Source organism: Xenopus tropicalis, chromosome 7 (assembly GCF_000004195.4).
Source record: "Xenopus tropicalis strain Nigerian chromosome 7, UCB_Xtro_10.0, whole genome shotgun sequence".
In the NCBI taxonomy this organism is placed as follows: Eukaryota; Metazoa; Chordata; class Amphibia; order Anura; family Pipidae; genus Xenopus; species Xenopus tropicalis.
Window position 1 is genome coordinate 95792462 of NC_030683.2, and position 287165 is coordinate 96079626.

The window sequence follows — 287165 nt, forward strand, 5'->3', positions numbered from 1 at the left end:
ATAATAACTGTTATGATGGCATAACGTAATTTCCGCAATCAGCAGCTCCCGCCCGCCGTGCCTTGCATTATCCCTTGAAAGCCAATTTTTTGTGAAATCCCTTATGCGGCCCAGCCTCATCCTGACTTTGCCTCCTGCGGCCCCCAGGTAAATTGAGTTTGAGCCCCCTGCTGTACACCATAGGGGTGGGAGTCTGAGTGGAAAGTGGGAGTCTCTGCCAGAGACAAGAGAGATCGCTCTGCCCTTAAAGGAATGTGTGTAGCTGGAGTTGTTCTTGAGAACTGAGAAGATTGTGACTTGACTAGATGACTAGACAATCTGTTTAACTGGATTCCTTGGTAGTAGATTTGCCAGTTGTTTGCTAAAGATCTAGAAAAGTGAACCAGTTCCTTTAACCAATACAGTAATGGTGTAGAGACTGTTAGCAATCAAACCCATATATATTTAGTATAGAGCTAGTATTTAAATAGAGACATCGAATACCCCATATTGCAGGTAGAGTTTGTACTGTTTGATCAAAAAGTAATTTATCACTGTGTAAACCACGGTGTAAAAGTGTAAATAGGTCAAAATTATATCTACCTGTAGCTTATAAGTCTCAAGTTGGACAACCTTAGAGGAGAAGTGACCCATTATATTAATCCATGTTTTGTAATTTAGATTAGAGGAACGGAGCTTCCATTTGAAGCAGCGTAGGTGGGTTTTCACGGTGAGGGCAGTGAGGTTATGGAATGCCCTTCCTAGTGATGTGGTAATGGCAGATTCTGTTAATGCCTATAAGAGGGGCCTGGATGATTTCTTGAACAAGCAGAATATCCAAGGCTATTGTGATACTAATATCTACGGTTTGTATTGATGTTGGTATATATGGTTTATGTATACATTTACATAGCATACCTTGCTATTTTTCGCTGCATTATGAAGTCCAGGGGGCTGATTCATAAAAGTGCGAGTTTGAATCCAGAAATGGTTAAAATTTGTATTAGATACAATCATTTCTGATGATCGCAAATATCGCAAAAATGCTTACGAAAAAATCATATCAGTCACGATAATATCGTATTGGCGATCTGAAAGTCAAACGGCGGGAAAACCTTTCTGACTTCAGTGCATGATTTTGGAAGCCTCCCATAGGGCTTAATGGCACTCTGCAGCTCCAACCTGGCCCACGGAAAGTCTCCCATAGGGCTCAATGGCACTCTGCAGCTCCAACCCGGCCCAAGGAAAGTCTCCCATAGGGCTCAATGGCACTCTGCAGCTCCAACCTGGCCCAAGGAAAGTCTCCCATAGGGCTCAATGGAACTCTGCAGCTCCAACCTGGCCCAAGGAAAGTCTCCCATAGGGCTCAATGGCACTCTGCAGCTCCAACCTGGCCCAAGGAAAGTCTCCCATAGGGCTCAATGGTACTCTGCCGCTCCAGCCTGGCCCAAGGAAAGTCTCCCATAGGGCTCAATGGCACTCTGCAGCTCCAACCTGACCCAAGGAAAGTCTCCCATAGGGCTCAATGGCACTCTGCAGCTCCAACCTGGTCCAAGGAAAGTCTCCCATAGGGCTCAATGGCACTCTGCAGCTCCAACCTGGCCCAAGGAAAGTCTCCCATAGGGCTCAATGGCACTCTGCAGCTCCAACCCGGCCCAAGGAAAGTCTCCCATAGGGCTCAATGGCACTCTGCAGCTCCAACCTGGCCCAAGGAAAGTCTCCCATAGGGCTCAATGGCACTCTGCAGCTCCAACCTGGCCCAAGGAAAGTCTCCCATAGGGCTCAATGGCACTCTGCAGCTCCAACCTGGCCCAAGGAAAGTCTCCCATAGGGCTCAATGGCACTCTGCAGCTCCAACCCGGCCCAAGGAAAGTCTCCCATAGGGCTCAATGGCACTCTGCAGCTCCAACCTGGCCCAAGGAAAGTCTCCCATAGGGCTCAATGGCACTCTGCAGCTCCAACCTGGCCCAAGGAAAGTCTCCCATAGGGCTCAATGGCACTCTGCAGCTCCAACCTGGCCCAAGGAAAGTCTCCCATAGGGCTCAATGGCACTCTGCAGCTCCAACCTGGCCCAAGGAAAGTCTCCCATAGGGCTCAATGGCACTCTGCAGCTCCAACCTGGCCCAAGGAAAGTCTCCCATAGGGCTCAATGGCACTCTGCAGCTCCAACCTGGCCCAAGGAAAGTCTCCCATAGGGCTCAATGGCACTCTGCAGCTCCAACCTGGCCCAAGGAAAGTCTCCCATAGGGCTCAATGGCACTCTGCAGCTCCAACCCGGCCCAAGGAAAGTCACGATACCGAAGCTTGAATGAATCCGAAACATTTGCACTCATTGGGACAAATACATTTTTGTTGCACTAACTGTCGAAAAAGATTTGCAAATTAACAAAAAAGTCACAAAAAATAAGCAAAGTACGAAAACTTTGATAAATGAGCCCTACAGGTATGTGTTTATTATCTACTGTATTATTTTATGTTTTCTAAGACAGCGCCGGGGCATGTGCTAATTATTTCCTTGAGGCACACGAGACTGTCTCCATATATAAATATAAATTAGTCATGCACCGAATCCAGGATTCTGTTCGGGACTTGGGACCAAAATTTGACCTATTTCAGCAGGATTCAGCCAAATACATGTGCCTGGCTGAACCGAATCTGAATCCTTAAAATCACATGACTTTTTGTTACATAAACACGGAGGTTGAACATTTTTCATTCTATTGTTCTCATTAACCCTTCTGTGGCTTTATTTGGTTTGGTATTTGGCCAAATCTTTTGCCCAAAATAGTGGATTTGGTGCATCCCTAATATATATATATATATTTCTTTATTAACAGGATTAAAATACCATGTGCATGTTGTTTATTTGCTTCCTTATATGCAGCCAGAACACATACATGTACCTGGGGATAGACATGACCCTGGCACAAGAAGCGTGAGTCTGAGCTGCCCATGTAAGGATAAGGCATATTCTACATACAGATCAATAAGATTTTGGCTGCTATTTAATGGTACAGGTATAGGACCCGTTATCCAGAATGCTCAGGACCAAGGGTATTCCGGATAAGGGGTCTTTCCGTAATTTGGATCTTCATACCTTAAGTCTACTAAAAAATCAATAAAACATTAATTAAATCCAATAGGATTGTTTTGCATCCAATAAGGATTAATTATATCTTAGTTGGGATCAAATACAAGGTACAGTTTTATTATTACAGAGAAAAAGGAAATCAATTTTAAAAATCCTAATTATTTGATTATAATGGAGTCTGTGGGAGACAGGCTTTCCGTAATTCGGAGCTTTCTGGATAATGGGTTTCCGGATAAGGGGTCCGATACCTGTACTAGCCGCATATGTTTACTCCTTAGTTTCCCAAGGCTTTATACTACTATATGGGCAACACTAAGGGAGGACTAAACACAAACAGCTTGTCTTGACATATATCAGCAAAGGTAATACAGTTAGCTGGGCAGTCTAGACAAGCCTTGTAAATTCCAAGTGTAAAACATTTTAATGCTAAATAAAAGTTATAACATGTCTGACAAGCCCCATTGTTAAATTATACCAAAAACACATTGTATCAATTTACCTGGAAGGCATTACCTTTCCTTAGATCCCCAATTACTCATACCAGAACACTCTCTTTCTATCACATGCCTGAGACACGCTGGGTCAGGAGAGAAATATTCACGCGCACTGTACGAACGCCATGTAAGCAGTTTGTAGGAATCTAATTAAAGGGACGTTACGGCCTTGTGGTGGGCATAAGTATATGAAGCAAGTTTGATCGGAATGTTATTATAAAGTAGCACTGAAACCGCACAATAAAAAGTTTAATTGTTTGGCTCCAGTAACTGAGCTGCAAAAGAACCTCCAAAGTGAAACCATACCGAGCAATTAAGAGTGGCTTATTCCTTATGGCTTATCCCTCTGGAAATCTGACCGTGCAGGTTCTGAGCAAAAACACAAACTGCATTCTATCCGTGTGTAGTCTGGATAGACACATGAACACAAATATTATTCCTTCTTTGTTGCGCAGGACGCACTTGCACACGTTCCCACTTACACTATTGAATCAAAGGGGCGGCAGGCGATCATTCTGCTGATGTGGTGCGATGGGAAACCAATACATTCCTCATCTCATAACCCACATCTGTCGGAAAGCAGGGAGATGCAGTTCCTTGGTGCCCATGTGAGCGGTTTTTATGCATCCGCCCCAGGCCTAATAAAACCAAATAGACATCTGCACAAGGCCTAAATAGTATTATAATAATAATCTCAGGGAAAAAAAATGTTTAATTTTTAAGGTCAGAAGGTATCCAAACAGAACATGGCCGATTAACCCAGAAGTCAACTGTACAGCTGTTATAGCTAAAAAGGCTGGGAGAGACGGGACATCAGCCAACACAAAGAACTTGTACAGAACCACAGAGCACGATGTATATACAGTATAAATATACAGTATATATATATACACAGGGGCGCTGCTGTCATGAGGAGAGTTTCTCCGGTGGCAGTGCCCAGTAATTTACCAGGGGCGGCAATATTTAAATCGGAATTTCGGCTCTTCTAGTGCAGAGCATTATTGCACTCTCTGCACTAGCGATATACATATATATATATATTTCTTACTTAGTACTTATGGTAAAAGTATGGGATCTGTTATCCAGAAAGCCCAAAATAAATGTGGCCATAAATGGGAATGCTGACATTATCACCTTTTGCAAGTCATTTTCCTCAGGGTCTTAATAATTAATTCCCATGTCCAAGGCAGATTAACGTGGACAAACATGACACAGAAATAACCAATTGGTTTGGAGAGAAGCTCTGAAATTATGCTCCTACCCTGTTATTCACATGGCTCAGTTACTACTGGCCCTTGGGATCCCTTATTTCCCTGTACTTATAACAACAGAGAGTTGGTACTATGGGTAATTTACTAATCCAGACAATTTCCTCTATAGAGATGTAGTTCATGGTTACTGTTTTTATTGCAGACATTATATAGTGCCAGTGTAAAGCATGTAGATATACTATTCCAGTGGTTCCTAACTAATCGTTCCCCAGCTTTTAGTCCCCATTTTTGCAATCCTTTCTATGGTTAAATCATTCTGTCCAGAACTAGGACAAAGGTTGGGCATGACGGAGTGTTTGGCACTCTGATATAATCATGTATTCCCACTGAATGAGATCATGGACAAGAAACCCAATTCCAATGGCCATATTTATAGAATACTGTATGCCTATAGCCGTCACTCTACGTACAGAGCTCCGATTCAGTGTTCCAGATCTACCTAACTACTCATTACTTTCTTCTCCAGGTTAATGTGTTTTCGCCCAATAGGGATACTGTCTTTGCCATAACACCCTTGTTATGACAGATTTGGGGCAATCATAAGTTCTTTAAGTCACTGTTGCCCTTTCAGCTTTGGCCTGAGATATTATTCTAGCCTCACTTTTTTGGTTCTAGCATTGCTATCAGTGCAAACAATTCTGCTAGAAATATCCTAGTTCTGACACTAGACTTATTTTACACAGTGCCCCCAGCCACAAAAGGACAATGGTCCTTGTAATGTTGTTCCATTTATCCCTGCATGAATGTTAACTGTTCCTTTTAATATGCATTAGCAGCTTAGCACTGATGGAGTAATGAGAAAGGCAGTAATACAGGAAGGGGAAGTGGAGGGGAGGGACACACTGTGTAGAGAGAGCAGCCATGAATAAAGCTGAGTTCTACCCTGCTATCTAAGATCTCTATGTGGGTTTTTCTATTTCTGCTACACCCGTGTACCCTGTCATCACAGTCCTCCCTGTACCAGCCATGGATAGCACCTAGACCGGTATCCCACTACCAACACCAATGAAAAGAATAATCTTTTGGCCAGTTAACTGCAAAGCACTGGAACTGGGTAACAGGTCCATGACCCGGAATGAATTCACTACTGCAATGTTATTTTGCTTTCAGCCTATAACCCCCACTCTACACAGTGCAAGAGAATCCATTTTTAAGGATTATACAATGGCTGCCTTTGCTACTGACCTTCATAAGTGCAAACAGATCAAGAAATGCCATTCTATCTTAAAATCCTTTGCCAAAACCATCTGGAGGAATTCAACAATTTAACTACATTCTGTGCACACTTTGTTTTCAGACTGTGGAATATATTAGATTACATCTTTTAATCTTACTGTTGTCCTCTCACTGACCCATGCGTATTCTAAGGAAAAAAACATGCCTGCGCTCTGTTTACTTCTTTCTCTATGAGCTACGTATTATTCTTTCAAAGGGAAAAAGCAATAGTATGAGCACTGCGGAGCAGAACTGCACAAGCATGGTAACAATTACATCTGTCAAGAAGCCGAATCCTATGGAACTGCCTGCAAGTCTTCCTGAACAATGTAATCTTCTTACTCATCCATGTTTGTATAAAGAGTTCTTCTGATGAATTGCAAACAACTGAACTGTGATGGTATAGAGCAAAGCGGCATGACTGATTAACCAAATAGATGGTTTTGCCAAATACAGTGGTGTGAAAAACTATTTGCCCCCTTCCTGATTTCTTATTCTTTTGCATGTTTGTCACACAAAATGTTTCTGCTCATCAAAAACCGTTAACTATTAGTCAAAGATAACATAATTGAACACAAAATGCAGTTTTTAAATGAAGGTTTACGTTATTAAGGGAGAAAAAAAACTCCAAATCTACATGGCCCTGTGTGAAAAAGTGATTGCCCCCCTTGTTAAAAAATAACTTAACTGTGGTTTATCAATTTCAATTTTCAATTTCAATATCAATTTCTGTAGTCACCCCCAGGCCTGATTACTGCCACACCTGTTTCAATCAAGAAATCACTTAAATAGGACCTACCTGACACAGAGAAGTAGACCAAAATCACCTGCAGCAGGACAATGACCCAAAACAAACCAGCAAATCCACCTCTGAATGGCTGAAGAAAAACAAAATGAAGACTTTGGAGTGGCCTAGTCAAAGTCCTGACCTGAATCCTATTGAGATGTTGTGGCATGACCTTAAAAAGGCTGTTCATGCTAGAAAACCCTCAAATAAAGCTGAATTACAACAATTCTGCAAAGATGAGTGGGCCAAAATTCCTCCAGAGCGCTGTAAAAGACTTGTTGCAAGTTATCGCAAACGCTTGATTGCAGTTATTGCTGCTAAGGGTGGCCCAACCAGTTATTAGGTTCAGGGGGCAATTACTTTTTCACACAGGGCCATGTAGGTTTGGATTTTTTTTCTCCCTAAATAATAAAAACCCTCATTTAAAAACTGCATTTTTTGTTTACTTGTGTTATCTTTGACTAATAGTTAAATGTGTTTGATGATCAGAAACATTTTGTGTGACAAACATGCAAAAGAATAAGAAATCAGGAAGGGGGCAAATAGTTTTTCACACCACTGTACTTCACAAAAGATTTGGTGCTACATCCTGACTTGCGTTAGAGCCTGACATGGGCAAAGTGCACAAGAAGGTGAAAGCAGGCCGAGGTGGCTGGAAACATGGAAAGATTCTTACAAAATAAACACCAACTGACCCATCTGTAGGGAGAAAGGGACCTGAAACACACAAGCTTAACAAGTTTGAGCAATTACCTACATGGAGCGCCATTCATGAATACCGAGCTTTATACAGATCTTCCTGAAGGCACAATAGTGGCCGCTGAGAAGAGGAAGCAGAAGGCTACAAATAAATATGTTTGGAGAGAGCTTATACATGGTTTGCAACCATAGCTATCCACCCCTATCTCCCCCATACAATACTGGGACCCTGGTGGGCTCAATATAGAGGGTATAAGGTATATGGAAGCATATACAATTACAAAGACCAGCTTTATGATAAGAGTAAATGATCATTTCAGCTTTTAGCTGCCCTTTAACACAATGGAAGTGTCCAATATACACACATAGCTGTTGTTACTGTGAGTGTGACTAAAGGCAATGACACACGGGGAGATTTGTCATCTGCGGTAAAAATGTGCTACCGCATGTGATAAATCGCCTTAATAATGCCATTCCTTTCTGTAACATTTGAAGTGTAATGTCATTTACTCATGGCAATTTGGTATAATTGTGGGGAAATACCTTCTTTCGCATTTTCCCACGATTGAACCAAATCACACAAGTAATGGAATTTATTTGAGGCGATTAATATGTAAGCAAATGGGATGAGATTTACTGGCTGTGGTAGCGCATTTTTACAGCAGGCATCAAATCTCCCTGTATGCCATTGCCCTAATATCGATTGTAACTGGGGGTGTGACTAACAGCAGATGTAACTGGGGGTGTGACTAACAGCAGATGTAACTGGGGGTGTGGCTAACAGCAGATGTAACTGTGGGTGTGGCTAACAGCAGATGTAACTGGGGGTGACTAACAGCAGATGTAACTGGGGGTGTGGCTAACAGCAGATGTAACTGTGGGTGTGACTAACAGCAGATGTAACTGGGGGTGTGGCTAACAGCAGATGTAACTGGGGGTGTGGCTAACAGCAGATGTAACTGGGGGTGTGACTAACAGCTGATGTAACTGGGGGTGTGACTAACAGCTGATGTAACTGGGGGTGTGACTAACAGCTAATGTAACTGGGGGTGTGACTAACAACTAATGTAACTGGGGGTGTGACTAACAGCTGATGCAACTGGGGGTGTGGCTAACAGATAATCTAACTGGGGGTGTGAATAACAGCTAATGCAACTGGGGGTGTGACTAACAGCTGATGTAACTGGGGGTGTAATTAACAGCTGATGTAACTGGGGGTGTAATTAACAGCTGATGTAACTGGGGGTGACTAACAGCTGATGCAACTGGGGGTGTGGCTAACAGCTGATGCAACTGGGGGTGTGACTAACAGCTGATGTAACTGGGGGTGTGGCTAACAACTAATGTAACTGGGGGTGTGACTAACAACTAATGTAACTGGGGGTGTGACTAACAGCTGATGTAACTGGGGGTGTGGCTAACAGCAGATATAACTGGGGGTGTGACTAACAGCTAATGTAACTGGGAGTGTGACTAACAGCTGATGTAACTGGGGTGTGGCTAACAGCTAATGTAACTGGGGGTGTGGCTAACAGCTAATGCAACTGGGGGTGTGACTAACAGCTGATGTAACTGGGGGTGTGGCTAACAGCTGATGTAACTGGAGGTGTGACTAACAACTAATGTAACTGGGGGTGTGACTAACAGCTGATGTAACTGGGGGTGTGACTATCAACTGATGTAACTGGGGGTGTGACTAACAGCTGATGTAACTGGGGGTGTGGCTAACAACTAATGTAACTGGGGGTGTGACTAACAACTAATGTAACTGGGGGTGTGACTAACAGCTGATGTAACTGGGGGTGTGGCTAACAGCAGATATAACTGGGGGTGTGACTAACAGCTGATGTAACTGGGGGTGTGACTAACAGCTAATGTAACTGGGAGTGTGACTAACAGCTGATGTAACTGGGGGTGTGGCTAACAGCTAATGTAACTGGGGGTGTGGCTAACAGCTAATGTAACTGGGGGTGTGGCTAACAGCTAATGTAACTGGGGGTGTGGCTAACAGCTAATGCAACTGGGGGTGTGACTAACAGCTGATGCAACTGGGGGTGTGACTAACAGCTGATGTAACTGGGGGTGTGACTAACAGCTAATGTAACTAGGGGTGTGACTAATGGGGGTGTGACTATCAGCTAATGTAACTAGGGGTGTGACTAATGGGGGTGTGACTAACAGCTGTTGTAACTAGGGGTGTGGATAATGCTCATTTGAACCTTGTAAGCGCTATATAAAAAATAAATAAGACACCAGCAGGCTAGGGTTAAACAAAACTTTTATTTATGAATATCTGACAGTTTATGGAGTCAGTAGATCCTTTCAGAGTACAGGAAACCAACATTTTATTATTACCATGTGATCAAAGAAAGCCCTCAATTTATTTGCAGTATTAGGGCTAGGGAAATTTAAGAAAAGCTGAATTCGCTGGACACCTGGAGCTGTGGAGACGCATAGATTCAGTGCAACGCAATCTAATCATTCAGTTCATGTAACTTCTACACTGTAAACAAATGTGACGCTACTCAAACCGGAAGTTCATTATCTCTGTATTTACATGAGCTCGCCGATTGTACATATTTACACATTAGCAAAATAAAGGTATTTCTTTAAAATGAGTACATATTTAAATGCATATAATTATATACATATACATCTTATATATTAGTAACCCATCATATAAATTATCCCCGTATTTTAAATATACTTAAAAGGCAGTAGTACGCTTTGCTTTGCAGTGGTGTGCCCCTGAATTCCGTTCCAGTGCGACGCACAAACATGACTTTTCTCTATGATGATAGACGTGCGCAGGCCCAATGTTGGCAGAACTGTATCAGTTGTAAGGAACGAGCCGATGCCCTCTGATAGTCTGTTGCCTTAGGAATCCAAGTCCAAATGTTCTTGATCTTCCGCAAGCCTCAGCATCAGTTGCTGCTCATAATAAAGACTTTTAGCGTAATTGATTTCTTGAGATATTTTCACGGCGAGTGCTTCAGAGGTGACATGGACCTTTAATGATAAGAAAGTATTTTGAGTTAGTGAGTAAATGGAACTATATTATACTCTATAGTACGGAAATATGCATTGCTATGACTTTACCCCCGTTGTGTTTACAGTATAGGACACAAAATCCTGCATAAGAACAAAAGCTCCTTCAAAGGTACATTCTCAACACAAAGCACTGGAACTCAGAGGTTATACGGAAATTGGTTTATTTAGCCCTAAACTACTGACCCAAAAAGAGGCAGGCTTATAATAATATGGGTGTGATTTGGGCAGGCAAGGCTACAAAGGCCTGGGCATCTGAAGCTCGCTTACGTGGGGACTGGGCACAGGGGAGATTTTGACAGTTTGAACCTTTCACAAACCCTGGTTCCTAAACTCCAGGTGTAGGTAGGAAAGACGTGCATGTGAGGGACCCTGTGGGAGGAGAGGAGGGCGGAGGAGCCTGACGGCCTTTAGGCACCAATAGAAATCCGACCCTGGATATGGGACTGATGGTGTATGGCCCAATTTTAAAATTGGGAGGTACAGTTTGTGTGTAAAGCCTAAAAAAGGAATTAAGCAACACACAACACTGAATATTCTTATACAGTGGTGTGAAAAACTATTTGCCCCCTTCCTGATTTCTTATTCTTTTGCATGTTTGTCACACAAAATGTTTCTGATCATCAAACACATTTAACTATTAGTCAAAGATAACACAAGTAAACACAAAATGCAGTTTTTAAATGAGGGTTTTTATTATTTAGGGAGAAAAAAAATCCAAACCTACATGGCCCTGTGTGAAAAAGTAATTGCCCCCTGAACCTAATAACTGGTTGGGCCACCCTTAGCAGCAATAACTGCAATCAAGCGTTTGCGATAACTTGCAACGAGTCTTTTACAGCGCTCTGGAGGAATTTTGGCCCACTCATCTTTGCAGAATTGTTGTAATTCAGCTTTATTTGAGGGATTTCTAGCATGAACAGCCTTTTTAAGGTCATGCCACAACATCTCAATAGGATTCAGGTCAGGACTTTGACTAGGCCACTCCAAAGTCTTCATTTTGTTTTTCTTCAGCCATTCAGAGGTGGATTTGCTGGTGTGTTTTGGGTCATTGTTCTGCTGCAGCACCCAAGATCGCTTCAGCTTGAGTTGACGAACAGATGGCCGGACATTCTCCTTCAGGATTTTTTGGTAGACAGTAGAATTCATGGATCCATCTATCACAGCAAGCCTTCCAGGTCCTGAAGCAGCAAAACAACCCCAGACCATCACACTACCACCACCATATTTTACTGTTGGTATGATGTTCTTTTTCTGAAATGCTGTGTTACTTTTACGCCAGATGTAACGGGACATGCACCTTCCAAAAAGTTCAACTTTTGTCTCGTCGGTCCACAAGGTATTTTCCCAAAAGTCTTGGCAATCATTGAGATGTTTTTTAGCAAAATTGAGACGAGCCATAATGTTCTTTTTGCTTAAAAGTGGTTTGCGCCTTGGAACACTGAACTTAATTGAGGCAAGTGAGGCCTGCAGTTCTTTAGATGTTGTCCTGGGGTCTTTTGTGGCCTCTCGGATGAGTTGTCTCTGCGCTCTTGGGGTAATTTTGGTCGGCCGGCCACTCCTGGGAAGGTTCACCACTGTTCCATGTTTTTGCCATTTGTGGATAATGGCTCTCACTGTGGTTCGCTGGAGTCCCAAAGCTTTAGAAATGGCTTTATAACCTTTACCAGACTGATAGATCTCAATTACTTTTGTTCTCATTTGTTCCTGAATTTCTTTGGATCTTGGCATGATGTCTAGCTTTTGAGGTGCTTTTGGTCTACTTCTCTGTGTCAGGTAGCTCCTATTTAAGTGATTTCTTGATTGAAACAGGTGTGGCAGTAATCAGGCCTGGGGGTGACTACAGAAATTGAACTCAGGTGTGATAAACCACAGTTAAGTTATTTTTTAACAAGGGGGGCAATCACTTTTTCACACAGGGCCATGTAGATTTGGAGTTTTTTTTCTCCCTTAATAACGTAAACCTTCATTTAAAAACTGCATTTTGTGTTCAATTATGTTATCTTTGACTAATAGTTAACGGTTTTTGATGAGCAGAAACATTTAAGTGTGACAAACATGCAAAAGAATAAGAAATCAGGAAGGGGGCAAATAGTTTTTCACACCACTGTATATTTTTACTGCATTTCTACCTTTACCACATTCTTTGCCTCAACAGGCCCCTTGTACATTTACATACTGTATGGGATGTTTATAAACCTGCTTGTTGATCCCTTTCATGGTCTAAATCAGAATATCTTGATTCTCCTTACAAGCACTGGACAACACATATATATTATATAATATATCATAAACTCATAGGCATGGCTGCACACAAGAAAGAATATTCACAGACAAAACAAGTTGCAACAATACCAGGATCCATTTGTTGTATAAAGGAGCAGGAACAATGCAATGTCTGTTACTTATTTCACAATTTCTACGTTACATTTTGTTCAGCCAGTGGCAGGTTCATTAAAGTAAGAATCTCAAGCTCTGAGACCAATAACTGCAGTATTTGCCTGGTAACCAGGTAAGAGTGGCCGTGCACAGGGTCTCCCCAAGATTTGGTTTGCGGGGGGGGGCACCAATGAAAGCCTTATTGATTGCACCTGCTCATTACTGACTGCTATAAGGGAAACCATCCTGTCAAAAGTCAGGTCATTATAAACTTTCTGCTGATTTTGGAGTTTTGCCATACAAAATCAAAGTGTTTTGCCTGTTTAAAGACCTTGGACTCCATATCGTTATCAATACGTCACTAGTTTGTCTGTCCCACTTTGGTGCAGCCTTTCTACATGAAGCTGCCAGTATTAGATTATCTGATCCTTGAAACAGTGTTATATGGAGCTACAGTCCCATGCATAACAACATCCAATAGATTTCAAGTTTAGGTTTATGGCATTTTGCAACATACATGTTTCATGATAATTGTAGTATTAATTCCACATATACACAACAAAACAAGGGCAAATGCCTTACCATTGGCTTTTGATGAGAAGGACCTGGCATAGCAATGCCACTGCTGGTAACCTCTGCTTTCTTGGTCAACTGCACATAGATTTTCCCATGATCCTTTGAAACGAGGCAGTGATACAGATCGTCATACTTTATTTCCAGAAAGATGGCATCCCGGTCCACATAATCTCCCCATTTGAGAAAATAGACAGCTTTGGATGAGATCAGAACACAGTAGCTGTCTATGTGCTCCACTGCAATAAAGCTGGAGAAATATAAATCATTAGCTACGTGTATATTTACCAAAATGCAGGGGAAAAAAACAGCTCTTGTGAGCCTTTGATTTTACTCTACCCAGAACACGTACTGTACCAATAATATTATAACCCAAGGTTTGCATTTCCCATGAAGGGAAATAATGAATGAAACCTAGATATACTGATACTTTGCCAGTGCTTTGCTATGTATTTTATATACTTGCATAGGCAAAGGTATAACTGAATCAGGTGGTAGGTGTTTTTTATTCTCCTTTATTAATATAGCGCTGACATGTTCTGCAGTGCCTAACAGGGATTATACATCATTCTCATCAGTCCCATGGTGAATGTGCACCATGTAGTGCCATATTCATAACCAATTAAACCCCCAGTTGAGCTGCATGCAGGATTTTGTACATTTTTTCAGCTTAACAATGTGACAGAAGAACGCTGCCCCATATATATCTGAGTGAATGAACAGAAGCCAACACTTCATATGGAAGAAACAAACAAATATTTTTTTTGTAGGTATTTCCTTTAGAACAGAGGTATGTACCCATGCGACTGTAACTAAAATAAATAGCCATTTTAATTTGCAGTACTTACAACTCATCCTGGATGTTGTCTGTCAGCCTAAAGAGCTGTTCTTGACCCTCAGCTTGAATTTCAGAGTATCTTGGTAAAAGTCCCTGAGGACTAGTGCAGCAGCGGGGTTTCCTGATTCTCTGAACCTGCATCCTAGGGGGGAAAAAGTACAAAAACAAGGCAGAATGTTACATACACAGCTAACAGGATCTGCATTCACTTAGAGAATTTGAATTGTCAGAATCCTTAACATTTTATAATGAATTCTGGGACGTAAATGCTAAGTAAGCAATCTAAGTCCCCTATCATATGTTGTCAACTTCATACGAAGCCAAGTGACCTGCTTATATGTTTCAGGAGTGTAGGAGAGAACTGGCCTGTAGGAGAGCAAGTTCCACACTGGGAGAACACAAACCCCTTGCAGGCAGTGCCCAGCTGCCAATCAAACTTAGAACCCCAGTCTTGTAAGTTGAAAGTACTACCAGCTGAGCCCATGTGCCATTCTTGTATTTATATACTGTATTTCTAAAATGTTTTCTAATGGCTTCAATAGGCAATCACATGGCTGAATATCTACAAGTGAAAAAAATATATAAAACATTCTCAAACACCCAATAAAATGTTACAACACATGGAATACAGTTTAGTGACCTTCAAACCTTCTAACATAAACCTAAGGAAAGTGCAAGTGGGAAAAAAACCCCTAGCACTGAACAAAGATTCCTCTGTACCCAGGCTTTCTGGGCAACATAACATTCAACTTGCTAATAGAATTTGTCATTAAGTGTTCTCAGGAGTAATCAGGCTTTCCCCCCTTATGTTATTCCTTTTAAGTGTTAGAATGAACAGCGCCGATTGTCACAGTCCATCACCGCTTGCCAAACTGGTCTGTTTGGTCTGGAAGACAAACAGCATTCCACACGACGTGATGTTAAAATACAAAATAAAATAAAGTAAGAGAGAGAGAAATAAAAAACCCTTACAGTCTGCTCCACTAAAGTTCCATTCTGCAAATAATAAGGAACACGGGTGAATCTCTAAAAGCTGAAAATGTGAAAAGCAGAGCAAAGCGTAGTGTGGCCCACATCTGTGTTACATTAAATGTACACTCAATAGATTTTCTGATCCTTTTTTAATGAGCACACAAAGGCAATACAAGACAGAACTGGCCTTGTGTCTGCCGGTCACAGCAGGGGAGAGGAGCGCTCAATGAGGATACAAAGGAGACCATGAATGGTGTCATAAAGTTCAAGCACGAGCACCGAGCCTCACTGCGAAGAGAACATTTGGTGGCTTTACTCGGAGTCTGTCTACTGAATGTGCTCATACACAAACTGTATTATTTCCTATTTACCATCAAAGCAGAGAATGGAGGAAATATTCATCCTTTACTTTCAGTGTTTAAATAATTACAAGAAAAAGCTAACGATTGTTTAATGTACAGTAGTGCCCATTTCTTTTGTCTAACATGGAGGAAAAAGCATTATGGTGAATTTGTCTTAAAAAATGTACTTGCAATGTTTGTATCTTTTGAGAGTTCTGGAATAATCAGTTGGGTCTGGAGACTACGGAGAGGTTCCATGGGCACAGAAATTGCTAAACTGTGATCAGTGGGGTCGGAGACACTAGAATGTAGACCTTTCAATCTGTAACCTCTCTAATGGAGATTATATGCAGGAATTTCACTAGAGGTTGTTTGCTAGTTTGCCCCCAAACAGACATGTACTGCAGCTTGCTTCTTACTGAAAAGATTTACCCATGCTAGGATCACAAGTTTCATCTCTATCCCTGGACTTAAAGACTTTAAGCAGAGTATAATGACTGGGCCTTTGTCTTTTAGAGAGAGTGAGGTGAAAAACAAATAGTGGCCCAAATATTTCTCATGTAAAACGATGGGGGGTGGGGGCACTGATAATGTCATACATTGAGGTCTGTAGAACATTTGATAAAAATCCTTTGGAGGGCCACATCCGGCCCCTGGGCCTTCAGTTAGACAGCTCTGCAATAGAGAATGTGTTTTTGAGGATGTTTACGTTTGCCTAAAAGTGAAAATGAAGAGGTGGCATGTTTCGATTCTGGAACATAAGGGTACCGCCAACAAGAGTTACAGAACTCTTAGTTACCTTGCTATTGCTAGAGAGCAATGTACAAACTGTTTTGAACACCAACTGCACTTTGGTTTAGGGAGTTATTTCCTTATTCCCTTTCTATTGTTTGATAGGATCCCAAATCTACTGGAGGCGTAAATTGAGACTTTTTGTAAATAATATTTAAGGAAATAATAATCTAGGTACTGTGTGTCGGGGATCAAGTGTCTGATAAAAATGAAACCAAATAAGTTGGGCTTGGCACATCTCTAAATCTTTTGTGGATGAATGAATATACTTCCCACATAGGAATCAGCCCTTCAGAGGTTTCACTTTTTACCGTTTCTCAGTCCTTAGCAGTAAACTCACTTGCCAGTAGAATATCTTTAAGATTTGGAGACCCTCCTAGCTGCCAGTCTAGGAATAGGAGGAATCCATTTCCCATGGGGTGTATCGTGTCCTAGTGTAGGCATCAGGTATCCACCTTTTTAGGTAACCCACTAGCATGTGTTTCAAAATCCTTGTGTTGTGAATATTGACACTTCACCCACAGAAATTGTCCTGTAGGTATGTCCTGTAGGTATGTTGCCTATCTGGCATTTTCTGCCCACAGCAACACAGTGCTTGTGGGTTTCCTATATGTTTCTGAAAAGGTTCCATCTGCTATTTTGATTAACTAGTTTTATCACTGCTACAGGCGACCCTTCATGTAAAATCATTACAATTCAATGTATTAGCCAACTCTTCAATTGGCCGTGTCCATTTAGGAAATATCAATATATCTTGCGTTCCAAAGACCACATTCATTTCCCATCTCCCTAAATGATAAAGGCACAGGACACCCCCCCCATGCTGGTTCCATATCTTTCCAAAATGCATAGCCCTTTATATTCAGGTATCGTTTACATGCCACAAGCCTGCATACATTTGGGATTGATGATTTAAGTGCTTTTTACATCCATTGACACCAAACAAACATCCCCCTCCAGAGTTATACCGACCAGTTCCCTAAAGACATCAGTGCTATCTCTTATATAAATGATAATGATTCCATATAGGGGGACGCAGAATATATTATTTACATGCTTATTTGACCATGGGTAATTTTAAAGGGTTTATCAACCTTAAAGGAAAATGATAGGGATAATCGCGGGAGGTACCAATTTGTTCGGCACCCCTCAGCCCCTGCCCCAGTGGGACTTACATTATTTCCAAATTACATACAAATATGCAATCACTGTGAAGACAGCCAATTGTGGCTACCATTGCACAGTTCAAAGAAAAAGAGGTAAGATAATATATCATATAAAGTAAAACAAAAACGAAAAACAAAAGTAAATTTCTCTGCATATGATAATAAATGCTCCAATTCACAAAATACAATCCGTACCAATCTAAGCAGTAAGGTCCGGGTGTAAAAACCCTGGACGTATCGCAAATGCTGTTCAAGGAACACAATGATCAAGCATAGTCAGTACAAGTCAAAATAGCTCACCGGTATCCCTGGCTGGTCCGGGTGCTCAGGGCCCCGAACCCGTAGCTGAAGGGGAAAAAAAGCCGGTTTCAAACGTAGTGGACACCAAGCGCTCCGGACTCCGGGGTCTCTCATAAAATCAAATCTTTATTGTTGCATTAAAAGAAGGAACGCCTTTTAATGCAACAATAAAGATTTGATTTTATGAGAGACCCCGGAGTCCGGAGCGCTTGGTGTCCACTACGTTTGAAATTACCATTGCACAGTAAAGTAATTTAGTGAACTGCTGTGGCATTAGGATGAAATATAGCTTTGCTAAATTACTCTGCTGCTCTGGGCTTAACATGGAACAACATATCGAGATAAAGCTTAGGACACTGGCTTGTGTTCTGTTACAATTTATCTATTCAAAATGAAAAGTGGAATCACTGTGTATTTCTTTTAAGGATAAAGTATGTGTCTGTTTGAGATCTTTGACAAATTAATGGATGCTTATCTATAGACTTAATTTTCACAGGTCCTTAATTGTAAGCTGCCCTCAAAGACAGACTGCAATAATCTATCTATGGGTGAATGTCCCGACGGCACACAGATACAATGTTCAGTCTCAGAAAGAAACCAAACTGCTAGGGATTTTACAGGACCTCATTTATCTTTTTGTCCATGAAAGTTCAGGCCAAAAATGTTTGTATTTACTAACAGAGTTTCACAATTAAGGATTGTTATAGTCTTTCTAGGGATGTTACTCTGAGTTCATTCGTGCCTTTGCTTCTCTTTTGTTTGGTGTAAATACAATGGAATGACCTCATCTAGAGATTGTGTATTGTCCCCAAATAGTGAATGATCTTGAACACTCACGTTATGTAGTAGTGGCACCCCATGTAACATTGTGAGGGTGATGGCACAGGTGGAGTTTAGTCGGCCACAATAAATATCGTAAATAGCCAGTGGGAAAACATACGTGCCAGCTTTGCAAAGTAGCCTGGAGTTGCCTCTTGAGGAAACTTGGTGCTACTATATAAAGTACCTGTGCAGTGTACGTTTCCCCACCAGTGATTTGCATTTTAGCCAGTGGGAAGGAAACAAGGGATGTTTTGTCACTTGCAGTAGCCAGGATTTATTGCAGGCAACCAAACATCCAGTGTGTCATTGCCCTTACAGGACCTTCCAGGTATCCACATTGTGTCTCCATTTATACCACTTCTCTTCTATTACCTCTGAACATCATTTCCACATCTCTTTACCAATTATTTGGTTATGCTTTATGTTTGGTTATGCTTCCCGAAACAGAAATTATTCTACAATCAAAAGAGGAAAGTAAATAATTAAAAAAAAAAGATTAAAAAAAATGACAAATGAAGAGCAATTGAAAATTTGCTAATAACTAGCCAGCAGGTCTGGATTCAAAACAGGCCCCAGCATTTCAAGTATACAGAGGTCCAAAGAGCCCCCCCACAGGCTGAATAAATAGTGACTGTTTATGGCATCTTACAGCACCCACAGATTGGCAGCCCGGGTCTGCTGGCCGTGAACCGCCACTTTAACAGAAATAATGTTGAAACAAGAAGCACTGGGTGCACAATTGTTGGTGTGCCCAGGGATGTGGCCAAGCTACACCTCTGTGACAGTAATGTATAAAAACATTTCTCTAACTTGCAGTTGAATGTCCCAAGCACAAGTTTATGAGCATTCATACAGCAATATAATGACAATAAGCCCAGCGTACAACATCAGGCAGGATCAAACTGTCTCTGTGCCCTTTTTTGGTTCCAGATCTTAGTCACGCTGCTCAATTAATTTGCATTGAAAGAATGCATACTTCTCTCTGTTTCGCACAGCTTGTTCTGCCTTTCACAAAAGAATCAGAACGATTATTGTTAGCTTGCGGTTAAAGAGGAAATAGTCCCAGAACTGAGTGTTTCAAGCCTGGAATGAAAAGCTGAAGGAAAAAAAAAAAAGCAGCGATACATATATGGCTTGGAAAGGAAATATTTTAGGATTCAGAACTATAAAGGAACACTGTGTAAGTATGTGAAACCTATAGGAGCACCAATCATGCCCATCATTGTACCGATTCCCTTTCTGAGCGGCTCCAGTGTACATTACATTCAGCGTGAGAGGGTTAAACAGGACAGTCTCAGTTCGGAATAAACTTTTGCCCTCTGGATGTGTACTCATTGGCTGCAGTACAAGATTTGAGCTGTATTACACGCCTTAACGATATGGTTCAACTGCCGGTCAGGCTCAGGGTCTGGCAGTCGGCCAGACCGCAATCAGTGTGACACACAACTCCCCCCTTCTCAGATCATCAAGAAGCTTCATATCTCCTTATTCCATCCTTTTTATGCCCTTCTATTGGCTGCATTTAGAGGCCACAGCCATAAAACTGCAATTCATAGACTGAGACGGCCCACGCGGGCCTCTGTTGCTTTGGGACAGTAGGTGACTTTGCTACAACCGCAGCTCAATGTCACATTGCCTAACCCAGCTTCATATGTTTATTTATACAAAAGAGAAGAGAAGAGTTCAGTAGAAGGGCGAAAGGACAGCACAAGTGCAAAAATGTAATCCATGAGGCACTGCTGGGGCACAAAAATGCAGTTTGTAGTCTAGCCACAAGCATAAAGCCTTTCCATTCTTACTCAGAAACACATTAGAGAGCAGATAGCAGTCACTGGTTATGTTTAGCCAAATGCCATGGCCCTCTAGCAGCAGTTAATGCAAAATGGAGGTAATCAGTGGGCATAAATGGTCAGTACAAATCTGGTGACTACAGTCCTTCTAGGTACTCTGGCTAAAAAAGGTTGGACTTTAATGTGTGGCTGCATAAAGTATACATATATTTTTCACATAACACTTCTCTAAGGCTAATGGCCCACTGGAATATTAGTCACCTGCAGTTAATCTCAGCTACTGCAGGCGACTAATCTCCCTGAAATGCCTTTACAATGGCAATAAAGTGAATCGCCGGTGGAAAGGCATTTACATAGCTTCTTCTTCAGAAATCATGCAAAGCAGTCTGCAGAGGAAAACTCTGCTCAGCTTTGGAAAAACAAACCGGCACATATTTGTTTCCACCGGAGATTCACTTTAATGCTGGTGCAAAGGCATTTCAGGGAGATTAGTTGCCCTTGGTAGCAGAGATTTAACCTATTGCCATTAGTTTCAGTGAGAGCAATGACACATGGATTAACGTGTAGCCAGTCCCTTGTTGCGGCTACAAAATAGACAGCCTTAATATTATTTAGGCTGCTCTACCTCGGTTTGCCACTTTTGCTACGTAAACAAGTAATTGCACCAAATTTGTCTGGGACAATACACCAGGGGTAAATAAATGCTACCGTGGATCCTGCAAGTTCTTGGCTTGTGTTTGATTACTTCATTTTATGAGAGTTGCCACCACTCCAATCTCCATTCATTAGGAACAACTATATACACCATATATGCCCTTTTGCTTTAAAGCACCAGTAGTGAAATATGAAATGGTTTTGTAAGTGAACTGGTACAGGTAATAATTAATGTTTGCTTGCAAATCCCTACTATACTGCTGCTGAATAGCTATGAGGGCAGCCATTTACTGTACTATTTACAGTTTTACTGTACTCCCATAATGTGGAGATGGTACAGGGTTTGGGATATTCAGCCTATACAATGGGTTTCCAGCACACTTGTGAGAAGTCAGAGGGGTGCACGCAGCATCATATGTTCACCTCCTTCAGACTTCAATGTATTGGAATTGCAGCACTCCCATTTCATTTTTCATAAAACCGCCTTTATTTTACATATGGCACAGACACAGCAACATTTCGGACCTCCTGGTCCTTTCTTTGTTAGCTTGAGAAAGAACCGGGAGGTCCGAAACGTTGCTGTGTCTGTGCCATATGTACAATAAAGGCGGTTTTATGAAAATGAAATGGGAGTGCTGCAATTCCGATACATATTCAGGCAATAGTCAAGCTATACTGCCTAAATTACTGGCTAAAAGTTAATCACATCACTGAGGAAGGATTTCCAGAAAGTTTTCAACACATCATTGTTTGAATCTGACAAGTGTAAAGATATCCTGTTTACAATACTACCATGCAAACAGAAATACATAATCTGTGATTAAAGGATGAATGTGATTTTTACTAAAATGCATCCTGAACAGAAAAACTCTAATAATATATTGACTATGGACACTTTCCAGTTGAACTGTAAGCCAAGTTATAGCTATTAAGGTCTCGGGTTTCAGCGAGGGCACCATGTGGGACCGCATTTAATCTATTGTTTGAAAAATCATATTTCTGCTTTACATATCACTCTTATGGTAGCCAAGAGAAAGCAGCTTAAAATATACAAGTTGTCACCTTACAACATATATGTCAAACACAAAGCCCGGGGGCCAAATCCGTCCAACCTGGCTATTTTATGTGGCCCTTGGTGAGTGTGTCTGACCATCCAGCCTGATCAATTTCCATTTTCCTCACATAGTAACTAAGACTAAGGGGTATATTTATCATGCTGTGTAAAAAGTGGAGTGAAGCATTACCAGTAATGTTGCCCAAGGCATCCAATCAGTAATCAGATTTCAACAGTAGCAAAGCATCTATTGGCTGCTATGAGCAACATCACCGGTAATGTCTTACTCCACTTTTTACACATTGTGATAAATATACCCCTTAGTATCTTACTAAGTATATTAATAAAAAATTTGGCCCGCGACTTAGCCTGTGTTTTAGATTTCGGCCCTCTTATGTGATTGAGTTTGACACCCCTGCCTTACAACAAATGGTTAAGAGGTTTTACTCCATGGGCTCCAATATAAAAATAAGAGGAGGGAGTAAAATAGTTATAGTGAAATTCAGCTTTGTATTTTTTCAGCCCAGTGTAACCCACACTAATCCTTAAACAAACGGCAAAGATACCTGAACAAAGTAAGATGGAAAAAAAGATATTTATAAATAGAAAATGTATATAGACTGTGTGTATGTTACACACACACACACACATACAACACCGGTTTGGCCACCAACATGGTAAGCCAAATCAGGGTAGCTCGATCCTGATCATTATGTGGACCTACGGAGACCCACTGGGAGAGGAAGACATCAATGTGGTGATAGAGTCCTCGCCAGACTGGATTTTAAATCTGCCCAACTGATATCTGTTCAATTTTCAGCCAGATATTGATCCAGGGAGACCTTCAGAAGGCCCCATACATGGGTTGAAGCTGTAGCCTTTTTGCATATTGCAAGCTTTAAACAAAGTCTGCAGAGAAACGATGGCAAACTCTTCAGGATGCTTGGGACAAGCTACTACACAAATACCTCCACAAACTGCATGCAAGTGTAACAAAGACAACTGTTGTTGTGTTGAAGGAAAAAGGTGGCCACACCACATATAGCAAATACTGTCAGATAATTGCTCTTACAAAAACTATAGGTAGTTTTAACAGCCCACAGGAGTGCATCTGGTCTATCCACTCTAACCAGTGTCACTCTTTGGCACATGTTGGATAAAAAAAAAAATCACAAAACCTGGAAGTGACGTGGATTGATTAAACCACTTGCTTACCAGTGGGGGTGTGGCTAGGAATATCTGGATTGTCACATTAGAAATGCTGGGAGCTATGCCATAAAGAATATCTGTTCTACTTTACCATAGCCTGCAGTTTAAAGCTGGCCATACACGTGGCGATCTGACGATGTTTCGTGCGACCATCGGTCGCACGAAACATCGTCAGATCCACCACACACCATTCAGGGCTGAATCGGCAGGTAAGGAGGTAGAAACAATAGGATTTCTACCTCCTTCTGCCGATTCAGCGCTGAAGGGAGATTTTGGTCAGGCGCCTTCTATGGCACCCGATCAAAATTTTCCAACTGGTCCGATCGGCGAGTCGCCCGATATCAGCAGCTTCCTGCGATATCGGTCGACTCGCCGACATACCATACACGCACCGAATATCATACGAAACGAGGTTTTGTACAATATTATCGGTGCGTGTATGGCCACCTTAATGAACCTTCATGGAGAAATCTGTTGTGTTTTGAATACTCATGGCTGTCAGACAAAAAAATTGCAAACAAAGACATTACATTTTGGAATAATTTTGTAAAGTGCACATTGTAATGAATGAATATGTTGCGACTTGATGCTTGCCGACTGCGCCTGCTGTGTTAGTGGACCCACCTACGTTTAATGGGGGAGGGGGGGCAGAACACCTCGTGTTACTTCACGTCCTTCAAATACGTCTATAAAACAAACTTGCTGAGAAAGTATCACTACTTTATCATCATTCTGGACCGAATCCATGTTATCTTTATAAAAACAAATACAACTCCCAGAGTTAATAATGGGTAAAACAATTCCCCAATCCACGCCGGCATGAGACAGTAGGGTCTGATTACATGACACCGCGCTCACCAGGCACAGCTATTTCTGGCTCACAAAGCATTCAGTAAATGCAGATGTCTTGCAGGTATTTTGGCAAATACACAGTGCCCTGATATGTGCTTCCAGGGAAGGCTTGAGCGGCATGTGGGGTTATTGGCTGAACTCTGGCTGAACCTGAGGAGCGGATCATTTACAGTACACACAAACAATTGTGCTATGATCACCTGCTTCAGACTGACGGTTCAAATTAAGTTCGTGTCCCTGCACACCTTTTATTTCCCCCCACCACAGTGCCTCAGAGTAGCGCCACTCATCTGCGCTCAGTCACGGCGGGGTGGCACTGAAGTCCATTCACTTGCAGACATGTACCTACAGGATATTTATATAGCAAGGCAAATATACACTGCTGTACATTCCCTGCAATATACAATTATATACAGTATGTACTTAATAAGTTATTAGGTCATATTCTAATATATTAAAAAAGGTACAGATATTCACAATTTCTTTCTTAAAAATGACTACTATGCATGGTTATACGCAACAAACAAAGAGACACCATCTCTTTCAGTTTTTCATTGATTCTTCAGCTTTATTTGCATAAAAAGACAAAAGCAGCTTAAACAATGAATTGTTGCAATAAAGTACAATAATGTGTCCATTGTTTATAAATAACAAACATGTCTTTACAGACATCAAGAGAAAAAGAGAAACTGAAAACTAAAGGAAAAATAAAGATAAGGAAATAAGCAGTAGCAGCTAAATTGTAGTAGGGCTGCCATCTTTCTTTGGCCTTAAAGGAACAGTAACACCAAATATAATGTGCTGCTGCCCTGCACTGGTAAAAGTTGTGTGTTTACTTCAGAAAGTCTACTATAATTTATATAAATAAGCTGCTATGTAGCCATGGAAGCAGCCATTCAAAGGAGAAAAGGCACAGGCACATAGCAGATAACAGATAAAAAAACTATTGTACTCTACAGAGCTTATCTGTTATCTGCTATGTAACCTGTGCCTTTTCTCCTTTTTTCCAGCTTGAATGGCTGCCCCCATGGCTACACAGCAGCTTATTATATAAATTATAGTAGTGTTACTGTAGCAAACACACCAGTTTTACCAGTGCAGGGCAACAGTGCATTATAGTTTTATTACTTTAAAGCTCTTTCAAATTAATACCATGTGTCCCAAACTTAATGATAGTAGACAAGGTTATTATCCATTCCCGCTGCTGATTGTTCCATGACTTTATATTCTTTTATTGTAGATTATTGTTTTTCCAGTTTTTGGCAGAGTGTAGTGGCTGCATTGAATAAACGGAATAATAGTTACCTTAAACGTTTGGATATTTGACTGAGTATATTTGTTAAAGTATATTTGTAAAAGGGCTATTTTCAATTTCAATACAACAGAAGTTTTGGTGCAATAGTTGTGAAATCACTTGTTAGTTCTTGCCAAAAGGGTTAAACTGTGGCAATGCCGTCATGTATGTAAAAAAAAGAGCTTTGATAGCCATGCCATGCCAACAAGCTTCTGAGTAATTTTGGTAAAAGATTCTTAATGTGGATTTCAATATGATTGGTGCATTAGGTGGATCCTCGTGATGCCATGGGAGCACTTTGCCATTGTTCAATAGTAAATACATTGTATAACTCTTGTTCCCATTGCTCCATGTTGGAGAGTTTAACATTGGTATAGTGAGCTTGTGTGCTATTTAGAGATACTTTTAACCCTTTCACTGCCAGCCATTTTGGACAAAACGGAACTTCTACTGCCAGACAGTTTTTGAACATTTTGCACTGTTTCACTTTAGGGGCCTTTCCTCGGGGGGACTTTTAGTTTACCCAGGAAAACAATATATTGTTTTTTTCAGGACAACCTAAGCTTTTAAAATATGGTAGAATTTTTGTGTAATTCCAATTTTGTAACAAGATATAAGCTTCTAAATGTCTAAAAAATGAAAAAAAAAATAATATTTTCCATAATATAAACACATATACCAGAAACAAAAAATATTTTATGCATGAAAATACACCTGATTTGGAAAGTCCCATGTCTCCTGAACGTGCCAATACCAAATATATATAGTTTTATGGAGATTTCTCACTTGTATAGGTCAAAACCCTCCAGCAGGACACTACCAAATTTCCAAAGCACTGCTCGAGAAAGCTGCATACTTTGATTTGAAGGCCAAAAATTCCGCTAACAGAAAGTTTATCCCAGAAAATTTTACATTTTTAGAAAGAACAGATTCTGGGGAATCCAGAATAGGTAGAACTGTCTGTCTGCTCCAAACTACCAAGTCGCAATGCTTTCCTAAAGTTATTGGTTTTTATCAAAATTTGTAAAAATTTTTAAAAATCGCTTCAAAGCTTCCAGTCTATAGTATCTTAACTCCTAAAGGTCATAAAGTAACCAAATAAAACACCCTAAATATGAACGCCAGGGGTCCACTGAACAGTTTGATGCCCAATATGTATAGGTTTAGCTAAGTATGTGGCATGTAGGGGCCCCAATGTGAACATAAACCCATATGCACTGTCATTTCTGTCATTTCAGCTTCTGCAAAATCAACATTTACATCATTATATGTGGGATAACGCTAGTAAAAAGTTAATTCACCCCAGAAAGCCATATATTTTTGGAAAGTACACATTGCCCTGAATCTAAAATGGGTACCCATGTCTTTCTACTCCAAAGTACCAAGCCGCAAAGCTTTCCTAAAGTTGGCAATTTTGATAACATTTCCAAAAATCCACTCAAAGCTTCCAGTTTCCAGCATCTTATCTCCCACATAGCATTAGGTACCAAGATAAAACACCCTAAATATGAAAGCCAGGGGCCCACTGAACAGTTTGATGCCCAATATGTATAAGTTTACCTAAGAATGTGGCATGTAGGGGCCCCAATGTGAACATACCCCCATATGATCTATCATTTCTGTCATTTCAGCTTCTGCAAAATCAACACATTTACATCATTATATGTGGGATAATGCTAGTAAAAAGTACATTCACCCGAGAAAGTCATATATTTTTGGAAAGTACACATTCCCCCAAATCTAAAATGGGTACCCATGTCTTTCTACTCCACAGTACCAAGCCATAAACCTTTCATAAGTTTGACGATTTTTATGGCATTTCCAAAAATCACCTCAAAACTTCCACTATGCAGCATTTTATTTTCTACAGGTCATTAGGTACCAAGATAAACCTCCCTAAATATGAACCCCAGAGGTCTACTGAACAGTTTGATGCCCACTGTACATAGGTTTATCAAAGCACATGGCACTTAGAGACCCCCAAATATACCTTGTGCACACTAATTTCATGGCTTATCTTTACCTAATTCATAAACACACTGCAGTTTTATGAGGGGTGGAAGCTGCAGAAATGTAGGGTGACCCCTAAAAACCATATATTTTTGGAAAGTACACATTCTGACAAATCCAACAAGGGTAAAGAGTCCTTTCTACACCAAAGTACCAATCTGCAAATCTTTCCTAAAGTTATTGTTTTTTATGACTTTTCAGAAAATCGCATAAAAATGTTGGCCTACTGAACAGTTTGATGCCCAATATGCATAGATATACCAAAGTCTGTGGTGTGTACTGAACCCAAAATGAAAATAGCGCATATGGATTTCTCGTCTGCCAACTCAGCTTTTGCACACAGAGCCCCCTGACAGCGTATTATGTGCAGTAAGACCCCCTAACTATACAGAGACCCCCAGAAAAACATATATTTTTGGAAAGTACACATTCTGACAAATCCAACAAGGGTAAAGAGTCTTTTCTACACCAAAGTACCAAGCCGCAAAGCTTTCCTAAAGTTAGTGGTTTTTATAGGATTTTTATATTTTTGGAAAGTACACATTCTGATGAATTCAAAATAGGCAAAGTTTTTTTTGTACACCAAAGTTACACATGGCAAAGCTACGCTAAAAACAGATCAGGAATACTAATATATGGATAAAAATTTAATAAAACCACAAAAATTGTGCAGTTTTTGGGGGAAATAAAATTTAAAAGAAAAGAAGTAAACTGAAAAAAAAAAAATTTTAAAAAGTTTTTGTGAGTTTGTGTATACATGTGCACATGTAAAAGTTGTGTGACAGTGTGTATATGAGTGTATATGAGTGTATATAAGTGTATATGAGTGTATATAAGTGTGCAAAGTGGAAAAAAAATAAAAAAACCTGTGCTAAATTGTGTTGTATGTGTGTATAAATGTATATAAATGTGTGTAAGTGTGTGTAAAAGTGTGTATGACTAAAAATAAAGTCACACTTACTTGTCTGAAGGTCAGATCGGTTCCCTGCTCTCCTTCCTGCAGTCGCCGAGGAAGTAGGTGGGAGGCGGCTCTGGGGGGGGAAGCAGGAAGCAGTACAAGCAGCAGATGCGATGTGATCACATCTGCTGCTTGTAGGATGGTCCTGCGACAATCGCATCGCAGGACCATCCCCCCCAACCCCCTCGACTCGTTGCCGAAGGGGTTGGGGGCACATCTGTCTCTCTGCACCGGCGGCTTTTGCCGCTGATGCAGAGAGAAGCGATCAGGCAGAAAGAACGTAGGTACTACGTCGTTGGCAGGAAACTGCTTTTTTTAAAACGACGTAGTACCTACGGTCTTGGCAGGGAAAGGGTTAAAGGATATATTTTTATTCTTTTCCTTTTGATGCACATCATTTTAACTGAGGGACAAAATGTGTGATATGAATCATGCGCTATTTCCCTAAAGCCCCTGCCACAAGGGGTGAATTCTTGGCTTGTGCTTGACCATACTCTTCAAAAATCTTATTGTTGTGCCTATCAACCCAAGTTGTGTATGCCGTTAAGGGCCAAAATTCCCATTGTGTGCCTGCACCAGGGCTAATTGTGGATTATTGGGACAGAGAACATGGAGTGGGGCAGATCTGGGGTGAAACAAAAAAGTATCACAAATTTACCAGCAAGTACATTGTTGGTAAATTTGTAATACCAGCCTAGCCACTAGCCGATATTTGACTGGCTAGGCTTGTGAAATACCACCAACTAGGAACACTACTTAACAGCACTTAAATAAAAAAAAACAGATGTGCTGAATATATAATTCTTGATTGGAGTGTTGGATCCTAGGTTAAAGATCAGTGTGAGCATAGAGATTCAGTTTGGCGGAACACTAAGGATATGGCTGATTCCAAATCTTGCAAAAAAAATGCTGGAATTTGGCCACATCCCATACTGCTAGATTCAGTGCATTCCTAAAGACAAATAGAAAATTCCTTTCCAGTACAGCCACACAAAAACATCTCTGGAAAATACTGCCCAATTTAAAGGGAATATGTCATGATTTTTATTTATAAATTACACTGTTTACATAGCAAATAATTTACTCTACCATTTAAAATGTTATTCTTGAACCAACAAATGTATTTTTTTTTTTTAGTTATAATATTGGCGTGCAGGCATTGTGCCTCAGTCTGAACTTTCAGAAGGAGCCAGCGCTACACATTAGAACTGCTTTCAGGTAACCTATTGTTTCTCTTACTCTCATGTAACTGGAGGAGTCCCAAGCCGGACTTGGATTTCTTACTATTGAGTGATATTCGGATATCTGCTATCTTGCTGCCTTCCCACTGTTCTGCTGCTGGGAGGGGGTGAAATCACTTCAACTTGCAGCTCAGCACTAGTGTGACTGAAGTTTATCACAGCACAAGTCACATGGCTGTGACACCCTGGGAAATGAAGACTATGGCTAGCCCCATGTGAAATTTCAAAATGTAATATAAAAAAAAAAAAATCTGTTTTTTAAAAATTACATTTTTATTGGCAGCACAGTTGGCAACATTTGAAGATAACTTCTAGGCCATGCTGAAAAACTAGGAATCATGGTTCCCATCATGGTTCCCATCATGGTGAAAATGGTAATTTAGGCTTGTTTTCACATAATTTAGCAAAGTAGTATACCATATAATTATTTTTTACCATATGAGAAGTGATTCGTCCTGTTTTTTTAGCAAACATAATAACTCCAATATGCCACATTCACACCAATTTACAAGCTATTTTGTTACCTGATTGGAATTTATTAGCAGCGGTCAAATCAAGCAAGGAAGCCATGGCATGAACAGTATAGGAGCTCCCCATATGGACATACATATTACAGGCAGCTCATATTAACTTCTGTAGGGCTATACATAAAGCTGATAGTTCACACATATTCCTGGGATGTGCATACTACTTGCTGTAGGGCAGGGGTCCCCAACCTTTCTTACTCGTGAGCCACAGTCAAATGTAAAAAGACTAAGATTGGCTATTAGGCAGCCTCTATGGACACTATCAGCTTACAGGGAGCTTTATTGGTAGTAAATCTTGTTTTTATCCAACCAAAACTTGCCACCAAGTCAGGAATTTAAAAATAATTACCTGGTTTGGGACACTGAGAGCAACAGGTTGGTTGGGGAGCAACATGTTGCTAATGAGCCACTGGTTGGGGATCACTGCTGTAGGGCTATACATACCAGGAAAAGTCATAGGTATAATGGAAAGCCAAGCACATTGCAGGGTGGATAAAAATACTGTTGACAAAGACATTAGTTCACCACTTTGGTACACCTAGGTTATGATGTATTTGAAAACTGTACTATAAACTGCAGTTAAACTAGTACACAATTTCCTGTGTTTCCAGATAGCAATTCAACAAAGTTTCATCACTGCTCTGCCTGCCAAAAATTATCCATAACTTCTCTGCGCCTTCGTAAGACTAGAAATACTTTGGTCGTCTCCTTCTTGATTATTATATTACATGGCGAGCACAGCGAGGTCAAGCTACAAAGTAGTAATTGGCTCAAAGAGAACAAGTGGCACCTTAGGTAGATGCAAAATGAGGTTTATTTTGGTGCCAAAATATGCAATCTTTTTAAGTCAAGGTTAATACGGATTTTTTGTTAAATGGTACAATCCCTGCAGTGTTTGTTTAGCTATAGCTCGCAAAGCGCAAGCTGACACTGGGGATTGTTTTCTGCTCATGAAACTTTGAGATATTTCTGTAGCTTTGGCCAATTTCAAAAACCTGGGACAGTTCCAGGGACAAACATTTCCTGGGATCGTATCAAAAATAGTGTCTGTGCATGGAAACTTGGGACATTTGGAAGTTATAAAAAAAATGCCTTCTGAGCCTCACATGCAGTAAAATTCTTTAATCACTAACATGTTTTTGGGGAATTTATTTACCATGTTCAATGGATTCCAAATGTTCAAGTACATGATAATACTTGCATGTTAATATCATGCATAGATTAACACTCTATATTAGATGACAGCATTTTCCAGCATTTTCCAGCATTTTTCACTATAACATGTGAAAACCATTCTGAAATGTTGGCGGAATCAAGTGTACAATTAGTTAAAGCTATAAAAATGTAAAATGGCTACAATCAAATTAACTGGAAAAAACATTTTTGTGCAATAACTTCAGGCATTGGTTGGTTGAAAGAAGAATTTTAAAGGGAAATTATCATTGCAAAATGTTTCAGTTTCTTGGACAACCTTCTCTTGCACTTTCACTTTTATTTCTTAATTTTCTGTTGTATATGAGATGTTGCTTTCACCAAATAGCAGCTAAGAACATTTTTTTTAATTACTAAATGATCCCTTTTTACGAGCAGACTAATACTTACTGTGAAAAAGAAAGAGTCTGATGACATTGAGACAATGAAACAAATCTATGTACTTTAATATATGTGTTAATTAGTTACAACTTCCCTGACTAATTCATTTTCCTGACAGTCTGGAAAGTGTTGGTAAATAATTTAAACTGCTAGGAATCCTTCTGGAGTCCCCAGTTTGATTCTCAGAAAGAGTACAAAACACTAGAAACTGTGGCTTCTTGCTTACAATTACCGACTAGAACAATACAGGTCAAATCTATGACTTCTAATTGATTTCTCTTTCATCAGTTTAGAAGAAAGGGAGGAAACATGTTAAAGGATTGAGACATCTAGGCATGGATTGTATAATGTGTTTTTTTCTTTTAAAAAATAAGAAAAAATTTTTTATTGCCTTTAAAGGAAATATGATGTGTAGGATCAATGCACACTAGTGTGGTTGAGTCAAGTACTACTATGCTCTGGTTGGCTGGAAAATGTCCATTCTGCCAATGGAAATCAGTCAAAATCTCATTAGTCAATTTGGTGAAAGAAGGCTGCCAACTGTTACAGTCAAATGTAAAAAGACTTGGAGTGCAACACAAGCATCATAAAAGTTCATGGAGGTGCCAAATAAGGGCTAAGATTGGCTATTAGGGAGCCTCTATGCACCCTATCAGCTTACAGGAGGCTTTATTTGGTAGTAAATCTTGTTTTTATTGAACCAAAACTTGCCCCCAAGTCAGGAATTCAAAACATACATAGAGGACCTCATACATAGACCAATGAGCTTTCATCTAAACGACTAAATCGGCACCTTTTATCAGTCTCTGTAATGCCACCTTAAGATTCACCAGTTCACAGTCAAAATTAATATTTGTGGTGTGGATGTAACAAGCTATATGGAGATTCACCACTAGCTCAAAGCAAATGTTAGAAAGCTCCAGAGATAGCATAGGCTTGTATCCTGGGGATTGTTCAGTACCATGCAATTTCCATGTCCTGATGAGCTGGGTCTCTTTTAGGTACAATGGTGGGTTCCATACAATATTAGGAACACAACTAATGCTTTTACAGTTGGTGGAAAGACCATGAAGAAACCCCATTTTAAAAAACATTCCTATTGCTTATGTTGTGTATATTGGTTAATTAGCACAACACAACCAAATCTTCTAATGTCAGGCGCATGTCCAGACTGGGACTGTATTAGGTATGCACAAAGGGCAAAGTTAAAGAAGAACTGTCATCTCTTTCTGACTATCCAATATAAGTATGTCTTTTTGATATCTGTACAGTTTACATATATGCTGTCTACCTTGCATTTCTTTTGTATGACGTACTGTAAAATCTACACCCGCGTGTGTAAATCTACACCACTGTGTGTGTGTGTGTTTTGCGGGGTGGGTTGCAGAATGGAATTTCTCAGTGTGGAGTCAACAACAATTGTTAGACAGGGGTTTAGAGGCCATACACTAAGCACTATCAAAACAACTTTATTTATTGTTCTTCTCAAGACTTAGAGAACTTTTTAAAGTATTATGGGTTTTTCCTACTGCCCTTTATATTTTTTCTGCTCTTCTATACTATTTATATGGTTTAAGGACTATTTAAACAATAAAAAATCCTGTTTTTTTTCCAGAGAGGAATACAAATCTTGCCATCGCTATCGTGACTCACATACTATAGAGCAGTCAAGCAGAAATGTTTGGTCAAGTCGATGTGGTCTTGAACAAAGTTTACAAACACTTTGTATGTTTGGGTCCCCATAATAACAAATGTATAGTTCATGGTTCAATCTATCAACAAGGTGCATTTCAGACTTCTAGACCACGTCTAACTGGCTTTTACGGCTCTGAATTTATAGGTGTTCCGTTTTAAGTAAACCAGTAGTTCCTGGTCCATTATTAGCAAAACAAATATACTTATAATGCCAAGGGAATGGAAGGGGACTTTCTGTTTCAAGATGGATTTGTCTGTGCATATATGGAATCTATTACAAAGAATGCTCGGGAGCTGTGACAGAATTGTTTTACCACCAATGTGGGCATATGCTACCCTTAGTTAGTATCAAGTATAATTTATTATTACAGAAAAAAGTCTAAGGGCTCTGGCACACGGGGAGTTTAGTCGACCGCGACAAATCTCCCAGTTCGCGGGCGACTAATCTTCCCGAAATGCTATCCCACCGGCAAAAATGTAAATCGCCGGTGGGATGGCATACGCGGCGGCGTGATTTCCCTGAAATCGTGGAAGTTGCCTTGAGAGGAAACTTCAGCGATTTAAGGGAAATCACGCCGCCGCGTATGCCATCCCACCGTCAGGATGGCATTTCGGGGAAATTAGTCACCCGTGAACAGGGAGATTTGTCGCGGGCGACTAATCTCCCCGTGTGCCAGAGCCCTAAAGAGTATAAAAACCTGTAATATATCAGATAAGGCAGATTATGTCCACCGCATGGATGGCTCAAAGAACCCTCCAGACAAAGCTTTAATGGTACTACAGGTCTATGGGATCTATTATCCAGAAACCATTTATTCAGAAGGCTCCAAATTACAGGACGTCCATCTCTTAGAAACACCCTTTTAAGCAAATAATTCTAATTTTTAAAAATGAGCCTTTTTTCCCTTTCCTCTCTTTAGAAATAAAAAAGTACCTTACACTTGCTAGTAACTAAGCTCCACGAATCAATATATATATTGGTGGCAAAACAATCCTATTGTGTTTATTTGATATTAAATTATGATTTTTTTTTAGCAGACTTCAAGGTATGAATCCAAAACCCCAGGCCCCAAGTATGTAAGTAACTCTACAAGCTTTCTAAAGTATTGAAATGCTTTTTGCTTAAAGTGATACTGACACTAAAAAACTTTTCAAAATATTAATGTACCTTAAAAGTTACCTGTAGGTCATGTTGTTACTTAAAGTTCCTAAACCTGACTGTTTTGCCAACCTGTCCTTTCTCAGCCTGTCAGTTATAGCTTCTAATGCTGATGGCCTACTAATATGGCAGCCTCCTCATAGAGGGGGATCAAATAGGTAATGTAAAGCACTGGGCAAATACGTTCATGGCAAGATTATAAAATCGCATCCAAAAACAATGTTATGATAGATGTTACAAAAGGATTAATTTCTGGTGTCTGTATCCCTTTAAGAAGCAAAACAAAACGCAAACAAATAGGTTCACAGGTCTCCATGAAATTATGAATAAGCTCACATTAATGAAAGGATCAATGCAATGGGAAACAAACAACCACTGTGCTTGAAATAACTCCTAACTGCTCCTCTAAATATAGTTCCACAAACATTATTAGTCAGACTGAGAAGTATAAAGAGCTTTACTCAAAACAAATGAGAGACAGGAAATGAGGACTTAGAATATCTTAGAAATTATGAAGTAACAATAACAACTAGAAAGGGAAGTTTGAGAACAAACTTCATGTTGGTTTGAAAAATGTGAAGTCACTGGATGAAATCTCATTGGCTGTTGTTGGCTCCACCCAGATTTTTAACCTTGGAACACAGTTATATAGTAAAAACTGTGCAAAGTTTAGGGACCCTGGTTTTAATAGTGTCTGAAATGCAATTTAAATTTCCCCACTGAAAGTCAATGAGTAACATCTGACTGGCGGTTGGGACTCCACCCACTTTTTCTAACCTGGAACTGCAGTTACCCAGTGACTAGACCAGGGGTAGGGAACCTATGGCTCGGGAGCCAGATGTGGCTCTTTTGATGGCTGCATCTGGCTCACTGGCAAAACTTTAATAAAAAAAATAACAAGGGGAAGTGGCCTGCACTCGGCGGGTAGAAGACGTGTTCTAAGCCTTAGAACACGTCTTCTATCTGCTGAGCACAAACCACGCCCTCCTCTGCATCGCATCCGCCATCCTTGGCACCCACCCTACCTTGCCCCTGCGCTCTGTGGATAGAAGACGTGTTCTAAGCCTTAGAACATGTCTTCTATCCGCCGAGTGCAGGCACCTCCTCCGCATCGCATCCAGCATCCTTGGGACCCACCCTACTTTGCCCCACAGTATCCGCGGCCAAACATATTGTATGGCTCTCACGGAATTACATTTTACAATATGTGGTGTTTATGGCTCTCTCAGCCAAATAGGTTCCCGACCCCTGGACTAGACTAACTGCAAAGTTTAGGGACCCTAGGATTATGCGCATTCAGGGGAGGACATTGGGGGCAGGGGAGGACATTGGGGTGCGCAGCGGGAGCCCCTACAGGGGACGTGTTCCTTGGGGGTGCGGGATCGACCCTGGTGTCTACCATCATGAATACAACGCTGCACTGCATTCATGAGTGGTGGGCTGGGGTAAGAAACACAGGCAACCCTCTCTTTCCGCTCCCTAACTTGCACAATATTCCGATGCACAAATTGTGGCAGAGGCTGCAACCGGTTTGACCTGCTCCCTCTGATACTGCTTACCTTTAAATAAATATATACATTTAAACACACACAAACAAAATATATAAAAAGAACAGTTTAACTTACTGAATTGTCCCTTTCATATCTGAGCTACAGGCAGGTTCACATATACACAGTATTAAAGTCATCATATGACGAAACTAGCCTTTTAATTGATCCTACTGTGTCATGTGAGACTACAGATCTGAGTGTGTATAGTGTATATCTAGAATCACTGCAGTACAACTAGCAAATTGCTCTTTGTTTTGCCAGCAATGTGGATTCATGCAGTTTAGTTACCATCATGTACAGGGTACAATTTAATTATTACAGAGAAAAAAACAAATAAATTAAAAAATTAGAATTATTTTCTTAATATGGGAGACACCCGTTCTGTAATTCAGAGCTTTCTGAATTATGTGTTTCTGGATAAGGAATCCCATACGTAATTTCCCCAAACAAAGTTGCCTATATATATGAGAGCTTTCTATAAATGTTTTTTGCTATAACAAATCAAAACATTTTGAACCCGTGGGTCAGCACACAAAATTGCTTCTACAAAAAGGCCGCCACTGAGGCTAGAACTATGCTAGCTCTTACTCATAGGTCACAAGAAGCTATGTGGTGATACAGTAATGTCTATTAAAGGAAAATTAACTAGGATCAATTCATAATATTTATATTGTCACACAGCAGGGACCAACTTATCATTTGCATAGTACGTCATCTGCATGATGATTGTGACCTACTGGAATAGTATAAAGCAAATGTTTAGGACAGAACTTTTCTTTCCTTTGCTTTTTTCCTTTCCACATTTTTACTTCTGTGTTTTTAAAAAGTTGCCCTTTCTGACAATCTTCCCACTGAATCGTCAGTAATATAAACCATCCCTATACAGGATTTCTTGGCTAAACTTTTCCTGCACTGCAGTGCGGTTTTGACTGCTGACAAAATAACAATGATAATTTAAAAAACATTCTATCTGAAGACAATTTTCCTCTGTAAATGTTTCTACTTGACTGCTAAAGTATTACAAATGTTTCTATTTCTATATAGTTTTGCAAATGACAAAGAAATAATTTATATTTTTCAGAAAATTGTATGACATTTTGTAGGCCCTTTGGGCACCTTATAAATCAAACTGTTTAAAAAAAAAGTCTGGTAACTGGTTCCTTTTCACAGTAAAAAAAAAAAATAAAAAAAAATGACCATGGCGTAAGAAACAGCAACCAGAGCCAGCATAAAGTCTTTTGGAACGGCATTAGCATTAGACTCCAAACCACACATAGCTGAAGAATGAACAAATACCCAAGAGGATTAGTATACATCATTGCCAAAATTAGTTGAAATACTTTGTTGTCCTCTACGTCCCACCTCTCTAAAGTCCACTCCAATCATTTATGTAGTTTTTCTTTCTTTAAAGTAAAATATATATTTATATGTATGTGTGGCAGATATGTATGGTTTTAATAAACATATTTGAATTGGTCCTTTCTCTATACTTGACTCTTCTCTATCAAAGACCTTATTGCTTAAACTATCAATTACTGTTCAAAAGGCATTTGCTAGGGCTGACATAGTAATTAACAAAATCACACTTCTATTTGTATTTAATATAATCTAAGTTAGAAAACTTATGTATATTAATTTTGTTAAAGGAACAGAGAACTTATATATTATTTGTATCAAAGTACAATTGTGCCCACTGTAACCAGACTACCTGTTGCTCATTATTGTGAGGCAAAAGACAGAGATCATTAATTCTTTACCTATGTGTCAGGACCCATAATTAGGCCCTAAGATATATAGAGTGGGCAGGCCAGGACTACATTTCAAGATAGGCCATGGCATTTCAAGATCACAAACAGCCCCCACCAGCCCAATAAATAATGGCGTCTTACAGTAGCCCTCTGGCATTTGTGAGAATACAGAAACTGCCAAGTCTGGGCTCAAGAGTGGGTCACCATGATACTGGACAATACAGTTCAAATTCATCCTTCAATAAAAAAACAGTACTACTAAAACTAATGCATGACTGTTTCTGCACTAATTTCTGGGTTACAAAGACAATTTCCAGAATTAGGTAAGGCTCCCTAAGGAAAGTGTTAAAGGAGACTGCTGTAGGCCAACTAATGAGGGTAAAAGCAAATATTAAGTAGTATATAACATGTGGCTTCAGATTTTCAGATTAGACCCAAGGTGAATGGCTCTGTGATAAACACTGAGATTTCTACTCCTATAGGACTAAAGTTTGGAAATCCCTGGCCACCACATGCAAGAAAATGAGCATATCAGTGAGATGTATGACATTATAAGAAAACCTCTGCACAAACCTGTGTCCACTCAGAGTTGCAGTGTCTCTGACTGCTTGAGCTGTTTCTGAGGCAAAATCCAAAGCTCCAGCAACAGGCTTGGTTACTGTTCCAACCAAACCTTTTCCAAATCCAGAAATAAAGCCACTGACTCCTCCTTCAGTTTTGACTCCTTCAACAGTTGAGGTAATTACACTTGTAAGACCACCAATGATTCCTGAAAAATACCAGTTTTATACAGAATTAGTGCTGCTAGGCAAACAGAAAGAGCCTTCTTTCATGTGAGAATAAACTGCTCTTGATAAATGTGTCTTTTAAAGGAAAAAGTTGAGTTGTTACTGGGGTCTCAGCTAACAAGGTCTCTGAAGGTCCCCGTCTCTAGGATTGCGGGTAACTAAAATGTTATATGTTACAATGTTACAATTACTTGGTTATTTCTGTCACAAATGTAGCATCGCAGTTCTTCACACACACACACAAATAAATAAAAATAAGGTATATATATTTTGATTCTTTCTTTTCTTTTGGAACTAGCATCATACCATGGGCAAGTCCATGAATTCCAGCTACAAGATGCTCTCCACTGGTTGCTGCATGATATCGAATATATTCTCGTTCAGTTTGGTGTCTGTTGTCCATTGTCTTTCCTAATCCATCAGAAAGGGTTCCGGCAAACTGAAATATAAATACAAATATCTAAAAAATATATACACCCTGTATTTGGATACTATGAACCCTTTTTTCTATAATGTAATAAATATGAATTCTATCTGTAAATAGTGTAGTAAGGTTAAACTGGACTCAAAGACCCACGCGCTTAATACAAACTAGGAGTGCTAAGGGGTTTTAGCTTTGCCATCAAGCTGGTCAATTTTAGCTGTAGTTTTCCTTTAATGAAAAGTATTAACTTAGGGCAGTAACAACAAAAATCATCAGCTTCTTGAAATCTTCACATAAGCCAATTAATTATGTATCCCACTAATCCTGTGATACTATGCTTCCAACTCAGATTTCCTGCCCTTGACAACCTCCTTTCCAAATAAAATCAGTTGTGCTTCTGGACTCTTAATCCAAAATCCTCTTTACACTTCCCTGGTGAATACATTCTATGGTTGGAAAATGCTTCAACAAACAAGTGTGGCCCCTTGAGGGGTCATGTTCCCACAATGCATGTGGTTGCTAATAAGTATATTTTCCATTATTACTGCAGTTAATGTAGGACTTCTGTGCACATATATGTTAACTTTGGAGCTGTGGCTATAAATTACTCTGCCTACACCCTGTATCTGTGGTGTTTGCCAATGCAATACACATACTGCTCACTACATTTATTGTGTTTAATAAAATTGAATTGTTAAAAAAGTATATTTTCCATTCAAAAACATGCAGGAAGCCATAAAGAAAGCTAAATTTCTTGTTTACCACTGCTGTGGTTCTTTGTGCTTATGTTTCCTTGATTTTTTTTTTTCACTTTATCAAACAACAGACCTCTCTCTCTCTTTTCCCACTTGCCTCCAAAACTGCTTGAAAGACGTGTTCATTTCAGAATATCTCACACTACATAAACAGCATTCACTCCAATGTGGTTTGTCTCTGCACCGCCTTACCTGGCTTCAAACTCTTCCTTAAATCCAGATATACAGAAGTCTTTTCTGATGCTTCCTAACATTCTGTGCCTACCACAGCCCTTGACTTTGTGCAACAAAACCATATATCATGTATTATTTGTTCCTCAACCCGACATTGTAAGCAGTTGACTTGAGGTCCCTCCCTCTACCTTGATGTCTTTATGTCTGAACTCATCATATATGTGCTTTATAAATAAACCATAATAATTGGCATTACAGAAAAGTCTGATACCAAAGGTCATTTGAGGTAAAGAGTAAGATTTTTTAGATACGCATGTGAGTTCTGAGCAAAAGATAATCAGAACAACCGAACAAAGACAGCACTGGGTTTTTATAACCTTTGTGACATGGTAGCATACAACATAATTACGTATGAGTATGGGTGTTACCAGTTCGAACAAAGAACTGTTCTTATACCACAATAGGTGGCACAGCCCTCAAGGCCGAACAAAGGCTGGCTTGAGAACAGCACCCATCCAAGTCAGGGGAGTGGTGCCTGCAGCTGGGCTCTAAACAATAACACAGTACATAGGTGATAAGACCAGCTTTGACTCCATTGGTACCAGAATGAAGGATAACATGAATTGCTTCAGGACATCCTTTATGGACCACTGGGCAGCACAGGAAATCTGCCTACAAATAATTTATTCTTTATCAATAGTATATCTCTGTGGAAGCTATAAGCAAACCTACAAAGTTAGTCCTGTTTAATGTATGGCTGCATTTTAGCATTATGGGTTGTTTTTGAGTGCCCACAGTGCAAAACATCAGACTAGAGCCCCTTGGCTGCAAGGCCAATTCCACTGCTGCATTTTGCATGGGCATATAAAAAAGCAAGCTGTGTGTAGTCAGTCAGACAATGGCAACCAAGGCTTCCTGTATACCTCAAGATCCACTTGTTTTGGAGAGGCTGCCATATAAGCGGCTAATTACACAATTGTTAGGCCCTCGGGCCAATGACTGGATCATAATGAGGGCCAATGCAGGCTATCGGGAGAGGACTGCATGAATGTGCCGTTGCAGTCCATGCCCTGATGAGTTTTTAAAGCATGCTCGATAGACATTTGCTAAATTCTCAGCCAGATATCTTTTGCAGAGGCAAGATAAGCTGCCAAATCAGTATGAAAGGTCCAAATCAGCAGCTTCTGCCTGTGTATGGCCATTTATAGGTATGATTAAAACCCTCGGGAAACAAAATATCAGAAAACAAATTATATATTAATTCCTTATACTTCCATGTAAATCTAAACAACCCAAAGCTGCTTAGCAAAAAATACACTACAGAATAACCAAAGTCTAAACTCTCCCAACACTTACAGGAATATCATTAAGTAACAAGGTTATAATATTTAGTATACATTTGTTAGATTAAAGAAATTAATATTTTACAAAAATGTTTTTATGTTTTTAAAATAGAAACAGTAAAACAATACTATATATTACAAATAGTATTACTATATGTAAGAAACTGGTTATGATTATATTTCCTATCATGCGAGTAGAGTAATACTCTACAGCTGATTGCAGCTTGAACAATGTTCCATATATATTATATATTATATTATATATACATATATATATATTATATACATACACACTGTATATATAAATCAGTAAGCTTAAATCATTGTAGCATGCAAAGCTTAATTATAGACAAATTAATTACAAGCTATGAGTATTGGACTTTACAGCAAAGCAACTTTTTTGTTCAACCCTCCCCCCTTGAGGTACAACATTTGGTCAGGGCCCCCCTTAGCTCATATCAAGGTTGCAAACATATAGAACACTACTGTCATTCAACCCTAGTTACAAGCATATCTACTGCAGTAAATAGGCATTCTACAGCACTCCCTCTGACTGACCTTCAAGCCTGGGATTCCATTACTATCTCAAAGAGCAAATAAGCATTCATCCAAAATCTTACCCTAATCTTCGGTATGGGCCACACAGTTACTGCTCTTTGCACCTCTAGGGGGACTGGCCACATAGTTTTGGAATAACTGATCTAAAGTGTATGTTTATATGTATTATAATCATTTAGTGGAAGTTTGCGTGCATTCCACACATCCCATACATGTCACATGAAATTATATCTGATGTGAGAGTTAGGCTTTTTTATTGTTATCCTTTATTTATTCTTGCAAGGCCTTAGTTATTTCCAACACATTAACCCAATATGACTAAATGATCAAAACTGGTATACTAAATTACAATAAGCCACTACTCTGCATGAACTGTGACAGTCTGCTGTAATATGATTTTTGGCTTTTCTGTGGTTTCTTTCACATCTCCTTCTTGTTCCTGAGAGTTCAGAGATTACCAATCCTAGGCAGCCTATGTGAGGTTTTCCATAGAAAGTATTTACCTGTAAGTGAAACCACTTGTACACAGAATATACCCATTTTTTTAATTTATGCATTTCTGTTACTTTGTCTTTGGAAATCTATTTAGTCTGCATTGCCATAGTTGTCCACCATATTAACAGCCTGAGCAATGATTCTGTGCCTTGGCTGGGCCGGTGTAGTTTTCCCCTAACAGGAGCACCGGCCAGGTTTATCACATAAGCGATTACAATCACTGGGGGGTGCCTAACATTTGGCACCCCCCCAGTGATTTATCCTTTTCTTCTTTAAAGGTCAAGGAAACAAAAATTCCCTGTGGGAATCTGTTAGGCACCCCCAGTGGATTTAATTGCTTACCCTGGACTCCTGCCTTGGAGTGTCTTGTCAGCATCTTCTGGTTTCTCCCAGAAGTACATTGTGGCTGTATGGGCAGTAAACATGCACAGTGTCCAGGACACAGAGCTGTTATAACTAAAAAATATTTTCATTTAAATAAGACACATAGGAAAACGGCATTGCCGTTTTTAAATGGCAAAAAGGTCAAGCCTTCAGTATTTTACAGCTACTTCAAGTGTCATTCAGTGTGATAAAAGTACAAACAGAGCTACAAACTCTGTGTGACCTCTGTCATTAGCCTACAATATGATCTTTTTATAATCAGTAATTAGCTATAAAAGGATTAGGAAGTGGGTACTGAGGCAAAATGTGTACACAGGTGTGATAAGTAAGGTTGGTGCAGGCAGGCACCCTGTGGGCGATTGCAGGATCCTTTCCAGAATCTTTCACCACTTTACCTCCCTCTTGTATTTGAGGAAAAGTGGAACATCTGCTAGTTAAGAGCAAATCCCATTTAATGGCTAGATAAGGATTGCGTTTTCTTTGTAAACTCAGGTTTGAAAAATTCATATTGCCTGGGTGAAAAGTTCACCTTCCCATCCAAAGAAAATCAAGTACTGACTTAATGGTAAGAAAATGATTGCTCAAACAAGAGCTCTCTCATAAGCAACTCAAAGCAAAGCATTACGCACATGAAATAATAGATGGAGTAATGCAGAAAATTAAATAATGCTCTCTCCATTCCTTTTCCCAATATATTTGGCTGGAAATTAAACACACAATAAATTGTGCATAACCAAGATCAACTTTGCATTTTTAAAAAAGAGGAAGCCGAAAAAGAGTATATTCCCCATTTCAATAATGTTCCATTTAAAATTAGAAGGTGGAGGTGCATAACTTGCCCTTACTCATGCTCACACTCAGATAGGGGATTATAGAAGAATAATTAGAGATGTTAAATTGGGGGGCAAAAATTCTTACTTGAAAAAAGTCCAAAAGTTATAGTTTCACACCTGCCTTAATGTAATGGAAATATGGTATTTCCAAATGATGACTAATGCAGATACAACTGCTATAGTCAACCATTTAAACTAACACTGGTGTAAAAATAAGCATCATAACAATTCCTTTTTAATGGCACATGGCTGGCACGGAAATGGATCTTTCTTGATCTGTCCAATTACTTTTTGGGGTTCCTGGGCACAGCTTTTTACCCAAGTCAAGGACTAAGCACACCTCTGGGACTAGGGAAATGTATTATTATGTGCAAAGACACATTTACGCAGTGCTTTACAAAGAGTATATATCATTCATTCAGTACCTGGAGCTTACAATCTAAGGTCCCTATTTCATTCACACACAGTAGAGTTGGTTTCATCACAAGCCAATTAACCCATCTGTATATTTTTGGTGTATGAGAAAACCTACATGTACACGGAGAGAACATACAAACTCCTGGCAAGTAGTGCCCAAGCTAATGTCCACGTGTACAGGGATCCTGTATTCTGGCAGTAAACCCACAAATCTTCACACAAATATTGGGCCAGGGACATGTGTAAAGGTAGCCATACATAGGCAGATTTAAGCTGGTGATTTGGGTCCTTTAGACTGATTCCACAGCTTATCTTCCACATGTCGGCAGGCCACTCAGGCCGACATGTGGGCAAAAATCTGCCAGATGTTGATCGGGCAGGCTTGATTTTTCCGTTTTATCTGCTCGTTGATGTCCTTGCTCCGGCTTTTCATATCCCCTAGGGCCAAACGATCTCATTAGCATAGTATCACCAATTCAATTTACTGGGGTAAGATTTGGTGACCTCACTCACATGGCTAAGTATGGGCTTTTACATTCACACCCCTCAACTATGCATGATTTTTGGATACTAAGAGATAGTGAAGTATATGCACAATGGTCTAATGGAGGCATGCATTTAACACCTGGTTAATGGCAGATGTTAAGTATTAGGTTGGCTACTATCTCTGTGCCCAACTCATATTAATAGAAACACGAGGAGCCCAGATATAATTAAAGAAAGCATCTCTCCCCAAACTTTGATTGGCAGAAAAGAAAAGTCTATCAACTTTACCCCTTGGCGTACATATTACTGTTTAGCTTTAATATGCATCCTGTTTCTGGATACTGTCTGGATACTGTTGGCCATATAGTATATCTAAAAAGTGCAAACATATTCAGCAGTGCGGTGTTCTAGGGATAAAAACTTCTTGTATCAAAATAGTGTTGTATTTGGCTGCTCATGCTGGAACAAGCAATGCTCTGAGTTCAAGGTGTGGTCTAATCAGTTTTTTCTACATAGGCAATATTATATGCTTCCCTTGCATCTCCTCCCAATTTCATGCATGCTCAGAGAGAATTAAGCCTGAGAGCAGCTGTCTGGCACAGAGTACTCTTACCGAGCTTACTGGCTACTGTTATCCCTAGTTATTTTCAATCGCTGATTTGCCTTAATGTATTATGTTTCACTAAGAAATGCTCCGTCTATGACAGAAAAAGTTGGTATCTACTGTTATTCCTAAGAAAAAAGTGTAGTGAATTGCAACAGTTTTACCTTTTTAGTAAGTATAAAAGTCCATGTTTATAGCACAGTACCCTGATGCATACTCGGTCTGTGAAGCATTCACTACATTTCTGATCCTTAAAGGGTGGGTGCAGCAATAGGTTAGTTCAGTTTCAATTCAGTCATCAAAATAAGCAATGTTTTTGCTTAAGGTGATACTACTGTGAATGGTGCTATGTTATAGTTTAGGTTTAGGTTGAAAAATGACACACTTCCATCAAGTTCAACTTTGCTTCATTGCTGGGCTTATAGCACTTCAAAAAACACTTCCACATAGTGAATGTCAATGATTTTGGTAAGAAATACAATTCAAATGGTATTCTGTGGCTGTGTTCTACAAAAATGACATACATTGCATTGCTCTTACAGTGCAGACGTATCCATAAGCAAAGTCAAAATTATTTGTACATCTGGAGAGAGATAATTCGTTTTAAAACCATACTGAAGTGATAGATGTTGACTATAGAAAGGATTTGGTGATAACCATTCCTTTGCAAGTAAACACTGCATTATAAAAGTGCCTTACATGCCTAATATGTCACCTGGCATACCCTTTACCCTTTTTGAAGTAAACTCCATTATTATCACTGCTTTAGCAAAAATATTAAGGCTTTTAACACATGGAACATGTAAAGTTTTGACCTCCTTGAGAACAGTGGAAGTGCAAAGACTATAAGACATCAAGTTGCCCTCCTGATACAGCTAGTTCTGGCACATAGTTGGCCAATCAAAAGCACAGATCTGGTAGGTGAGCCTTTAGGTTCACAGCTGACAACTTTGCTAAAAAAAAGCGATAGTCTGAATTAAATCATGATGTAGTCTGGCCAACCTCCAGGGAGATTAGCAGCTCAGCATTCTCCCAGTCACAAGTGTCAGTCACTAGGGGAATGATGCCTGCTGCATTTCTGAATGGGGGATTTAAACACCACACAATAACAAAATCTCCCTTCTGCTGAAGAGAAAGAAAGCTTTGGTTTCAGTTAACTCATAAACTCCATGTTAGCGTTAGAGCACAATGGGTGTTTTCATTGGTGCTACCGAGTAGTAATCTCCATAAATCATTTCTCACTGATCGCAATGGAAAGATCCACAATTTAATAGAGCTCACTAATCATTTTCTGTTGATAGTTGTGGTCCACTGGCAACTAACAAAACTTTTCAGTATTTTGCTTCTAAAGGTTAGCATATCATGTACTGATTTAAGTGCCGATTTTGTCCCTTTAGGGTAAGAACCCATGGATTGGTTCAGTTGCCCGCAAAAGATCTCTGCTATCGCGGGCGACTAACCGCTCTGCGTCACTTCGGTATTCTGAAGTTGTGCAAAGTTTCCTCCTGCAGGAAAACAAGGTGACGCGAAGGGCTTTCAACCAGCAACTTCTGTTGTTGCCAGTGGAAAGCCATTTTGGAGCGCTTAGTTGCCAGTTATAGCAGAGATCTATTGCAGGTGAACCGCTCCGTGGGTTCTTACCCTTAGACAGAGTTGTCAATTTATCTGTAAATGTGTGAGCAGGTTTAAAAATCATGACACCTATTATAATCCAATCATTTGTCCCTTGGTCAAACACAGGCCTGGACTGGCATTTAAAATATGGCATTTCAAGTTCACAGAGGCCCAAACAGCCCCCACCAGTCCACTAAAGAGTGGCTGTCTATGGCATCTTACAGCAGCCCCTCTGGCATTTGCCAGAATCCACCGTTTGCCAGTCCGGGCAGGGTCAAACGTAAGATGTAGCACAAGGTAAACATATTGGGCTATGATCAGTTCATTTGGCCACCTAAAATGGCCATACACAGGCAGATTTAAGCTGCCAATTCAAGCTTATCTGCCCACGTATGGGACTCCCTTTAACATGTATGGCCACCTTTAATTAGTAGTGCTCAATATTCCCTGTGTGTCATAGCCTTCAGCTTTATCTCAAACTATAGATAACAGGTTTTGCTACTGGGACAATTTATTCTTATTTATATGCCACCACAATTGCATACACTGTCCCTGCAGTGCGCTGGTGGCCTCGGTACTGAACACACGCACATTTATAAAATGCACATATTTAACATTTTCTGCATTTTATATATGTATTTCTGAAATGCCATTGATTCCTCTCTGTGCCAGTGTTTGCTAAGTTGCTAATGCAGTTTGGCACTCATACACTGGCTATCTCTAAAGCAAACTGATAGGAAGTCTATCCCAAGGGACACCCCTGCTGTTTAATCTCAGCCCATGCCTGATGAGTTTAGTAGCTCCCCCAGCCCCCATGGACCTCCTGTGAAGCTGCCCCAGCAGGTGCCTGCTGGTAATAGTTTTGTGTTACAGGTCTGAATATGTGATCCCTGCAGGGGCGGCCGACTGTTTTCACATACACAGAAGGCAGTCAAAAGTCCAAAGGCTGAACTTGGAATGACCCCAAGTGTAGAGTCACGGCGGGTTCACTGGAAGGGCAACTGTGCTTTATTAAACACAACTAATACTCTTAGCAGATAACTTTCAGTGGGCGGAAAAGATATTAACGCTCATGTCTCCCGCTCAGGTTTTCACCTGCACACAATGTTCTCTCATAATCTGTGAGCTTGCTGCTATTTCAAATATGCCTCTATCTCCAGTCAAACTATTTCAAAATATAAACAGTTTCTCATTAACATCGGAGAAATGGCATAAAGGAACATCAAAACCGACCCCATGTCAGAGCTTGAAATATCCACTGAGTATTTGGATTTGCATTTACAAATGGTAATTAAGTCATTCATTGTGCATACTTTAAGAATGCCATATTAAGGAGGCTGACGAGCCAGCAGCTTATTAACCCCTGTATGGGGGCCCTCCGACAGGCCTACCTTACTGATATCTGGGTGAAAATGAACCAGATGGGCCAGGTTTGATTTTTCTGTTGCTTAGGGCTCTGGCACACGGCAAAATTAGTCGTCCGCGACAAACCTCCCTTGTCACGGGCGACTAATCTCCCTGAACTACCATCCCACCAGCAAAAATGTAAGTCGCCGGTGGGATGGCAAATCGCTGAAGTTGCCTCGCGGGCGACTAATCTCCCCGCGTGCCAGAGCCCTTAAAGGACTGGATATGCACATTAAACACAAACAATTTGATCAACCTGAAATTGCCCACCTTTTAGTGTACGGCCACCTTAAGAATTTCAGTATTGCTTAAGAGTCATCCCTAAGGAAAACCACAATTATGATCTGCATTATTAACCAGGGCCACAGGAAGTGACTACTTTATGTGCATGGATACATTCTGTGCGTGGTCTGCCCTTCAATTCTGTGGATTTAGCCACAACTGTAGTCCTAGGCATGGGCCCTTATGAGCCTATTTACTGGTATTTATATAGCAATGACACTTTTTAAAAGTGCTCTACAGAGATTATACATCATTCATATCAGTCCCTGCCCCAGTGCAGTTTACTATCTAAGGTCCCTCTCACATTCACATACAGTAGGGCCAATTTTCTCAGGAGATAATTAACCTGCCTGTCTGTTTTTGTAGTATGAGAGGACAGTGGAGAACCCAAAGGAAAATCACAAAGACACAGGGAAACCATACAAACTTCTTGCATATAGCGCCATGGATGGAATCAAGGCAGCAGTGCTAGCCAACGAACCACCTTAGCTCGCAGTCCCAGATTCACTTTCACCTTCATTATCAAAGCTGTAATAGCACATAAAACAAGACATAACCTGCCAAATTTTGTAAAATGGGAGTGGTATTTAGGGAGTGTGGTTGCAAAAATAGGCGTGGTCATAAATATTTGCTGTGCTACGCATACATTTTTTTTGTCCCTCTTTTCATTTTTCAAATGTTGGGAGGTATGCCATACATCTAGATACAGCTCAATAGGACAAAAAAAAGGCCCAATTTTCAAGCATATATTGTGTACTAGTCTTAAATTAATTCTCATCTGTTTTCTTATTTAATGAGAGGTCAAGAAGAAGTATTAGTTACAAAAATTACCATTTTTGCTGAAATTCAATTGTAAATAAAGATTTAAATCAGGCTTATGTCACACTTGGATTTATGTCACACTTGGCCTATGATTAAGTGCACTAATGCACGAAACGCGTCAGGCACCTGTTTGTTTTTAATGTGAAGAAATAAAGACCATGTTTCAGCAGACCCTGGCAGTCCGGAGTGCTTCATGCCCTACTTCGTTTTTTGATGATATTTGCCCTTCAGCTATGGGTTCGAGGCCTTGAGCACCCGGACCACTACTGGATACCGGTGAACACACTCTTTTCCCTGCTGTCATGAAAACTGAATGAGAAATAGGAACCTTCTGATTTTGAGCGTCAGGCTCGGGGTCTTGACACCCGAGCCTCTACTATATACTGGGTATTTATCCTGCTTACTTATTACTTATTTAGCCGGGAGGAGATAAGTGGTTTTGTCCTTTGGGCACTCTCTTTTTTTTTCTTTGATTATGGGCCAGAGAGGCTTATATCATACTAAACAGCTGAATGCAAAGGTCAAGACAACCATTGCCAAAATACATATTTAGTTATGTATAGGTAGTTTTGGGTATGTGATTAGTTATGTAATTTTGTAAGTGAAAAGTAGCGCACACTGCCGCAGGAATCGGTGAATCAAATGCAATCATGCACAATTATATTTTACAAACTTGAAAACATAGGAACAAGAAAAGTAATTGTGGCAAATGCAACAGTTTTGACACCCTTCCATTTTTCCAGTGATAAGCATTGTTTGAGCAAAGTCCCTGACCCTAATTGCTTAATTAGGCCTTAATAGCCTTTAAGAATTGTCACTTGCTGACAACTAAAGATCTTAAAAGAGAACTAATGTTAAAATCACTGGGGGGTGCCAAAATGTTAGGCACCCCCTGGTGATTATAATCGCTTAACTCACACCCCCCCCAGGGTGGTGCTCCTGTTTGCCATAAACTGCACCAGCCTGGTGTATTGCAGTAGAAGAGACTTGGCTTCTTCCATCCTCTTTTTATTCCAGTCTGGGTAGAACCATGGGCAGTAGAGCAAAGGCCGAACTTAAACATGAAAAGCAGTTTTTCCAAACTATGCACGTGCCTTATTGTGCTTGGAGAAAAGAAGACAGAAAAGGAAGGAAGGTCACACCATCAAGCTTCTACAGAAATGCCCCAGGCCAGTGCAGTTTTCTCTTAACAAAAACACTGGTCCCAGGGTATCAGGTGAGTGATTATAATCACTGGGGGGTTTCTAAGATTTAGCACCCCCAGTGATTTTAACTTTACATCTTCTTTATTTATATCTCTGACACCTTTGGGCTGTCACTAACAATGTGCTCTCTTGGCAACTGAGTGAAAAGCTCATTGACGCCTACAAAGCAGGGAAAGAATATAAAAAGATTGCAAAATGTTTTCAGCTCACAATTTCCATACAACAAGAATACAAGAATAGAAAGATATTTAGAGGGATACAAAATGTGTTTACAAGATATGATCTGTGCTGAATAGGTAATACCAGCACCGGATTTAAATATGTTGCACCCCTAGGCCACTAGCCCCTCCGCCCCCCCGCCCCGCCAGCACCTCATCCACTCCTGATCACACACCTGCTCCTTCTCCCACACTCCCACAACCTTTACTTTCCCCTGCAGTTCCTCCTATCGCCCAGTCCCCAGTTTATATGTGGCCAGTGGGCAGCATGCTGCCCCCAGATCTTTGCTGCCCTAGGCCTGGGCCTTTGTGATCTGCCATTAAATCTAGGCCTGAGTAATACTAAATCCTGATTTACTAGTCTGACTTTTGCACATGCCACAGAATTAATTATATATTAGATTTATTAAAATTTGATTAAAATGAAGTCTAAGAGTTAATTAGGGAATTACCTGTAATTCAGAGCTTTCTGCATAAAGGGTTCCAGGATCACCCATACCTGTACTGTATGGCCTATTTCAGCAATACGTATCCTACTGATAACAAAGTGGATAGATATTGGATTTTTTTCTAATTTTTTTTAGCAACATTATCACACTATGTGACCACCCTGAAACTTTTATTAACTGCACCTGGGGAATGTGGGGGCAATTCATTCTGTATTTTTCAATATTGTGAGATTTGGGCAGGTCATTTTTGGGAAAACTTAAAATATTTGAAAAATGACAAAAGTACTGTCTGACATTTTTTTCTGCGACATAAAATACGATCAGAGGCATTTTGTAATATCACAATTCAGCGAAATAGCTAACCTCAGATTTTTTATAGGAAACATAAGAAGTACCCATAAAAATGTACAATGAACCATGAAGTACAGGATTAGACCATAATTAGCCTCGATCACAAATGTAGAATTGTTGCTTCAACATACACCTTCTGCTGTGCACAAAAAGACATATTATCCATCACTTTGAACTGATGCAAGTGATACACTGCTGCAACTGGTCTAATCCAAACTATATCAGAACAGATGCTGATTTGCTCTGCATGAAACAGATGAAAGATCTGTTATCTTCTAATCGTCTTAGTCACACTTAACAGTCTCTAACTTTTCTATGAAAAAAAATATTTTTTTCTCCCACAAGTGATCTTTGATACAGGGAAATTCACAAACTATGTCCTAATGAGATTATCTAGTGTATAAAGTGAAGGTTACAACAACTTGGAGCCATGTTTCAATAAAGCCATTCAAGTGAAAGAAGATTAGGAAACACCTTTTCTAGGGTGAACTCAAGTTGCACTTAAAGCGGAACTAAAACCCCATACATATTTTGGGTATGTTACCACCTGCTTGTGGTTATGCATAGGGCTTCAATACAATTTCCCAGGTACAGCAACGTAATGAAATTGGCGACAGAAATTCAAGACAGGAATGGTGAGTTACTAGAAAAGAGCATCTTACAAAGAAGTGATACCAGTGAAGTATTCCCGCCTGGATGATATCTGCAAGAAGTCTTTAGGTTCTTTCCATGTATGTTTAAGCCCCCCCCTCCCACACCATAAAAATATACAGGCAGGTTAATTGGCTCCTGATAAAATGGACAGTATGAGTGAATGTGATAGGGACCTTAGATATAAAGCTCCGCTGGGAATGTGACTGATGTATAACCTCTGTAAGAGCTGCAGAATATATTGGCATTATATAAATACCAGGTAATAAATAAATCTCTCAACAGTACAAAGCTAACGTCATATGCAAATCCAGCATACTGAAGGAATTTGGTGTGTTGTCCTGAACCTCTTCGGAATGCATAGTCAACTCCCCCATTTTTTTTGGGAGTTACCCAATTTAGATGCTTTTGCCCAGCCTCCTGTCACTAAAAGGTTATGGGCATCTCCAATGAATGGTTAATGTGCAACAATCATTCAGTTCTGTGAAAAGGCCTTTGCACACATGCAGTGAATGTTTAGTGACATCGCCACGGACCCGCCTAAGTCACGCACCATACATTTTCAGTGCAGCGTTTCACTAACTGGAAATTCCCCCAAAAGCTGCCATTCAGGGGTGACATCTCTGTGAACGCAAAGATTACCCATTCTAATAAATGTACTCACAGTATAACTTTGTGAGCACAATACTTCACTCCTTATATAAAATATGAGAAATGCTTTGGCAAAGTACATTCATACATTAGAAGGAACACGAAAACCCAAAAATAAAACAAAAGCCCAATTCTGCTGAAGGGTTAACCACACAGAATGAAGACCCTACAAAGTGACCTGCAAAAGTGATTTTATGTGGGAAATTGCTTTAAATAATTCATATTTATTCCAAATACTATTACAATCTATATGATAAGATAGATTAATAAATAGCAATATCTTTATTCTTAACTTAAAAGGACTTTTTTTAAACCATTCAACGGCTGGAAGTTTTCAGTTGGCTATGTGCCAAATATGTCACCATTTGACCCCTTCATAAGAAGATCATGACCCCAGCCGACTTAATGACTATTACCAAATAATATATAGTCAACTCTTTATTGTCCATCAGATAAATAAAAAATAAAATAAGTTTCATTTGCCCTAAAGAAGGCAGCCTTTTTTCTGTTTTTAGCTGCTACCTAAAAAGGTATTACTAGTTTCTCATTTAGAAAACAAAAAAAAAAAAAGAAAGAAAAACACGTCAGGGTCAGTCTGCGGTTGAATTTATGCAAAGAGTAATTATTTAAATGTTTTCCTATCCAAAAGCAAGGAATGGTTTTATAATTTAGGACGATAAAGCACTAAGGGAAACATAAAGTGTGTGCGGCTTTACTGCCAGAAACGTGAGTCATTGCTATGCATATCACAATTTCGGTATTGATTAGAATCCAAGTACAAAAAAGAATTAATAAAAGGAAACTTCCAGTCTCAGAGACAGCACAGCTAAATCTGAGTGGAGTGAACTTTAGTTAACCTAACATTTTGTGCCAATTTAAATATGTTGAACTTCTTCACTTGAAAGGAGGCATTTACCCACGGCGTGTTCTAACATACATGGAAAAGCCATTATAGGCATAAACAACAGCACTATAAAACAGAAAGTCATAAAAATGGCCAAACCAGATACAACTCATAAATAGCATACACTTCTAACTTGTGTAGTCTTTTTAAGAGACTAAGGGTTTTAAAGAATAAAGCAAGAATAAGTGCAAACAGGGCAACATAACAAAAGTCTGCTTTTAATGTTAAAACTCTCTATTAACAGAACATATAGTAAACTTCTGCTTCTCTGAGAACTGAGGGACATGCTACAGGAAAACAGGAAATATCATAACCTGGGCTAACCATGCAATTTAGAATCACTTGACAATCCATTGCTAAATGCTTGGTTTAGCACTCATAACTCATTAACTTATAGTTACATAGTTACATAGGTTCCATCAAGTTCAACCCTTCCAAGTAAACCCAGCACACACAAATCTATACTGACCTATCTATACACTCACATACATAAACTCATACTGATCTATACACTCACATACAGACCCATACTGATCTATCTATCCACTCACATACAGACCCATACTGACCTATCTATCCACTCACATACAGACCCATACTGATCTATCTATACACTCACATACAGACCCATACTGACCTATCTATCCACTCACATACAGACCCATACTGACCTATCTATCCACTCACATACAGACCCATACTGACCTATCTATCCACTCACATACTGACCTATCTATCCACTCACATACAGACCCATACTGACCTATCTATCCACTCACATACAGACCCATACTGACCTATCTATACACTCACATACAGACCCATACTGACCTATCTATACACTCACATACAGACCCATACTGACCTATCTATCCACTCACATACTGACCTATCTATCCACTCACATACAGACCCATACTGACCTATCTATCCACTCACATACAGACCCATACTGACCTATCTATACACTTACATACAGACCCATACTGACCTATCTATCCACTCACATACAGACCCATACTGATCTATCTATACACTCACATACAGACCCATACTGATCTATCTATACACTCACATACTGACCTATCTATACACTCACATACAGACCCATACTGACCTATCTATACACTTACATACAGACCCATACTTACCTATCTATACACTCACATACAGACCCATACTGACCTATCTATACACTGACATACAGACCCACACTGACCAATCTATACACTCACATACAGACCCACACTGACCTATCTATACAATCACATACAGACCCATACTGACCTATCTATACACTCACATACAGACCCATACTGACCTATCTATACACTGACATACAGACCCATACTGACCTATCTATACACTGACATACAGACCCACACTGACCAATCTATACACTCACATACAGACCCATACTGACCTATCTATACACTCACATGCATAAAGCATATACAGTATACCAACATCAATACTAACTGTAGATTTTAGTATCACAAAAGCCTTAACAGCATTTGCCATCACAACATCACTAGGAAGGGCATTCCCCAAACTCAATGACCTCATCATGACAAACCACCTATGCTGCATCAAATGGAAGCTCTGTTCCTCTAATCTAAAGGGGAGGCCCTTGGTGCGCTGGTCATTTTTATGGGAATAAAGCACAACCCCATCTGTCTATAATCCTATGTACTTGTACAGAGTAATCATGTCCCCTCGCAAGCACCTTTTTTCCATAGAAAACAACCCCAACCTTGATAGTCTAACCTCATAGATTAAATCTTCCATCCCCTTTACCAGTTGAGTCGCACATCTCTGCACTCTCTCCAGCTCATTAATATCCTATATATCCTATTAATATAGTCAATGTATAACTGATTTCGCTGAGCCATAACAATGATTGACATAGGATGATACATACAAAAGGAATGGGATCTGCTAACTGGAATGCTTGGGACCTGGGGTCTTCCCGATAAGGGGTCTTCTGTAATTTTGATAATTGTACCTCATGTCTACTAAAAAAACATGCGAACATTAAATAAACCCAGTAGGATGGTTTGCCACCATTTTGGATTTATGCAGCTTAGTTACCATAAAGTACAAAATATTACCACCACGCACAATATTTTTGCTTTTATTCATCAAACCAGACAGTGAACCAAATCAGACTGATGCAACTGTTAGCCTCCAGGACAGCTATCAGACCACATCAGCCAGAAGAAGACAACTGCATTCATGGGCCAATTCAGCCCTTGCCCCTCACAATTTTCTGACCTGTCTTATTAGTATCATATTGAGCCCAAATAAAAAGATGGCAAGAGATGGAAATCAGTATTACAGTAAACTTGTATAAGCACATTAATTGATCAATAATGAATGCCTTTCCGCTATGATATTAGCAAACTTGCCCACAGACAGTCAGTAGATCAAGCAGTCCTTTGAACATTCTGTTTAAATACAAATACTCCACCATTTGTATGTTACCCCATACAAGCGTAGAGAAAGTTTACTGCCCCAAATGCAGGGAACATTAAAGGGGACCTGTCACTCACACATAAAAAGCTGTATAATAAAAGTTCTTTAAAAATTAAACCCAAACTCTTTTTTTAAATAAATCATCCATACCTGTTATAAATGTATTTAAAAATCTGAGCTGTCAATCATATATTGCCTGCCCCGCCTCTATGCCCATGGCATAGACTGACAGCTCAGATTTTTAATTACAATTACTTTAACTTTCCATTCAGCACTTCCTTGATATTACCCAGATGGCAAATGCATGAGATTTTGGGGGGATACAAAGCTTCCCTTAATAACAGTGTACCCAAAATGGCTCCGGCTTACTGACTGTGACTATAAACTCCAAGACTGAAGGGGAAAAAAAGGAATCATTTATATAGTGTAAGTAAAGTTTATTTTGCTCAACTAACATGATAGAAAGGGATAGAAATTAGGTTTTGGAAGGGTTAAATGATAAATTTAAAGCGTTAGATTAAAAAATAATTTCAACTTCCGTGTTTACGTGACAAAAAGTCACGTGATTTTTAGGATTCGGTTCAGTCAGTAGTGTGGATTTGACCGAATCCGAATCCTGCCAAAAAAAAAGGCTAACCCCTGCTGAAAAAGGCAGAATCTTGGCTGAATCCTGAACCAAATCCTGGATTCGGTGCATCCCTACTCATCATTATTGCAAAATTTGCCAATGACCATACTATCAAATTTAAATGCTGTTAAATTATCTAACAAGTGGTCAGTTCAACTTAGGTGGTATCTTATTTTCCAAAGTTTATTGAATAGAACAAAACACATTTCAAAATGTATAAAGTTATGAAAAGGATACAGGCACCTTTAAAGGTGTGTGGTATGGCAGCTGTACCTCATCAGATGCGAAGGCACTCCATATTTTTGGGGCTGACATGTCCTTTAATCTGATAGTTGCGCTCATCAGTTTTACATTGCTACCAATGTAAATGATAATAAACCAGTACATTACCTTAGCAGCTGAGTTGGATACTCCATGAGTGACATTTCTTATTAAACCACCAACATTTCCATATTTAATGAGCCCAGTTACTCCTTCAGACACATCATTCAACAAGCCCATTGGATTGCCAAGGAAGTCTACAGAGCCTAAAATCTTAGCTGCTTGACTGAGTAATTCCTGCAAAATAAAATAGGTTAATAAGTTATGCAATCTTCTTTGAAAGCAATGCCATTATGTGCTTATATTTATAATACTGTATTACAAGGTAAAAGAGCTTTTCCTGATCATGTTAAATGAACAGTACTGGTAGTATAAACATTGTGACTTCCACAGAACAGATAATCAAAAGTTTCTTCACAGAAGCCCTGCTAATCCCCCTAGTGCCCACAAACCATATCACACAGAGCCACTGCCTGACCTCTTAGTGTAACTTGAGAGCAGCAAATAACCTCTTTGAATGCGTTATGTGAAGCATATATCTATGTAAGAACCCCACAGTAAACACCACAAAGCCTACTGCCCTACTGAACGCTCCTGCAAAGTATCCACAATTCTCAGTGTATTCTGCAGAAAATCTCATAGCCCCAGTTTATGACAAATTAATTCTGTCAAACACAACCATGGCACCACTCTAACAAACTAAATGCATGTGCCTACTACTTAATTCTAAATCATGTGGCAGAAACAAAGACATCCTGATTGATAGTGTGAATAAATATTAAAATATATAATATAATAATGGCGACCCAAAAGGACAGCCCCCCAGACACAACCCATAAAGTAGATATAAGTAGAACAAGTAAATAAGCAAGCATTTTGCCCCCATGAAATCAGCTTTTCTTGCCTGTACAAGCAAGAAGCCATTATTACTAAAAATGTTTTTCTGATTTTTTAGTGGATACAGATATGTTAATAAGTAATAGGGGTATGGAAAAAATTAAAGCAGGATAAATGGAGCCAAAATTGGATTTAGGCATTGAATAAAGAATTTATACATTACAGGAAAACAAATAAGGGCAAACGGCACTACAGATTATTACAACATTATTACAGACCTCTTGAAAATGTTTAATAATATCATTAATAATGAATTCCTGTGTCTCGTACGGATGAACCTTTGCAAATGGATCAAGGTCAATCACAGCATCTTCAAACTTGATAAGTGGAAATCCCAGAGTACTTTTCAAAGCCTAAAGAAAAATATGCAAGAACTGTAAGTTTCTTATAGTCTTTCTCATAGCATTGTATTAATGGAATTTATTAGAATTTATTTAAAGCCTATGGTACAAAGAGAGGGGCATATTCTTTGCTAGCAGAGAAGCGATGATTCATGTCTATTTAGTTTGTCATTTTGTCAGTAGAATCTGTCTGTTACCATCTGTGAAAGAGTGTTTTTTTGCCACAGTAAGTGCTGCTAACAGTGACACTGAAATAAACAACAGGTTGTAACGGCAACAATAATAGAGCATATCTCCACTGGCTGAAAATGCGCCCTCTTGTGGCATAGGCACATTTTGTCATGGATGAATCACCTATTGCTGTCAATCATTCTAAACCTCTATCTGTATGTTTTAAATAGAAAATGCTAAACACTTTTATAAAATTCTGGTATTTGACCACATTATTTGGTAAAACAAAATCATCACTGATAAAAATAAAACTAGTAGATAATGTGACCGGATCATGTGAATGATGGGGAACTCTACAAGACAATTCGGCAAGAAGTGAGTAATCATTTTCTCTGTCCAACCCTGCAGAACACCGGCCAGCCAGTTTGGAAAGCAGACTCCATAAATGATCCAGCTGCTGCTTAGCAGAAAATTAAGTAAAGATATATCATTGAGTTGGAAAAAACACCAAAGAAGACATTTTATTACATAATATTACTTTATAAAGAATAAACCATAGCTTTTGGCATTGGGTAAAAGTGAGAGGTACCAGATATAAAGATGAAAAGGACGTGGTCTTGAACAGTCCCATAATCCAAAAATTGTATAATGGTTTATTTATCCAACAATTCAGTATAATGGTTGGAGGGAATATGTTGTGATAACTAAACCTAATCATGTTCAAAGTCTCCTACCCCATTTGTCTGGCATGTGCAGTAACAAAAGAACCACACATTAAAATCAGATTTGCACTCAACGGGAATCGGAAGAAGGACCCTGTTTCTGAGTGCTGAGCATATGGGGTAAAATAAACATGAATAAGAAGTGAAAAGATTGCAAAACATGCTGGCAAGCGAGTGGAATCTACAATTTAAAACTGATGTTAGGTTAGATTTGACCAGCATTACAAGCTGAAGGTGATCATACACTAGCCAATAATAGCTTTCAATTTGGTCCTTCCGAGTTGGTAGTCTATTGGCCTCTGTATGGGGGTCCTATGATTGGGCATCGCATAGACCTGCATTTACTGCTGTTTTGATCCCATGGTTTGGCCCAGTGTCATCCACATCAAGGTGTATATATCAGGGGAAAGAACCACTTTTTCAGCGACCCTGCAGAAAAAGCAACAGTCCATGTGGCCTAAAAGTAATAACAACATACCTTGAGATCTGGAGGGAGTTTATTTGAAGTAAACACGCTCAGCTTAATTTGTGGTATAGATATTTTCAGGTTCTCAAAGTAATATCTCTGCTGTGATTTATTTTCCTCCGATGGCTTGTCATGGATATTTTCATCCCATTTTTCAACACCTAGTATAAATGTGAACAATGCTTACATTTTGTTTATAATCACTGATCATTTTCAATGATGAAAAAAAGAAATTAATAAAAATTAGCAGAACTAGAAAACAGAAATGCTTTGTAAAACAATGCAAACAGAAAGCAAACAGTTTTTTTGTGCCAAAGTTCTTACAGTTATTACACAATGTAAGACAACATAAAGGTATATTACCACCGACATCAGGTTTATGTAGGACGACAGAATTTGACAAATTTTCCCTCAATTTGAGAATAAATAAACAGTTACCCCAAATTTAAGCCTAATTGGCCTTTAGGGTGCACCCTATTAGGAGGTGAGGAGACCAACAGTTTGAGAACACCTACTTTTGAACCTAAGATTAATTCTAATTTACAGTCACAATCAATTGATCCTTTATATTTAAACTTTTTTTTTAAAAGGTAATTTTCAGTATAAAATGAGCAAAATAAGACTTTGCATTTTCTAGACAGTATATTCATAATAGCTGTTTTTTAAATCGCTTGTTGTGTCTCAAACTTTTACTTCGGGCTTAGACGGGAACTGCCCTCTCTTTAGAACCAAAACCCAAAAATGCATGATTTATGGACAAAGCTGGCATACATTTCAGAGAATACAAGACACTGTGATCAGGGGAACAGTCTGTCCATCACAAGAATAAGTAGCCTGGGAACCAAACAGACCCATTCTTAGAAACTCTGCAGGGGATTTCCATGCTGACAGACAGCTAGTTCTTTTCTGTGCATCAATGATTTAAACAGACAGTCCACAGCATATGTAAACTGCATCTAAAATTCTATTTAGGTTTTAAGTGGGGTAAAAAAATTAGAGTACATCACAGCAGATCTCAACTTTACCAAAAATCAGGCAAGGTGCAAAGGACTCTGTGAACCAGGGCAAGGTGCATGCTGCAGAGACAGTTTGTGCACTGTGCCCTAAAACTCAACTTGCTACTGGAATGCCCTTCACTCATTATGTAACGCTGCTTGAATTCAGCAGTGTTTAATTTAGAAAGATGGGTTGAGATAAGTGGAAGTTGGGGGGAACTTAGTCACCCCCCCTGGAACTCTCCTAGCTTGCATTTCAACTAGAATGTGAGTGCAGAGCACCATAACTATGGAGCCCCCACACCCATCAACTGCTAACAGGCTCTGGAGTTAAGAAATTAGCCCTTTATGAGTTTCCGGCAACATAAAATGCAAAAACTCACATATGCATAGGGGCATGGCGTATCTTTTTGATTTCCAAATTATTTCCCATTTGTCTTGTGGCTTCTTCTTTTACATTGTAAGCTCTATTGAGAAAGGCCCTCTTCAGCCATATGTATTGATCAGTTTTTGTATGTTTCCTGAATATGCCCTTCTATTGTACAGCACTATGTAATGTTGCCTGTTTATAAATGCGTTTATAAGCTTATATGTAATATATAATAAATAAGCTTCAAGACACATATAATAATTTCTAGATATAAAGTGCTAAGCACTGTAGTTACATACAATCTGGACACACAATGCAGAGAAGCACTATTGGCAGTATTCTCAAGGGCTTTTCACTCTATGGCTAATTAAGAAGCTAAGCTGTTTTCTCTTCACTTGAACAGCTTCTCTCCCAACATGCCCTGAGCATGCAATAGCATTATTATGCAATCCGTTCTGCACTCTTTCTATTCAAGTTCTGCCAGGACCTCAGTTTAACAGAATGGCTGAACTAAATAACGGCCTGTAAGAGCCTTAGTAATGCATAAATCTCATGATCTCCATTCCCTTCTGAATTAGGATGCACTTTTAACCTTTTCCCATCTATAATTTGGAAAGAATTTCAGACATAAGCATGAAAAGGGATGAACTGTTGAAGAAGCTCCTATCAGTTAAACATTTTAATAAGACAAATCCCAGTAGTAAACTTATTATTATTTACACAGAGAACTGAAACAGAAACTGCCAGATAAAAAAAAGCACTAAATGGAAAAATGGTAGAAGATTTTACCAGAATCATTCATTTCTTTAAAGGCAACTAAAACCATTTAAAAGATTTGAACAAAATGCTGCACATTCTTAGCTACTTCATGACATACAGAAAACCAACACTTTTCACTATTCATTTTCATGGTAACTCCATTGGCTACAGCTCACCCACTGGGTTTAAAAGCACAGTCAGGGCAGTTGCTGATCAGATCCCAACTACAGATGGTTTCACATTGGAGTGTGCTGAATTCTGTTCAGCTATATACAACTAGGAAAGGGGACCAATAAAAAAGTATTTTAAGTAAAGAGACAATTTTGTATGCAAAACAGAAACAATCCTGAAATAGAAACACAGATTTGCTCTTAAAAGTTTCATTTTCATGCTATGTTCGAATAAATACTGTTATTGCATCAAATAAGGAATATTACATTACATTAACATTTATTTATAAAGCGCCAACATATTCCGCAGAGCTGTACAATAAGTGGGTTACATACATTGGACATAGAGAGTAACTTATAAAGCAATCAATAACCGATACAAGAGGTGATGAGGGCCCTGCCCAAAAGAGCTTATGTTTCGGAAAAATAAGCGCATTAATACGGCATGGCTTATGGGAGAAGGCCAGACAGTGCCCTTACAGCAGATGGAATATACTTACATTTAGAAAAGATGTTTGATGTAGTACTGCATTATCAATTATTGTATGAACTGTCGGCCTTAACAATTATATATCTACATCAAGAAAGATTTAAACTATGTAGAGAGCATAAATCATTTATATTCATCTATAGTGAGTCATTTGTAGTTGGGACCATTTATTAATAATATTCCTTAGAAAGCAACTGGCCAATTAATATTTCAATTTAATTTTGCAATAACTATAGTTTATACAACAGTGGGTGCATATGACACTATTGTTAACTAATAAAGGTACAGTAATTATCATTAATATTCAAAAAGATGTTATAGAAACCAAAAGACTGCACAGGCACACCTGGTTGTTATATATTTTAGAATTAACTTATGAAGTGACATGCAGAAGCAAAATCAATTTTTTTTTACAGGCTTGTTTTCTGAATGGTTTATACAGATTTCTAAATGCTTTTTTATACATTGCAATTACCCTTAAAATGTGTATACCAAAGGTATAGTCATATAATTAAGGGGGCAAAGCATTTCTGGGCATTGTTAAACCCAGTCCGGTGAAAAAAAGTACATAGTGGTACACTACCATTTTACCTTACCTTTTTTGCAGGCATCCTTTGGCAGACTTCTCTCTCTTAATAAAATGGCAGCAACTCTCAGAGTTGAGAGGAGGAAGTTGTGTTCTAGCTATTACATGAGGTGTCTGTTCACTCCAGCCTCTACAGTTTACATTTTTGGCTAACTACCTATATTGGAAACATTTTTCATATTGCACAGCCTGTCCTTTTACCTAGTTTTATTTTTTACATTGAACTGTTCCTTTAAAGGTATCTAAATAAAGTGATTAAGAGCATGCCACTTTTAAAACAGATAACATGATATAGCTACTGATAAAATAAACCACTCTACTTTAAGTATCTATAATATTTTTAAAAATCTGCAAATAAGTAAATATATTAAACCTTATATAATGTCAATACTGTAGAACTGTCTCTTAAACCAGAATATTTTACCTTCAGAATCTTATGTACATCTCTAGGGGGGGGGAGAGAGTTCTTAGCTTTCTTGAGGAAGGGGGGAGCAGGAGAGAGCAGAAAGCTGTGTGTCCAGGGTTGGACTGGGCCACTGGCCCTGGCGGCCCAGACCCGACCGTTGCCAGCGCTTCCCTCCCGAACGCTCCTCCCCTGACGCGTCAAATTTATGCGATCGGGGGAGGACGTCGGGTGGGGGCCCTGCTAGGGGGGTTAGGGGGGCCCCTACGGGGGGGGGGTGGTTAGAGGACGCGCCCGGCTGAGTGCACCTGCAGTGCCCCTGGGACGGGAGCCCTGGTGGGCCCTTCACACCCCAGTCCGACCCTGTGTGTGACTCTGGCACAGGAATTACAGACACAACAAATCTTTTTTCAGAGAATTCAGTGCAGCATTTATGTGAGTGCTTATGGCTGTATTTACATAGACCTTTCTGATAAAGCTTACTTAGTTTTTACCTTTCTTTCTCCTTTAAATATGAATTTTATGAATTACTGGTGCTCGGCTTCCATTTGTAAGATTAATGTTTTGGGTATCATGCTCTTTTACTTCTCTATCCGGCAGCTACTGTCTCACCTAAATTCCTTTAGTCGTTTCTTATATGCAAATCAAATAAAAGACAGCACACTTTCAGGACTAAACGATAGTTAAGAGCAACTGACTGGGTGAAAATTAAAATTCCAAAATATTAGAAAAAAGTCAGTGGATGAAGAAGAAGAACCTCAACACAGTCCAAACACCACCAATATACTTAATGACTTACTTTAACAATAGTTCAGTGTGTTCTTCAGAGCACTTTTGCAATTTACATAAATATATATATATATATATATACTTTTATTTATATACTTTTCATTGCATTATTTTAGTTTTTACACCATCTTGGATGTTATGTGAAATAAGTAGAAACACCAAAACACCAGAGGTTCATGAAAGAAAAGCATGAATTTTTCTTTTTTTCTTTACACATGTAATGAACCCTTAGTAACTGTACATACATATTCTGTAAGGAAAATACAAAGGTTCCATTGTATAAACTGCATTAAGCACATTTTGGGAGGGGTAGATCCTGGTACCCAGCACCCTGTCCTGCTTTCTAGATTTAATTACAAATAAAGAGATAAGACCCAAAGCAGTTATCTCAGAGTGTATTTGGTGTTTTACAGCACTGTTGTCCCTTTTTTGCCACCATGTATTTATGGCATTAACCAAATATCTTACAAACAAATCTATAGTCTGGGTGCGATGGATATGTATGCCCCAAGCACCACCAGATGGACAGCCTTACTTTATATGAATGGTTTGGGAAATTCTTGTTAGCATTTACAGCATTAATTTAAAGGACAAGGAAAGCCAAATCTATTAAGCACACTATTAAATAGTACTACTATTGCTGAGTAAAAACGCTATGGGGTTTCATTGTCTAATGAAAGATTTACAGAGATACACACACTAGAACCTACATACTTGTTTAAGTGAACGGCGCCGCCATCTTGTCCAGCATGTCACAGAGTGTCCCCCCCCCACCCCACAGCATGTCACAGAGTGTCCTCCGCCACCCCCCCCGTTCACCTGCCACAACCCGCCCCCCCTCCCACAGCATGTCACAGATCATCTGGCAGCACCCCCCCCCCCCCCGGTCGCCACTCGCTGGCTATTTGTATCTGCCATACTACTGCCATATCTGCCGGCTACTCGTATCTGTCACTCAAGCACCCACCTTCCCCGCTGCTCCCGCTCCTGACGTGATGCTCCCCGCTCCTGTCATGCTGACACAAACCCCCCCCGCTCCTGCCATGCTGCCACAAACCCCCCCGCTCCTGCTACAAACCCTCCGCCCCGCACCTGAATATCACAGAGTACTCGTCGCTGCGCCGCCATGGCAACCAGATGCTCCTGCTGTGTGCGCATGTGCCGCCTACAGTAACAAGTCGCCAAGAAGGAGCAATGCATTATGGGAATCTTCTCTACACTGCTCAGCTTTTTTTTTTCCTGTTTGGCTTCTGATCTTCTGAACAGGTGAAATATGGGGAGACTTAAGGGCACTATTGAGAGAACTGAAGGTATGCCTGCAGCTTGAGATTAACTCTTTATTAGCCTTTCCTTCTCCTTTAAGGACTACTACACAGCATGATCTGACTGCCATAAACCAATCAAATATGTTACATTATACGTCATTTACATCCCACAGTCACTTGTGAGTAAAGGTACTTGTCTCAAAATGCACTCGTCGCACTTCCGTATAGTTGTGCTTGGCACCACTCCCTTTCTCCTGCCACCCTTCAGTTGTATGTAAAACCTCATTCATTAAAGGTACTTCTGTCAAAATGCACTCCTTGTACTTCCATATAGATGCCCTTGGCACCGCTGCCTTCCTCCTACCTCCTGTTCAGAACTGCTGCCTATTGACACAGGGAAACCCTGGAGCTACTGTCTGGGCCTGCCTCCAGCTCCAGGGTTTCCCCTGCATCAATAGGCGCAAAGCACTTGCACTTAAAGAATTGGGTGTACATATCACTCCCATGCCAAACACTTGAAATGATTTAGAAATGACTTAGAATTGCATTAATACCGATTCTTCGGCTGCAACTACAGATTCCCCGGGTGAGAGCAACAATGCTAGAATTTTGAGAAAAGAATGCTGCATTGTGAGGAAAAATAGGCCAAATGTGCATAAGCTACATTAGGAATATTGGTTGCTCTGGTGTAAAAGGAAATCTAAGCTAAGCTACCATAAAAAAAAAATTGCAAATTGTGTTGCTCGGCTAGAAATCCCATTTCTAATTCCAAATTCTAAATAATTATATATATATTATCAAAACTCAAAAATAAAGCTGAACTAAATTTATATAAAAATAGTTTTAAGCACAAAAAATGCTGTTTCTCTGTTACCTTATATATGCACCAGCTTGTGCCCTCTAGTGGCTCTAAAAGTGAACATGATTAGTCAGCTTTATGTATGTATGTATATTTTTATTTACATAATCCTACACAGCGCTGTACAGAAAAACAATCAATAGATAAACAAGTGGGGGACCATTACAATAACAGATAAAAAATACAAAGAACAACAATGAATGCAAATAAATAAAAAGTACAGTTGCATTAAAGATTCCACAGAGCTAAGTGACAAGAGACATTAAGATGGAAGTCTCTGCCTTTTAAAGCTTGCAATCTAAATGGGAGGGTAACCTACAGACATAAATAGTAGGGTATTAAGTGCTGCAGGTTACAGTGGGAGACACTGCAATATAAAAGTCAGTTCCCAGTTCAGGTGTTATGTGAGTGCAAGTGCTTTATTATCATCATCTATTGAATGTATGTCCCTGCCCCTAAAACGTATTAGTTGCCAGTTAAACTGCCTGTATTGTTTTGGTTTTTGGACTGTGGTAAAAAAACAAATTGCATATGGAAGCAAATGGGATAGTAAGGGAGCCACCGTACCTTACCGCAATAAGGATATGTAGAACACACCAACAAAATCCTTTGAGTCCTGTTTCCAAACAAATATTTCTGGCAAATACAACCATTATACAAATATTATTGGCACCCTTGGTACTGAATTTCAGCATATTAAAATATGCAGAGAATATTGTGATGTTTAAACATCATCTAATTAAAAAGAAAAATATATAAAGTTTATTCCAACAAGTAATGACACAGTTGTGGAGAAACCTGTTGGCATCCTTTATCTGGTAGTTACTGCACATGTACTTACATGGCCTCTGTGTGCACAATGACAACATGCCACACACATACCAGTTGCTGCTATTGGAAAGCTACAGAATGCTGCTCAACCAGTGTTTATAAATAGGAATCCAAGAAAGTTACCATACCTGTTTCTGACTGGTCAAATCCAAAATAACTCAGCAATTTTAGAAGCAGCTTCTCCTCAATTTGCACTGTGAATTTTTGAGCCTTTATCAGTAGGTGCTACAATAAAACAGAATTTATTTTGCTGTAAGGAATTGTGCTGATTTAATTCTTAGCTTCTCATAATGAAAATAGGTTTAACAAACAGGGTTTATCCATAAACTAGATATGTTATCATGTCATAAGACAGATATATGTTGGCTGTTGGATATTTATTGAAACCTCTATGTAGAATGCAACTATACTGCCCTTAGGTCAAAGTACTTGATCACAAAATGTCTTCACTACACTCAAGTCAGTTTTAAATCTCAGACCCCCCCCCCCCCCCAATATACAGATGGAAGCAATTGCACCTTGCCATACCATTCACTAGCCACAAAGGCATAAGTACATTAAAAAATAATTATGCTATATACAGGACTTTATTTTTTCCTTACAGTATTTTCCAGGATATTTACCTGGCATTATTCATTTAATGTTAACTTAACCAAGCTGAACTAAGAAAAGGTAAGACTTATTTATTGTCATAAACTGGGCTCCCATCAAGGGGTAGTGGAGGAGATGCACTGAGGGCCCTGTGGAATAGGGGGCCCCAAGAGACATAAAAGTGGTAATTGCATGAAGGGGGAGGGGACATGCAGGGGGAGTTAGAGGGATTTGTGTGTATTATGGGCGGGGCTTCGCCATAATGAGGTGTGATTGGGGTGGATTGAGGGGTCTGGTCATGTGTGTGCAGGGCCCGTTAACTTAGTAGTATGGGGCCCCGTGATTCCTGACTGCAATATTACTTCCCACATCTCACAGATTGTAAAGAAATTATGGCAGGGCCCATTTATTTTACTGTGTAAATGTGTGGAACTATGTAAATGAGACAATCAGAATCACTTATGTATCACTTATGTATGGGCGTTATTCTCTCCCAAATCACAAACAGATATCTACAGCTATAACAGTTTTACTATGATTTACCTTGAATAAAGTGGAGAGCTTGTTCTTACTAGGGACCATCATTGCACTGACTTGTATAGCAGGGCCAATTTCCTCTTCACTTTCGATACTACTTGGGGTTACAAATAGCATGGTAGGCTGGGTGGTGCCAATAAGCTGGTTATCAACCTGCAAAAAAATAATAACAGTTAGATTGATGAGTAGATGATGTACTATACTGCGCAATATGGATTTGAAGTCTGAAGGGATTGATTGAACGGTTGTTATGAGTAATCCATTTATAGCCCATAGCATGGATATCAAATTGAAAGCTCTCCAGCTGTTAAAACTATAGTTCTCAGCACCAACATGCAGCCACCAGAGGGCTGGGAATTTTCTGAACTAGTCTAGAGAGGTTTATGGAGATAACACATAAACAAACTAAACATAAGAAACAGAACTGGCTACATATGTTCCCATTTGGAAAATTTAAGAAAAAAAAGATTAAAGTATATAATAGGAAAAATATGTACCTGAACATTTTGTACGCTGAGCTCAAGCACCTGGTTTACTGTTAAGTGAGTATAATGAATGTTAATGCCCGAGAGGCTTACAAACACTAGTTCTTCTGGTACTTTATTTACAAGTGAAATTCCAATTCCATCTTGCAACTTTACAAGTACCTGAAAAAAAGGGAATCCAAGTTATGGCACTTAGACACATCTAAACCGCCACGGACAAAGCACCAAAATGAAATTAAATGCACAAACCTCAATTTCTTGTTTGACTTCTGGGTTTTTATATTTTCTTAATTCTAATTCTGCAAGCTCCTCAATTTCATTTGAAAATCGATTGCTTCTCCGTTGGCTGAGATCAGTGATCTGAGGAATAAGAAGACGAAGAACATCCAAATCACAATGTAGTATTTGATCTTGCTGTGCCCAGCCCTGCTTCAGTAAATTAAAGTAAAATCATAAACAACAATAAAAAACAACTATACTTTCTCTCAATCAAAACAAGTTTAAAATGCCACATGTGCTACTGCTCATATATGCAGCCCTACTTCCTGCTTTCAGGACTCTGATTCAAAAATTTACAGTAGTCTATACAGATTGGATAATATACTCATATAGGCTATAAAGCAATGCAAATGAGGCATGTAAGCTTCCAAGACACAATGTGCCTATACTGTACAAGTATTAAATATACTGTACAAGCTTCTGAAATTCCCTATTTTTTAATTTGACCATTAACCATTAGAAGTTTTAGTGGGTATGCAGCTTGATACTATAGTTCAGGGAAGACATTAGAGGGTTACAAGTATTACAGCTGCAGGGGTCTCAGACATCACTTGGGACCCTGGAGTATGATATTTTATATAATTAAGTAAAATTGACTTGAATTTGTACAGGGCCCAGATGGAAATATGGGGTTTATGATAGGGCCTGGTCTGCAACACTATGGGGCATATTTATTATGTTTAAGCCAACATGTTTATTGCAGAATCTATTATAAAGCAGAGCTGTGATTTTCCATCAGTCTGCACTATGAGAACAGGAAGTTACCTGTAAAACCCTTGTGGGTCCATCTGGGATGACTCTGACACTAAGAACCCCAGATCCAGGTCTCATCTTCTGGTTAATGAATTGCTGTTCTTTAGGTACTGATCCCAGAAGGTCTAGAGAGGCATCCGGGCCCAGGACTACTTCAGCGCCATCATATAACCCTGAAGTTCCATTTCTTGCCTAAAATTAATTGTTTGAGAAAAAAAGTGAAAATCATGTCTAAGATTTAATAAACATAGATATTGCATAATTTTAGCAAGTGAATGTGGTACTAATGTGGCTAAAGAGAATTTAGCTATGAAATTTAGACTCTTAACAAAACCATACACTATAGCTCATGGTACGCATGGTGAATTCTCTGTTGGCATTTCTGAGATAGTCAAGAAGTGCCCAGACACAACCGTGCAGCCTTTCAACTGTTTTAATGGAAAACATCTGTCACCAATGGTGACAAGCAGACTTTGGTCCAAACGCATGTTTACTGGCCAAAATCTGTTAAAGCAAACGACAAGTTGGAAACTTTGAAATCTGTGCATGGGAATAAAATCAAGTTTTATAAGGCTCAAGGCATGTGTATGCTGACTTTTCTCAGGCAACAAAGACTATGATAAATATGCCACAGGCCTTTCTGTACAGGGTTTTAGTCTTGTGTTAAAATTTGAAATTTGCTTTAGCCCAGACAAGCAGTACATACAATTATGCAGACAAGCAATATTTTGATAACATGATAATTTGTAATATTTATAAACAAATACATAAATGTCTATGTAAGGGAAAATTTACTGGTTACACAACCTCAACATTAAATATACATTAAATACATAAATACATATTTAGTTTTCAGTCATCCTACAATAGTTCTGTACAACTGACCTGGACCACTAAGCCATGCAAGCTGCATGTTAACTTTCCATCCCGAAAACACCACGTTTGTGTTGTACTGCGCCGGTGATCTGGTTTTCTCAGCATTAGAGGTTCATATCTAATAATTAAAAAAAAAAACTTTTTTTAGTTTCAAATGATGTGCCCTTTATCAGCAATTCTTCCCTTTTTCACTCACAGAGCTGTGTCACTTTCCTGCATGCTGGTAGAGATTGCGGGGCTGCATATATATATATGGGCAGTAGGTAGATGGGATGTAGATTTCACCTGTCATGCATTATAGCTTGTGTGTCATTAAGTCAAGCAAGTTTAGAAGCACAGTTTAAGGCAGGGCATGGCTTAAGTAAAGGCTGCTATTCTACCTAACTTAAAATCCCTGTTTTTTGTAAATACATGCACTTGCATAGATACTAAATTAGTAGTGAGACAATGATCAGTCCCCTCTTTTGTATGTTTGTAGATAACTTTCACTTCCATTGTACTTATAAATTTTTACTTAGCCTTGGAGTGCTCACATAACCCCCGGTTTTTTGTTTATTATTATACTTCAGGTAAAATTGCCAACCTTCTATGTGGTTGTATGCCACATATATAGGGAAGGATTAAGCCCTTTAAGACCAATGCCTTGGTCAAGAAACACTTATCCCAAAAAATACTACCATGCAGGGAGGTGCCAGTCTACAAAAAATGACTGGCGGTAACTAGTTAGGACCACCATACAGGGCTTACCTTTACATGGTATGGTGGCTTGTCAATGTTATGATCATAACTAACTAAAAACCCCTGTTTTTGTAAATACATGCAATGCACTTATACAGATACTAAATTATTAGTGAAATGGAGGACCTGGGAATGTGCATTGATAAACCGCTCTGTCTATTTATGTATATATAAATGCAGGAAAAGGTGATGTACCATGCTAGCTAGTGAAAATGTTTACAGGGTAACCCTTTTGAAATAAAAAACAACAAAAGTGGTATAAAGGTGATACCTTTATTGGCTAATCAAGATAATCATAGCAAGCTTTCAGAACATTTTAGTTCCTTTTTTTCATCAGCTTGAAAAAGGAACTAAAATGTTCTGAAAGCTTGCTATGATTATCTTGATTAGCCAATAAAGGTATCACCTTTATAGCACTTTTGTCATTTTTTATTTCAAAAGAGTTACCCTGTATATATATAAACAAAGCACCGTCATATTCTGCAGCCCTTAATAATTAATAACTGTAAACATGGAACATACAGATTTACATACAAAGACAACCAACAACTGATACAAGAAGTAAAGAAGGTTCTGGCCAAAGGAGCTTTCCTTGCTTTCCTTGCATTTCCAAATGTTTGTTCCAACAAAATTACTTAAAACAAAATAATTTGTCATGATTATGTACAGTACACTGTCTTTTAAATGCAATGAAATTAAGAAAGTCGATAAAGGTGTTTGAAAAATAAACAGTAGCATTAGAGTTAAATCATATATTTTATCGTTCAAAATTAATCTATATAAAAAAAAAAAAATACTTGTTGTCTGTCACAGCAGCAAGACCAGCAATATCGAGCACCAAAGAAGAGTCAAGGGATCGTGTGCTTTGAGGCTTATTAGGGTTATGTGGAGCAGAAGACCCTTCATGGCACAGCATTCCAGTACCAGTCATTCTCCAAAGCTGCGAGCGCTTGCCTGGCTCCTAAAATAACACAGATAACACTCAATAAGAATATTAAGCACTTGACAAACTATTTATTGTATGGTCTGCTTGGTCTTAAGGACACATTTTGATAACACATATTAACTAACTGAGAAGAAGCTAAAATATATTGTAATGAACTGTACCTTTTTCTTTAGAACAACTCTGAGAGTTTTGGGATGAACATCCAAAACCAGCTCTGCATTTGTTATGCTAGGGTTTTGGCCCCCAAGCCGAACATTTCCTTCAGAAGATCTGCAATAAAAGTGACTTTTTAAGAAAACATGTTTTTCAACCCGATGAAAACACAGTGTAGTGAACCTTTCTATTCATAACACCTAAGTGTTGTACTGTATGCTGCACACACAGATGCTGAAACTTTTCTGCAGTGTATATATTACACTAATAGTGTAGGCTATGCATACTTAGAAACTGATTTTGGAGACATATTTCAGCTTCTGTGTAGACAATGCCTGACAGACTCAGGGGCATTAAACATGAAGAGTGTTTGCTGTAGTTATTTATCTAACCACAAAATGTTTCTCAATGCCATGAAAATAACTCATCAACTGGTAAAGAATATACTTTGCTAGAGTCTTTGCCACAGTCAAGACCTGAACTTGAAAGTATATCTAGAGACCCATATGAAACCTTTTTATTTAAAATAAACAGCAATAATTAATTACCAACTGACATCTGTGTTTTGAAGTGTAAGTACTTGTATTTATTTACCATATAAATACACATACCCAGAAAAAGTGTAAGATGCAGCAATATAGATAAAATTTTCATAGTAAAGTTGTTTGCTGTCTTGGAAGTCATTCATGTTGCAAGTAATCTCTGAAGAGCCAGCTCCTTTTACAGTCACTGCAATATAGGACGGCAGAGTAGGTTCATCCAATGCATAATCCATGGATGTAGCTGACTTTACCTCAGTACGCAATCGGGGATCTGCTACTCCATGTTGAACAAACACTACAGGTACCTTATAGAAAAAATAAAAATACATTTTAGAACACTGTGATAGATAAGTAAAAAAATGGATACTTTAACCATGTAATAACCTAGATTTAGTTGTTGAACTAATTTAGTATTTGCTGAACCAAATTCAGCAGTTGAACTGATGTCAATAAGAGCAAATTAGAAAACTTCAATCTACTGACTACTGAATTTGAAAACTGGCTTATAAGATCACACACAATGTGAATTTGGCCTGGCAGTGTGAGCTGAATTATATACTCTAAATTTTCATCAAAGTTTAACGGAATAGTTATAAGTTTTACAAACCTGATCCACACAGTTGGATCCAGATAGGAGGCCTTTTTGGCTTTTTCCTTAAATGTATTTTTCTTTACAAAGTCCACTGTTGCACATATTTTTTTCATTTTTGTTTTTACAAAACAGCAGAATTCTGCATAGCAATCCATTTTTTAAAAGAGCAAACAGATTTTCTTTTTATATTTATAACTTGTTTTTATAACTGTGAAAATTGATGTGGGTCTAAACATATTCCTAGTTTCCCAGGTTCCCTCAGCCATGTGACTCAATCTGATAAACTTCAGTCACACTTTACTGCTGAGCTGCAAGTGGAGTGATATTAACCCCCCCCCTTTTCCTTTTAGCAGCCGATAAACAGTACAATGGGAAGGGAGCAAGATAGCAGCTCCATTGACACCTGCATTCCTAAAAAAGCTCCCATGCCCCACCTAGTGGTTTATATGAGGATAGCATTCAATACCCCCAAATCTGGGCATGACACTTCTACTACACTGAGTAGGAGAAACAATAGCTTATCTGAAAGCAGTTGCATTGTAAAGTGCGGACTCTTTTTTAAAGCTCAGAATCAGACACAATCACAATCCTATCATGTGGGGTACATTGATATAACCCAAAGATTCAATTAGTATAGTGGCAATGCTGGTAACAGAACCCATTACCTTTGAGAAGTTATCTATACGAAAAGGAGGTGGCAACTGATCTGTGTTAGTAAAAGAAATACGATAAGTGGCACTTTGCAGTGTGATTTCTACCCGAAGAAAGAAGCACTTTCCAAGAGTATCCCTGAAAGATAAATATTAGTATTAGCAGAGAAATATAAACCATTCTTTATTAAAGTTGTTATGTTACACATACAATACGGCATAAGGTCAAGTTTCTAAGGTCTGTCTTGAATGAAAAATCTGGACAGAGAGCATTCAGGGCTGGATGTGGTGACCAGAAGTACAGTTTAAGTAATGGAACCTTGAAATACCATTTAAATGTATAAATAAACAAAACCTTAATTTTACTTACCTCATGTTGATATGAAAGGAATTGTTTTTATTGACTTCAAAGCCACCAGACCAAACACAGTTGGGCAAATCCATTAATCTCACACAAAGCAACTGGTCATAATCATTTCTTGGCCAATGAAATACTACACTGGAGCCTGGAAGAGTCGAAATATAACCAACAGGATTGTTGGTGCCCTGCAAGAAGAAAAGTGTAGAATAAACTGGCATATGGATTATATCACTTAGACAATTATATCACTGCATTATTACAGGCACAAACCTGTCCTCTTGCAAACTCTCTCTGAGCAAATGCCAACTTGTAAGTTGATTTGTTTATTAGCAAGTAACGAGGTGCAAATGTGACCATGCAGGTGTCTCTATATTTTCCTCTGCCTTTCTTAACATCGATACCTCAAAGAGAGAAAAAAGAGCAAGAATTAAGTCTTTAAAGTGATTCCTAATACTCCTTTCTTCCCAAATCCGGCCTTGACACTATGGGTCAGTAAGATCCTGTAATGCCAGACCCAGTTCAGATTTGCAAAACACAGAATAATTACTACACAGATGGATCCACCAGTGCTTATCTGAGGGTATTATTCACAATAGGGTTCAGATGGATAATGTGTGGAAGTCACCTAAAAATTAACTAATCAAGAAAAAGACTTTCGTTAGACCAGGCCAATAAGTGTGTCTTCATTAAGGAGGTGGAAGAAAAAACACCTTAACACCACAAGGCAAAACAAAAAAAAATATACCTTTATAATTTTGTATTCTGACAAAGAGAATACATTATATTTAAATGCAATCTTTTAAACAAATAGGTGTGTTCAATTGTTCACCTGATTTTAATTGAAATAATACATACATAATATACACACTATGGCAAACGTGGCAGTAATAGGCATAGCAGTGCTCAGAATCAGTGGAATATAAAATCCAGTCTTTCTCAGATTTGCCTTTTAATCTAAAAGATGATGATTAAAGAAATGACAAAATGAGAACCCCAATAACCAAGACACAGAAGCTTGTCTTTGAAATCTGTGCCAGAAAATGTAATCTGGGCTGCTGTAGATGCCTAATGCAAATAATTTATTCTACCATTTAAAATATTATTTTTGACCCAATAAATGTATTTTTGTAAGTTGTAATATTGGTGTGTAGGCAGCCATCTTAGGTCATTGTGCCCGATCCTGTGCTTTCAGAAAGAGTCAGCACTTCACAATGGAACTGCTTTCAGAAAAGCTATTATTTCTCCTATTCAATGTAACTGGAGGAGTCACGACCAGACTTGGGTGTTTTACTATTGAGTGCAATTCTCATATTAGCCACTGGGGGAAAAAAAGGATGGGGGGTGATATCATTCCAGCTTCAAGCACAAGTCACATGGCTGAGAGCACCTAGGAACCTAGGGTTATGTCTAGCTCAATGTAAAAAGTCTCAAAACTAAATATAAAAAAAGCTGTTTACTTTTTTGAAAAATGGATTTCAGTGCAGGATTCAGTTTCTGTTATGTAACATAAGACTGGAGAAAAAATAAAATGAATGAACATATTAAGTTTGGGGAAATGATAGAGGTATGTCAAATCAAGCCAAATCTGATTTGGGTCTTTAGTATTCCTTTAATATCCAACGCCTGTTAAGCCACACAAATACAAGAATTCTATCAGGTTTTCCTTTAACTTTTTGCTTACTACCAGACCAACTGGGATCTACTATATTTCAGTAAATTTAAATAACACTAAATTTTATGGATGGCAGGATATTGTCTTTGCATGCAAAATATACTATACCTATGTTGTAAATCAGCCCAGGGCGATTTCCTTGTTGTATTACTTTCAAGGCTCGAACTCCACTGCCTCCATCTAGGGAAAATCCCTGACACCATCCTGGAATACCCTCTGGATGAATTCCTCTTCCAATTCGCATTGTACATCTACAATGTAAGAAAAAAAAACCTCACAAACAGGTAGACAAGCAGTGGAAAACGGTTAGCTGTCATTTAACAAAATGCAGCTGACATCACAAGCTCAGACTGCTCCATATAGCATGGGTTTTGCTATTTGCTATAGCTGAATATACAGTAATGAACAGCTAAGAAAGAATGCAGTGAATGCTGCACAATGACCCAATTTAAGAATACCAACCAATGAAGCCACAAGATGATGAGTCAGATAAAAAGTAATTTTGGATATACAGGGAGATGGGCAAATAACAGTGATCTGATTGCACTGCATCAGGCCACTGGATACATTTCTACATGGAAGTGAAGGTCCCTATAGCTCTGGTTTAGACAATGACCCCCTAGTCTGTTGTAAGTCGCCGGCGGGATGGCAGACGCGGCGGGGCGATTTGCGCGAAATCGCGCCGCCGCGACTGCCACCCCGCCGGCGAACATGTTCGCCGGTGGGATGGCAGAGGTAGGCAACTCGGGGAGATTAGTCGCCCGCGAACAGGGAGTTAATCGCGGGCGACTAATCTCCCCCGTGTGCCAGAGCCCTTAAAAGTGTTGTTTACCTTTGAGTTAACTTTTAGTAAGATATGAAACATTCTGAAACAATCTGCAATTGATCTTTTATTTAATTATTTGTGGCTTTTTATATTATTTGACTTTTTGTTTAATGACCAGAGAGACACACACATATATATATAAATAAATAAATATATATATACATATAAGATATATTTATAGCAGAGGACCTAAATAGAAAGAAAAGTAATAAAAAGGAACAATAATAATAAAATTGTAGCCTCACAGGGCAATAGTTGTTCGGCTGCTGGGGTTAGTGACCCCCATTTGAAAGTTGGAATGACATACTAAAAGTTAACTGAAAAATGAGCCACCCATTTAATGTATACATTAAAGGAAAAGTAACACTAAAACTTTTTAAGTGAAAAAGCTATTCTACCCTGCACCAATAACTGCCCTATCCTGCAAACCCCTTAGTATTTTGAATGCTTTAAAAGAAAATACCTGTTAAAACTTGGCTTCCTTTCAATTGAACTACGGAGATATCGCGAAGGAAGGAGCAGGCATCAACTATGCGACGATCGATTAATCGAGTCTAGCCTAACTCCTTCCTATACAGAAGGAAGGCTAGACTCGTTCAATCGATCGTCGCATAGTGATTGCTGCTCTTTCCTTCGCCGTACCGCCTTAGTTCAATTAACAGGAAGCCAAGTTTTAACAGGTATTTTCTTTTAAAGCATTCAAAATACTAAGGGGTTTGCAGGATAGGACAGTTATTGGTGAAGGGTAGAATAGCTTTTTCACTTAAAAAATTTTAGTGTTACTTTTCCTTTAAAATCAGCACAGAAATCCAAATAGCATCCCCGCAGTTTCTAAATTGCATAGTTTGTTAAACTCCTTACAGGTTTGGAAGCTCTTTATCAGCATAACAAAACAAAAGTGGACTCAGGCTCCTTGCAAGCTCATGTTCTTCAAACTGCCCAGCAGCATCTGTTTTTGAGTTGTCCTGTCTGAATATCAGTGGCAAGCCTATACAGAAATAGGAAGAAATTAGAAATTCTTAACTTATGTAGTGCTTACTAAATAAAGTGAGCAATGGTTACACTGCCAATTAGCACCTTTTCCCCCTGTAGTTTCTGAAAAGTCAACATTTTTAGATTTCTGCTATAAGCAGATAACCAGTCAAATGTAAATACATGAGTCTCAATGCAGATACACCCAGCTTTGAGCTTATTGGACAGCATTTGTGATATGAACAAACCTCAGTGCTCACATACCTCGGTCCTATGAAGTATGGCGCATCTTATGCAATGGGAGTGAAGCACAAAATGAAGGTGACCCTCTCACTTTGCAATCTTTAAATTATGCTTGTATTTTAAACACCTTTTTATATATTTCTATATATTAAGTGTAGGAATTCACAGTCACTAGTCTAAGCTGAATTACTGATTGACTTGCGATAAGCAACAGTCCAAGAGGCCAAAGACAGATGGGATTGTTTTTGCAACCTCTTCAAGCAAGTAATATAGAAGCTCACAATAACTTTCATCCAAATAATTAAAACAAATAAGGAGGAAAAGGACCCACAATGAGCTACATTCATTTATCCTCTACTGGAGGGAAACATAGGTACACCGATCCCTAGATTACTGTACTTATTATGTTTGTATTGTGAGCACGTATACATGCTGTTCTGTTATTATTTTTGTACCAAGCTAGTGTCATATTTCCCCAGATCGCACAATGTATTATAAACATAAGCCTCAGACACTTGTTTCTAACCTGTTTTATTAATGAGCCAATATGGAGCAGAAACAAATATCTTTAGGGAACCTTCTGCACGGCACGCAATGCGTATTGTTAGGTTAAGCAGTCTCTTGTGCCCGTCGTACAGTCGCATTCTCACCATGTAGTTCTGGGTTCCTGGTGGGATTAGCAGCTCTTTGCAATGCTGAAAGTTTTCCAGACAAACTCCTGTTAATCGGAATAGGGAGAGACACGTTGGAATCTTGTCAATAAAGTAACAGTAATAATTAAACAATAGCCCTTTTTCATTACAAAATTATAAGAAGTTAAAAGAAATGCACTAAACATTTTAAATAATTTTTTTTTTGCAGTAATAAAATTATGTTAACTGCAAAAATGTATGTAAAACTACAGTTAGCACAATGGCATATAAAAGGATTCCAGGCATTTTGGTGCCCGAGTGTCTAGTTGCTCCTCGGGTGACAAAACTGCTCTCTATTGATTTCAACAGCAATTGTTTGGATCTATGGGTGCACTTGCAGGTCAGGTGACTGATGCTCAAAAGTGCAGGGATCAGCATTTCAGAATGACAAGGTCAAATTTTCCTAATGCCACACATGATCACAGAAAATGTTCACAGAATTAAAGAAACTCACCAAATAATATAAAACTCACCAAGTTCAAAGTTTTGAGATGTATCCGCTGTGTGCAAAGCCATCTCTCTGCCTGGCTTTAAGGTACCTTTTATAGGTAATCCTTTGACATAGAAGTTCAGCTCACAAGGCAGTAGGTTACAGATCACTACAGTTGGCAGAAGAAAAATAGTATGCCCTGGCTGCCTATATATTTGCTTTGCGCTGTCTGAAAAAATGTTTGATGGTACGTAATCTGGATAATTGTCTTTCTTTATTGCCACACAAAACCTAAAAGAAACCAAATATACATTAAGTATTATACATATATACATATATAAATATGCCAGTTTTAATGGGAATCTCTAATAGTAGCCAGTCATTTACAGATTATTATTAAGATATGTGTGCTACTAGACTAAATTGTGCTCCTTTCTATATGTAATATAAAGAAAATATTCCCCTGTCCTTTGAACAAGGTACTGTAAGGTTGAGAAGAATACAAGAGAAGTTTAGTTAGGATACCTAAACACCACTGCCCAAGGGATACCGATGTACGCAGGGCTAACCTTAAATACAAAAGCTAACAAATAATGTATCTGGTTTCCCATATTTATTAAAATTAAATGGGTGGTTCTCCTTTAATTTTACTTATATACTTAGCAATTCTAAACAACTTTTCAAATGTTCTTCATATGTATTTCTTATAGTTTTTGAATGATTTGCCTTCTTTGTCAAACTCTTTGTAGCTTTCAAATGGGGGTCACTGACCCCGGCAGCCAAAAACTATTGCTCTGTGAGGCTACAGTTTTATTGTTACTTTTTATAACTTTTTTTTTCCCTATTCAGTCCCTCTCCTATTCATATTCATCAGTCTCTCATTCAAGCCACTCCCTGGTTCCTAAGGTAATTTGGACACTAACAACCAGATAGCTGGAGAGTTGCTGAACAATTATTGAAATAATTAAAAAAACTGAAAATAATAAAAAAAATTAAGACCAATTGCAAATTGGGAATAGTGAGAATAGTGGGAAAAATGGGAATAGTACTCGCTACATTATACTAAAAGTTAACTCAAAGGTGAACAACGCCTTTAACCACACAGACAATAGGGTTTGCATAACACTGTAAAAATTAACAATATGTCCTGCTTTAAAGTTGAGATTCTATTTACTTTATTTCCATTTCAATGTCCATGAAACAATTTTATTTGGAAATACAAGGTAGCTTTGCAATGAGTATAACCATGTCACTGAAAGCAGTTACCTGAAATATCTGCTGATTTCTGCATCCATGGAATGGCACTCCCGTTTACTACTGGAAACCTCTCCTGCCTTGTTAACATTAGTCCAATGAATTGGTGCTTTACAAAAAAACACCCCCATTCCTCTTGGTCGAGCTTGTAATCTCCAAGATGTAAGGTGTAAAGGAATAGCAAAGGACTCTCCAGGCATTACTGCAGGGAGTATCACAGGTTCTGCAACCAATAAAAGCATGTTATGATTTGGTAATGGGTTCTGTTTCACAATACACAGGATCAAATTATGACATATGACTCAACAAAGGGCAAAGCAAGCTTAAATGGCTTTTTGGAAACAGAATGACTACATAATTGTTATCATTAGAGATATAGTTTCTTTAGTAAAACTAGGTAAAATCAGATTTATTTAATACGACTTTACAGACAAGACTGCTACAATACAAAATTGACAGCAGGTAGGACAGATAGATGAGAAAACATACTGTCTGGTGCTGAGGGACTGTCAAGCCTGAGTTCCATTGGGATTTCCAATTTATTTTTTACCATCAGTGATGAGCGAATAGTTACAACTTTTCTAGCACTGCCTTCCATGGTGACGGCAAACACCACTCGCACTGGTGGCAAAGCTGAAAACTAAAAACATGCATTTGGTGTTAAATTTCAAGTTATACTCAAAAGACTGAAGTAGGTTTTAGCATTGTACATATATTTATGAATAAAATAAATACCTAATTCACATAAATATTGTAGCTGAACAGACATTTATCAAATTGCATCTGACTAGATATGAATTTACTTCAATTGCTCCCTTCACAGCCAGATCCCAAGATATCCATTATTGCACAAACAGCTATATATTTACTTAATTTTACAGGTATAGATGATATCTATTATCCAGAAAGCCACTATTCAAATATTTCCAAATGATGGCATATCCATTTCCCATACAGTCCTACCAATATATATATATATATATATATATATATATATAAATACTTTATATTTGTGTTTTCTTCATAATAATTAGAAAGTTCCTTATATTTCATGATAACAAAGCTAGCATACATCCAAACCGAAGGAAAACATTAAGGGGCACATTAATCAAAGCATGCAGACCACGATTGCAAAAAAAATCTCATTTTTTCTTAATTTTCGAACATTTCATACTGTTAACGATAATATCGTTAAAAAAGTACGACTTTTTTGTGATACGTTCGTTATTCCATGAAAGAGTCGTACTTTTTGTACTTTGCGCAACGGCAATGAAAATTTCGGAATTCATTCAAGCTATGGTATTGTGACTATCTTTTGGCAAGGTTGGTGCTGCAGAGTGCCATTGAGTCCTATAAGAGGAAAGGTTTTTGCGGCATTTACGGTCGTTCGGATATGAAAATTTATCCACAATATTTTCGTACAACCACATAACTAATTTTCACGCAATTTACGCACATCAGAAATTATCATGGTTTGTACACTTTTTTTCAATCGTACTTGAAACAATCCGAAATTCGTACTTTAATGAATGGGCCCTTTAGTATTTGGAAAACCCCAGGTAAAATACAGGTATCGGACCCCTTATCCGGAAACCCGTTATCCAGAAAGCTCCGAATTACGGAAAGCCTGTCTCCCATAGACTCCATTTTATTCACATAATTCAGAATTTTAAAACTAATTTCCTTTTTCTCTGTAGTAATAAAACAGTACCTTGTAATTGATCCCAACTAATATATAAATAATCCTTATTGGATGCAAAACAATCCTATTGGGGTTAATTAATGTTTTATTGATTTTTTTAGCAGACTTAAGGTATGGAGATCCAAATTACGGAAAGACCCCTTATCCGGAATACCCTTGGTCCCGAGCATTCTGGATAATGGGTCCTATACCTGTACCTGTATCAAATGAGAAAACTACCTTACTACTTGCCTGTTGGATGATGAACAATTTAATCTTAATACTTAAGTAGACTTTGATAAAACAATAATCTTTAGTGGATATAAGGTTGTGTCAAAAAATATTTAACTTACAGGAATACTACTATTGGAAAACATGTTTTTTTTTCAAAACAAATCAGTTAATAGAGCTTCTCCAGCAGAATCCTGCATTGAAATTGGTTTTCAAAAACACAAACACATTTGTTAGAATTAATTTAAAAAATTTCACATGGGGCTAGACATATTCTTTATTTCCCAGGGTGCCACAGCCATGTGACCTGTGCTCTGATAAACTTTAGTCATACTTTACTGCTGAGCTGCAAGTTGGAGTGATATCACCCGCTCCCAATAGTAAGAAATCCAAGTCTGGCTTGTGAGACTTTGGATTTTCAATTTGTTGGGTTTTGCTTTATTATTAGGATTTTAGTAAGGTGGTGTTCTTTTTGTTAAAAGAATATGATGGCTGGACAAGCAACCCTGTACTTAAAGGAACAGTAACACCAAAAAATGAAAGAGCTTTAAAGTAATAAAAATAAAATGCACTGTTGCCCTGCACTGGTAAAACTGGTGTGTTTGCTACAGTAACACTACTATAATTCATATAATAAGCTGCTGTGTAGCCACGGGGGCAGCCATTCAAGCTGGAAAAAAGGAGAAAAGGCACAGGTTACATAGCAGATAACAGATAAATTCTGTAGAATACAATGGTGTTTTATCTGTTATCTGCTATGTGCCTGTGCCTTTTCTCCTTTGAACGGCTGCCTCCATGGCTACACAGCAGCTTATTTATATAAATTATAGTAGTCTTTCTGAAGTAAACACACAACTTTTATCAGTGCAGGGAAGCAGCACATTATATTTTAGTTACTTTTATACACTTTCATTTTTTGGTGTTACTGTTCCTTTAATAGTTTTTTGTCTTTCCTTTGAGATCAATTGATAAGGATCCCCCTATGATGTTTCCAACCAAACCTAATGCAGTTTACAGTCACTGCAAGGATCAGAAAACCAGAAGTACCTCAAATAACTGTTTAAGGGCTCTGGTACACGGGGAGATTAGTCGCCCGCGGCAAAACTCCCTGCTTGCGGGCGACTAATCTCCCCGAGTTGCCTTCCCCCTGCCATCCCACCGGCGAACATGTAAGTCGCCGGCGGGATGGCAGACGCGGCGGGGCGATTTCGGGAAATCGCAGAAAAAGCCTCGCGAGTCTTTTTCGGCGATTTGCGCGAAATCGCGCCGCCGCGTCTGCCATCCCGCCGGCGACTTACATGTTCGCCGGTGGGATGGCAGGGGGAAGGCAACTCGGGGAGATTAGTCGCCCGCGAGCAGGGAGTTTTGCCGCGGGCGACTAATCTCCCCGTGTAAAAGAGCCCTAATAGAAAACTAGTAAGTAGGAAAGTAGGAAACTGCCACTGTGTAGACACAAACCTGTGTTTTATTATCAACAGCTTTACAAAAAAAAACCAACAACATTCTTTTAAACCTTTTAAAGTTAAATAAAAGAATTTGGCATATGATCAAGGAAAATGCATAATTACCTAACACAATATTAGACTAAATCAAATAAAAATCTGAAACAGAACAGACAGGTTACAGGAAAACAGAATAAAACTTACATAGACCTGTGGATGTATGATGTTGGTTTTACTGATTGGACTCCCAACCTATTAAAAAAATAAGAGAAAAAAATAATTCAAAAAGGATAATGCAAAAAATAAGCCAGTAGCTATAAGCTTAAAAATTAGAATAAAATGGTTTTTGTAACTGGAGATCAAGAGAGGTCAAATGTTATTCATGGTACATAATTTTCATATAAAAAATATTTTTAATTTCTGGATGTACTGACCCCTGAATACAAGCTCTAGGAATATAGGATTCCAAAGTGCTGAGGTCTAGTACAATACTAAGTCTTTATACATATTTTTCTAATCAGCCAAACACATGCAAGTATAACCTTGACCATAAAGAAATACAGGAACTTACAGATGATGAAGAGGTGTTCTTATCTGGAGCGGCATAGCGAAAAAATATTCCAACTTTGTCTACAGAGACAGGGCTAATTGGTTCCCAGCCACTAACTCTAACCTGTAACTGGTGTATCCTTAAATCATGAGTATGCCTAAAAATTAAAGAATAAAAATACACATTCACACTTTAATATAAAAGTAAAATAAATTAATAGAAAACCCACATTTATATGATTATTTCTATTCATATATAAAATGTATCTGTAGCACAGATACATGCCAGATAGGTTTGTTAGATTACTTACCTTTTTCTATTGTGCTCTCCTCTCTAATAGATTCCCTATAATGTTTTACTGTAAATGTTCAATCTATTGATCTACTTCCTTGCATTTTCTTTCAGCTTCTCAGAAATCTCTAGTCAATTCGTACAGTACATTCTGATACCTGTCACTCCTGTAGACCAAGCTCTCCTCCTAATAACATGCCTTTAATTAAACATCTCTAAACAGAGCCACCATTATTTCCCACTTCAGCTGATTTTAAATTCTGCAGACATAATTTTCTGTCTCTCCACTCAAGTCTTTGAGTGGAGACAGAGAGAGACTACTATCTTCAACAAATCTCAAATTCTAGCTATGAAAGGACAATGACAGCACAATGATACACAATTGTTAAGTACTAACTGGGCTATGTGCCTAGTATCATAAGTGGCTGGCCTTCTTACTCCCCTTCTGATGATTACACCTGGCCTGGTACCAAGGCCTGTTACTTTGACGTATCTTATTTACTTTACTATCAGCACCTACCATCTTTAGAAGAACTAAAGTTTAAAGTTTAGGCTAAAGTTTAGGCTAGAAATGTTGTTCATTATATTTTTGGCTTCCATACCAGTCCAAAGCAACCTAGGCCCTTTAGACGTACAGATTTGTGCCTCCGAAGATGCTCCCAGAAACTCCCCATCTTCTTTTCTGCTGTCAGTTACCTGAGATTAGGGACTAACTCAAAATACTCAGCATATATAATATAACTGTCACAATATAAAGCTGATTAGTAATGTATTCACATTCTCATTACATGGCAGCTCTGAAACCATTGCAATTTGCATCAAAAGGGGAGCTACTGAGACTGTAAACTGTAAAAACCTCGATGATTTCCACTACTGAGATGCTAAAACTTTCGGCTGGGGCATTACATTTAGTATATCAAATATGGCATTTCTAGTCATATTCATTAGTTCTCCTTTAAATCTACTGCATTCATTCATCTTTAAATCTACTGCATACTCACTGAAAGGATATTCAATGCTAAACAGTATGTTAGTACCACTGAATAAAAACAATAGAAATTCAGTAATGTTTATTATGCAAGCCATAGCCATTAAAATACAACCATTTCTATAAAAACAAATCTGCCAAACGTAAATCTTTTCCCTTTGATAAAATGATTTGCAATTACCTGTGCCTTAGTTTTTCTCTGGTTTCAAATTCAAAAGGTATCTCTTGTCCAGGAAGGACTTCTCTCCATTGGCTCACATTGTGTGTATCATCAATCAAATTTTTGTCTCCATCTGGAACTACTTCAGGACTTCCACTATGAGATAATGCCGCACTGGAAAAATATCAAGATATGAAAACCATGCTAAAACCTTAAGTTCACATAGAAGTGTTTTAGGAAAAAAAGATGCAGAGGAAAGTGGGGGGGGGGGGAGCAAAAAGCCCACAAATGCACCTAACAATGCTTGAAAAATAGCAACTCCCTTCTAGATAGATAAAGAAGAATCTTTTTACAGCATGTTTAAGCACGATCTAATATCCATGTTTTCCTTAACTCACATGAGATGTATTAACAGAAATATGTCAGCATTGTATTCTTACCGGGTAGGAGTTGTAGTTAAAGTAGCAAACCAGAGGGTGCAGCCTGTGTGATTCCGAAGTGCAAATGGTACAAAGGGTTGCCTGCGTTTTGGAGTCTTTACCTCTGCTGCAATGAAAATAGAAAACTATATTATAATATATACTACTGAGAATATAATTAATGATTGCTCTGATGTTAGAATTAAGTTTATAAAAACACTGCATGCTTTATAGTTTGAAAGGAAAGCATCAAAGAGAAAACTGAATTGTAGTTACAGATATACGTTTCAAATGCCAGCTTTGTGGGACAAGTACACCCCAAAGGAGACAGGGAAGGTAAAGTGACATTTAACTTAATGAAAGGACTTCAGATTCAACAGGGTACAAATAGATAACACGTTTAGAGAACTAGGAAGATATTAAGAGAAAATATCTAGAACTTTCATTCTTTTCCAACGCAAGACTTGGGGTTTGTTGGTGGATATCAGCTGAGTGTGCCTGCACAAGATTTGCAGGCTGACAATCCACTTTGTGAGGCCTTAACCTAAAGCCACACGGAGCAGATTCTTAGCCTGAAGATAAGCACAGGCTGAGAATCACCAATTCTTTAAAATGCTGAAAGTTGCACCCAGAAGTATTGCTTCGGCCTGCAGGCAGACACAGCAATTTTCACCCGGAAAGTGCTCTGTAGTATTCAGTTTTAGGCTGAAATATGCTGTGTGTGCCTGCACCCAGCTGAAGCAATGCCTTCCGATTCAGGGACAACTTTCAGTTTTTTTAAGTGTAGGGGCAGATAGCCACAGGCCAAGACTGCGCCCCTATGTGTGCAATCTTCTTAGCCTATCTAAGGGGATTTTAGTGTGGCATTAACCTTAACCTCAATATATAAACATATAAGTATGTTTATCCTTATTCTTCCTTAATAGAGCTACTCTCTATAATGAAAGAACAGACCTCTACAAGTATGTACACATTACCCACATGGGCATATTGGGGTGTTACTGAATCTCTCCTATATTTTTCACACTACTCCACAGGTTTAAGGAAAAAAAAAACCCTAAATTTCTCACTGATACTTTCCTTTCACATTTATTTGTTTAGCTGCATATAAAAACCAAACTGTACCTCTAGCATAGACCTGATGTTCTAGGTTAGTCAGACTGGCTGTGCTCCTAGTTCTAAGGTAGGCTAAAGGGCGGCCTGGCAGACAGGAAAGACGATGTTAACAAGTGAGAAACAGGAAGCTAAGAAGCAGAAACAGAAACATGCAAATGTGAAAAAACTCACCCATTCCATACAATGGCAAGTTTTGACAGAAAAAAAATAAAGAAAATTCCCAGTTCAATGAATCGGTGTATTTTCTGAAGATATTGTTGATGCAAATGTCTCGCCCACTAATTTTCCCATTTCTGACATATAGCTTTACAGAACCTAAGAATAACCATTATACTCAGCCAAAAAAAAACAGTTGACTAAGGATAATGGAACATGTTGACCATTCCAACTGGTTTCTGTGAAAGGAAACTAGTCAACCAATCACTATGGGGCACATTCATCAATGTATGATAGAGTCCGAATACTAAAAATTCTTATTTTTTCTAAGTTTTAGAACTGTGCGTATTTTCTGCAATTTTTTCGTTAATTTGCACAACTTTTTCGTACTTTGCGACAATTTGTGCGACAAAATCGTATTTGCCGCAACAAGTACGAAAGTTTCAGAATTCATTCAAGCTTCGGTATTGTGAGTTTCCTTGGGCCAGGTTGGAGCTACAGAGTGCCATTGAGTCCTATGGGAGGCTTCCAAGAACATGCACAGAAGGTTCAAAGTCAGAAAGTTTTTTGCGCCTTTTACGATTGTTCGGATACGAAAACTTTGTAACTTCCAGATTGTACCACGATATTTTTGCACGAACCAAGATACCAAATTTTCGTACTTTAAGCGCACATCAGACATATATTGGATTTAATACAAATTTTTTGTGTCAGGCTTTTTAATGTCCGAAATTCTTCCTTTGATAAATGTGCCCCTATGTGTGTCATTGTTCTTAGTATTACTGCTGCACAGCATAGTTTGAAACCCAGCAAGTTTCCTCTTAAGTCTCATAATACATCCTATTTATTTAGCAAAACTAACATTTGGTTAACTTTCAATTTACATTTGTGTGGTTGAAAGTATTATGCTGTCCCATTATGTCAACTGTAAGAAAGGTAATCACATTGTCTGTCAGTATGACTTCATGATCTTTTGAGAATTTTGTTGCAGAACATTGTGTAGATGTAGAATTTCCTCTCAAGGCAACTTTGAGAAATCGTAGCCACATTTACATTCTAGCTGATGGGATGGCATTGCAGGTAGATTAATCGCCCACGGCAACGGTCACTGCCCTAAAGGTTATTCTTTATCAAAATAATATTACTGTACTTACTTGGTCCAAGGCAAGGAGGATCGACAGAAGAGCCCATCCACTCCTCAGAAGTGTCAATTTCACATTCCTTTTCTTGCTTACAGTAATCAGCCAACCAAGCCTCTTTTGTACTTATATACTGATCTACAAGAAAAACAAATAAGGAACTTTACATAATATAAAATACAATGATTAACGCATCTGGCTCTAGCACAGCCGCCTCATATAACATTTAAAATGTAATATCTAAAGAGTTTTCCACTCTCATATTTTACACAGCTAACACACTATAAAGGCTTTCTCTTACCTATTAAAACAGAGGTTATATTAATGTCCAGAAGTTGTTTGGCTTTCATTTCCAGTTTCAGACGAGAGGGGTGAAGGCGACTTGCTTCCTGCTGTTGCCAGGATAATGAGCATGGCCATGGCTCAATAAAAGGCTCCCAACCTAGGTATAAAGTCAACAGCCTTATCATGAAAAATGGTAACAAAAATAATGAAATCTAATAACCTGGGTCTGGCAGAAAATCTGGCAAAAGCAGATATCAATAAATGAGTTTTCCATCATTCTGAGGTTACTTAATAATAAGGAAGGCCTGGGCACAAGAATAAAAAAAATGTGGAATTTTGTGATTTTGGATGGGAGAAAAAATAGAATGGAGTTTCAGCCATTTGGAGGTTAGAGAATAACAAGGAAAGCCAAAAAAAACTAAGATTAATATGTGGGTTTTCACGAGACAGGAAATGTTTAGGAAGACCTGGAAAATCAAAGATTTTAAATTGTGTTTTCATTTGGTAAAAAGAAAATATATAGGGTTTCTGTAATTCTGAAGATAATGAGTAGGGCAACATGGAAACGTTGGGATAACAGGGACTAACAGTCGACTTTAATTGGTTTAAAAACAATAATTAGAATATCCGGGTAAAACCAAGAACAAAAACTGGGTTTTTAGTGATATGGGCTGGATAAGCTTTGGAAGGCCTGAGCATGGATTGCAAAAAAAGGCTTACTGTAAATTTGATAAATCACTTACCTGACAGTTCTCGATTGTAATAATCTCCAGATAGTATAAATTCAGCAAAACCCTTGGGATTAGATACCAAATGCTGAAAATAGCTCAGACCTTAAAGAAGAATATAACAGAACAGAAATATGTTTGCAATTGCATGTTTATAATTACATTGTGTTTTAACCAATTTTAGGCCAAACATGTAAAATATTAATATATTAACATATAAAATATTAATCTCATGTATAATCCTCTTGTGGTGGAAACTGGTAGTCTGAGCAATTTATATTAATGTAACAATTAAGTGATGGTCATGGCTGATGGGGATAAAAATTAAATAAAACACACATGAAACTTTTAGATTCAATAATATTGAAAAATATTTATAAACATTATTTTAAATCTGTTTTAAGGAACACAAAAAGTGCTACCAAAATACCAAAATACATTATTACTAAAGTTTTTTTGGGTTGGTGCATCAAGTGTAGAATCCAACAATATTCAACAGAACGGCAGAGCTCCCTCCCCATAGTGCTAACAGCATATTCCACATTATGGAATTAACATTATTCTTACATATAAAAATAGTTTTTTATTGGCTATAAATAATTCACTAATCATTTGTAACCAAGTCAACATTAGTTTCAAACCATACTGCATTTACTGGCCATGCTGTTGTACTGTGATTAAGGTATAATCCATTTTCTTTTAGATATTCTGTTCATTATTATATTTAGAATGTCTCATTCTGTTATTTACTGCTTATAAACCTATTACATTTTATAATGACCAACATAAAGCATCTAACCACAAAATACTGTACATTAAAGCACCTACTTATAGCATGTATCACCCAGGCTTTTTGACCTTGCCAACAAGAAAATGGATTGCATTCTGCAACATCCCAGACCCAAAATGTCAGCATAGAGGCTGAGGTATATTACAATATAAAAAAAGTAAAAAAAATAAAGTTCATTATTTCAAGACCCGATTTACAATGTACCCCTACTAAGCCAGCACCAACAAAGGATCCATATAATTAAAGTAAATATAAAGTAAATGTAGGTTGATTCAGAGTGGACCTCTAGGTACATTTGCAATGTATATGAATTTTATATTTTTTGTGGTTTCTGCGGTGTTAGACTGTTAATACAATGTCATAGGTGTGTTTTCAAACAACCATTAAATGCTACCTGCTTTTAACTACTCGGCAGCATATATACTTTGAGTATATATTGATGGTAAAAGTCTCTTACATATTTATACACTTGGTTTGGCCACACCCTATGTCAAATAAGTAAATTAACTTGAAATGATCTTTAGAAGACAGAAATTGTATTCTAGAAGACACTTCTCATTTGGAAATTCTCATAGTTCAGGTGTCCATGTCACAGCTTATTCACTGATAAGTAACAATAAACTTGTGAATAACATTTAATTCAGCAGGATTATAAAATGTAGTAACTGGTTGTGCAGATCTATAACCATAGCAAGATGTACCAGCAGCCAAGGCAATAACAACTTGATTACAAATATGTTTTTTATCAAGGTGCTGTTAATGGATCATATGTAGGTGGTGCAGTACTTGTTCTCTTGTTTCTACTTTTTTCTAAGGTCAACAGTAATCAAAAGACCAGTATACCCACGTGAAAAAGTCAGCTCTGCTAATGGGACATCGCAGTCCATGCAGTCATCAATAAAGCATACACAAACACTTTCTGCCTTGAGTTCTACTCCAGAGATCCACTGAAGTGATGCAGCTCCATTATTTCTGTTACTAACAGAAGGCTTCAAGGGCTCAGCGTTCTTAAACAACCAAGTTGCAGCTTTGTTAAGCTGACCTACACAAAAAATCAAACTTTACATTTAGGGTCAGGCCATTACTAGGAACAGGAGCAGTAGCAGATTGTGTTTTGTTTATTATTGAATGCAAGAGTTAACCTATTTGATCAATTACTGTTAAGTGACTTCTATAGCATTCTTTTAACTGCCTAAATCTGAGTAATTACAATTTTTGATACGTGTTGATCCCAAATGATATCCATGGACTGTGGATGTTGGTTGCTTTGTTGACTGGACATGTAAAAATCTTATCTGTGAATGGTCTATATCTGCCAATGTATGACGCAGTGGCACAAAAGCCACAGCTCCTCTTTTTCTTACAGCTGTTCTGACCATTCATGCTGTTGGAAAGAAAGAGTGTGAATAATGTTTGGTTATATACTGTGCTATGTTGGTCCATGTATGGCCCTCTAAAGCACAAGACCGCTGTAGCTATGGAAGCCACTCAATGCAAATAGTTGCCATGTGTATTAAACATTTCTGCTGTTTTTTTTTCCATTTTGTATTTCAGATATGGATTAATGTTGGTAAAAATATTATCTGGTAGTAACTTTTTTTAAGGTCTCTGAATTACCTTGAGAAGCCAAGAGAGCTTTCCGACAGTCATCCAAAGAAAATCCTAGTTCTTGTAGCTTCTCTAGATGAATTTCTGAAAAAAAAAAAAAAATACTGTTTATACAAAAATTATTTTTGAAACTAATATAAACAAAAATATCCAAGAGCAGATAGACAAATAGAGATGTAACGGTTAAATAACCTTATTTCTGGGCACAAAGGTACACTGCCACCGATGGAGGCAAATTAAACTAAAGGTTTCCTGGGGTTCTCTATTTTACACAGCAAAGGGGGACAGTAGCATTATTACTGTACATGATAGCTATGGATTATTAACCTACTACAGGTATAGGACCCGTTATCCAGAATGCTTGGGACCAAGAGTATTCCGGATAAGGGGTCTTTCCGTATTTTGGATCTCCATACCTTATGTCCACTAAAAAATCAGTAAAACATTAATAATCCCAATAGGATTGTTTTGCATCCAATAAGGATTAATTATATATTAGTTGGGATCAAATACAAGGTACTGTTTTATTATTAAAGAGTAATTACAAAAGAGTAATTAAAAGGTAATCGATTTAAAAAAAATCTGAATTATTTTATTAAAATGGAGTCTATGGGAGACAGGCTTTCCATAATTCAGAGCTTTCTGTATAATGGGTTTCCGGATAACGGATCCCATACCTGTACATATATTTGTATAACCAGTTTAAGGTGTATAGCACTTTATGTCGTTAATATAGTATATAAATACAGTACTGTAGGTACAAGTCAAATTATATCCATAAAATATTACATGTTCTGTAACAAATGCAACAATATAAAGTTTGTCTCAAAGATGCTAAAACTTTGACAGAAAAATTATTTTCTTTTTTATTTCCCTATATTGAAATGTCCAACTCTTAAATCATTTGCATATTTACTTCTATAAGGCTGATGGCCGTTGGAAGGTTTTGTGAGGCAACTTTATGCTACTAAGCAAGGTATATGTTTAACCACCTGCTTTTTACCACTGGTAAAATCCTGGTAAATAAAAAACACTCCTAGGTGGTGGTTTTAGTAAAAATGTAGTTTCCCCAAGACCCTGAACTTACTCCCTGCTGCTCTCTTCCTACTAGCATAGTCTTGGCTCATTTCTAGTCATCCGTTGCACATATGAGACACTGATATATGCAGCACACATCTTGATGAGTACAGTCGTGGGCAAAATTTTTGAGAATGACACAAGTATTAGCTTTCACAAAGTTTGCTGCTAAACTGCTTTTAGATCTTTGTTTCAGTTGTTTCTGTGATGTACTGAAATATAATTACAAGCACTTCATACGTTTCAAAGGCTTTTATCGACAATTACATGACATTTATGCAAAGAGTCAGTATTTGCAGTGTTGTCCCTTCTTTTTCAGGACCTCTGCAATTCGACTGGGCATGCTCTCAATCAACTTCTGGGCCAAATCCTGACTGATAGCAACCCATTCTTTCATAATCACTTCTTGGAATTTGTCAGAATTAGTGGGTTTTTGTTTGTCCACCCGCCTCTTGAGGATTGACCACAAGTTCTCAATGGGATTAAGATCTGGGGAGTTTCCAAGCCATGGACCCAAAATTTCAACGTTTTGGTCCCCGAGCCACTTAGTTATCACTTTTGCCTTATGGCACGGTGCTCCATCATGCTGGAAAATGCATTGTTCTTCACCAAACTGTTGTTGGATTGTTGGAAGAAGTTGCTGTTGGAGGGTGTTTTGGTACCATTCTTTATTCATGGCTGTGTTTTTGGGCAAAATTGTGAGTGAGCCCACTCCCTTGGATGAGAAGCAACCCCACACATGAATGGTCTCAGGATGCTTTACTGTTGGCATGACACAGGACTGATGGTAGCGCTCACCTTTTCTTCTCCGGACAAGCCTTTTTCCAGATGCCCCAAACAATCAGAAAGCGGCTTAATCTGAGAATATGACTTTGCCCCAGTCCTCAGCAGTCCATTCACCATACTTTCTGCAGAAGATCAATCTGTCCCTGATGTTTTTTTTGGAGAGAAGTGGCTTCTTTGCTGCCCTTCTTGACACCAGGCCATCTTCCAAAAGTCTTCGCCTCACTGTGCATGCAGATGTGCTCACACCTGCCTGCTGCCATTCCTGAGCAAGCTCTGCACTGGTGGCACTCCGATCCCGCAGCTGAATCCTCTTTAGGAGACGATCCTGGCACTTGCTGGACTTTCTTGGACGCCCTGAAGCCTTCTTAACAAGAATTGAACCTCTTTCCTTGAAGTTCTTGATGATCCTATAAATTGTTGATTTAGGTGCAATATTAGTAGCCACAATATCCAAGCCATTTTTATGCAACGCAATGATGGCTGCACGCGTTTCTTTGCAGGTCACCATGGTTAACAATGGAAGAACAATGATTTCAAGCATCACCCTCCTTTTAATATGTCAAGTCTGCCATTCTAACTCAATCAGCCTGACATAATGATCTCCAGCCTTGTGCTCGTCAACATTCTCACCTGAGTTAACAAGATGATTACTGAAATGATCTCAGCAGGTCCTTTAATGACAGCAATGAAATGCAGTGGAAAGTTTTTTTGGGATTAAGTTAAATTTCATGGCAAAGAAGGACTATGCAATTCATCTGATCACTCTTCATAACATTCTGGAGTATATGCAAATTGCTATTATAAAAACTTGAGCAGCAACTTTTCCAATTTCCAATATTTATGTAATTCTCAAAACTTTTGGCCACGACTGTACATAGAGATGAACAGGGTAGAGACTGACTGGCAGTTGCAAATTGCCGGTGCTGTCATGATTTCAGCTGTCTATGCTACTCACAGCACTTAAAAAAAGACATGGTGGCAAATGGCAAAAAGTGTCCTAAATCCATTACAGCTAATGGCAATCACTGTATGCATGGCATGGAAAGAGGAATAAATGCAACACTGTCAATTACCACAGTAGAAGATGCAGAGCTACAATTATAACCACCATATGTTCCGTTAGCCAAAATATGTAAAGGAGAGCTACATTAAAATAACTGGTGGTGACATGAAGACAATTCTACTATCCAGCCTATTCAGATAATATTTATACAGTTACAGGAATGTCAAGAAACCTCCTCTTACTCAGAAGAGGATCCATTGAGTGTCTTTGTGTATCTCGACTTCCCAGTGCAGGGTTTTCATTTTCTTTTACTGAGCCAGGTGAATTGCTAGGAACAGGCTCCACATCCTGCACTGCAGATTCAGCTCCACTGGCACTGGCCTGTTTAGGAATGGATTTTGCAATAGCCAAAAACAATTGGACATCGTTGTATGAGAGTCTGATATCCAGTGCAGGTAGCTGGATCTAAAGTTAAGAAAGAAAGAATAACAAACACTGTTTTTGTTTTCCATAAAGACAGGAGAAGTTATTTATTATTTTATAAAGGGGGATAACACAACAGGTACCTTTGATCAGGGTGTGCTTGTGGTACAGACAGCTGGATGACATTGCAGGAGCCAGGATATCACTGTACTACATGCAAACCTTTCCTTTCTAATCACCCAAATTAAAATGATAACATGGTTGGACAAGTAATCCGGCGCTGCCCTTACTACTTTGCCCTTACTACTTGGACACAAGCTAGTGTGCAGGTGTGTTAAAAGAAATGGATGCCTAGGCTTATACTCGAGTCAATAAGTTTTTCCAGTTTTCTTAGGTAAAATTAGGTACCTCGGCTTATATTCGGATCGGCTTATACTCGAGTATATACGGTAAATACATTCACAAACATATGGCACAGAAGAAAGCTCAGCCTAGAGACCTCCAGCTATTTCCAAAACAGAACTCATTAAATTCTTAAGTTATTGATATATGCTGAGAGGTTGTATAGGTAGACATTAGTGATGAACGAATCTGGGGGTGGGGGGGGGGGGTGGGTGTTGGTGATTACATTGTGGTTATAGGGGACCTGTCACTGTAAGAAATAATTACACATTATTTTTTAACAGGTTAGCCAGGCATAATAAACTTAATTTACGCTAAATATAAATTATTTAAATCTTGTTCCCCTTAGTCTTGGAATTACACCATAACAACAAGCAGGCAGGCACCATTTAGTTAGTAAGGAAAGCTTTGCATCATGCCAAAATCTTGTGTATGTGCCAGAATGGGGGACCCGATGCCCATGCTCATGCACTGGCTACACTCCAGTGAGGTGAGAGGGGGAAAGTGATAATGGCAGCAACATCTACAAAGTACTGAATGGAAAAGTAATCGTCTGTCCCAGCTCTATATCTTGCAGAGCATGTTCTTAATAACAGGAGGCATGTGAAACTGCACATTTTTGTGCCAAAATCTGCAGTGTGTCTGAACCGACAGGCAGAAGGCAACAATATACAAGTAAAAACTAGTTATTAGAAAGCTTAATCAACGTAGGTGGATTTAAAGAGCATTTCAATAGCCTATATATATATACATATAACAGAGAAAAGTGCCCATAAGTTACGTTATCTTTAAGAGCAATTTAAAAAACATAATGCACTAGTATAACCCTTATTTTACACAGGTTTACCTCAAGTATTGGTGGAAAATCTTCAGTGTTGAATGCATCCATGAGACCAGAACTATTCTGATATGCTGAATTTCCCACCAGGTCTATCTGAATATGAACAGGATCGATGATGGACAAAGCGGTGTCTAATTCATTACCCACTCGACATGAAAATACCTGTGATGTTACAGTACATTCAATAAATACCATATACAAGGTTTGCTAGTACTTAGAATAAACATTTTTGATTGTTTTTAAGATTTTAAAGAAGAAATATACATGGAGAAATAAACAAAGCTTGAGGTTTGTTTTAAAAATGTATTTTGCTAAAAAAAAAAAATCCATATTTTTTAATGTAAAGTCATGTGATCTATTATCTGAAATGCTTTAAACCTAAAGTTTTTTGAATATCCAGGTGGAAAAAAGGCGATTGCAGTCCTATTTGCCTCTTTGGCACAACAAAAAAAAAAAAGAAAGTACAAAAAAATTACAGCATCAGGTTATAGTGTGAAAATCCATTCTTTGGTGTCTTCATGCCAAAATCCTGTATGTGTATTTGTAGACAGGCTGATATTGTGCCTGTTAGTTTACTTTTAAGAATAAGCGGATGGGAGCAAATAATTATTCATTATTCCTTTTGTTCTGAAAATTAATTATTGATATGCTTACCTCAATTCCAAACAAACTACCAGAAAAAGGACGATCAGCAAGCTTGGGCTTGTAAGTTAGAACAGTGGTTCCTTTTAGAATAATAGCGTTCGTGTCACAGCTGGACATATCTTCAACAACCACAAACTCAGTCCCTAAATAAAGAAACAATGGTCGGTCATATGATCAGCACTGCAATCAATTTTAATTCACAGATAACTACTACAAATTATATGCAGGCCACCCCCAGTTTTACTGTCTGTCCTAGAGGAGTGTTAAGCTGGCCATACACGCACCGATAATATCGTACGAAACCTCGTTTCGTACGATATTCGGTGCGTGTATGGCAAGTCGGCGAGTCAACCAATATCGCAGGAGGCTGCTGATATCGGTCGACTCGCCGATCGGGCCAGTTAAAAGATTTTGATCGGGCGCCATAGAAGGCGCCTGACCAAAATCTGCCTTCAGCGCAAAATTGGCAGGAGGAGGTAGAAATACTATTGTTTCTACCTCCTTATCTGCCGTTTCAGCCCTGAACGGTTTGTGGCTGATTGTACGTGGAGATCGCAAATCGCCACGTGTGTGGCCACCTTTAGCCCAAAGGTCGAACAATCAGATCACTGCAATTCTAGGTTGGTCAGAAACCTGTTACATACAACAAACTGATGTTTTTTTAATAAATATTACATTTAGAAAAACCACTAGCTAAGTTGCTTTCACTTCTGTCGATCCATTTAACACTCACATTGGCAGATTACATTTTCAAACAGTTTTGATGAATGAAAGGCAATACTATACTACATGGACACTTGTTAAGATTGTGCCAACTTACATGCACCAAAAATCGGACAATTTTATCAGTACATTTTTGGCCATGTTAAGATTATCAGAAAATACCTATCTTGCCTATGTGAAGAATAGGATTTAAAACTATATGCAGGAGATGTTTTGTAACATGCCTAGATAAATGAATTGGAATAGGTAATAAGTTAAGAGGGAGTATGATTTATTTATTATTACAGGAGTTTAGAGTAGAATTAGGTTATTAAAAAAAAAAAAGTTAGCGTTACTGTGCCTCTAACAATTTTGCACACCAATTGTGTTTGCCCTTAGATATGGCACACCTATTACTTTTATGGATTATGTTTGGTAACTGTTAAGATATTATATGGCCAGGTGTAATAATAAACTGAGGATCTGGGGAGATCTTTGAAGCCACGTAGATCACATTCACTGTTAAAGGAACAGTAACACCAAAAAATGAAAGTGTATAAAAGTAAGTAAAATATAATGTGCTGCTGCCCTGCACTGGTAAAAGTTGTGTGTTTACTTCAGAAAGTCTACTATAATTTATATAAATAAGCTGCTATGTAGCCATGGAGGCAGCCATTCACAGATAAAACGCCATTGTATTCTACAGAACTTATCTGTTATCTGCTATGTAACCTGTGCTTTTTCTCCTTTTTTCCAGCTTTTTGAATGGCTGCCCCCGTGGCTACACAGCAGCTTATTATATAAATTATAGTAGTGTTACTGTAGCAAACACACCAGTTTTACCAGTGCAGGGCAACAGTGCATTATATTTTTATTACTTTAAAGCTCTTTCATTTTTTGGTGTTACTGTTCCTTTAAGAACAGATTTATGTAGACCTCAACAGAAAATGCAAAAAAAAAAAAATACAGAAAAAAGCATATAATTCTCACCAGTTACATTGATCTTTACTTCCAACTGCTTTTCAGGAATTATCTGTACAGATGACCGCTTTGTCACTACACCTGATTTTACAGTTTTAGGGATAACAGGTGAAGCATTACTAGGTTTTTGCTCCTCAGAGGAGGAGCTATGGACATGCTTCTTGGATTCAGCTGGAGTTTGAAGGAACTTGTGCACCAGCATCAGCCAATCAAAAATTAAAAACACTCGGAGGTTGTTTAAGACGACTGTGAAGCAGGATGTGTCCTTTGTAGATCTACAAAAGATTAAAACACAAGAGGGTACATATTACTTGAACAAATAACTGTTTAAAATGCACATGGAAACTTTGGGAAATACCGGTTTTAGGTGAAGCAAACATGTTTACCTTTATGGAAAACTCCTGTAAAATAAACTTATAATAAGAAAGAGAGGGCAGTTAAATAAAAATGGGGTTTGAATTTATGTACATGTTTATTGCTTAGATCCTTCTTCATACCCTTAGAATTTTATCTGCTCACCCAGCATTTGCTTGTATATTATGGGGCTGATTTATAATAGAGAAAATCTAAAAGGATTCACACCCGTTCCATGTATTATAATAAATGAACACACTCTTACAAATCTGCTCCTCAGTGATAACCTACTTTTCTTTGGTATACAGGGTATAGAGCTCTCTCAGTTTAGGTCACACCAATAAAAACTGGCCTTTCTTTCTTGGAGAAAATATCCTCACATGTGTTGGGGTCATTAAGGCCTCTATTGCCCATATACTATTTATAGGAAGGGTTTTCATGTACTTTTTCCAGTTATGCATTATATTTCCTTGTGGAAAAATCCTTATCTATCACAATATTTTTGTTTATTCATATTACTGACTTTATAATCCATTGTGCATATTAAAGGTGTAGTTCAGCTTAAAATGAAATTTAAATATGATGTAGACACCAGTTTTCAAAGATAAATTACAATTATTCTTTATTTTAATTTGTTGTGATTTTTAAAATATTTTAAAAACATTTCTTAATCATTTCTTAAGCAACTCTTAGGCTAGACCCTCAAGTATTATTGGGTTGACAGGGATAACATACCCTAGCAAAAAGGCACTTTTTTTTAACTTTTGGTAAGATGTAGGGAATGCTATTGTGAGACAATCTGCAACTGATCTTCCATTTTTTTTATAATTTGCATTTTTTCAATCATTTATATTTTTCTTCTGGAGATTTTAAGTTTGGAATTTCAGCAGCTATCTAGTTGCTAGGGACTAATTTAACTTAGCAACCAGGCAGTGGTTTAAAAGAGAAACAGAAATATGAAGAGATAAGGAACTAAATAGGATGAGAAATAAAAAGTAATAATAACTAAAAATTTATATTCTCACAGAGCAATAGATTTTTAGCTACTAGGGTCAGTGACTCCCACTTAAAATTTGGAAATTAAGACCAGCTGAAAAGTTGCTAAGAATAGGCCATTCTATAACATACTTAAGGTTAACCTAAAAGTGAAAGACCCCTTTAAAAATTCATAGTGGAAGGTTGTTGGGAGAGGGTGGTTTGTATGTTGATCACACAGGGAATACTCAGCACAGCAACTTCTGAGAAGCTTTACTGATGAATCACTCAGGGATGCAACAGCACATTTCAGTGTGGAAAACCAAGAACAATATGGTAGAAGGGAGAGGAAACAGAAAAACAACAGTGCGGTAATACAACAGCTAACATCACTGAAAACACATTAATAGTGCTACCTTGTGGTCTTTTTCATATAGCACACAAAGTTTAAGCTCGAAAGCTGTTGCATATATTCCAACAAAGATAAATACAGTAGAAGAGATGTTGAAAAAACACAAACAATTAAAAAATAACAATACACCTGAAACCTCGCCCCTCAATCTGTGTTTTGGTTGCCGGGGTCAGGGACTCCAACAACTGAAAAACTTTCTCAGTGGCAGGCTGGAGTCTAGCAGAGGGAAAGCTACTTATTCAATAGCCACCCAAAATGAATGAAGACACACTAAATAGATGCTATATATAATCTTAGTCTATCCTCTTTAAAGTAAATATATAGACTCAATGTTTTCTTACCTGTGATGTAACTCTATTTGCAAGGAACCTGGATTGCTGCTGGTCTTTGCTGGTTGTAAGATGCAGTTGAACACATTAGGCTTGTGAGCTGCGAGTGGCTTCTGCCCAGCAAAACGAGTATCATACGCCATCATTGAATGGGAAACCAGATTAATGGATTTGGTTTGGTTTGAAAAACTCTCAAACAAAAACTTGGACTTTTTAAAGTCAAATCTGAAGGCAGAACATAAAATATAAAATGTTATCATAATTTATTTGTAGATCTAATCGAATAACCTGTTTTAACATTCATGACAAATTATTTACATGTTTCAATTCATATTCCACTTTCACATGTCTAGATTACATCATTGCACTTATTTAAAATTGGTTCACTTAATAAGGGCTCAAGGGGCACAAGGCAGGAGAACCAGCAAAATAAAAGTACTATCGTTTTGCAACTTCCTAGTTCAAGAGAGAACTAGAAGACAGTTAAGGAAAGTACCCTCCCCAGTTAATATTACTGTGTATGAACACATTCTTATCTGTAAGCCCTAAGCACATGCTCCAGCTGGGTAAAAGTAGGGGTTTGTTTACACAGAGCTCAATATTGTTGGTTAAGCAATATCTACTGATTATAGGCGTGAGGAGAAGGAGCGGGAGCTGTTAGGGTAATACCAAAACAATGATTCAGATTTATAACTGGAAGTAATAAAGGAAATATGGATTTCTACAAATTAAAAAAGTAACAGAATACATTTTCAACAAGTCTTATTTAGTGTTCTTATGTTAAACAATGTTGTATAAAGTCTCTAATTATTACATTCCAAAAAATGAATGAATTGGGGTGAATAAAATTCTACTTTGAGTTGCTAGGTGCCTGTGCAATATACTAATGTACTATTATTATTGGTGCTACAACAAAAACAAGTGGCACTCAGGGCTGCAAACAAGGGAACAAGCCCTATAAATTTTATTTGCATATCCGCAAATAAAATTTATAGGGCTTGTTCCCTTGTTTGCAGCCCTGAGTGCCAGTTGTTTTTGTTGTAGCACTGGATTTTAGAGGGTGCCGATCCCTTTAACAGTGAGCACCGGGCGTTGAATTTTTTTTGAGAGCCTGGGTGTGCGGGAACGATCTCTTTTTGTGTACTATTATTATTGGTGCAACTGGAGACACCATCTCCCTATGACATCAGACTTACTGAAATAAGAAGACTAGATACTGTTCCCACAAGTATGAAATAAAGAACACCAACACAGTCGTCATGTTCATGTACTAGATTTACCTGGCCAGGGAATTGTTCAGCCCATCTTTTCCTTTTTCTTCAAGAAGTTCCAAGCTTACATTTATCATGTCAATGAGGAAAGATACACTAGTGTAAACGTCTCCACTTAAAACAGTCTGTAAATGAAAAAGTTATTTATGCTTCAAAGCAAAAGGCATGAACTTGCATATGAATTATGGCTTAGGTGCGCAAAAGTAAAGTGCAAAAATTATCCTTCTAAAACATTAATCAACATTAATGCACGCACAGTAAATAAGTTAATTGAGAACGACCTAAAATATTACTTACATGTATCTTTGGGTCTTGCAGATCATAAGGTCTCATAAAATCTTCAACGGGTTCACCTAAATTATTCTCCAGCAGCCCTCGAATTAGCTTGTAATCACTCAAGTCCAGAGAGCAGTGAACAGACGATAAATTTCCATGAATTGACAGATCTGGAACTGCATGGCTTATTTCTCTAGAATGTAAAAAAAAAAGGCCCAAATAGTAATTACTGTAACATTTTATTTAAATGTCAAGATAATGATTACATCTTGTTTTTTGTGTAAGAAAACAGATAAACAGTGCATGAATGTGGGTGGGGCCTGAATAATCAAGATACTCACAGCAGAAACTAAGGCAGGTAACACATCAGGTAATATACTTTAAGGGGCAGATGAAAAGACAACACAGAAGGAAAGGGAACATGAGTTTGCAAAAACTAGGCAAATCTACTTACTTATCCAGATTTCTCTCTAACTGCAATTTCATTCTGCATCTTTCTGTTAAGAGACTACCCCCCACCTGCCGGACAAAGTATGAGGGAAAAATTAGGTCTGCTCTGAAGTCATCAAATCCTTCTCTAAAATCCATAGAAAATCTCTCAGCGGCAAAAATATCCATGTCTTGAAGGTCAACAATGATGCAGTCAAGCAAGCAAATGTGCTCCTCTGTAAAGGAAGAGTAAAAAATATTAATATTTGAATACATAACCATTGCTAAAGGTTCCTTAAAGTTTAAATCATCCATCAACTTTTTTTTTTTTCTTTTAAATTGGGAGTTCTACATGGTTGTAGCATAAAACAATAGTTCTTTCAGCTACTGGGCAGAAACTGTATGGTATGAAATAGTAGAGGGAATAAATTCCAGATCCTGCAGGTAAAAGAAATATATATATACACCTACCTTTAGCAAATGTCTTAATGTAATGTATACCACTTATCACTGCATGGCTGAACCCTGATAAAACAAAATACAGGTATGGGATCCGTTATCCGGAAACCCGCTATCTGAAAGTTCCAAATTACGGGAAGGCCATCTCCCATAGACTCCATTATAAGCAAATAATTCTTAGTTTTAAAAATTATTTCCTTTTTCTCTGTAAATATAAAAAAAGCACCTTGCATACCCCCCAACTGTCCCGCTATTCGCGGGACAGTCCCGGTTTTTACAGCGCATCCCGCTGTCCCGGATTGTTCAATGAATGTCCCGCATTACGGAAATGCAGAACATTCATTAAACTATCCAGGCCAGCGGGATGCGCTGGCTGCAGCTGAGCGCTCCGACTCAGTCTCTTCTTGCGGCTCCTGCTTCTTATTCGGCTCCTCGTACGGCGGCGACAGGCCCTTTTATAAGGTTGCGCCCGTGCGTACGTGTGACGTCACACGTATGCACGGGGCGCAACCTTATAAAAGGTCCTGTCGCCGCCGTAGAAGGAGCCGCATAAGGAGCAGGAGCCACAAGAAGTCTATGGGGGGCACTATGTATGGGGGGAATTTTCTATTGGAGGTACTCTCTATGGGGGCAATTGGGGGGGCTACTGTGTATGGGGGGCACTGTGTATGGGGGGCTCTGTGTATGGGGCACTGTGTATGGGGGGGCTCTGTGTATGGGGGGCTCTGTGTATGGGGGGCTCTGTGTATGGGGGTACTTTGTATGGGGGGGTACTGTGTATGGGGGCATTGTGTATGGAGGGTACTTTCTATGGGGGCACTGTGTATGCGGGCTACTGTCTGTGGGGCAATTGAGGGCATGGTCTATGGGGTCAATTGGGGGCACTGTCTATGGGGGGTAATGTCTATAGGGGCAAATGGGGCACTGTGTATGGGGGGCACTGTCTATGGGGGTGCTGTCTATTGGGCCATCGGGGGCACTATTTTAACTATTTTAAAAATGAATTTAAAAAATGGGGTGTGGTAATTGGGGTGTGGCCACACAGTGGGCGTGGTAAAAAAAAAGTCTTTTTGTCCCTCTTTTCATTTTTCAAATGTTGGGAGGTATGCCTTGTACTTGATCCCAACTACGATACAATTAATCCTTATTGGAAACAAAACACTTCTATTGGGTTTATTTAATGTTTAAATATTCTTTTAGTAGATTTAAGGTATGGAGATCCAAATTACGGAAACATACCTAACCCAGAAAACCCCAGGTCCCAAGCATTCTGGTATATGGTTAAGAAGGATGTCAAGTTACTACACTTACCAATCACCATATTTTTTTTTTTTTATAAGACATGGCCAGATCTTCTATAATAATCTGGCACACAATTAAGCCTACTCTGTTGCTACCCTGGGCTGGTGCAGTTTTATTCTATGAGCAGCACCAGCCTGGGGTATCAGGTAAGTGATTGCAATCACTGGGTGGTGCCTAACATTTTGGCACCCCCCCTGGTGATTGTAATTTCCTTCTCCAGCAAAATAAAACCAATACGGAAATAAAACCAATTCTAATAGAGCTACTATCAGAAAAGATGTAAAGTATCAATATAAAATATATATTTAAAATGTAAGTCTGTAAAATGTAACTCATAACAAGGGAATGTATATTAATGATGACAGGTTTTAGATGAACTACAATCTTAACAGCAATCCTCTAGTGCCAGAACTAACAACAATTCATCCAATTTACATGTCTGACACCTGCCTAAAACACATGATTTCTGGTATGAGCTCTCTTACCTGTTTCTTACCTGTCCCTTTGTTTCAATCTGCTTTATGGTGTGTCTGTACCCAGAGACACTGTGTAGGTCTGGGTGCAGATACACAGAGTGGATTTTGGCATCCAGGCTGACACAGTGATTCAGGGTAAAGACACACCATAAAGAAGAATGGATTCCAAAGATGGTTTCTCGGTCTGTGCCCGGCCCGTGTGGCAGTGTCCTAAGAATGAACAGGTGTCCATCTCCTCAGCTCAGTTCTGTATTTATCCAATTCCCTAAGACACACTATACACATATTTTCTAATATTGTACAGTGCGTGTACCAACTGGAAGCAGACTAATTGAATACTTATAATTATTTATAAACTGTTTATTGAACAATATTAATGCAGGATAATATTTTACAGTAATTGATTCTTACCTGGGTTGCCCTGAAGGTCTTTGTCAGGTACAGATAAATGTTGTGATTCATTTAAATCAGCATTAAAACCCATTTCTCTTTTATTTTCAGATACAAAGCCCATAAATAAACCTTCCTTGGAAGCCCATTCTCTTTTCGACTTCTCTTCAGTTGTCTTTTTCGGGGTTTTGTGCTCTGGGGTAATAAAGGCTGACGTAGGCTTTACCAGACTCTGAAAGAAGGAATACAACTGAATTTGAACCTGCAATAAGATGATTTTCTTACTTGGTACACAAGGTGATTTTGAGCATATTGTTATCTAAGCATGGGATGGGGAAAGAATACTAAAAACTGACCAGATACTGCATACTGTGTACTAATACCCTAAAATGAAATTAACACACACACACCTTACCTTTTAAACTAACAGAGACAAGAGTTCCTCTCAGAAAATTCCAAAATGATAGTAGTAACCACTAACAAAATTGTAAATTTTCCTTCATTAACAGTTTCAAAAGAAAAAAGTACATCCCTAAATAGTAGTGCCTGTTATATTTGTAAAATACTATGTGCATGTGAGAAACAAAAACACATCATAAAATCTTTTCATGGTAACACTGTCACCACAAACATAATAGCCCTTCACTGGCCTTATCTACCACCCTGATAGATAGAAGTTAACTACAGCTATAGATCAACACCTCCATGCCAATAACACAAAGCAAGTGTCAAGAATACAATTATTAATAAATACAGTGTAATGTTGTAAGAAGACCACTAAGCACTACTTTGCAGAATAAAGAGTGAGTTATGTTGCATTGTGCTGAGAATTAAAGGGGTGGAAATATGAAATCACTGGGGGGGGGGGGGGTGCCAAATGCTAGCCATTGATTGTATTTACTTACCCGATACCCTGGGATGGTGCACCTGTTAGCAGAAATCTGCCATAGCCTGAGGTGATCCTTATCCTGCTTCTTCTTTCTTTGCTACCCTGGGGCCTACAAATGCACAGTAAAGTGAAAAAGCCAGCTATTTTGTTTGATTTTTCTCTTTACTGCGCATGTGTACCCACCCAAAGAAAGAAGTAGCAGGAAGAGAATCACTTCATGGTGCTTGCTGAAAAGTAAGTAAATACAATCACTGGGCGCACCTCATTTTTGGTACCCCACAATGATTTCAATTATTCCTTCTCCCTTAAAGTGCACTCTGTGTTTAAACCCTGATAGAAAGAATGTATTTTTTTAAAGCCGCAATTTCAAATTATTTACAAGGCAATGGAATACTTAAATGACAAACAAAAACTTCACTTCAAGATCATGCATTGTTATTAAAAATCTTTCTTAGGAGCATGCGTGTCACAGCAAACACATTGTAGCTCTACTGGGTGTCTGGTCCCCTAAACAATTTAGTTAATCCCTCATTAACAAAACTAGGGGAGACGTGAATGTTTGTAGATGATAAAGTAGAGATCATTGCAAGTGATTAAATGAATGATATGGTAAGCATATATTTGTATGTATGTATGTATAACTTTATTTATAAAGCGCCACAAGGGTACGCAGCGCTGTACAATCTTACAAAATATTTCATGAAGCAGTTCTTAAAATGTGTCATAATACACAACCAAATCTACAGATACCTTTTTAAGTTGAGACTGAGAGTAGTATAAGGCTTCGAGGAAGGGAAGTGTAGTTTAAGAACATCAGAAAGGCTAACCCCTGGGTCAAGAATTAGTTAGTATTTTTAAAAGCACAGCATGTTTAAAAACATTTGAGGGATCATTTACGACTGCAAGTGCGGTTTCGATCCTGTATTTATCCTCCACAGTGAGTTGCACATTAAACCCTTTTTATTAAAGGTACATGCATCAAAATGCACTCTTTGCAAATAGTTGCACTCGGCACCACAATCAAGCACTGCTGAACCTACTGAAGCAGCGAAACGCTGCAGCTACCTCCACCTCCTGACCAGGCAGCAGCTCCAGGGTTCCCCTTGTGCCAGCATCAATAGGTATCTCTCTATCAATAAAGGAAACCTCGCACTACCCTTATAACACAGGGTGCACAGAGTGTGATGTGTTTAATGTGCAACAAGTAGAGAGAAGAACACACTTTTCTGGCACACCTGTGCAGACTTTTAAAATATAACTTTTATTTCAGTTCATCCACTAAAACTTAATTAAAATATAGAGCAGAGAAAAGAAAGAAAGATATTAAAATATGGAAAAGAACACACCCTAGATCTGTAAAATACACTGGGCTTCAATATTTGTCCAGTGATTGGCAACTTTGTTACTTAATTACCCATGTTGTTGTCACATGTTTCAGTGTATCCCACAAGCAACATATGTAGCAATTTTAGGAGATCCTTAATCCTCTCGCTTATAACACACAGAGGACTTCAAGTAATACGGGGAGCGATATTTAAATACGTATTATTGTGAGTCGTTTTGAACCTGATTATTAGTAACTTCAATGAAGGTATAAACACCAATATGTCTCATTTATTTATTTATTTATATATCATTTTACTACAATCATAATTGATCCTAATGGTATAGCATGCGATTCTTACTTAATCATACACTACTCCTAATGAAGTTGCAGTTTGACTGAGCCCTATTGGTTACAGGTAGAACAATCACATATCGTATCTCTTGATTTGTTAATATAGCACTTAATATTGCGTATTATATTGCGTATAGATAGAATCTTTATTGGCTATGCTGGGTGCTTCATATTAGAGCTCAAGGTGAGTATATAACGGTGGATTCATTCCTTAAAACGATCTTTGTAAGTTTAACTATTTCACTAAAGATCGCAAAACCCATTCGGCCTGCCGATTCACGCCAGTACAACCATTACAATATGACTAATGTTAATAATATTATTAACAAATATTGAAGCCCAGTGTATTTTACAGATCTAGGGTGTGTTCTTTTCCATATTTTAATATCTTTCTTTCTTTTCTCTGCTCTATATTTTAATTAAGTTTTAGTGGATGAACTGAAATAAAAGTTATATTTTAAAAGTCTGCACAGGTGTGCCAGAAAAGTGTGTTCTTCTCTCTACTTGTTGAGCATCAATAGGTATAGCACACTTGGGCCTAAAGTATCAGGTGTAGATATTACTTCACGCCCAACACAATAAAAGACGCAGATGGAGTTCCATGCAGTTTGTGTCTAATTTGTGACAAAATGTGGGCAAAGTTAATTTTGGCAAATTGGGTGCAATTATGGTGGAATTCTGAGAAAATTCTGCGCTGTGGAAAAAAAAAAAGGTGTGCGCGCTCAAAATTGCACTTTACTCACTGCACTTGTGGACATAAATGACCCCTATGAAGTCATTGCCTCTTCTTCTGTTATACAACCACATGATGAAAAGTGAATATTGCCTTAGGTGGTTGATAAGAGCTGTGAAATCTTTTAGCAGCAATGTTTCATAAGAAATCTTCCCCCCCTCGCCCCAATATTTCATGTAAGGGGGTGGACCAAAACTACTAAAATTAAATTACATTCAAAAAGTAAAAGGAACCTGCAATCAGCACTGCACATTCATCCTCATGGAATTACATCTAAGCAAAACACCAAGATAATGCTCCTTTGTCCGTACTTTTAAATAAGTGAAGCTCAATCACAAGATGTATTCATTGTATAACATTTACTAATTTGGCAATATAAAAAGGAGTGTAAACTGCCTGAATGATCATCTAGCTCATGGCTGTCATCTCTCAGAGGCTACATTATAATACTCAGACAGCTGATTTAAAGCATACGTGAACACTAAGCAATTGGCTGAAACATCAATTACTGCAGTATTGCTTTTGATTGTGTTTTGTGCCTTCAAAAGTGCATTATCTTTCTGAATTCCACAAGGACCAAAAAAATGCTATTTTCACAGTTGAAATACCTTAAATAAAACTGGATCCTTGTAGGAAGATCCATGCAAAATTAAGTCCTTTAGAGCAAATAAAATGAAGAATAAATGTAAAAGGAAATAATCTACCACTCCTCACTGTGCGGCTGTTTACCATTTGAAGACACATTAAAACAGAATCACTCTTGCCACCACTGTGGCCTCTAACCTATACCTAAGGTACAGATATATGAAATCATTTGTATCATTTTGTTCTCAAAAGTTTGTGAACCCTTTAAGATGTTCTATATTTTTAAATGAATGTGACCTAAAACATCATCTGATTTTCAAACAATTTCTAAAAGTAGTTGAAGAAAACCTAGTTAAACAAATGAAACAAAAATGATTACATTTGGTAATGTATTTATTATGTATTTATAAAAAATATCCAAAAGCAAAAGTAAGTGATTTCTAAGGCTAGTGCCACATGTAGCGTATTTTTAGAAAGCCGAGAACAAGCTACATACGCTTAAAAATCCTTCTACCTGAGCCTGCACCCGAATGCACTGAATACGCTCGGGTTTAGGCACAAGAAGATCTTATCCGGTAAAAAAATGCGAGACTTTGCATTTTCAGTGGATATCAGCTATATGTGCCTGCACCCAAGCATATTTAATGCATTCAGTGAAAATAAGCTACGTGAGGCATTAGCCCTAGGGTTATCATTTAATTTGAAGGTGAAATCAGAGACTGGCTTTTTCAGTCAATGGGATGACAATTAGGTGTGAGTGAGAGACCGTGTTTTATTTAAAGAACAGGGATCCAGCAAAGCGTCTGGACCTCAGAAAAAGAGTGGTTGCCTATAAAGACTATGTCTAAAGAGTTTGGACTCCACCAATCAACAGTCAGAAATATTGTGTACAAATGGAGGAAATTTAAGACTGTTGTTACCCTACCCAAAAGTGGTCGAACATCAACTCCCACTGCAAGGTGTCTAATAGTCAGAGATGTTACAAAGGAACCCAGGGTAACTTCTAAGCAACTGAAGGCCTGTCTCACATTGGCGAATGTTGATGTTAATGAGTCCACCATCAGGAGAACACTGAATAGCAATGGTGTGTACGGCAGGATAGCAAGGAGAAAGCCACTGATACTGGAAGAATGTTTTGTGAATGGATGAAGGCTTAAATAAAGAAAAAAACAATGCATTCCAGCATAAGAACCTTTTCCCATCTGTAAATGGTGGTGGGATTGTTCTGGTTTGGGCCTGTTTTGCTGCATCTGAACCTGGACAGCTTGCCATCATTGATGGAACAATGAATTCTGGACTATACCAGAAAATTCTAAAGGAAAATGTCAAGACATCTGTCCTTGAAATGAAAAGAGAGAAAATGGATCATGTAGCAAGACAACTATCCTTAACACACAAGTCGTTCTACCGAAGAATGGTTAAAGAAGAATAAAGTGAATGTTCTGGAATGGACAAGTCAAATCCAAATCCAATTGAAATGTTGTGGAAAGACCTAAAGAGAGATATTTATGAGAGGAAACCCACCAACATCCAAGAGCTGAAGCTGTTCTGTATGTAGGAATGGGCTAAAATTTCTCCGAGTGAATGTGCAGGACTGATCAACAGTTACCCACAAATGTTTAGTTGCAGTTATTGCTTCACAAGGGGGTCACACCAAATACTGGGAGCATCATTCACTTACTTTTTTCAATAAATACACGATCAAATATTTTTTTTCTTTCATTTAATTAGGTTCTCTTTACCTACCTTTCTGACTTGTTTGAAGATCAGATGATGTTTTAGGTCACATTCATATAAAAAATATAGAACATTTTAAAAGGTTCACAAACTTTCAAGCACCAATGTAGTTCCAAGATTATATATGATACCACATGTTTTTAACCCAAATCTAATCCAAACCAGATGACATCCACCTTTTAGATGGCATTTCAGGGGTATCTAGGAGAGAGGGGCATTATCCCCAAATCTCATCCTAAGTGACCGTATGACTGAGGCCCCCCACAACCCCCCCCCCCAGCCCACAGTTAGGGAACCTCTGCTCTAGTTTTTGTCAGTTTTGCTTACCTGATGATTTCATTCCATATATTCAAATGAGATTACCATCAGTTCTCAATTCCTCTGTGCATAATTCTATAAATCATCCTAGTCTTCCATCTTATCCTTAGTAAGACATAGTTACCTCACTTTTCAGTTCACTTTATACTATGATTATTTAATTTAAAATATGCTGCATGTAACTACCCTAGACTTCCCAATAGTACACACACACATACACACAAGACATGAATATCCTTAAATGGTATCCTTATAAAAAGTCCTTAGTGATGTCATCAGTTATAATTATGCTTAGTGATGTAATTTTTGTCACATGACTCAATGAAACTTGTGAGTTATAAAGAATAATGTATCCCCATTGTAAATTATGAGAATATTAGATGTCACCTGGGAATTTAACGACCTTTAACAAAAGCACTTAGCCTTAGTGATGAGCGAATCTGTCCCACTTCGCTTCGCCATAAAATTCACTAAATGACAAAAAATCCGTGAACTGCATTTCTCTCACGACTTTTTTGTCAGAACCGCAACTTTTTTTTTTTTTACAATAGAGTGTACATTGTTCCCTGTACAATTTTTCCCCAAGAACATACTGACATATTATTTGGCTTCTAATTAAATTGCCTCTGGTATAACAAATGTGTGTATTAAGTGAAAATTGATTGGGAACAAAAAAAAAATATATATATTCATTAAATATCATACAATGTAACCATACATATGTGAAATATACCTTATCTTTTAATGAGAATGTTTCAGGTGTGCCAGCAAAGAGGAACTTATTTCTCACTCTCAGTTTGCCAAGGTTTGCAACAATCAGTTTACTGGACCATGAACTCTCAGGGATAAGTAAAACAGGGGCACCAGCCTCAATATCAAGTAGAATTCTTGAGGATCGTTGTGCTTGATTTCTGACCTAAATAAACAAAAAAACACAAGAGAAGCTTAAATAGTCAGGAGATACTTTTCCCAAGAAATGCAACCATGCAGGGAAAAGCAAACCTATAAAAAATATTACCTGACCAAATAGTTAATACCATCATATGGGGTTTTATTGAGGTGGTATGGTGGCATGGTATTTTTTGATCATAACTTATATATAACTTACTGTAAATGCACATGCACAGATACTAAATTACTAGTGAAACAAGGGACCAGGGAATGCCGATTGATCAATCTCCTCTGTTTCGTTAGCTTGTAGCTAATTTGCCAGATCAGATGCACTTCCACTATACTTACCGTATATACTCGAGTATAAGCCGATCCGAATATAAGCCGAGGTCCAGAAAACTGGAAAAACTTATTGACTCGAGTATAAGCCTAGGGTGGGAAATGCAGCCGCTACTAAATAATAAAAGGACACTCAGCGTAACCCCCTGAGAACTCTTCATAAATATATCATGTTGGCAGCTGCAGATAAGGGAAAGGTGGATGGAGGACCCTTTGACCATCCTGCCTTTAAGAGTTACAGCACTGCTGATAACTTCAGGGAAAGAAAAATGCTACAGTAGCAGACAAAAGCAGGTTATTCTCCCTCTTTATGCAGCACCCATTCTCCCTCTGTATGCAGCACCCATTCTCCCTCTGTATGCAGCACCCATTCTCCCTCTGTATGCAGCACCCATTCTCCCTCTTTATGCAGCACCCATTCTCCCTCTGTATGCAGCACCCATTCTCCCTCTTTATGCAGCACCCATTCTCCCTCTGTATGCAGCACCCATTCTCCCTCTGTATGCAGCACCCATTCTCCCTCTGTATGCAGCACCCATTCTCCCTCTGTATACAGCACCCATTCTCCCTCTTTATGCAGCACCCATTCTCCCTCTGTATGCAGCACCCATTCTCCCTCTTTATGCAGCACCCATTCTCCCTCTGTATGCAGCACCCATTCTCCCTCTTTATGCAGCACCCATTCTCCCTCTGTATGCAGCACCCATTCTCCCTCTTTATGCAGCACCCATTCTCCCTCTGTATGCAGCACCCATTCTCCCTCTTTATGCAGCACCCATTCTCCCTCTGTATGCAGCACCCATTCTCCCTCTTTATGCAGCACCCATTCTCCCTCTGTATGCAGCACCCGTTCTCCCTCTTTATGCAGCACCTGTTCTCCCTGTGTTCCATGTACACTCCCTCAGTATGCCGACGCTCTCACGCTCTTCCGCTCTCCCTCTGTATGTAGACTTGACTCCATGCAAGCACCTCCTCCATGGACGCGCGATGTAAAATGCCCTTTCAGTTGACTCTATTTCATTGATCCAGCACCTCGCCAGCCATCAGGTGCGCAACTTACTCTAATTCATATCCAGAACCGGGAATCTGTTGCGCACACACGTCACGTACCTTTCCAGCGATTGGTCGCGTTGCACGTATCCACCACACACGTCACGCGCATGAGGGGGGGGGGCTGGATACGTGCATGCGATTGCGACAGATGCCCAGGGCTGGATATGAATTAGAGTAAGTTGCGCGCCCGATGGCTGGCGAGGTGCTGGATCAATGAAATAGAGTCAACTGAAAGGGCATTTTACATCGTGCGTCCATGGAGGAGGTGCTTGCATGGAGTCAAGTCTACATACAGAGGGAGAGCGGAAGAGCGTGAGAGCGTCGGCATACTGAGGGAGTGCACATGGAACACAGGGAGAACAGGTGCTGCATAAAGAGGGAGAACGGGAAAGTAAGTCAACGCTCGCAAGCGAGCGCACGGCCGGGAGAACATAACTACCGTATATACCCGAGTATAAGCCGAGGGTGCCTTTTTGAGCACATTATTAGGGCTGAAAAACTCGGCTTATACTCGAGTATATACGGTATATATTTTACTTAGCCTTGAAATGCTCCCACAACCACTTTTGTAGGTACATACAATTTAATGTGGATAAATGTAAGGTCATGCACCTGGGATGTAAAAATATGCAAGCCACTTATACCCTTAATGGGACTGCACTAGCCAAATCCATAATGGAGAAGGACCTTGGAGTCCTTGTAGATAATAAACTTGGCTGTAGCAAGCAATGCCAGGCAGCAGCTGCAAGGGCAAACAAGGTTTTGAGCTGTATTAAAAGGAGTATAGATTCACAGGAGAAGGGTGTTATTCTTCCCCTTTACAGAGCGCTGGTAAGGCCCCATCTAGAATATACTGTTCAGTTTTGGTCTCCAGTGCTCAAAAGGGACATTACTGAATTAGAGAGGGTGCAGAAAAGGGCAACTAAGCTGGTAAAGGGTATGGAAAGTCTCAGTTATGAAAAAAGACTGGGCAAGTTGGGTCTGTTTACACTGGAGAAGAGGCGCTTAAGAGGTGACATGAAACTATGTATAAATATACAAGGGGAACATATAATAACCTCTCTAATGCCTTATTTACCAGAAGGTTCTTCCAACGGACACGAGGGCATCCGCCCCATTTAGAAGAAGGGAGTTTCTGTTTAAATATTCAGAAAGGATTTTTTACTGCGAGAGCTATGAAATTGTGGAATTCCCTCCCCAAATCAGTCATGCTGACTGATACATTATATAGCTTTAAGAAGGGGTTGGATGGCTTTTTAGCAAGTGAGGGAATACAGGGTTATGGGAGATAGCTCTCAGTACAAGTTGATCAAGGGACTGGTCGAATTGCCATCTTGGAGTCTGGAAGGATTTTTTTCCCCTCTGCGGCAAATTAGAGAGGCTTCAGATGGGGTTTCTGCCTTCCTCTGGATCAACTAGAAGTTAGGCAGGTTATATATAGTCATTATGGTTGAACATGATGGATGTACATCTTTTTTCAACCTAACTTACTATATTACTATGTTACCTACAGTCTGCTATCAGTTTAATATATGAATTCTGCAGGGTCTGTTAAAGTACCGTTTGTCCTTGTATAGCTGCTCTTTGACGTCCAAGCACATCTTGCAACTGAGTAAAATGTTGGATAAAGGCAACAAGCTCAGCCTGAAAACGCTGTGTGTGAACATACTGAACCGAGGCCATTCTCAAGCTTACACGCATGTCATACTCTCTTTTCAGTGCAAGATCAGGAAGACCATACCTACGAAAAACACAAAGCATATCCAACACTGAACGTGAGAGTCTCATAGTTCCAAATTCTGTTATTTACAGTACTACAGCATAACGAATTAAACAAAACTCATGAAAAAATGATTGAACTAATAAATGCAGTAAAATCTCAATACTCTTCAGTATTCCCCTCTAAACAATGTATCCCTTTGGGTGGAAGTCGGAGTCAGATTTGGATTACAGGTATAGGGCCTGTTATCCAGAATGCTCGGGACTCTGGGCTTTCTGGATAAGGGATCTTTCTGAAATTTGGATCTCCATGCCTTAAGTCTACTAAAAAATCATGTAAACATCATTCAAACCTAATAGGATTGTTTTGCCTTCAATAAGGATTTGTTATATCTTAGTTAGGATGTAGTACAAGGTACTGTTTTATTATTACAGAGAAAAAGGAAATTACTTTTAATAATAGGAATTTTTTTCTTATAAGGGAGTCTATGGGAGATGGCCTTTGCGTAACTCTGAACTTGAATGCAGTTTTCCACAGAATTCCAGAGTGACTGTGGGTGCATGCAGTGCCCCATGTAAATCACTACCAAATTGTGGTGCATATTTTCATGATGGAATGATGTAATTTCCAGTGCACTGAAGGGACAGAGCAGGCTTAATGGACACATTGGGGCTCCATACAAGTTGCTAGGAGAGCATGTTTGGGTGCAAGTCCCTTTTAAAAGTATGTGAATACGTGGTCACTTTTGCTGCCATACTGGCAATTTGCTTGCATTTGTAAATAGCATTTTGGTTTTGTGCGGTTCCTAACTTTATTGCAACAAATCAATGTAATACTGGAAAACAAGTGCAATATTCCCCATGACTCTGTTGCAGCAAGGAGTATGGCTTTTTTTCTTCTTATAAGTATTCCCCTTAATAAATACCCTTGGACCTTAATGCAATTTAAAAAAACAGATGAAAATCTGAAATATTACTTACTTGAAAATGTAAAAGATAAGTGCTTCTTCTCCCTTAGTTGTAAAGCGCTCTGTATAAACCTCTCCATGTACAGTGAGATCACTTAGGGACAAGCTGCCAATGCTTCCCTGAAGTGCTAAATCTCCTTCTGCAGAAATGACAAAACATCAACAAGCCTTTACAGCTGAAGCTGGTCTCCAGGAGGTAATAAATATATCTAATAAACATACAAATCCCCATACAATGCTGAGCAGAGGAGTGATGACTATGACAGCTCCAGCTGCTGCAGCTATTAGAGCTCAAAATTTGAGTATAAAACTATGCCAGGGGATGATTATTATCTGCAATAGAATAGGTTTGAAAATCAACATTTTATAAGCCAGATTCTAATGTGTTATAACTAAGAATGCCAAATATGGATTATTTTCTTTAGAAAATAGTTGCTGCAAGTCCAGGATCACATATAACAATACCTTGACAGTTCATTTGCTAAACCAAAAAACATGGCCTTACCAGAATCAAACCTGGAAATTGCTTTACAAAGCTAATATTTGAAAAAATGTTCTTTGGAAACAGTTTGTAACCAAGACCAAGGTGGAAATGCACACAAAGTAGGGTAGTGAGAAAAAACTTGAATGGTAAGAAGTAGAAGAAATTACTATGATTTGATGAGTTGAACTTACACAGTTCTTAATATTTTAAAAAAGCAAAGGAAAACAAATCCTGCAGCTTATAAACGCTGTTCTGAAATATTACAAATGAAGGTTGATCTCTTATGGACAGTCATCTTATGGTAGTCTTTAGGTCAGACTGCTCCTCTGCACCACAACAAATGAAAAATGAAACAATTATATGAGATCAGGAGCACACTAAGCTTTTAGTGTTATAAAGAGGATAATATCTACACGCTGGTTTTATACACGGATGAAACACTCACCAGGGTAATTTAAAAGCAAAGATAAAATATTTAAAGGAACGGGATAATCACTCGGGAGGTGCCAATCTGTTAGTTGAATATAATCGCTGACCTTAGCAACCAGGCTAGAACTTCTCTGATTAAAGATACACCAAACTGAAACTGACAAGTGCCACAGGTGCCAAGCGGATCAAGCAAACTTTCTACATATGATCTGGAACTGCCCTAGGATCCAGGATTTCTGGATAGACATCACCACGCATATGTCAAGTCACCTTTCCTATCCTCCCCTCCTCTCACCATACGCCTGCTTACTCGGCATCCTGGAGGACCAAGTAGGAAGCATTGCCTCTAAACTATTTGCCCGATCCCTACTCTACTATGCTCGGAAATGTATTATACTTCGCTGGATGGGACCCAAACCCCCCCGGAAAAAGCAATGGATCAAGCTCATCAACGGAGCCCTACCCTCCATTAAATTGACATACCTTGCCAGAGGATGCCCAGCAAAGTTTGATAAAGTATGGCAACCATGGCTGGATGTGGAAGGGGACCCCCTGCCTAGAACAGCAGACACCCCGAATTTACCATATTAACTCCTTAAGTCTCACTAACCCCAATGCGAGCAAATGTGTAAACTCCCTACCAACCTCTCTTCCCTTCTCTTTTTCTTCCTTTTCTCTCCCCCTCTCTTATATTTGTTTTATTTGTTTGGAAAAAAGGAAAATAAAAACATTTAAAAAAAAAAAAAAAAGATACACCAAACTGAGGTTCTGAGGCAAACAAACTGGCATCTCAATATAATTAACTGTTTCCTGAGCCTGAAACTTTGATAATCAAATTTGCTAACCGAAAAATACATTCATTTTAACTTTATAAGTTAAAGGGGACATTCACTTTTTTGATAGCCTGTAATCAAGTCCATATTGCCAAAATAACTTAATTGCTAATAAAGTCAATGCTAACCCATTGTTGGGTCCAGTGCTGTCCCAATGGAGGGGGGGGGGGGGGGGGTGTTGGCTCCTGCCTCTAGTACTGCAGATTGGCAGCATATAATAGGAAGAAGACAAAGCAGCTCCGATCCTGCATGTGATCTGTCCCATTTATTTCATGCAATGCAAATGAGTGAAGAGGAGGAGCTCGCTATGCATATAGGCTTCACAAGGGAAAACTAAAAGGAACAGAGCTGAACCTCCAGGTAAGCACTAATTCTAAAAAAAATATCCAGGAAAACTAGTGATTTTTTTCTAATAAGTCCCTATTGTCAAAAAACTTATATTGGCAACCGGCACTTGTTTATTACAGTTTAACAGAAAGGTGGCTACCCGCTTTAAGGCTTAAGGAATAATGGGTCAAATAACTCAATTAACTGTCTAAAGATAATTTTACGCATATATATATATATATGTATATAACAAAATAATAATCCATGGCCGGCACACCCTTCAAATTTTATCAAAAATTTATTGAAAACATATTGTTTAAAACCGACATTTCGGTCCTCATTAGGACCTTTCTCAAAGATAAATATATATATATATATATATATAGCAAAAACAATGCCATAGCCACCAATTAAAAGTTCTACTTGCAAATCTTTCCCACACTCACCAATCATTTCAAGGTAAGATGTAAGTTTTGATACATTTGCTTTAGCTAGTTCACTTCTTGTATTTTTTAATACCAATGAGAGAGAATGGACCTTAAATATAAAATAGAACACAATTAGTTAAACATATAAACAGATAAACATAGTAAGCCTTAGCCCATACAATTTTGTGTATTAATCCAATACAACATAATATTGTGCATTATTCTTGCTTCTACAAAATGAAAAGTAACTAATAATGTATTAATTTACCCATATTAGTGTACCCATTAGAATTCCATACAGCTGGAGAACTTCTCTATTTACTGGATGGCACAATGTAAAAATGACTAATCAGGTTGGAAAAAGTAATGGTCATAAAAAACTTTTTTTACTTACCAGTGGTTCCCAAAGAGATCTATAGGAAATGTTTAGCATACAGCAGTGAGAGGCTGACCTCATTATAGAAATGTATGCTCACATGACCAATCATACATTTTAAGCTTGCCACATCAGCGGTACATGCAGTGTGTCACTAAAGGGACTGCATATGTTTCATATATCTTCACTAAATATTTATATCCCCATATCTGAGAGATGCTTTATTCTTAAAGGAGAAGGAAAGCTACTGAGCCAGTTTATTGCCAAATTTATATTATTCTGTAGAATGCTTTACCACACGTGAGTAAACAGCCCTAGAAGCTACCTCCATTTAGACGGCAGCTGCCATTTAACTTGGTCTGACGTCACTAGCCTGCTTGCATCTCTCCTGCTGCCCTGACTCTCACTGCTGAGGGGAGTAGGGAGAAGGAGAGAGTAGAGTGGCGGAAGCTGTGCAGGCTCCTGTCATTCCCTGAAGGATTTTACTGAGAGAAGGAAGTCTGACACATAAGCTCATGTGTACAGAATAGAAGGAAGAATATGTGTTTCTTTTCACAGAGGACTCATTACTGTGAGTGCTTATAGCTGTATTTACATAGCCCTTTCTGATAAAGCTTACTTTGTTTTTACCTTTCCTTCTCCTTTGAGCGGTCACTTGGTAAAATCTGATGTTAGGGGTTTAAATTAATAGTAATAACCTCCCAATGTCGCATGAACAGATAGTTCATATGCAAATGTTTGAAAAAACTTTGAATCCCTTTGAATGCAGCTAATATTTGCTATACCACTAATCATGGCTAAATATTCAAGGACATCAACAAATATGTGTTACAAGATCTGCATATTTATCACCCTCTCTTACCTTAAGATCTAGCTTTGTATTGGTATGCTCTTTTTCAGAAACAAGGGGCATATTGGTCTCTGACTTTGGTGCTTGCCGGGTATCTGATGGTTGCTGTTTAACAGCATGATTGTCTGCTGTTGATCCAATTCCAAAAAAGTCTAGAATTACTACCCATGTCTGCAATGTGATTAAAATATCAAGGCAGTTAAAATCCACATCCACGCTACGATTGATACGCTTGTACAATGAAGAAAACTCTGGATGCTTTTTGTCCACCAAGAAAACATTAATGTGAACCAAGGAATCATCAAAGTTCTCTTTGGCAAAAGATGTTTTTGATCTCTGCGATGTCGGAGAAGGTGGTGGTGTTGATGGATATTCAGAATCTTGCTCCCCATTTTGCTTCTTACGAGGAGGACAAGTTGGCCTTTGGTATAACTGGAAGACGTTTGTAGCCTCTTCCATGTGGGAGGGCAGGGACCTTGGCATATCAGGATACTCTATATGAGACACTGAAGGACATGACTGTGACAAATACTCTTTGTGAGCAAGACTTGATGGCTTTGGTGCTCCTCGGGACACCATAAGGTTCTTATATTTTGAATCTGGATTTTTTTCCAGAAGGTCTTCCATAAGCAGTGAACGGAGAGCAACCTGTATTGCTAGAGTCTGTGGATGATCCTTATTAAACTGAATATCAAATTCCTGAAACTTTAAACTAACAAGTCCTTGAGAACCAAGTGTAAGATCTCCACTTAACTGTATTTGTAATTCAGAAATGTGAAAGTTTGCCTGAATTTGTGTAAAAGGAGAAGATTGCTGAGTAGACAGAGATCTGTTTGCAGATAATTTCAAGCCTGAGGTGTTTAACAACATGCTTTCCTTTAGCTCGCCTAAGGTCTCAGGACTTTTGAAAGCAGAGGATGTTGGTGAGTCCTGTTTTGGAGTACATGGAGTACTTTGTTCTAGCTTGTTCACGTCTTCACTGTACACTAAGTTATCAAGGGTTTGCAAAACTTGTTCGTATACATGTTTCGCCAAAACAACCTGTAAAAGAAAAGTCAAATAACTGTCAAGAATATAAAAAGTTTTATGTATGCGCCATTTAAAATGTTAATAACTTTAAAGGGACAGTTCACCTCTAACTTTTAGTGTGCCAAAGGATGTCCTATTCTTGCTAAAATAAAGCTTTCTGAATAAACACGCAGGGGCTTTGCCCAGCTTGCACGTTACTTGTTGTGTCGGCTGAAATTTTTACTGGACTGTACTGAGAGTGCCGACTCTCTAGGCCGTGCACCAAGTGGAAAACTTTTTGGAGGAGGTAAGGGTGTGCTGGTGATTTGCTTCATTGTAAAATTTAAAGAGAACATTTTCTATTGATGTAAGTAGAGATACATAATGATTCAACTCAGAATCTAAATACCAGTTCTTATAAGACTCAACAAGCACAACAGTATAATACATACAATAGCAGAACTGCAAATAAGCTTTAAATGCACTAAAGTTGCTTTTTCAGTTTACTGATGAACAGATACAAAAGAGAATCACACCTACTATGATAAAATAAAATGATCTGAATTTCTGCAATACTAAATCAAATTAGGCTGAAAATCCTCTGGATATGTTTCTGGTGTTTTCTTATGAGACAGGACATTTGATTACTGTAAAATGCAACAATTGCTCCTATGAAAAAGGCTGCCAGCCTTACTGTGGTCAAGCCCCCTTCGGATGCTCAATATTTGGCCAGAGCACCCCTAGCTGGAAAAATTGTTGCAAACATATGAAAACATTGCTGAACTGGACATTCAGTCATAGTTCTAATGATATTTAATCTATAAATAATCAAAATCTGAATCCTTAAAATCACGTGACTTTTGGTTACATGAACAGGGAAGTAGAACAAATTTTAAGTGCACATTTCTATGTCACCCTCTTCAACCTAATTTACATATGAAAATTAGGATTCAGTTTCTATTCGGTATTTGGCCGAATCTCTCGCATAAGATTTGTTAAGGCCAAACCCAGAAATAATGGATTCGGTGCATCCCTAGTTTCCAGGAATATTAAGGACAGTAGAAATTCCCCCTAAATCTGTCCCTAACCGCCCTTCAAGCTTAACCCCTAAAAGCTCACATTTTGAGAACAAATGCCCTTGCAATACGCAAAAGGTACAAGAGCTAGTATTAAGTTCCTTTGCAAATCATGATGAGATGAGTAGAAACCAATTAATGGATACATTAAATTAAATTTTTACCTGAACATGATTGACAAAGTTTCCCTCAATCTTTAAAATGCTTCCAACTTCCAAAGACTCATCATTGTAACAAAAAGACAATTCATTTTCTGGTTCAAGTGCAAACTTTTCCATTTTAAACTGTATACTAGTATTTTGTAATATGTGAAAAGCTGGTTGAAAGAGAAACAAAAAACAATTACATAAGACGCATAATACATAAGTTGCATAACACCAATCACAATTAATCTGTTCTAATGTATGCTTACATTTCTTGCAAATGGAAAGAATATAGGATATAAAAAACACAGAACAATCCTTGCATATTTGTCTTGATATCAACTGTACAACCTGCAATTACTGACAAAATCCATAAACAGCAATGCTACCAGCACCACATGGTCAAAAATGGACAAAAAAGTTCTCATACAGTTTATTGATGTAATGCAATATGCAGCAATGTAATACAACTTACCATTGCAAAGAAGGTGGAAAAGAAATAATTGATAGAGGAGTGAATGGGAAGAGAGAAAAAGGAAAGGCAAATGGAAAAAAAAAAACACAGAAAAGAAAAAAAAAATCAAATCAACTGCAGCAAAAAATACTGCAACAGCTAACTTACAACAGGGTGGCTACCTCTCTTCTAACATACAACAGCATTATATCAATTAACGAATAACTGTAGAGATTTCCTTACCTTCATTTTTATGCAGTGATTCAAAAAAATCTTGCCGTGTAAAATGTGTTTCTTCCTGACTACTGACGCTTGTGTGAATGTTTGGAGGGTTATGTTGTTCTCTTCTGGCAGACCTGGGTTCCTTCCTTCCACTTATATGGCTACTGTTCAAGGAATAAAGCTTAATGTCTTTTATTTCCACTTGTAGTTTGTCACTTCGTGAAAGGTCATCATCAGACACAAAATTCTGAATAAATATTTGTCCCAGATGTCCTACCAACAGTTCCGGGTTACCAGGACTTCTTGGTATTGAGACAACTGGAGACTCAATTTTGATATTTAGGATTAACTTTACAGTGTCCATTTTAGGACTGGATGCATTTAACCCATCATATTCTTCCTCATATTGAGAGGAATCCCTGTGTTTCCGTGGCGTTTCAAACAATGAAACCATTTCACTGTATTCAGCTGTCTTGTTCACAAGTACTGAAGACACTTTCGATGCTGCAGTCTTCAGCATATTCTGAAAATTATCTTCTAATTCATCCATAGATAATGTTAACTCTTTAAGAAATTTGGCTGAGTGGTTATAATGTAAAGAAGCCATTTTAAGATTAAGGTTGAATTCTTCTTTTGAATGTTCGGTAAAAGTAAAACTTAATGCATCCATAGGGATGGAATTAAACAAATTTCTATCAAACATACATTCAAAGGCCTCAACATTACTTGCCTGGTTATCATAGGAGCTTGTACTGCCTATGCTGATGACATACTGGCTGTTTGCTGCATCTTGTGTTAGATCCATGAGCTGCAAGCAACCGAGTGACCCATTTATATCAAACTTACTTCCTAAACATACATTTACCTTTGTACCACCAATGCTAGCAGTTGCAATTTTTCTTGCACAGTTCTCACCAACAGGTAAAGCAACTGTCCTAAAGAGTAGTATGTTTAACCTATGAATCTCAACAGCTATGTGGGTGTTCTGTTCATAAGTGGACTGGAATGTTTCTTGCTCAAGAATATTGCTTTCAAATTCACTCTTTAAAGGCTGAGGGCTCACCTCAACATTTTCTTTTGGGAATGACTTTTGAAGAAAACTAATGAGTTCCACAATTGTTTCAGGGTTCAATATAATATCCAAGTTGTTCACTTGCACAGTCATCACTTGGAGTGAGCTGTCCAAATTCATTGAAGGACATTCAGAACTGACAAACTGGTATTCAATCTTAATAAGGGACTCCTGATCTTTCAAATTTTCAGAACAATTATATTTATCTTTAAAAACACCAGTATTCGGTTGTGCAAAATCATTTGCTTCAGATACTGGGGAAACAGGAGACTGTGCTCGGCTTTCACGAAGGCTCCCAGTTGGAGCATCAAAGCTCAGGTTTTTATGTGAAGCCATCAAAAGATCAAAGTCAGATCCATAGGTTTGCATAGTGTCCACCATGAGTAGACCATGGACTGTTAGTGTTACCTCAGCATCATAAGGCCTCTTTAAAAAGTGAGCATTGGAACCAAAAACTTTAAGAACTGAAATATACTGGCCACAGCTTTCAACACCTAACTGCATATAGTTAATTTTAAATTCAGCTAAAAGAAGGTGTGACTCCACAAGAACCTCCCTAGTGTGCTGCTCAAGAGTAACAATACTTTGGGTCAGGTTCATTACAGAATCCTGAAGCCTTCCACTGTTCTCTCTCTCATTAAAAATTTTTTCTTTCCTGAGTGTATTATCAGATGGTTTTGTTTCGGAATTAGTCAATCTTGTGAAACACCTTTGCAGTGCAGATATCTTTTCCTCATTCACGTGTATCTTAAGATCCGGTAATGTTCCAGAGAGTATGGCTCCAGGATAATTTGGATCAGAGGTGTACATTAGCCTGCGTTGTAACTGTAAGAGCACATTAAACTTTTCTACAACATGAGCAGGGCCAACTTCAACATCATGCATGTGTTTCCAGTTATCTTTTACATGCCCAACCATGATCTGCAAATCCATACAGGAGAGGGAATATTTTTCATACATCTTGTTGTTGAGTAAGTATGCTTCTAGTTTGTCATTGCTAAGTACTTCTTTTGTGGAAGCAGGTGCTTCTGTTTCACAAGTGGAGGTAACCTCAGGAGGTGGACTGCTGGGAGGAGTTGCTAAAGGTGTTTTGTATTCTTCATCACTAAAATCATTTACCTCAGTAGACAAGTTGTCTAAAACCCTTCCTTTGTAGTGATCTGTTAACAAGAAAACAAAAAATTAAAATTTTATACTTACTGTACTTATAAACCAGGTTAATTTCAAATAAATGTTAATTTCCCCGAAATTCTGAGCTTTCTGGATACCAGGTTTTCAGATAACTGATCCCATACATGTATAAGCAGTCCTGAACAAAATTACACACAAAAACAAAAAGGTAAATCAAAGCTACTTCAATGTTTGGTCATTGTGAGGCAGTTAATTTAATTACCAAACTGCATAATGGACTGTTTATCTGTGTACTGCCAATCTAATAATGTACCTTGTAAAGACTGGTAGTAGTCATGAAGCATGCTCTCTTAATGTGAGTAAGCTAGCAGTGTTAGAGTTAATTTTTGCAAGGTTAACTCTTTTGGGTGTTAGTTTGGCAGCATGCTTCTCTGTGCCACCCCACACTATGGGTTATTAAATCTATAAACTCTGTAATGTATGTTGTAATACAAGATGACAACAAAAAAAAAGTTATGGATGTTCATCACAAACTTGATAAAACTGTTATCTAAAATTTGTCTGATAGATCAGTTACAAAAATTGCATAAAGAAGTTTGGACACCAACATACTGATTTGAAGAACTTTGGTATTGATTTCAGTTGCTGCATTAAATGGACACTGTACAGACAACAGAATTTATTGTACCTTCGGAATTGGTGAGTAAAATCCTCCCCAGATCTACCACTACTAGTACTGGATCTGGGCTCACAAAGTCATCAGGAAAGATAACCTGGGGAGCTGAAATGTCAAGGCGCACCGTCCAACGTCTACTATTTTCCTGTAAAGAGAATAAAATGTCACTGCATTATGCATTTACAAAGCCTTGTCCAGCAGAAGCCAAGTTTATATATCACACTGAATCTATACTGTTATAGCTAAATTTAAGTTGGTATATTATTAACATGTATTTTATAAAGCAGAAACACAATTCACAACACTGTATAAGTTTTAGGCACAGAGTCGTATTTGCATACCAATACCATCAGTTTTAAAAATGCTTTATTCTCATGAACAGGGATTTCTTAATCTTTATCTGTTGGGATAAGTCAGTGGTGTGACCCTTAATTTGTTTTAGAGTTATAATGCTTCTTTTAAATACAGTTATCAACTTTAAAAAAAAGTTGTATAAACTCCATGGCCACTCATGTTGGGTCCTGATCCACAGGTTAAGAATGTGTGCTCTAAAACGTGTATAGAAATGTACCCCTGCAAGTAAGGAAATACCTTCTCGGTTCATTCCATAAGTACTAAGGGATTTTAGACTGCAGTGCTAATTTGAAAAGTACCACTGCATAAGTTACAGAGCTAAATGAAGGTCTTTTATTGTTTCAAATGGTTTCAACTGGAAAACCTGCTCTTGTACTTTGTCTTTAAATGTGTCTGATAAAGCTTAAATGTGCACCATCTAGCATATGCTTTTAACAGATATTTGCAACAGATGCCATTATTCTATGGTGTTTGTTTGTTTTATTGAGACACAAGCAACAGCTCTTACAATAAATTCTCCCACTAGTAACCGGTCAATTGTTTGCCTAATTTCAGCCTTTGTTTGCATTTTCAGTTTATTGTATTGTCTTCTGGCAGCCTCTGCCACCCTTAATTCAAGTTCCGACTGGTACCCAAAACCTAGGAAAAAAAGAACACAGAAATATAAATGCCGGTCATTTTACATATTTGCTATAAACCTATAATCCTGTGAACCAATATAGTTGATATGCATCTCACAGCTAAACAGAATCAGTCCAACAACTGCTTTAATGATATTATATTAGAATATGACCTGTGACTAAACAGGCATAGAAGCCCATTACATCTGTGGCAATCTGTGAATGGCTGATCTGCGACTGATCTTTAAAAGGGGCCTGGATGAGTTCTTGAACAATCAGAATATCCAAGGCTATTGTGATACTAATATCTACAGTTAGTATTAGTGGTTGTATATATAGTTTATATATGTGAGTGTATAGATTGGTAAGTATAGGTTGTGGGTGCTGGGTTTACTTGGATGGGTTGAACTTGATGGACTCTGGTCTTTTTTCAACCCTATGTAACTATGTAACTATGATCTGCTTTTTTAATGCTTATCAATTTTGAAGTAACATGATCCACTACAAATTTATGTCAGGAAAATCTGAAAGACAAAGACTAAAGGTGGCCATACACGGGCCGATTGTAGCTGCCGATATTGGTCCCTTGGGCCGATTCAGCAGCTTATTGGCCCATGTAGGGGCAGAAACGACAGCCTTACCCGACAGATATCGATCGGGCAGGTTAAGAGATTAACCTAATCGGTCGCACGAAAGATCGTTCCAACCCTCCACTTACGTTCAGGGCTGAATCGTCAGATATGGAGGTAGAAACAATAGGATTTCTACCTCCTTCTGCCGATTCAGCCCTGAAGGCAGATTTTGCTCAGGCGCCTTCTATGGCGCCCCATTCAAAATCTTCTAACCCGCCCGATCGGCGAGTCGGCCGATATCAGCCTTCTGCGATTGTTCTGCTGATTGGCTGCTGGGGGCAAAATGGAGGGGGTGATATCAATCCAACTTGCAGCAGTAAAGTGCAGCTCAAGTTTATCATAGCACAGGCCACATGGCTGTGGGCACCTGGCAAATGATGAATATGGCTAGCCCCATGTGAAATTTCAGAATTAAATATATAATAAATGTCTTGGCTCTTTAAAAAAAAACAGATTTCAATGCAATGCAAAGTTCTGCTAGAAAACAAAAAACAAGCTTTTCCATTACAGTATTCCATTAAGTAATATAACATAATGCAAAATGTTGCACCTTTACAATTTAAATTATATATCTTTATATATTTCATGAAATTTTTTTAGCCGTTTTTGCACGGCTAATATCATGATGGTATAACTGGAGTAAAATTAAAAATATGTACAGTACAATGGAAGTACAAATAAGAGGGGGGATGATCAATTCACATTCCCTGGTTCTGTTTTATTAGTAATTTATGTTCTGTTCAACACACATGTACATGCACATACATGTTCTGTTCATACATTTTCAAAAACAGGTATTTTTAGGTTATGTGGCCTCAAAGTAGGTGCTTATTTTCACAATTCTGGTTTTGGAAGCATAACAACAGTTTTACTCCAAGCAGAGCCAGCAGTACACATGGGACTACCAAACAGCCAAACAGCCAATCACAGACCTTATTTAGCATCCCCAAATATTTTTTTTCATGCTTGTGTGGCTCACGAGTAAAAAAGGTTGGGGATTCCTGCCCTAGTCAAAGACTATGAAAAAAAAAAATGATGAAAGAGAAATAGTTACAACTACAATATGGGCTTGGTGTTTTATGGCGGCTTGGTGATTTTTTTTGATAATCAACAGATACTAATAATAAAACAGGGGACCAGGGAATGTGCATTGATCACCTCTCTCCCTCTTTTGTATTCTTGTTGGCCAGATTAGTTGTGCTTCCATTGTACTCACATATACAGAAGGAAAAATAAGCATTGAACACATCAACGTTTTTCTCAGTAAATATATTTCTAATATCTGGTGTAAATTTCATGTCAATAGCCCCATTAGAAATATATTTACTGAGAAAAACCTTGAGGTGTTCAATACTTACTTTCCCTGCTGTAGCTTACCCTTACAAATGCCTCTGTGTATTTGTGTACGTTAGCGTTATACTGTAGGTAGAATGGCCATCTTGTTGGACCACCTCCACAGTTGTTAAATGAATGTGGTCTTATGCCCTTAGAAACGGGTGCTTGTTTTAGAGTTTTCTCCCCTATAAAAGCTTGAGTGGGAGAGGATCAGGGAGACCAATACTTTGGGAAGAAGACACTTATCCCAAGAAATACAACAATCTATCACTTTGACTTAAGCATAGAATAAATGCTTGAGACGCAGGGCCGCTGCTGGCCAAATGGGTGCCCTAAGCAGAAATTTACTTTTGTGCCCCCTCCCCCAAATATTAAGGAAGTGCCCCCAATAAAAAGTGCCCCCATACACAGTGCCCCAATTGCCCCCATAAACAGTGCCCCCATACACAGTGCCCCATAGCCAGTACCCCCCATAGACAGTAGCCCCCATAGACAGTAGCCCCCACACACAGTGCCCCCAATAGAAATTGCCCCCATAAGTGCCCCCAATTGCCCCATAGACAGTACCCAGTGCCCAGTGCCCCAATTGCCCCCATAAACACTGCCCTCAATAGAAAGTGCCCCAATTGCCCCCATAAACAGTGCCCCCAATAGAATTACCCCCATAAACAGTGCCTCCAATAGAAAGTGCCCCCATACACAGTGCCCCAATTGCCCCCATAAACAGTGCCCCCAATAGAAAGTGCCCCCATACACAGTGCCCCAATTGCCCCCATAAACAGTGCCCCCATACACAGTGCCCCAATTGCCCCCATAAACAATGCCCCCAATTGCCCCATAAACAGTACCCCCCATAGACAGTAGCCCCCACACACAGTGCCCCCAATTGCCCCCATACAAAGTACCCCAACAGACCAAGTCTTCATCAGCAGCTCCTTCTCTCTTATGCGGCAGGATAATCTATAAGATTGCGCCTCGTCGCTGACGTGTGACGTCATATGCACGGGCGCAACCTTATAAAAGGGCCTGTCGCTGCTGCATAGGGAGCGGTGGTACTGGGTGCCCCCCTGGGAGTTGGTGCCCTACGCAGAGTGCGTACTCTGCGTATAGGGAGCGGCGGTACTGGGTACCCCCCTGGGAGTTGGTGCCCTAAGCAGAGTGCGTACTCTGCGTATAGGGAGCGGCGGTACTGGGTCTGTGTGTGTGTATGCTGTTTGCAGATTTAAATGTGATTATGTATCAGAGGGAAAATGGCCACCGGGTGAAAGCTGCTATTTGCTTTAGGAAAATGTGATGGTGCTGGCAAGCGAGGGGATATATGCAGTACAAATAATGCCATTTGGGCGGGGGAGACATGCCCAACTGATATACATTGTAGGCTTTACATGTCCTTTAAGCATTAAAAATATAAATGAATGAAAATGAACATGCACCTTTGCTGAAAGACTTTCAGCAAAGGACTAAACCCAGGTCTGGACTGGGATTCAAAATAGGCCCTGCCATTTCAAGTACACAGAGGTCCAAACAGCACAATAAATAGTGACAGACTGTGTAGCAGCCCCTCTGGCATTTGCCAGAATCCACAGATTGCCAGTCCGGGCCTGACTGAACCAACTGTACTGGGAAATCTTTGCACATAGAACATGTTTTAGGTTAAAACAAGTGAAATAAGAAAATCCAAACTAACTTCTCGATGAAGATAAAACAGAAATAAAAGCTGAAGCCATCTCTAATGGAAAGAAATGTCTTTCCTGTCTCAAAAAAAATGTATTAGTACTTGGACTAGTACCTTTGTGTACTGTACTAAATATATTAAAGGGAATCTAAAAACTGTTGCTCAACCACAACTTACTCACCACCACTCCTCAGCCATTAAAATGCTAAATATTATTCCAGTAAGAATTCCCCTGATCTGTGTGACCCTGGCTCCATGGCGTTTGTACCTGCAATTGATTTTAAAAGCTTTTCTGCCACCGAACAAATCAGTTCTTTATCCCCCATGTCAGATTCCAGTGTAATATAATGAAGCCTCAATAATCTTTGTATGTAAGATAACAGCAAGGTGCCCAACACACTGCTGGGAATCAGCAATCTCATTGGTGAATTCTCTTGCACTCCCTTTTTGGTCGGTAAAATGCTCACTGGTGAGTTGTGTTTTATCTGTAATTATGTTTTTGGAGAACTAGAGGGTACAGTGGGACAGTTTTCTGGATGGTTACTAAGACCTAAAAAAGATTTCATATTTTTTTACACGTAACGTAATGTAAAGTGCCTTCAGTCAATTTTTAAATAAGTTCCCCACTAAGTAAGTTTGATACTGAATAACAGCATCCAAAGTATATTTTTTAAACTTTTGAAAGCATCTGCCGATACAACCACTTGGGGGAAAGGAATCTACAACTTCACCCTTTCTGCGCCTTAAGGCAGTAATCAAGGCCCTGCGTGGCATTGTTCATTTCCAGGAAACTTATCAGCGGCAAATCTCAGCTTTCTAAATCTATTGTAGGAGATGTAAATCCATTATAGAGTTTGTAAAACATTTACATTTTCCTGCGTGTTATTTAATAGTGACATAATAATGGGAGCAAACTTTTACCAAAACAAGCCAATCAGCATTCAGTGTCTGTTCTTTAAACAGTTTCATTGGTTGTAATTGGTTACTGAACCTTGGGGCCGGTTATTACTTTACCCCAGTATCAAATCTCAGATATCAATTACCAGCTTTGTAAATCTATTGGAGGATATGTAAATCTGTTGTAGAGGATATAAAATATTTACCTTCTCCTGCCTTCCAGGAAGTCACATGGAGGTAACCTATTCTCTATGGGAGGTAGGTATTCCCATTGGCCCATGGGTATTATGGCTATTCCCTAGTTCTCTATCCTTTAAAAGGGAAGGAAATCCATAATTTTTTTCATCTGAGCAACTCCACATTAGCAGGTATGTGGATTTAATGGAGGGCCTGAGGCAAGAAGAGGTCTCAGTAGCTGAGAAGATGCTTTCAACCCTTAATGAACATTAATGAAATTCAGTAAACAAGGATCCCCTGAATGAGGATAAACAAGTGATTGGCAAACTTCTTTATGTAACACTCTAGGAGTGTGAGTCAGGAGTAACTAGCAAGAACATTTTCTGATCCGCCAAAGAGGAGCAATGTGGGGTTATTAATCCCCAGGTGACACCTGCCAAGTGTGGGGACCAGAGTGGAAAGGGACCAAGGCTAATGTTCTTATCCATGAAAGGCACATGCTGATGGGATCCAGTACATTAAGGAGAACATTTATGATTGCACAAGCCTTTCGGCTGGAGAAATCATAAAGGAAACCCCACATGAGTTAAGGAACTCAAGGTTTCGGGCAAATATACCTTGTTGCTGAGCTTTTTTCCCCAAGCAAACTGTCTCAAACAATAGAAAGTCTGGTGCTTAAAAGCTGCTGAAGATTTCCTTATTTAAGAAAGCTGCTCGGCGAAAAAAAACCAAAAAACAAATGAGGTGTTTTTGCCCAAAACCCTGTGTTAGCCGAAAGGCTTGAGCAATCATAAATGTGCCCTTTAGGTTTCATACCTATTGGTGAATCTATATTGTTGATTTTTTCTTCTTCCCCAACTGGATATTGGTGTCTGCCTCAAACCCTTTTGTCATATCAGTGTGTACTGATTTATTTCCTCATAGGTGCAAAGGAAGTGCTTATTGTGTTGGGTTGAAAACCCCCAACATACTGTTCTTCCACTTCAGCTTATTCTTCCGCTTTTTCTTCTTCTTATTCTTAGCGCCCCCCATTTTCTAACCACTACTCCTCCTATAGTTTTTGGGGTATATACACCCAAACTCTCCACACTTCTTCACCCTATAGCGGAGCAGGTTGCTTGTGCTTTTCTAAGTGATCCCGTCCCCCCGTCTTTTTGTGGCACCGCTCTGAACACCCCAATTTTCCCATTGACTTTGACAGGGAAGATTTTCAAACTGCTGCCACACTTACAGCTTTGAAGCTACAGCCCCCAAACTTGAATAACATAATCATGGGGTCACCCTCAATGAAACAGAGACTTTGTTGGATGACCCCAAAGTGGGAGGGGCTCACAACAGCCAATAAAATTTCATCCCATGACTTTAATGGGGAAATTGAAACTGCTGCCAATCTTACAGCTTTGAGGCTACACTCCCCAAACTTGAATCACACAGTCATGGGGTCAGCCTGAATGAAAATATGATAATGGTTGGATGCCCAAAAGTGGGCGGAGCTGTGAACAGCAAATCAGATTTTACCTATTGACTTGGCAGAAATCCAACCTGCTGCCATTCTCACAGTATTAACCCTAGGGTCCCCAAACTTTGCAGAGTTAGGCACCAGGTAACTGCGGTTCAAAGTTAGAAAAAGTGGGCAGAGCCACCAACAGCCAATTAGGGTTTACCTATTGACTTTCAATGGGGAAATTCAACCTATTGCCATTCTCACAGTATTAACCCTAGGGTCCCCAAACTTTTCACAGTTCATCACTAAGGGACTGCAGTTTTAGTTTTGAAAAGGTGGGCGGAGCCACCTACAGCCAATCAGATTTCACCTATTGAATTTTATTGGTTTGATGCCAGGGTCCCAAACTTTGCACAGTCAGTCACTGGGTGACTATGTTCTAAGTTTAGAAAAGTGGGTGGGGCCAACAACAGCCAATGAGATTTCACCTAAAGATTTCATATGTTTAAATTTAAACTGCTGCCATTCATTAAATATTAATACTAAGGTCCCCAAACTTTGAAGAGCTAGTCACCAGCTAACTGCGGTTCAGATTTAGAAAAAGTGGGTGGAGCCACAAACAGCCAATCAGATTTTAATTATTGATTTTCAGTGGGGAAATTCAACCTGCTGCCATTCTTACAGCATTAACACCAGGGTCACTAGTGGACTGCATTTTTAGGTTTTAAAAAGTGGGTGGAGCCTCCAACAGCCAATCAGACTTGACCTATTGATTTTTTTTGGTTTAAATTTAAAATTCTGCCTTTCTTACACTATTTATGTCAGGGTTCCCAAACATTACACAATCAGTCACTGGCTGACTACATATTCAGGGTTAGAACAAGTGGGCAGAGTCAATCCATTTCCACCCATTAAATTCCATTGGTTTATATTTTATCTGATGCCATTATTTAAGTATTAATTCCAGGGTTGTTAAACTTTTCAGAGTTAGACACTGGGTAAATGCCATTCAAAGTTAGAAAAAAGCAGGCGGAGCCACCAACAGCCAATCACATTTCACCTTTCAATGGTGAAGTGTAAAATGCTGTCAGTCTCACAATTTTTATGCCAGGGTGCCCACTGTTTGTCACTGGGTGACAAACAGTTTACTTTTAAATTCAGCCAACTCCACTGAAGCATGGTTCTACTCAGCACTTTCCCAAGCAATACTCCTGCCTATGCATTAGTCATCAAGTTGCACGTTAACAAATTATTTAAAGGTACTTGCATCAAAATGCTCTCTTTGCAGCTCTGTGCTGCTTAGTCCTTCCCGCCTCCTCTCTGAAGTACTGCTGCCCCTATAGACGCAGGAGAAATGTGGCGCTACCACCATCTGAACCAGGAGGTAGTTCCAGGGTTCGCTTTGCACCTTGTGTCTATAGGGGCAGCGCAGTTACATCTAAAGAATAGGGTGCATCTGCCAATTGCACGCTCAACCCTGAAAATGACGTCAAGTGATTGTGTTCAATTTGCGAGAAAATGGGCATGCAGTTGCTTTAATTTAAAGGAATCCCTCACAATTACACCAGATGCAACTCAGTTGCTTCAGACACAACACCTCCTTGCAACTGCAACTGTGCTAGAATTCCGGAAAAAAACCTGCATTTTAGGGAAAATGACGATTGCGTTTGAAATTGCACGTTTTACCTTATGAGTACATGCACATTTGTGCTACCAAAGGACCTATAGAAACATGTTAATAATTAAAATATAATATTTGCTAGAAAGGTGGAAAAAAAGACTCCATAAAACACTCCATAAAGACCCATTGATTTGGGAAAACATATTCAATGTATCTTGAGTAATCAGACAGTGATGTATCATAATCAGCAATCTGTTTCTATTTTCCTTTTGTTTCAAATGTACCTAGATTGTACCAACATTTTTCCTGCATCAATTAAATTTTATTATGTGACACTGTAACATTTATAGGACTCCTTATTATCTTTAGCTCTGTTACTTCAATGCTTGGTCATGTGACTTTAAACAGACTCTTTACAATGTTTATCTCCAGTACAACAATGCTTGGTCATGTGACATGATACAGACATTGTGACATCACAATACCAAAGAAGGGTTACACACATCACAGGCACAGTGGGATCAGTCTATACTCAGACTTGGTGACTGGCAGAGGTGAGTACAAGTTGTGGTCAAATATGTTTATGTTTAATTTATTAGAAAGTTCCTATATAAATGAGCAAGAATATGTAAACTAACCTAAATTGTATTAACAAAGATCATTCTAAATAATGTGTATAAGCAGTATAAAAATATATATAAACCTCAATTAATAAATAATAATAAGCACTTTCAATGTGAATGAAAGTCTGTATTAACACATTTCAGAATTAGTTGCTGCAGCTAAAATTACTTGATGTTTCCCAAACATGACTTTTTATTGCAGTGTCTTGTTTTAATATACTTCAGTATAGCAATCCATATACATTTTGTATTTGTATCCATGGCAGTTGTCTTGATACATTTCACTAATTTCACTGGTTACACTAGAGGTATTTATATTTGTGTGCCTAATATATTTGCATTTGTATGTATTGCAGTTAAAAATCATAAAGAGTCTTATAATTATTACGATTACAAAACTGAAATTCCAGTTTTAGATTTCAATACTGTAACATTTATATGACTCGTTATGATGTTTATCTTCAATACAACAATGCTTGGTCATGTGACATGATACAGGCATTGTGACATCACAATACCCAAGAAGGGTTACACACATCACAGGCACAGTGTGATCAGTCTGCATTCAGACTTGGTGACTGGCAGAGGTGAGTACAAGTTGGGGTCAATATGTTTACTTTATATGAACAGTTTGCAAATCTGTATACACCAGCAGAGATTAATAAAAGTGTTAGAAAAGTCATTTTTAAGATCTTATTGTTGAACTGATTTCAATTTGAATTGAAAGCTGTATTAAAGCATATCAGAATTAGACACAGTGGTCCCCAAATGCCACATTTTTGTTGTTGAGAAGTCTCGTTTAACTATGGTAAAACAAAGATTGTAGTGTAACAGTCCTTTAACATTATATATTTGTATTTGTATGAAATAGAGTTAATGATCATAAAGTCTTATAATTATTACAATGATAAAATCTGCTTGAAAAGCTGAACTTTATATTCAGATTGTATTACTCTTATGATTATTAACTCCAGTTCCTAAATACAATACTAAATGTCTTGTGAAATCATCATGCTTATTGTTTTTTACATAAACATATTTTAATAATCCATCCTTTTCCCTTTTAGACTTTGGTTATACCATGGCCTCTGCTAGGCGCTTTTTCAGAAAACTCTTTAAACCTTTTATTAAACTATGTAACATCCAAAATAGAAGCAAAAATTCATCTAACAACAATGAAAGATCAACTGTGAAAAACAGTGCACAAAACGCTGAAGCTAAGACAAGAAAGGTTTCTGGATTTTTTTCAAAACTTTGTTTTTGTAAGAAAACAAATACATTAGAAGAGGAACCACAAACCTGCACGAATAATGTAGAACTAAACACTGCTGTAAGCAGCTGTATAACAGAGGAAGTGAGAAACGAGCTCCCCGTCCCCTGCAAAGCAGAGCAAGAAAGAAGCACAGACTTCAGTGCCTGCGCAGATGAGGAACAGGTATGTGAGCTCTCCACCCTCTGCTTAATAGAGGAAAGCCCCAAAGAGGCGGCAATTGTGGAACTAGAAGAAACCACAGAATCCGAATGCAAAGATGAAAAGGAACAGAATCTCTCAACCAACAGCCTAGAGGAAGAGAGATCTGAGACCTGCAATGAAAATCAAGATGATTCCACCACTTGCAAAAAGGAGGAACAGAAAACTGAACCTGATTCCCCTCTTTGCAAAATAGAGGAACATCAAAGCAAAAAGAAGAAAAAGACCAGAAAGGTGGCAAAGAAAGGAAAGAAGAATAACAAACAGACCATCAAGGTTGAATTAGAAGAAGAACCCTCCACTATCTGCCTAAAGGAGGAAAATAGCAAAAAGATGGCCAGAAAAGAGAGAAAAGCTAAGAAACGCCTTATCAAGGCAGAAATAGAGAAACAACCAGAATGCGACTCTGTGGGCTTATACAAACCCCTATATGCCTGCAGAAATGAGCCATCCACTTACAAAACTGAGGAATGGAAACCAGAACCGGATTTCACTCCTTGGATGAATAAAGAGCATGAAATCACACCCTTCTTACATGAGAGAAGGGACAAAAAGGAGGCAAGGAAAGGAAGAAAGTACAACAGACAGACTATCAAGGCCGAGGAAAAGAATAAGAGAGAAAAGATAACGGATGAATACAAATCACGCACAAGATTCTATGCGGATGAAGAGAATGAATTCTCTGATGATTCTTGCAAGTACATTGGAGTTCCAGGCCAGCCCTTCCCTGACGGGACTGAAGCCTGGATCCCTGAAATGAACTTGACACAAGAGCATAAAATGGCCCTGCGAGGCAGGGAATGTCTGGACGACAGAATCATTGATGCAGCTCAGTCCTTGCTGAAAATCCAGTTTGAGGCAGAGGGGCTTCAAAGCTGCCTTCTTTCCCAAATTGGATTTCATGCAGTTAAAGGACCATCAGTACAGATTCATTATGACAGTGTAGAGAGACATTGGTTGACAAGCTGCTTTAAAATGGATCATGTGGAGATTGCAGACAGTGCTGTGACTAAACACCATTGCACCTTACTGAGGAAGCAAATAAATGAATGCTATAGTGAACTAGTGAATGATCCTGAAGGAACTATGGAAATACTTGATGTTGATGAACAAGAAAACAATCATGACTGTGGGGTTTATGCTATTGCTAATGCATTTGAGTTCCTGTCTGGCGGAACCCCCATCTGCAAGTACGAGAGCAAGAAAATGAGAAGACATCTCATTGGTTGCTTTGAGAGAAGGAAGTTTACTGAATTTCCTAAAAAAGTAGATGCCTGTGTGGTTGAATTGGAACCCAAACTAAACATTACATGGCTGGATAGAAAATGAGCTGAAACGTAATGAATCAGCTTCTGAATCTAATCTGCCAAAAGATAAGTTACTTCTACTAATTCAAAAAAGGAAGGCAATATCATAGGAAAGGCCAGCCAAACGATATATTCTCCCAGTTACCCTGTAATATTCCAGTTGAAGGAAGAAGAGGAAGAAGTCTGGGAGATAAACTGTTGGGAGGGAGAGGAGGCTGACATATAAAGGCTGGTGAACAGACTGACTTTCCTAAACATTTAGCAAATGCTACAATAAAAATGAGAATACATGTATTACTAGTAAATGTAAAAATAAACTTTTGTCTTTACTAAGGAAGTGTAATGTGCCTCCTTTTTTTCTCATTTAGCAGTAGTCCCATTTTGCTTTATAGCCTACGGTTGAACGAACCTCGCACTATAGCTTGTTCTTTGGGTGCACTTGAATGTAGTAGAAAACTAATTTAAGTAACGAAAAAAAGGCACACACTTAATCAAGGCACACCATATAAAGGATAAAATAAACTTTTCTTTATTTAAATTACTTCTAAAAGGATTGTTAAAATAACGTACAAGGGGAACAGGAAAGGTTAAAAGAGAAAGTCCTATGTTTGTTGGAATTGGAACAGTTTCACTTTCTATATTGCAACATTGTAACAGTGTCGCGAATAGTGATTTTTAGTGCTGTAATTGTTGCAAAGCGACGGTTAGTATTGGGAGTTTGTAAACCTAGCATTAATATATCGCACTGTGTTGGTTACTAAATAATTGCATATATTGATGAGGAATCAAAAATTCCTAAGGTAAGTAAGGATTTCGCCACAGTGATACCTCAAAGATCCAAATCCACCTTGCGTCATTAACACGCGATTAAAAGTGTGTGAGAGTTGTAGTTCACATTATTTCACCATACCCGAACCTCTGTTACTACACACGTAGGTGGAAAATAGATGTTTTAATAAGCATTGGTCAGTTTGACCTTTATTTCAGAACCTGTACTAACTGTCGCTTTGCAACAATTACAGCACTAAAAATCCCTATTCGCGACACTGTTACAATGTTGCAATATAGAAAGTGAAACTGTTCCAATTCCAACAAACATAGGACTTTCTCTTTTAACCTTTCCTGTTCCCCTTGTACATTATTTTAACAATCCATTTTGCTTTATGGCTGAGATTAACTATTTTCTACCATTTTGAGGTTCTGCTTGTGTTTTTAAAATATCCCAGCAGTAAGAAAGAAAGGAAAGGGTTATTTTAGCACTCTACTCTAAGAATGCTAGCAATAATGCAACAAACAGAAAGCACAGATGCCCACACTGAATTAGTCCTGAATGTGTGTTTGTAGAAGTTGCCACACTGGTTGCTGTGATGTAGAAAATGATTCCAATAGACTTGACTAAATTGGAATCTAACGGGAAGAAAAGTTCAAGGGCTTTGGCTGCTGGGGCCTTGATATTAGGTTATCTGGGGGCCCTTGGTGAACCAGTCAAAATTAATGTACAACTGAAAATTGCTTAGAATTATATTTTCTTCATGCAATTTATGGAAATGTTTGTGCTATTTCAATATTGCAACCTATTGAGATTATTGTGCAGTTTGCTTGTCAATATTATTTGGTAATAAAGCTTAATATAGTGCTGATTAGATGTCCAGTCAAATGCATGAAGGATTCTTGTTGGAGTGGCGGTGCTGCCTGGGCAGGTGTATGGGGTCTCAGCAGGCTGGAAGAGTTAGGAGAGAATGTTGAATTATACTGGAACTGGCTAATACAGCAGGAATTCAGCAAATGAACGAAGCTGTCAGACTTCCGTAGGCATGACTTGCGCCTCTGCCCTTTAACAAAGGTTACCTTGGTGGCAATAGCCTTCCATTACTTCCCCAAACACAACAGTATATACAGAAAAAGTGCATACAGTCAAGGAGACCCATGTCTGCACTTTATCTTCAATGCTACTAGCAAAACTATATCTAGAATCGGCTGATATTCACCAATTTCCAAGGATTCAGGCAGGGTAGCATAAATGGTCGGGTATAATTTCTTTCAGAGATGGATGTGTCCACTTTGTTGTATTATCCAATTTCTTAGAGATAAAATAGTATTAATATAGGCCACCCAATGGTGTAACTGCCTGGTGTACAGAGGGTGTGAATGCACCAGGGCTGCCTGCCAAGAGGTTTCAAGGCCCTATGGGAGAAAGTCATGTGAAGAATTGGCACCTTTGGTCTATAGTCACCCAAAGAGCAATTAAATTATTATGGTGAATAAGTGTATCAAATACAATTTAATAGCAAGGTACATGTGCTGTGTAGGGATATTTCTAAAAGCAGCACTAGGCTAGATTTGTATGTAGGTTCTTATTGTATACATGTATCTATTCTAATTGCTATGGCACAGGGGCTGTTTGATTGCTGCAACTGAGCAGTGGTATTCAAAAGTAACAGAGGTAGAAAACTGCACTCAGATAATAGAGCTCATATAAACAGGGTTCAATAATAATTAATATGCAAGGAATAAACAATTACATATGAAAAGATACAAGGCCCGTTAACTCTTTGTGGTAACAGCAACAGTTTGGCACATATCAGAGTATAACTACATAAAAATAGTGCAGCTTTAACAGATCTGTCTCCTCCTGTGGGTTACAAGGTATATTGGCACATGAAATATCCATTAGCCTTAATGGGAGATATATGGGTTCCAGTGCACACCACCACTCTCTAGCGTTGCTATAGAAAAATCACTGGGTAATAACTTTCAGGGAAATGACAAGCTTTGTGGTTGTAGGAAAAACCGTGCCAAAATCTGGCACAACATGGTACACAGACTGTGTGGGTCAGTTGGAAAAAGATGTCCCTTATTGTGCCCCTCATGTCAGTTGCCCCTACCTTAGTGAATCTATCTCTATAAGTGTCAGTGTTGACTTTGAGACCATTTGTGTGCATTGCAAACTGTATTATCAATAAAACAATTTGCACTGTTTTATAAGTGACACTTCTATTGTCAGTAAGTTCCAGTTCAATGTCACTACAGCGTTAGTACAGGCATGGTATCCCTTATCCGGAAACCCCTTATCCAGAAAGTTCCGAATTACGGGAAGGCCATCTCCCATAGACTCCATTATAAGCAAATTATTCTAATTTTTAAAAATGATTTTGTTTTTCTCTGTAATTATAAAACAGAACAGATCCCAAATAAGATATAATTAATCCTTATTGGAGGTAAAACAATCCTATTGAGTTTATTCAATATTTAAATGTTTTTTAGCAGACAAGTTATGGAGATCCAAATTACGGAAAGATCCCTTATCCGGAATACCCAAGGTCCCGAGCATTACGGATAACAGGTCCAATACCTGTAGTTACTAGTATATACGGTATGTTATTTAGTACCCCATTCAATATATAAACATACCTAGTGGGAAACTAACTTAAAGGACATGGAAAGGCTAAGTCACTTGGGGGTGCCAAAATGTTAGGCAACCCCAAGTAGGGATGTAGCGAACCCACGCAAAAATGTTCGCGAACCCGTTCGCGGACTTTCGCCAAAACTCGCGAATATTCGCGAACTTTGCGAACCCCATAGACTTCAATGGGAAGGCGAACTTTAAAACCTAGAAAAGCCATTTCTGGCCAGAAAACTGATTTTAAAGTTGTTTAAAGGGTGCCACAACCTGGACAGTGGCATGCAGGAGGGGGATCAAGGGCAAAAACGTCTCTGAAAAACGCCAAAAAAAAGCGCCAAAAAAAAAAACCGCAAAAAATAACGCAAAAAAAAAAAAACCGCAAAAAAATAACGCCAAAAAAAACCCCGCAAGCTATTCCTATGTATATGCATAGGCGATAAAACGAAGCGAAAAAACGCGGCGGAAAAACCAAGGCGAAAAAACGCGGCGCCAAAAAAAAAAACGCGGCGAACCCAAAGTGGCGAACATCGGCAAAAGTCCGCGAATTTGCGCGAACGCGAACACCCGATGTTCGCGCGAATTAGTTCGCCGGCGAACAGTTCGCTACATCTCTACCCCCAAGTGACTTTAATCGCTTAATTTATACCCCGGGCTGGTGCCCCAGTTAGGAGAAAACAGCACCAGCCCGGGGTACCTGTAGCGAGTGCTTCCTCCTTCCTGCTTTGTTTTGCCAGGACCCCACGACCGGCGCATGCGCAGTAGAGCGAAAAGCCGACTTCTCTGTTAAAAGTTCAGCTTTTCACTCTACTGCGCATGGGCGAGCACCTGAAGCAGGAAGGAGGAAGCACTACAGGTACCCTGGTGCTGTTCTCTCAGAACAGGGGCATCAGCCGGGGTAAAAGGTAGGCGATTTAAGTCACTTGGGGGTGCCTAACATTTTGGCACCCCCAAGTGACTTTGCCTTTCCTTTAAGACCTCAATGAATGCCCAATGATCAAACCCAAGCTTTCCAAAAATATGGAATTAAGATATTTAAAAACTTTGAGAATTTTAGGTTTTAGTTTACAGTTATATACGAGATGGAGTCTATTCATCAAACAGAGATTAACTGGTGGTACAGAAATGTGATTCTTTACTCCTTGTGGCATTTTTTGTCTTAGGGTGGTAACCCCAATGTCAAGGTTGCACCTGCATCCTTCTCATAAGGGACAATATCTCTGACATTCTGTGGTTATATGGCAAATTAGACCAACAAGTTGATTTTACTATTGGTCTCTGGTATATAATTATTGCATCTAAACCAAAACACAGAACATCATGTTACTGAGAAAGCCACAAAACTGACATAACAACCCAATTTGACAGTTGCTGAAACTTAAAATTCTATTTATTGCTATAAAGAAGAAGAAAATACTTTATTCCAACTATACATGGCAGTATTAAAGGACATGTAAACCCCACACACAAAAATTTAATTAGTGAACAGCCTCTTTGAAATCTTTCAATACCTGCCACACTGGTTGTCCAGGGGTTAATAGTAAGGCTGCAACATCTCCTTAATCACTTAGATTTTCTTCTCCTGTAACCCACTTAGCCCCCTCCCTCAGGAATTTGCTTTGGCTGTTGGCTTGTGGGCATGCTCAGTTGTTCTAAACTCAGATTACTAAACATGCCCTCCAGTCTAGCAGCCAGTGAAGAGATGGCATTGCTGGTTCCCATAGAAACTCAGCTCTAGCTGTCTGCTTCAATTTTTTTCTCCCAACCAATTCTACTGCGCTCAACTCAAACAAAGCAGAACTTTTATCAAACAGTTCTGCCTGTGTGAGTCTGTATTCTTGATGAAATGTATGCTGAATAAGGGTCTGTGCAGGGCTGCTGCTGGCCAAATGGGTGCCCTAAGCAGAAATTTACTTTTGTGCCCCCTCCCCCAAATATTAAGGAAGTGCCCCCAATAGAAAGTTCCCCCATACACAGTGCCCCAATTGCCCCCATAAACAGTGCCCCCCATTGCCCCATAGACAGTACCCCCCATAGACAGTAGCCCCCACACACAATGCCCCCATACACAGTGCCCCAATTGCCCCATTGACAGTATCCCCCACTCACAGTGCCCCCAATAGAAAGTGCCCCCATACACAGTGCCCCAATTTCCCCCATACACAGTGCCCCAAGTGCCCCCAAAAGAAAGTGCCCCCAATAGAAAGTGCCCCCATACACAGTGCCCCAATTGCCCCCATACACAGTGCCCCCAATAGAAAGTGCCCCAATTGCCCCCATAAACAGTGCCCCAATTGCCCCCATAAACAGTGCCCCCAATAGAAAGTGCCCCCTTACACAGTGCCCCAATCGCCCCCATAAACAGTGCCCCCAATAGAAAGTGCCCCAATTGCCCCAATAAACAGTGCCCCCATACACAGTGCCCCCATACACAGTGCCCCAATTGCCCCCATAAACAGTGCCCCCAATAGAAAGTGCCCCAATTGCCCCCATAAACAGTGCCCCCATACACAGTGCCCCAACTGCCCCCATAAACAGTGTCCCCATACACAGTGCCCCAATTGCCCCCATAAACAGTGCCCCCAATTGCCCCTATAGAAAGTACCCCAACAGACCAAGCCTTCGTCAGCAGCTCCTTCTCTCTTATGCCGCGGCAACAGGCACTTCGTCTCGTCGCTGATGTGTGACATCATACACACAGGCGCAACCTTATAAAAGGGCCTGTCGCTGCCGCATAAGAGAGAAGGAGCTGCTGAGGAAGACTTGGTATGTTGGTGCGCAGAGTGCGCACTCTGCGTAGGGAGCGGCGGTACTGGGTGCCCCCCTGGGAGTTGGTGCCCTACGCAGAGTGCGTACTCTGCGTATAGGGAGCACCGGTACTGTTGAGACGCTTCTGCTCAGCCACTGCTTAGGCTGAACAACAGGAGTGGTCTGGTCACACATTCCTTATATTAGCACTGTTAAAACAAATAGTAGTATACAATTTTAAATAATAAACTATTAATGTAATGCTATTAATGTAATTTGCAAAAGTGCAGAAAAGCAATTTTACAATATGTTATTCATAGGTGTATATGTCCCCTTTAAAAGATTTTATGATACAGGTATGGGATCCATTATCTGGAAACCCATTATCCAGAGAGTTTCGATTACAGGAAGGCCATCTCCCATACACTCTATTATAAGCAAATAATTTTAATTTTTTTAAATAATTTTCTTTTTCTCTGTAATAAGAAAACATTACCTTGTAATTAATCCCAACTAAGATATAATTAATCCTTATTGAATGCAAAACAGTTCTGTTGGGTTTATTTAATGTTTAAATAATCTTTAGTAGACTTAAGGTATGGAGATCCAAATTATGAAAAAATCCTTATCTGGAAAACCCCAGGTCCCGAGCATTCTGGATAATGGGTCCTATACCTGTAATTACTTTTAATTTTAGAGTTTAAACATAATAATAGGACAAATAAAATCCAAATCACAAGTGTACAGTACCTGAGCTGTGGACTTTGCCTTTATAGAAGAAATCTGCTACCTTTGTAATTGCTTGGGGATTGTAGATTATATTCAAGGGCCTTGTACTAACTTCTAGTCGCCTCTCAAAATCACTGCGAACTGGATTTTTTTCATACAACATTTTAAAAACAGGAGCCTCTGAGCCACTGGCTGAAATACAGAACAATATTTTTTATAAACATATATAAATCATGAAAAGCAGTTGGAAAAATGCATTCACACACAAAAAAAAAAAAATTATCTGAACTAATAATCTGTATTCTATCCTTACTTTTATACTACTGTATATATATTATCAATATACCTCTAAACTTAGGTAGCTGACACCAGCCAAAGCGGGGCCTGTCAATGGAGCTATTGGGGTGTGCACAAAAGGGCAGATCTGTTTTTCTCCACCTCTATAAAAACCGCCTGTGAAGGAAAGCTGACAATCCCTTAAGTGTACCCTTGCCCTAATGGTGGAACCAAGCTCAAAAACTAACAATGGCACTCAACTATTAATAATATATAGCTTCAAAACATAAATGACAAGGGAACAATTGGATAGTGGTTCAACTAGCTATGAAGGATTTGAAAATTAGTTTTAAAAGCACAGATTTTTCAATGCAGTTTGAGCTTTTTTCCCTATTTATTGAAGAAGCCTCCAGCACGCAGAGTATGGCGTACACAGGCAGCGTAGGGCAAGCAGAGTATGGCACACAAGCAAGGTAGAGCAGAGCAGACAGTATGGCACACACAGGCAGATAGGGCAGGCAGAGTATGGCACACACAGGCAGGGTAGGGCAAGCAGAATATGGCAAGAAATTTGACCGGCACAATGAGTGTGATGGATATGGGGCTTAGCCCCTGCGTGTTTATTCAAGATAGCAACTTTCGGGGGCGTACCCCTCCGTCAAGCATACACAGTCAGGGTATGGCGCACATACAGGTAGTGTAGAGCAGGGCAGGCAGAGTAGGGAAGGAGACAAGGAAACCTATCATGTTTATGCAAATGCATTTATGCAGCAGTGGGAAACAGTTACCAGGGCAGGCAGAGTATGGCACACACAGGCAGGGTAGGGCAAGCGGAATATGGCAAGAAATTTGACCGGCATAACGAGTGTGATGGATGTTTGGCTTAGCCTGTGTGTTTATTGAAGATAGCAACGTTTTGGGGGCGTACCCCTTCGTCAAGCACACACAGGCAGGGTAGGGCAGGCAGGGTATGGCGCACATACAGGTAGTGCAGAGCAGGGCAGGCAGAGTAGGGAAGGAGACAAGAAAACCTATCATGTTTATGTAAGTAACTGATTATGACCACTCCGAGATGAACAGTTTGCAGTTCATACATTGACACAATACCAGTAATTCTCCTACAGTCTGTCTGAGGTGTGAACAATGTGGAAACCTACAGTCTGAGTTCTTACAGGTGTGAACAAATACAAGGGCTCACAGGTGTGAATAATACAGGGAATTACAGCCTGACTCTGAGGTGTAAACAATGCAGGGGGCCAGCTAATCTCAGTACTGATATCATTTAAATCTAACACAATAACAAACAACCTATACTATTACTTACAATAATATACCAGTTTTCAACCAAGATTAGTAGTGAGATATTAAAAGAAAATCTCTAATGCCAGTGTATTTAATTTATTGTTTACAATTAAAAATATAATTTTACATGTAATTCCAATTAAAAGTGGAGCTATATGCTCAGTTAAAATAACCTAAAAACAGAAGGATCACCTATGACAATGAAAAAAAATAAACAAAAAATCACTTACAATTGCTTGGACTTAATACTTCTGTAGATCCAATATGAGTATTAGAAGTCTGAGACACACTGCCCAATTCCTTCAGCTAAAAATAAATGCATATGTAGTAAACATTTTCATTACATTCTTAAATCAGAAGGACGATATGTAATGAATTATATAACTGTACAAAGACTACAAAGCAATTTTGACCATGCTTTACAATCAATGCATTGCAGGAGTGCCTTCATTAGTTTTCAGTTGGCTACTATTGGCAAGGTACATAAGACAAATGTAATATTTCACTGTGTGCATATTTAAATTCATGTTACATTTCAGACATAAGTTATCTAAGCGTAAACTACACAAAGTCTACTTAATGTACCTATAAGAACAAAAGTATAAATGCTACAGTGATTAAAATGTTTACTGAATTCATAAAAGAAGTGTGGTAAAAAGGACAAACTTTATACAGATCTTAATTTTCTTAAATTTTTCCTATAATTTTATCTTTATAAACACCACTATTTCACTAGTAATCAGAAGAGTTAAAAACAGAGGCAATGAGCTCTCTACTCCTCCCACAGTCAGGGAGGCAAATATTACATCCCATACAAGCCTTTTTTACTGCATAAGCAATTTTTCACTTTAGCGCAAGTGCAAAGGCCTTCAGCAGTCCTGGACATGCTACGAGTGATACAAAGAGAACCTTGAGGGTTTAATAAAAAAAATTGCCATTAAGACTGCTAATAAACACTAAATAAACATTTAAGGCATTTAGGTTAGCTGGTTCATCTGAAAAGGTTATTAAGTATATGAAGGATAATCAAGCATTACAAAAAAACAAAAAGGGAACAATGGAGTTCAACTAACAGTGCAAATGTTCAATTCAAAATAGATTATTTAAAGGTGAACTAAGGTTTAGAACCTAATTTAATTCAAAGTACTAAATGACTGCAGGAGGGTGCCAGACAGGCAAGATCATCTGATTTGCAAAGTAAAAAGAAGGAGGGAAGACTTGCTGAAAATAATGAATAAATGAATGGCTAATCATAAATAGTGATGAGCGAAATGTGCCGTGGGAAAATTTGTTGCATGTAAAAAAAATTTAGCGGCAAATTGGCCACATCAAAATAGCCGCAGTCAGGTCAAAATGGGAAAAAAAGAGGAGCCTAACAAAAGAGACACAAGTGACAAAAAAGTTGTGCAACAAATTCAATTCACGGATTTTTTGCCATTTCACTCATCACTAATCATAAACACTCTGTTCTGCTCAGTACATTTCCAAGGATTGTCTGTCTCAGTGTGGTGATATGATTTCCACTTCTAGCCAAAAGATATAAATACGTTTTATGTCCCTTTGGATGTCTAGCTTTTTAAAGATTGTTTTTAATGGAAAATACTGCAGAACAAATTACATTTATTAAAAAACAATAATGGATTTTTCATTTGTATGTATAGTTTAGAAGCAGGCAAGTACAACACCAATTACTTACAGGATTAGGATACACCAGATCAGGAAAAATGGTCCCATGTGTAGCAAGATCTCGAAGAAATAACCCATTCAGTTGAATCAACAAAAGAGAAGAATCTCTGCGGGGCAATGACTCAGCTCTTACTGTCATCCCTAAAAAAAAAATTACTAATATTAGAAGAAAAATAAATTATACATTTGTCAAAACACTGCACAGAGGAAAAGCATAACTTAACAGGAAAGCATGTATTAAAGGAGAAGTAAAGTAATTTTGGCATTTTGCTGCCAATAGATTTGTCACATTAGTGACACCTAGAACACTATATTTATTCTGCAGAAAGCATTACCATACCTGAGTAAAGAGCCCTAGAAGCTTTCTTTGTCTGTTTAAGATTGCAGCTGCCATTTTAGCTTGGTCTTCATAGCTTCCTGCTTGTAGTCCAGCCATTAAAGCTCACAGATTACACATTCCTAAGGGTGGGGGGAGTTTTATGAATTCGTATGGGAGGGGGGAGCGGAGAAAACTGCACAGACTCTGGCCCCTGTCATGAAGAGTTTTTCTGGGAGAGGAAGTCAGATACCCCAACAATATGTTTCTTTTGATAGTGGACTCAGTGCAGCGTTTCTGTGAGTGCTTATGGCTGTATTTACATAGACCTTTCTGATAAAGCTTACTTAGTTTTTACCTTTCCTTGTCCTTTAATGGGAGAATCGCAGGTTGGTAACCAAAATAATTGGTCTATTGATAAGATTATACATTATTATTATATATAAGTATTACAATTTCAGATTATCCAGTATTACAGCTCCAACTTGTGATATACTTGTGAATATGTATATAAGGCTCTCTGTGGTGAAAAAGGTGTAAGTGGGTAAATTTTAAGTGTTTATTAAAACATTACTGAGAACGTCTCATGGCAAAACGCCAACACAAAATATGCTACATATAGCTAGGATTTGCAATAAAAACATGTGACTCTCGACCATGAGAAACAAAATATACATATATACAGGTATGGGATCCCTTATCCGGAAACCCGTTATCCAGAAAGCTCCGAATTACGGAAAGCCCGTCTCCCATAGATTCAATTTTAATCAAATAATTCATAATTTTAAAACTGATTTCCTTTTTCTCTGTAGTAATAAAACAGTACCTTGTAACTGATCCCAACAAAGATATAAATAATCCTTATTGGGTGCAAAACAATCCCATAGGGTTTAATTAATGTTTTATTGATTCTTTAGTAGACTTAAGGTATGGACATCCAAATTACAGAAAGACCCCTTATCCGGAATACCCTTGGTCCCAAGCATACTGGATAACTGGTCCTATACCTGTATATCCACCAAAAGGAGCTTTTAAATATGCAAATGCACTTATGCAGCAACAGAGGGAAACAGTTACCAGAAAATTCAAGCTGCATGAAAGGGGTTTCTTGTGCTTCTTGACTGCTTTTCTCCTTGTGCAAAAGAGTGACTGTGCCTCCTTCCAATTTCAGGTTAAGTTTGGCAAATACATTATCTCTCTTTGTAAATGTATTCATGTTTGCTGAATCAGCCATAGGATCAAAAAAATCATCAGACCCTAAACAAAAGAGAAAATCATTACATATTAAAAACTTACATCTATAGAGCAAAATGCAGGGCATAAATTCGGGGAGGAGGGTGTTGTTATTCCACTTCACAGAGCGCTGGTAAGGCCCCATCTAGAATATGCATGCAGTTTTGGTCTCCAGTGCTCAGACGGGATATTATTAAGTTAGAAAGGGTCCAGAGAAGGGTAGCTAAACTGATAAGAGGTATTGAAATTCTCAGTTATGGGGGAAGACTAGCCAGGTTGGGGTTGTTTACAATGGAGAAGAGGGGCTTAGGGGGCAATATTATAACTTTGTTTAAATATATAGGGGGATCATAAAACAATCTTTATTTACCAGTAGGTCCTTCCAGCAGACACAAGGGCACCCATTCCGATTAGAAAAAAAGAGGTCAAGTCTAAATATTCAGAAATAGTTTTTTACAGTGAGAGCTGTGGAATTCTCTCCCCAAATACAGGCTGATACATAAGATTGCTTCAAGAAGGGGGTGAACGGCTTTTTAGCAAGAGAAAATACAGGGTTATGGATGACAGCTCGTAGTACAAGTTTATCCAGGGACTGGACTGATTGCCATCTTGAAGTCAGAAAGGATATTTCCCTCCTCTGTACCAAATTGGAGAGGCTGCGGTTAGGCAGGTTATATAGGCAAAAAAGGTTTCTTCAGATGCTCTGGGGGGGAGGGGGAGTTATACTGGGATGTTATATTTTTTGGTGTAAAGTCATGCTGTAGATTGCTTTATCCATAACAGAAAGTGGTTTATAAAAAGTACTAACACAATAAAGATAATAACCTTACACTTCATCAAATTTGTTTTCTAGAACATTTTATTGAAGTATATTTACAAAATAAATGTAGCAAAAACATACCCATGATATTTTCTGAATCCCATGGTTCCTGCTGTTGTTGCTCTTGTGTTAACTTTTCTATCTCTGCACTTGTTTCCTGGTAATTTCCATACCAACCACCCCAACCTGGAAACCAGGACTGTAGATACTGCAGCACTCCACTACTAGGGCTGTTTTTTAGGCTTGAATTTGGAGAACTAGCAGAAGGGTCTGAAAGGGGTTCTCGCAGATTCTATAAACAATGAATAAAAACATCTGTCAAAGAAGCATTATTGTGCCATTAAAAAAATAATGCTTTAACTTCAGTGGACACAGGAAAAAAAATGTAGGCAAGCCAAATCCTCCCCAAACAGCTAATCTTTGACGTTAATGTGGACGTTAATTTCTGGACCATATTGAAAAGAGTCGTTCTCGCTGCAAACCTACATTTCACACCCTGCGGGTCTTTTCTACCATGCACTGCTGCTTTACCTTAGTGAATTTAAATAGCAACAAGAGGTCCTCTGCACTCGCCCATTATCAATATATAGAATATTAAGACATTTAGTGCCTTAAGCTACCAAGAAATGCACTCCCCTTTAATCAACAGGGATTGTTTGTCCATATATTGCAATATACTTCAAGCTGGCCAACTATGGTCTGGCCAGTCCTACACTCACTTTATCTGATTCATTAAAAATTCTACTGCTTCATTATACATTTAACAAAGGGACAAAGTAAAATATTTTAAATATACTCTAACCTCAGCCATTTCATGCTCCTTTTTAGAGCGCTCAAACACCAGTTCCTGTAAAATCTTTAATTCTTCAAAAGACTGCTCTTCCTCTATGCGATCCAGTTGAGTCTGAAAGATGTAGATTTGTTTTTAGAAATAAAGATTTGGATCAAAGTTAAATAAATAGCTTAACAAAAGAATATGTCAGCACATTTATATACTGAGCTTATTCTTACCCACCGATTGACAAATACTTCATCTTCTTTAGTTTGTAAAGAACTGACCAAGAGAGTTTGCCTTTAAAAATAATTTTTACAAAAAATGAGGTGTTAGTACCACACTTTGGCCAAAATAAGCGCTGGCAAACTAAGCGCTGGCAAACTTTCTGTTTATAGCAGCTGGTCAACTCCAGATTGTGGGTTAGACCGAGCGCTGGCACAATAGTGTGTTTCTAGCAGCTGGTCAACACTACAGTGTGGGTTAGACCGAGCGCTGGCGATTTCTTTCTGTGTTTTGTGTACAAATTGTAGCCAAATTTTGCTTCTAGTTGCTATGTAGCCTTTAAACCAATGAATCACTTTCATGTGTGTGCTAATGAGCTGGGGCTTAAAAGCTCCCTGCTTTTCCACTAGAGCCTTTTTGAGCTAAAGGTAGGTGCAACAGGTCTTAATACTCAGTCACATTGTTTGCTGGGGGACTTTATTTTAATTGCATCACAAACTCAAAGTCATTAGACAGTGTAGGACTCACGTACAATGAGGGGCCTTGACGTTGCACGTGAGCTTACATATTTTGGCCAAAGTGTGGTACTAACACCTAATTTTTTGTAAAAATTATTTTTAAAGGCAAACTAAGCGCTGGCAAACTTTCTTTCTCTTTGTGTATAATTAATGGCTTTTTATCGTTTATAGCAGCTGGTCAACACCAGATTGTGGGTTAGACCGAGCGCTGGCACAATAGTGTGTTTCTAGCAGCTGGTCAACACTACAGCGTGGGTTAGACCGAGCGCTGGCGATTTCTTTCTGTGTTTGGTGACCAAGAGAGTTGTTGAGTTAAGGTAGTTATGGGATGGAACACAATATTTATGTGCAAATACTGCCATAAAAGCCAATTGGATCGTTTTCTCAGTCAATTGAAAGTTCCTGAAACTGCCTTGGCTGCCTCATACTTTACTTTAATGGTAATGACATTGACACTGTCAGTTATGTACATTTTCAGGCCAAGACCCACCTGTACCGGTGATGTCATGTGATATGATCATCAGCATTTATTTATTTATACACTTAAGTTAAAGGGAGGCAGCACAGAAAGATTAAACCTTTTTTTTTTATGGTCATATATAGTTACAACAATCAGCTGGCCAAAAAAAAAAAATCACTTGGCCAAATCAGGCAGATAAGACTGCAGGGCCATTAATCAGGCCACTTTGTGAGCCCCTGGGGCTGATTGGTCCTTGCTATTTGAGATTATCAAATCTGCTCAATAGATAAATGACTAATTTCAAGGCAGATATGGTGGTGGTTGAAAGTTTACGAAACCTTTTGAATTTTCAAAACATCTGTATAAACATGACCAAATCTGTTTTTCATGCAAGTACTAAAACTATGTAATGAGAACCAAATGAAACAAATAAGCCAGGCTAGCATCAAGAGAAGTATGGATAGGAGAAGGTACAGGAAGGTACAGGTGAGCATTTAGGGAAGTAGGAAAAACAAGAATTTAAGGTTCTCTACCTCCTCTTCATTAGTTAATTGAATTCCTTTAATACGGTCAAAATGTTTATCAGTGTAATAAATGGCATCACGAGCTCGATGCAAAATAAAATCCAAAGTTGACCGCCTTCTTTGCTCTCGGATCTCAGAAAGATTTGCATTCAGTGCAAATAGCCACCATTCTTTGCAACTAAAAAAGTAAACACGAGAAACAACAAACCTATAATTGCTTTCAAAACATCTTTCTTTCTGCCTCATTTCACATTTTGAGGGAGGATGAATATTATAACTGAATATGAGCTTTATTTAAAATTTCTCCTTTAATACAATTTAGTATCATTTTTTGGAATACCAATTGCTATAAGTGATATTTAGTGCTAATTATACTTTTTATAATAATGCTAATTTAGTTGACATACCAACACAAGAAGGTTTAAGGATAAGTAAGCCTTTAAAAAAAAGTGAATGTAAAAAGTAATGCAAGTGCTGTTCTAAGGACTTTTAAAATGTACATTCATTTTTTTTTTAATTCCAAGATATTAAGGTACAGTATATATGTACTGTTAATATGAATGAATTTCGTAACAACAGCATCACCTGCTGGTCAGTTTCCCACCGTAATCTAGTCCAGAAACTCATTAAGAAAAAGGGCTGGTCTGTTTAGAAAAAAATATTAGAAACCTTGGACAGCTTTTCTCACATTCTTCCTAACCAGAAGAACATCAGATCAGCCCTCTTTCTTTCTCCAGACAAGTTACTTCGCTGGATTACAGTTGGAAACTGACCAACAGATGATGCTGTTGTAACAAAATGCATTCATATTAAAAGTACATATATCCCTAATATCTTGGAATTAAAAAAAAATGTAAATTGCAAGAGTGTTTATAACAGCTCTCATCAATTTTACATTCACTTATTCAAAAGGTTTACTTATCCTTTAGCAACAGATATAGAACCATGGACAGCCTAATCCTTCTCAAATTACAATCAGCAAGAAAAGTGTACAAAATATATTCATATGTAAATATTATTTATTGTAGTAAATACATTTTAAATGAATTTGAGATTTTTTCCCAGTAATAGATTACCCCCAGAGGAACAATTAAGGGAGTGAATCTTGCCCATTTTTGTCCAGAGATATCATTCTTACTTGGATGTATAGAAAATAACCTATTTGTGGTAGGCAGAACATACTTTTTTCTTACTGGAACATTTGGCTTCCATTTTCTAAATTTCAACTGTCTTTCCTTTCGTTCAAACTCATCCACAAATTCTACAAACTGTTGGTATTGTACCTAGAAGGACAAATATTCATCTACTTAGTTAGATACATTTTTGTTCAAATATCACAATATATTTTGTCTATATAACTCTTAAAATGAAAACACTCATTGTTATTAAAGAGACATAGATTTTATTTAGTGGTTTCACATTAGAAAAAGTATTAAGTACAGCATCACAAACTACCCTTTTACTTGTGGCAGATTCACACGTCTTGCAATGAGTGACAGGATGGTTTATTGGGCACGCAGACAAATGTAATAATACATTGATAATGTTAGAAATATTTTTTTTTTTTACGTATATAGTTTACGAGTATAGTTTGGTAAAATTACTGCATCTTTTCAAGAGCATATATGTATTGTTTCAGTTTTGAAGTTGATGCATTTACCTGAGACAAAATCAGTGGTATCGTCTCGAGACATATATCACATTCAATGCGAGGTTGATGCCTTGATCTCAAAGGCTCTTTGGAACAATTCCTTTTTAGAAGAGCCAAGGTGCAAATAGGCTGCAAGATATATTGATGATCCCGACTTTCCATGCTTTTGTCCATTGCATCCTAAGAAAAAGAAACGCCAAAACTCTTTACACACAAACACTAGATTGCATGAATTCATAACCAAATTTGTTTGTATTTAGGTTACCTGTAGTTCTCCAGGTGGCAAATCCCCCAATAAAGTTGTGTTAACATCCCAATAAACGCTAAAGTCTGCTATATCCAATTGTTTTTTCTTCATTGACTTCTCAACCTAAAAAAAAATAGAAAGCATAGAATTTTTTAATAAATAGAAAACTATCTAGGTTTTAGTCAATACATCAGTCATCGATTTGTGATGTTATCAGATTATCAATATGACTTTTTATTTATCAGTTAATTAATCTCAGTATCTACCAAACTCTATGGCATTTCAAAGGATAGTCCTTGTTTTTAGGCAACAAATCACAAACTATTGAATCAATTAACATATTAGTAATGGAATGGAGGGGTTACTAATACAAAAATCAGCCAAAGCAGCAAAAATCAGCCTATGTGCCACTGCCCTCAAAAAGGGGCATTAAAGATAGATTTTCTCTCTACACATCTAGCTAAGGGAGCATTAAAATGACTATGGTAATTTAATTTAATATAAAAGAAAGGAAAGCCCTGGAGATATAAGCGCAGGGGCTGCATGACAAGGGATCCGAATAACCAGCAGCCAGATTACACTGGTTTATGTTTAGAGATTGTCAGAACCAGGTGCAACTGTAATTAGGTGAGAAGGAAATAGTTAAGGCAGGAGAAGGCTGGCCTGGGGAGGGGCGGAGAAAGAGAGGGATGTGATGTCAGAAAAGCACTCACTTCCTTATCTTCTGAGCAGGTAGAAACATTTTCTTCTTTTGGTTTTCATATTATCTATTAATAACTGAATGTGGAATTTTACCTGAATGCATTGTTATATTGTGCTTTCTGTATCTTTATATGGTATAAACTTGAGAGTCAGCTTTGTGTTTAATTCATGTTAACAATGATTTTTGATCCAGGGAATGTTTCCGATCGCCCAGGGGGTCAGGAAGGAATTTTTTCCCTCTTGAGGCATAATTGGCACTAGCTTCAGGTTGGGTTTTTTGCCTTCCTCTGGATCAAAATAGTGGATATATGATAATATATTTAAAGTTTTATTTGTCACAGCAGTGGTAGGACCTTGCCAGAGTACTGCACAGGTCATTTTAGCAGAGGGAGAAAGGAGGTTCTCTCCTGTGACTGCACGGTGGATTGATAGATACAGACGCTACTACTGCTTGTGCTAGGTGACAGCCTGCTTGGATTTCCTATCATCGAGACACTGCAGATCCAGGACCGGCAGCAGGGCTGCTGAACTTCTCTCATGGTTGGTAATGCAGCTCCTGCTGGTAGCAGAGTTTGGGCCATCCTCTCTGTAGGTAGAGGCAGTCTAATACTCATTCAAGTATTCAGCGAGGAACGGCAGAGCATAGTAGCGACCTCTTATGGAATTATGGCTTTAGAATATTGCCTTGGGTTAGGCTGGCAAGGTTCTATTTATTTGATAAAATGTGAATAAATGCTGTGGCCATTTTCTCCACCTCCGTCTCCTGGTGTTTCATTAAGATATGTAACAAGGGGGTTCAGTGGGGTGCCTCAAGGCGAAGGGTCAATTGAGGAGTCCCCTTGTCATGCCATAATAAGAACAGTTTCAGCATGTGCTGCATCATCTACCACATTTTTCCAAAGGCTGATTTTTTTCCTGTGCCTCTAAGGTTTATATCATCTTTCATTTATGAACAGTGTTGTGTTACCATCTCTAAGGTAAAAATACATTATTAAAGTGATGACACTGTCATTATTTATTTATTTATATATATAGCAACAGTCATGCTACACTTTACTATTACTTTATAACAAATGGGGAACTTAAAATAACATGAGCTATGATCTGGACACCCATTTAAAAGTGTACAGAGATAGCACTAGATACTATTATATATACATATGAGAAAACAAAACAAATATTTGTAATGGTATTACCACCTGTTTAAACATTTCTTATTTTAATGCCTAAAAAGTACAGGAATAAAAGATAGTTGGACCAGGGTTGGTTATGGCTTAAGAAGATTGGGGCCATTACTGAGTCCTAAATTTTTACATTAGAAATAGTAGAAGGAATCAAATGGGAAGATTATACATTAATGTTTTTGACCATGTCTTGCAATATGCCATCTCTCCACAATTAGCAACTTGAAATAAATGTGAGGTATAAGACTTTAAAATAACTTCAAAGGTCTTTCCTGAAGGAAATGCTGACAAATCAAGTGTTTTTTTTCTTCTTTCACATAACTAAGGAGTGAATTTTGTAGATCAGATAAATAAGCACAAATTAAATGTATTGTATAAGTGGAAAATGGGAAATAATGCACTGAAAGACACCACGTGTTTGTTTAGTCAAAAATACGCACATAAGTATGTCTGAACACTGCGTGCATATTGACTTTTTTTTTTAAACATTACAGTTCCTGTTAGCAGCTTATTTAACATTTTTTTAAAATTTGTGCTTTTTGTAATAGTGTCTGAAAGCTCGTTTGGTTGGTGCAAGTTCAAAAAAGCAATAACAACTGTAAGGGCTCTGGCACACGGGGAGATTAGTCGCCCGTCCCCGAACTACCATCCCACCAGCGAAAATGTAAGTCGCTGGTGGGATGGCACACGCTGCGCAGGCCGTGTGCCAGAGCCTTAAAGAGTAAATTTATAGGTACATAAATGTTGGATGCAAAGTGAAGTGAAATAAAAATGTATTCAAGTAAGAAAGTACTGATAGTCCATAATATACATAGCAAAAAAAAGACACCTTACAAAAATAAAAACACTAGTGAATTAACTGTCAGCATGCTTAGAGCTTTAATTGAAACTGTATTAGAATATGCTCTTTGTTCCCTGCAGAAGGTGTCTTATCTGTTTTTAGAATGCAATAAAACATGTCATTTGACCAAAGGTGCCCACGTGCATGTGTGTACACATATTTATATGGCAGCAATAGTGCATTCTTTGTTGCGGAAACAAATGGCTTGGTACAGGTTCTACTCTCTTTGTTCTTACATGTATCATACATAATGCACTGTGCTGTATTGCAGTGTGTGCATGAACATGGCTTAAATGAGAAAAACCTAAATTTGTATTTAAACAGCAGCTATAGCATGTTTAAGCACACTTTAACTAAACCTGTGTGAAATGATGTATTGATTGTGGAGCACCAACGAGTCCCTTAGTAAGGAGTAGTGAGAGAAAGTGAGTTACCATGTAGCCCGCTCAATGTAAGATATACTGTATGTGTTCGGTAAGAAAGTGGTCCCTAAATCTTTAAAGCCTATTATACAGATTTGCGTTTTAGGTCCTTACCGGTTCATGAACAGCATTTTGCACAGACACACTTTTGATGCAAATTCCAAATGCAAATGGATGAGAAGGATCAGTTATGCCATCTTCAAACCTCAAATGCACATCCTGGACTTTTAGCTATAACAGTAATGTAAGTTATTTTATAATTAATTGCTCTGCATAAGAACATCAATTCGAAGTAAGTAAGCAATATCATATACTAACACTATTACATAAAAATGTACCCATATTTGCTAACTGCCCTAATTTTGCCTAAACAATTCCTGCAAGCAGAACCCTGAAATGGGAGGAGTCTAACACAAAATGGGTAGTGTTTATGGTTGGGTTGGTATGTAACTAGGTTTAATAGATGAAGGGAATGGCCTAAATCTGGCCTTCTTCCGATGAACATTCGGATATTGGTCTTACACTTAACATTCAGACTGAAACTGTAGGATAAAGCCCTTAAAATACAAATTAGAGGATGCTCTGAACATGAAATAGATTACAGGCACCAATTGTACAAAAGTGATTTCCATTGTAGGTCCCTAAGGATATTGTCCCATACACAATACATGCACAGGTTTTTTTTGCTAGCTGACTAAAAGACCAATCGCCATGGTATGAAAATTATCAGGATGATAATATGGAGCCCACACACGGTCGGTAAAGTATGTGTATGGCCAGCTTAAGACACCTCAGGGTTTAATTTTAAATGTTGCCAAATGGGCCATAAATTGCACCAACCACAGTAGGACTATCTTGGTTTTCTATCACCTTCACAAAAACATACCATAAATCTAAAACAGCATAGCAGTAAGCAGGAAATATGAAAGCAGAGTTACCATTAAGCTGCCTTAATGGGTATTGAAACTTACTTCAATATTATCCACAATTCTGGTTACAATTGAAGCAGTAACAGAATACCAGTAGGATTCGCCTTTTCTTTCTTGATCGCTCTAAAACGATACACAAAATTATGGAAATAATGTCCCCAAATGAACAGACTCATAGAAACACTGAACAGTTTATTAAAAAAAATGTATAATGACTTTTGTAAGATGGGGCTATGGTAAGTTTTAATTGTTGCAACTTCTAGCTGAGATTAAACTATTATTGCATAACCATCTGATAATGCCGCAGGGTTGGGTTATAAAAGCTTAATGACATTTCAAACGATTCTGAAACACAATCCTATGACTGAAAGAAAGTAGATAGCCCCATATTGAGTAAATCAAAGTATATAAAAGCCTGTACTTAAAATAAATAAAAAGTAGCATAATTGTTACCTATAATTCCTAACTATATAGCAATATTATTTAGTTATACTAACAACAGTTAAAAATATACCCCATTATTATAATGCAAGCTTTCTGGACTCTGAGATCCCTTCTTAAGGCAGATATTTTACAATATTTGACATTTTGGCTGACTTTCATGGTTAAGTAGTGACCTAGCTTTATCCAGTAACTTTTCTAAACATGCAAAATGAAACAACTGATTGGTTTCTGTAAGCAGCACATGTAGTTTAAACAAAAAAATGATAGTGTAGGCTATAAACATACTTTCCATTTTTCTTCAAGGGCTTTCAAAAGAGCTTTTTTGTGGGCTTTCTCCAAAAGCTTTTCTTTCAGTTCATCAAAGCCTTCTTGCTTATCAGAAGCACCAATTAAGTGCAGTTTAGATATAGAAATGACCCATGGATCCAAATGGGGTCGATAGAATGGTATCTGAATCCTTATTTTGCCAATAAACCCTAAAATATAAAAAATAAAAGGTGATCATCTAAATAAACAAGGACATACACGTACACAGTACAGTAAATATTCAATAAAACAGCAAAATAAACCATACAGGTGGCCTTACATGGGCTGAACAGATGGAAAGCATGCACACACTATGGTCAACTTTTGTTTGTTCAAAGTATCTGACTAGAAAAGCAGGAAGTGAATAGAAGCCGCAGCTCCTCTTCCCTTCCGCACCAGCCAATACACTATCAGCCAGTAAAAATGAGATTTTCAGACCTTCCCAATTCCCAAAGAAACTGTTTCCATAGTACATCATAAACTATAACATAAGTTGGATTTTTCTCTGCTTCTAGATGTAGACATTAAGGTGTCTGATATGGAAAGTACAGGTATGGGATCTGTTATTTAGAAACTTGGCCATCTCCCACAGACTCCATGATAATCAAATTTTTAAAAATGATTTCCTTCTTCTCTGTAATATTAAAATAGTACATTTTACTTGATTCCAGCTAACATATTATTAATCCTTATTGAGGGCAAAACAATCCTATTGGGTTTAAAGAATGTTTAAAGGAGAAGGAAATGTAAAAACTAAGTAAGCTTTATCAGAAAGGTCTATGTAAATACAGCCATAAGCACTCACAGTAATCAAAAGAAACACGGGATTTCTTTTTTTGTAAACATGATGTTCCAGTGTCTGACTTCCTCTCTCAGAAACATCCTTAATTCCCGTGGCCAGAGTCTGCACAGTTCTCTTCTCTCTCCCCTCTCCTGCTGAGCTATAATGACTAGACTGCACAGGAAGCTACTTAAAATGGCAGCTGCTATGTTAAGCAAACGGAGAAAGCTGTTTACTTAGGTATGTTAATGGTTTCCGCAGAACAAATATTTTGTTCTAGGTGGCACTAATGTGGCAAATCTATTGGCAGTAAAATGTCAAAATGACTTTCCTTCTCCTTTAAAGCGTTTTTTTCTACACTTAAGATATGATGATCTAAATTACAGAAAGATTCGGAAAACCCCAGGTCCCAAGAATTTTGAATAAGAAGCCCTATACTTGTACACAGATATAGATCTGGACTGGTGAGCCACCAAACAATGACAGACAGAAAGAAATGGCAAGGTTGACCAAAATTTTAGATATAAAATATCTTTAGAACTATTTAAAGGCACAGGGAAAGCTTTTTACCAATTTAACAATAAGTAATGGTTCTCTGTAAGAAATTACCTGCTTTTACTTCAAAGGGTAACTCCAGTTCCTTCAGTGCATCCTTTTTTAATGGCAGGTTCTCCAGTTCAACAGCACCTAAAATATGACTCCTTGATTAATTTTGCAATATGTAAAAGATGAGATGCAAACTGAAAGAAGCAATGGTAATTAATTCCTGACCTTGCATATTCAGAAAAGAAGATGGAAAAAGCATCTGTGTTATTTTTAATTCTATAGATTATTAAGAGGCATATTTACTCACACTGGAGATAAATATTACTGGTGATGTTGCCCTTAGCAACCAACCAGACCTTTGCTTTTGTTTCCTAACTTGTAGGTGTCTGATGAAATCTAATTGCTAATTGATTGGGCAATGTCACGGGTGATATTTAACTGCAATGTTAGTACATATGCCCCCATGAATTAGGATTACTTCATTCACTGTGGCAGTTCCCACAGCAACATTGGAGAATGGGCATATTAAATTAGGTAATATGGGTTGTAAAAGCAAATGGTTTTTAACTAACAATCGCCTAAAGCAGTTATTCTGGGGCTGAAAAAAGGAAAACAATAGCTTCACAGCAGGCAGCAAGAAACGGAATGTGACCACTATTATAATAGGAGATGAATTACTCCTGACTGCTTTTTATGTGTCATCTGCCTAATACTGTCTCCCATAGTGCATAATTAATATAGAAAATTACAAGATACTGTTTTAAAGTTTTAAAAATGTGATAAAAGTAGAAAAAAAACCAAAGAAATAATCATATAATATGATGCTTAACCTGAGTATAATATACATTACCTTTGAGAAGTGCTATTGATAGCTGGTCTGTATTTAGGTTGTTGACATATTTACCCAGGTAGGTGTTGAGTACCCAAGCAACCAATCCTTCCAACATAACTGCTTCCAACCAAAGACAAATTAAATCTCAGATTTCTTCTACCTACTCATACATAGTAGGGTCCCTGGTTTTAAAAGAAGATTAAATGTTAAAATGAACCCCTTGAATGTCCAGTTAAAAAACAGCACAAACAATTCAATTACTTTTCATGACAGATATGAGGCATGATACCCAAGCCCTACTGTAATCCAGAATGGTTTCCAGCAATTTTGTTTAGCTTAGCCTGGTTAAGACAAAAAACAAATCCCTCCACCCCATCAAATGCCTGAATAAATAAAATCCTTCAATTAACATTTTTCAGTGCTCATTAGTATTTTGTACATAATAGAGTGCCTGCAGAGCAGACAAAAAGGTGCTGTATGGCTCAAACATTTTACCCTATTCACTACGTAACTCTGAAATAGAGGATTATTCTTGTACGTCATGTATAATCCTATAACAATTTTTCTTCTTTTTACCATAGGGCCAGATATGTGTCTTGTGCCAGACTGACATGGCTCCTTTTAATTCGCTCTTAATTTTAATGCGTCTAAGCAGTTCCCACTTGATATTGTCAAAATCAAAGGCAGTGTTTTTATTCTGTTCATTCAGAATGTAGCACTGTGGTTCTGCCGGAAAGATCGGCAAGAGACAATACATCTGTTGTGACATATATTTCTAGTTTTAATGTGTACTAAGACAGCCAAATTGCCATAATGAGTAACACACAAAAGCCAGAGTGTCTGAAATAACAACTGGGGACCTTATTACCTACCTATTTACTATACCTGCCCTTCTCCTGAAACCTTTATTAGGTTGACACATTCATATCTTACTTTCTTAGGCCTATGGCACGTGATGAGTTTCTCCACCGCTATATTTCAACTAGCATAAACATGCCTCCTATTATTCCTTTGAATGTGCATTTGTGGATTAGTGTGCTGAAAACCATCATATGACAAGCAGTTTATTTATATGAATAAATGGAGGCATCATTAGTGGACAGGCTAGTTGAAAAATACTTCATGTGGCATAAGCCTTACCAGAAATGAGATGGTGTGAATGTGAGGATATATATATCTTCATGTCTCTTGCAGTTTTTGTCTATATCTTGTCAGCTTGCAAATCATGGTATGTAACCCTGACAGCCTGGGTAATATTTATTGTTACTTTTCATTAGTTATCTTTCTATAAAGGCCTACCGATTCATAATCTTGCAGTCTCTCATTTAAATCGCTGCCTGGTTGTTAAGGTAAGTTGGGTCCTAGCAAACACATAGCTATTAAAACTGGAGAGCTTCTAAGCAAAAAGCAAAATAATTTAAAAACTACTAAAAAATATGCATATTATCTAAAAATATCACTGCTACATCATAACAGAAGATAAATTAAGGTGAACCATATTAATAGCAAAAAAGGATAAGTAACTATCATGACACCAAAAAGCATGTAACCTAACGCCATTTACGCCAAACGGCTACCCTGATGCTTCCAAAATAAAAAAGCAGGCATTGTTTATGCAATAAATCTCACACCAAACAAGATATTACAGAGTAAAATTATTCACTGCTAGTGATAAAAACAAAGAAAACTAAGATGCTTCTAAGATGATGTATGTAGGAAAACGTACAGCAGCCTTTGCAAAAAAAATATAAATAATATTTAGTTTATTAATAATAACAACAAAACAACAGCTATTATTATTATTATTATTACTATCCCTTTTAAATTATATGAATATATTATATTTTACTACAGTGGTGCTTGAAAGCTTGTGACCCCTTTAAAAATGTCTTTTTAAAGTCCTAAAAGTAGATGAAGAAAATCTAATTAAACAAACCTTTTTATATTTAATAATTTATTTTTTGAAAAAAAAAGTGAATGATGCTTTCAGTATTTGGTGTGACCCCCTTGGGAAGCAATAACTGCAACTAAACATTTGTGGGTAACTGTTGATCAGTCCTGCACATCCACTCGGAGGAGTTTTAGCCCATTCCTACATACAGAACAGCTTCAGCTCTTGGATGTTGGTGGGTTTCCTCACACGAACAACTTGCTTTAGGTCTTTCCACAGCATTTCAATTAGATTAAGGTCAGGACTTTGACTTGGCCATTCCAGAACATTCACTTTATTCTATTTTAAAGGACATGTCAACCACAAAAATATTTTTTTTTGCAAATAAAATAAGACATAATTCTAAGAAACTTTCCAAAATCAATTTATTAAAAATTATTAGTGCTTAAAGTTATTTGTAAATGTAATTGCTATTGAAAGCAGCATTTGCTGAACTCCTGGTTGTTACTTTTTAAACAATGTTGCAAGTGCCAGGCTCCTCCAGCAAGACAGGTCTGTCAGTCTGCTGTCTTGTGTTACATTGTTTCAAATGCCAAAGCCACCAGGGCAGAGAATAAAAAGGACGGACAGACACTGCTTTTAATAGCAGTTATATATAAAAATAATTAAAAACCATTACAAATATGTAATGAATGTATATTGCAAATTTGCTTAGAATTACATTTTCTTTTATTTGGCAAAAAATATTTTTTTAACCATTTGATCCTTTAACCATTCTTTTGTAGAACGACTTGTGTGTTTTGGATCATTGTCTTGCTTCATGACCCACTGTCTATTGTGATTCAGTTCACAGACAGATGTCTTGATATTTTCCTTTAGAATTCTCTAGCATACTTCAGAATTCATTGTTCCATCAATGATGACAAGCTGTCCAGGCTCAGATGCAGCAAAACAGGCCCAAACCAAAACACTCCCACCACCACGTTTCACAGATGGAATAAAGTTCTAATGCTAAAATGCATCGTTTTTTTTTCTCCAAATGTAATATTCCTCATTTAAAGGAGAAGGAATGTTGCAATCACTGAGGGGGTGCCAAATGTTAAGAGTGATTGCAATCACTTACCTGATATCCTGGGCAGGTGCCCCTATCAGCAGAAAACCATACCAGCTTGGGGTACCTGCATGCAAGTGATCCTCTTCCTCCTGTCTTCTTTCTTTGTGAACCAGGGGCTAATGCATGCGCAGTATAGTGAAAAAGTGTCTTTTTTGTTAAAGTTTGGCTCCTCTCTCACTTCTCGCGGTACGAAAACATAGGGCTGGGCGATATACCGTTTAATACCGAATACCGGTGTTTTTTTTTAAAACTATATTCATTTTTCAGATACCGCAATACCGGGGTGTCAGGGTACTCACCCGTGCGGGCCGGTTTCGCGCGCTTCCTTGCGTCAAAGCGCACGTACATGTCAAAGCGTGCACGTCCATGACGTGCTGACGGCGCCGGTTCTGCGCATGCGTGGGGGGTATTTAAAGCTATCAAACGCCTCCTCCTGTGCTATGTTGTCTGTGGCCTTGCATGGGAAACTAAGCCTGCCTGATTTACCTTACGACTTTCTGTTGCCGATCCTTCACTTGCCTTGATTTTCAATACTGGAGTAATTATTCTCTAATTTATTAGGAAATGGGGTTAACACCTAATCATACATTGAAAAAAAAAATACAGTCAAATACCGTGACACCGATATAATTTTGAAAAATACCGTGATATAAATCTCTGGTCATACCGCCCAGCTCTACGAAGACAGAAGAAGGAAGAGGATCACTCGCTCATGTACCCTGGGCCTATGCAGTATTCTGCTAACAGGAGCACCAGCCTGGGGTATCAGGTAAGTGATTAGAATCACTGTGGGTGCCAAAATGCAAATGATCATACCTCTCCTTCTCCTTTAGGCCAAAAAGGTTCTATTCTGGCCTCATCCATCCACAAAACATTCTTCTAAAATCCTTCTGGTTTGTCCACATGACCTTCTGTAAACTGTAGACGGTCAGCAATATTTTTGGGGGAGAGCAGTGGCTTTTCCCTTGCTACCCTGCCATACACACCATTGCTTTTCAGTGTTCTTCTGATGGTGGACTCATGAACATCAACATTCCAAATGTGAGACAGGCCTTCAGTTGGAGTTACCTTTCTGGGTTGGGTATCAGCGGTCTAGAATTTTCTCCATTTGTACACAATCTGTCTGACTCCAAACTCTTAGAGATAGTCTTGTAACCTTTTCCAGCAATTCGGGCATAAACAACTCTTTTTTCTGAGGTCCTCAGATGCTTCCTTTGTTCGAGTTATGATACACATCGGCATTTGTGTTTAAATAAAAGAAGTCTCTCGCTCACACCCGATTGTCATCCCATTGCCTGAAAACACCAAACTCTAATTTCACCTTCAAATTATATGATAATCCTAAGGATTCACTTACTTTTGGATAATTTATTGCATACAAAGGCAAATCACCCCAAATAGGAACACTGAACAGGTCTACTGAACAGTTTGATGCCCAATATGCATAGCTATACCAAAGTCTGTGGTATGTACTGACCCCAAAATAAAAATAGCGTATATGGATTTCTCGCCTGCCAACTCCGCTTTTGCATACAGAGCCCCCCGACGGCGTATCATGTGTCGTAAGACCCTAACTATACAGAAAAACCCAGAAAACCATATAGTTTTGGAAAGTAAACATTCTGACAAATCCAACATGGATAAAGAGTCCTTTCTACACCAAAGTACCAATCTGCAAATCTTTCCTAAAGTTAGTGGTTTCTATGACATTTCAGAAAATTGCCTAAAAATGTTGCAATTTGCCACATTTATCTCACACAATTTCTTGCAGATAAAGGCAAATCACCCCAAATAGGAACACCTAATGTCTACTGACCCCAAAATGAAAATAGCACATATGGGTTTCTCGCCTGCCAACTCAGCTTTTGCATACAGAGCCCCCTGTCAGTGTATTATGTGCCGTAACCTCCCTAACTATACAGAGACCCCAGAAAACCATATATTTTTGTAAAGTACACATTCTGATGAATTCAAAATAATAAACAAAATAATAGTTATTTTTCTACACCAAAGTTACACATGGCAAAGCTATGCTAAAAACAGATCAGGAACACTAATACAGGGATAAAAAATGCAATAAAACCACAAAAATTGTGCAAATCAGTGAAACAACAAAATAAGTCACACAACAGTGTAATTAGTGGTCAGAATAGCTGATCCAATAGTCATGCTGTCAAAATAAACAGTTTTTAGAGAAAGGAAACTAAAAACAAAGTGGCAAAATGAAAAAAAAAAAGTGTTTGTGTATATATGTGTGTACACATGTAAACGTTGTGTGACAGTGTGCATATGAGTGTATATGAGTGTATATGAGTGTATATGATTGTGCAAAATGAAAACAAAAAAAATAAAAAAAAACTGCTAAATTGTGTGCTGTATGTGTGTGTAAATGTATGTCAGTGTTTGTAAGTGTGTGTAAATGCAAAAACAAAAAACACCCTTACGTGTCCTGAAGCAGGGATCGCATGCCTGGTCCTCCATGCTGCAGTCCTGGAGTCAGTGGGCCGGCACTGCTGCTTGGCACATGCCGCCTTTCAAGAGAGAATCTTTATCTGCCAAACAACGGATAATGCCTTTTTCTGCAATGACTGTCGTTGGCAGTTAAAGGGTTAAGTATCCTGTCTGGATGGGGAGTGCATTGGTGCATTGATGCAGTCCTCTACCTGAAGGCCTGTATCCCATCAATGGGAGGGCCAAAGGATCGGATCAATTTGAAAATTGTCCACCACATTGGTAGAAGATAACTCATTTGGCGACCTCACCAAATGAGCAGATCTTCATGTGTATGACCACCCTAAGAATTGTAGCATGTTTGATATTTTAAAAAGAATTTTGTTCTGAAGACAAAAAAAACACAATTAACTATTGAGACGTTAACAGGCAGTTGCTAATCACAAGGCATTGATGTATTATGTAGATACTATACAGACACAAAAATACTTTTATTAAAAAAAAACAACAGTATCTAGGAAGAAGCACATAATCCCAAAATAATATTTAAACTGTATGACAGATCATAAATGAATTAGTAAATAGCTGGCCAAAACAGTTTTACTACAAGGCTAAAGCATTGTAACAGCAAATTTGGCTTTAAAATGCCACTTCCTATTAAAACCATTAGAAACATTGTCGTATAACCCAACCTGAGGATCCTTTTAGCCACCGTCCTAAAGCAAACAATAGAGATAGCAATTATTTCCCGAGTATGCCACATTGGATTGCAATAGAGCATTTCATAATTTGGTCCAAAGAGACATTCATAAATTCACTAAAAATAACAACTAAAAATAAATAGGAACAATTGGCTTTAAAGAAATTTAAAGAAATTTAGGAATAGGGGTGAGATTACAATAAAAGATGCGGATAAGGGAGGGGCATAATGGTACAGGACACATGATTATAGAAAGGAAGTTTTATGTATTTGAGGGGCTGAAACTACTTAGACTCGACTGAGAAAAAAACATCAGACCAATCTCTTATATTGGACATTCAAACTAAAAAGAAGTATGGTTACATTTATAACAAAAATCCCAGAACTGCATTTATGTAATTCCTTCCCAAAATACACAAATGATTAGTAAATTCACCAGGAAAACTGATTATCTCTGGAATTAACTGCCTGACAAGCCCACTATCAGAAAACTGAACTGAGCTTCAGTATATCTTATAAAAACAAAATGAAGTGGTTCGCAACATACAAGTAGATCAGCAACGTAACCACTGGGGGTGTGGGGGGTGCAATTGTACCAGGGCCTGCACCCCCTTTGTGCCTGCCAGAGAAGCAGAAATGAAGCACAGATATGATAACAGATAAACTAAATTATACAGGAAACCAACAGATCGTAATGCATTATTACATGCTAAGTCCAAATAGATTGAACATAGATTTAGATCTAGCTGCTTTTCTCACCTAATCCATTTTTGAAAACATATGTCTAAACTTGCTACAAACAGGTTTTTAAATGTGTTATTTTTATAAAGAAAACTGAAAAGTTCTTATTACAGTTATATTGTAAGTGTTACGTTGTAAATTTACTGCCTGGAAAAATAACCAGTTTAGATACTTTACACTTAAAGGACAACCCCCCCCCCCAAAAAAAATAATGTGTTGCCTAATAAAATAAACCATACTTCTAAACAAGGTTTTTAATGCTTTAAATTTTAATTGTAAATGTAATTGCTATTGAAAGCAGCATTTTCTTTTTATGATTTTTTCAAACAGTGTTGCAAAGCCAGTCTCCTCCAGCAAGACAGGTCTGTCAATCTGCTGCCTTGTGTTACATTGTTTCAAATACGAGAGCCACCAGGGCAGAGAATAATAAACGACAGACACACACAGCTTTTAATAGCAATTATATATACAAATAACTTCAAAACCATTACACATTTGAATGGATTTATATTGCAAAGTTGCTTAGAATTGTTTTCATTTATTAGGCAAACAATTATTTTTTGGGTCAGCATTAAAAAGCTCCAAAGGGCCCACGGTATTACAGCTATGTGTATGTCACATAACTGTAATACTGTGGGCACTTTGGAGCTTTTGATTTTACAAGCATGGATGACTCAAGCATTATGATTTTCTTTGACTTCGTTTTACTTCAATTGAAGTTACTAGTGAAGTTACAAATGATCACACTTGTAACGTCTTGTCATAATGAAACAGTGTTGCACTATATTTAACAATCTTTATCTTCCTATGTTGTTACCACCTGAGACCACGAATTTGACCTCTGAAGTGCTCATTTTATTGCTTTTTTGTGTAAGTAACCAACTAATGGTGGAGGTATAATCACGTGTTAAAGGAGACATATTGGATAAATGGGAAAACCCTAATTTTGTAGGCAATTATGAATAATATCCGGTGCTGGTTTCCCTTTGGACTAAACATTAATCCTGTCTGTAACAATGGCCCCTTTATTGGAGCTCCCTATAGATCCTCTCACTTCTCTGTCCGAGTTTGAAATGGAGAGTGGGCGTGTCCTAACGGTCCCTGCCAGAAACACAGTAGGAGGGGGATAGCCAATCACAGCCCTGCAGGCACACAAGCACAGACAGGCTTCAGTTCCCTATCAGGTCAGCCTAGCTGCTGATTGGTTCCTATCCTACAGTGCAGTGTACGGAGGGCCGCCGGCTCCCCAGCTCATTCAGAGAATTCAGCCAGCAGGAAGTGAAACGGATGGGCGGGGCTAGTGGGGTTTTTGTGGAATTTCTCAATAAATCAGTCAGAAACACAACTTTTCAAGCACAATCCTTCTATATCTAGAGGAGTATAATTCCCTGGCACATTCATAATTTTTATAGGATATGTCTCCTTTAAACATCGGTGTTGTTGAACTACAATTCGTATTACTGGGTCACTGTACTTATCTGGATATTTTAACCACCACTCTTAAGGAAATATTTTGGCATTTATTTACTAATTCATTTGTGACCCATCATGCTGTTAAAATATGATTGCACTACGTTGGGATTTATGCACTTCCTCCTAGACAATGTCTTTTTGGTAGATAACTTACTGTTTTTTATTGAGCAGGGCTGCACCCCCTATTAGAATATCTAGGCACCTGTACGGTTTCTGACCACATATCCTTGTATTTAAAGCCTTTCTCAGTCACAGTGTTACTACCCATACTTATGAGGCAATTCAATAGTCAGGTCGAATCAAGTAAGTATGTCCTGCTTCTGCTTCCCGTACTTTCCCAATTGTTATTCATGCCATGTCCCACAGTGACCCGCTCCTATATGGAAGTCACTGAACTCATCTGACAGCACTGACAGGTTGGAGGAATGGGGCACACCTCTTTAACTCACAATGCGACAAACGCAACTTTCCCCTCAGCTATAACAGCAGTTAGTAAAAGCACTCACCGGCAGAGCAGCCTATGTTACAGTATCATAGCACGAGTAAAAAACGAGGCCGGAATGTATCAACATCATAACCTGCGCATTCTATCCGCCATATTGGTACTCCCATGAAGCAAGATTACTGGACACATTACAACACCGGTCTCAGTAGCCTGCTTCCGTCGGGCGTGGAAAGCCAACCGGAAGTTTCCGTATTGCAGCTACCATAGAGTCACAGTTGTGATGGAGGGCTAAGTAACAGTTACTTCCGGTTGAGAGGGACCTTAGCGTACCATGTTTGCTTCGCTGTGAAGGGCAGAAGGTTTGAGTGCCTGGCAGCTTTGTCATTTACGAAGACGCGGTGTTTGCATTTGTGTTGCAGCTCTCATATGCAGCTATGGTTCATTTAAGTAGGTAATATTGAGCCGACATCGGTCTTCAGCTATTTCCCATGTGCCCGCATTGATCTCAGTATGGAAGCACTGGATAGACTGGGGTGCAAAGAGTTTCTGTGTTCCCCCATATTACTGTAGTGTGTGTGTGTAAATGCAGACATTAGATTGTAAACTTCTCTGGGCAGGGACTTACTCAGAAATGAAATGTATAAAGCGCTGCATAAACACAAATACGAACCCGAAAAGTGGTCTTAAAATGCTTAATTGTTCAAATGAAACCTGGCCTCATTATAAGCTCCAGACTGCTTAAGCACTGCACTGATCTCTTTGGATAACATTAGCATTTTATTGTAATATGGCTTCTTAACAAGTAGTACATGGTGAATAGGTGGCTCACTATGAGGAGCAGTTGGACAGCACTGGTCTAAAGCAGTGCTGTCCAACTGGCGGCCCGCGGCATAGGGCAGGTAGAGTATGGCACACACAGTCAGGGTAGGGCAGGCAGAGTATGGCACACACAGTCAGGGTAGGGCAGGCAGAGTATGGCACACACAGGCAGGGTAGGGCAGGCAGAGTATGGCACACAGAGGCAGCATAGGGCAGGTAGAGTATGGCACACACAGTCAGGGTAGGGCAGGCAGAGTATGGCACACACAGTCAGGGTAGGGCAGGCAGAGTATGGCACACACAGGCAGGGTAGGGCAGGCAGAGTATGGCACACAGAGGCAGCATAGGGAAGGCAGAGTATGGCACACACAGGCAGGGTAGGACAGGCAGAGTATGGCGCACACACAGACAGCATAGGACAGGCAGAGTGCTGCCTGTGTGTGCCATACTCTGCTTGCCCTATGCTGCTTGTGGGAGGTGAACCTGGCAGGGGTTTGTTGTGGGAGTTTGTTAGCAGTTGGAAATAGCCATTAAATGGTCCCTAAGGTGTGTAATTATGTACTGGGGGTTGCTCTGCTATCCACAGGGGAGGAGGAGGCATATGGAATTTAAGGGTATATCTTAATATGATATAATTCTTTCACATATGAATGATGGTTGATATCCCCACAGTAAGGACCAAGCATTTGGGATTTTGCTGTGCTACCACCATTGTGATAAAATAGGTGTGGTTTGAAGTGGGTGTGGTTTCAAAAAGGGGAGTGGTCAAAACTGGCTTCCATTAGTGGCCCTCCACCACGTATGGTAGAGAAATTTCGGCCCTCGGCACCGTAGAAGTTGGACAGCACTGGTCTAAAGCATCCAGGATCAGATAACTTTAAAGATAAACTATACTCACAGATTGATTCATTCAGCAGGTAGTGTATATATGTTAAGTGGTCTGTTAAAGGAACAGTAACACCAACAAAATGAAAGTGTTTTAAAGTATTTGAAATATAATGTACTGTGGCCCTGCACTGGTAAAACTGGGGTGTTTGGTTCAGAACCCCAACTATAGTTTATATAAATAAGCTGCTGTGTAGCCATGGGGGCAGCCATTCAAGCTGGAAAAAAGGAGAAAAGGCACAGGTTACATAGCCGATAACAGATGACACCATTGTATTCTACAGGGTTTATCTGTTAGCAGCTATATAACCCGTGCCTTTTCTTCTTTTGAATGGCTACACACCAGGGTTTATATAAACTCTAGTAATGTTTCTGAAGCAAACAAAAAACTTTTACTAGTGCAGGGCAGCAGTACATTATAGTTTAATTTCTTTGAAATATATACATTTTTTGGTGTTACTGTTCCTTTAAAGATCATACCAAACTAGAATATATATATAAATTTATTGATGGGCTGTGTGCTCCCTCAGAGATCACCTGGCAGGAAACAATGCAGCTCTAACTGTAACAGGAAGAAGTGTGGGAGAACCCATTAATTGGCTGATGTGGCCTAGCATGTATGTGTGCCTTGGCTTGTTTGTGTGCACTGTGATTAAGTGGCCCTTAGCAATTTTCTATTAAGTGTATTTTTATGAAAATGGTTAAATTAGATGAAGCAGCGTTTACAGATGGGCTGTTTTGTGTAATACACTTTTGTAGAGACCTACATTGTTCATAGTTTTCCTTTAAGTCCATGCAATGTGAATGTAGTATCATTCAATCAATTAAAAGGGCAGCCCCAGAGAATTCTGGTTTGGGTTACTTTAGAAAGCTGGAAATAGGTATTGAGGAATAAAATGGCAGGTGAGAATGACAGTTCAGGTTGGGTAACCAGAATACTTGGAGCGGGTGACATTCTCTTTTAAAGCGGACCTGTCACCTTAAGAAATAATTTTAAATTGTTTTCTATTGTGTTTGGCAAGCAAAATAAACTTTACTTACACTATATAAATTATTTTAATCTTATTTTCTTCAGCCTTGGAATTCACAATTGCAGCAAGCAGGCAGGTGCCATTTTGTGGACACTGTTATCAAAGCAGGCATTGCATCCTACCAATATCTTGTTTCTGTGCCAGTATGGGGGGACCTGATGCCCATATCCATGCACTGGTTACACAATTACATGGTGAGGAGGGAGGGGGAATGTGAGGGGGGCAGCAACATCTAAAAGTTCTGAATTGAAAGTGAAAGTAACTGTCTGCCCCACCTCTATGCCTAAGGCATAGAGGCGGGGCAGGCATTATATGATTGACAGCTGGGATTTTAAAATGCTTTTATAATGGGTATGGATGTGGTAATAAAAAAATTATTTTGGGTTTCGTGTTTAATTTGAAAAGGGCTTTTATTATACAGTTTTTTTTGTCTGGGTGACTGGTCCACTTTAAAGCAAGGAAAAAATAGAAAATAGGAGCGGAGCACCAGGTTGTTTCTCATTAAAAAATCCTCTTTATTGAGATCAATAAAGAGGATTTTTAATTGAGAAACAACCTGGTGCTCCGCTCCTATTTTCTATTTTTTCTGGATGATTTTGCCTGGATCAGATGTAGTTGGTTTTTACCGATAAGAAGGGTACATAACGCTAAGCAAATGCAGTATTCAGGCATCTGTGCTCCCAGCTGCAAGTATCTTGACTGCACAGTTGTGAATTCACACTTTAGGGGTGCCACTTTTTTGCACTTCACATCCTGCCCTGATGCTACATAAATTGCTGAATGTCTCTGCTCTGCAGTATGGAGAGCAGATAAATACAGTGTTGTATTGATGGGGGGAGGCATGTACTCATCCCCTAACTTGTGCATTATTTTAATGTGCACTGTAGGGAGTACTTACCATCGGCCGTTTTCTTAATAAGGTTCAAGACTGGTTCACTAGTGCTCTATACATAGCCACTGTACTCTGCACCACACTCCAAAAGTGCAGAGCAAAACACAGCCACCATCTCAAGTCCAATCTGAATGAACATTAAAGGGCATGCTTTTTGTTCTTTAGCATTCTTGTCAATCTCCATTGTAGACCTTTTGTGTCTCTTGTGGAACTCTACCTGACAGTCTCTGACTGCAGCTGTTTAGTTTCCATCATGATCATCATGCCATAATGTCTGCTGGCTATGTTAGCGTTTATGTACATTATGTAAATTGCATTGCATTTTTTGCAAAATACTCTTGTGTTTAATAGAAATGTTGGCTTTATCCCTAACACAACAAGCCACCACAATATTGCAGTCTTATGATCTGTTGATGCCTCTTCTATTTGTTTTGGGCTGAGGTAAGCAAAATGTTAGCATTTTAATTCACTGTGGTACAATTGTAAAGTGCCCAAAGTGTACAATGCATGCGTGGCTTGGCTACATATTACCCTACATTGTGGAGAACTCTCAACCAGTTCATAAGTGCCGGGTATTTCTCAACAGATATAGATCCATTGGATGGTGCAGTTTCCAAAACCCCATATAGTATTACCATGACAAACCTTCAAACTTGTTTTTAAAAATGTAAGAAAGTTTGCTGAATTATCACAAAATATAAGGGCTGATTCTTGGCCTGCTGATATACACAGGCTGAGAATCAGCCCCTACACTTAGATTAGCTTTCTGTCAGGCCAGGTTCAGGCAAAGGGACTAGATTTTGGTGCCAAAATGCATACCTGTGCTCCAGTGCCAATATCTGTTCTGTGTATCTGCACCTGGCATGACAAAGTGGCTTCGGGTGCAGGCACATCAGAAAGCTGATCCGAGTGTAGGAGCTAAGAATCAGCCCCATTTGCTAGTAGCCTTAGTAAATAAAGGCAGCTATGGGTAGATTTTGAATACTTTCCCTTAAACATGTAGCAGAGTTTGATTCAACTGTGTAAATGTAAATGTGTTTATTTTGCAACTTAGAACAGTGTTCTGATTTTTGTTGTCTTAGTCATTGATGGAAGGCTTATAGATTGCCATTTCCTTTATCTTTTGCCTATCCTTTGCCATTTCAGCCTCTCAGCTCTTGAAACGATACCATAAAGGACATGTTGCAATTCGACTGGCACTGGCTGGATGCACCAACAGGCCTTTTTATCGTATAGTTGCTGCTCATAACAAGCGAGCAAGGGATGGAAAATACCTAGAACAACTTGGCACATATGATCCCATGCCCAACATCTACAATGAAAAACTTGTCAGCCTAAATATTGAACAAATAAAATACTGGATTGGCTGTGGAGCACATACTACAAAACCAGTTGCAAAGTTACTAGGTAACTATGAGTGATATATTTTTACTTGGGACAGTAAAGTTTTTAGCATAACATTCATACATTAAAGAGCCATACAAAAAACCTAATGAAGAGTAAATGGATTAAGAAACATAAGTAGTTTTAGAAAATCCAAGAACAGGATTCTGGATTTTATTATGATTCTCTGAGGTATGTGCATACATACAATTTAGAGTACTAGATCCATTTGCTGAGGGTTTATCTACCTTTTCCTTTATTGCTTATAATGTACTTAAATACAAAAAGAAAGAAGATATTTACCTTTCCTTATCTTCTTCAGTGTTACTAGTACTTGAATCTATTATGTGCCCCAGTTAAATGAGAAATGCTACAGGGTTAACAAATAATGGTGTAAGCAAAGAATAGGAAAAAAACTGTAGAGCCGCAGCAGATGTTAACACTATTCTGAGGTACAGGTTAAAGGACAGCTAAAGCACCAGTTAAATACACTCACATTTTAATAGCAATTGCATGTCTGCACCCACTTACCTTTCTCAGTACTTCTTTGCCAAGACTCTGAGTTTTACCCATGGACAGGCTGGCGAAATTGTACATTCTATCACAAAAGTTGCCTAAAAGTTAAAGATGAACTACACCTTTTAGCTTGCAGAGTTAAACGAATAGGGCTCGTGTTGAACATCCTTTTTGCCCTTTGCTTTAGATAAGAAATATATATATTTTTTACATTTATTGAGCTAAACAGGGCAAAACCTAAAAATTAAAATAATATCATAAGATCAAATCAAATCAGCAGTCCACTGAGACTTCTGTATAATAAGCTGCTCTTTATCTAAAAGGATAACAGTTTGTAGTTGTGGGAAGTGAGGGGCTTCTTACTCTCCGCAGACTGCTAATTTGCTTTTACTGTGTTCAGCAGGACAGAAAGTAGAATGTGACTTTGCTTTTATTTTTAAATTTTGTCCTGTCCAGTGAAAAAATAATAAAAATACATATTTACTAATTAAAACAGGCAAAAAGTGTGTTTAAGCTCAAGACCTATTTGTTGAACTAATGTTGGGATACACTGTTCCTTTAACATGTTAATCTTCATGTCTGGTAAATATATCTTTGCAGGTCTTGCAGGATTTTTCCCATTACATCCAATGACCATTACAAATGCTGAAAGATTAAAGAGAGAAAAAGAGAAGCAATCCAATGCTGAAGCACCACTAACCTCAGACTCTAAAGAAGATGATTCTGTTGGAGCCACCAACATTAGCACTTAGCAATTGGATGAAGAACTTTTTCTACTTATAGTTTTCATTATTTACACTTACATGGATATATCTAATGGATACAGGCGTGCTAGTTGAAGTAAAATATTTTTAATTTTGAGTCTGTCTTTAGCCCTAATGAATCTTTAATATGAATTGAACATATTTAGGGGAATGTGAATTTAAATTAAATTACAAATGCATAGATGCACAGGGAAGCTGCATCGGATTTTTTAAAATGTATTTTTACTTACCGATAATTACCGGCACATTTAATTATCATCCAAAATTTATTAGTCAGCATGAGCCTCAAAGTCAATGAAAAAGCAAAATATTTGGGCCCCATCTGGCATGGCATATTATAATACCGTGGTTGTAAATAACACCCATGCTGTGCATTCACCCCTAAGTGCATTGGCTTCATTCTAGTTGCAGTTGAAGCTCTCTGTGCTCTAGGAATAAAGGGAGAACTAATGGGCAGTAAACTGCAGAGAAATCTCGGCAACTGCTAAAGTAATATAATCAGATATGAATAGCTGACAATCAAATGTTATGCATGGTACACCTGCAAATATTATATCCCTTTACAATTTTTATGCCAAATGCATGTACTGTGGATACCTTAGAGCAGGGGTCCCCAACTTTTTTGTTAAATATTAAAAAAAAAAAAAAGTTGGGAAGTAACGCAATCCTAAAAAAAGTTCCTAAGGGGATGCTCAATAAGGGCTGTGATTGGTTATTTGGTAGCCCAATGTGGACTGGCAGTCTACAGAAGTCTCTATTTGACAGTACACATGGTATTTATGCCAAACCAGCAGTTAAAATAAGCACTTGCTTTGAGGCCACTGGGAGCAACATCAAAGGGGTAGGGGAGCAATATGTTGGTTACAAGCTACTGGCTGGGGACCAGTGCAGTGCCTTAGAGGTAATCAAAGTAAGTAACTTAGGTGCGCCATAGATCAAATTTAAACCAAAAAAACTAGAATGTACAGCATTGACCCTTGAACTGCCAAATCAACCTACAAGGCCACCAGTCCTGATCTGTGGCATGAACCTATTACTACTTTATTCAAAATTCATTTTTAGGGGTTCCAGGTTTGGTCATCAAGCCTCTGGGACCTTCCTCTTGAAAGTATACTGTTAGCATCTCTAACGTGAAAACTGAAACTGTCTGGTCAGCTTAGCGTTTGACTGAAATTCTGACCTCAAGGCTTATAGTAAGTGTCCTCTTTAAAATAATATAAATTGGAAAGTGGCTTACAATTAATTCTTTCATTATGCAAAGAAGCAAACTTCATTTTTGGGCGGAATTACCTTTTCAAAATTGACAAAGGAAACCTGTTAGTGCTTGGGGTAAGGGTGGACCGAAAATGTCAAGTGTGTATTTTTGGGAAGAAGTCCGCCCTGTGTGGACCTGCCCTGTCTGTCAGTGCATAATGAACAGGGTGCGTATCAGAGTAACCATGGATTCTGTCATCCAGTAATAGTCATTAGTCATGGTTATCAGTTTGCCAAACTTCCCATTAAGTTATTTTAATTATGATCTGGGATAATGTCTGAATTAGAAAAAGTGGACTGGGCACAACTTGAAATATGATGTCAAATTACATATTCAAGTTTTGTTCTACTTGTCTTTGTAAACTAGAGTATTAGCTTTTCTTCCCCATCAATCACTTTAATGTCAGGTCTTCCTCCACTGCCTCATCCAATCTTTTTAATAGTGAAAGCTCTTCTCCTTTGCTTCACAACCTTTATGAAGTATTTTTCCATTGCCCAGCCCAGTCTGCAATGGCACTTCCCTTGCTGCATTATCCCTTCATCAAAATAGTGCTAGATTGCCCTTCACTGTCTTATCCCCTTTGTAAAACACTGTTGTTTTAATTTAGAAGTTATTCTGAGTGAAAGCTCTTATTCTACTGTGTTATAGCTTCATTCATCCATTCATTCAATTATTCCATTAACAAAAAATACAACTTTCATCCCATACTCATATATTTTAAAAATAGTTTATATCATGCTAGGAAGTTTTGCAAGCTTAAGAGAATTTACTGAGATACAGAGTCCCACTGAGAGTGAGACCCAGTGTGTGGCTCTTGTCTCTGACTCCAGTAATGCAGGCTATACAGCAAGCTGTATCATAGGCATGTTTTTTTTTTTTTTTTTTTTTTTTTTTTTTTTAAAACCAAAATTGGAAGAAAAGCCAAAGGTCTTTGCTACTGGGTTCTCAAGTGATTTAGTAAGACTAAGTAATACGCAATTGTTCAAAAATATTTTAGCACCTTCAGTAACCAAGTAATCAGTTCGGAAGAGGTCCTTTCTCGAGTTTTCAAGTTTACAAACTTGAAAAAAAACTTGAAAACTCGAATTGAAAATATGGCTTGACTTTGCCTAGGACAGCTCCCATTGACTTTTATAGAAACTCGCAAGCTTTTAGATGAACTCGAAAAAAAATTAAAATTCGAACGTTGATAAATCTCACCCTAAGGGGCACATTTACTAATCCACGAACGTCCGAAAAGCGCCCAAATGCGTTTTTTTTTTCGCAATGATCGGTATTTTGCGACTTTTTCGAGCGCTCAATCCGAAAAAGTCGTGACAATTCGCAAAAGTCGTAATGGCTATGAAAAAGTCGCGACAATTCACGAAAGTCGTAATGGCTATGAAAAAGTCGCGACAATTCACGAAAGTCATAATGGCTATGAAAAAGTCGCGACAATTCACGAAAGTCATAATGGCTATGAAAAAGTTGCGAAAATTCCCGAAATTTGTAATGGCTATGAAAAAGTTGCGACAATTCGCGCAAGTCTTAACGGCTATGAAAAAGTCGCAAAAATACGAAAAAGTCGCAAAATGTTTGTTTTCCAATCCAAATTTTTCCCATTCGGATTTGTGGATTAGTAAATCAGCCCCTAAGTGTACTTTTGCTGTGTCCTTGCAAGATGATGTATAAATATTTAACCTTATCCGCGCTTACCTAATATTATTACTCACTGTGTAAATTAAACTAAACACCACACCAATAATGTGAAATAAGTGATTAATTAGTAGTAACAAGTGAATAATTAGTGATGAGCAGCTGCCTACCTCCAAACTAATCCCAAATCAATTCAAAACTTATCTTAAACCAGAGTTGGCACTCTCATAAAACAAATTGCCAAAATATGTGAAATAATTCCAATAATATATATTTATTAGTGAATTACAGTAAAATCATACACACATAATAATACCTTATACTAAAAATCAAGATAGGTTCAACCAATACACCCGATAATCCAACATTTAATAGAAGAACTAAGATGAATCAATAATAGCCATCATAATAATTCATAACATAATTAAAAAATTAGGGAATCGATATATAGTCAGCATAAAAATAGAGTATATACATAGAATGCATCTATAATAAAATTAGAGATATATAGAGATTGCACACATGCCCTATCCTAAGTTATACAGTAATTAAAACTTCAGCAGCATATGTTTGCCAAATCCGGCACACAGTAAAAGGCCGATCTATCCTTGAAATGCTTCCCCGATAAAACTCAGTCAGGGGATAGACTAATAAAGGGGAATGGATTCTCTATTAAGCGCACTTGTATAAAGCGTATGTAGTTATCCGTAACGCTAAGTGTTCATACTTTGGATACACAAAATGGCACTGCATATGAAAAATTAGGAACATCAAATGCATTACTATGCTTAGTAGTGTTTCCAAACATTTCTTAGGTGTATAACAACATTTCTGAGGGTATAGGCTGATGTCAGAAAAGGCATCCTACTTGTGCCTGCACCCGACTGAATAGAATAAGCTCGGGTGCAGGCACGTAGCGGAAATGCGCAAAAAACGCCTCGTCTGGCATTACCCTTAGTCTCTATGGATTTGGAACATTTCTAACATGCATAAAAGGAAGACATTGATTCCTTACCCTTAGTAAAAGAGAAATTTTCCAAATGTCAAATGACTACGTACCTCAAAGAATTACATCTTGCAGTGTTCATGTTTGATTTGGGTAAACTGTGATTGTGCAGTGCAATCTGTTTTTCAAGCAAAAGAGGGCGCCAAATTACAATAGTTATATTTGTGCAGAACCTGATTGCAATTACATTATGTTGAAACCATGTTCTTGGGAATAAACCATGAGGGTCCATAGGACATTTTCAAGGTGGGGGGGACATAAGAATTACTCTAGCCCTATACTGGTTTCCTGGATTAAGAAATAATGGTAGGTCCAAGAAATGTGTTGTGTTGTAGTTCGCTGATTTCTTGTCAACAGTAAAAAGCTCAGAATTTCCATAAATCTGTAATTGGGATTGCTGTTAATGCTAAGCATGTAAACAATAAGAAAGCATTGCTCTATACCTTAAACTCATAACTGAAATAATTTGATAACTGCATCTGTTCCTTGGGAACTCATCTTATTTCTCAAATGAACATGTACTCCAAACACCAATGGCCATGGTTAAAAAGAAATAAAGCTTCTTTTTAACCATGGCCATTGGTGTTCAGTGTGCATGTTCATCTGAGAAATTGTGCCTATGCCTGCCGAGCCCCCCTTTGCTTATGGGTCTTGGGCACTGCACCCAGACCACAAGATCAGCATGGTGAGTGGCCATGAAAATGATAAGTTTTGAGTGATCTATCCATAATTGGTGAATAGTGAACTCCCCTTAAGTGAAGGGACTGGGGCAAGGCACCCGGAGCAACTATATGAAGTGGTGAGCAAAATTTGTAAAGAATTGTCCTTTTAAATCTAGTTTAATTAGTAGAATGGAAGTAGGGATAATAGGGCATTTTAAAAGCATCTCTGAGCAGATCCTTCTATAATAGCGTGTTGCAACCCATCTAATTTTCCTAGTACCAGCACTTATAGAGTAATGTAACAGCTGCAAAGTTTGCACCAAGATTATTAACATACAGCAACCAATTAGAGTTTTAACTGCTTTGAACTAGCATTTTTTTTAATACATTACCCCATTAGAGCATTTAAGAACAAAACAAATGTTAAATCACTGGGGGTAGAAATTTGTTAGCCCATTGTTCTTTATATTCCAGATATTCCTTGCATGGGCTTGTTCTGGGCTCAGTACAGCAAGATTAGTAAATCCTAGGCTCACATGTAGTCTATATATTGAAGACTGCATCACCTCTCATTGGCTGCTGAAGCTAACACCACTGGGGCTAATTAGCCTATTGTTAGTATATATAAGAATTGGTGCAGGGCAGGCCTGTAAGTTACTTTTTTCTTTATGTGTTCTCCTTAGGGTTATCTATTTCTGAATATGTTTTATATCTGAGCATAATCCTGCAGTGAACATAAAACAAGTTTCTGCTGAGGAAAATCAAGAAAAACTGTTTGGCCAGGATATCTGTTTGCCTAAACCAAGCCCTGAGTAATAGAATAGCATTCAGTTTGATGGCCTGTAAATGAGAAACAGAAAACTCAAGATGTGAACTTTATACTATATATTTTTGATAAGAGCACAAGTGAAAAATAAATTTACTAGTTAATAGAAATAAAACTGAGAGAGAGATGAATGGAGGCAAGGTTCAGAAGAGCAACTTGTAGGATAGGTTCCAACATGGGGATTTTGTTATGAGAGTTAATAGAGGGAGAAGGCTATGTGCAAAAGCACTGACTTTTGCTGCAACGATGGAGTTTTAGACTCAGGGAACAAATCACTGTTCAGGCAGAAGGAAATGGAAATACAAAAGAATATGCCACCAGTAATGCCATTGAGTTTTCATCATCAAACCAACAAATAGTCCCCTACAGGTTGAGCCTGTGTATAAGGTTTTAGGTTGGACCAAGAATGCCTCAAATGAGAGAATATGCTCAGAATTCCCCCATTATCCATGGTCCAGAATAATGAGGGCATTGTCACCTTTGTGCTAATATCCTAGTGCTTACAAATCATTGTACTCCCCAAAACATGAATAAAGCAACAATATGGCGTTAGAAAGATCATCTTGAACCCCTCAAAAAATCCTCTGACCACTCCCCCATTGAGTCTCATTAATATGTAAGCTTTCTTGTGCCCAGCGTCAATAGCTTATTCCATCCTATTCCTGCAGAATAAAGTCTCAACTAGTAAACACCTAATAGGACCTAATTTACCAAAGTCAGGAAAAGTACAAAAATGGCCACAAGCTGCCATGTTTTTGTAGTTTGCACCCTTTCCTAGCATTCCTAGTTTAGCATTGCAGTATTAATGAGTTACAGGCTAGGGGAGGCACATAGGCACCACTCAGGCTTCTGGTCTCATACCCATCCCCAAACTTGTGTGTCATTCAGATGTGCAAAGTAGGGAGCACTGGTGTGCACAGGGTACAATGGAGCCCTATGGCAAGCAGTTACCTGGACTGCCTTGTCCCTGGCAATGCATGCTCTGCACCTCATGATTAATATTTAAATATTTACTTATGATGAGGTAAGTAAGAAGCTGGACAGTGGGGATGCAGTAGATATAATCTATTTGGATTTTGCCAAAGCATTTGATACCGTTCCCCAAAAACGACTGCTTTCTAAACTAAGGTCTATTGGTCTTAGTGAAGTCGTTTGCACATGGATTGAAAACTGGCTACAGGATCGGGTACAGAGGGTGGTTGTTAATGGCACATTCTCTAATTGGAATAAGGTTCTCAGTGGGGTCCCTCAGGGTTCTGTACTGGGTCCACTTTTGTTTAACTTGTTCATAAATGACTTGGGGGAGGGTATTATGAGTAATGTATCAGTGTTTGCAGATGACACAAAACTCTGCAGACCAGTCAATTCTATCCAGGATGTGACATCCCTGCAGCAGGATCTTGACCAACTGGCAATCTGGGCAGCTAAGTGGAAGATGAGATTTAATGTGGATAAATGTAAGGTCCTGCACCTGGGATGTAAAAATATGCAAGCCCCGTATACCCTTAATGGGACTGCACTAGGCAAATCCATAATGGAGAAGGAGCTTGGAGTCCTTGTAGATAATAAACTTGGCTGTAGCAAGCAATTCCAGGCAGCAGCTGCAAGGGCAAACAAGGTTTTGAGCTGTATTAAAAGGGGTATAGATTCATGGGAGGAGGGGGTTATTCTTCCCCTTTACAGAGCGCTGGTAAGGCCCCATCTAGAATATGCTGTTTAGTTTTGGTCTCCAGTGCTCAAACGGGACATTATTGAGTTAGAGAGGGTCCAGAGAAGGGCAACTAAGCTGGTAAAGGGTATGGAAAGTCTCAGTTATGAAGAAAGACTGGCCAAGTTGGGTCTGTTTACACTGGAGAAGAGGCGCTTAAGAGGTGACATGATAACTACAGTGGCTTGCAAAAGTATTCGGCCCCCTTGAACTTTTCCACATTTTGTCACATTACAGCCACAAACATGAATCAATTTTATTGGAATTCCACGTGAAAGACCAATACAAAGTGGGATACACGTGAGAAGTGGAACGAAAATCATACATGATTCCAAAATTTTTTACAAATAAATAACTGCAAAGTGGGGTGTGCGTAATTATTCAGCCCCCTGAGTCAATACTTTGTAGAACCACCTTTTGCTGCAATTACAGCTGCCAGTCTTTTAGGGTATGTCTCTACCAGCTTTGCACATCTAGAGACTGAAATCCTTGCCCATTCTTCTTTGCAAAACAGCTCCAGCTCAGTCAGATTAGATGGACAGCGTTTATGAACAGCAGTTTTCAGATCTTGCCACAGATTCTCGATTGGATTTAGATCTGGACTGTGACTGGGCCATTCTAACACATGGATATGTTTTGTTTTAAACCATTCCATTGTTGCCCTGGCTTTATGTTTAGGGTCGTTGTCCTGCTGGAAGGTGAACCTCCGCCCCAGTCTCAAGTCTTTTGCAGACTCCAAGAGGTTTTCTTCCAAGATTGCCCTGTATTTGGCTCCATCCATCTTCCCATCAACTCTGACCAGCTTCCCTGTCCCTGCTGAAGAGAAGCACCCCCAGAGCATGATGCTGCCACCACCATATTTGACAGTGGGGATGGTGTGTTCAGAGTGATGTGCAGTGTTAGTTTTCCGCCACACATAGCGTTTTGCATTTTGGCCAAAAAGTTCCATTTTGGTCTCATCTGACCAGAGCACCTTCTTCCACATGTTTGCTGTGTCCCCCACATGGCTTGTGGCAAACTGCAAACAGGACTTCTTATGGTTTTCTGTTAACAATGGCTTTCTTCTTGCCACTCTTCCATAAAGGCCAACTTTGTGCAGTGCACGACTAATAGTTGTCCTATGGACAGATTCCCCCACCTGAGCTGTAGATCTCTGCAGCTCTTCCAGAGTCACCATGGGCCTCTTGGCTGCATTTCTGATCAGCGCTCTACTTGTTCGGCCTGTGAGTTTAGGTGGACGGCCTTGTCTTGGTAGGTTTACAGTTGTGCCATACTCCTTCCATTTCCGAATGATCGCTTGAACAGTGCTCCGTGGGATGTTCAAGGCTTTGGAAATCTTTTTGTAGCCTAAGCCTGCTTTAAATTTCTCAATAACTTTATCCCTGACCTGTCTGGTGTGTTCTTTGGACTTCATGGTGTTGTTGCTCCCAATATTCTCTTAGACAACCTCTGAGGCCGTCACAGAGCAGCTGTATTTGTACTGACATTAGATTACACACAGGTGCACTCTATTTAGTCATTAGCACTCATCAGGCAATGTCTATGGGCAACTGACTGCACTCAGACCAAAGGGGGCTGAATAATTACGCACACCCCACTTTGCAGTTATTTATTTGTAAAAAATGTTTGGAATCATGTATGATTTTCGTTCCACTTCTCACGTGTACACCACTTTGTATTGGTCTTTCACGTGGAATTCCAATAAAATTGATTCATGTTTGTGGCTGTAATGTGACAAAATGTGGAAAAGTTCAAGGGGGCCGAATACTTTTGGAAGCCACTGTATGTATAAATATATAAGGGGATCATATAATAACCTTTCTAATGTTTTATTTACCAGTAGGTCCTTCCAACGGACACGAGGGCACCCACTCCGTTTAGAAGAAGGGAGGTTCCATTTAAATATTCAGAAAGGATTTTTTACAGTGAGAGCTGTGAAGTTGTGGAATTCCCTCCCCGAATCAGTTGTACTGGCTGATACATTATATAGCTTTAAGAAGGGGCTAGATGGATTTTTAGCAAGTGAGGGAATACAGGGTTATGGGAGATAGCTCTTAGTACAAGTGAGGCAATACAGGGTTATGGGAGATAGCTCTCAGTACAAGTGAGGGAATACAGGGTTATGGGAGATAGCTCTCAGTACAAGTGAGGGAATACAGGGTTATGGGAGATAGCTCTTAGTACAAGTTGATCCAGGGACTGGTCCAGTTGCCATCTTGGAGTCAGGAAGGATTTTTTTCCCCTCTGTGGCAAACTAGAGAGGCTTCAGGGGTTTTTTGCCTTCCTCTGGATCAACTAGTAGTTAGGCAGGTTATATATAGGCATTATGGTTGAACGTGATAGACGTATGCCTTTTTTCAACCCAACTTACTATGTTACTATGTAAAATGCAGAGCACCGCTATGCCCTGAATGCAACTGCTCAGCCAATAATCACTAGCCCCCATATGTAATAAAAGCCACTGCCCAGAAGCAGTATCCCATAGCAACCTATATAATGTTTGCCTTTAAACAGGTGACCAGTAAATGCTACCTGCTGATTGGTTGCTATTGGTTATTGCACCTAGGCCAACTTACTTTATTACATAACCCCTAAAAGGGATAATTTTGGCTCTAGTAAGTGCATGGCATTACTTAGCATTCCAATGCATATTTAAATGAGGCCCATTGTGATTTCCTCTTAAAATGTGCATTTTTGTATTACATGGAAGCTGTTTATTGTACCTGGAAGGTGCAAGCTCTGCATTCAATTAACAACCAGGCACAACAAACTCACAGAGGCTCAAGGGCCAACAATACTGTACACCTTTCTTTAGCAGTCAGTAAATGTAGGGCTCCCTTGCGCATTCAGTCCCATGGACCTCCTGCCTTGTGTATCCTTAATTACATATATATTACATATAAGGTAAGGCATAAGAGGGGGTGTCTACATGCTGACCATGTGCTACCCATATAGCTCTGTCAGTCACTATATGCATAAAGTGGTTCAACTGTTTGTGTTCTATATTGTGAGCACAAATACTGTAGTTGCCCCTTTAGGTGCATTTTATGTATTTTGTACCTTGCCCCATTGTGGGAAATTTTAGCATATCTTTCAAAAAATGTTGAAGCAAAAAATGTTGGAGCTAGATTATCTGATCACTAAGCCATAGAAATTCATATCTGGCTACAGTGTGAACTTTATTGACCATTCATGATAGACTGGATGGAAAGTGACTTGTGTTTGAACATACCTGGCAAATAAGGTTTTAATAGGCTAGAGATCATTATGCAGGAATAACAAGGAAATATAGAATATATGATTTTTTGAACTCGGGTAAGCTAACCTTATGAACGTCAATGTTTGCCCATAGGCAAATGACTGATTAAAGAAAAAAAATATTGTTTTCCAATGTACTTTCCAATGTAAATTCCTTGTACAGAGTGTTAGACCAGGTGCATAAAACCTATAAAGGTTTTATAAATTAGACTTCCCTTTTCTCCTGTGAAATAGGTTCCATATGAAACATATTTAAGGGGAAGCAGACTGCCTTTAGTAAGTATTATGTCATAGGGATGCTGTGTCACTTTCCATAGTCAGCATCCCAATATGTTTTCGGTTACAGGGCTCTTTACATCATCCACTTACTTTCTATATTATGTGACCAGATTTTTCGAGTGAAACCCTGGAACAGGACGAGAAGTGGTGGCACGCAGAGCATGCCAAATTTAGGGGACACACCCCCAATAAACCACTCCCCAGTTTACATATACATAGTGATAAGCTAAATTTTCGGCAGCCATGGATTCGCAAAAAACAAAAATATGCATGTAAAAAAAATGACGTACGTAAAGGAAAATTGTCGAGCGTGACACATGCAACAATTCTTTTTAAGAGCTGCATTTTTGCTTTTCATGAATTTTTCGGCAAAGCAAAATAGGACAGATTCGTTCATTACTACATATAAATCCTCAGAAAATATATAAACGGATGCAATGGCCATTTCATGTATAACACCCTTAGAACTCATAGCAGGGTGACAGAGTGGCAATTCCATGTATAATACCCCTAGAACTCATAGCAGGATGAAACAGTGGCAATTCCATGTATAATACCCCTAGAACTCATAGCAGGATGAAACAGTGGCAATTCCATGTATAATACCCCTAGAACTCATAGCAGGATGAAACAGTGGCAATTCCATGTATAATACCCCTAGAACTCATAGCAGGATGAAACAGTGGCAATTCCATGTATAATACCCCTAGAACTCATAGCAGGATGAAACAGTGGCAATTCCATGTATAATACCCCTAGAACTCATAGCAGGATGAAACAGTGGCAATTCCATGTATAATACCCCTAGAACTCATAGCAGGATGAAACAGTGGCAATTCCATGTATAATACCCCTAGAACTCATAGCAGGATGAAACAGTGGCAATTCCATGTATAATACCCCTAGAACTCATAGCAGGATGAAACAGTGGCAATTCCATGTATAATACCTCTAGAACTCATAGCAGGATGAAACAGTAGCAATTCCATGTATAATACCTCTAGAACTCATAGCAGGATGAAACAGTGGCAATTCCATGTATAATACCCCTAGAACTCATAGCAGGATGAAACAGTGGCAATTCCATGTATAATACCCCTAGAACTCATAGCAGGATGAAACAGTGGCAATTCCATGTATAATACCCCTAGAACTCATAGCAGGATGAAACAGTGGCAATTCCATGTATAATACCCCTAGAACTCATAGCAGGATGAAACAGTGGCAATTCCATGTATAATACCCCTAGAACTCATAGCAGGATGAAACAGTGGCAATTCCATGTATAATACCCCTAGAATCCATAGCAGGATGAAACAGTGGCAATTCCATGTATAATACCCCTAGAACTCATAGCAGGATGAAACAGTAGCAATTCCATGTATAATACCCCTAGAACTCATAGCAGGATGAAACAGTGGCAATTCCATGTATAATACCCCTAGAACTCATAGCAGGATGAAAAAGTAGCAATTCCATGTATAATACCCCTAGAACTCATAGCAGGATGAAACAGTGGCAATTCCATGTATAATACCCCTAGAACTCATAGCAGGATGAAACAGTGGCAATTCCATGTATAATACCCCTAGAACTCATAGCAGGATGAAACAGTGGCAATTCCATGTATAATACCCCTAGAACTCATAGCAGGATGAAACAGTGGCAATTCCATGTATAATACCCCTAGAACTCATAGCAGGATGAAACAGTGGCAATTCCATGTATAATACCCCTAGAACTCATAGCAGGATGAAACAGTGGCAATTCCATGTATAATAACCCTGAAATTAAAATTCAGAATGGCTTATTAAGGAAAATAAAGAATTAATTGAATTACTATGAAAGAAACAGAAAGCCAAATTACTGCAAGATAGGGGAAGTTGGAATACAAACAAAATTAGAAAGGGAAGTTTGAGAACTTCATGTTGGTTTGAAAAACATGAAGTCACTGAATGAAATGATTGGCTGTTGTTGGCTCCACCGAATTTTTCTAACCCAGAATGTAAATTTGGCAGTCAAGTGGTTAAACCAATCATTGGGTCACTATGGTGACTTCCAGACTTTATTTTGCTCCCCTGATAAAGAGGTTAACAGACCCTGCTTTTTATAGACCTTAAACATGTAGGTAGGCAGCTGACAAAAAAAAGAAGTTTCATTTAGCAAACAGGCTGTTAATTCTATTGGCAAGATTAGGCTTTCCATTTATCAGGTAAGTATTTAAACAAAACCTATTCATCGATTGCCAAAAAATGAATCACAGTGAACGATAGGTGTTACAAGGAAGAGTTTCTGTGTAATGTTCTACTTGATTTACACTCGCCAAGTGTTTATTTAACGTCATTTATGATTGCTTTCTATAATATATAAGTAGAAATACATAGAAATGAGCAGAGGCCGGACATTGGGAATCAGGAAACAAAGAACAAAGTTTTAAGGACTCTATTTGCTAGATGTGTGGTTTTCTTGGTGGCAGAAAATCTAATGGTCTAGTCAGTGGCAATAGTTACTTGTTTTATTGGGCAGTTGCTGCTATTTATTACTAACTGTGTTGTCAGTCAACACAGATATCTTTTATGTAAGTTATGTACACTGCTTATTTATAGTTTGGCTTCGTATGATTGATATGTGTATGATCATACCGTTTCAGTTATTAAAGGGGAACTCAACCCAAACGCAACTTAAGCTTTTTGAAAAGTAAACATAATTTCAAGCAACTTTGCAATATACATCAATTAAAAAATATGCCTTGATTTTTAATATAATTATATGGTTTGGAACAGTTACCTAAGCCTGGCCCCCTGTTCTCCTGCTGATCTGGCCAACTACTTTGAGACTGAAAAAAAAAAATTAACAGTAGTCGGCTGTCCTCAGGCTGCCTTTAGCCTGCATTATCCAAATCCCACAATGATCTGCACTCATGATGTCAATAAGGAAAGGAACATCGCTTTGCAATACATGTGGGTTATGTAGTTCATGTGGAGAAGTTGTTACAACTTGTAACATCAGTGTTTTGGTCCCTCCTCCCCTGCCAGGATTTTAAATGATCCAGAAAGAGAAAAACTGTTTTGCAGCTGGATTTCAGCATATAAAATGGTATTTACTCTACTACTGTATACTTTTTGAAGGAACAGAATACACTGATAGGTATATTAGTTAATTTTCTCTGAAGGTCTTTGTTAATTTTGGGTAAGGTGGAGCAGATATAAAATGACATTTGCTACTTATTAAGTTGATTTGGGTTTATCAACCTTTTGCAACCTGTACAGATCAAGCCAACATATGTAAAACAATCATTTCTGCATATCTGCTATTTTAAGCCATATTTTTGTGTGTTACATGTCTCATATGGCCTGTTATTAGTAAATGACTAATAACATCCTGCAGTAGTGTGACCAGTAGTGTAGCCTCCTCCCGATCTGTATGGCCAGATGCTCAAAACTGCAAAATGCTATGAGGAATAAGTGTAATGGAACAGAATTTTCATACCGGCCTGTATTCTGCCTTGATTACTACATGACTGATACTTGTTCTTATTGCATGACATTCCAATTTAAATTGTATAATTATAATTAAATAATTAATTTCTAACACTTCTCACACTTCTCCATCCCTGGAGACTCAGAGGTTGACTCTGGAAAAATAATTATTCAAGATGCAAAACATGGCTGCTTGTAATTAGCTGTTCATATCTGGGAAACCTAAGTGAGTATGGGACCACTGGAATAATAAATCTAAAGTTTCCATAATGGTACTAGAGATTTTCAAGAAATTTCCCTGCAGCTATTAGACCTGATCTATCAAAATTACTCTTTTGTAAGGTGGTGGAAGGAATTGTGGAAAACTTTCCAAGTGACTGATAACAGCAGTGGAGTGGATTGAAGCTTTCCTAATGGTGGCAGGAATGGGACTGATAGTGGCAAAAATAGATGTTCCTTATTGATTTGGTTGATTGCAAACCTTCTGAAAGCACCAACATTGGCAGCCTCAGCCTGCAGATGCAATATATTTAAACTGATCAACTACATCAGAATCATCCCTGGTCTGGCCAGTCCTGTTCTCAATTTTGATTCAATAAGAATTCTACTGCTGCATTATACATTTACACAGAGGACCTCTTTTGTCTGTATATGAATTTCGAGGTCAGGGTCTCATAATGGTATAACATGTAGTGGTAAGCGCATCTGCCCTTTCTTGCTATAGTGTTTACAAGGACAGTGGCTAGCTTCTAGTTGTAGTTCCCACCCTTCTCAGCTACAGTCAGGACATTCCAGTGGTGGCCAATAAAAAGGTCAACCATTTGGCAGTTTTAACTTTAAAAAAAGCAAGTTGCAGGTAAAGCCTAGTTCCTTTGTAAAATGTATAGTGAAGCAGTAGAATTCTTAAAGAATCAGATGAAATTGAGAGTAGTACTGGCTTGATGTAGTTAGCAAGTTTAAATATATTACAATATATGAACAAAAAATCCCTGTTTTGTTTAAAGGGAAGGGCATTTCTTAGAAGCTTAATGTACAGAATGTTATAATGTCTTATATATATTGATAATGGGTGAGTGCAGAGGACCTCTTTTGTCTGGATTCTGGCAAATGCCAGTGGGGCTGCTCGGAAACCACTTTGTTGTAGATAGATATAAAATGCACACCATGAATATGTGTAATAACAGAAAAATGTAAAAAATAAAATATTTTAAAATTCATGAGGGGCAGGTTTAACCCATTTCTTGCCACTGAGACTCTTGGACATCCAAGAGGGGGAGGTGCATCTTTATGATCATACTTTTTCTTTTGTAAAATAATAGGTTCATATAATTATGATCTTGCACACCTTCCTTGATTAATTTTAGGCTTTGACATTGTGGTGGTGCTCCCCTTTGTAGTAATTGTATAATTCAAAGTTAAAGGCATCTGATTTGTCCTTATGTCTTCAACACTTTATATATTGTCGTTAATCATTGCTCTGTGGCGCAAGTAGTGTGTAATGCTTGTTTAAACTGTACCTGCATAGGCACATGCACTGTTATGTGCAGTATAAGCAGCTGGACTTTGAGATAAGATCTAAGGGCATCATATATTATTGTGTAAATAATGAGCCACGCTGTCTAAATTGACCAATCTGTTTGCTGAAGGAGGCGAGCATCACATTGTTCTAAAGAAATGAATATTGATTTAAAAGCAGTTTGTGCTTTGACCGCTGGATCTATAAAAAAAAGTGTCTTTATAGTGTGTACTCCTCGACTTTTGGTGAGCTTAACTCTTATGTAAGGCAAAATGAACCTAGAGAGACAGAATATCTTGTTTTATTTCAGGAAAATCAGAAAAAAAGAATTATTACATTTGAATCAATATTAAAATGTGTGCTTGTGCCAGTACAGTAAACTCTTACTCACAAATGTGGCTGCACTTATATCCTCCCAATCTCCCAATCTCTTTGACATCTATCCTTTGTCTTCACTTGTGTCTTAATGCACTGGTTTGGGAGATTTCTTACCAGACAATTTGCAAAGTAAGCTGGAGAAGCTGCGGAATAACGCAACACACTAAATTCAATAAGCATAAGTCTTCTAGTGCTTTCTTTTTCCAAAAATAAAAGGTCCTCATCCATCCCATTGCTTGTGCCTCAGGGTGCAAATAACTTGTAAAGCTGAAATGAAGAATTACAGATTAACGTTGAATTCACTATTTTATTTCCTTAAAGAAATACTGACACCAGAAATTAAACCTTTTTTTACATCTATCATAACATTGTTTTTGCATTACCTTCATTTTTGCCATAAAAGTATTTGCCCAATGCTTTTATATTACCTGTCTGATCCCCCATGTTCCCCTATAAGGGGGCGGCCATATTTGTCGAGCAGGAGGCCGTTAGCATTAGAAGCTATAACTGACAGGCTGAGAAGGGACAGTCAGGTTTAGGAACTTCAAGTAACAATTATTTACAAAAGCAAATCTCAGCAAAAATCAATCAACATGACCTATAGGCTTTTTTTTATGTACATTCATATTTTGAGGAGTCGTTTTTAGTGTCAGTATCACTTTAATTCTGCATGTTTAAAGGTGGATTAGGGGCATATACAGTAAGGTGTTGTTGTGCAGGTTTTGCACCATAGCTTGGAGAGGGAAATTACATTTTCCAAACACATACATATAGATTGTAAGCTCTACGGGGCAGGGACCTCCATCCTCTTGTGTCTTTGACTCTTAACTTATTGCAACTGTAACTGTATCTTGTATTTATTTGTATTTATTGTTATACTTTGTATTTATCTATTATCTTATTAACCCCCTGTTTGTATTAATGTATTCTACTGTACAGCACTGCGTACGTAAGTAGCGCTTTATAAATAAAAATATACATACATACATACAAACACAGACCAGGCTTAAATGCAACGGTGTGGTATAACATAATTAAATAAATGGGTTGTTGCTAACAATTTTTGTGTCCTGTGTCTGATTATTGAGGGGAAGGTGTTGAATTTAAATGTAAATCGGGTCCCTTCATTCTTGGGTACCTAACCTACAAAATTACATGTTACCATTTAAAAGTGATTCTGTCACTGGAAAACATGTATAGAAAACGCATCAGTTAATAGAGCTTCTCCAGCAGAATCCTGCATTTAATTTTGAAATTTCACATGGGCCTGGCCATATTCTTCATTTCCCAGGGTGCCACAGCCATGTGACCAGTGCTCTGATAAACTTCAGTCACACTTTAGGGCTGTGCTGCAAGTTGGAGTGATACCCCCCTCCCATCAGCCGATCAGCAGAACAATAGGAAGGTAGCAAGATAACGGCTCCCTGACACCTTTATCTCTAAAAATGCTCCTATACCCCACCTAGTGGCAGATATTAGAATATCACTCACTAGTAAAAATCCAAGTCATGACTCCTTGAGTAACGCTAAGAGGCTCGATTGCTAACCATCGATTTTTAATTTTCAACTCGATTTAAATTTTTTTTTTAAAAAATCACAGAATAAATGCTGCGACTTTTCCAAGCTTTACTACGCATCTAAACAGCTAAAAATCCCAATTTTACAATTTGCCAGATTAAACTTGCGGTTCATGTAGAAGACTTTTGTTGCAGCATCTTTTCTATGTGTCTTTTTAAGTAAAAAATTTTAGGGGTTTAGTCGAATTTGGAAAAAAAATTAGAAATTATGGAGTTTTAGTGAATCTGCCCCTAAGTAGGAGAAACAATAGGTTATCTGAAAGCAGTTCTAATATATATAGCGCTGCCTTCTTCTGAAGCTCAGAACCAGGCAAATGTCTGTACTGAGATGGCGCCTACACACCCATATTATACCTAAGAATAAAAACATGGCATTTTAATGACTGCCACTTATGATGGCAATATCAATACCATTTTCCATCATGGGTAACTTACCATTTATTGGGAATAAGTCAGAATATTAAGGAGCACAAAGACAGATATGTTGGGAAATACAGAGGAGTCAGATAAAAACAAAGTGTAATAGCCAACACTGAACAAACAAAAGTGCCACTTTGGAGGCTCTCTAGACCATAATAAACATTGCCTGGAACCAGATCTGTAATCAGATATAAGTCAGAAGAAACAGATATCTATTTCATTGGAGCACATTTTATTAATGGATACTCCATTAAAAAAACAAACCCTGAGAACATGCTGCAATTTAGACATATGTAACCAAAGTCCCTCACCTATTATTTATGTGAAGGGGAAGATTTCATAACCTTACCAGTTAAAGGAGAAGGAAACATAAAAACTAAGTAAGCTTTATTAGAAAGGTCTGTATGTAAATACAGCCATAAGCACTCACAGAAACACTGCACTGGAAACACAGGATTTCTTGTCTCTTTTTTTGTTAACATGTTCTTAGGGTATCTGAATTCCTCTCTTTTAGGTTCCTTCAGGTTTAGGGCATGATTCTGCTCAGTTCTCTCCTCTCTCCCTCCCCCCTCCCTTCTCCTGCTCCTTCCTCCCATAAGAATGCATAAGAACTTAGAATAATTTATTAATTCATAAATAATAAATAATAAATAATAAATAATAAATAATAAATAATTAATAATGAATGCATAAGAACTTAGAATGCAAAAGAACCCCCTTCCCTTAGGAATGTGTGATCTGAGCTATATCAGCTATAACTGCAGCAGGAAGCTACCAAGACCAAGCTAAAATGGCAGCTGCAATCAGAGGGAGCTTCTAGGGCTGTTTACTTAGGTATGGCAATGCTGTCTGCTGAATAAATATAGTGTTCTATGTGACACTAATGTGGGGAATCTATGCAGTAAAATGGCAAAATAACTTTCCTTCTCCTTTAAAGAAATAAGCTAACACAAAAATCAGTTTCAAATATTTAAATGGAACTAAAAATAACCTCAGAAAATATTGGCTAAGCTGCCACTGAACCACAGAATAAATACTCCTATTCAGTTCACCGAGGGAACCAAGTTTCTATTTACAGTGGGTAAGTGTTTGATCTAATAATATCCTTTGTTAGCAATGACCATATATGAAAAGGTAAAAGTGTGTTATTTCCCAATCTTGTAAATAACTAAATATATTAATAAATGTGTAAATTGATTAAATGTCACAGCAGCATTAGGTAGAATAGGATTAATTCTTCAGTAAATACAAGTTTGGACTCATGACTAAGCCTTTTGTCAGTGAGAAGCACACAGGCAAGCAGTTTAGAAATCAGTCTTCCAGTGCATAGTGGCCAGTTGCATTTATAACATATTGCCACAAAGACTGACATGTCCTGTCAGATGTACATTAGAGTGTTGACCAGTTTTGTACACATGTGCAGATTGATCATTTTCAGTTTGGAAGGTGACAGATTCTTCCAGATGGTAAGAAAGATGATTATGAGTCAAAATACCAGTGTAAGTTCCCAGTGTGCTTGATTGAGCCACTTTATAGAGCACTTAGTTGGCTTTCTACTGGGAGACGTGTCTCAAGAGATAAAAGTGTCATTTAAATCATAAAAATAAACCCACTGACCACTGAATGAAAGTTTCCTAATGAGATTCACCAGATAGCCAGCTTGAAAGTACTTGAGAAAGACATTGCAAAGTGAGAAAATGCATTGTATAATATACCCATGGGAAGAAAGGGCAAAACAGAGTTCAAATGTGGCAAGTGATGAATAGCATATAGAACCAAAGGAGCACAGCTTAAAATGGTGGCCAGTACTACTTTAAAGGAGAACTGAAAGGCATGTATAATATTCTGAGTTTCTTTTTTTGCCCAAGGCAATCACAACCTTTAGTCAGTAAAGATCTAGAGATCTGTGCCTCTGGTGATGCTTACAATATACATTTAAAAAAACTGTATATGTATACAAAGTATATATATACTTTACATATAAATAAAGGCTAATTAGTCTTTAGTTAAGATTCTCATTACATGGGCTGAATTTGATAAACAGCCCTGCACAACCAGCTTCTGTGACAAACTCTATTTTCTTCTTGTTTCTTCTTGTCTACCCAGTGGGATGTCATGCGTGTCACTGCGATATGCTGTAGTCGCCCAAAGTTGCCTTGAAAGGAAACAATCGTAGCAATGCGTATGCCATCCCACCAGTGATTTACATTCTTGTCGGTGGGATGGCATTGCGGGGAGCTTAGTCGCCAGCGACAACGAAGATTTGTTGGGGGGCAACTAATCTCCCCGTGTGCCACTGCCCCAAAGAAAACAAATGATAAGTAAGCAAATCAGCACTATAGGAAAGCAAAGCAAAATGCCTCGGTAGAAACCCTTTGGGTGACTTTGTCTCTCGTACTTATTTAAAACCTGAACGAACAAGACTATTTACATGATTATTCAAGCTACTGCTGTAGTGGAGCAATTCAAAACTTGATTGTTCCTGAATTGACAATAGAAAGAACAAGTTTTTATAAAATATGAGCTCAAGGTTCAGTAATACAGTATGTATTAATGGTGCTTAACCATCCATTCATATATGGCCAAATTATAGTTAGACTGAGAAAGAGAATCTAAAGTTATATCTAACTGATAGGTCCTGAATATATATATATATATATATATATATATATATATATAGGAGGGCAGAGTAAGGGTACCACAAGGCACTGGGAGACATCTGTTTGTCATTTGGTATAGTATGGTTATATGTTTTATTATAAATTGAGCCAATAAATGGTTGTTTGTCACTGATTAACTTGTTGATTAATTATTCATATATGGCCACCCAAGCAGACATACTGTATTCAGGTTATTAGGGGCGGATTAATGCGCAAACTAACCTAATCTATAGCCTAGGGGTCCAGTGTGATCAGGGTGCCATTTAGCTGTTTTTAAAATTAACATTTCTCTTTCTTTCCGGGAATACATTTAATAATACATTTAATAATTAGCATGATTTGGACATTTTTTATATAGTGTAACTTGTATATACAGTGCCATCGACTTTAACAGCGCAGTAATAGTACTACGATAAAGTATATTTTTGCTGAAGACCGATTTACAAGATTCATATTTTATACAACATCACTGGCTTGAATGCCTGTGTTTCTGAATGTCTTAAGAAATGACAGAGTATATACAATTGTTTTGTTGGATGCATATCCATCTACCCTTTGTATTCATTGGAAAAAAATAAATCTTCTGTTAAAGGACAATGCAGTTTGTACTTGTATATTTGCGCAATCAACCATACTGAAGGGCAGATATTCAGTAAAGAGTAATTTATTTATATTTTGTGACACTAATGACACTGATTGTTTGAGACGTACCAGAGTAGAGAAATTTGCCTATGTCATTTTGTTCCCAATATCCCCTAGTGGACAGTGAATGACAGTTGCTACCTTGATCTAGCTCATAAGCTTTGCATCTTGTACTCTTGAGTTGTGTTTTCCCATGGTACAGTGTGTCATCTCCCAAAGACCAGCTGCAGGATCTTGGAAATCATAGACAATTGTTAAACTCTTGTTAAATTAGATAAATTAAATAATAAAGTAATAAAAGTAGGACTCCTTCTCCCAGAATAATACCCCAGACCCCATCCTTTACCTTGCTAAGAGTTCTCTTTATTTCTCAGTAACATAAAACATGAAAATGAACACTGTCTTTCCTTTGTGGTGTAATTGTATGTAGAATGCACAGTCAGATCCTGAAAGTCAGTAGTACATTTTCACACATCCATGTGTTTAAAAAGTCTGGTTTTGAGACAATGGGGTTCAGAAACAGTGGGCACATCTTTCCTTGAAGACATGGTAAGTAGGACTTTCTCTGTGTCAGCCATTTTTTCTCAGTATCCTTAACAGAGTCATGTTGAAGGAAATAGGAATGCTCAAAATTACATAGTCTTTTGCTTCTTCTACATAGCTGCCCTTATCTACTATAATGTGATGTAGCTGTGTTAGAGAAGGCTACCCATGTATAGGAAATAATAAATTATGTAGGAAATTATGAATATTTTTATCTCCTTGTACATAATATTAAGATGGGTTCATCTCTAAGGTATACGGTATCTGTGACAAGGATATTTAACATTTCCTTGTTACTGAATACTGAAGACAGGGGCTCATTTATCAGCACTTGGACAATGTGCAACTGGACAGTAACTCACGACAACCAATTATAATATCACTGTTTTACCTGCAGCTGGATTAAAAAAAAACTAATTACTAATTCTAGGGGTTACTGCTCAGGTGTAAATTTGCCCAGTGTCTATAAATTAGCGCCGGTGAATAATTTCCTTATGTGTGCACAGTACAAAATGATGTGTTTTTACACAAAATTCTTTGTTGACACCACAATTAATTTTGTGTGGCTGGACTTATTTGTTGCATTAAGTGCTGTTTACGTTCAACTTAAATGCTATGGTTGAAGAAATAAGCGTGCCAATGGTTCTTAAAGGAGAAGGAAAGGCAAAGTCACTTGGGGGTGCCAAAATGTTAGGCACCCCCAAGTGACTTAAATCGCCTACCTTTTACCCCGGGCTGGGGCCCCTGTTCGGAGAGAACAGCACCAGCCCAGGGTACCTGTAGCGATGCACTTCCTCCTTCCTGCTTCATGTGCGCGCGCATGCGCAGTAGAGTGAAAAAGCCGGCTATTCACTCTACTGCGCATGCGCGCGTCATTTAGTCCTTAGAAAACGAAGCCGGAAGGAGGAAGCGCTCGCTACAGGTACCCCGGGCTGATGCTGTTTTCTCCTAACAGGGGCACCAGCCCGGGGTACGAGGTAAGCGATTAAAGTCACTTGGGGGTGCCTAACATTTTGGCACCCCCAAGTGACTTAGCCTTTCCTTGTCCATTAACCATGAAATAGTTGTTCATCTGAAATAAATTAGGTAGTCAGTACAATTTAGTTACAAAGGGTAGCTTGAGAATTGTGATAGCAACATTTCAGGTCTACACCGGCCTTACATGTATATCAAGCTTGATAAAATCAATGAAGACCAGAAACGTTGCTATCTGGAATTGGTTCCAAATATGTGCAAAAAAGGCATTTTCATTTAAAGGAACATTTTGGAAGTGCTGTCCAGAATATGCAAACATCTGCCTGACAACATTATTTTGACGCCGGAATATTCTTTTTCTTCACTAGAGTACAATTTTACTGATATTGGGCGTAATTATCAAAAATTATTAAATGTATTTTACATAAAAAATATGTAAATTGAAAGATTTTTTTCTGTAAACTATCTGATCTAGTATTGGTTCATTTCTAAGCCAAATATTTCTTCTATTCAAAAAGAACAGATTACAACAAAAAAAGTCAAAAGAGCAATGACAAGAATTTAGAATCTCCCTTTTGCAGAAATGCTAGTTTACATGTGTAGTATTGACATAGCAATGACTAACATGGCATTTAGCACCGAAATAGTATTCAACCCACATTTACGCAAACAACAGTTTCCTTTGATATACAAACCCTTCTGCAGAATCCTGTAGCTCTTGATAGTGGCAAGTAAGCATATTATTAATTATAAGCTTTGGGAGTGTAATGGGTGGAACAAGTAGTTAGGATACTTTATAGCCTTCTTTTCAGCACTTCACAAAATACTGTGCACTGCAAACTTCACGTCACTTGTGCACAAGGATATAATCTGATCGAACATTAAAGTAAAAGCTTTGAGGCCATTTGTTAGTGCATTTTAGCCAGATTACATTTTACAGAAAAGGGCTATGACATGAATGTTTTGAAAACACATTTAAATAATTTCTAAAAACACTGGATTTGCAGAGAATTGCTACACTGTTATTATCTAACACTACTGAGTCAAATCAAGGTTATTTGTATGACATAGGCCTAATAACATTTGAGTTATCAAAATTATTCAGAACACAACTTACATTTACAGGAAACTTGAGTCACTTGAGTGTTTACTTATGCTTACTCATGCCCGGAGATTTCTTAGGAAATAAGATAAGATTTTTAATTTATAAGAATGTATCATTTTTACTACAGGTATGGAATCCCTTATCCGGAAACCCGTTATCCAGTAAGTTCCGAATTACGGAAAGGCCATCTCCCATAGACTCCATTATAAGCAAATATAATTTTTAAAAATGATTTCTTTTTTTTCTGTAATTATAAAACAGAAGCTTGTACTATAAGTGAACTTCAGGGAACAGATTAAAATATAATATCCCTTGATTAAAAAAGAAGGATTTTTCTAAATGTAACTCTTACTATTTTGCCAATCACATCTCTCCAACTATTATTTATTAGTCCTTTCAGAAGAAGTTTCCACATAACTTATAGAACATGGTTTACTTTTATAAATGGAAAACAATCAACATTTCTTAATAGGCAGACAGAAAATTCCCAAGGAACTGATATCACAAATTGCAAACTATCTCACTTTGAGGGAGGTAGTAGCCTGGATAAACGCAGGCTGAGAATTGGCCCCTATGCTCCAAACAGCCTTTCCATGTTACTGTACCCAGAGCCACAGGCACAGACACACAGAGCGATTTTGCTGCCTAAATGCATACTTGTGTTTTTTGGTGCTGAAATCTGCTCCATGTGCCTGCACCCGGGCAACACAGTGGTTCAGGGAGTAGGCACATCCAAAAGCTGATTGGAGGTTAGTAGCTAATTCTCAGCCTGCATTTATCTGTAGATGAGAATCAGCCCCTGTGGCTTAAGCCTAAAATACACATATACTAAAAAGGTACTAAATAAAGGTACAAAAAGTCACAAAATAAAGATATGAAAACACTGAATAATGTTGTTACAAAATCTTGCTTCAATACATCATTTACAATGCATGACTTCAATGCAATCAAATACCCATTCAGCTGCCAAATATGAGATAAGAAATCCATTTTATTCAAGAAATCCATTTTACTTAAGTTGCCTTCCTGAGTGGAAGGATCAATTCTATCGATCCCTTGTATATTATGTCATTCATTCCCCATTTCTCATTGCACGTAAGGAACTGAGGCCTGGTTTGATTTACATGCATCCTACATTTCAGCATAGGTTAAAAACATATTGGATGCAACATACTGGATGTTAACTAATAAACTACATAGCATTTTGGTATTTAGTAATAATAAGTTACTTCCACTTTAGAAACTTTAAAAATTAGCACTTTGCTGTCTGTATCTCTTTAACTACCTGCATAGATTCAATGGTACCATTCTAACAGCAGTTAATCAATTTATCACTACTGATCTTTTCTTAGACAATACATTACCTGCTGAAGGAACTTGCCTAGAAAGGATCAGTAGTAATTAGTGATGGGCTAAATAATTCACCAGGCACGGATTTGTGGCGAATCTCCACGTTTCGCCGTTGGCGGATTATGTGAAACGGACGGCAAAATTTGCAGTGTAAAAATTTGCAGCGCGACAAATAATTGACGCCCACATCAAACAAATAATGTGTGTGATCATTTTTTTTTTACCCGCAACATTATTGCTGTTTCACAGATTTGCCACAGTTTCGCATATCTTTTCAAAGATTCACATTTTTTTCAGCGAAACGATACAGGACAGATTCTAATTGCCATTAGAATGGTACCATCGAATCTATACATTCCTTGCCCACCATGCCATGAAACTTAACATCATTTTACATATATAATATATTTACTTCCTTAAAGCAGTTGATGTGCAGTTTATCCCTTGCCTGCATCAACCCCAGGCCAAGCAATTTTCTGCTAACAGGAGCAAGGACCAAGGGTTTCAGTTAAGCGACTACAATCACTGGGGGGGTGCATCACATTTGGCACCCCCAGTGATTTAGCCTTTCCTTCTGATACATCTGTATGTATTGCAATTGATACATTTATTTGTGGCAAAAAAGCAATGCTCTGGGTGGAATTAATCAGTTTGGAATTGCCTGCACCCTCCTTCTAATACTCAGTAGTCTGTAAACTTTGCTATTTCACTCTTTTCAAACTTACATGTGTTTCCTCTACCAGCCCTCCCAAGATGTGGGTCTCTGCCCAAACCATGTACAGGTTGGCTTACAGGATCTAGGATTGCCGGTCTACCTTGGAAATCTATCCAGCAGCTAACTGAAAGAGCACATGCCTGTGCAGTCTCTCCTGCTACGTGGCTGGTTTATTAAACACGCATGTATAGAGTCGACATGTCTTGTTAAGTAAACCGTGTGGCAACAGAGATTGCGTTGGTGTGTGCCCTTTCCACTAAGATATATTACTATTGGAATCCTCAGGGAGGGATGTGTGATAAAGTGGAATGTCCATGATGGGTGTTTTGAGAAAACTGATGTGAATTTACCTAGGAAATCTATTCACTAGTCCTTACAATTACAAGCATCCCCCGCATATAAGAAAGTTTTTTTTTGTTTTATAAGTTTTTGCTTTGGTTCATTTTGCTTAACCTACAGCTATTAGCTAAGTACCTCCCCCTTACATTTACCATAGCAGTAGACATTATTGATGTCCCCCAGTGTTCTGATTTTACAGAGATTCTAATGTAATTTGTTTTTTCATTCCTCTGTTAACTTTTTATCTACAAACTCATGACTGCAGAACAAATGAAACCGTATTAAGATCATTTTATGGGATAAAAGTGAAAAACACAGCGATAGATGGACTTGTCACAGTGACTCACCCAATAATTATTATATCTTTGTTAAAGAATATCAACTGAAAAACGTCAGAGCTCCTAATTAAGCCATTAAAACCTATCAATTTTTATGACACAGGCTAATTATCAACTATTTTTAGCAAAAGGGTGCTGCCTTATTATGAAACAGATTTGTTATGCAAAGAGGTCTGTGAAGTCATCCTGGAAATTAGAACAAACTCTTGGAGAACCACACTCATCCCATGGGCCTCCACTTGGACAGCCCTGACCTAATGATGAAGTTACATCATTACTGCAACTGTATAGAGAAAAAGAAGAAAAAAATATATATTGTTACACATTACAATAGTATAAAAGGTTAAAGCTGCTAAAACATTCTGATAATTTCTGACCAAACTGTATGATTATGATTATATGTGTGTGGGATCCCATACTAAACAATTTAGGAATAAACCACAACTGATTGGCCAGTGAATATGCTGAGCAGAGCTATGCACCGCAATAAGGATTTCTAAGGGCTTGTAGCTCTTAGTGCCAGTGCTTTTTTACTATTTGTAATTTTTGGGAGGGTGCAGATCCCTCCAGCATTGTGCACCAAGCTTTTCATTTTTGGAGACCTAGGGTGTGTGAGGAAGGTCTCCAGTTTGTCTACTGAGCAGAGCTATGAGCAGGGTTACAGCGGCTATGGAATCTTGAGCTCTTGCAAAATAAAATGGGCCAATACTTCCACATCAGAATTCAACGCATGGACTTTTGCAACAAGGGGATGTTAAAGGGGATGGCAAGAGGCATATTAAAAAACAAAGTTTTAAAGCTTCTCAGTGGCATACTTGTGTCTGTTAAAAAGATGCAAATGATTGGATTGCAACGCTAATACACCAAAATTTGTCATAAATACATCTTCATAATACATGTTCATAAATCTTGTTGTGATGAATTTTGATATTTGGAGCACAATATGTCAAATCTGGCATTTCACATTTTAATTAATATACCCAATAGTGTCTTCTTAAGTGACCCTCATCAGTAAGACAATAAATAATATATGGCTCCTGGTTTTAAGAGGAACGTGGAATGTAGATATCCTGTACAGTAAATTATCAAATGGGTGTCAAAATGGGATTTAGAAAGCTCTAACCATGGATGCAAATTTTTGTGTATGTATTAGAGGTGTAGGAACTGAGACAGTGAGTATGGGCATTGGCATCCAAGTAGGAGGAAAGAAAAAAGACAACTGCAAGCTTTTCTCTCACTGCCTGTTTCCTAATATATATATATATATAAGTTGCTGACTCTGTGGTATGATGGTTCAGTGAGGGAACTGTAGCGCCAATTCAGGGACTATGAATCACTGTACTAACCCAAAAGTTAGGTTGGATGCCTGTATAAATGGACAAGCCTGACTATTGGGTATCACCCAACCACAGGAGAGGCACTTACTCTCCTTTTCTTGGAAACCAGCCTGCAGAACTGAGGCTTTGCACTTTTCAGTTTAACCCACATAGTACAAGAGTCCTGCTTATACAAATATTTTACAGGTTATTTATAGCTGTATGAGTTTGAGTATGTAACATTGAACTGCTATTGTCACAGTACCAAACCACAATGCATCATTCTTTTTAGCCCTCCTTACCCTCTGCATTACTAATCAGGTAACAAGGCTTTAACCCTTTTCTCACTAACGGCTTCATTTCCCATTTGCCTTCCTTGCACTGTTTCAGCTTATTGCTCACTCAACAGCCATTGTTATTCTGCTAAACTCCAATACAACATAAAACCTCTTTGTCACCTGCAAAACTACCTCTCACCCTCTTATCACTAATCACTGTGCCCCACCTTTGTTCTTTTCAGGCCATTCCCTGTTAAAGAGTGATTGATCAGATTTATAAAATAAAGCTTGTTATCGCTGGCAAGTGTTTACTGCACAGCCTATCCACTGCAGAGATTAACAGAGCCAGATGGGAACGCCAATGATCATTGGTTGTGTTTGGCTAATGAATCGATAAGATAGCGGCTAACAGAAAGGATGGCACTCCTATAAAGCATTAACATAAATCCTTTGCCACAATAAACAATTATGTGGAAAAAATGTTGCTAAAATTTTTAATATAATGTTCTTTCCTCAATTCTTTTAATTAAAATTATTTTAATAAAAAATATACCGTATTTAAGAAGTTTATAAAGTTATAGGTAACTATCAAAATAAAGGAAATATTCTCAGTATTCAGTACTCAGTATGCTTCAGCTTTACAGTTATTCCATTTTCAGCAATTACATTTTTCATGAAATAAACAGTAAAATGCTTTTTAGGTTACTTTGTTTGTGGCGCATATTTGAAGTCCCACAATGACCATTTTTTAACAAATGTTGAGTTCGTTAACAAAGCCTTTACCAGAAATGGCATAAATACCTCATTTTGGTTAAAGGGATCCTCTACCTCAAAAAAATATTTTTTTGCAGCATGAAAGAAGTTTGAGAAAAAACTTCATGTTGGGTTGCAAAACGTGAAGTCACTGAATGAAACCTGATCTGTTGTTCTCTGCCCACTTTTCTAACCTTGTTCCACAGTTATTTAGTAAAAATCACTGTGCAAAGTTTGGGGACCCTGGCTTTAATAGTGTCTGAATGGCAGCAATTTAAATTTCCCCACTGAAAGTCAATGAGTGACATCTGATTGGCGGTTGCTGGCTCCGCCCCCTTTTTCTAACCTGGAACTGCAGTTACCCAGTGACTAACTGCAACGTTTAGGGACCCTGGGATTAATAGTTAAAGAACAGCAGAAGTTTAAATTTAAACCAATAAAAGTTAGTAGGTAAATTGTGATTGGTGGTTGGTGAGTGTGCCCACTTTTTCTAATCTTGAGTCGAAGTCAACCAGTGACAAACAGTGGGCACCCTGGCATAAATAGTGTGAGAATGGCAGCATTTTAAACTTAAACCAATAAAATTCAATTGATTGGCTGTTAGTGGCCCAACCCACTTTTCCTATTTTTGAACGGGCATTTAACACTTCACCATCGAAAGTAAATAGGTGGCTGTTGGTGGCTCCGCCCACTTTTTTCTGACTTTAAACTGCAAATACTCAGTGACAAAAGGTCCCCATACACGAGCCGATAGAAGCTGCCGATATGGGCCCCTTGGACCGACTCGGCAGCTTATCTGCCCATGTAGGGGCAGAAACGAGCGGGCTGGCCGACCGATATCTGGCCTGAAATTGGCCAGATATCGATCTGCCAGGTTAGAAAATCCAGTTGGATCAGGGACCGCATCGGCTTGTTGTTGCGGTCCCCGAACCGACTGCCCCATTGCCACCTACATAATCCGGACGTTTGGCCCCAGGGCCAAACGATCGGATTACTTTTTTTATAACTTCAAGCTCCCCGATATCGCCCACCCGTAGGTGGGGATATCGGGGGAAGATCCGCTCGCTTGGCGATCTCGCCAAGCGAGCAGATCTTACTGTGTATGGGGACCTTAACTCTGGAAAGTTTAACAACCCTGGAATTAATACTTAAATAATAGCATCAGTTTAAATATAAACCAATGAAATTTAATGGGTCGAAATGGATTGGCTGTTGGTGGCTCCGCCCACTTGTTCCAACCCTGAATATGCAGTCAGCCAGTGACTGACTGAGCAAAGTTTGGGAACCCTGACATAAATAGTGTTAGCATTTAAATACCATTTTAAATTTAAACCAAAAAAATGAAATGGGTGAAGTCTGATTGACTGTTGGTGGCTCAACCCTGGTGTTAATACTGGGAGAATGGCAGCAGGTTGAATTTCTCCATTTAAAATCAATAGTTAATATCTAATTGGCTGTTGGTGGCTCCGCCTACTTTTTCTAGCTGTGAACCACAGTTACCTGGTGCCTAACCCTGCAAAGTTTGGGGACCTTAGTATTAATATTTAAAGAATGGCAGCAGTCTGATTGGCTGCTAAACTTGGAACATAGTCACCGAGTGACAAACTGTGCAAAGTTTGGGGACCCCGTAATTACTGTGAGACTGGCAGCAGGTTGAATTTCCACCAAGTCAATAGGTAAAATCTCATTGGCTGTTAACAGCTCTGCTGTTAAGAAAAAAGAAGAAAAAGCGGAAGAATAAGCTGAAGTCGAAGAACAGTATGTTGGGTTTTTCAACCCAACATAAATATAGTTGTAAGCAACTTTCCAATATACATTCATTACAAATTTGTATTAGTTATATTTAAAAGTGACTGGACTTGAGAGCAGAATTTGTTTATCCCTTTTTGTTTTTTAGCTCTGACTCTTGAAAATCTGAACAGCAGTTAGGTCTCCTCTAGCTAGCTGGCTTGCAAAATTCAGGAGTCAGAGCCAGCAGTGCAGAGAAGATAAACACTCAGATAAATAGAGATAGAGATAGCAATTACATTTACAAATACCTTTAAAACCATCAAAAGTGTTTTAATTTAATGACTGTATATTGGGAAGTTGCTTAGAATCTCATGTATTTTCGCTGTATAGAAAATAGTTGTTGGGTGGAGGATTGTTTTTAAGTCAGACAGGTTTATAACTATATTTATTTTAAGGTGGAAACACATTGATTAAATGCGATCATAACTTATATATTTTTTTTTGTTTTATAGCCATTTTCCTTATCTTCATAGTTGCCTGTTCCTTTAGTAAATATATTGTGTCTGAATACATGCCAACAGGCTTCCTTCGTTGGAGTTGCATTGTTTTAGCTCACTGCTTGGCACAAAGCCCCGTAGCTGTGGCACAGCCAGCACACCCACATTTCAGTAGCATGTCTTATGGAAAACTCCCTAAACCTTAACTTGGGGGAACAAAAAGCCATTAATTGTCCTATTAAACACAGGAATGGGCACATTTCCCAAATGTCTGTCTTTCTCTTACTTTGTGAAGATGCTCCTTATAAAAAAAAAAACATTTAAAGGAGAACTAAATCACAGCCCTTACTTTTTGGGGGTTTCTGTACCAAGCTCTGACAAGCACACCCATTAATAAGTGAATATCTGTATCTCTGGAGATGCTCCCCATCTTCATTCCTGCTGATTCACTGCATACATGTTCTGTGCTGCTGTCAGTTAAATGACAGCAGCTCAGGGATTAACTAAAAATACAGTACAATTATGGGACCTGTTATCCAGAATGCTTGGGATTTTTTTTTCCAGATAAGGGGTCTTTCCATCATTTGGATCATCATACCTTAAGTTTGCTTAAAGATCATATAACCATTTAATAAACCCAACAGGTTTATTTATACCTTAGTTGGGATCAAGTACAAGGTACTGTTTCATTATTATTATTAATAAAAATAAAGCAGCCCACACTGACCATGTTTAGAGTCACTGACACTCAATAGATGGCCCTGTAGATGACTGCTGCTAATAGGTTTGAAGGTATGGATCATTACTATTATAGGGATGCTGGACACCTGTGATGGTACAGTAAGCCAGTATGCATACGGGACTTCTAACCATTGTCTGTTTCTGCTTTAGTTAATGCTTTAAAGGGGTTGTCCACCTTTGAGTTACCTTTTAGTATGATGTAGAGAATAATATTCTATTCTGTGAAAATTTGCAATTGGTCTTTATTTTTTATTATTCATGGTTTTAATAATTTCCGTTTTTGTTCGGCAGCTTTCCAGCTTGGAGTTTCAGCAGCAATTTGGTTTATAGGATCCAAATTACCTTAGCAACCAGGGTGCGATTTGAATGAAAGACTGATATATGAATAGGAGAGGGCCTGAATAGAAAAATAAGTAATATAAAGTAACAATAACAATTAAACTGTAGCCTCACAGAGCAATAGTTTTTTGGCTCAGGGGTCAGTGACCCCCATTTGAAAGCTGCAAAAAGTTAGAAGAAGAAGCTAAATAATTCAAAAACTATGAAAAATAAATAACGAAGACTAATTAAAATGTTGCTTAGAATTGGCCATTGTATAACGTACTAAAAGTTAAGGTGAACCACCCCTTTAATGAGTTTATTTCACCTTTATGCATGTATTACAATATTATGTCTATACATGCCAATTCCATCAATTGGACTATTTGAAAAATATTAAAAAAATGTTTTTAAGAACTTGGACTTCATCAAGGTTTTAACTGCTGCCCATATTTTCATCAGTAAGTACTGTATGTGCCTCCACTGAGGGTTTATAATGCTGAGGGAAACTGCTCTCATAAGCTCATCTTAAAGTGAAAGTGGCACCAGTGCAGGAGAATGATCACAAGTAAAATTTGGTGCTTATGTAGCGAATAATGCAGTTGGGTCAGTAAAGGCACCAGAGTTACATGAACAGATGAGTTGACTGTGTATTGTGCTTCTTGTTAACCTATTTCCAGAACACTGACATACTGTATGTGCCTTCTTATTTTTGCTGTCTCTTAGCATCTGGTTGTTGGCTACAGTATATAGGGCTAGAAGGGCCTGCACAATAAATACTGAACAATTGCTCTTTTCCTAAATTGTTTCCTAAATTGTTGTATGTGAGAAGACTCAGAGATGGCTGAATATGGGCTTTGCAATATCAGTGCCACATAGGAAGGTGTTTAAGGTGGTGTATCTGTAGGAAGTGTTTTTAAAGGACTGGCAGAATTAATTCTAGCTCAGTGAGCTAAACTAGAAGTCAGTTAGCCCTCAACACTTTTTGCGATGGGGCCCCTTTCATATGAATGAAGTCTGTGTAGACGTTAGTCACTGTCCATGCTATGTCCTCCAAACGCCTGAGTTTACCCGTCTATTGTTTCATGTTTATTTGAGCTACAGCTCATGTAGCAGAGATTGGCTGCAGCTTGGTAATGATATAGAACCTGGGTTAAGCCAAAGGATGGTTAGAAGCAGGCCCAGACTGGCAATCTGTGGGTTTTGGCAAATACCAGAGGGGCTGCTGTAAGATGTGATAGACAGTGGGGGTCCTTGGGGCCTCTGTGTACTGGAAATGCCAGGGCCTGTTTTGAATCCCAGTCCAGGACTGGTTAGTTTAAATGTGTTTTTAATAAAGGTGGAGTTAAACCAACTCTACTAGGCAATACAAGGCAAGGTACTGTGAAGAAACTAAAGCAAAGGTTCACTGAGTAAAGGTTCAGTGAGAGTTAAAATATTTCAGCAGACTATCTCTGCTTTCTGCCAGATGGCAGCAGCAGCCAAAATGCCCCTTGTGCCATTAGCCATAGTTCGCCACAACACCAAACGTAACATTAAATTTTTTTTGCTTGTTATTTCAATAACACTATATCAGACAATGGTTTTCACTTTTTTCACTAATCATGCAACTGACACTTCTTATCAACCTTGTGCAAACATCTTACTGCTATGGGTCCTATCTACGAGCTGCATTCTCCTCTATCTTGGGTCATAAGTACATAGCAGGCAAGGCTTATGCACACTTTCAGACAATCACAAAGTGCCCAGTGGTATTCCATTCTCAGTTTGCTGAAGTATGAATGTGCTTGGAATTTCACTTTCACTGGTTTATTTAATGTTACCGCCTTTTAGTGAAGTTGGACTGACTCTGCTTAACGTTCTAGTTTTGACCAGGTAATAACTTTCCTGATTTAATACACTAACAAGAAACCTGAAGCAGGTAGAACCTGGGCCATAGTCTGATATAACCGTGGAGTTGCCACCACTTCAAGTCAAAACATAGCAGGGCAACTCACTAGGTTTTTTTCTTAGTTCCACAGCATAGGTAATCCCTGTATTAAGCACAATGCACTTGGATATGCACATATGGAAAGAAATGCTAAGCCTCATTTACAACAGCAGTATAGTATAGTTTACCTTTCAGATATCTCATTATTTTAAAAGCCCAACCTAGTGATCCCTAGCAATTTCCCCTTATAGTTTCTCCGAAATGTGATTTCACTCTCATCATAATCCCTTTTCCCTGTACTCTTTTTAAATGTCAGTATTAAGAAGTCAGCCAGTTCTCAGAAATGTCCCCTGATATAAATAATTTCCAGATACAATCAATAGAATATCATTACTGTTGAGTTCTACTTTCACAATGATAAAGATTTCAGAGTGGCGAAAGGTATAATTCAGCTGGAGTTGCCATGTACATCTCTCGGCCTGTGAAACTAGAGGCTCAAAACCTCTAAATCTGTGCTTTTAGAGTAACGGCACACTTGTGGGAAAACATTTTGGGGATAACCCATGGTTAAATCTGGGCTACCATGGATGACAAATCTCTCCAAAATGCTTACTCACCAGCAAAAAAGTGAATAGCCAGTGGGAAAGCATCCACGGTGCTTCAGTTTCCAAATTTGCCCAATGTTTCTGCACTGGAAACTTTGGGTAACTCCAGAAAACAAATGCCGCACGTGCTTTCCCACTGGTGATTCACTTTAGCACACAAAGGTTAGTTACTTACAGCTTGTTACATAATATAGCTTACTCTTACATTAAATATTCTTAACTTGGGTCTTAGCCCAAAATTGGCGCCCTGGTATTAATGGTGGGTCCCCATGATCTCCTCAATACAGTAAACTTTCCTCCTGCAAAAGAAAATAAAAAAGGTACATAAACTGGTTTTTGGGTCCCCTGAGAAACTATTCATTATTACATAATTAAAGGACCAGTAACATCAAAAAGTAAAAATATTGTTTTTACATTTAAAGATTACATTTGCTTACCCATCATCTACAAATAAAGCAAAAACACCATTTTACCTGATCAGGTCAACAGTAAGTTATATTTAAATGCAAATAACACTTTTTTTGGTGTTACTGGTCTTTCAATTATACAGGGGGTGATTTATCAACACTGGGTAAATTTGGCTTTGGGCAGTAACCCATGGCAACCAAAAATGGTTGCAGTCATTGTTCTGCCGGCAGCTGGCTGAAAAAAGCCAATCGCTGATTGGTCTCTATGGTTAACCAATCAAGTTGTTGCAGTCATTGTACTACCTGCAGCTGGCTGAAAAAAGCCAATCACTCATTGGTTGCTATGGATTACTGTCCATGGGCAAATTTGCCCAGTTTAGTAACTGAATCATCTTTAATATTACAAAGCCCAAGTTGTAAAAAGGTAAGGGGACATTTATATGTAGTACAAATCTTCCAATCTGGCTTTTCACAGGACAGCAATATGTTAATAGGTATTGCTAACATTTATATGCAAAACCCCAGAGAGGCAAATCATCAGTAAATCATAGGCAAATATTTTTCACCTAATAATAGTTCACTACCTAGCTGGTGTTTGTTGCAAAATAGCACTGAACTTTGCAGCCTCCAATCAAATTCAATAGGAGAAAGGGAACTTGTTGAGTGCCAACATTAGTTTTGTAGATCAGACAATATTATGTATGTTATAATTTATTGGGTGTGGTGCTACACTGAACAGTTTGTTCCCTTTTACCTTCATGCAGCTATTGCCATACTGATCCCATTGCAGGCTAAAGTATAAACCAGAAGCAGATTAGTTGCACTCTAGCTTCTTGATATATTACTTTTGCCTAAAGATTCAGTACCGGGATACAAGCAAGACTTTATATCCCAAGATACAAACTAAGGTCTTCCTTAATATAAGGACACCACTACCAACAGTCAAGGACAAAGTAAGCTCAATCATTTTAGTTCCCCATCATCCCCATACAGAGAAAGATGATTTTCAAACATATTTTATAGATTGCATCTCTCTCAAAGACCCCACAAGTCCCAGTAAATATCGGGATCCTTCAGCAGGCTCTGGGTCTGTTCTGTCTATGGCTGCACCATGATGGCAGTGATCTATTATTGCTTTCATCACAGAATTTTAAATGATGTTTTACCTGGTTGTAGCTGTCAAGTACTAAAATGTTCAGAAAGACAGCATATTTGAGGTGTTCAGAGGGCAGCAAGTTCAGATCAGATATTAGGGCTTCTGTGCTCTTGGACTGTACTAGTGTTATCATTTATATACTGTATTCATTTCTTTTTAAGCATTTATATTATGCATCAGTGGCTGTTAAGACAAAAGCTGCTGCTTGAAAAGAAATGTTTATGATAGAGTAAAGTGAAATTTACTTGTATTTAAATAAATATATTTATATCTCTTAGAATGCACTTTAAAGGAGAACTAAACCCTAAAACGAATGGCTAAATATGCCATATTTTATATACCGAACTTACAGCAGAAACCCAAAGTTTCAGCATCTCAATAGCAGCGATAATCCAAGACTTCAAACTTGTCACAGTAGCTCCCCACCTTGAAAAGTGTCTGTGACACTCACATGCTCAGTGGGATCTGGGCAGATGTTGAGATGCTAAGCTTAGGATTAACCACAAATTAATTATCTGTATTAATTACTAATCAGCTTTATATAGTGCCATTTATAGTCTATATATACAGTATATTGTGAGTCGGACCCTAAGTTTAGTAACTGACAGCAGCACAGAGCATGTGCAGGGAATCAGCAGAAAAGAAGATGGGGAGCTACTGGGGCATCTTTGAAGGCACAGATCTTCCCTGCTAAAGGGCTGTGGTTGCCTTGGGCTGGTACAGAAGCACAAAACATAATGTATAACATTGCTGCCCTACTTCTTTAGTTAGGCTTTAGTTCTCCTTTAAAGCAAGCTAAGTGTTTGCCATTGGTAGCCTCTCTTGAGCACTTACTATTATATATGGCAATGCAGGTCGTGGGAATAAACCCATGACAAACAAAGCCCTTGTACCTATTGCATCATCTACTGATTATTTTTGGTTGTACACGAGTGTACTGTGGTCTCCTGCCACACTTTATGTAAATAGTCTGTATTGTATTATTTGTTCTTACTATCACCCCTACCTTCCTATATGACATATATAACAAAAACATGTACAGTCATGCTGCCTTTATGTTACAGTTGGCTGATGTCAGAGAAATCGTAAAAATGTAACAGAAAATTAAAAAAATATGATACCATCTCTTATGCAAAGATTAGTAAAATTTGGCAAATATCACAAAATGTGAATTGAAGTCTTGAATAATTATGTAAAAGTGCTTTAAAGCTAGTTAAATCAGAAAACCAGGGAAGGAATAATGGAACACAAAAGTCTGGTGTTGTTTGGTGGTGGTTAACAGGATTCGGACATGGGAAAACATGCTTTTTACTCCAGCAGAATTCTGCATTGAGCAAACAGATTTTTATAGTTTCCCTGGTGCCCTTAGCCAAGTGACTTGTGCTCTTATAAACTTCAGCCTCTCTTTAGAGGGAAATAACCCCCCTCATACTGTGAGGAGTATTGTTTGTTGGAGCTTGGGCTGTTTTGGGTCTGGGGGGGTTTGTTTTTCTGTCTGTTAGCCTGTTCTTTATTTATTTATTTATTTTGAAAAATGAGAAAAAAATTGCCTCCCTCAGAGAAATCTGGGGCAATGGCTACTAGGACACGGCTAGGATCCAGCAAGCATGTGGCCAGTAAGAAAGTTATGGTCAGTGCAGAAGTTAAAACAGCTGTTGCAAAGAAAATTACTAAGAAAGCAAAAGTTTTGCCAAAGGAGGATTAGGAGGAGCAGGCATCTATGGAGAAGGAGGAAGGAAAGCTGGATGAGTTGCTTAAGACCAGTCTGTATGGGATTTCATCTGTGCAGGATGTTGTCGAACTTCAAGTCCCTGCTTCTGTAACCTCAGCAGTGGTTGGTGAATCGCAAGCAACCTGTGTCCCTGAGAGTGTGGCCCCCCCCCCCCCCCCCCGGAATGAGCAGGTCCTCCGTAGCTTCAAGAGGACCTGACACCCAGACATAAAAAGCTGTATAATAAAAGTCCTTTTCAAATTAAACATGAAACCCAAATTCATTTTTATATTAACACATCCATACCCATTATAAAAGCATCTAAAAATCCCAGCTGTCAATCATATATTGGTTGCCCCTCGGGGCAGACAATAACTTTAGCTTTCGGTTTAGCACTACCTAGATGTCACTGCACATCTCACTTCCCCTCCCTCCTCATCATCTAATTGTGTAGCCAGTGCATGGGCATGAGCATCAGGTCCTCCATTCTGGCACAGAAACAAGATTTTGGGGTGATACAAGGTTTGCCTTCATAACTGTGTCCACAAAATGGTGCCTGCTTGCTTGCTTTGATTGAGTAATTCCAAGATGGAAGGAAACAAGATTTATATTATTTATATAGAGTAAGTAAAGTTTATTTTGCTCAACTAACAATATAGAAAATAATTTGGAGTTATTTCTTAGGGTGACAGGTCCCCTTTCAGAGAGGAAGTACCGTGCAGACTGGAGCCCCTGGTTTGGCAGGTACATCAGTCAGGGTGCATAGGGAAGTGGTACTATGCTGGAGGAAATGGAATTAGTTTTGTATAATTGTCATTGCCCTATAGAGAGAGCAGGACTTTGTAGAACCTTATTACTACAGGTAATACAACTGACTTTTTTGGGAGAAGAGACTATTGCATCCACTTCTAGTGACTGTGTTTATCAGACGGACATTGTTATAAAGAGAAATAGCAAGAGAGGAGCCTATTGGTCTTACCAATATGTTGATACCGACATATACATGTTGCCAAATCTTTGATCCTATAATACTTCCTCACTTAGAAAAGCACAAGCTTTACACTTATGATTTCCCACAGAGACGCGAACTGGTTTCTGTGGTTCCTCCTATTATAAACTAGGGGCCAGAATATTCTTACTAGTTTTACCTTTTGTGAAAATGATGCCTGGTATTGATGGGGGAATCCTACTAAGAACAGGATCAGCAGTATGAATACACCAGTGTTTATTAAAAATGTTTCACACTGAATTGGCAGTGGTATAACATGTAATGAAAAAGGGGGAAATTCTCTTTCTTGTCCTTGCTCCTGGGTCACAAGAGAGAGCTTTTTGATCTTTTTTTTTATAATCTTTAATTATAGGGGCACAAACTACAGATGATTCATAACCCCCACTGTACTACAGTCCCTCCTCAGCCGCAAGAATTGTTAATGCAATGTTAATGTTATATGCAATGGTATGGATGCATACTTTTAGGATGCAGATAGAAATTAACACTCACACATTTTATTGTGTATTGAGTTTTCCCCTATCCACAAAAATCTCAAGATCTAAAAAGGACATAGATGTTTTGTTACTTTGTGTAAAGCACAAGTTAAAATCATTCATATTCAGATAATCCACAAAGGAGATCAAATTCTCCTCCCTCCTTTTCCAGACCAGTATCAATATTTAAGGGCCCCAGACAATAGGGGACGGGGGGTAAGGCTAATGCCAGACGAGGCGTAGGGTGGATATTTTTGGCAAGCAGAAAAACGCTTGCCGAAAATTCCGCCCTACATGTGCCTGCACCCGAATGAATGGAATACGTTCGGTTGCAGGCACATGTAGCGGAAATACGCATAAAAACGCGATAGTTTGAAAGTCTCATGTTTTATGTGTATTTCGGCTACATGTGCCTGCACCGGAGCGTATTCCATTCATTCGGGTGCAGGTACATGTAGGAGGCGTAGGGTGCCGAAAATATCGCCCTACACCTTGTCTCACATTAGCCTAAGAACTGCTAGGAGAGGTAAGCAGGTGATTTTAATCAGGTGACAAAGCACGAGGACATGACTGGGTGATACAATAAGTATCATCCTCAAATAGGACTTAACCACTTACCCACTATGGAGGAATGGAAGGAACTGGTAAATAAGGCTTTGCAATACTATAAAGCCATTTATCTCTCCAGAGGATGTACGAACAAATTGTATTATTATTTGGTTTTTATGGGTTCTCAAACTGAAACTAATAGTCCTCATGTCTTTTAAAACATACTCAATATATGGTTCTTATGATAAAGGTTGTACAGTACGCACTAGATCTCTGTCCCCTCCCTCTATTAATCTTCTATTTTCTTTTCTTGCAATATTCTATGCCCCCATGTTTTGTTATATAAAAACAAATAAAAAAGATGTTCCAGCTGATCATGTAATTTGAGTATGGCTCCATTAACACTCCTGAGCAAGGCAGAGGGTTATGGAGGTTGAGCCCAGACACTCTTGTGGATGAATCAGTAAAGCTTCATTTTGTGTCAGTTTTTCAACTTATTCTCTCAAAAATGCATTTTATGATTCTGCTTCACAGTGGTAGGAGGTGAAAAAGTCTTTTAGAGCCTTCTTCAGATCCTTATCTGTTAAACAGGAGGGTAATAGGCATTAGCAGTACCAGAACTTTAGAAAGAAACTGGCGTCCTATATTTTATATGGGGTGGTGGGGTAGAAAGAGTTAAATAACCAAGTGAAGCAGAATTGGTACAACTGCCAGAAATCTCTGAAGAGAGACTCCGGGATGAAATTTCCCCAGATCCTTTCCAGAACTGTAGAGAGTTAATTAAGAGAAAGCTGGTGAGGGGCCTCATTGATTCTCAGGGTATAGAGCAAAAAAACTAGGGAGGGGATACTGAGAGTTGTTAGGTCCTACTATGCTGCTTTATTTGGGGAGAGAACTTTGGAGAGGGACAAAGGTTTCCTTGGAATTGAACCCAGGGCCTGATACAAGCAATTTGGATTTTTCTCATTTGACAGCTAAAATCAAAGAGGAAGAAGTCAGGGTGGCAATAGATGGATTTTTGTTAATAATAGCAATAATAATAACTAGAAAGGGAAGTTTGAGAACAAACTTCATGTTGGGTTGAAAAACATGAAGTCACTAAATGGGCTCTGCCCACTTTCTCTGACCATGGACCACAGTTATACAGTAAAAGCCACTGTGCAAAGTTTGGGGACCCTGGTTTTAATAGTGTCTGCATGGCAGCAACTAAAATTTCCCCACTGAAAGTCAACGCCATCTGATTGGCGGTTGGTGGCTCCACTCCCTTTTTCTAACCTGCAGTTATCCAGTGACTAACTCTGCGAAGTTTAGGGACCCTAGGATTAATAGTTAAAGAACGGCAGCAATTACACCAATAAAAGTCAATAGGTGAATTGTGATTGGTGGTTCCGCCCACTTTTTCTAACCTTGAGTGGAAGTCACCCAGTGACAAACAGTGGGCACCCTGGCATAAATAGTGTGAGAATGACAGCATTTTAAATTTAAACCAATAAAATTTAATGGATGAAATCTGATTGGCTTTTAGTGGCCCAACTTACTTTTCCTATTTTTGAACTGCAGTCCCCCAGTGACCAACTTTGCAAATTTTGGGGACTCAGGCATTCATTGTGAGGCTGACAGCATTTTACACTTCACCATCGAAAGTAAATAGGTGAAATGTTATTGGCTGTTGGTGGCTCCGCCCACTTTTTTCTAACTTTGAATGGCAAATACCCAGTGACTAACTCTGGAAACTTTAACAACCCTGGAATTAATATATAAATAATGGCATCAGTTTAAATATAAACCAATGAAATCTAATGGGTGGAAATGGATTGGCTGTTGGTGGCTCCTCCCATTTGTTTGGGAACCCTGACATAAATAGTGTGAGCAAAGCAACATTTTAAATATAAACCAAAAAAATTCAATAGGTAAAGTCTGATTGGCTGTTGGTGGCTCCACCCACTTTTTAAAACCTAAAAATGCAGTTCCCTAGTGACCCTGGTGTTAATACTGTGAGAATGGCAGCAGGTTGAATTTCCCATTGAAAATCAATAGGTAAAATCTGATTGGCTGTTGTTGGCTGCACCCACTTTTTCTAACTCTGAACTGCAGTAACCAGGTGACTAGCTCTGCAAAGTTTGGAGACCTTAGTATTAATATTAAAAGAATGGCCACAGTTTCAATTTAAACATATGAAGTCTATAGGTGAAATCTAATTGGTTGTTGTTGGCCCCACCCACTTTTCTAAACTTGGAACATAGTCATCTAGTGACAAACTGTGCAAAGTTTGGGGACCCTGACATTAAACATGTGAGAATGGCAGCAGTTAAAATTTTCCCACTGAAAACAATGAAAGAAATGTGATTGGCTTTTAGCGGCCCCGCCCACTTTTTCTAACCTTGGGTACAAAGTCACGCAGTGAATGACTGTGCACAGTTTGCGAACTCTGGCGTCCAACCAATAAAATTCAATAGGTGAAATCTGATTGGCTGTTGGTGGCCTCGCCCACTTTTTCAAAACTAAAACTGTAGTCCTCTAGTGACCAACTGTGAAAAGTTTGGGGACCCTGGCGTTAATACTGTGAGAATGGCAGCAGGTTGAATTTCCCCATTTAGAGTCAATAGGTAAAATCTGATTGGCTGTTGGTGGCTCCACCCACTTACAAAAATACAAAAAACCTTAAATGCGTAGTCACCCAGTGTCTGACTATGCACAGTTTGGGAAGCCTGGCAACAAACCAATAAAAATCAATAGGTGAAATCTGATTGGTTGTTGGTGGCTCTGCCCACTTTTCAAAACTAAAATTGCAGTCCCCTAGTGACCAACTGTGAAAAGTTTGGGGACCCTGGTGTTATTACTTTGAGAATGGCAGCAGATTGAATTTCCCCATTGAAAGTCAATAGGTAAACTCTGATTGGCTGTTGGTGGCTCCGCCCACTTTTTCTTACCTTTAATGCGTAGTCACCCAGTGACTGACTGTGCAAAGTTTGGAAAATCTGGCATCAAACTAATAAAAATCAATAGGTGAAATCTAATTGGTTGTTGTTGGCCCCACCCACTTTTCTAAACTTGGAACATAGTCACCTAGTGACAAACTGTGCAAAGTTTGGGGACCCTGGCATTAAACATGTGAGAATGGCAGCAGGTTGAATTTCCCCATTTAGAGTCAATAGGTAAAATCTGATTGGCTGTTGGTGGCTCCACCCACTTACAAAAATACAAAAAAACTTAAATGTGAAGTCATTCAGTGTCTGACTATGCAAAGTTTGGGAACCCTGGCAACAAACCAATAAAAATCAATAAGTGAAATCTGATTGGTTGTTGGTGGCTCCGCCCACTTTTCAAAACTAAAATTGCAGTCCCCTAGTGACCAACTGTGAAAAGTTTGGGGACCCTGGTGTTAATTCTGTGAGAATGGCAGCAGATTGAATTTCTCCATTGAAAGTCAATAGGTAAACCCTAATTGGCTGTTGGTGGCTCTGCCCACTTTTTCTTACCTTGAACCACAGTTACCTGGTGCCTAACTCTGCAAAGTTTGGGGACCCCGGTGTTATTACTGTGAGAATGGCAGCAGGTTGGATTTCTGCCAAGTCAATAGGTAAAATCTGATTGGCTGTTCACAGCTCCGCCCACTTTTGGGTATCCAACAATCATCATATTTTCATTCAGGCTGACCCCATGACTGTGTGATTCAAGTTTGGGGAGTGTAGCCTCAAAGCTGTAAGATTGGCAGCAGTTTCAATTTCCCCATAAAAGTCAATGGGTACAATATGATTGGCTATTGTTGGCCCCTCCCACTTTGTGGGGTTTTTAAAAAAAACAAAAAAACCTGAATGCGTAGTCACCCAGTGACTGACTGTGCAAAGTTTGGAAAATCTGGCATCAAACCAATAAAAATCAATAGGTGAAATTTGATTGGATGTTGGTGGCTCCGCCCACTTTTCAAAACTTAAACTGCAGTCCCCTAGTGACCAAGTGTAAAAAGTTTGGGGACCCTGGTGTTATTACTGTGAGAATGGTTGCAGGTTGGATTTCTGCCAAATCAATAGGTAAAATCTGATTGTTCACAGCTCCGCCCACTTTTAAGCATCCAATAATCATCCTATTTTCATTCAGGCTGACCCCATGACTGTGTGATTCAAGTTTGAGGAGTGTAGCCTCAAAGCTGTAAGATTGGCAGCAGTTTCAATTTCCCCATTAAGGTCAATGATTAAAATTTGATTGGCTGTTGTTGGCCCCTCCCACTTTGGGGTCATCCAACAAATGTTGCTGCTTCATTCAGGGTGACCCCATGTTTATGTTATTCAAGTTTGGGGGGTGTAGCTTCAAAGCTGTAAGTGTGGCAGCAGTTTGAAAATCTTCCCTGTCAAAGTCAATGGGAAAATTGGGGGGTTCGGAGCGGCGCCACAAAAAGACAGGGGGCGGGATCGCTTAGAAAAACACAAGCAACCTGCTCCGCTATAGGGCGAAGAAGTGTGGAGAGTTTGGGTGTATATACCCCAAAAACTGTAGGAGGAGTAGCATTTAGAAAATGGGGGGCGCTAAGAATAAGAAGAAGAAGCGGAAGAATAAGCTAAAGTCGAAGAACAGTATGTTGGGGTTTCAACCCAACATAATAAAACTGACAGTGGCATAAATAGATATTATCATCACATAATTACTCCTTTTTTCTTATAATACATTACATTACTTTAATAGTTTTTCTTTTGGTCACATTAGAAGTTCAGATTTCATTTATTAAAATCTTGTTTATAAGTTCAATTGATCTGTTTACTGTGACTCAGCTAAAGCTGGCCACACACGTGGCGATCCGACGATGTTTCGTACGACCATCGGTCGCACGAAACATCGTCAGATCCGCCACACACCATTCAGGGCTGAATCGGCAGGTAAGGAGGTAGAAACAATAGGATTTCTACCTCCTTCTGCCGATTCAGCTCTGAAGGGAGAATTTTGGTCAGGCGCCTTCTATGGCGCCCGATCAAAATTTTCTAACCTGGCCGATCGACGAGCCGACCGATTTCAGCAGCTTCCTGCGACATCGGTCGGCTCGCTGACATACCATACACGCACCGATTATCGTACGAAACGAGGTTTCGTACGATAATATCGGTGCGTGTATGGCCACCTTTAGCCTCCTTATCGTTGCACAGTATGTGGACCTAAAAGAGATCTTTCTTGGCGTGTGGGTAAGTGACCTTTTATAGGGAAACAATTAGACAGCATGCCACTTAGTGAGAAAAATTAGTAGAAAGTGAACAGAAATGGCAGATGAGTGGAAGAAAATGGATTCCTCCATACAAGCATGATGCCGTACTAGGTAAATGAAATAAGATAAGTAAATGAAAACGTTTTTCTAGAATTAAAAGAAACACATCTAAACAATTTTAAAACAGCCCTTTACATTTTTTCATAGAAAAATTAGGCTTTCAAACTGGTGTAATAGCTTGAAGTGTCAAATTAGCTGTTTAACTGAAGATAATGCTGTTTACTTTAACTTATCACCTAAACTTCTAATCATGGTGATGTCAGTGCCAAGTTTGTTTTAATTAATCAGCCACTGATAAGACAATAGTGATAATTCCACTGATTTCGTAGGCTTCAGACACTAAACTACACAGGAGAGATGCTTCAGCCGGACACATTTGCACCATCTGTTTTATATGATGTGTTCATCTCTGAATGCTTATCTGTCTGTAACCGGCTTCCCTTCCAACCTGTTGTGGAAATCAAATCTGGCCAATGTACAAGATCCTAGAGTGACTCCAGGCTGCCATTCCAGCCAATTCACAATCCAGCAAATTCCTACGTGGCCAGAATTCAGCCATTTTCGAATCAGGTCAATCAGCATTACCTTAAAAGTTTGGTTAATATGTCATCATATTAGGCTACTATGCATCCTTTGCTTATTTTCCAATTGTGTCACTAAATGTGTAATAACTACTCTTTTGCTTATTTTACTCTAGCCTGTATAGTCATGCCAATGGCTCAGTTCTTAATTTTAACATTACTTGCCTTAAGGTGGCCATACAAGACAATATTAGGTTGTTTGGCATGGTTGCAAACCCAGCTAATCTTGCCCTGATATGCCTACCTTGGGTGGGTGATATCGTGCTAGTGTGATTGTTTGGCCCTTAAAATGTAGGTGCTACGAAAAGTCAGAGCAAGGACTACATCAATAAGCCCATTCGGTCCCTGATCTGATTAAAAAAACAAACCTGCCAATCGACACCTGGCCATTTTTTGGCCACATATCAGTCAGGTAGGGCCATCAGGGGTCCCCATACACAGGCAGGTAAGCTGCCAAATTGGTCTAAAGGACTTGAATCAGCAGCTGGTTGAAATAACTGATTGGCTGCTGTGGGTTACTGCCCTGGTGCAAATTTGCCCAGTATTTAGAAATAAGCCCCATATGTGTTTACCCTGTAAAAAGAGAATAGTTTTAATAAAGATACAGTAATTCTGTATCTGAAGGATGTGAATGTTCCTTGCTGGTATATAACAAGCAATCCGGATTAGGAAACTATAAAGGCAACGGCATACGGGGTAATTTCAGTAACTTTGCCAGCCTATTTTCTATTATCCCAAACCCCTGAGAATTAAAAACTAAAACTTTGACATGAATTTATAGATATTTTGTATTTTCATGTAGATATGACTTTAGCTTGAGTAGCCTTTGGTCTATTAAGAACTCATGATATCTAGTTCTATATAATGGATGAGTCACTTAGCAGTTAGAAGATAAACATTTTTGTTGGTTTGTTTGAAGGTTGTACCTTGGATAGTCCTGTATGCTATGGAGTTTCCCCACTGGACTGGGAATCATTTCTGCTCTATTTATTGCACAGACCTATGTAACACTTCTAATCATAACCAATGAAACTTGATTGCTTCATTGTTCTCCACAGTAATGGACCCTAAACAACAATATCACCAACAACAAAAAGAAAACAACCACCAAAAGGAAAAGAACTATTGCTTTCTTACCGAAATGTTTCTTTTACTAGTCTTTTTGTACTCACTGAAATATAAATTTGTACTTGTATTCACACTGCATTTTGGCTCTCAGTTATTTTACAGGCACTAAAATAGAGATTTTGGAAAAAACAGGCAGCGTCAAAAAAAATTATGTTTCTATATTTGTCCACCATGTCCAAATTATCACTATTAAACCTTCCCATTGATTTATATGTTGTGTTGTGCCAAGGCATACTTTGCTTGTTTTGTACATTGCAGCCTTCACTGTAGATTCAGATCAGGAGGGCAAAGCCTCTATGACTGCAAGAAAACTTAGATCTTCCCCTTAGATCTTAGCCTTTATTAAAACAGTTTCCCTTGTACATGCTTAAACAAATACTGTATGTTTAATGGGACCGACCTCAAGCTCATCACATGCAGAGTCATACTAAGTCAGCTTCCTTCTTTGCAGAAACTTTGGCAATAGTTGTCGAATTTAATCGCATAGAAAAGAAAGGTCCTTCAGTATTTGAGGTAATTAAATTATTGTGTAAACTGCTTGGCCACAAACTTTTATTGTGAAAGTGGAAAATGTCATGGCAACATTTTGTACAAAGTCTGCTGTTGGTATATTTTTAAAGAGCAGATGCACAGACATTGGATCTGCACTCAACTGGAAACTGCTATCCATCATCCAGAAAGCTCTGACATACAGCATTACCAGTCCACTTTCAACACAATGATCCCTATTTTTTTCTCTTTTTCTTTAAAGTAATTAGAAAGTATTTTGCATTTGATAGACTCAGCTAGCATAAATCCATATTAATAGAAAAATCATTATTTAAATGGTTTTTAAAGGGGGGGGGGGGTTCAATTTCAAGTTCACTTTTTGTATGTTATAGAATGGCCATTTGAAAGTAACTTTAACTGCTGTTCATTATTTATTTTTTGTAGTTTTTTGAAAATTATTTGGAGTGATGAGCAATTCTGTCCCATTTTGCTTCATCGGAAAATTCGCAAAACTAAAGAGAAATTTGCGAAACGGTGTGAAATTCCCGGGAACATGGGTGCTGCGCCACTTTTTTGACAGGACATGCACTTTTTTTGACGTGACTGCACCCTTTTCTGACACAGGTGCGCCTTCATTTGCCGTGACCAAAATTTTTTGCTGTGAAGTTTTGCAAAACAATTCGTCAATTGCGAAATGCGGAATTTCACTGTGAATAATTATTTGCATTCTTCTTCTGTGCAACCTTCAAATGGTGGTTTCAAATGAAGACCAATTGCAAATTGTCTTGGAATATTTAAGCCTTAAGGCATGATGCTGAAAATAAATCAAATCTAGAAAACCTATGCTCCTAAGCATTCTGGATAATGTATGTATATATATGTATGTATAACTTAATTTATAAAGCGCTACAAGGATACACAGCACTGTACAATCTTACGATATACACAATTATACACAGGGAGGACAAGTGTTAAAATAAATACAATAAATAAGTATAAATACACAGAGATTAAGTGCCATGTGGTATGAGACACAGTAGGAAGGAGGTCCTTGCCCCGTAGAGCTTACAATCAAATAGATCCCTTACCTGCAAAACAGTAATCATAAGTCAGGTGATTCTTTTGTCAAGTGTATTTGAAGGCAGGTTGAGGCACAGATTGAAAGAGAATACACAAACTAAAATGAAAAATGTTGCATAGTTATACAGATAACTTAGTCCTTAGCAAGCACTTGTGCTCTAAAATAAGATCTGGAAATCCAGCATAAGGAGCAGAGCGTAAGACATTAGGAGGCGCAGTCAAACCCAGTCCTTACCATCTGCCTTTTGGCCTTTTGGGAACAGAAACAATACACATACTGCAGAGAAGACAACCAGATTAATGTAGTTACAGTCACGAGTCAATTATTATCCATGATATAGGATTGTAGCATTAAAGTACTGCCTTTGTCAAAGGAACTAAACATACATGTTTTATTATTCAATAGGCTATTTCTTAAGCAAACACGTTTATTAATATATTGTGTCAATAAAATGGCTGCTGCACTGAATGACCCATGTGTGTTTAAGGAGGGGTCTGGTTTAAGCTGCTTTAACCAAAGTCCTATAAATGATAAAATGTAAGCTCAGAGAATGTTCTCTTTTTAAAATATGAGTTAGTACTATTTCTCCAAATGTCACTGTCTGTTGGAAATGTTTGCCTCTAGCTTAAAGGGCTAAATTGTGTATAGTACAGGAAAAATGCCTAAGATGCATCAATTTTACATGCTCTTACAATGTAAATGTAGTGTCAGTGTGCTCAGGGCCAAATGATCGGTTTAGAATGGCGAGTATGGGTGCCTGCCAGTTCGGGGACCACATCAACGAGCCAATACAGTCCCCAATCCGACGAAAAATCAAACCTACCTAATCGAGATCTGCCTGATTTCAGGCCAGATTTTGGTCAGGCAGGCCCGTCATTAATGCCCATACAGGGGACGATAAGCTGCCAAGTCGGTCTAAAGGTCCCCAAGCCAAGCGAGCGGATCTTCACCCAAAATCCCCCACCTACGGATGGGCGATATCAGGAGAATCCAGGGGCTTTAAATGTATGCACATGCGTGCTTGTTTGCTCGAGCAAGCGAACAAGCGCGCATGCGCATTGGGGGGGCGGGGCCAGGCCGATCAACGGGGGTGGCCTAGGGGCGCCCAGAAAACAAATCCGGCCCTGGCCATGCAGCATTCTTATTTGGCTGGGCATGTTGCCTAGTAATATTATCAGTAATAAACAATGCTGGAAGTCACTAATATATGACACAGTGACCTCCAACATTATATGACATAGTGTATATAGTATTGCAATACACCCATTGACTCTAAGCAAAATATCACACTGTATCCCCAGCATTTCATGACACAGTGGTCCCAACAATAGATGATACAGTGAGTTGACCCAGTATTATAAGGCACAGTGTCCGTAGCATTTCTTGACACAGTGGTAGTGATGAGTGAATTGTGGTCATGTCCAAAAACATCACCACATTTCACAACTTTTCAGCAGTTTAAAGAATTTTTTCATCAAAGGTCTCTTGCCTGTGAGTTTTAGTACAAAAGAAAAATGAATTGTGAAAAAAAATTAAACGTTAGTAAATGCCCCCCAACTTATTTCCATAAAAACCATAAATATCTAGTCATTTATTAAAAGAAATGCATGAATGAGAAAAGACACAGAAAAACAAGAAAACTGAGACTTATTTGTATTGTCGCACAAATGCAAGAACTGAAAAAAAACGAAAACCTCTAAAACCATGGAGCAAAGTAAAAACTTCCAGTTATGAAAGGGACACCTGCCATTGTCTTCTACATGATCTTGGCAGCTTTTAAATGGCATATTTTTCTTTCGGATTTGTCCAAAAAAACATTCTTTTTCTGCACTAAATACGAAAATCAAACCTTAGTAAATTGCCCCCCTTACACCGTTTGATAAATATACTTCTAAAAATCCCATAGGAATGAATAGAAAGTGGTTGAATTTTGCTGTGGTACTTGATTATGGAGGCAAGTAGAACTGTAAAAAGTGCTTAAATGTACCCAATATTGTGTGAAATTTTTTTGTAGTTTACTTGTGCTTGCATTTTTAAGCGAACCCTTATGTATGTGTAATAAAATTACCTTTGGTGCGGCGGGGACGCCCGCCGCACCATCGGCAGGGACGCCTGCCGAGCCGCTCCTCTAGCCGGCTCCTTCCTAATGCGCGCGCGCCGTGCATGTCGGCTATTTAAAGGCGCAGGCACGCTGGCGCGTGACGTCAGCGCGCAATGGCGCCAAATTTGAAAAATTAAAGGGGTATTTAAAGGGGTTTTCAGGAATGCGTCTTTGCCCGTGATAGGTTTATTCCTGGTGCCTATATCTGTGCTTTAAGCTTCTACTTTTCCTGATTCCTGTTTTGATCCTGCCTGGCTTTGACTATTCTGAATATCTGTATCCTGACCCGTGCCTGTTTTTGACTACTGATTCTGCTTTATCCTTCTGACTGATTACCCGGTGTGACCCTTGCCTGCCTGACGTTCCTCGCTATCTGCCTGCCTCGACCCGGTCTGTCTGACTTTGTATCTTCTAACTCCTGTCTGTACCGTGACCGTTGGCCTTAAGACTTTTTATACTGTCGTGCCCCATTGCTGGGCAGAACTCCTGCCCTGCACCTCTCGTTTAAGTCCAGGTGGCATCTGAGTAGCTGAGGGCTCCTCCCGAAGCCAAAGGCGGTCACACTACTGGCGAAGCACGAGCCTAGACCAGGGTGCTTAGCGTTTGTTCTGGCATTGGGTGCCGACCGTGACAGTATGGCTACCATCTCATTACAGTAATGTACCCGAGCAGTGCCTTGCTGCCCTCTCAGTGTGGGTTAGACTGTTAATTGTTTGCTAAAGCCTGTATTCAGCTGGACTCTATAGCTACCACCCTCTCATAACCTCATAATAGAGGCACCTGGCAGAATATTGGTGTATAATATAAATATATATATATATATATATAACAATTTACATATAATTAAGGCAACATTCAGAGAAAAAGAAAGTGGAGCATTTCAAGGAAGGAAATACTTGACGTCACTAATTAAACACAAGTCCTTACCAGGAAGCAACCGTGCCCAACGTATGTTTCACGTTGCGTCTCATGGCAATCTTATGTTTGTTCTGCAGCCCAATCCCAACTAATCCCAACCTTCCTTTCTGCTAAATAATCTCTAGGTTATAGATAGCTATGAAACGAGGTATAGTGTAAAGCAGAGATCTTCATTCACTACTGCTGTAGTTAGAGACCTCTGGTTGCCCTTGAAAATGTCCCTGCAGCGATTCCCATTAAAGTCAATGTGAAGAAACCTGCAGGAAACAGAGGGAGCTAAACAGCCCAAGTAAAAATTTCCCTTTGGGTTTAAAGGACAATGAAAGGTTAATATAAATTAAAAGTAAGTCTAAAGGCATTCTTTTTAAGTACTTACTGCATATCTAAATTCCCAGATCCCTGCTTGCTTCTCTGAGATATGGTGCTGGCAGCCTACAGCAGTGTGAAGGCTACAGTGACATCACTGAAATCTCTCTCCCCTTCCTGTAGGTGCCAGCGGCAGCCTTCCTATTCTCTGAGCATGTGTGTAACTTGATCCTGTCTCCTGTTCTGAGCTACACATGCCCACCAGCCAATCAGAAGCGGATCTGGCAGAGGGGAGGGGGGGGAGGGAATGAAACACAAGTGCAGTATGAAGCAAGGAGGGAAAGGAAGGGAGAATACCTTTTTAGAGATGGCTGCCTGTTCTAGAAAATGTGAAGTAAGTGTGACTGAGTAAATATTTGATTAGGTGAGCCAAAAGTGTGGCATTTTTACTAAACAATAGGAGGACTATTGGGCAGTATGCTTTTTAAATTTTGACTTGCATTCTCCTTTAAACTGCCATATCTATTCCTTCATTTTGTCATTGCCCTCTAAGTCCATAACATGGACACCATTTTGGAATTATTATTCTATTATTTTTGAATAATAGAAACAGGGAATGTTGTGCTTGCCAATATACATTTTTAAATGATTGTGTGGAGGTGCAATAAGAGTGTGACCACATCCAGTAACAAAATACAGGTATAGGACCCATTATCCAGAATGCTTGGGACCAAGGGGACTAAGGGGTCTTTCTGTAATTTGGATCTCCATACCTTAAGTCTACTAAAAAATCTATAAAACATTAATTAAACCCAATAGGACTGTTTTGCACCCAATAAGGATTATTTATATATTAGTTTGGATCAAGTACAGGTACTGTTTTATTATTACAGAGAAAAAGGAAATCAGTTTTAAAATTCTGAATTATTTGATTAAAATGGAGTCTATGGGAGATGGGCTTTCCGTAATTTGGAGCTTTCTGGATTACGGGTTGCTTGATAAGGGATCCCATACCTGTACTCACCACTCTGCACTCGCCATAAGGATAGGACATTCTGTGCAAGAAACTACCAAGGAAATTGCAACCTTTTAAAAATAAAAACTTATTTATTGGTAAACAATCTGTTTTCTTAAAACAGGAATATATATAAGCATTTTACACAAAGGAGCAGATCTATCAAATTGTGTAATTAGAGTTCACCACAGCAAAATTCTCCTGCTCTCTGTTCATTCATATGGGATTTGTAGAGGCATGTTTATCAAATGATGAACTCTAACTTTCACTCATTGATAAATAAGCCTCTAAAAATCCCGCAGGAATGAATAAAGAGTGTGGGAATTTTGCCCCTAAGTGTCTTGTTGTCCTATATTAATACAGGTGAATGTAGAGGATCTATTTGTTGATCTCTCTGCAAATAATAAGACTTTGTTGCACACAGGATTAGTTTGCCTACTATCAGACATGGGTTTATCACAGATCACTAAAACAATGTAAGATAATATTGAAACATTGGTTTAATTAAAAAACAAGAAAACCCCCTATTCACCAGGTGATGTCAAATATTACCCCCACCCAGTGAAGTTTGAATTACAGTGGTTACCTTACTTTCCCAGTCATCCCTGTAGCAGATTAAGATAATATTAAAGGACATTGCAATACAGGTAAAGGACCTATTATCCAGAATGCTCGGGACCAAGGGTATTCCGGATAAGGGGTCTTTCCGTAATTTGGATCTCCATACCTTAAGTCTACTAAAAAAATCAATAAAACATTAATTAAACCCAATAGGATTGTTTTGCATCCAATAAGGATTATTTATATCTTAGTTGGGGTCGATTACAAGATACTGTTTTATTATTACAGAGAAAAAGGGAATCAGATTTAAAATTCTGAATTATTTGATTAAAATGGAGTCTATGGGAGACGGGCTTTCCGTAATTTGGAGCTTTCTGGGTAACGGGTTTCCGGATAAGGGGTCCGATACCTGTACTGCAAATCTAAATCAAGGTAAGATGGTGCTGAGGCACTGAGAATTAGCCTTCCCAGGCTGGTCCTAACGGGAGTACCGACCCCAGGAACAAACTTCAAGCAATTCTATTCACTAGGGGGATGCATAACATCCTTGTCCTTTAATCTTGGGTTTAATGTTAGCCCATCTGTAGAAGGTTTGACCCTATAATATGTAAGTACAAGTGGTTGGTACTTCTGCCTGCAGTTATAGGGCCCCACCTGGGCAATATCTGCATAGGGTTTCTCCCATACAGACAGATTCATTGGTTTCCATTGAAATTGATGCAAGTGTGTTGTGCAAATGCAATAAATTGGGAGAACCCCTGGGGTAAGGTATAATGAACAATCTCTGTAAATGGCTGTGTCAGTGCCATACATAAAGGACAGGTATTTCAGAAAGCTGTTCTTATCACTCCTTATTTTTTAGCTGTTATTAACCCCCTGAAGTAGTGTGCAGTGCTGTAAGAAATAGGCAAATGCAGAAGAAAAACTCCTGTCAAGTACACACCTGCAGACCTCCATTACCTACCACTGCCCCATTTAAACACAAAATGTATGTTTTTTTCTTTTCTTGCCACAAATCATAAAGCTAGAAATCCTCAGACTCTGCATATTAATCCATTTTTACCCTTGAGCACATATTTTTAAAAATTACAGAAAGCAATGCCAATCCCTGTAGTGTGATCATAAAAATTGGAGACTGACCCCCCATATGTAATAAAAAGCAGCAACCCAGGAGCAGTAACCAGGCATATCACTAGGTGACCAGGGGTTGTATTGCGTGTAAGTGTTTTTGCACTAAATTGTACTTCTGCTTCCTCCTTGGATAACTGTGAAAGGAAGTGAGCAGGGAACCTTGAATACACCTTGTTCCTCTATAGAAGGATATGCTGTACCTGTTATCAGTTTATATGATAGTGTTTCCAAAGACAGATAGCAACTGATACACAGACGGATTATGTATTTGACAGGGCTTGTTCTTACATTGCCCATTGCTGCCTCTTGACCTGGAAGTAAATGACAAACATAGATTGTTTCCAAGCTACAGAAGAAAATCCCATGCAATGATGTTGATTGGAGTGTGGAAAAATGTAATGTTGTGAATGATATAGTAAATTGTTCTCCACGGGCCCCTCTGCTTACTCTAGGATACCTAATACTCTCTTCCCTGACCTCACGTAAGTATATTACATGTAGGAGATTGGCAAACTATTAGTGAATATGTTGTAAGCAAACACTCTGCAGAACATTTCCAGACCCATATAGCAATGCCACTACCTACAGATAAGTGTATACAGAGTGCCTCCTTGTATTTAAATACTGAATAACTACCGACAAAGCTCTTCTTAAACCGCTGCCCTAACTTTGCCAAAACCTGATACAATGCTACATTATGCAATGGGTTTTTTTCACTTCCTTGAATCTTAAAATAATAAAAACTTCCTCTTCCCTCTTGGTTGGGTTTCTTATAACAATGGTTGAATTTATGTTGCCGTGTTTTTCATATGGTGGCACTAAAATACCATGTCAATTTAATCTATTTACAAACAGATTATTTTCTTTTATATTCCATAGCCACACGGGATACTGTTCTTATAAATCTAGCAAAGCAAGGTTTGAATTCTTCTTACGGTCACCTCATATGATAAAAAAAACAATTTTTAAATATAAAACTAGGGGCTCTTTATAAGGCTATAGATAAAAGGTTGGGCTCCTTTATCTGGACACTGTATTAGTGGATGAATAAAATAAAAAGCTGTGCTCTGTTTTAAAATCATGTAGACCCATGGGTTTGCATAAGGTTTCATGTGGCAATAGCTTTGTAGTTATAATTTATTATCCTAAATACTGTGTGATATTCTGCTCTGGAAAGTTATAGAGGGCAGCATGGCGTAGCTTTGCAGTTCATTATTGCACATTGCATCTATTGATTTAGTGACATTGGTACAGTGTTATATTGGCAGCCTGAGATTTGTATTGCCTCACATACTTAGTCACTTGTTCTGCTTCAGGATACATTTTTCATAGGTTAACAGTGTCTAACTAAGAGTTATATTAAAGACTTGCAAGAGTACTGATTCAATGGGAGTTAGGGGTCAATAAGAAATGAAACAGATTCGTCACAGCAAGAAGCATTGTGTATGGCATTAAAGCTTCTAACGGTGGCTCTAGGGACCAAGGGAGGTATTTAGATACACAAGTTATCCTACTGGCTCCCTTTCCCCCTCCTGGGATTGGTTCTCAGTGAGCAGGAGGGTGATTTATTTATGGGAAGGGCAGCTTCAACTTGCCCTCTCTTGTTTTCCCTAAACAACCTGGAAAGCTGTTCAAAATCCACAGCACCCATCCCCTTTTTGTTACTTTCTACAAGGTTTCCTCACTGTACCTTTAATACCATTGTAAGAACTTTGTTTTCTAATATTTTATTGTTATGTTTATTAGTTGCACTTTATTCAGTGTCAGTTATATAAGTTGTCAGCAGGTATCTAATTGAGTCCTTGCTGGATTACTGGATTACATGGTTTAACGCCCATTGTGGCTGGCATCTCGGTTCTTTCAGATTTATATAATAGGTGGTGGGTATGACATAGACAGATCATGTGTCCTGGCCAATCTTGGTCTTTGTGTCTTTCTATGCCATCCTGTTATGTTTTAAGGAGTTTGGGTTCTGGGTTATTTATAAAGTGATACAGTCCTAGTCAGCACACATGCCTGTCCATAGGTATGGGAATAGCCATCATTTATCAATGAGGAAAAATAAAGATTTTTGTTTTGTTTTGTTTTTTTAAATTACAATTTTCCTCTGTTAACCCATTTGATTGAAGTGAGCCTCTTCATTATTTTCAGCTTGCCCCATTCCATAAAGAAAAAAAGAGTAAGGGAATAATGTGAAAAGACATAGGGGCCGATTCATTAAAACACGAGTTCGAATCCAAATTCGGATTGGATACGATAATTTCTGAAGATTGCAAAAATCACGAAAATGCTTACAAAAAAATCGTATTAGTCACGATAATCGTATTGGCGATCCGAAAGTCAGGAAATTTTCGTACCAAACAATCGTAAAATGCAGGAAAACCTTTCCGACTTTGACCCTTCTGTGCATGATTTTGGAAGCCTACCATAGGAATCAATGGCACTCTGCAGCTCCAACCTGGCCCAAGGAAAGTCTCCCATAGGGCTCAATGGCACTCTGCAGCTCCAACCTGGCCCAAGGAAAGTCTCCCATAGGGCTCAATGGCACTCTGCAGCTCCAACCTGGCCCAAGGAAAGTCTCCCATAGGACTCAATGGCACTCTGCAGCTCCAACCTGGCCCAAGGAAAGTCTCCCATAGGGCTCAATGGCACTCTGCAGCTCCAACCCGGCCCAAGGAAAGTCACGATACCGAAGCTTGAATGAATCCGAAAACTTTTGTACTCAATGCCATCTCAGCGCATTGTGCCTGAGTCTGAGCTTTCAGGTAACCTATTGTTTCTCCTACTCAGTGTAACTGGAGCAGTTCCCATTTCTTACTATTGAGTACTATTCTGATATCTACTGGGAGCTGCTATCATGCTGTTCTGCTGATTGGCTGATGGGGGGAAGGGACAGGGGTGTAGCTGTAAGTAATAAGCTACAGTAACGTAAATAATTTATGTAATTGGCTGCTATAAGTTACTAGAGCTGGTGCAAACTTTGTGACTTTCATTACATTATCTCTAGTTTGTATGACTGTGACAGCAACTAGAAAATCAGACAACGGGCTGGCAGCAACTCTAAAGGTGGCCATACATGTAGAAATTCCAATCTTTCTTGCGACCAGTGGTCTTTCCCACCCTCCACTGACGTTCAGGGCTGAATCGTCAGAAATGGAGGTAGAAACAATAGAAATTCTACCTCACCTGGCAATTCAGCCCTGAATGTAGATTTTGCGATTAAAATCTTTTAACCCGATCGACGAGTTGACCGATATCCACAGCCTTCTGCGATATCGGTCGCCTCTTCGAACCACCATACACGCACCGAATATTGTACAAACGAGGTTTCGTACGATAATATTGGTGCATGTATGGCCAGCTTAAGAAGCAAACTCTAGATTAGAATTTAACATATGCACCACACTATTTTACAGCAGTAGACTTAAATAAAAACTAAAGCCTAACTAAAGGTGCACATTATGTTTTGGGCTTCTGTACCAGCCCAAGGCAACCACAGCCCTTTAGCAGGGAGGATCTGTGCCCCCAAAGATGCCCCAGTAGCCCCCCATCTTCTTTTCTGCTGGTTCATGCACATGCTCTGTGCTGTTTCTAAGATTAGGGACTCACTCACAATATACTGTATGTATAGAATATAAATGTCGCAATATAAGGATGTGCACTGTCCCAGGCAGTTCTAACAGAGTCTCTTGTGACAACTGTAAAGATCAATATCATTACTACTATAGAGATGCTGAAACTTTAAGCTAATGAAGTCAGCTTAGCATATAAAATATAACATTCCTAGACATATTCATCTTTAGGGTTTAGTTCTCCTTTAAGGATGATCTTGCACATATTTGTTCTGTAGGACTACCAGGGACACTCGTGGTATGACAAAGGGGCTACCTTGTGCCTCGAAACGTTGCATTTCTGTAATAAAGATATTTAAAGAGCTTGTCCCGTATACAGCTCTAGAGTGCCAGTGCTAATTTTTCTATACAGAACTTTTGGGAGGGTGCCGATCCCTCCAGCAGTGTGCACTGAGCGGTGAAATTGCCAGGAGAGCTGAGGGTGTGCGAGTTAAGGTAATTTTGTTTTTCACTCGTGGTATGAGGCACGGTGACAACTGTGCCTCAAATGGCAGTGTACCACAAGCTACTAGGGGCAGAAATAAAATGTCTCTAGTTACCTTAAAAACTGAAATTTCCTTTACCTTGTTGGTGCACTTTTTTCCTAAAAGGAGCACAAGCCTGGGAACATTTGCAGTGGTTTCACTTAACTGGGCGGTGCTGAATATATTGGCATCCTCGGGGAATCTGCCTTTCCTGTTTTTTCAGATTTTTAAGAAATAAATTACATTTCCATGTACATTTCAAGTGAAATTTACCTTCAGTGGAACTGACCAAAAGGCATTTGTACCGGTTTAAATAATCTTCCTAATATTCCCCTGACTACACAGTTTCCAGCAAGAAGAAAAGAACATAATCATCTGTCAAATGCTTTGAATGCTTAAAATAGCTCATGACGTTAAAAAAAAAAAATTACAGTTACTAAACACTGTAAAGTTGCTGATGAAGAAGTGATATTGGCATGTATGTGTTGTTTGCTTTTTAGCAAATAAGCCAATAAGAGCCGTTTGCTCAAGGTGTGGGAAGCATTATCTTTGTTGCTAAAGCTAAACGTTGGTTATCCACACTCACTCCTAATGCAACACCTGCTGACCAAGGCTTGACTTCTAAAAATTCATACTTTTCAACAGAACAGAGACATTTTCTGTATTTTGGAAATAAGAATTTATATTTCAGCTCATCTATAGGAATCCCAATAGGTCTGAAAGCCATCACATAATACATCACATATCTGAGTTGAGTTCCTTCAAAAAACATATTAATGTCGCACTTTTGCTCAGATCTGCTTTGGACTGAAAGGTGACAATATGTTGAAATTCAACAGAAAAGCATGGACTTATTCTATAATTATAAATATTTTATTGTTGTCATGGACCTTTGGAAATAATGGTAAGAATCTAATTTCTACTTTCTGTAAATGAACTGGTAAGCAGAACTAGATATAATCTTCTCTTATCTATTTTACATTTATTGTGTTTAATAAGAACTGGATATTATGTTCTACATATTTCATATTTCCACTTACACAGAAAGAAGAGATAAGATGTGTAACCCAACAACCTGTGTTTCATACTTCTGAGGACACAATCTCCCAGTTCTTTTTTTATTTGAATACAATTTGGAATTTGGTGTCTATAATACTTTAATGTGAGTTTTCCAAAAGAAAGATTTCTGTGGGTTACACATTAGTTTCAGAAGGTACTTTATAGAAATTGTATCTTGTTACTTAGCAAATGGTATCATATGTGTCCTCTTCACAAATGAATATGTTGTTGAAATATAGAATAATGTTGACTTTCTCTCGAGTTTACTTGATAGACATATGGCAAAGACACAGCTTCTGCATTTATGAAAATGCTGCTGAAACAACCAAGGAATTATCTCTGTATATTTTCTGGAATAGTGGCATCTTGATAATGATATACCAGTAGAAATATTTTCAGTCTTTTCAACGAGCCCCATTTTGTGGCATATTTTCTTGAGTCTTTTTGTAAACTTCAGGAATATGACAGGGTATTTACAGGGTCTAAATACTTCATATGATAAGAAGTTTACTTCTTATTACAGGGCCTTTATGGTTAGCATTGTTGGCTTGCAACTCTGGGGTACTGAGATTGACTATAAACTGTAAGAAAATTGTACATTACTAGGTGTGTCCATATGAGCTTCTTCTGGGCTCTGGGCACTTCAGAAACATATAGGCAGGTTCATTAGCTTCTAATGAAATGTACCTGTTACCTAATTTGTAGGGGTTGTATGAATATGATTCTTTTCATATTGGGGCTATGGGATATTACAAAATGAGAAAATGAGATGATTTGCCATCCACAGAATGGATAAAGCTTTCTGAATTACCAAAATTCCACACAAGACGTATGTACAAAGTGCATTTTTTCTAAAGGAAATGTATTTGCTGCAATTGTTTCATGCATCTTATTTTATCACTTGGAAACAAAATTAAGAATAAAAATGACAGCATATCACTTAACATTCAGCTGTGAGAATTCTTTAGGCACTTCAGATAATAATAATGCAGCAGCCAGTCCTCTGCATTTCAAGTGGATTTAATGTTTCATTTTGAGGTAACCTCTCATTAAAGTGGGCAACACATTAGGTTGTGTGTATCTGTCAAATGACAAAGAGTTTCGCCAGACTATGGGTAAGTGGGATGGTGGTACATGGCAAAAACATCTGTATGAAACAGAGGATGATTCAGCTTGACTGACATTGTTCACCACGTTTAAGTACCTAAGCCCACATTTTCAAATGTAGCTGATATGCCCTGTGTTAGTTCACTTGCTTTCTATTGGGTAAAAACATATATATTACAGTTTATTGCAAAAAAGTATTCCCATGGCCAAGCCCTTGTAAATATAAAATAATTTACTGAAATGTTGTTCTCTGTACTATTTTTCTTTCAGTACTGAGATTCAAAACTTCTCAGGTTGTTCAGATGCACTTCAGTTTTCATGGCCTTGCCTAGACTATTGTAGAATATTCCCCTTTTCTTGTCCTCCCATTTTGCTTAGGATCATTGTACTTCTGGGATTTTGCATCAGTTTTTAGCACACACTGAGATAGGTTCTCTTGCATATTCTTGTGTATTTTTTACAATCCCCTATAATTTCTTTGATGAAAGACGTCCTTATCCTAACAAACTTGACTGTGTGTTTGGTATTTTTGGGAAATGGGTAGTGTTTCATCTTAGAATCAAAAACCTCTTTCTTGGTCACATCTCATTGGGGAGAAAATGAGATGATTTGCCATCCTTTTCACATCATAACTGGCCTCTCTTGCTTGTGATTTCACGTCTCTTTTGGGAAACAGCTTAATTTTTGGCCTCCCCCAATTTTAGGCCAGTGTTATGTAGAGTTCTTGATATAGTTGATCCATACCTACAGTGAAGTATGCTGGAGTAGCACTGGGCTGTGCCTGCACATACAGGAAAGCACTACAACCCATTTCATTCTGTTCAACCGAAGCTTGAACCAGAATTCATCAAAAAAGTCAAAGTTGTAGTAGCTTAAGACAAAAGAGATGAATATTCTGCAATGGACCAGTCAAAGCCTTGATCTCAGTATCTTAACATGCAGGTCTCTTTGAAAACAGAAACACAACTCCAGCTAACCCAAACACACTGAAACAAATCAAGTTGTGAGAGTGGGGTCAGTCCCAAAGCAATGTTAAATACTTGTGCCAAAATACTTAGTAGTTTTTCATGAAAAAAGTTTGCTGTTTGCATGGATACTTTCAGCTTGAACAGAGAGCAAAATGTCAGTGCAGGATTTGCAATGTAAAATATGTGAACTGGCCTAGGGTCTGAGTACTTTTGCAAGGGCCTGTGTAATGCTTGTACATCATTAATTCTGTTTCCTTGATAAGACTTGGGCACTTGGCACACTGCAAGCTGGATATGGATAACTGATGGCTACATGATTTGACAGGGCTTTAGAAAGTACAAGGTCACTACTGAGAATCCATATCAGCTTTTGTCCTATATATAATACCGGGAATTCCAGTGAGGCATTTGCATATGCCATCTCCCCTATATCTACCATTCCCAGCAAGACCAGAGATAAAAAGTTAAAAAGAATAACGCAAATCACAGAAAATTAAATCTAGAGTACGATGTTATCAGAATGGAAATTACATCAATATAGTATAAAATTAGCAAGATTTTACAAGTTTAAAACAATTTAGAAAAAAAATGATTTTCAAGAATCAAAATCGTAAAACAATAAGGGGCACATTTACTAATCCTCGAATCCGAATCCCGAATGGGAAAAAATCGGATTGGAAACGAAAATGTTGCGATTTTTTCTGTCGCTGTCGCGATTTTTTGCGTATTTTGCTCGACTTTTTCGTCGCCGTCACGACTTTATTGTATTTTGCACAATTTTTTTCACCGCCGTCGGAAAAATAAATCCGAATTTTTCGCAACGGTGACGAAAAAGTCGCGGAAAATACGAAAAAATCGCAACGGCAACGAAAAAATCGCAAAAATACCGATCATTACGAAAAAAACACATTCGGACGCTTTTGGACGTTTGTGGATTAGTAAATGTGCCCCTAAGTGTTTTAAAAGTGAAATTTTGGGGGCCAAATTAAAAGAAGAAGTTGATGCAAGCGCGCCTACAAATACTCACACATGGATATATTCACTTGTAAAGGAGATCAGTGATTTTGGCTCTACATTTTAAATACCCTTTCTTCACTGTAAGCGGAATATTTACTAAGCAAGTTTGAGATAAAAATTTTTTACTTGTAGATATTTTCGAGAATTATGAATTGGTTTTCCCCAGTACTTGATTTTTCCGATATTGTTTCCTCAAAATTTTTTTTTTAAATAACTTGAATCATTTGAGATTTATTAATGCTTAGGTTACTTTTTTTTCTTGGAAAAAAAATCTGCCGAGTACCACTGAGTCTTATGGAGGGCTTTCGATACTAGAAATGTTCAAATTTAACTCAAAAATGGTTACAAATTTGAATTTTCATTGTCAGCCTGTCCTTTTGCTACACACTTTCAAGGGGAAGTTAATCCCATCATTGTTTTCTATTTCACCCAGTGTCAAGGGTAAATTAATCCCATCATTGTTTTCTATTCCACTCATTTCAAGGGGAAATTAATCACATTGTTGTTTTCAATTTCACCCAGTTACATTTTTTAAATCTGCCCCAGGTGTCTACCTCTTTTTACCCATTGAGGGTAAAAGATGTTTGTGACAGGGGCCATACATACTCTCTATATTCCTGTCTCCTATTTTTATATCTTTGCTTGTGCACTCAACTAGGGTTAAGTGTAGATTGTGTGAGGCAATATATATATATATATGTGCTGTCTTGTATAAAAAAGGGCATTGACTCAAGGGATGAGAACATAATTTTGCCCCTTTATAGGTCCCTGGTAAGGCCTCACCTTGAGTATGCAGTGCAGTTTTGGGCTCTAGTCCTTAAGAAGGATATTAATGAGCTGGAGAAAGTGCAGAGACGTGCAACTAAACTGGTTAAGGGGATGGAAGGGTTAAACTATGAGGTGAGACTGTCGAGGTTGGGGTTGTTTTCTCTGGAAAAGAGGCGCTTGCGAGGGGACATGATTACTCTGTACAAGTACATTAGAGGGGATTATAGGCAGTTGGGGGATGTTCTTTTTTCCCATAAAAACAATCAACGCACCAGAGGTCACCCCTTTAGATTAGAGGAACAGAGCTTCCATTTGAAGCAGCGTAGGTGGTTTTTCACGGTGAGGGCAGTAAGGCTGTGGAATGCCCTTCCTAGTGATGTGGTAATGGCAGATTCTGTTAATGCCTTTAAGAGGGGCCTGGATGAGTTCTTGATCAATCAGAATATCCAAGGCTATTGTGATACTAATATCTACAGTTAGTACTAGTGGTTGTATTTATAGTTTATGTATGTGAGTGTATAGATTGGTAGGTGTGGGTTAGGTGTGCTGGGTTTGCTTGGATGGGTTGAACTTGATGGACACTGGTCTTTTTTCAACCCTATGTAACTATGTAACTATATATATATATATATAAATATAGATTTATTGGATGAGAGGCTGTCTCTCTGACTCTTTGTCATTCTAAATGGCACTCCATATAAATATTATGGAGATGCAATAGAGATTGTCTAGATGTCAGGGACTGTCTGATTGACCTCATATGATATAGACTAAATGGTAGGAATATTGGGGATTAGGATGGGAAATTAGGAAAGGGTTAGGAAAGGTGGGGTTAGAAGTTATTGAATATACAATAGGAGTATGCATGAGTAGAAAAGTAAAGGGAGTGGAAGCATCACTCCTCTTTGTCATTGTTTGAGGACAAATGGCTCAATACCAATTAACATTCACCCAATGACCCTTTCTGTACATTGCTTGGGCTCTGATGCAGCGACACTCCTTAAGTAGATAACAGTTAAGATCATGTTGTCTCCATATTGACTTTTAACATACTTTGTATGTCTGACAAGAGGCAGTGCTGTTTGCAGACCATATGTTTCTACAAAATATTTCTGCACATTTGTGGTATTTACATAAATATTCAAAACTGCACAGAAAATCCTGGCAACACAGGTTTTCTCAACACGGATGGGTTTTTGTAGTTTTGTAGTTTAAGAACAGACGGATGGCTGTGGGATAGCAGAATGTCTTATGTATGTAAAAAAAGGCGAATATTTCTTGACTATGGCGGGGACAAGAAACTAAACTAGAATGCATTGTATAAATAACATCGAAAATGTATTCAAATGCTAGAATACAACTGAACTGAAATACATATGAGTTATTATTACTCTTTTTCTTGTATTATCCAACTGTTATTGCTGGCCTTCCTTAAAAGGGAAGTTTGACTTTTCATTAACTTTTAGTATTACATAAAAATTGAGACAATTTGCAACTGGTTTTTATTTTTTGTGTTATTTAGCTTTTTAATGAGCAGATCTACAGTTTGAAAAGTCAGCAGCTATTTGGTTACTAGGGTATTGTTAACCCTAACAACCGGGCCGTGGGTTGAATGAGAGACTGGTATATGGATAGAAGGGGGACTCAATAAAAAGTAACAATAATAATAAAAGTGTAAGCAGGGGCTTACATTTTAGCTATAACATTTCGGTGAGATTGTCTATTTATACATTCATTTTTCCTTAAAAGTTTTTTGCAGGAACTGATTTGCTCAGTCTGGTGAATCCAATTTTATATTCTCCCCAGATATCATCCATCTGTTTATCCATCCATTTCTATCTGTTGGATTACTGGGACTGCTTATTTTTGTATGTGGCTTTAATCATTTTGCTTTTTCCGGTCCCATAGTGACACCTGTTGGGTAAATTCTGGTACTTGAAGCCAAAGCATTTTGTGTATTTATTGTAGTCTCCAAGTCCTTAACTAGAAACCACCTTTTACCTGAATTACATGAACTGTATCTAAGGCTAGGTGTGCTTATGTGATCTATATGTATGTGTGTAGGGAACAGGTCAAATGCTTACAAAATGAATCACCCATACCTTCCACAAACAGAAATAAATTCATAGCCCTGAAGTTTAGACATATTAGCAATGAGGCAAAGTGAAACAAATGATACTTCCGAAGATACTGGGAAGTGATTGATAAGTTAGAGAAACATCACTGTTAGTAGACTGTTGGGACCCAATGATCTGGAGAGAAGATGGTGCTGGGAGGGCAGTACCACTCCCAGTTGCTAGTACTTCCTATCTGGGAGCTTATCGGACAAGAAGTTCCTAAGGTTAGGGGTCTATGGGTGGGCCCACAATAAGACTCACCAGTTCCTTCTTGCAGGCAAGGGATCAGGAGCACAGCAGCATCCCTCCCACCATCCCTACTGAAAGTGGAGGTTAAGTTGGTAAGGTGAGGGGTTAACTGGGTAGGCCTGGGGGAAGATGCATCATTCTAGATAGGGACTTGGACAGTAGGCTGGACCCAAGCTCCAGGACTGGGCTCCGGATTGGTTCTCTTGAAGCAGGGATCCCCAACCTTTTTATATGTAAGCCACACAGATGTGAAAAGAGTTGATGAGCCAAACAAGCATGAATGGGGGATGCCAAATAAAACAAAATTAGCAGGGCCCTTAGAGGGAAGCAAAGGATCCGCCACTGCGGCACCCCTGTTTAGAACGAGGAGCAGTGCCAATTGTTTCACTGTAGTCCAGTTGGCGGCTACCTAAGGATTTGTACAATCAGTTATCGGAGTTAGTGGAGCAAAGGGGGAATTGCATTTTTTATAAAAATGGTATGGCTTTCTTCTGAATGTATATTGGAAATAGGTTTATTTTTTAATGGAGAACCAGGAGCCAATCACTTTTTTTGACTTTACATTCTCTCTAAAGAATGTGCTGTAACTTCACGTCTCTCATCTCCCAAAAGGCACCTGTCCCACACTATGGCTGAGGAGGGAACTTTTAGTGTGGGCAATTATGTTGAATAGAGCAAATGTGCATTATGAACAAGTCCCCAAGCTTAATAATTATAAGCATGCACGTGTTGGAGCAGCGGATGTGCCTCCCAAGCTTACATGACATGCATGCACATAATGAATGAGTTATGACACTTGTATATGCATGTACCCCAACATGGCCATACTCCCTCCTGGTACAAGTAGTTTAGCGCTGGCAAGGGGCATATTTATTTGGAATAGTAATGCTAAAAATTAAACTAAAATCATAAGCCTTTTATAGGAGAAACAATAAAAATAATTTAAATTTAATGCAAAAGAAAAAGCAGTGTGTATTGCCCTTTAACATTAACTTAATCAGAGTACTATCTACAGAATATCGTGTCAACAAGTGTTAACATTGAACCTCATTTTCCAGTTTGCTGCCCAGTTTCCCAATTTTGTCAAATCGCTCTGCAAAGCGGCAGCATCCTGCACGGAACTTATAGTTTTGCACAATTTAGTGTCATCAGCAAAAATAGAAACAGTACTGTCTATGCCCTCCTCCAGGTCATTAATAAACAAGTTAAAAAGCAAAGGACCAAGGACTGACCCCTGCGGTACTCCACTAACCACACTGGTCCAATTAGAAAATGTTCCATTTACCACCACTCTTTGTACTCTATCCTTCAGCCAGTTCTCTATCCAATTACAAATATTATGTTCTAGGCCAATATTCCTTAATTTGATCATTAACCTTCTGTGAGGTACGCATAAAACCATGCTGGCACGAACTTACAGTATTGTGAACTGCAATGTATTCAAGTACCCTATCCCTTATTACCCCGTCCAAAATCTTTCCTACTACTGATGTCAGACTAACAGGCCTATAGTTTTCAGGCTGAGAACGGGATCCCTTTTTAAATAACGGCACCACATTAGCAATCCGCCAGTGTCTCGGCACCATGTCAGACCTCAATGAATCCTGAAAAATTAAGTGAAGAGGTTTGGCAATCACAGCGCTCAGCTCATTTAATACCCTGGGATGAATCCCATGGACCTTTGTTTACCTTTACATGTTCAAGTCTCTTTTGAATCTCCTCCCGAGTGACCCATGCGTCAGTAGCTAAATTACTAGAACTGGGCGTATTAAAAGGGAAGCCTTCATTATCTGGCTCCTCAGATGTATAGACACATGAAAAATAAGAGTTCAAAATTTCTGCTTTTTCCCCATTCTCATCAACCAACTTACCCCCCCCCCCGTGATAATAAGGTTCCCACCCCTTCTTGCTTCATACAATTATTGTTATTTTCCTATTCAGTTAAATGTATATGATTTGCAAAGGATTGTATGCTATTAGTGGCTATATCTTTGATGTTAGTAATAACAAAAAGAAAAGTTAGTATTTGCTTCAGAAACACTACTACAGTTTATATAAGAGCTGTTGTGTGGCCATGGGGGCACCATTCAAGTTCGCTAAGACAAAAAGGCACATATATAAAATAAAATGTTGGCTGTCAAAAAATAGTTTATTTATAGGTGCTCTGTAAATTAACACAAATTCAAATGCAAATAAAAAATTATTTTTGAAGCTAATGGTCCTTTAGTATTAGTAGCATCAGTAATTTGTGTTAGAGTTATGATTGAGGATATTGATGATTTTGTCTCTTCACTTTTTACTTTCAGCCTTAGCACAATCAACAAATGATATTATGGCTTCATCCATTGGCACTGACTATAATACAACTATTGTAACACATGAAACCCAGAGTGCTACTACACCATTAACTAGCACTGAAGTGCCATCAACCAGAACAGAAACCTCTAGTGCAATTCATACTACACCATTAGCTGTATCCAATAGGACTGAGCAGAGGACAACTATTGTAACAGATGGAACCCTGAGTGTTTCGACTCCATTAACTAGTACCGAAGTACCATCAACTACTACTAAAACTTCCAGTGCAATTAATACTACACCTTCAGCTTCATCCAATAATACTGAGCAGAACACAAATGCTGTAACTGAAGTGTTATCAACCAGTAAAGAAATTTCCAATGCAATTTATACTACATCTTCAACTTCATCCCTTAGTACTGAGCAGAAGACAAATATTGTAACACATGGAACCCAAAGTGGGTCCTTATCAATAACTAGTACAGATGTGTCATCAACTAGTACAGAAAAGACTAGTGCAATTCAAACTACACCTTCAGCTTCATCTCTAACCATTGAGAAAGTTACTATAAGTACTGATGTGCCATTGAAAAATACAGAAACTTCTAGTACAATTCATACTACACCTACAGCTTCACCCATTAGTGCTGAGCAGAAGACAATTGCTGTAACACATGAAACCCAGAGTGTTACTAGACCATTAACAAGTATCGAACTGGCACCAATAAGTACAGAAACTTCTACTGCAATTCTAACTACACTTCCAGTAAAAAGTACTAAAATGCCATCAGCCAGTACAGAAACATCTAGTCCAATTCATACTACACCATCAGCTTCATCCATTACTAATGAACAGAAGACAACTATGGTAACAAGTACTGAAGTGCCTTTAACCAGTACAGAAACAACTAGGGCAATTTATACAACATCTTCAGCTTTCTACTTTAGTACTGAACAAAAGACAATTACTGCAAAATATGAAAGCCAGAGTGTTACTTCACAATTATCTAGTATTGAAGTGCCATCAACCAGCACAGAAACTTCTAGTGTAAGTCATACCACACCTTCAGCTTTATCCCTTAGTACTGAACAAAAGACAGTTATTGTAACACATGAAACCCAGAGTACTACCCAAACATTAACTAGTACTGAAGTGCCATCAACGAGTACAGAAACCTCCAGTGCAACTAAAACTACACGTTCAGCCATTAGTACTGAGCAGAATACAACGATAGTAACACATGAAACCCAGAGCGTTTCTGCACCATTAACTAGTACTGAAGTGCCATCAACCAATACAGAAACTTCTACTGTAAGTCATTCCACACCTTCAGCTTCATTACTTACTGGAAAGAAGACAACTGCTATAACACATGAAACCCAGAGTGTTAATGTAACACATGAATCCCAGAGTGATACTTCACTATTAACTAGAACTGAAGTGCCATTAATCAGTATGGAAACTTCTAATCCAATACATACTACACCTTCAGCTTCATCCCTTAGTACTGAGCAGAAGACAACTATTGTAACATATGAAACCCAGAGTGTTACTGCACCATTAACTAGTACTAAAGTGCCATCAATCAGTACAGAAACTTCTAGTGGAATTCATACTACAATTTTAACCTTATCTAGTAGTGCTGAGCAGAAGACAAATGCTGTAACACATGGAACCCAGAATGCTACTACACCACTAAGTAGTACTGAAGTGCCATTAACCACTACTGAAACATCCAGTGCAATTCATACTACACAATCACCTTCTTCGCTTAGTGCTGAGCAGAAGACAGCTATTGTATCACATGAAACCCAGAGTGCTACTACAACATTAACTAGTACTGAAGTGCCATCAACCACTACAGAGGCTTCTAGTGCAATTCATTCTACACCTTCAGCTTCATCCATTCGTACTGAGCAGAAGACATCTATTGAAACACATGAAACCCAGAGTTTTACTACAACGTTAACTAGTACTGAAATGCCATTTACCAGTACAGAAACTACAAGTCCAATTCATACTACACCTTCAGCTGCATCCATTAGTAATGGGCAGAAGACAACTATTGTACCAAATACTAAAGTGCCTTTAACCACTACAGAAACCTCTAGTGCAGTTAATATGACACCTTCAGCTTCATCCATTAATATTGAACAAAGTAGAACTACAGTAACAAGTACTGAAGTGCCATCAATCAGTAAAGAATCTTCTAGTCCAATTCATACACCTTCAGCTTCATCCCTTAGTATTGAGCAGAAGACAGCTATTGTAACACATGAAACTCAGAGTGCTACTACAACATTAACTAGTAATGAAGTTCCATCAACCACTACAGGGGCTTCTAGTACAATTCACTCTACACCTTCAGTTTTATATATTAGTACTGAGCAGACAACATCTATAGTAACACATGAAACCCAGAGTGCTACTACAACATTAACTAGTACTGAAGTTCCATTAACCACTACAGAAAGTTCCAGTGCAATTCATACTACACTTTCAGCTTTATCCAGTAGTGCTGAGCAGAAGACAACTGCTGTAACACATGAAACTCAGAGTGCTACTACAACATTAACTAGTACTGAAGTTCCATCAACCACTACAGAGGCTTCTAGTGCAATTCACTCTATTAGTACTGAGCAAAAGACATCTATTGTAACACATGAAACCCAGAGTGCTACTCCAACAATAACTATTACGGAAGTGCCATCAACCACTACTGAAACATCCAGTGGAATTCATACTACACCTTCAGCTTTGTCCATTAGTACTAAGTCATCAAGCACTACAGAGGCTTCTAGTGAAATTCATTTTACACCTTCAGCTTCATCCATTAGTACTAATGAGAAGACATCTATTGTAACACATGAAACCCAGAGTGCTTCTACAACATTAACTAGTACTGAAGTGCCATCAACCACTACAGAAACTTCCAGTGCAATTCATACTACATTTTTAACCTTATCCAGTACTCCTGAGCAGAAGACAACTGCTGTAACACAAGAAACCCAGAGTGCTACTGCACCATTAACTAGTACTAAAGTGCCATCAACCAGTACAGAAACTTCTAGTGGAATTCATACTACACTTTCAACCTTATCTAGTAGTGCTGAGCAGAAGACAACTGCTGTAACACATGGAACCCAGAGTGCTACTACAACATTAACTAGTACTGAAGTGCCATCAACCACTACAGAAACTTCCAGTGCAATTCATACTACATTTTTAACCTTATCCAGTACTCCTGAGCAGAAGACAACTGCTGTAACACAAGAAACCCAGAGTGCTACTGCACCATTAACTAGTACTAAAGAGCCATCAACCAGTACAGAAACTTCTAGTGGAATTCATACTACACTTTCAACCTTATCTAGTAGTGCTGAGCAGAAGACAACTGCTGTAACACATGGAACCCAGAATGCTACTACACCACTAAGTAGTACTGAAGTGCCATCAACCACTACTGAAACATCCAGTGCCATTCATTCTACACGTTTAGCTTCGTCCATTAGTACTTATGAGAAGACATCTATTGTAACACATGAAACCCAGAGTGCTACTGCAACATTAACTAGTACTGAAGTGCCATCAACCACTACTGAAACATCCAGTGCAAGTCATACTACACCTTCAGTTTCATCCATTCGTACTGAGCAGATGGCAACTGCTGTAACACAAGAAACCCAGAGTACTACTAAACCACTAACTAGTACTGAAGTTCCATCAACCACTACTGAAACATCCAGTGGAATTTATACTACACCTTCAGCTTTCTCCATTAGTACTAAGTCATCAAGCACTACAGAGGCTTCTAGTACAATTCATTCTACACCTTCAACTTCATCCATTAGTACTAATGGAAAGATATCTATTGTAACACATGAAACCCAGAGTGCTACTACAACATTAACTAGTACTAAAGTGCCATCGACCAGTACAGAAACTTCTAGTGCAATGCATGGTACATTTTCAACCTTATCTAGTAGTGCTGAGCAGATGACAACTGCTGTAACACATGGAACCCAGAGTGCTACTACAACATTAACTAGTACTGAAGTGCCAACAACCACTACTGAAACATCCAGTGCAATTCATACTACACCACCAACCAGTACAGAATCTTCTAGTTCAATTCATACTATACCTTCAGCTTCATCCCTTAGTACTGAGCAGAAGACACATGAAACCCAGAGTGTTACTGCACCATTAACTAGTACTAAAGTGCTATCAACCAGTACAGAAACTTCTAGTGCAATTCATGCTACATTTTCAACCTTATCCAGTAGTACTGAGCAGAAGACAACTGCTGTAACACATGGAACCCAGAGTGCTACTACAACATTAACTAGCGCGGAAGTGCCATCAACCACTACTGAAACATCCAGTGGAATTCATACTACACCTTCAACTTTGTCCATTAGTACTAAGCCATTAACCACTACAGAGGCTTCTAGTGCAATTCATACTGCACCTTTAGCTTTATCCATTAGTACTAATGAGAAGACATCTATTGTAACACATGAAACCCAGAGTGCTACTACAACATTAACTAGTACTGAAGTGCCATCAACCACTACAGAAGCTTCCAGTGCAATTCATACTACATTTTTCACCTTATCCAGTATTCCTGAGCAGAAGACAACTGCTGTAACACAAGAAACCCAGAGTGCTACTGCACCATTAACTAGTACTAAAGTGCCATCAACCAGTACAGAAACTTCTAGTGGAATTCATACTACACTTTCAACCTTATCTAGTAGTACTGAGCAGAAGACAACTGCTGTAACACATGGAACCCAGAATGCTACTACACCACTAAGTAGTACTGAAGTGCAATCAACCACTACTGAAACATCCAGTGCAATTCATTCTACACATTTAGCTTCGTCCATTAGTACTAAGTCATCAAGCACTACAGAGGCTTCTAGTGAAATTCATTCTACACCTTCAACTTCATCCATTAGTACTAATGAGAAGATATCTATTGTAACACATGAAACCCAGAGTGCTTCTACTACATTAACTAGTACTGAAGTGCCATCGACCAGTACAGAAACTTCTAGTGCAATGCATGGTACATTTTCAACCTTATCTAGTAGTGCTGAGCAGATGACAACTGCTGTAACACATGGAACCCAGAGTGCTACTACAACATTAACTAGTACTGAAGTGCCAACAACCACTACTGAAACATCCAGTGCAATTCATACTACACCACCAACCAGTACAGAATCTTCTAGTCCAATTCATACTACACCTTCAGCTTCATCCCTTAGTACTGAGCAGAAGACACATGAAACCCAGAGTGTTACTGCACCATTAACTAGTACTAAAGTGCTATCAACCAGTACAGAAACTTCTAGTGCAATTCATACTACATTTTCAACCTCATCTAGTAGTGCTGAGCAGAAGACAACTGCTGTAACACATGGAACCCAGAGTGCTACTACAACATTAACTAGTGCGGAAGTGCCATCAACCACTACTGAAACATCCAGTGGAATTCATACTACACCTTCAACTTTGTCCATTAGTACCAAGCCATTAACCACTACAGAGGCTTCTAGTGAAATTCATTCTACACCTTCAGCTTCATCCATTAGTACTAATGAGAAGACATCTATTGTAACACATGAAACCCAGAGTGCTTCTACAACATTAACTAGTACTGAAGTGCCATCAACCACTACAGAAACTTCCAGTGCAATTCATACTACATTTTTAACCTTATCCAGTACTCCTGAGCAGAAGACAACTGCTGTAACACAAGAAACCCAGAGTGCTACTGCACCATTAACTAGTACTAAAGTGCCATCAACCAGTACAGAAACTTCTAGTGGAATTCATACTACACTTTCAACCTTATCTAGTAGTGCTGAGCAGATGACAACTGCTGTAACACATGGAACCCAGAATGCTACTACACCACTAAGTAGTACTGAAGTGCCATCAACCACTACTGAAACATCCAGTGCAATTCATGCTACACCTTCAGTTTCATCCATTCGTACTGAGCAGAAGACAACTGTTGTAACACAAGAAACCCAGAGTGTTACTAAACCACTAACTAATACTGAAGTGCCATCAACCACTACTGAAACATCCAGTGCAATTCATACTACACCTTCAGCTTTGTCCATTAGTACTAAGTCATCAAGCACTACAGAGGCTTCTAGTACAATTCATTCTACACCTTCAACTTCATCCATTACTACTAATGAGAAGATATCTATTGTAACACATGAAACCCAGAGTGCTTCTACTACATTAACTAGTACTGAAGTGCCATCAACCAGTACAGAAACTTCTAGTGCAATGCATGGTACATTTTCAGCCTTATCTAGTAGTGCTGAGCAGACAACAACTGCTGTAACACATGGAACCCAGAGTGCTACTACAACATTAACTAGTACTGAAGTGCCATCAACCACTACTGAAACATCCAGTGCAATTCATACTACACCACCAACCAGTACAGAATCTTCTAGTCCAATTCATACTACACCTTCAGCTTCATCCCTTAGTACTGAGCAGAAGACACATGAAACCCAGAGTGTTACTGCACCATTAACTAGTACTAAAGTGCTATCAACTAGTACAGAAACTTCTAGTGGAATTCATACTACACTTTCAACTTTATCTAGTAGTGCTGAGCAGAAGACAACTGCTGTAACACATGGAACCCAGAATGCTACTACACCACTAAGTAGTACTGAAGTGCCATCAACCACTACTGAAACATCCAGCGCAATTCATTCTACACGTTTAGCTTCGTCTATTAGTACTTATGAGAAGACATCTATTGTAACAAATGAAACCCAGAGTGCTACAGCAACATTAACTAGTACTGAAGTGCCATCAACCACTACTGAAACATCCAGTGCAATTCATACTACACCTTCAGTTTCATCCATTCATACTGAGCAGAAGACATCTGCTGTAACACAAGAAGTCCAGAGTACTACTAAACCACTAACTAGTACTGAAGTGCCATCAACCACTACTGAAACATCCAGTGCAATTCATACTACACTGTCAGCTCTATCCCTTAGTACTGAGCAAAAGACAACTATTGTAACACATGAAGCCCAGAATGCTTCTACAACATTAAATACTACTGAAGTACCTTCAACCAGTACAGAAACTTCCAGTGTAATTCCTACTACAACTTCGGCTTCATCTCTTAGTACTGAACAGAAGACAACTTTTGGAACACGTGAAAGCCATAGTTTTACTACACTATTAACTAGTATTAAAGTGCCATCAACCAATACAGAAACTTCTAGTTTAACTTATACTACACCATCAGATTTAGCGTCATCACTTCAAACCACAGTTATGTTACGGAATACCACACCAAGTATGGGAATTTCTACAACATCCAAAGCTTCCTCACCTTCATGTTCTGAGTCTTTAAGTGGAAATGACTGTCAGAATGGTGGAAACTATGTAAATGTTGTAATGGGTAAGAGTATTCTTTTCTTATTATGAAACTGATAAAACTGACTAAAAAATAATCAAACCATCTTAGACAATGAAACATAACTACAAGTGCCTGATAGTACTACTTTTTCAGTTACATTCTGGTAATTATTGGTAATTATGAGTAATATTTTGCATACATTGAATAAGACATCAAGACTTTTAATGTAACTTTTTGGAGATAATTATATAATGATATGGACCTAAAGCCAATATTATTGATATTACTAAATTTAAAGCATTACATCTACAGGTGGCAAAATGTATGTTTCTCCATCTGATATAGATATAGGTACAGCTTTTACTACTAATGGTACTACTGCTACTACTGATTAAAAACAAAAAATAATAATGAATAAAAACATGTTTTTACTTGTTTTGCTAATTTTAAAGGGAAAATAAAGTATTTTAACAATAAAGGCTGAGATTGTCCATTTCAGGGCATAGGGCTGACATCTCTTTCTACCCCAATGACATACATGTGCCAGCATCAGCACAAGTATAGAATCTATTGAGACCTGAAGCCCAAGTGCAAGGGAGAGGGATATATATCATTTTGATGCATGGGGCTGTATCCAGAATAGTAGTCCTGTGCCCTTAAAACGACACTCTATGTCTTTATACATAGCCTAATAGCAGATGGGCCATTACTCTGAAGAATCAAAGTAATATTCTTTTTATTCTTGCAGATACATTTTCACCCCAGAAAAATATCAATTTGCTAATTTCATTAAATCTGGTTTTTAACCAAAATCTGCAAAACACTTCATCTCAAGACTACAATAACCTTGCAAATATAATTAAAAAGGTAAGAATACATTTATTAAAGTGCTCTTGCAGTGTTATATAGCTGGTGCCTTCTCTTTATGCCCATTGATCAATACAAAGGGTATAGATTTGTTCATTGACCAGTGTGGGGTTAAAGCTCTGTTATAAACATTACAAGAACTCGGTAATAGTGCCAAACTGCTAAACTGTGAAATAATGTAAGGATGGAGACTTATGCAAAAGGCCAACATAGCCTGGAAAGCCAGTGTGAGCATTGGTTCATTAAACAGAAGGATAAATAGAGATGCCCTCACTAAGAACCTTGGCTCTCCCATATGGCACATGTTTTTGGACAATGTAGAACATTGGAACAAAAGGGGGTATAATTTATTAAGAAATAGGTGGGATTTGAGAAGTGGTTGAAAGTGACCTAACATGACTTTGATATGTTGGGGCATGGCATAAAATGCTCCATTCATTTAATCACAAGTATTAGAAAGCAGAGTACAGGAAAACTTTTCCGACATAGGGGCTGATTCACAAAAGGTTGAAAAAATGAATGATATTTTTAGCATGCGTTAAAAATGTTATCACTTCTCATACACTTGTCTGAGTTAAGAAACAATGGGCCCGATTCACTAAAGTCCGAAATAAGGAGTGCTATTTATAGCATGCGCTAAAAATCTTATCACTTCTTATTTTTCGCTCGATTCACTAAAAGGACACTTGTCATAATTAAGAAGTGATGTTCTTGGCGTTATTTATCTTGCGACGACATATTTTCAAGCAACGTGCTGCGTAATATGTTGTGCGCTGCATAATATATTGCTTGAAAATATGTCGTCGCAAGATAAATAACGCCAAGAACATCGCTTCTTAATTATGACAAGTGTCCTTTTAGTGAATCGAGCGAAAAATAAGAAGTGATAAGATTTTTAACGCATTCTATAAATAGCACTCCTTATTTCGGACTTTAGTGAATCGGGCCCAATGCGTTTATGCGTTATTTCATAGCACGCGATAGTAGTGCACGCTATTACACACGTAACTGTTACTTTCTGAAAATGACAGATTCTCTGAAAACTGGAGGATACATCACTCTAAGGCGATCACATACCTGATTCTCTTCTAACAAAAATCCAACTGCAAACTCCATCTTGTCTTCACATACACTCATGAACTGCAATGTTTTTTTAGTAGCGGTTACTCCTAGTAGGCGCTACTTATCGCAATTATCACAATATTTCATGCTTTTAACGCTTAAAATATGTCTGTGAATTATGCGTTAGTATTATTTCTATTAGATCATTATCGCAATGTGATGGAAATAACGCTTTGCGATGATTGAGATTTTTGCGCATGCGATATGAGTAGTAACACATGTGAAATGACTTTGGTGAATTGATTAATGATTATTTTTTAACGCATAAAACTATGCGTTAAGTGTTAACGACCTTTTGTGAATCAGCCCCATAGTTTTATAATGTGAAAAAACCTTCATGATTTTTTATGATGTAAGAAAAACTTTTGAGAATTTTTAAGGAAACATTATATTTGGAGATTTCCTTACTGCTTGTTTCCATTTAAAAGGGGCACAAAGGTACCAGGCCATGTCTTCTTGCTCGCTAGGTGACAAACTATCCCGCTTCTTATAGAAGCATTGTAACAGTACAAAAAGGCAATAGCAGATAAAGAAAAATGCGAAAAAAAATAATGGGTTGCAATAATAGTTGAAACAGTCTGTAGCACACAAGAGAAAAGTAAATAAGCCTTATATATCCATCAGACAAAAAGAAGGTTAAATTAAAAAACTAATTCAATCGAATTAGTATAACAGGTATCAGACCCGTTACCCAGAAACCCATTTTCCAGAAAGCTCCAAGTTATGGAAAGGCCATCTCCCATAGACTGCACTTTAATCAAATAATTCAAATTTAAAAAATATATTTCCTTTTTCTCTGTAATAATAAAACTGTATCTAAGATATAATTAATCCTTATTAGAGGCAAAACCATTCTATTGGGTTTATTTAATGTTTAAATTATTTTTGAGTTGATTTATGTTATGGAGATCCAAATTACAGAAAGATCCCTTATCCCCAGGTCCAGGGCATTCTGGATAATGGGTCCCATACCTGTAGTTCATTTATATATGTATAATCATCCTAGATATAAAAGTTTTAAAAGGTTTTATTTGTATATTTGTCATTATTCTTTATTTTAGGTTTTTGGTGAAGTTTACAGAGAAGCTGCCCCATTATACTTTGTTGAGATTATTCTGTATGGCTTCAGGTATTTACATTAATTTTTCATCTTTCATAAATATTTGTTTTGTTCATCCATGGTATAATATATTTTATTTTCACATATTTAAAGGACATTGGGGTTATGTGATAAAACTCAGTAAGTTTGCCCAGGAGCAGTAACCCATAGCAACCAATCAGCAGATAGCATTTACTGGTCACCTGTTTAAAAGCAAATATCATATTGGTTGCTTTAGGTTGTTGCTCTTGGGCAAACTTAACACCTTTTAATACATATGGGGGATTGTGTCATTACTCAGCATAAGTTCTATCTTCTATTTTTTTACCTTTAATGCAGAAGGCTGAACAAAATGGAAACTCAGTACACAACAGCAAAGTATATTTATATGGGATTGGTACAAATTTTGCTCTAAATCTCACTCTAATTGTCTCTTTGGGTGCCTATACATTTACTGTTTTGCTTAAAGCCAACAGCTCAGGACCCTAAATAGGATAAAGACAGGAAAGTATTGTGGACCCCTACATTCATTTTATAAATATATTGTGGTTATTGAAACACAATGCATTTCAAGCTAGCATTGTTAACTCTCTTATTCATTTAACCTCAGTCCAGGCAGTGTCATTGCTAACACCTCTGGGATCTACAACTACCCCAACAATCAGACGGGCATCGACATCCTAAACAATAATCTGACTACGGATCTTACCAATGCAATTACAAGCATGAACATAACTGCACTCAATACAACTGTGAACAATGTGACAGCAACACCTCAAGCCTCTCCGATAACAAGTATGTATTTCATATTATTATGTTGTGAGTATAATCCCTTCCTCTCCGAACTGATGGTAAAAATTCTGTTTCTGTAGAATAGAATTATTAAATTACCATATTTCAATCTTTTGCTATAAATATAGATACCGCATAAAAATAGTCTTCGCAACTTAACGCAAGCAGCATCGCGCCTAAATTAACGCAAGTATGCTTTTAGTGAATTGTGCATTAAATAGCGCACGTTTTAACACTTTAGTGAGTCAACCCTAATGCCTCATATTTCCACTGTCCAAGTTGTTGCATTGCAGGTGCCCACTAAGTGCAAGTCCACAGCAAGTCTACTATTGCTATCACTAGAAATGTTTTATATATAATGAGTGCAGACGAATTAAAATGCAAAACGCAGGCTATAGTTTCAGTAAGGAAAACAGTCAAAGACACTAAGGGGCTGATTTACTTACCCACGAACGGGTCGAAATGAGTCCGATTGCGTTTTTTTCGTAATGATCGGTATTTTGCGATTTTTTCGTATGTTTTGTGATTTTTTCGGATTCTTTACGAATTTTTCGTTACCAATACGATTTTTGCGTAAAAACGCGAGTTTTTCGTATCCATTACGAAAGTTGCGTAAAAAGTTGCGCATTTTTCGTAGCGTTAAAACTTACGCGAAAAGTTGCGCATTTTTCGTAGCGTTAAAACTTACGCGAAAAGTTGCGCAAAAAAAATGCGCAACTTTTCGCGTAAGTTTTAACGCTACGAAAAATGCGCAACTTTTTACGCAACTTTCGTAATGGATACGAAAAACTCGCGTTTTTACGCAAAAATCGTATTGGTAACGAAAAATTCGTAAAGAATCCGAAAAAATCGCAAAACATACGAAAAAGTCGCAAAATGTTCGTTTTCAAGTCGGAACTTTTCCAATTCGGGTCGGATTCGTGGGTTAGTAAATCAGCCCCTAATGGTTAGAACCAAACAAGACTGATGAGTTCATGAGCTTTCCTGGGAAATAAAATATAATTTGGACAAAATGAACGGACAAGGCAACTTAATGTCCTGGTCACTATTGAAAGTACAAGTTGATTTATGCTACATTGGTTTAGTGACAATTCTCTGAACATAGATTTTAGCAAAATATTATGTCATGTTTTTAATCTTTTAGATGTAGTCGAACTAAAGAGCTACATGTCATGCAGTCTGAACTTTACTGGTTATAACATCACTTGTAACCAGTCTTGTTCATGTGTGGGACCTTGTGAGCAGAATACCAGCTACTGTCAGCACAACGGCACTTGTTACAATCAAGCCAATGGACCTGTATGCAAGTAAGTTAAGAAGTGACATGGAAATAGCATGTAAATAACAGGTTGGGGATCAAACAAATAATACAACATACACATGTTTATAAAATAACATTAATCATTGTTTTGTTTTATAGTTGTACAGGGCCATATACTGGAGACCAATGTCAGAATGAAATACAAACAACAACTTCTTTCACCACGGAACTTTTATCCACCGGTGAAACAGCAACTGCCATTTCATCTTCTAGCACTGAGTTACCTACAAATACAATATCAAATGCTACATTTCCAGAAACGTCTGCTACATTAGCAAGCTCGCACACAAACTCAGAACTTTCCCCCACCAGTGGAACAGCAACTTCCATGTTGTTTATCACTGAGACACCTACAATTACAATATCAAATGCTATGTTTCCAGAAACAACTACCATGACAAATAAATCGCAGAGTGTTATTTTACCATTAATCAGTACTGAAGTCCCATCAACCACTAAAGAAACTAGCACAATTTATACTACACCTTCAATTTCATCTATTACTACTGAGCAGAATACAACTGCAGTAACCCAGAGTCTTACTTTACCATTTACTAGTACTGAAGTGCCATCAACCACTACAGAGGCTTCTAGTGCAATTCATTCTACACCTAAAGCTTCATCCATTAGTACTGAGCAGAAGACAACTATTGTAACACATGAAAGCCAGAGTGTTACTACACCTTCCTTTAGTACTGAAGTGCCATCAACCAGTACAGAAACTAATAGTAAAATTCATACCACATTTTCAACCTTATCCAGCAGTGCTGAGCAAAAGACAACTGCTGTAACACATAAAACCCAGAGTGTTATTCTACCATCAACTAGTACTGAAATACAATCAACAACTACAGAAACTTCTAGTGTAATTTTTTCTACACTTTCAGCTTCGTCCATTAGTACTGAGCAAAAGACAACTGCTGTAACACATGAAACCCAGAGTGCTACTACACTACTAACTAGTACTGAAGTGCCATCAACCACTACTAAAACAACCAGTGCAACTAATACTACACCTTCAGCTTCATCCATTAGTACTAAGCAGGAAACAACTGCTGTAACACAAGAAACCCAGAGTGTTACTACACCATCAACTAGTACTGAACTGCCGTCAACCAGTAGAGAAACATCCAGTGCAACTCATACTACACCTTCAGCTTCATCCCTTAGTACTGAGCAGAAGACAACTGCTGTAACACATGGAACCCAGAGTACTACTAAACCACTAACTAGTACTGAAGTGCCATCAACCACTACTGAAAATACCAGAGCAACTCATACTACACCTTCAGCTTCATCCCTTAGTACTGAGCAGAAGACAACTGCTGTAACACATGAAACCCAGAGTGCTACTACACCACTAGCTAGTACTGAAGTGCCATCAACCACTACTGAAACAACCAGTGCAACTGACACTACACCTTCAGTTTCATCTATTACTACTGAGCAGAAGACAACTGCTGTAACACATGAAACCCAGAGTGCTACTAAACCACTAACTAGTACTGAAGTGCCATCAACCACTACAGAAACTTCCAGCGCAAGTCATACTACACCTTCAGTTTCATCTATTACTACTGAGCAGAAGACAACTGCTGTAACACATGGAACCCAGAGTACTACTAAACCACTAACTAGTACTGAAGTGCCATCAACCACTACTGAAAATACCAGTGCAGCTCATACTACACCTTCAGCTTCATCCCTTAGTACTGAGCAGAAAACAACTGCTGTAACACATGAAACCCAGAGTGCTACTACACCACTAACTAGTACTGAAGTGCCATCAACCACTACTGAAACAACCAGTGCAACTCATACTACACCTTCAGCTTCATCCCTTAGTACTGAGCAGAAGACAACTGCTGTAACACATGAAACCCAGAGTGCTACTACACCACTAGCTAGTACTGAAGTGCCATCAACCACTACTGAAACAACCAGTGCAACTCATACTACACCTTCAGCTTCATCCATTAGTACTAAGCAGCAAACAACTGCTGTAACGCAAAAAACCCAGAGTGTTACTACACCATCAACTAGTACTGAAGTGCCGTCAACCAGTAGTGAAACATCCAGTGCAACTCATACTACACCTTCAGCTTCATCCCTTAGTACTGAGCAGAAGACAACTGCTGTAACACATGAAACCCAGAGTGCTACTAAACCACTAACTAGTACTGAAGTGCCATCAACCACTACAGAAACTTCCAGTGCAAGTCACACTACACCTTCAGTTTCATCTATTACTACTGAGCAGAAGACAACTGCTGTAACACATGAAATCCAGAGTGCTACTAAACCACTAACTAGTACTGAAGTGCCGTCAACCAGTAGTGAAACATCCAGTGCAACTCATACTACACCTTCAGCTTCATCCCTTAGTACTGAGCAGAAGACAACTGCTGTAACACATGGAACCCAGAGTACTACTAAACCACTAACTAGTACTGAAGTGCCATCAAACACTACTGAAAATACCAGTGCAGCTCATACTACACCTTCAGCTTCATCCCTTAGTACTGAGCAGAAAACAACTGCTGTAACACATGAAACCCAGAGTGCTACTACACCACTAACTAGTACTGAAGTGCCATCAACCACTACTGAAACAACCAGTGCAACTCATGCTACACCTTCAGCTTCATCCCTTAGTACTGAGCAGAAGACAACTGCTGTAACACATGAAACCCAGAGTGCTACTACACCACTAGCTAGTACTGAAGTGCCATCAACCACTGCTGAAACAACCAGTGCAATTCATACTACACCTTCAGCTTCATCCATTAGTACTAAGCAGGAAACAACTGCTGTAACGCAAGAAACCCAGAGTGTTACTACACCATCAACTAGTACTGAAGTGCCATCAACCAGTAGTGAAACATCCAGTGCAACTCATACTACACCTTCAGCTTCATCTCTTAGTACTGAGCAGAAGACAACTGCTGTAACACATGAAATCCAGAGTGCTACTACACCACTAGCTAGTACTGAAGTGCCATCAACCACTACTGAAACAACCAGTGCAACTCATACTACACCTTCAGCTTCATCCATTAGTACTAAGCAGGAAACAACTGCTGTAACGCAAGAAACCCAGAGTGTTACTATACCATCAACTAGTACTGAAGTGCCGTCAACCAGTAGTAAAACATCCAGTGCAACTCATACTACACCTTCAGCTTCATCCCTTAGTACTGAGCAGAAGACAACTGCTGTAACACATGAAACCCAGAGTGCTACTAAACCACTAACTAGTACTGAAGTGCCATCAACCACTACAGAAACTTCCAGTGCAAGTCACACTACACCTTCAGTTTCATCTATTACTACTGAGCAGAAGACAACTGCTGTAACACATGAAATCCAGAGTGCTACTACACCACTAGCTAGTACTGAAGTGCCATCAACCACTACTGAAACAACCAGTGCAACTCATACTACACCTTCAGCTTCATCCATTAGTACTAAGCAGGAAACAACTGCTGTAACGCAAGAAACCCAGAGTGTTACTACACCATCAACTAGTACTGAAGTGCCGTCAACCAGTAGTGAAACATCCAGTGCAACTCATACTACACCTTCAGCTTCATCCCTTAGTACTGAGCAGAAGACAACTGCTGTAACACATGAAACCCAGAGTGCTACTACACCACTAGCTAGTACTGAAGTGCCATCAACCACTACTGAAACAACCAGTGCAACTCATACTACACCTTCAGCTTCATCCATTAGTACTAAGCAGGAAACAACTGCTGTAACACAAGAAACCCAGAGTGTTACTATACCATCAACTAGTACTGAAGTGCCGTCAACCAGTAGTAAAACATCCAGTGCAACTCATACTACACCTTCAGCTTCATCCCTTAGTACTGAGCAGAAGACAACTGCTGTAACACATGAAACCCAGAGTGCTACTAAACCACTAACTAGTACTGAAGTGCCATCAACCACTATAGAAACTTCCAGTGCAACTCATACTACACCTTCAGCTTCATCTATTACTACTGAGCAGAAGACAACTGCTGTAACACATGAAATCCAGAGTGCTACTAAACCACTAACTAGTACTGAAGTGCCATCAACCACTACTGAAACTTCCAGTGCAAGTCACACTACACCTTCAGTTTCATCTATTACTACTGAGCAGAAGACAACTGCTGTACCACATGAAACCCAGAGTACTACTAAACCACTAACTAGTACTGAAGTTCCATCAACCACTACTGAAAATACCAGTGCAGCTCATACTACACCTTCAGCTTCATCCCTTAGTACTGAGCAGAAAACAACTGCTGTAACACATGAAACCCAGAGTGCTACTACACCACTAACTAGTACTGAAGTGCCATCAACCACTACTGAAACAACCAGTGCAACTCATGCTACACCTTCAGCTTCATCCCTTAGTACTGAGCAGAAGACAACTGCTGTAACACATGAAACCCAGAGTGCTACTACACCACTAGCTAGTACTGAAGTGCCATCAACCACTACTGAAACAACCAGTGCAACTCATACTACACCTTCAGCTTCATCCATTAGTACTAAGCAGGAAACAACTGCTGTAACACAAGAAACCCAGAGTGTTACTATACCATCAACTAGTACTGAAGTGCCGTCAACCAGTAGTAAAACATCCAGTGCAACTCATACTACACCTTCAGCTTCATCCCTTAGTACTGAGCAGAAGACAACTGCTGTAACACATGAAACCCAGAGTGCTACTAAACCACTAACTAGTACTGAAGTGCCATCAACCACTACAGAAACTTCCAGTGCAAGTCACACTACACCTTCAGTTTCATCTATTACTACTGAGCAGAAGACAACTGCTGTAACACATGAAATCCAGAGTGCTACTACACCACTAGCTAGTACTGAAGTGCCATCAACCACTACTGAAACAACCAGTGCAACTCATACTACACCTTCAGCTTCATCCATTAGTACTAAGCAGGAAACAACTGCTGTAACGCAAGAAACCCATAGTGTTACTACACCATCAACTAGTACTGAAGTGCCATCAACCACTACTGAAACTTCCAGTGCAAGTCATACTACACCTTCAGTTTCATCTATTACTACTGAGCAGAAGACAACTGCTGTAACACATGGAACCCAGAGTACTACTAAACCACTAACTAGTACTGAAGTTCCATCAACCACTACTGAAAATACCAGTACAGCTCATACTACACCTTCAGCTTCATCCCTTAGTACTGAGCAGAAAACAACTGCTGTAACACATGAAACCCAGAGTGCTACTACACCACTAACTAGTACTGAAGTGCCATCAACCACTACTGAAACAACCAGTGCAACTCATACTACACCTTCAGCTTCATCCCTTAGTACTGAGCAGAAGACAACTGCTGTAACACATGAAACCAAGAGTGCTACTAAACCACTAACTAGTACTGAAGTGCCATCAACCACTACAGAAACTTCCAGTGCAAGTCACACTACACCTTCTGTTTCATCTATTACTACTGAGCAGAAGACAACTGCTGTAACACATGAAATCCAGAGTGCTACTACACCACTAGCTAGTACTGAAGTGCCATCAACCACTACTGAAACAACCAGTGCAACTCATACTACACCTTCAGCTTCATCCATTAGTACTAAGCAGGAAACAACTGCTGTAACGCAAGAAACCCAGAGTGTTACTACACCATCAACTAGTACTGAAGTGCCGTCAACCAGTAGTGAAACATCCAGTGCAACTCATACTACACCTTCAGCTTCATCCCTTAGTACTGAGCAGAAGACAACTGCTGTAACACATGAAACCCAGAGTGCTACTACACCACTAGCTAGTACTGAAGTGCCATCAACCACTACTGAAACAACCAGTGCAACTCATACTACACCTTCAGCTTCATCCATTAGTACTAAGCAGGAAACAACTGCTGTAACGCAAGAAACCCAGAGTGTTACTACACCATCAACTAGTACTGAAGTGCCGTCAACCAGTAGTAAAACATCCAGTGCAACTCATACTACACCTTCAGCTTCATCCCTTAGTACTGAGCAGAAGACAACTGCTGTAACACATGAAACCCAGAGTGCTACTAAACCACTAACTAGTACTGAAGTGCCATCAACCACTACAGAAACTTCCAGTGCAAGTCACACTACACCTTCAGTTTCATCTATTACTACTGAGCAGAAGACAACTGCTGTAACACATGAAATCCAGAGTGCTACTAAACCACTAACTAGTACTGAAGTGCCATCAACCACTACTGAAACTTCCAGTGCAAGTCATACTACACCTTCAGTTTCATCTATTACTACTGAGCAGAAGACAACTGCTGTACCACATGGAACCCAGAGTACTACTAAACCACTAACTAGTACTGAAGTTCCATCAACCACTACTGAAAATACCAGTGCAGCTCATACTACACCTTCAGCTTCATCCCTTAGTACTGAGCAGAAAACAACTGCTGTAACACATGAAACCCAGAGTGCTACTACACCACTAACTAGTACTGAAGTGCCATCAACCACTACTGAAACAACCAGTGCAACTCATACTACACCTTCAGCTTCATCCCTTAGTACTGAGCAGAAGACAACTGCTGTAACACATGAAACCCAGAGTGCTACTACACCACTAGCTAGTACTGAAGTGCCACCAACCACTGCTGAAACAACCAGTGCAACTCATACTACACCTTCAGCTTCATCCATTAGTACTAAGCAGGAAACAACTGCTGTAACGCAAGAAACCCAGAGTGTTACTACACCATCAACTAGTACTGAAGTGCCATCAACCAGTAGTGAAACATCCAGTGCAACTCATACTACACCTTCAGCTTCATCCCTTAGTACTGAGCAGAAGACAACTGCTGTAACACATGAAATCCAGAGTGCTACTACACCACTAGCTAGTACTGAAGTGCCATCAACCACTACTGAAACAACCAGTGCAACTCATACTACACCTTCAGCTTCATCCATTAGTACTAAGCAGGAAACAACTGCTGTAACGCAAGAAACCCAGAGTGTTACTACACCATCAACTAGTACTGAAGTGCCGTCAACCAGTAGTGAAACATCCAGTGCAACTCATACTACACCTTCAGCTTCATCCCTTAGTACTGAGCAGAAGACAACTGTTGTAACACATGAAACCCAGAGTGCTACTACACCACTAGCTAGTACTGAAGTGCCATCAACCACTACTGAAACAACCAGTGCAACTCATACTACACCTTCAGCTTCATCCATTAGTACTAAGCAGGAAACAACTGCTGTAACGCAAGAAACCCAGAGTGTTACTACACCATCAACTAGTACTGAAGTGCCGTCAACCAGTAGTAAAACATCCAGTGCAACTCATACTACACCTTCAGCTTCATCCCTTAGTACTGAGCAGAAGACAACTGCTGTAACACATGAAACCCAGAGTGCTACTAAACCACTAACTAGTACTGAAGTGCCATCAACCACTACAGAAACTTCCAGTGCAAGTCACACTACACCTTCAGTTTCATCTATTACTACTGAGCAGAAGACAACTGCTGTAACACATGAAATCCAGAGTGCTACTAAACCACTAACTAGTACTGAAGTGCCATCAACCACTACTGAAACTTCCAGTGCAAGTCATACTACACCTTCAGTTTCATCTATTACTACTGAGCAGAAGACAACTGCTGTACCACATGGAACCCAGAGTACTACTAAACCACTAACTAGTACTGAAGTTCCATCAACCACTACTGAAAATACCAGTGCAGCTCATACTACACCTTCAGCTTCATCCCTTAGTACTGAGCAGAAAACAACTGCTGTAACACATGAAACCCAGAGTGCTACTACACCACTAACTAGTACTGAAGTGCCATCAACCACTACTGAAACAACCAGTGCAACTCATACTACACCTTCAGCTTCATCCCTTAGTACTGAGCAGAAGACAACTGCTGTAACACATGAAACCCAGAGTGCTACTACACCACTAGCTAGTACTGAAGTGCCACCAACCACTGCTGAAACAACCAGTGCAACTCATACTACACCTTCAGCTTCATCCATTAGTACTAAGCAGGAAACAACTGCTGTAACGCAAGAAACCCAGAGTGTTACTACACCATCAACTAGTACTGAAGTGCCATCAACCAGTAGTGAAACATCCAGTGCAACTCATACTACACCTTCAGCTTCATCCCTTAGTACTGAGCAGAAGACAACTGCTGTAACACATGAAATCCAGAGTGCTACTACACCACTAGCTAGTACTGAAGTGCCATCAACCACTACTGAAACAACCAGTGCAACTCATACTACACCTTCAGCTTCATCCATTAGTACTAAGCAGGAAACAACTGCTGTAACGCAAGAAACCCAGAGTGTTTCTACACCATCACCTAGTACTGAAGTGCCGTCAACCAGTAGTGAAACATCCAGTGCAGCTCATACTACACCTTCAGCTCCATCCCTTAGTACTGAGCAGAAGACAACTGCTGTAACACATGAAACCCAGAGTGCTACTAAACCACTAACTAGTACTGAAGTGCCATCAACCACTACAGAAACTTCCAGTGCAAGTCACACTACACCTTCAGTTTCATCTATTACTACTGAGCAGAAGACAACTGCTGTAACACATGGAACCCAGAGTGCTACTACACCACTAACTAGTACTGAAGTGCCATCAACCACTACTGAAAATACCAGTGCAACTCATACTACACCTTCAGCTTCATCCCTTAGTACTGAGCAGAAGACAACTGCTGTAACACATGAAACCCAGAGTGCTACTACACCACTAGCTAGTACTGAAGTGCCATCAACCACTACTGAAACTTCCAGTGCAAGTCATACTACACCTTCAGTTTCATCTATTACTACTGAGCAGAAGACAACTGCTGTAACACATGGAACCCAGAGTGCTACTACACCACTAACTAGTACTGAAGTGCCATCAACCACTACTGAAAATACCAGTGCAACTCATACTACACCTTCAGCTTCATCCCTTAGTACTGAGCAGAAGACAACTGCTGTAACACATGAAACCCAGAGTGCTACTACACCACTAGCTAGTACTGAAGTGCCATCAACCACTACTGAAACAACCAGTGCAACTCATACTACACCTTCAGCTTCATCCATTAGTACTGAGCAGGAAACAACTGCTGTAATGCAAGAAACCCAGAGTGTTACTACACCATCAACTAGTACTGAAGTGCCATCAACCAGTAGTGAAACATCCAGTGCAACTCATACTACACCTTCAGTTTCATCTATTACTACTGAGCAGAAGTCAACTGCTGTAACACATGAAACCCAGAGTGCTACTAAACCACTAACTAGTACTGAAGTGCCATCAACCACTACAGAAACTTCCAGTGCAAGTCACACTACACCTTCAGTTTCATCTATTACTACTGAGCAGAGAACAGCTTTTGTAACACATGAAACCCAGAGTTCTACTCCAACATTAACTAGTACTGAAGTGCCATCAACCAGTACAGAAACTTCTAGTGCAATTCATCCTACTTTTTTGACCTTATCTAGTAGTGCTGAGCAGAAGACAACTGCTGTAACACATGGAACCCAGAGTGCTTCTACTCCTCTAACTAGTACTGAAGTGCCATCAACCACTACTGAAACATCCAGTGCAATTCATTTTACACTTTCAAATATATCCAGTAGTGCTGGGCAGAAGACAACTGCAGTAACACATGAAACCCAGAGTGCTTCTACATCATTAACTAGTACTGAAGTACCATCCACCACCACAAAGGCTTCTAGTGCAATTCACTCTACACCTTCAGTTTCATCCATTAGTACTGAGCAGAAGACATCCATTGTAACACACGAAACCCAGAGTGCTACTACACCATTAACTAGTACTGAAGTCCTATCAACCAGCACAGAAACTTCCAGTGCAATTCAAACTACAGTTTCAACCTCATCCAGTAGCACTGAGCAGAAGACAACTTTTGGAACACAAGAAACCCAGAGGGTCACTTTTCCATTAACTAGAACTGAAGTGCCATCAACCACTAATGAAACATCCAGTGCAATTCATACTACACCTTCAGCTTTGTCCATTAGTACTAAGCAGGAGACAACTGCTGTAACACATGGAACCCAGAGTGTTACTACACCGTTAACTAGTACTGAAGTGCCTTCAACCAGTACAGGAACTTCCAATGTAATTCATACTACACTGTCAGCTTTATCCCCTAGTACTGAACAGAAGACAACTTTTGGAACACATGAAAGTAACAGTTTTACTACACCATTAACTAGTATTAAAGTGCAATCAACCACTACAGAAACATCTAGTTTAACTTATACTACACCTTCAGATTTAGCGTCATCACTTCAAACTACAGTTATGTTACAGAATACCACACCAAGTATGGGAATTTCTACAACATCCAAAGCTTCCTCAGCTTCATGTCCTGAGTCTTTAAGTGGAAATGACTGTCAGAACGGTGGAAACTATATAAATGTGGTTGTAGGTAAGAGCATTCATTTCTTATTATATATGGGCATGTCCATGGACATGGATCTAATGCTGATATTATTGATATTACTGCTGTTTTAATTGAAAGCATTACATCTACAGGTGGCAAAATGTATTTTTCTCCATCTGATATAGATATAGGTACAGCTTTTACTACTACTACCACAATTTGCTTTGCTAATTTTAAAGGGAAAATAAAATGTTTTAACAATAAAGGCCGAGATTGTTCATTTTAGGGCATAGGGCTGACATCTCTTTCTACTCCAATGACATACATGTGCCAGCATCAGCAGAAGTATAGAATCTATTGGTACCTGAAGCCCAAGTGCAAGGGAGGAGGTGAAAGCCAGGAGGTGTGCCAAAAAGCACAAATAAGGGGGAAAGACATCATTTTGATGCATGGGGCTGTATCCAGTATAGTAGTCCTGTGCCCTTAAGCTGACACTCTAAGTCTTTATACATAGCAGATGGACCATTACTCTGAAGAATCAAAGTAATATTATTTTTATTCTTGCAGATAAATTTGCACCTCAGAAAAATATCAATTTGCTAATTACATTAAATCTGGTTTTTAACCAAAATCTGCAAAACACTTCATCTCAAGACTACAATAACCTTGCAAATGTAATTAAGAAGGTAAGAATATATTTATTAAAGTGCTCTTTCAGTGTTATATAGCTGGTACTTTCTCTTTATGCCCATTGATCAATGCAAAGGGTATAGATTTGTTCATTGACCAGTGTGGGGTGAAAGCTCTGTTATAAACATTACAAGAACTCGGTAATAGTGCCAAACTGCTAAACTGTGAAATAATGTAAGGATGGAGACTTATGCAAAAGGCCAATATAGCCTGGAAAGCCAGTGTGAGCATTGGGTCATTAAACAGAAGGATAAATAGAGATGCCCTCACTAAGAACCTTGGCTCTCCCATATGGCACATGTTTTTGGACAATGTAGGATACTGGAACAAAAAGGGGGTATAATCTATTGAAAAACTGGTGGGATTTGAGAAATTCAGACAGTGGTTGAAAGTGACCGGACATGACTTGGATATGTTGGGGCATGGGATAAAATGTTCCATTCATTTAATCACAAATATTAGGAAGTAGAGTACAGGATACAATTTTAAGTCATAGATTATAATCTGAGAAAACTTTTGAGAATTTTTATGGATGTGAGAAATCTTTTGAAAATTTTTAAGAAAACATTATTAGTGATGAGCGAATTTTTTCGGCAGGCATGAATTCGCAGCAAATTTCTGTATTTTGCCAATAGTGAATTGTGTCATGAAACATCTGTGAAAATTCGGAGTGGAAAAAGTTTTTTTGTTGTGCGTCAAATAGGGCGCGGTTGCGGTAAAACGCGCGGGCGACAAAAAAAAATCGTGCAACAAATGTGTTTCGTGAATTTTCCGCCGTTTCGCAAATTTTCTTGCTGTTTCGTGAATTTTATGGCGAAGCAAAATGGGACAGATTCGCTCATCACTAAACATTATGTGTCGGGAATTCCTTACTGCTTGTTTCCATTAAAAAAGTACACAAAGGTACCAGACCATGTCATCTGGCTCGCTAGGTGACAAAATATCCCGCTTCTTATAGAAACATTGTAACAGTACAAAAAGGCAAAAGGAGATAAAGAAGAATGAGAAAAAAATAATGGGACGATATAATGGTTGAAACAGTCTGTAGCACACAAGAGAAAAGTAAATAAGCCTTATATATCCATCAGACAAGTATAAAGTTAAATGAAAAAACAAATTCAATCAAATTAGTAGTACAGGTATCAAACCCATTATACAGAAACCCATTTTCTAGAAAGCTCCAACTTACGGGAAGGTCATCTCCTATAGACTGCAATTTAATCAAATAATTGAAATTTAAAAAATATATTTCCTTTTTCTCTGTAATAATAAAACTGTACCTGTACTTGATCCCAACTAAGATATAATTACCCCTTATTGGGGGCAGAACAGCCCTATTGGGTTTATTTAATGGTTAAATGATTCCCTTTTCTCTGTAATAATAAAACTGTACCTGTACTTGATCCCAACTAAGATATAATTACCCCTTATTGGGGGCAGAACAGCCCTATTGGGTTTAATGTTTAAATTATTTTTCAGTTGATTTATATTATGGAGATCTAAATTACAGAAAGACCTCTTATCTGGAAAGCCCCTGGTCCTGTGCATTCTGGATAATGGGTCCCATACCTGTAGTTCATTCATACATGTATAACCATCCTAGATTTAAAAATTTTGATTTTATTTGTATATTTGTTATAATTCTTTATTTTAGGTTTTTGGTGAAGTTTACAGAGAAGCTGCCCCATTATACTTTGTTGAGATTATTCTGTATGGATTCAGGTATTTACATTTTATGTTATAATTTTTCATATGTCATAAATATTTATTTTGTTCATCCATGGTATAATATATTTTATTTTTACATATTTAAAAGACATTGGGGGTTATGTAATAAAACTCACTAAGTTTGCCCAGGAGCAGTAACCCATAGCAACCAATCAGCAGGTAGTATTTACTGGTCAGCTGTTTATTGTGTGTATATTGGTTGCTTTAGGTTGCTGCTCTTGGTCAAACTTATGCCTTTTATTACATATGGGGGATTGTGTCATTACTTAGCATAAGTTCTATCTTCTATTTATTTACCTTTAATGCAGAAGGCTGAACAAAATGGAAACTCATTACACCTGTTGAGTTTGAAAATAGAATTTAAAAAGTCTGAAAGGCAAATTGTCTAAAAACAGCAAAGTATATCTATATATATATATATATATATATAGAGGATTGGTACAAATTTTGCTCTAAATCTCACTCTAATTGTCTCTTTGGGTGCCTATACATTGACTGTTTTGCTTAAAGCCAACAGCTCAGGACCCTAAATAGGATAAATACAGGAATGTAATGTGGACCCCTACATTCATTTTATAAATATATTGTGGTTATTGAAACATAATGCATTTCACGCTAGCATTGTTAACTCTCTTATTCATTTAACCTCAGTCCAGGCAGTGTCATTGCTAACACCTCTGGGATCTACAACTACCCCAACAATCAGACGGGCATCGACTTCATAAACAATAATCTGACTACGGATCTTACCAATGCAATTACAAACATGAACATAACTGCACTCAATACAACTGTGAACAATGTGACAGCAACACCTCAAGCCTCTCCGATAACAAGTATGTATTTCATATTATTATGTTGTGAGTATAATCCCTTCCTCTCCTAACTGATGGTAAATATTCTGTTTCTGTAGTATAGAATTATTAAATTACCATATTTCCATTGTTTCCTAGAGTGTGCCATGGGTTAGGACAGGGCTGGCTTTTTCATGCAACATTTGGTGCAGCAACACATAATGCCTCATATTTCCACTGTCCAAGTTGTTGCTTTGCAGGTGCCCACTAAGTGCAAGTCCACAGAAAGCTACTATTGCTATGACTAGAAATATTTTATATATAATAAGTGCGGCAGAATTAAAATGCAAAACGCAGGCTATAGTTTCAGTAAGGAAAACAGTCAAAGACACTAATGGTTAGAACGAAACAAGACTAATCAGTTCATGAGCTTTCCTGGGAAATAAAATATAATTTGGACAAAATGAACGGACAAGGCAACTTAATGTCCTGGTCACTATTGAAAGTACAAGTTGATTTATGCTACATTGGTTTAGTGACAATTCTCTGAACATAGATTTTAGCAAAATATTATGTCATGTTTTTAATCTTTTAGATGTAGTCGAACTAAAGAGCTACATGTCATGCAGTCTGAACTTTACTGGTTATAACATCACTTGTAACCAGTCTTGTTCATGTGTGGGACCTTGTGAGCAGAATACCAGCTACTGTCAGCACAACGGCACTTGTTACAATCAAGCCAATGGACCTGTATGCAAGTAAGTTAAGACCTGACTGGAAACAGCATGTAAATAACAGGTTAGGGATCAAACAAATTATACAAAATACACATGTTTCTAAAATAACATTAAACATAATTTTGTTTTATAGTTGTACAGGTCCATATACTGGAGACCAATGTCAGAATGAAACACAAACAACACCATCTTTCACCACTGAACTTTTTTCTACCAGTGGAACAGCAACTTCCATGTCAACTTTTATCACTGAGACACCTACAATTACAATATCAAATGCTATGTTTCCAGAAACAACTACCATAACAAAGCCTACAGAGGCTTCTAGTGCAATTCATTCTACACCTTCAGCTTCATCCATTACTACTGAGCAGAAGACAACTATTGTAACACATGAAACCCAGAGTGGTACTGCACTATTCTCTAGTACTGAAGTGCCATCAACCAGTACAGAAACTTCTAGTAAATTTTATACTACATTTTCAACCTTATCTAGTAGTGCTGAGCAGAAGACAACTGCTGTAACACTTGAAACCCAGAGTGTTATTATACCATCAACTAGTACTGAAACACAATCAACAACTACAGAAACTTCCAGTGCAATTCATTCTACACTTTCAGCTTCATCCATTAGTACTGAGCAGGAAACAACTGCTGTAACACATGAAACTCAGAGTGTAACTCCACCATTAACTAGTACTGAAGTTCCATCAACCGCTACAAACACTTCTGGTGCAATTCATACTACACCGTCAGTTTCATCTATTACTACTGAGCAGAAGACAACTGCTGTAACACATGAAACCCAGAGCACTACTACACCACTAACTAGTACTGAATCAACCACTACTGAGATATCCAGTGCAATTCATACTACACTGTCAGCTTTGTCGATTAGTACTAAGCAAGAGGCAACTGTTGTAACACATGAAAGCCAGAGTGCTACTACACCATCAATAAGTACTGAATTGCCGGCAACCAGTACAGAAACTGCCAGTGCAATTCATTCTACATTTTCAACCTCATCCAGTAGTACTGAGCAGAAGAAAACTTCTGTAACACAAGAAACTCAGAGTGTTACTTTACCATTAACTAGAACTGAAGTGCCATCAACCACTATAGAAACATCCAGTGCAATTCATTCTACAGTTTCAGCTTCATCCATTAGTACTGAGCAGAAGACAACTGTTGTAACAAATGAAACCCAGAGTGTTACTACAACATTAACTAGTATTGAAGTGCCATCAACCACTACAGAAACTTCCAGTGCAACTCATACTACACCTTCAGTTTCATCCATTACTACTGAGCAGAAGACAACTGCTGTAAAACATGAAACCCAGAGTGTTACTACACCATTAACTAGAACTGAAGTGCCATCAACCACTATAGAAACTTCCAGTGCAATTCATTCTACAGTTTCAGCTTCATCCATTAGTACTGAGCAGAAGACAACTGTTGTAACACATGAAACCCAGAGTACTACTACACCACTAACTAGTACTGAAGTGCCATCAACCACTACAGAAACTTCCAGTGCAAGTCACACTACACCTTCAGTTTCATCCATTAGTACTGAGCAGAAGACAACTGTTGTAACACATGAAACCCAGAGTGCTACTACACCACTAACTAGTACTGAAGTGCCATCAACCACTACAGAGGCTTCTAGTGCAATTCATTCTACACCTTCAGCTTCATCCATTAGTACTAAGCAGAAGACAACGGCTGTAACAAATGAAACCCAGAGTGCTACTACATCATTAATGAGTACTGAAGTGCCATCAACCAGTACAGAAACTTCCAGTGCAATTCATACTACATTTTCAACCTTATCCAGTAGTACTGAGCAGAAGACAACTACTGTAACACAAGAAACCCAGAGTGTTACTATACCATCAACTAGTGCTGACAAACCATCAACCACTACAGAAACTTCCAGTGCTATTCCTATTACACCTTCAGTTTCATCTATTACTACTGAGCAGAAGACAACTGCTGTAACACATGAAACTGAAAGTGTTATTATACCATCAGCTAGTACTGAAAAGCAATCAACAGCTACAGAAACTTCCAGTGCAATTCATTCTACACTTTTAGCTTCATCCATTAGTACTGAGCAGAAAACAACTGCTGTTACACTTGAAACCCAGAGTGCTACTACACCACTAACTAGTACTGAAGTGCCATCAACCACTACTGAAACAACCAGTGCAACACATACTACAAATTCAGCTTCATCCATTAGTACTAAGCAGGAAACAACTTCTGTAACACAAGAAATCCAGAGTGCTACTACACCACTAGCTAGTACTGAAATGCCATCAACCACTACTGAAACATCCACTGCAATTCATACTACAAATTCAGCTTCATCCATTGGTACTAAGCAGGAAACAACTTCTGTAACACAAGAAATCCAGAGTGCTACTACACCACTAGCTAGTACTGAAATGCCATCAACCACTACTGAAACATCCAGTGCAATTCATACTGCACCTTCAGCTTCATCTATTACTACTGAGCAGGAAACAGCTGCTGTAACACAAGAAACCCAGAGTGCTACTACTCCATCAACTAGTACTGAAGTGCCATCGACCAGTAGAGAAACTTCCAGTGCAATTCATACTACACCTTCAGGTTCATCATTTCGTACTGAGCAGAAGACAACTGCTGTAACACATGAAACTCAGAGTGCAACTCCACCATTAACTAATACTGAAATGCCATCAACCACTACTGAAACATCCAGTGCAATTCATACTACACCTTCAGTTTCATCCATTACTACTGAGCAGAGGACTACTGCTGTAAAACATACAACCCAGAGTGTTGCTCCACCAATAATTAGTACTGAAGTTCCATCAACCACTATAGAACCTTCCAGTGCAATTCATACTACACCTTCATCTATTACTACTGAGCAGAAGACAACTGCTGTAACACATGAAACCCAGAGTGCTACTACACCACTAACTAGTACTGAAACGCCATCAACCACTACTGAAACATCCAGTGCAATTCATACTACACCTTCAGTTTTATCCATTACTACTGAGCAGAAGACAACTGCTGTAAAACATACAACCCAGAGTGTTACTCCACCAATAATTAGTACTGAAGTTCCATCAACCAGTATAGAAACTTCCAGTGCAAATTATTCTACACTTTCAGCTTCATCCATTAGTGCTGAGCATAAGACAACTGTTGTAGCACATGAAACCCAGAGTGTTACTACACCATCAACTAGTACTGAAAAACCATCAACCACTACAGAAACATCCAGTTCTATTCATACTACACCTTCAGTTTCATCTATTACTACTGAGCAGAAAACAACTGCTGTAACACATGAAACCCAGAGTTCTACTACACCACTAACTAGTACTGAAGTGCCATCAACCTCTACAGAGGCTTCTAGTGCAATTCATTCTACACCTTCATCTTCATCCATTAGTACTAAGCAGGAGACATCTGCTGTAACACGTGAAACCCAGAGGGCTACTACATCATTCATTAGTACTGAAGTGCCATCAACCAGTACAGAAACTTCTAGTGCAATTCATACTACATTTTCAACTTTATCCAGTAGTGCTGAGCAGAAGACAACTACTGTAACACAAGAAACCCAGAATGTTACTATACCATCAACTAGTGCTGAAAAACCATCAACCACTACAGAAACTTCCAGTGCTATTCATACTACACCTTCAGTTTCATCTATTACTACTGAGCAGAAGACAACTGCTTTAACACATGAAACCCAGAGTGCTACTACACCACTAACTAGTACTGAAGTGCCATCAACCACTACAGAGGCTTCTAGTGCAATTCATTCTACACCTTCATCTTCATCCATTAGTACTAAGCAGGAGACATCTGCTGTAACACGTGAAACCCAGAGTGCTTCTACATCATTCATTAGTACTGAAGTGCCATCAACCAGTACAGAAACTTCTAGTGCAATTCATACTACATTTTCAACTTTATCCAGTAGTGCTGAGCAGAAGACAACTACTGTAACACAAGAAACCCAGAATGTTACTATACCATCAACTAGTGCTGAAAAACCATCAACCACTACAGAAACTTCCAGTGTAATTCATACTACACCTTCAGTTTCATCACTTAAAAGTACAGTTATGTTACAAAATACCACAGCTGTACAACCAAGTGTTCAGTTTACAATGTCACCTGTCTCTCAAAGTTTTACCACAAGTCTAGCAATTTCTACAACATCCAAAGCTTTTTCATCTTCATGTCCTGAGTATTTAAGTGGAAATGACTGTCAGAATGGCCAAAGCTATGTAAATGTTGTAGTAGGTAAGAATATTCCTTTCTTATTATTAAATGGACTATTGGTTTTTTTGCAACTTATGTATTTATAATTCTAATTACAGATTAAACCATCTTAGATAATAGATAGTAGAATAGCCCTTAGAAAAGCCCTTAGTTCTATACTTTTAGTTACGTATTTGTAATGTCTTCATCTGGGAATTGTTAAAGAAAAATAAGGTGTTGCAACAATATAGGTTTGGAGTGTCAGTTTTAGGGGATAGGCACAGGCATATAAACTCTTGGGACCTGCAGCCTAAGTTCTATAGAGGAGGTGGGAGACCAGGAGATGGGCCAAAAAAGGTAAGTGAGGGGGAAATATCAAGGAGTATAATTTTTCTGCATGGGGCTATAATCAGAACAGTAATCTAAGGAGGTGATTTTTGATGTTCCAATTTGATTTTTGTTTTCACTATTCAAGTATTTTTTGTGTGAACTCGAATTCGAATTGTGGTTTAGGAACTGGAATGTCTGGTATTCACTAAGTGCAAAAAATACTAAAAACTTGAATGTAAAACGTTGCCATCTAAAAGCTTGATAGTTTATATAGAACTCTATTTATTGAAAATTGACAAATACTGTAAGTCCATAAGTCTCTATACATAGTCTAATAGCAGATGAACCATTACTCTGAAGAAGTAATGTATATTCTTTTCATTTTTGCAGATAAATTTGCTCCTCAGAAAAACATCAATTTGCTAATTTCATTAAATCTAATTTTTTATGACACTCTGCAAAGCAATTCTTCTCAAGACTACATTAACCTTGCAAATGTAATTAACAAGGTAAGAATACATTTATTAGAGTTTGTGAGGAAGATAATGTGTTTTATGGCTGGCACTCTTACAGTATGTCTATTGCTCAATGCACATTTATTCATTGACTAATGTGGTATAAAAAGCTCAGTTATAAACATTACAAGAACTCAATAGTGCACAATTACTGATTTGGGACAGAATGTATGACTTGAGTGCCTACATTGCTTAGAAACCTAGAGTGAGCCTTGGTTGCACTGAATAGCACTGATATGTCCTGGCTAAAGACTTGGGGTCAGACTAAGCATCTCTCATTTGGCACGTAATTTTGAATATATTGCTCTATTATGGCGATGCATAGATAGCCACACAGATATCAAATGTTTACTCTCTAATAATGTAAGATAGTGGTACAATGTTTAGTTTAAATTTGTTGAAAATTTGGTGGAATTTGGGAGGATCAGGCTGTGGATAACGGTGTCTTGACATGACCTGGATATTTTGAGGCATGGCCTAAAACTTTACTTTAGTTTAATGATCTGAGGAAACCTTTGAGCATTTTTGTGCCAACTTTATGTTTGGACTTTTCCTTGCAGCCTGTTTCTATCTGATGTTGCACAAAGTTACCATAGCAACATACAACAGAAAAAAAAACTTTAACTCTTTTATGTTCATAAGACAAATAAAAAGCTGAAATAGAAAAACAAATTCACCAGTATAATATTTATAGAAGTACAGGTATGGGATCCGTTATCCAGAAACCCGTTATCCAGAAAGTTCCAAATTACAGAATGGCCGTTTCCCAATGGCCATCACTCCATTATAAGCAAATAATTCTAATTTTTGAAAATGATTTCCTTTTTCTCTGTAATAATAAAATAGTACCTTGTACTTGATCCCAACTAAGATATAATTCATCCTTATTGGAGGCAAAACAATCCTATTGGGTTTATTCAATATTTAAATGTTTTTAGCAGACTTAAGGCATGGAGATCCAAATTATGGAAAGACCCCTTATCCGGGAAACCCCAGGTCCTGAGCATTCTGGATAACAGGTCCCATACCTGTATAGGCATCCTATATCTCAATGTTTTCATTGAATATTTTTTGTTATTCTTTATTTTAGGTTTTTGGTGAAATATACAGCAAAGCTGCCCCACTATACTTTGCCAAGATTATTTTGTATGGATTCAGGTATTTAGATTTTACTTTATAATTTTTCCTTTGCCATAAATATTAGTTATGCTCATTCATGGTATAGTAATAAAATGCAATCACATTTTCAAACAATACTGTCATAGGTCGGTATAAGTTTTATATTTTCCTATCTATTTATTTGCCTTGGGGAGGCTACACAAAAAAGAAACTTCTCTAGATGACAACAAGGTGTATATATTGAATAATTGTCTTTCTGGGTGCCTATTCATTTACTGCTTTAAGCCAACAGTTCAGAATCCTAAGGCCAAGTCTAAGTCTCTTTGGGCAAGGGGTCCCAGGAGGAAGCTATTATTGTTGCCCACTCTTACTTGCCTGTCTATTGCAGAAGGTGGTCGCATGGCAGGTAGCCCATTGTGGCTTGGCAAGCTTTGTAAAAGGTTGAATGTATTTTTTCACGATTATTATTGTTTAACTGTTTTAAATGTATTCTTGTTTGTAAATATAGCGGTGTCCTTTTTTTCTCTTCAATCTGGATATCCGTATTGTCTCCTGAGTGAGGATAAAATGGCAAGGAGTGTGGTGGCATATAAAAGATTTTAGGTGTCTAAGGTGGTAGAAAGGCTGCCAGACTGAAGCTGCACAGTCAAGTTTTTGCACCCCTTCATTCATTTTTCCTATAGTTATTTAAACTGAATTGGTTTTACGTTAATATTTTAGTATTAACTCACTTATTCATGTCACCTCAGTCCAGGCAGTGTCATTGCTAACACCTCTGGGATCTACAACTACCCCAACAATCAGACGGGCATCGACTTCATAAACAATAATCTGACTACGGATCTTACCAATGCAATTACAAACATGAACATCACTGCACTCAATACAACTGTGAGCAATGTGACAGCAACACCTCAAGCCTCTCCGATAACAAGTATGTATTTCATATTATTATGTTCAAGTACAGAAGTAACAGATATTTGCAAGATCAAGATTTTATACATGAGGCAGGGGATCAATCACACCTTTTATATCTGCATTCTATTTCAATAATATGAAGAAGAGATAATTGCCATCCTCTCCCAAATGATGGTAAATAAGCCGTCTCTACAGTATAGAACTATTTAAATAACCATATTACTATTTTTGCTAAAGTAACTGTATGAAACTGGATTGTTCTTCCTAGGTCCATAAGTAAGGAAGTAAGAACAGGGCTAACTAGATCCAGTTTAGATCCAGAGCTTGGTGCAGGGAGCAGTATTTCCCTAACCCTTGACTTTAAAATGAGTGCAGCCAAATTAGAATGCAAAACAATTAAAAGACACTTATGGTTACAATCAAGCAAGACTGGTCAGTTCATGAGGTTTCCAGGAAAATAAAATATAATTTAGTTAATAAGATAAAATAATAATAAAAATAATAATAATAAAATAATAATAAAATATAATTTAGTAATAAGATGAACAGAAAAGGCAACTTGTTGTCCTGGTCACTATTGAAAGTACAAGTTGATTTATGCTACATTGGTTTAGTGACAATTCTCTGAACATAGATTTTAGCAAAATAATTATTTATATTTTGATCTTTTAGATGTAGTTGAACTAAAGAGCTACATGTCATGCAGTCTGAACTTTACTGGTTATAACATCACTTGTAACCAGTCTTGTTCATGTGTGGGACCTTGTGAGCAGAATACCAGCTACTGTCAGCACAACGGCACTTGTTACAATCAAGCCAATGGACCTGTATGCAAGTAAGTTAAAAAGTGACATGGAAATAGCATGTAAATAACAGATTAGAGTATCTAAAGTAACATTAAACATAATTTTGTTTTATAGTTGTACAGATCTATATAATGGAGACCAATGTCAGAATGAAATACAAACAACAACTTCTTTTACCATGGGACTTTCTTCCACCAGTGAAATAACTTCTATTTCATCTTCTACCACTGAGTTACCTACAATTACAACAACAAATTTTACATTTTCAGAAACTTCTTCTTCTTTAGCAAGCACCTATACAACAACAGAACTTTCTACCATCAGTGAAACAACAACTTCAATTCCCACCAGTGAAAAAGCAACTTCCATTTCTACTTCTATCACTGAGTTACCTACAATTACAATAACAAATTCTACATTTCCAGAAACAACTTCTTCAGTAACTAGCACACAAACAGCAGAGCTTTCTACTACCAGTGAAACATCAACTCCGATTCCCACCAGAGAAGCAACAACTTCCATTTCGACTTCCACTACTGAGTTACCTACAGTTACAATACCAAATTCTACGTTTCCAGAAACAACTTCTTCAGTAGCTAACACACAAACAACAGAACTTTCTCCCACCACTGAAAAAATAACTTCATTTCCCATCAGTGAAACAAAAACTTCCATTTCGACTTCTGCTACTGAGTTACCTACAATTACGATAACAAATTTTACATTTCCAGAAACTTCTTCATTTGCAAGCACACCTACAAAAACAGAACTTTCTCCCACTAGTGAAACAACTTCAGTTCCCAGCAGTGAAAAAACAACTTCCATTTCATCTTCTACCACTGAGTTACCTACAATTACAATAACAAATTCCACATTTCCAGAAACTACTTCTTCATTGGGAAGTACGCATACAGCAACAGAAATTTTCCCCACTAGTGAAACAACAACTTCCATTTCATCTTCTACCACTAAGTTACCTACAATTACAATACCAAATTCTACATTTCCAGAAACAACTTTTTCAGTAACTAGCACACAAACAACAGAGCTGTCTACTACTAGTGAAACATCAACTCCGATTCCCACCAGAGAAGCAACAACATCCATTTCGACTTCTACTACTGAGTTACCTACAATTACAATAACAAATTCTACGTTTCCAGAAACTTCTTCATTTGCAAGCACACCTACAAAAACAGAACTTTCTCCCACTAGTGAAACAACTTCAGTTCCCACTAGTGAAAAAACAACTTCCATTTCATCTTCAACTGAGTTACCTACAATTACAATAACAAATTCTACATTTCCAGAAACTACTAATTCATTGGGAAGCATGCATACAGCAACAGAAATTACTCCCACTAGTGAAACAACAACTTCCATTTCATCTCTTACAACTGTGTTACCTACAATTACAATACCAAATTCTACGTTTCCAGAAACAACTTTTTCAGTAGTTAGCACACAAACAACAGAACTTTCTACTACCAGTGAAACCTCAACTCCGATTCCCACCAGAGAAGCAACAACTTCCATTTCGACTTCCACTACTGAGTTATCTACAATTACAATTACAAATTCTACATTACCAGAAACAACTTCTTCAGTAACTAACATACAAACAGAACTTTCTCCCACCACTGAAACAATAACTTCATTTCCCATCAGTGAAACAAAAACTTCCATTTCGACTTCCACTACAGAGTTACCTACAATTACAATGACAAATTCTACATTTCCAGAAACAACTTTTTCAGTAACTAGCACACAAACAGCAGAGCTTTCTACTACCAGTGAAACATCAACTCCGATTCCCACCAGAGAAGCAACAACTTCCATTTTGACTTCCAATACTGAGTTACCTACAATTACAATACCAAATTCTACATTTCCAGAAACTACTTCTTCATTGCGAAGTACGCATACAGCAACAGATATTACTCCCACTAGTGAAACAACAACTTCCATTTCATCTTCTACCACTGAGTTACCTACAATTACAATACCAAATTCTATATTTCCAGAAAAAACTTCTTCGGTAGCTAGCACACAAACAACAGTGCTTTCTACTACCAGTGAAACATCAACTCCAGTTCCCACCAGCGAAGCAACAACTTCCATTTCGACTTCTGCTACTGAGTTACCTACAATTACAATACCAAATTCGACGTATCCAGAAACTTCTTCATTTGCAAGCACACCTACAAAAACAGAACTTTCTCCCACTAGTGAAACAACTTCAGTTCCCACTAGTGAAAAAACAACTTCCATTTCGACTTCTGCTACTGAGTTACCTACAATTACAATACCAAATTCGACGTTTCCAGAAACTTCTTCATTTGCAAGCACACCTACAAAAACAGAACTTTCTCCCACTAGTGAAACAACTTCAGTTCCCACCAGTGAAAAAACAACTTCCATTTCATCTTCTACCACTGAGTTACCTACAATTACGATAACAAATTCTACATTAACAGAAACAACTTCTTCAGTAACTAACACACAAACAGAACTTTCTCCCACCACTAAAACAATAACTTCATTTCCCACCGGCGAAGCAACAACTTCCATTTCGACTTCTGCTACTGAGTTACCTACAATTACGATAACAAATTCAACATTTCCAGAAACTTCTTCATTTGCAAGCACACCTACAAAAACAGAACTTTCTCCCACTAGTGAAACAACTTCAGTTCCCACTAGTGAAAAAACAACTTCCATTTCATCTTCTACCACTGAGTTACCTACAATTACAATAACAAATTCTACATTTCCAGAAACTACTTCTTCATTGGGAAGCACGCATACAGCAACAGAAATTACTCCCACTAATGAAACAACAACTTCCATTTCATCTTCTACCACTGAGTTACCTACAATTACAATAACAAATTCTACATTTCCAGAAACTACTTCTTCATTGGGAAGCACGCATACAGCAACAGAAATTACTCCCACTAATGAAACAACAACTTCCATTTCATCTTCTACCACTGAGTTACCTACAATTACAATACCAAATTCTACATTTCCAGGAACTACTTTTTCAGTAGTTAGCACACACACAACAGAGCTTTCTACTACCAGTGAAACATTAACTTCGATTCCCACCAGCAAAGCAACAAATTCCATTTTAACTTCCAATACAGAGTTACCTACAATTACAATTACAAATTCTACATTTCCAGAAACAACTTTTTCAGTAACTAGCACACAAACAACAGAGCTTTCTACTACCAGTGAAACAACAACTTCATTTCCCGCCAGTGAAAAAACAACTTCCATTTCATCTTCTACCACTGAGTTACCTACAATTACAATAACAAATTCTACATTGCCAGAAACTTCTTCTTCAATAGTAAGCACACCTACAACAACAGAACTTTCTTCCACGAGTGAAACAACAACTTTGATTCCCAACAGTGAAACAACAACTTCCATTTCGACTTCTACCACTGAGTTACCTACAATAATAATACCAAATTCTACATTGCCAGAAACTTCTTCAGTAGCAAGCACGCATAGAACCACAGAATTTTCTCCCACTAGTGAAACAATTACTTCAGTTCCCATGAGTGAAGCAATAACTTCCATTTCAACTTCTACTACAAAGTTACCTACAATTTCAATAACAAATTTTACATTTCCAGAAACAACTTCTTCTGGAGCTAGCACACACACAACAGAGCTTTCTACTGCCAGTGAAACAACAACTTTGATTCCCAACAGTGAAACTACAACTTCCATATCAACTTCTACAGTACAACAAAGTACACCTTACTTGACTTCATTAAGTGAGCAGACCATCATTCCTGTGTCTCAAACTATTTCAACAAGTCTTTCCACTACAACTAAAGCTTCAACTAATGTATGTCATCAGTATTTAAGTGGAAATGATTGTCAGAATGGAGATAACTTTATAGGTGTCGTAATAGGTAAGAATATTTTATATTTCTCAACACAATGTATTGACCCATCCTAAAGAAAACAAAAGAAACAAACATCCCAATGCTATATTATTAATTGAATATATTATCAGTGGCTCATAAGCAACATGTTGCTCACCACCCCATTTGATGTTGCTCCCAGTGCCCTTAAAGTAGTTGCCCATTTTAAAATTTCTGGCTTGGAGGCAAGATTTGGAAGCACAGGGATACAGTTTGACTCCAAGCAAAGCCTTCTTTACGTCAGCAGTCCACATGGGGCTAACAAATAGCCAATTACAGTCCTTATTTTAAATCCCCAAATAACTGTTCTCATGCTGGTGTGGCTCACCAGCAATTTTTATATATGAGTGTGACTCATGAGTAAAAACTATTGGGGTTCCCTGCTCTATATCATCTTATCAGACATAGCATCTTCCTAGATGCACCAACTCATTGCCATGTTTGAATATTTATGGCCTATCCCAGTGTTGTCCAACCGGAGGCCAGGAAGTTCACTAAATAGTGAGTAGTGGATGTATTACATAAATCTTTGCAAGCACTTTACTAATTAAAGAAAGGTTAGGACTTTTTTGGGGGTTCTATATTAATCTGGGTAGGTTTATCATATGTATTTAGAAGAATTGCACTCATTTTATATTGCATTCAAAGGGGTAATATACACCCTTTGTCATGAGTGTTGTCATATTTTACTTCCTTCTTCTCAAAATCTTTCTTTATTGATTTTGCATTTCAAAAAAGGGGGGGGAGGGGGATACAGAAAGGAAGAGGGAGGGGAGGGGGGGGTTCAGCATTTTGTTACAGAATTCTTTATCCTTCATTTTTTAACCAGGTTAACAGCGAGTTTTGTTAAACAGAGGTATCAAAAATACAGCCTAAGTCCAATGCGGCCTATGCCAATGACCAGTGTTTAAGTCCTTTTCCTATCTAAATGTCAAAATACCAGAACAGTTTCTCCTTTAGACTTTTACCAAGTTTAACCAGGGGTTCCAGATGCTATGGTATTGATGAATCTTATTGTGTATCAAAGCTGTGATTTCTTCTAATTTCCTAGTTTCCTCTACTAGGTTGACCCATTCGCAAACCGTGGGGGGATTTGTTGATTTCCACCTTTTGGGGATAAGTGCTTTTGCTGCATGTAGTAAATGGAGTACCAGTTTATCGTTTACAATTGCATTGTTGTTGCTATCATAGTGAAAGAGGAGCAGGGGGAGGTTAGAGGGATGTATAATAGTATTGGTAATTCTACTAGAGATTTCACACACTTTACTCCAATATTGTGACATAGCTGGGCAGGAGAACCATATGTGTTTAAAAGACCCTATTTCAGAGCCACATCTCCAGTTTTTACTTCCTTCTTTGTAGCAGTAAGATCAAAAGAAATTTGTAGTCTTTTGAGAAGATCTCTGCATAAGCAAACCTCCCCCCCCCCCCCCCTCCTGTGAGATAAGGAGAAGATCATTATGCAGAGGGCTTCTTAGCAGACTAGTGATTTTTTTGACTGTGCTCAGAAGAACAGGAAACTAGATTGTGGCTTCAACGATTTTTTTTCTGCAATTTATTATGCAGAAAAACCATGACAAATCCTAATGCAATAATACGCCATCTAAAATCTGTTGGAACTATAAAACCACAAAAATCTGTTAATAAATGCCTCCATAAGAGGAGCAAATGAGGAATATAAGTGAGAGGAATTCAGGAGCACAGTGTTTCCCACATAGGGCTGCACTTGGTACAAGTCATGAATCTAACGCCTAATGCATTTATTGTTTTATGGATAGCGTTGCACTTTCAGAGAATCGCATGCCTGGAAGAAACTTGTTAATTTTTTTTCTTTTATTTTCTATTTTTTTTGCAGATTACATTGTGCCCCCTAAACCCATCAATTTGCTAATTTCATTAAATCTAATTTTTAATGATAATTTGAAAAATGATTCCTCACAAGACTACATAAACCTGGCCAATGTGATCAACAAGGTAAGAATATTTTTAACAACAATGTTTTTATACACAAATTGAATCTATTATACAGAAAGATTAGAAATACAGCATTGAAAGCTCTTTATTGTCCCAATAAAAGATATAATTCTTCATATTTTCCTGATTTCC

The 287165-nt window shown here is 38.5% G+C and overlaps 4 protein-coding genes across 5 annotated transcripts; 3 read left to right on the forward strand and 1 right to left on the reverse strand.

Moving 5' to 3' along the window:
* Positions 1–9797: 9797 nt before the first annotated feature.
* vps13d (vacuolar protein sorting 13 homolog D) lies at positions 9798–171641 on the reverse strand. 2 transcript variants are annotated; one of them, XM_012967175.2, is made up of 70 exons: positions 171509–171641; positions 162651–162814; positions 161864–161941; positions 160453–160643; positions 159766–159846; positions 158909–159025; positions 155664–155768; positions 155408–155578; positions 154930–155030; positions 153757–153925; positions 152051–152152; positions 151330–151540; positions 150273–150452; positions 148890–149020; positions 147424–147499; positions 145637–145807; positions 127445–127575; positions 126595–126727; positions 123725–125935; positions 123049–123200; positions 120813–121841; positions 119593–119683; positions 117087–117213; positions 115947–116127; positions 112837–113019; positions 106185–106395; positions 103562–103772; positions 103129–103300; positions 102841–102956; positions 101573–101785; positions 99500–99765; positions 97817–97950; positions 97169–97324; positions 95739–95961; positions 92640–92714; positions 91870–92064; positions 90248–90337; positions 89521–89661; positions 89235–89357; positions 87934–88008; positions 86830–86935; positions 86411–86563; positions 84972–85107; positions 84605–84652; positions 81536–81686; positions 81059–81269; positions 79836–80083; positions 79197–79388; positions 78317–78443; positions 76738–76880; positions 75228–75358; positions 74967–75142; positions 74612–74735; positions 73424–73659; positions 72821–72929; positions 72511–72674; positions 70985–71093; positions 70112–70291; positions 69317–69427; positions 69080–69229; positions 68589–68735; positions 67583–67679; positions 59950–60098; positions 58456–58590; positions 57410–57577; positions 39196–39328; positions 38675–38870; positions 14385–14516; positions 13546–13786; positions 9798–10545 (listed from the first exon to the last, which is right to left on the reverse strand). In XM_012967175.2, the coding sequence occupies exons 2-70, from the start codon at positions 162745–162747 to the stop codon at positions 10414–10416; spliced, it is 13155 nt and encodes a 4384-aa protein (XP_012822629.1). In that variant the 5' UTR covers positions 162748–162814; positions 171509–171641; the 3' UTR covers positions 9798–10413. The 2 variants fall into 2 exon arrangements, with proteins under 2 accessions (XP_012822629.1, XP_012822630.1); XM_012967176.2 differs by lacking the exon at positions 87934–88008.
* Positions 171642–171764: 123 nt separating this feature from the next.
* Positions 171765–177835, forward strand: mrps16 (mitochondrial ribosomal protein S16). Its single transcript, NM_001016347.2, is given in 3 exon segments — positions 171765–171894; positions 176221–176481; positions 177574–177835. Coding segments are annotated over 3 exon segments (426 nt in total). The 5' UTR covers positions 171765–171881; the 3' UTR covers positions 177726–177835.
* Positions 177836–246155: 68320 nt separating this feature from the next.
* On the forward strand, positions 246156–263882 carry LOC105947848 (mucin-3A-like). Its single transcript, XM_031906514.1, has 15 exons — positions 246156–247938; positions 248020–249251; positions 249375–250083; positions 251476–252444; positions 252724–253587; positions 254294–254412; positions 256596–256663; positions 257244–257428; positions 258570–258732; positions 258846–259533; positions 259634–259668; positions 262680–263007; positions 263062–263142; positions 263197–263353; positions 263842–263882. Exons 1-15 carry the CDS (start codon positions 246156–246158, stop codon positions 263880–263882), a joined length of 7422 nt encoding a protein of 2473 aa, XP_031762374.1.
* A 130-nt stretch (positions 263883–264012) lies between these two features.
* Positions 264013–265747, forward strand: LOC116412365 (flocculation protein FLO11-like; the record flags this gene model as incomplete). Its single annotated transcript, XM_031906515.1, has 4 exons — positions 264013–264222; positions 264277–264357; positions 264412–265087; positions 265722–265747. Coding segments are annotated over 4 exons (993 nt in total), but the record flags the coding sequence as incomplete, so codon positions are not given.
* Between the last annotated feature and the right edge of the window lie 21418 nt (positions 265748–287165).

Bases quoted from the DNA above. Each gene is read 5' to 3' on its own strand.
- LOC105947848 (XM_031906514.1), top strand. From the start codon at position 246,156: ATGGCTTCATCCATTGGCACTGACTATAATACAACTATTGTAACACAT. The intron at 250,084-251,475 runs GTACATTTTCAA...CAACCAGTACAG, and splicing joins AACTTCTAGTGCAATGCATG to AAACTTCTAGTGCAATTCAT. The intron at 256,664-257,243 runs GTATTTACATTA...ATTTAACCTCAG, and splicing joins ATTATTCTGTATGGCTTCAG to TCCAGGCAGTGTCATTGCTA.
- vps13d (XM_012967175.2), bottom strand. From the start codon at position 162,747: ATGTTGGAAGGATTGGTTGCTTGGGTACTCAACACCTACCTGGGTAAA. The intron at 119,684-120,812 runs GTAAGAGAGGGT...TTTATATTTAAG, and splicing joins ATACAAAGCTAGATCTTAAG to GTCCATTCTCTCTCATTGGT. The intron at 102,957-103,128 runs GTAAGTAATATT...TTTCATTTACAG, and splicing joins TGCAAGACCCAAAGATACAT to ACTGTTTTAAGTGGAGACGT.